At 45.5% G+C, this 283,935-nt stretch overlaps 6 protein-coding genes across 16 annotated transcripts; 5 read left to right on the forward strand and 1 right to left on the reverse strand.

The window, feature by feature from the left end:
• Positions 1-313: 313 nt before the first annotated feature.
• On the reverse strand, positions 314-54,474 carry Ganc (glucosidase alpha, neutral C). Of its 4 annotated transcripts, XM_060372160.1 has the most exons (25): positions 54,162-54,474; positions 52,819-52,881; positions 50,352-50,460; positions 41,892-42,019; positions 38,590-38,772; positions 37,389-37,434; positions 33,623-33,689; positions 32,397-32,493; positions 31,010-31,190; positions 30,604-30,757; positions 28,426-28,661; positions 26,634-26,760; positions 25,571-25,650; positions 22,726-22,869; positions 20,562-20,658; positions 17,228-17,329; positions 15,194-15,437; positions 13,183-13,247; positions 11,115-11,191; positions 8,396-8,470; positions 4,996-5,109; positions 3,796-3,908; positions 2,971-3,074; positions 2,301-2,402; positions 314-2,185 (listed from the first exon to the last, which is right to left on the reverse strand). In XM_060372160.1, the coding sequence occupies exons 1-24, from the start codon at positions 54,188-54,190 to the stop codon at positions 2,302-2,304; spliced, it is 2,736 nt and encodes a 911-aa protein (XP_060228143.1). In that variant the 5' UTR covers positions 54,191-54,474; the 3' UTR covers positions 314-2,185; position 2,301. The 4 variants fall into 4 exon arrangements, with proteins under 4 accessions (XP_060228143.1, XP_021495073.1, XP_060228144.1 ...); XM_021639398.2 differs by lacking the exon at positions 2,301-2,402; XM_060372161.1 differs by lacking the exons at positions 314-2,185; positions 2,301-2,402; positions 2,971-3,074; positions 3,796-3,908; positions 4,996-5,109 and adding an exon at positions 6,115-6,738.
• Positions 54,475-55,086: 612 nt separating this feature from the next.
• On the forward strand, positions 55,087-102,337 carry Tmem87a (transmembrane protein 87A). 4 transcript variants are annotated; one of them, XM_021639395.2, is made up of 20 exons: positions 55,087-55,230; positions 56,367-56,427; positions 61,241-61,326; positions 65,050-65,163; positions 67,739-67,792; positions 67,886-67,930; positions 74,622-74,739; positions 79,952-80,013; positions 81,064-81,247; positions 82,552-82,651; positions 85,752-85,845; positions 86,700-86,771; positions 89,483-89,591; positions 90,632-90,690; positions 92,026-92,129; positions 94,902-94,975; positions 95,387-95,448; positions 98,131-98,186; positions 98,678-98,708; positions 101,096-102,337. In XM_021639395.2, the coding sequence occupies exons 1-20, from the start codon at positions 55,087-55,089 to the stop codon at positions 101,135-101,137; spliced, it is 1,671 nt and encodes a 556-aa protein (XP_021495070.1). In that variant the 3' UTR covers positions 101,138-102,337. The 4 variants fall into 4 exon arrangements, with proteins under 4 accessions (XP_021495070.1, XP_021495069.1, XP_021495071.1 ...); XM_021639394.2 differs by having other exon boundaries at positions 98,134-98,186; XM_021639396.2 differs by lacking the exon at positions 86,700-86,771 and adding an exon at positions 87,346-87,414.
• A 2,683-nt stretch (positions 102,338-105,020) lies between these two features.
• On the forward strand, positions 105,021-150,430 carry Vps39 (VPS39 subunit of HOPS complex). 3 transcript variants are annotated; one of them, XM_060372164.1, is made up of 26 exons: positions 105,021-105,251; positions 111,004-111,069; positions 116,361-116,393; positions 116,871-116,935; positions 117,630-117,672; positions 119,188-119,282; positions 120,112-120,210; positions 120,672-120,764; positions 122,771-122,954; positions 125,533-125,653; positions 125,749-125,869; positions 131,204-131,333; positions 138,929-139,071; positions 141,309-141,452; positions 141,913-142,054; positions 142,166-142,252; positions 142,713-142,786; positions 143,105-143,203; positions 143,665-143,782; positions 144,233-144,361; positions 145,624-145,726; positions 145,928-145,973; positions 146,745-146,894; positions 147,021-147,155; positions 147,367-147,458; positions 148,845-150,430. In XM_060372164.1, exons 1-26 carry the CDS (start codon positions 105,179-105,181, stop codon positions 148,918-148,920), a joined length of 2,661 nt encoding a protein of 886 aa, XP_060228147.1. In that variant the 5' UTR covers positions 105,021-105,178; the 3' UTR covers positions 148,921-150,430. The 3 variants fall into 3 exon arrangements, with proteins under 3 accessions (XP_060228147.1, XP_060228148.1, XP_060228149.1); XM_060372165.1 differs by lacking the exon at positions 116,361-116,393; XM_060372166.1 differs by lacking the exons at positions 105,021-105,251; positions 116,361-116,393; positions 117,630-117,672 and having other exon boundaries at positions 111,003-111,069.
• A 2,399-nt stretch (positions 150,431-152,829) lies between these two features.
• Pla2g4f (phospholipase A2 group IVF) lies at positions 152,830-166,897 on the forward strand. Of its 2 annotated transcripts, XM_060371532.1 has the most exons (20): positions 152,830-153,042; positions 153,856-153,928; positions 154,469-154,605; positions 154,682-154,810; positions 155,111-155,151; positions 155,398-155,440; positions 155,877-155,943; positions 158,596-158,738; positions 158,862-158,973; positions 159,114-159,153; positions 159,369-159,504; positions 162,211-162,347; positions 162,585-162,807; positions 163,420-163,534; positions 163,724-163,861; positions 163,939-164,046; positions 164,161-164,355; positions 164,841-165,007; positions 166,084-166,270; positions 166,523-166,897. In XM_060371532.1, exons 1-20 carry the CDS (start codon positions 152,932-152,934, stop codon positions 166,744-166,746), a joined length of 2,526 nt encoding a protein of 841 aa, XP_060227515.1. In that variant the 5' UTR covers positions 152,830-152,931; the 3' UTR covers positions 166,747-166,897. The 2 variants fall into 2 exon arrangements, with proteins under 2 accessions (XP_060227515.1, XP_060227516.1); XM_060371533.1 differs by lacking the exon at positions 153,856-153,928 and having other exon boundaries at positions 152,865-153,042.
• An 8,576-nt stretch (positions 166,898-175,473) lies between these two features.
• Positions 175,474-198,486, forward strand: Pla2g4d (phospholipase A2 group IVD). The gene is given in 22 exon segments (XM_021647602.1): positions 175,474-175,545; positions 180,995-181,067; positions 181,145-181,155; positions 181,243-181,359; positions 182,557-182,688; positions 183,300-183,340; positions 183,684-183,726; positions 184,926-184,989; positions 185,209-185,345; positions 186,225-186,335; positions 186,464-186,501; positions 186,662-186,797; positions 187,052-187,188; positions 188,587-188,809; positions 191,366-191,480; positions 191,807-191,944; positions 192,159-192,257; positions 192,363-192,557; positions 192,833-192,999; positions 193,181-193,367; positions 194,675-194,911; positions 198,368-198,486. Coding segments are annotated over 22 exon segments (2,592 nt in total).
• Positions 198,487-217,347: 18,861 nt separating this feature from the next.
• Positions 217,348-278,168, forward strand: Pla2g4e (phospholipase A2 group IVE). Of its 2 annotated transcripts, none has more exons than XM_021647592.2 (20): positions 217,348-218,168; positions 246,895-246,967; positions 253,535-253,671; positions 254,873-255,004; positions 255,928-255,968; positions 256,911-256,953; positions 257,815-257,878; positions 258,727-258,887; positions 258,978-259,064; positions 259,418-259,455; positions 262,167-262,296; positions 263,159-263,295; positions 267,084-267,306; positions 270,269-270,383; positions 270,813-270,950; positions 272,291-272,398; positions 272,884-273,087; positions 273,962-274,128; positions 275,487-275,670; positions 276,049-278,167. In XM_021647592.2, the coding sequence occupies exons 1-20, from the start codon at positions 217,983-217,985 to the stop codon at positions 276,264-276,266; spliced, it is 2,586 nt and encodes an 861-aa protein (XP_021503267.1). In that variant the 5' UTR covers positions 217,348-217,982; the 3' UTR covers positions 276,267-278,167. The 2 variants fall into 2 exon arrangements, with proteins under 2 accessions (XP_021503267.1, XP_021503266.1); XM_021647591.2 differs by lacking the exon at positions 217,348-218,168 and adding an exon at positions 238,396-239,444 and having other exon boundaries at positions 276,049-278,168.
• Positions 278,169-283,935: the final 5,767 nt, after the last annotated feature.

Consider the following 283,935-nt stretch of genomic DNA (forward strand, 5'->3'; position numbering starts at 1 on the left):
AAGGCCTGAATTTAATATTGCTTTGGGGTTTGGTTGGGTTGAATGGCCATTCATTCAATCCATGGTATTGATGATATCATGGTACCAATCAGCTATCCATCACATAACAAAGTTAATGAGACAACCAGCAGATACAGACGAAAGGTTTATTTTGGTTCATAGTTTTAGAGGCTCTAGCCCTTATTAATTAGCTCCATTGTTTTGGACTGTGAAAACAAAAACAAAAACAAAAAAACAGATCATGGGAGAATCTACCTCATGACCAGGAAGCAAACGAAGAGGAAAAGCCATGACAAAACACCATGACCAAAAGCAACTTATAGAAGAGTTTATTTTGGCTTACATTCCTGGGTAGAGTCCATAACAGCAAGGGAGGCATGACAGCAAGGGAGCAGGCTGCTCAGGAAGAGATCACATCTCAGCAGCACACAGGAAGCAGGGCAAACAAACAAATGGAGGAAACCCTGCCCTCAACGACACATTTCCTTTAGTAAAAACGTACCTCCTAAAAGTTTCATAACTTCCCAAACAGTACCACCACATAAGGACCACGTGTTCATGAGCCTGCAAGGGGCTGGACATGTTTCATTCAGGCTACCGGAGTGGTGTAACAGGCATGAGAGAAATAGAACACGATCTTAGCGAACATACACTATAGTAGAGAGATACACAGTCCTGCTTGTAATATTAAGGCACATCCCTGAGAATGCAAAGTAGAGCACAATTATTTGTAGGGCAGCATTTCAGGGAAAGGCTAAATAATGCCAGTGGGTACTGCAGGGTTGGGGTGCCAGGTTAAGAGTTTTCATGGAAAAGTAGGATTTGGGTTGGGTCTGGAAGGATGGTAAGATCTCTACAGGCAGAGGCAAGGGAGGGTACTGTGGCTAAGAAAAGGAAAGGCAGATGGTGACAGTTGGAAATAGGTAGTAAGTACAGCAAGAGGCTCATGGGCTGAGAATTGAGGCCACCTCAATAGCCGCTACACAGACAGCAGGGGTCTCCAGAGCCGGAAACATCATGGTGCACGGGTATGTTACAATATTCTAGCCTGTGCCAAGCCAGGTTGGAACCCAATGCAAAAGGAAGACTCAGTAATACTGCGGTGCCTTTGTTTAGAACCAGCCTGGTGTGCGTGTTCGTTTAGCTTTTTAAAGATAGTGTGTTAAAATATTATTCATTTTGGTATTGGCTGTGTCTAACACAAGTCTCTCTTGTGTTATTAGAGTCCCAGCCATGTGCTCTATTTTTGAAGTTCACTTGTGGGATGTGGGTATTTATTTCATTATTACTAATTATAGCTTACTATATTCATGGTTATAAATATTCTTTGGTTAGCAGATAGTATTTAATAAAATATAATTAAAAGGAGTAAATCTTTGGAGACTGCCTTGGTACTTTTGAATCCAAGAAACATGAAAGGAAATCTGAACCTTGGGCCCCTGTGTCTCTCTAGGGAGAGGAGCGTTCCGTAGCTCTGCCCATGCAGTGTGCCTGTGCTGCTGCTGACGGAAGGCACTGCCATCTGTTTGGAGACTGGCTTGGGCAACTCTGCTGCTCTAACAGCCAAGGTGGCTGTGCCGCACAGCCTGAGGCAAGCCCCACAGATGGGCTCCTGAGTAGCCCTGCTCCAGGGCAAGCCACTCACTGAGCTCTTTCAGTGTCTCAGGGCTTTATGGGTCTGCAGGGAAGGGCAGTGCTTGAGCAGTGTAAACCACACATCTTGAAGTGTGAAATCTGAAATCTTATTTTTGATTTTTTTTTTTTTTTTGGAGACAAGGTCTTACAATATAGCTTAAGTCTTACATTATAGCTTAAGTCTTACAATATAGCTTAAGTTGGTCTTGAACTCACGATCCTTCTGCCTCAGCTTTCTGAGTGCTGGGATTACAGGAGTGGACAACTGCACGTGGCTAAAATCTTAAAACCTGAAATCTACCAGTCATCAGTGCGCTAGAGATAAGTGAATCATCATTTTCCCCAGGGAAGCAAGTTAGATGGCAGCACAGATCTTGACGAAGGCCAGGAAGGTGGAGAGGTCAGGGGGCTCCCGCACCCCTCAGCAGGGCCTCTGCTCATCATCTGACATGGACCTCCCAGTCATCACCAATGGTCAGAGAAAGCTTCTTCAGACTCAGGGTGGATGTTTTGGTGCAATATGTAAAAGCCACAGGCTGAACTTGACCATCTAAATGGCAAGGTGATAGGAAGACACTTTGTGAGAAAACCAGGAGAGAAAACACTTTTTTTTCCTCTCTCACCAAGTCTGATACAGCATCTGATATTCTCAAATAATGTCATACCTCACTTAGGAGAACCCGGGGGCACTTTTACCATGAACTCCTGTGAATGTTTCAAGACGTGAAAGGTCTCATTGTTTTGAGTGCAATCTGGCTGGAAAGAAACTACAAGGAGCAAAGTGATTTGTCCACGAAATGCAGTAAGTGAGGGAGGGGCATAATTCAACACCGTCCCGTACACCAGTTCTTCAGAATACCACTAAGTATTCTCCAGGACTGAAGATAGCTGAAACCTGCCCCAAATTAAACACCTACAGTACTATTATAGGCCTTGAGTAGTTGCTGTTAGTGAATATTAACTGTGAGAGAAAGACCACTTCAGGAAGCGAAGCAGATCAGCCTGCTCTCTCTCAAGCAGTGGTTCTCCACCTTCTTCCTGATGCTGTGACCCTTTACTAGAGCTCCTCATGTTGTGGTAACCCAAAACGTAAAATTGTTTTGTTGCTACTTTATAACTGTAATCTTGCTACTGTTGTGAATCATGATGTGGATATCTGATATCTCAAACCGACACCCACAGTTTGAGAACTGCTGCTCTAGGGACTAGAAAATTGACCCAAAAAGAGCAGAGAGGGCCTGAGCTACGCATAGTATGCAGATTGGGACAAACCATCTCTTCACTACAGATACGTCTGTGTTTACAGAACAAGTACTGAAGTAAGAATGAACTTACCGGATGAGTGGGTAGTCACGGAAGATGGCTTCTTCTTAAGGCCTAAGATCAGGATCTGCTCTATGATGCCCTTGCTGGGATAATGACCCTTCTCATCAGCACACCTGGAAGGATACGAATGGTATTAGGAAAAGGACACGGATGGGTTTTTGTTGGCCACAGGTCAGTATTTCCATCCTTGTGAATTTTTCTCCTGTTTGTCTCTATGGAGGCATGGTGCAAGGAGGAGCTGTATTCGGGAGGACAAAGAGATGAAAGCAGGTGATTCCATGTGCTGAGGGCCACATCAAGCTCCCTAAACCATCTGAAGAACACAAAAGACACAATCAAGCTGAAATAAACCAGATGTTTAATTAATTGGTGCATGGAGGAATGAAGGTATTAATGAGTACTTAAATTGAATACTTTTATTTTGTAGGCAGGTGGGGAAAAGAAGATAAGGACAAAAAAGAAGGAGCTTTCATGGTGAGTAGTCGAAAAACACAAATGGCTTCCCCCATCCCCTTATTTAAATAATATCTTAAAGAATTTGTATTAGTTACTTTTATTTTATGAATGTGAATGTTCTGGCTGTGTATGTAACTGCACACATGCACTTAGAGGGCAGAAGAAGGGGATCCAATCCCCTGCAACTGGAGTCACAGACCATATGGGTGCTGGGAACAGAGCCTGGATCCTCTTCAAGAGCAACCTGTGGCTCTTTAACCCACAGGCCATCACTCAGGCCCCTAACTAGTAATTTAAAACCTGAACTATCCACTTATTTGAAGATGCCAAGAAGGTAGCATAATTTAAGATGAGCCACAGCTTCACAGCTGCCCTCACCTGTTGGTCAGGACGCTGGAACAGAATGAAAACTTGCGGTGTAAGAACTGGTTCTGGTGGAGGTACTGGAAGGAATGGCCATCATCGAGATACAGCTCTCCCACAGCAGAATCCTGTAGAGTGAATCACAGAGGACCTGCTAATGGCAATCGTGTTACAGAAAAAAATATCATCTTCTAAAGGGAGAGAGCAACATCTGAAAATTTGTGAAAAACCTGAGAAGCTGAGTATTCAAACTGCACAAAGTTACACACAAGGTCCTCATGTATTCAATAGCCAATCACTCCTGAGGAGATAATAATATAATATGAACAGGGTGGTTACGTAAGAGGAGCACAAAGAATTAGACCTTGTTGAAGGAAACTTAAATATGAAATATAATCAGTAATGAATTCTGTGAAAATACTATCCCTGAATAGGGCAAGAAAGTTCACAGAACAGAACTGAAGTTTAAAAAAAAATTAATTATATAGCAGATTAAAGTGAATTGTCTTTAGATGCTCTTCCGTCCCTCCACATGGCAGGTTAGTTACTAACGGTGTTGGCTGTAGGATGGGTCTCTAGCTTGTTGCATTCATTCTGGGACCCCACATGGATCCTAGACCATAGTTTGCCCGAAGAAGACAAGCTTCAATAAAAGACATGGAAAAGAAAGCAGGAATTTACTTATTTTACAATATTAATGTAAATAACTATAACAAGAGTATGTTTTGGGCTCTGGTAAGGTGTTGGGGTAAATAGATGAGAGGGGTGTCTACCACAGGCTTCTCTTGGTTCAAAAGACGCTCAGCACTACCAAGCCGTAGTGAGGAGGCCTACTCATTGGGGCTCCCTGATGAGAAGTCACTGACTGAGTTAGCGTATACCCAAATAGTTAAGACACGTTTTCAGTGGCCCTCTTTTGTAGGAGACTGAGTTTCAGGACCAAGCTACAGGGGCAGTCCACGCCAGCCTGAGAGACAGACATTACATGCCCCAGAAGCATCTTTGCATCATTCCTGGCTCTGAGAGATCCTAAGAACAATGCCAGGAAGGGCAGACTTGACAGTGATTCAGAAATGAATCAGCCCCTCCTTTTGAGACAATCACCAGGAGCGCTGTTTTATATGAGACTTATCACATTTTCCTATCCTCAAAAGGCTACTACCACTGTAAAGAGATGGAATAGAAAAGGAAAACCGCGAACGGCTTTCCGAATACCTGAGCACTTAGGGCAACTCGAAGTCCATATGGGGCGCCAGTCATCCAGCCGGTGGACTTCCCCACAGTGGTCCTTACCGGCACCACACTTCCGCCTCGCTGAAACACGGGTATCTGCAACGCAGCAGCAAGCTCGGGGATCAATGCCCATACACAGGTCTTCCCAAGCAGAAGTTTATGACTGTGTCACTATATGGGATCCATACTCTTTACAGACACAAACTTATGCAAAGAATATCTGTGGGCAGAGAATTACTAAGTACGGGGACTGTGGAACTACAACTAAAAAAAAAAAAATCCAGAGAATGGTGCTGACCAAAGTCCATCTCTTGGTCAGTATTTAATATTTAATAAAACTTGCTTTAGGTTTGGCTCAAAATTATTTACTTCTTTATTATTTATAATTACTGTTTTGTGTGTATGCTTGTGTATGGGACACATGCATGTCATGGCATGTGTATGAAGGTCAGAAGACAACCCTGTGAAGCCAATTCTCTCTTTCCACCTTTATTTGGATTCTGAGAATTGAACCAAGGTTGTAAAACTTGTGTGATTAGCACTGAGCTAACTTGCTGCCACCAAACAGTCCATATTTTAAAATATTGGGACCATTATATACATCTCCTAATTTATTATCTATACCTGTGTGTCCTAGCTTGGGTTCTGTTGCTGTGATAAATCTCTGGCTGGAAGCAGTTTGGGGCAGAAAAGGGTTTATATCACCTTACATTTTACAGTGTAAAATCCCTTCATCAAAGGGAAGTCAACACAGGAACCTGGAGACAGGAACTGCAGGACCACCTCCCGGGACCACCCGCCTCAGGATGGTACCAACCCCAGTGAGCTGGGCTTTCCTGCATCAACCAACAGTCAAGGAAATGCCACAGACATGCCTACAGGCCAGTCTGATGGAGATACTTCCTCAACTGAGGTTTTCCCCTTCCCAGGTGACTCTAGTTTATGCCAAGCTGACTAACTAGCACACGACCCTTGCTGCTCTTTCATTTAAATGATGGATTTTAGTCTGCTCATCCTATTAGAGGCCCAGAGTTACTGCTAAAAAAGCATTTTTCAACTTAATCAGAAAGGACATTCATTTTAGACCTTTAACATCTTTATTAGTAAAATCACAAGCATGTTACTCTAGAGACCTGCTGAGGAGTAGATTTTTCTGTTTCTCTAAGTGGGCGCAGTGGTACTTGTGCACACAGACGGTTTCTCTGTCTGGGGAGATGACTTGTGGCCTTTCTCACAGCATCTGTGCACTTTTCTTTCTCTGCTTGTCTGGGTCAGCAGGATGACGGACTCAATTCTGTGGCTCAAAAGCTGCTTCTGCTACAGACACCACCAAGGGAACTTGAAGTGATTTGAACATGCTGTGGGCGTGGTCCACATCTGTCAGTCTTTTGGAATGGCCTCTGCAGGAGAGCTTGGTACGTAGGTTTCTTGCCTCTGCTAAGGAGCTACCCAGATCACATGAGTGTGTGTGTGCTCTTTCTCTGAGTAAAGTATGTGCAAGAAGAGGAAAAATATGTAAATGTGACTTTGGGAGACAGAGGAGCAGTAAAGATGTGCTCCGCCCCTCCTTGCCCTGCCCAGTTCACAAGCATTCTTCCTTCTCTTCCTCCTCTTTCTTGTCTTTAAAGAACAAGGCTGTAAGCTACGGGCTGCAGACTCAGAGTTCAGAAAACTTGCAGGGGTGGGAGGGACTTGTCTTAGTTCTGCCACAACCCAGTGGTGATTCTGCACCAAAAAGAAAAAAAAATATTAACTTCTGACTGTCAGTGTTTTCATGTGCAAAAAAAAAAAAAGAAAAAAAAAAAAAGAATGGCCCCCATAGGCTCTTATGTTTGAATGTTTGGGTGCCAGGGAGTGGCACTATTTGAAAGGATTAGAAAGACTGGTGTGTGGCCTTGTTGGGGGAAGCGTGTCACTGGGGGTGTGCTGTGAGGTTTCAGAAGCCCTCACTAGGCCCACTGTCTCTCTCTGCTTGCAGACTAGGATGTAGCTCTCTGCAGCTTCTCCAGCACCACACCTGCCTGCTGCCATGCTCTCTGCCATGATGATAATGGACCAAGCCTCTGAAACCGTTAGGAACCCCCCCCAATTACATGCTTTCTTTTGTAAGAGCTGCCTTGGTCATGGTGTCTCTTTACAGCAATAGAGCCCTGACCAAGACAAAGGGTGGAAGACTCCGAAGGTCTCTTTTGGATCTGAAAGTTGATGTCTGAAGCCAGTTTCTTCATAATGAAATGATTGATGACAATTTGGGAAGGTAACACTACTATTCTATTACTCTCCAGTCTACAGGGCCTGTGGCCACGCCTGTGATTCATAGCAGGTTGACCACCTTGATTCTAATTTCATTAACTGATGCATTCTCTTACCCAGAGGCTCAGACTGCACCTTTCATTTTCTGACATTTTATTTGGCACTGCAGTACCCACTCACTGTTTCTTTCCTCAGTGTTACTGTTCTTAGACACAAGGGTAAATATACAGGAGACAGTTTTTATCCTCAATATTCTATGCCACGAGTCAGAGTATATGTATTTTTAAACTCTTTACATATCTTAACAGCTTTGCTGATATAATTCATACGCTTCAAAATTTATAAATGGAGTATATAATCAAACCACTTTAGTGTATTGAGTCATGTTACTACAGCCACAGTCAATTTCAAAACCCTCTCAGCACCTCTGAAAGAAATCTGTACCCTTCCGCAGTCACTCTCCATTGCTTCCCAAATCCTCTCCTGAGCACAACCAGGGCAAGTACTAATATAATCTATTCTCTTTATATATACACATATATGTTAGTATGTTGAGTTCTACACCTTGGTTCACTTTTTAAAGAAATACATTATAAACTGAATGCTTGTGCCTCCCCATTTATATGCTAAAGACCTAACCACTGAAGTGACTATGTCTGGAAACAGGCTCATAAGGGTAAGTCCTGATATGACAGGAATATTATCCTTACAAGAACACTTTCCTGTTTTAAATTTATTTTATTTTGTGTATGTTTTGCCTGTGTGTATGTATGTGCACCACAAGTGTGCCTGGTGCCCGTGGGGATCAGAAGGCATTGCATCACCTGCAGATGGTCGTAGCCACCACATGGGTGCTGGGATCCAACCTAGGTCCTCTGTGAGAGCGGCAATCCTCTTAACATCAGAGCCAACTCTTCAGCCTCGTTTTCAAGAACACTGTCCCTTTACTGTCCCCATCCCATCACCCCCTACATGCCAGGAAGAACTGAGGCAGCTGACACTTTGATATATGTCATATACCTTCAGAACTATGGGAAAATAAATTTCTGGTGTTTAAGCCACCCAGACTGTATTCTGAGCAGACTAACACAGCTAAATAGGTAAAAATAATACTCTGAAAATAACTTACAGTATCCAAGGTTACGGGGATCTTCATAGTACACCCTCCTTTCCAATGTGCAAATGTCTTACAGTCATACCAGACCTAGAAAGTAACAGACTCTACTAAAAAGAGAGTATGGGCAATCTTTCTTCTGAGAAGCCTGCACTTACCAATGACTATTTCCTTTAGCCCTATAATAAAGCTCTCTTGCAATTCCAAGAAGAAAGGAACAAAAGGAAGTTTAAATAAGTATAGTTGAAATGCGTGGGAGAAGTTAGGAAGAGCACAGAAGCACACCCTATGCCCTGGTGTGTGTGTGTGTGTGTGTGTGTGTGTAGGGGTTCTCATATATGTGCTACTAGGGACTGAACCTAAGGTCTCATGTATCCTAAGGAAGTGCTTTACCACTAAAGTGTATCTCTTGCCCTTGTTACTTTTTAAAATAACTTTTTATTGACTCTTTGTGAATTTCACATCATGTACTGCAATCCCACTCATCTCCCCATTCCTTTGTATCTGCCCTCTGCCCTTGCAACCTCTTTCCCAAAAGAAAACTGAAAAAAAAAATAAGAAAAACAAACCAAAAACCATCTTGTCGTGGAATCTGTAGTGTGTTACACAGTATACCCTTTTGTCCACAAATCTTTACTTGCAAATGAGCCATTGGTCTGCTTCGAGGCCTCTGGCTTCTGCTATACTATCAACAATGGATCCTCCCTAGGACTCCTCTCAGATACCCTGATGTTGCCCTGTGTCATGGAGACCCTGCTGCTTTGGATCTCATGACTGGCCCTTTCACAAGCTCTAGCAGGTCATAGATGAGGAAGATGTTGGGGTGGACCAACTGAGAACCCTGGATCTGGGTCTGGGAGGTAGCTGAGTTGATCAGCCCTCCTCTCCAACACTGCCCCTGCCCTGGCTAGGTCACCCAACGCCTCAGCTGGCAAGGGGTGGGGCCAGCTCACGAGCCTGCTACAGTTGGTGAGGCATGAGGGGAGGGGAAAGGGCATCTCTCCCTGGCCCACACCACCCCACAGCAGACGAGGGATGGGCCCAGCTCTAGGTGCTCAAGCTGCACCCGTCCCTAGGGTCAGCTCTGCTGTGCCACCCAGGCAAGGTGCAAGGCTCACTCTCCTGAGTGTTGCATCGGTGGTCCTCTTTACCTTTTATTTGACATGGAGTCTACTAAGTTACCAAGCTGTCCTTTGACTCATGATATAGCCCGGGTAAGCCTTGAGCTTGCAATCTTCCTGCTGGAATTATGCGCCTGCACCATCAGATCCCACAGATTCTTCTTTTAAGAACCAACCCCCGACCCAGGGCTGGAGAGATGGCTCAGAGGTTAAAAGCACTGGCTGCTCTTCCAGAGGTCCTGAGTTCAATTCCCAGCACCCACATGGTCGCTCACAGCCATCTATAATGAGACCTGGTGCTCTCTTCTGGCCTGCAGGCAGACCATTGTATATATAATAAGTTAATTAATTAAAAATCACCCCCCCAAGAAAATCCCAAAGCATGTAGAAAGGCCAGTATTCTATCCTCAGCACAGAATAAATTGGGTGTGGTGGTACATGCTTGTAATCTAGGCAGGAGGATCAGAACTTCAAGTTTTTCCTAATTTTCAAAGATAGCCTGGGATACATAAGATGTCATCTCAAAAAGATGGGAAGGAGGAGAAAATAGAGGAGGAAGAGGAAGATGTTACCAAAGGTGTATGATTGATGATGAACTAAAGACCATTCCTTGTCCATCTATACATTCAAAACTTAAATGCCAGCTGGGCATGGTAGAGCATGCCTTTAATCCCAACACTCAGAGAGGCAGAGGCAGACAGATCTCTGTGAGTTCGAGGCCAGCCTAGTCTACAAAGCAAGTCCAGGACAGCCAGTCAAGGCTACACAGAGAAACCCTGTCTCAAAAAACAAAACAAAAAAGTTCATTGACCAATAACCTACTGTAGGTGCTATGTGCTAGAAATGCATGATAGTTAAGAACTGACTGTAAGAAATGAGACCATACCTTCGTGGTGGTTCTTACAGTCCACTGACCGGTAAAAACTTCACGCTTGAGCCAATGAGGTGCTCAACAAGGAATGGTAAAGATTGGATACCTGAAATTGCTCCTCAGAACCCACATAAAGATGGGAGGAGAGAAATGACTCCACAAAATTGTTCTCTGACCTCTATGTGCATGCTGTGGTACACATGTCTTCATGCACACATGATAAATAGACCAACTTAATGCTTTTAACCACAAATAAGATGAAAAAGAGTAAACAAAACAAAGGGAAGCACATAGCAAGCAAATTGATCACACCCAAGACAGGAGAAAAGAGCATCAGAGGGAATGAAATCCATGAAAACTTGATCACTCCTACATCACTGATTTTTAGGGGTGATTATAAAATTAGGAGACAAGGTCTTAACTCTATCTAGGAGTGCTAAGCAAAGGAAGCTGGTTGCTGAATTACCAAAAAGAGTCCCACAAAGTAACTGGGTGGAATGAATCCTCTACCTTAAAGTGGCCCCATCTCTATAAGGACTCACTTAGGCATGTCAAAGTTGTCCCTAGTCATCTTCACTTTTCCTCCAAGTTTGTCAGCCTTCAAGAACACTGTCATAACTGTGGAAAATAGTCATCTGAGGCAAATTCACAACTGCATCCTGAAGCAATCTCTTTCACAAGAGAAACGCAGGCATGAAGCCTAGGAGACGCAAGATATGTGTCTGTTTGTGATTGCTCTTACCTCATTTGACCCTGGCAGAAGTACATCAACCATGGCGGTCTGTGGTTCTGTGACTGGATGAACCAATAAAGCACTTCCTAAAAAACAGAGAGGAGATAAAATTGAGTATCATTATCGGAAACCTGAAAGGCTCCTTTCCCTTCATTGAACACCTACTGTGATCTTAAGGTCACTAGACTGTGATCTTCTACAAGGCAGAGACGATGAGGAGTTAAACAAATAATTCACTAGAGAGAAGCACCAGGCTCAGAAAAGTAATGGATTAACTTGAGTGTGGCTTTTAGGATGATGGGCAGGGACCCTGACACAGTCTATAGCAGGGATGGTGTGTTTACTTGCTTTCTTTTCTTTTTTCTTTTTTGAGACAGGTCTTGCTATGTAGCGAAGACTGACCTAGAACTTGCCCTGCGTCCCAGGCTAGCCTTGGGATCCTTCTGCCTTGACCTCTTGCGCACTAGACTACCGGCTTGAGCCGATAGGCTTAGTTCCAATCTCATTTTCTGGTAGGTCAATAATTAGGAAGCACCCCTGCGCCTTCCCAAGTGCTTCATCATTTGCTACGAATGATGCTGCTTAGAGTGAGTTGCCATGTTATCTGGAAGTCTGGTCAGTGCAACTCTTCAGGCCCTCTTGCTTGGGCAGCTGCCATTGTAGAGTCCGTACTTTTCTGAAGAATCGCCTGGGGCGTTACTTTTGCTTTCATATTGGCATTACACATGTGCAAAGTGCATCTACTTAGGAATTTGTTTTAAAGGTTTATTTCTAGGGGCTCACTATGTGACCCAGGCACCTTGAACTTGTTTGTGTTGGGATTATAGGCATGTACCATATGTTTATCTTGAAGTGTTTCTTCTAGTCAATAAAGAATTATTTACCAAGTTCCAGTACCATGCTAGGTTCTAGGGACATTTACATGAGTAATGTAAATGTCTTTATGAAGATTGTGATAAGTGAAGAAGTCAGATATTAAAAAGTAATTACAAGTGAATTAGGATTAAAAAGAAATACTGAAAGAGGTAAAAGTATAAAGCAAAATGAAAATTACATAAGAGGCCAGACTGACTTTGAGTAGGGAGGATAAAACTATGGTATAAGATAGCAAGGAATGATGCAAGATGTTTCTCCAAAGCAGTGAATATTGAGCTGAAGCCAGGTGCACCAGGACTGAACACAGCCTTGTGTGTGTTATACAAGAACATGCACTCAATTATATCTCCAAGGGCTCTGGTTGCTGTTATCATTATTATTAGTTCCATTTGGAGGTTTCCACTATTTAGCATGGAGTTCATCCTCTGGGTCCCAATATCTAGCCTTGTTTCTTGGGCTTGATTCTTAATACAATAAACTTCTATATTCTAAATGTCATGGTTAATCCTCATTAAAGAAGCCAAGTTAGGCACGGTATTATATACCTGCAATTTCAGCACTATGGACATTGATGAAAAGGGTTACAAGTTCAAGGATAGCCTGGGCTACAAATCCCTGTCTAAGATGAAAATGAATGAGGTCTACTATTGCACATGAAATAAGCTCTTCCGTGTTTAAGAAGACTATAACCACCTGATCTACTTTTTCAGCCTTCCCTTCCATGTAGCGTTTCTCATCAGGCTTTGGAGGAGTGGGTCCCAATCAAGCCTTTCAAATCGCATCCACCAATACAATGGATTTACTTGGCATTAATAAGAACAATATTATAAGGACTACATTATCACAGAATAGAGCTACAGTCTCCCTACTGCCTTAAAGCTTCGGTGAAGGAGGGCCGGGTCTGGCTTAGGTGGTAGAGTGTTCATCTAACAAGCGCACAGCTCTGAGCTCCATCCCCAGCACCAGGTGTGGTCACATGCCTGTGTCTCAGCACTTGGGATCAGAAGTCAACATCATCATTGTTAGACAGAGTATGTTACAGGCCAGCCTGGGCTAGATAAGACCCTGATTCAAAGAGAAGGTGATGGAGTCTTATTTTTATTAGTTATCTTTCTTGGGCTCAGGGTATTCTCACTAGAAAACATAATAGAAACATGGTTGTAGAGTTTATCATAACTGTACTTAACCTATAAACACCTACCCAGCATGTATGCATCGTCCACACCAAAAGTTTCTAAGTCATCAGGAAATTCGACCCACAGAGGCCTGGGGAAAGGAAACAATTCTCATTTTAAAATATCATTATGTTTTATTATTCTCCGTGTTAAGTGTTTTGTTAGATTTTTATACTTTTAACGCTATGACTCTCCAAAAGGAATTGGAAAATACCAAAGAGCCAAGATTCTTTTTCATATGACCAAAGAGTTTATGATCAATTGCTACGGTTACTTTATATTTATTATGTGAAAGTGCCTTCTGTCAACTTGAATGTCTTAATGGAATATTGAAAATTCTATTATGTGCCACTTTCCTACCTGACTATTGAATAACTGTGACTTTAACAATCTAAATGCATAATGTTGTTTGCAAAAAAAATCGTACTTTATTATAATGGTAATTCTGTGCCACTTCTTAGGGCTCACTCCTCTAAAGCCTGCTGAGGCTGATACAGGGAAGGGAAGTATAACAAGGTAGAGCAGGTGGGTAGAGTGAAAACACGGGAGAGCTTACTTCATGTGCAATAGTGGACCTCATTTTTCTTTTTTCATCCGAGACAGGGCTTTGTAGCCCAGGTTATCCTTGAACTTGAAATCCTCCTCTTCATCTACATCCAGACTGCTTAAGATGCAGGCAAATACCGCCATGCCTGTCTAGGCTTCTTTAGTGAGGATTAACCATGAAGCCCCTGACTTTCCTGTATCATTTAATCATTACTTATTTAGATAAAAGGAACTAGTTTTCCTTGACTTCAAGCAGGTAACACTTTGGGGTAGGCTGAGAAATTAAGATTTCAAAATAGTTATTGTGTCATACAACTCACCAAGGAGTCATTTAGGTTCATAAAAATAACAAAACTTTCAACATCTGTGATTAGATAGCAACTTAGTGCTTCCAACCATTTTTTTTGGTTTTATGAGAATGTTTTTATTTAAGTGTGTGTGTGTGTGTGTGTGTGTGTGTCATTTGGGTACAAGTGCTCACAGAGGCCAGAAGAGGGTGCTGGAACCCTTGGAGCTGGAGCTCCAGCTGGTTGTGAGCCACCAGACCCATAAGTGGGTGCTGGGAAACACACTTATGTCCTTTATAAGAGCAGCAAGCACTTTTAACTGCTGAGCCATATCTCCAGCCCCAAGAAATAGATATCTTTTAACTGAAAAAAATTTTTAATTTTTAAATTTAAAATTATTTTATGTGTATGAGCACTTTGCCTGCCTGCATGTATGTATGTATATATGTATGCACACCACATGAATGCCTGGTACCAGCAGACATCAGAAGAGGGCACTGGATCCCCCAGGCCTAGAGTTACAGATAGTTGTGAGGCACCATGTGGATGCTGGGAACTGAACCAAGGTTCTCTGTAAGAGCAGCCAGCTGAGCCATTGCTCTAGCCAATATTTTTTTAATAAATAAAACTTGCTACTTATTTACCTGCCTTTGCAACAATATAGTCTGTTTCAACTGAATGGGAACAAAGCAGGTGTCCCTAACTCTAGCTGATGACTAGAATCACCAGAAAACTTCTGGTCTGAAGCAAGTTTAGGAAATGCTGACTTGGAACTTGGTGCATGTTTTTCTCTAACCTAAAAAATTGATTTATGCCTTCAAAGTAGAATTTATAAGCAGAAAAAAAAAATCCCTAACTCAATCTTGGAACAGTTCAACCCTATGGGTAAGATCAAGTCTCAGGCGGTAGAAAAGTTATTTTTCATGAGAGGAGTATGTGTAAAACACTAAAGTTATTTTAGCTGCAAAGCCACTCCTTATTCTTTACAACATTTCCATTTCTCAACAAATAGCAATATTCTAATCATGAGAGACAGAGGATCTAGTCAGTAGATTCGGTGTCTTCAACAGCCAGCACCCTGCGCACAGCAAGAAGTAAAGCTGACTGAGGCTTTTGACTAAACACATGGTTTTTCCAGTCCCTCGTCAGTGAGGGGATCTGTTGGCTGGTTCTGGAGCCCCTACCTAGAGGGTGCCCTTTTTACCTCATGACAGGATCAGAAGACATGTGCACATGGTAGAACAGAGAATAGAGATAGGGTAGGAGGGTGTAGCGCTCTCTGATGGCTTCCCGGATCAGCCTGGTGTTTTCTTCCCCAAACAGCCAGGGTTCTCGCCGCTTGGTGTTCATCGTAGCATGGCCCCGGAAGAAGGGCTGGTAAGCTCCAGCCTGGTACCAACGCACTAGCAGCTCTGCCTCGGGATTGCCGATGAAGCCACCCACATCAGCTGGTGAGACAGAGACAAACCAGATGAAGACCCACACATGAAAGAAATGATGTGTTAAGGTAAAACCAGGCCTTGAAAACTGAGAGATGCTTTACATGTTTACACTAAACATGTCAGGCAAACGATAGCCTCAAACAGGGGAGCAGCAGCCATGAAAACAGCCAGGGACCTGCCAGAATGCTCTATGCTTTCTCTCTCTTTTTGTCAAAAGGCTACAGGCTTTTCTGTTACAGCAGTTGTCCTGTGTATTTTGGGTCCTCCATTACCCAGAAACTGCACTAGGTGTGTGTCTGTGAGCTGAAGGAAAAATTGGCTGGTAATTTATTTCTTTTGAAAGCAAAAGCTAAAACAATATCAACCAGAGAAGCAAATCAACAGCCTTGGAGGTTTAGGGAGAATTTTCATGCGCATCCGTTGGGCAGAGCATGTATTTCTTGCCTGTGGCCCAATGTCATAAAGACACATATATCAAAAAAGTGATATTGTTTTTTATTCTTACAAAATAAAAATCAATCCCATCTGCAGCTACAACTGCAGCCAGTATATTCCGAGCACCTTTATATTGGTATTATTTACCTGCGTTGAATTTTCAGGATGAGGGAAGGTAAGCCATCAGACATGCATTTTAACTAAATCTGTCTTTTCCAAGAGCACATCTTTTGTGTGTGCATGCATGATGTTCATGTGTGAGAAGGTACATGTGTGTGTAGGCCACAACCTGACTTTAGTATCTTCCTCAATCACTCTCCACTTTATTTTATTTTTTGAGACAGGGTGTCTTGTTGAACCTGAAGTTTGTCTAGACTGGATGGTTAGCAAGCATCCCAGTGTCCCCAGCTCTGGGAGTACAGGCACCTGCCATTGCATCTGCCTCTTTCACATGGGTGCTGGGGTTTCTGAACTTAGGGCCTCATGTTTGTGTGGCAAGCACTTTACTGACTGAGCCACCTCCATAGTCCCATCTGTTTTGGTTAGTAGCTCAGGACAACCTTGAACCTTTGATCCTTCTATTTCTACATCCCAGTGCTGGATCATAGGTATGTGTGGCCATGTGTGTCTTTATGTGGGGCTGGGGGTCAAACTGAGGGCTTCTTTCGAGCTAGGCAAGCACTGTACTGACCAAGCACATCTTGAAGGAAAAAAAAAAGTTAAATTATGCTACAGAATCTTATATATGCTGAGCACAAGGTACTTCTGTAAGGCTGACCCTCATTCCCTGGCTGCTGCCTATCAACCCAAGGCCTTCAACATACTAGGCTAGCAGCTTACTGAGCCACACACCCAGGCCTAGGCTGGCTTTTCATGTGCTAAATTGTCTGCCGCGCTCTCATGTTTCTGGAACACTGTTACTGTGTCTCTGGAGGCAGAGTTGAGGGAACGAGGGAATGAAAAAGGCTCCTCATCCTCTGCTTGATTTCAGGTCCTCAATTCAGACAAGATACATGTAGCATTAAAACAAAACAAAAAAACAGGGTCTCTCTATGTAATCCCAGCTGTCCTAGAAATCACAGAGATCCACGTGCCTCTGCCTCCCTGAGTGCTGGGATTACAGGTGTGTGCCACTGCAGCAGGCTGGCCTCAAATTCTTAGAGATCCTCTTACCTCTGCCTTTAGAATGCTGGCATTAAGGGGCAAGCCACCACATCAGGCTGTGCAGTAAGTTTTGAAGCAAGTATTGCTCTTCTCCCAGTTTCCCTTTTGCATTTATCCTTGCCCCAAACAGCTAATAAGCATTGAGGACCCTCACTTCTCGCTTCCTTCTTGAAGCCTCAGGACAGGGATCAGCTTACCTCCACAGAAAGAGATGCCTGAGACACTGAGGGTGAGTAACATTGGGATGGAAATTTTCAGATAGCTCCACTCTGCTGTGTTGTCTCCCGTCCAAACTGCACCTAGATTGCCCATAACAAGGCAGTGAAACACACACAGATCATCCAGTGCATTCCATTTCATTTAGAGTCCATATTTGTAAAAGACAAAAATAAAAAAAAGGGAAACAGATTTTTCACCTTAAATAAATTCTAATATTTCTGCAAAAAGTATCAATTTTCTAAAGTGAAAAAGTTATTAAGCTCCATAAAATACTGGGTAGTGGTGGTGCACGCCTTTAATCCCAGCCCTTGGGAGGCAGAGGCAGGTGGATCTCTGTGAGTTGCAGGCCAGCCTGGCCTACAGAGGAAGTTCCAAGGACAGCCAGGGCTACACAGAGAAACCTTGTCTTGAAAAACAAACCCCCCAAAAACCAAAACTAAACCAAACCAACATCAGTAACAAAAAAACAACTAAATATTCAGGCTTTCTTGTACCACTTGATTATCACAACAGTCCCATGAGACAAACACTATTATTAGCTATATTTTATAGATTAGAGAAACATGTAAAACAGTGGATCCATAATCTACCCTAGTTATATAGTCAAATTAAATAGATTCGAGTCTAGAAGTCAGACTGATAAAGCCAAAGTTCCAGTTCACATTATGTTGGTAAGAGTTTATAATAACAGATTATATATCATTAGAGACATTAAGAGGGAAAATAATCTCATTTTACTACATTTAGATTAAACATGGAACCTTTTTTTTTTCCCCTTTTGGCCTATCTTTTACCAAAACTGTTTCAATAGGTTTTTGTTTCAATCTTCTGTAGAAATGTTGAGCTGTCCTATAGGCAGAAAAAAATATTTTCAGGGGATTTTAAAAAACAGCACTCTAGTAATTTTTCCTTGACATCAATTGGGTTGTGGATGTATCTACATAATAATTTTGAAATCACAAGGACACACCTATCAAGGAAGTTCATGTAAACCAGGTGATAGGAGCACACCTTTGATCCCAGCACTCTGGGAGGCAGAGGCAGGTGGAACTTTGTGAGTTCGAGGCCAGTCTACAGAGAGAGTTCCAGGACAGCCAGAGTTAAACAGGGAAATTCAACAAACAAACAAAAAGAAAACTCATGTAGACACACAGATATACCGTGTTAATGGTTGTTCAGTCACAAGCTCTTTATATTGGTCAAGCGTGTGACTGGAAAAGGCCATGTTCTCCTAGCTACACGTTGGGACAACTGATCACACAGAGTACTGCAGTCTAGAAAGCAGACCTGCATCTAAGAGAGGAGAGATAATTTAGACAGCACAGGACATGGTGGCATACGCTTGCTATTCCAGCTCTGGGGAGGGAGAGACAATACAAGTTCAAGGCCAGCCTGAGCTACATAGTGAGACTCTTCAGCAAAAAAACTCCAAAAGAAAAACCATTAACATCCATATCTCTTTTTAGCTTTCTAGACCGATGCCTAGAAACTTTTTCATTAACTTTTTTGCCCCCCTAAATCCCCCTGCAGTTTTTTTAGGAACTCACTGTGTAGCCTTGGTTCTCCCCTTCCACCATGTGGGTCCCTGGGATTTAACTCAGGTCATCAGGCCTGGTGGCAAGTGCCTTAACCCAGTGAGCCATCTTGCCAGTCCTTATTGACTTAGTTATTTTTGAGACAGAATCTCATGCATCACAGGATGCTTTCAGATTTTCTATGTAGCTTATGATGATCTTGAACTCCTGATCCTCCCGCTTCCACTCCCAAGCGCCCGGACTATAGGCTTAAATTTTCCTATATTTGCCAGAACCTATTTATTGATTTAAATGACTACACCTGCATTTTAAACCATTGAGATAATGAATATCAGTTAGGCATGCTTTCTTTTTTAATTTATATAATGTTACAAACATATTCTCACGCAATTAAAACTAAAACTACCTCTGACCTTGACACATGTGGCATGTGTCACGCCTCCCTAAAATAAATGAAAAAAAAAAAAAAAAAAAAACAAAAAAAAACATTTAAACTGTAATCTTAAACTGCCTCATGATAGTTTTTCCTGTGGATGACCCACAGTTTTGTAACCCTTCCTTTACTCTTACATGTGTAAACTTTCCTTTCAGCCTGAGGGTCTAACGCTATGATGAGCTCCTCTGTTGACACGATTCTGTCCTTTGGCTGAAGAAAATGGGCTGCTTTGGGGAGGTCGGGTGCGGGACCTAAAAATATCTACAATCCCTCAAAACCAGGTTCTTTAGCTTGGGACCTAAGCTCTCAGTTACTTATGTAAGAATGGGGACCTTAAAATAGCCTCCCTGCCCCCGGAGTGGCCAAGCTGAAACAGATCTGTATTAAACCAGATCCAGTCACAGGTGACCCTGATGACAAGCAAAAGCCAGGTCTATTTTAAGCCATATTGCTAAGTGGAACAGGTGGCCGGAGCAGTATGTTAGAGGTGTATTTCCCTGGCTTTCCCAAGTCAAAAAGACAGGATCAGAGAAAGCCGTGCCAGAAAACAGAATACTCCAGAGTCACTCTCCCATCACATAAAAGTGGTCATTCCTTCAGTAGTAAAAAAGTACTCAACGGGATTGTAGTGGTTTGAGTAAAATCGCCCCCTAGGTCCGCAGGGAGTGACAGTATTAGGATGTGTGGCCTTGCTGGAGTAGGTGCCACTTTGTTGGAGAAGGTGTGTCACTAGGGGGTGGGCTTTGAGGTCTCAGATGCTCAAGCCAGGTGCAGTGTGACTCTCAGCTCCTTCCCCAGCACCACGTCTGCCTGCGTGGCGCCAAGCTTCCCGACATGATGCTAATGGACTAAACCTCCGAAAGTATAAGCCAGCCCTATAAATGTTTTCCTTACTAAGAGTTGCTGTGGTTCTGGTGTCTCTTCACATCAATAGAATCCCTACCTAAGATATTGATGAAAATTGGTTTATTGTTTTTGGGGCTGTGGGAGAGAGATAGGGTCTCATTCATCCCAAGATGGTCTTGGAAGATGACGTTGAACTTCTATTCCTCCTGCCTCCACCTCTCGAGTGCTAGGATTACAAACACATGCCACATTGCCTCGGTTATTATAGGGCTGAGCATTATACCCAGGGCCTCCTGCCTACTAGGCAAACACTCCGCCACTGAGGTACCTCTAGGTCTTTTCATTCGTACTTAAAGTACCCACGTCAGAGCACGTCATTTTCTATACTGTAAGACACGAGGCTGCTGAAGAGGAACACAGCAGTATATCATAAATGGTATACAAAAGAAAAGGATGGGGGCTACCTTGTCTTTTGTGATGTGAACCATTTCTTACCATATTTTTGTGATCCAGCAAAGAACGAACGTGAAAGAACAAAGGGCCTCTCCTTCCCTTTAGATCGCTGTATCAATCCTTCTGCGGTAGCCATTTGCTGCAAGTGGGTCAATGGAGAAAGATTGGAAAGAGGAGACAGGATGAGGGCACCATGCCAACATGCTCAATAGACTACTAGCATGGGAAAAGTTGGAGGACTATGAAACTGAAAATAATAAACCCGTCAGGTCTTTTTGATGATACAGTGAATGTCATTAATTTGCCTAAATGATGGAAACATTTGATTAGGAATATCAACGAAATAAGAGTGAACACATATAGGATGCAGATGTGTAGAAGATTGGCCATCCAACGTGCCTGAGGCCCAGCATGGCAGAAAACACACACACACACACACACACACATACACCACACACACACAACAAAACAACAACAACAAAACAATCTGCCACTTATTCAGTGGTAGTATCTGGCAGGCATTTCATACTATATTTCCATATGATCTACACAATAATCTGTGAGTCAGAGAGTTGGCACTGGTAAAAAAGTAATTTCAGAGAGGTTAAGTGTTTGCTTTAGCCTTCATAAGAAATTCCCCACTGGGCAGTAGTGGTGTACACCTTTATTCCCAGGGCTTGGGAGGCAAAGGCAGGAGGATCTCTGAGTTCGAGGCTAGCCTGATCTACATAGTGAGTATCAGGATAGCCAGGGCTGCACAAAGAAACCCTGTCTTGAAAAAAACAAAAACAAATAAATAAACAAACAAATAAATTCCCCAAGGCAGTTGACAATTAAAGCAAAAGGCTTTTAGAGAAATAAACATATATTACCTGGAGGAGGTAATATGGAAGAGGCTATTTCCAGTTAGCAGCTCCCATTAAAAAATAACAAGTGTGAGAGACCTACAGGCATGTGGTCACATTCCAAAACTAACAAAGGCTCATAGGTGTAAGTTAGGGTACATGATTCTCAATCTTTGGATACAATCAACAAATAGAAGACAATTCTACCACGTTTTCAGAAGGCTGAGCAAATTCGGAAAGCTTACACATTTCAAAAGTACACTGTGGTGGTTTGGATGAGAACGGCCCCCGTAGGCTCACATATTTAAATACTTGATCCCCAGCTGGTGGAACTGTTTGGTAAGGATTAGGAAATGTGGCCTTGTTAGAGGAGGTGTGTCCCCAGGGGTCGGTTTTGAGGTTTTTAGAAGGTTGGGGTTTTTGTTTTCTTTCGTTAGATTTTTTTCTTTATACACGAGTGTTTTGTTTACATGTATGTCTGTACATTATGTGTATGCACTACTTATGGAGGCCAGAAAAAGGCTTTGGCTCCTCTGGAACTGGAATTACAGATGGTGTTTGCCACCAAGTAAGTTCTAGGATTGAACCACTAAGCCATCTCTCTAGTCCCTGTAAGTATTTTAAAAATTTTACATATGATAATATCCATATGGTCTACATACTATGTATATATATATATATATATACACATGTATGCATGTACATATATATATATATGTATATGTGTACATGTATACGCCTTGCGTGGGTGCCTCTGAAGGCCAGAAGAAAGTGCCGGATCCTCTGGAGCTAGAGTTACAGGCTTTTGTGAGCTGCACAACTTAGGTACTGGGAACCAAACTCAGGTCCTCTGGAAGAGCAGCAAGCACTCTTAAACATTGAGCCCTCACTCTAGCCAGCGTTCGCTTTCTGCTTTTGTGACAGGGATGTCGTACAGTCTCGGCTGGACTGGAAGTCATTACGCAGGCCAGGCAGGCCTTGAATTCACAGTCTTTCTGTACTATGAATATTAGGATCACACACGTGTGCCACCAAACTCAGCTAAGCTTGCATTAGATAGATGTTTATGAAAATTTAAAACCTTGCTTTAATTACCTTCATTACTATATTTCTAGATAGCTTGTGCCAACATATGTCTGCTAGTAGTATTAACTGCCATATACAATATTTTAAATTTTATCAGGCTTATTGTGGAAGGGAAGGGAAGTGGGAAGAAATAATAAATAGGCTCTAATCTAAGACTCACTGCAGTTGACAGCAAAGACACACAAAGAGACATGCAGAGTACACTCAGTTATACAGCTGATGCCCTGTTTAAGAACAGGGCATATGAATCTTGTTGACTTCTTTTCTTATTTTACCTGATAAAACCCGTAGATGTTGTGAAGTTCCCTGTGTTCCCAGTTGCCATAATGAACAGCATTCTTTTGCATGGTTAGCTCTGGCCCTCTGAAGACTGAGGGCTCATTCATGTCATTCCATATGAAGAGGATATCCGAAGATCCCTAGAAAGTGAACCCCGTTCATGAGAATCTTTCCCCAGGGATGGTGTTAATAGGACAGTATCCCTGATCTTCTTTCTTTTCTTTCTTATTTATTTTTTTAAGCTGATGAGGCTGTGAATTTTGTCTGTTTTGTTCAATAAAGATCCCACGCACCTAGAACAGTTTCTCACTCAAAGAAAGCTATCATTAAATATTTGTTGATAAGAGTGCTGTACTTTATTGTCTGTGAATTCATTCCAAGATATCCTTAGAGAATACATGCCAGAAAAATTGTGAATACTTATCATTAAGCTCTGCATCATTCACTATCTACTACAAATTGTCACTTGATTTCATCCAAAAAGCTGAGAAGAAATCGCTGCTACAATTCTTAACTAAAAGCAATTATGACTATACATGAATCTGTTTTTTCTCTAATACTCTGAAAGATTTGACAGGTGCATTTTCTGTTTCTGAACATCTTTATGGTTTGTGTTCTCTCCATCTAGTGAACATGGTATTAGAATCCTTATAAAATCTTCTTATAAAGCCCCTGGGCTCAGCATGTGGCCACCATTACAGGGAGCTGCAGGCAGCTCATTCTATTATTTCTTGATGCCCTATTCTTCACGCCATGTCCAAACGAGGCCCGGCTTCTTTCCAGGACATCACAGAACACACCTGAGATCTTGCCCACATGGGTGATGATCTTTCCAGTGCTTGGGAGTGGCCCATAGATTTTCTTTCGATTCTTCACCTTCAACTATTTCTAAGTAAATGAACCCTGTGTTTGTGTGTGTGAGAGATAGGGTCTATTACATAGCTCTAGCTGTCCTGAAACTCGGTATACACTCCAGGCTGGTCTTGAATGCACAGAGATCCACCTTTTTCTACTTCTCCAAGTGCTGAGATTAAAGGCATGCACCACCATGCTTGGCTTCTAAGCAAATACACTCCTAAAAATTTTGCTGCATAGTTTTCAAATATTTTCCTCCAATCTTCTTTTAGCACTTCTAAAGCAAATATCAGCAAGCTTTCTTATCCGCCAACTCCTCTTCATACTATTATCTTCTTCCTCTTGTAAAGATCTAGATAATATACATTTCCATCTTTGTGGATCATAAAAGCTCTTTAATTACTTTACTCTGGCACAGTGTTGTGAAAGCAGCCACAGACAATAATGAAGTGAATGACTATAGCCACATTTTGCCTAGGGATTGTTGTTTCTACTGCCCTGCTTTCTAATCTCCTAATCAATGATGCACAGAAGTGAGTGTCTTGTGCTTAAGAGCTGAGCTTGGGTGGCAAATAGACCTGAATGAAGATCTTGGGCTCATCACTTAGTAAGCGGGTGACCTTTATGGGTTTTTACACTCTCCACACCTCAATTTTATTATGTGGGGGATTCATATTTACTTATTAAGATTTAGAGTGTTATTATAAAGGAAAAAATGGGGGAATGCACATCAAACATTTAAAACAGTGCTTGGTGTGGTTTGCATTCAGTTTGTGTTAGTATCACCATGATTGTCATCATAACCATAACGATGGAAGACAGGTCTCTAACGTGGCCTCTTCTGTTCTTTCAAGATTTTGATTATTATATTTTGCTTTAATAACACATTATGGTTTGTAACAATGGTTCTCAACTTTCTAATGCTGTGACCTTTTAATATAGTTCCTCGTGTTGTGATCACCTCAACCATAAAATTATTTTTATTGCTACTTCATAAATGTAATTTTTTTGGTTATGAATCATAATGTAGATAAATGATATCAAGATATTTAATATGCAAATCTTGTAAAAGGGTTGTTTGAACTCCCAAAGGGATTGTGGCCCATAGGTTGAGAACTACTGGTTTTTAAGATAGTTTCACACTTGTAATACCCATTTTATTGCTGATGAAGATTTTTGTTTGCTTCTTTTCTTTTTTTTTTTTAAGACAGGGTCTCATGTAGCTTAGGTTGGTCTTGAATTTGACAACTAGCTAAAGTTGACATTCACTTCTGATCCTTTTGCCTTTACCCTTAAATGCTGGAATTATAGGCATCTGCTACCATGCCTGTATCTTTGCTGTGCTGGGGACCAGCTCTGCTGGCTAAGCACTCTTGTCAACCTAGCTATTTCCCTAGCCGTAAGTCTTTTGTTTTTGAGACAGGGTCTTTTTATGTAACTCTGGTTGTCCTGGAATTTGCTATGTAGACCTAGCTGGTTTCCATCTCGCAGAACTCCTTCTGCTTCTGCCTGCCAACTGCTGAGGTTTAAGGTGAGCATCACCACACCCAGTTTTTTGTTTGTTTTTCCTTGAGACTGAGTTTTACTCTGTACCCCAGGCTGGCTTTGAATTCATGGCAATTCTTCTGCCCATCTTCCCAAGTGCTATGATTACCGTTTCCCCATGCCTGGCTTCATAGCAACTTCCAATAATAGTTGTAGAATAGTATTTTATATTAACATGTACACAGTAATCAGTAAGTAGAATAAATCACTATTGTACTGCTTTGATATATCATAGTCCATTATGATACAGGTAAAACCACAGTTTTTATAAAGCTAGTAATGTGCATAGTCCCCTTTCTAATGCCACCAAAGTCTGTAATGTGATGTCTATCCTCGCCTTTTATTTTATGATGTATATATATGCTACTTAATGAAAGGAAACTGCCTTTTCCTTTCATCATTTCAGGTTAACTAGGAAACAGTAAAAGAACAAAAACCAACCTGATAAACAGTGAAAGCAAAAAGGCTGGAATACCACTCTCTGACCTTGGGATTGGTGAAATCCAGGTAAGATGAGAGACCTGCAGAGGCAGTGGGCAGTCTGTCAGGAGCAGTGATCATTACAGCAAGATGTACAGTAAAGAAGATATGAGACTTGAGAGTCAGGTTATCAACAGACGCCTCACATCAAATACAAAGACAACTGAGAGAGGCATGGTCTACAACAAGTGAAGGTGATTTTTAAAATGACAAAGTTTAACACTTTCAACACCAGAGGCCCATGACATGGCAAGGAAGAAGTCAGGATAGAGCCTGTCCTTCACTCATGACCTAAGAAAGGCCAAGAGCAGGGATGCCGAATACCCTGCAATAACTCCTGTTTTTAAAGAGAACACAGACTTGTCCAAATGTTTCAAGAAAGAGCAGGAAGGCATAGCACTTGGATTTATGATACAGTGGTGCATTCTTTTGCTCTTTGGAGAACTTCTAACAAGGCCTTAAACTAACAACTTTTACATCTAGCATTCTATAGGCTACTGAAGTCACTCATAAAAGGCTGAAAGTCAAAATGATAGGCTAAAAGGACAGACAGCAATCACAAGGGAGAGCCTGCCGGACACATTATCCCTGCCCCTCACCCCACACTTTCCTCATTCCCTACTTCCTATCTCTGTTTGTTTAAAGAAATAACATGCCATAGAGATTAGTTTTTGCTTATTTTTCATTCACAAAGGAGAGCCTGCCAAACACTTTATCCCTGTCCTTCACCCCACACTTTCCTCATTCCCTACTTCCTATCTCTGTTTGCTTAAAGAAATAACATGCCATGGAGATTAGTTTTTGCTTATTTTTCATTCCCTCATCTATCTGGTCACTGACTGCTAAATGAAGTCATAGCTCATTGTACCAAGTGGTATGAAAGATACAAAAGAAGGTGATGGCCTCTCTTCCTTAAAGGTGCTGAAAGTGTGGCTGAATGAGAAAGAGAAACCCACAAGGAATGAGAATGGCAGCCAAAGAGGTTTCATTAGTTGAGACAGAACAAGTGGAAGTGATACCATACCAGGCCAGCATACTCCTTCGAAGTTGCCACCTTCAGGATTCTTCACAAAGAAGCCCTGTTGTTTGGCTTTAGCGTAGACTGTGTAGTCAGGGTCCACCTTGATGTGGGGGTCACTGATAACCACAAGCTGTCAGGACAGAGACTTTAAGACCATGTCAGTCTTAGGAGATTTATGTCCATTTAGGCATCTTCACCACAGTTTGGGGGATGGGTCAAGTTTTTACTCAGAAACTACAACTCATTGAAAATTTTGGACATTAGTAAATCCCTATAACTTTTCATTCAAAAGCTGTTATCAAATCCAGGTGAACCCTCTGTTATGATTATCATGGTTTATCATTATTATCATTTTACATTTGTTTATGTATTTATTGTGTCTGTCTGTCTGTCTGTCTGTCTGCAGTCAGTTCTCTCCTGCTCCTAGGTGGGGCTTGAACTCAGGTTCTCAGACTTGGTAGCAGAATGCCTTTATCCACTGAGCCATCTCAGCAGCCCTATGTATGTCTTTAAGGTGATATTTATTAAGGAATGGGTTAAAAAGACAGCTTGAATTTTAGGGGGACAGATTATATCATTTACATGCTACAAATGGGGTTGTCCTCCTCTTTTCCCCATTTCTAGTGTCTCCTTCCCCTCTTTATTACTGTTTCCTTCCTTTTGCAGAACAGGAAATAAGTATTATGTACTTCTCAGTGGCTTCCCTCCTTCTCTTTTAAATTTCAATTCTGTCCTTGACAAATTTACAGGGAGAGTCTGTCAGTGAAACATGTTAAAAAAAAAAAAGAATCTGATTACATTAAAAAAATTATACTTGGGGCTGGAGAGATGGCTCAGAGGTTAAGACCACTGGTTGCTTGCTCTTCCAGAGGTCCTGAGTTCAATTCCCAACAATGACATGGTGGCTCACAACCATCTATTGTGAAATTTGGATCTCTCTTCTGGCCTGTAGGTGTACATGCAGACAGAACACTGTATATATAATAAGTAAACCTTTAAAAATTATACTCATCTATTTTTGTGTGGAGCGGGGGGGGGGGGCACATGCTTGTCATGGTGTATATGTGGAGGTCAGAGGACAAATGGCGTTAGTCAGTTTTCTCCTTCTATCATGTGGGACCCTGGGATCAAACTCAGGTTGTCAGGCTTGGGGGTCAAGCACCTTTTACCTGCTGAGCCATCTTGGTCCCCAGGACTCCACTGCTAAGACTTAACTTAAGTTCTACCACATCCTCTTACCCTTTTGGCCACCTGCACTCAAGCTGACAAAGAAAGCCCAGGAGCTCCCTTCTTGGTTAGCAGCAAGAAGCTAGACAATTCAGCCATGTGGAAGAACTCTTATTCCAGCCACCATGGAAACTGAGCTAGTCCCCTTTTCCAGTGGTCTCAAGCCATTTTCAAAGTAGATTGGGAGACAGCTCTGTGCTCTCCAGAGTTATGTTAGAAACTTTTCTGCTCCTGGTGTCTGTACACTTACACAAATTTTGACAATGGAACCAAATTTTTAGGAGCGAAGGAAACAGCAGAGAAGCTGCCGAAAGGGGTCTGACAGTCTCAGGCCCCTTTACTGTCCTGGGGTCTGCACGACAATGGCCGGGATGGGGGTGTTGCCGCATTTTAGTACCCTTCTTGACCTTTTAACACCTAACTTCTCTTACCACAGTTACATTAGAAGGCTCTATTCCCACAGCCATGTTTCATCAGATTGTCTTTTTTCTGCTGATGTGCCAAGACAAATTTTAAACGTCCTTTAAATGCTAGGATTAAAAAGCTTTAGACATGAGGCTGACTGCACCTTCCGTTTTTTGCTCCTGAGCAGCTCTTGCATTCTTCTGGGGTCTGGGAATCTCTTTTTGTCCCAGGTGAAGTACTTCTTGTCCTCGGTGTGCTCTATGTCCAGCCACATGACGTCATATGGAATGTCATGCTCGTCAAAGCCTGCATCCACTGCCTTCACATCCTGCTCATCTTCATAGTTCCAGCGACACTGATGGTACCCCAAGGAAAAAAGAGGGGGCATGGCTTGTGTGCCTAAGAAAGAAGATGGCAGTGGAGACCACCAATATTATTCAGGGACCATCTTCCCAATCTTCACGGTATTAAGCACTGAGCTTGATACTACATAAACTATCAATAGACCCCGCCTAGAAGAAAGTGGCAGTCGGGGCGATTTGGAGGGGTATAAATAAACACTGACCTGAGCTATGACTATTATGCCAGAGGTATAAGTCTAACGCTGTGGGAACACATACGTTCCGCTTTCAGAGTAATGTGAGATCTGTAGAGGTTTCCCAAGGCATGTGAGAAGGATAGAGTAGGAGGACGCCAGGCGGGGAGACAAGGTAGAGCACATAGGAACAGGGAATAAAGACGCAGGCAAAGAAGTACGCGTAGCCTTAGAGGAAATAAATGCTGCAGGCAGTACAGTGTGAGAGACCAAGAGAAGTTGAAACTGGAAAGGATCCGTTTATAAAGAGCCCCGTACTTCAGGTCAGAATTATTCTCATGATTTTTTTTAAACACAGGAAGACATATCAAACGGCAAAATGGCAGCTGTGGGTGCAGCTCAGGTGGTAACTACTTGCCTAGTGTGCACAAAACATCGTGTTCAAAATTCCTGGCATCCTATAAAACTGGTGGTGACCTATGCCTGTAATCCCAGCATTTGGGAGAGCTAGAGGCAGAAGAATCAGAAGCTTAAAGTCAGACTTGTCTACATAGAAAGTTCAAGGCCAGCTTGAGATACATGAGACCCTGTCCTTAAAAAAGAAAAGTGAGGCCAGTGAGATGGCTCAGTGGATAAAGGTTCTTGCCACCAAGCCTGATGACCTGAGTTCTAGTCCTGGGTCACACGGTGGAAGAACTGAGTCATAAAAATAACTACAAAAAGAAGCTTTGAAACAAAAGCGTAAGCCAAAGGGAAGTGCATTCAACACAGACCTGGAGGGTGGGAGATAAGGCAGGGGTGGTGCCTGCTGAACCACAAAGGGTGTGTGAAGAGGGCACAGAGGAGCAGAAGAGCATGTCCCTGCTCAAGAAACCTGGACATGCTCCTAGAGTGCTAGGATATCAGACTCATGCAGGCACCAAGGGCTTCTATGCAGAGATACACGTTGGTGGCCTATAAGCAGCTCCAGGGGCTCAGACGCCTTCTCCTGGACCCCAAAAGCCCTTCATGTCAACACATATATACATAATTTTAAAATAAAAATAAAAATCCTTATCATCAGTATCTATAGAGATGGAAAGAGATAAGAGATTCACAAAATCAACCAGGACATCATAAAACTAGACTAGGGCATTGTAAAACAATGAGCACACAGGGAAAAAGAGACAGGAGAGGCCTCAACACTATACACATGACAGATAAGCAGACGACCTGGGAGATAAGATGAAGAAAATTTCTCAGAAAAGAGGTGAAAAGAAAAAAGAAGAAAGGGGGCTGGACAGATGGCTCAGCAGTTAAGGGCACTCACTGCTCTTTCTGAGGATCTGGGTTCAAGTCCTAGCACCCGCGTGGCAGTTCACAACTGTCTGTAACTCCAGGGAGATCATTCCCAAAGACTGAAGGCTTCAAGCAGGCGTATGAGAAGGGTTAGGGATTAGAAAGCAGACAGTCTAGTGCAGTGGTTCTCAACCTCCCTGATCCTGTGACCCTTTAATACAGTTCCTCATGTTGTGGTGACCCCAACCATAAGATTATTCTGTTGCTACTCTGTAACTGTAATTTTGCTGCTGTTGTTAATCTTAATGTAAACATCTGACATGTGACCGTCCCAAAGGGTCATGACCCACACAGGTTGAGAACTACTGGTCTAGAGGTACATTTAGCTTGTCTGGATGTAATGAGGATGAGAAGAAAATGCTTGCTACTTAAAGTGTTTGCCATTTCTACATAATGTAGAACAAATATTAATTTGCAGGAATGATACCTAGGGCAGAGGGAACACAATGGAGCGAGGCACACACATACCCGTGATATATGAGTATTGCTTGAAGACGTCAGAAGGGGAAGGTCCTGTCAGCAGGAAAGCATCAATGATCCCACTCTCTGACATCCAGCGCACATTAGTTTGACACCTGACCTTTTGCTTGGCAGCCGCTGGGCCCATCTGGGTCAGTGTGTACTGGAGAAGGATATAAATATTTATAAGGATAAATATTTATCCTTATAAAATTTATAAGGATATAAATCTGAAAATATTTCACTGTACACTATGACACCCAGTTCTATGCGATTCAGCCTACATGTAGTAGCTCCTACTGACATTCGCTGATTGCACTGCAAAGCTCTTGGTCACAGAAAAATGCTTCTGCAAAGAAAAGGGCTCTGACTACAGTGTGGTAAATATGGCAGGCAGCCACATTCCATAGCTCACCTCAACCGCTGGCTCTGTGTTGATCTCCACTAGTGTTTCTGAGGCATTCAGCCAGAAAACGCCTACAGTCCTGCCCTGTTTGTGGGCCAGGAGATAAGGCACTGAACCGTATATGCCCATTTTATCATGTACTTGGTATCCATAAACGTCCAGATTGTAAAGACGGTATGCATCTCCATCTCTGAAACACAGAAGAGGCTGATCACCAAATATACAAGCGGATTGTTTGTGAATAGAACAGCTTCATCCTCTTCTGTAAATAGACCTTGTACCTCCTGCCAGGCATGAAGGCACATACTTCTATAATCCCAGCGTGTGGAAGGTAGGAGAACTCTGAGCTAGAGGCCAGCCTAGGCTGTAAAGCGAGTTCTAGACCGGCCTGGGCATGTAACTAGACCTTACATAAAACCACTCCCCTACAAAGACTCATCTATCACTTGCCTAAAGGTTTCCTGACCCAACCCGGTGCATACGATCCATCTCCTTTGTCTCCGTTGGTTCCCTCCAAACCTTAGGTTTAGATCCTGAGATACCTTTTCTAAATGTCCCCTGTGAATTCTCCAGAATGGCAGACATCCTCTGCTGCCAAAGCAGTGCATCCAAACATACCTCCAGAGAGCTGAGCCCGGAAAGATTTGGAACAGGTTTGGAGGTGGGAGCTCCAACTTGGGGTGGTGGGACTAGTCACCATGCCTGCCTAGGAAAATCTCTAGACCTGACAACTTTAATCAGCCTCTGCTTCTCTTTGGTTTTGGCTCCTCTTAGACAGACGCCTCTTGGATCCATTTGTCGGTAGTGTCAGCCTGAAATGTCTCTCCGAGGAAATCATAGGTAATTGGAGATGCCACATTTTCTAGCTCAGTGTCCTCTTTTCTAGATCAGTTTCTTTTTTTAAGTATTCTCCCAGGGTTCCCCAAAAATATCCTGCACAGAACATCCAGTTTAATTCCAATTACTCCTTATTTTTATTTCTGTAGTTTTTGGGTTCACTGTTACAGTTTTTTAATTAACGTGAGTGCGTGTGCATGCACGTGGAAGTCAGAGGACAGCTTTGCAGAGTTGGTTCTTTCTTTCCACCTTTGTGTCCTAGTTTCATTTCTGTTGCTCACAAAAAGTAACTTGGGGAAAAAGGCTCACTTGGCTTACAGAGAGAGAATGAACATACAGACCCTGGCTTAAATTGAGTACAGTCCGTTATTGCAGACATTCACAGTCAAGGAGCAGAGAGAGAATAAACATGCAGATCCCTGCTTGCTTGCTCGCTTGCTCTTACCAAGCTTTTAATTCTCTTATACTGTTCAGGACCCTGAAAACTTCCAGAAAGGTTTCTTAAACCCCTTAAGTAATATTAAGCCAGAGACTAGTTAAGCATCTTGCTGTCGCTTACCTCGTATTTTTAAGCTGGTGTGACTCTGCATGTTGAGGGATACCATAGAGATGTTCAAATCCATGAAAGGAGAAATCCAAACCAATAGAGGAAGGACCTGTAGAGACAAGGACCATGGCTCAGTTTTGCTTCTCAATAGATCAATCTAAGAGATTCATATATTTAGCTAAGAAAACGAGGCTGAGAGTGGAGAGATCTGAATTTGCCCCAACGAGTGTTGTGCACTGATTTTAAGAGTAAGATGCCGTGGTGCTTGGGGGCTGGTGGACATCTACGCCTGTGTAAGAGAAAGTGAATGTATATGCATAATGCGTAGGAATGAAAAGCTCCTCCCGCTTACTAGCTGTGCTGCCTGAGCCGTGTGTTGAAGCTCCCTGTGCCCTTTGGTACTGAGTACTTTGAATCTTTGCTGGACAAGTTCATGCTTGTCTTCACCTGATAATCTTCCTGTCAGCCTTATCTGTGGCTCTCTATAAGAACCACTGTCAAGAACAGCATGAAGGCCTTTCCTAGATCCGCAATATATGGCTTCCTGTGGTTGTGATTTGTGATATGTGAGCTCAACCAAATTGCTCAGCCTGATGAGACACAGCACCTGGGACAAGGATGAGGGGGCCTAAAAACATTGAGAGTTACTGGCTAGAAATGTTAGAGCAAATGAGCTGTACAACTTGGATCTCATGAGAATAGAATGTGGAATTTACAGCTGTCTGATTTACTCAAAATGGCAAGCTGTGTGCTGGCCCAGGCCCTTTCCTGAGACCACAGCTGTACATGGCCCAAGTATCTCTTTCACTCTTCTATAAGGTATATATAATGACTTCTCCATTGCAATGCGTTATTGAAGAATAGAGAGGCCAACCAGGAGATTTCTTTCACATTACAGAAGCTACTTGTTTTAGGTGCCAAAGCTCAAGGAATCTATTCATCCATCCATCCATCCATCCATCCATCCATCCATCCATCCACCTACCTACCCACCTACCTATTTATGACACTGGGGATTGAACCCAGGGTGCCCCCACATTAGCCAAGCACTCTATCAAAGATCTGTATGCCCAGCCTTCAAATGATATTTAGATATAAATGTTTGGCAGTTTTTATTTTAATCTTAGGTGTGGGATTCGGGGCTGCTTTAGTTTGTTCACAGTTGTTAACTATGATTGTCCTGTGCTCTGAGGGGTGTGATGTATTTTAATATGACATCATTAACTTTGACAATTTACCATTAGCTTTGACATCCACAAAATTTCCAAATTTCTCTTCCCATAGGCCTAGATCCTCTTGATTTTCCTATTTGTAGAAAAAGAAAATAAAATATGAATTTATAAACTGCAACAAATGTTATGTTATATATTGTTATGGTAACAATATATTTTATTTGGATGATGATGATGATGATGATTAGAGACAGGGTTTCTCGGTCTAACAGCTCTGGCTGTCCTGAAACTTGCTCTGTAGACCAGGCTGGCCTGGAACTCACAGAGATCTGCCTGCCTCTGCCTCCTGAGTACTGGGATTAAAGGTTGTGAGCCACCATCCCCTGGCTATTATTTGGATTATTAAAAAGATCGAGACATTGGCAAGATGGCTCAGCAGGTTAAGGCCCTTACCTCATAATCATGCAAGCCTAGCAACCCAAGTTCAATCCCTGGAACCCACATAAAAGTGGAAAGCAAAAAGTACTTCCACAAAGTTGTCCCTGGAATCCATAAATGCATACCATACTTGCCCCAACACATTCATCACACACATTCATACTGTTACTATTAACAAAGAAATTTAAAGACTGAGAAAATGCATGGTATGTTACCATATGCCTTTAATCCTAGCACTTGGGAGGCAGAGGCAAGTAGATCTCTATAAATTCAAAGCCAGCCTGATTACATATTGAGACTCTGTCCCCAGCACCTCCATCCCCAAGAAAAGAAAAGAAAAAGAGAAAAGAAGTACATATTTTTAATAATTGGTTCATAATGTATATTTAACAAATCAACTCTGTGCTTTCTATAAAAGTCAATACTCATGAACCTTTTTTTTTTTTAATGTGTTAAAATACATAGCATACACCTTGTCTTTTAACCACTTCTAAGTACAGAGGCCAGTGTCACCAAGTCCATTTGCTCTGTGATATGAGGATACCCATCATCAACCATCAGCTCCACAAATTTTTCATCTGCCAAAATGGATGGACTTCCCTACTAAATAACAACTCTCCATTTCTCTCTCTCTGCACCCCTGGCAGTACCATTCTATTTCCTGTTCTATGAATTTGACGTTAGTCACCTCACAAAGTGGAATCGTAGAGTATTTGTTCTGTTGTGACTGGCTTGCTTCACAGGCTGCCTTCAGATCTTGCTCACTTTGTGGCACATACATCAGAGCTTTCATTTTTAAAAAAACAAGTACTATTTCACTGCATGCATAGATCACAGTTTGGTTTTGTTATGTGTTCCTTCCTCCTTCTGATTACTGTGACTAATGCTGAAGAAACATACAAGAAACAGTACTATTGGGTCATACTGTAATTCCAAGTTTAATTTTTTGAGGAACAGCTTTATATGGACTAAAATAAAAATGTTTTCTTTTTAATGCAGCGTTTGCATGTAAAAGAACCAAAAGGAATTTTTTCTTTTCTCTTCATTTCTTCCTTCCTTCTTTCTTTTTTCTTTTAATGAATCAGGGTTTTTCTTTGTCATGTATCACCATTACCTAGCAAAGGGAAATTTTCATGTAAACACATGAGGTAAAACACTAAGAATCTAATAGCTTGGGTCAGTTTTAAGTTTTCCTCACATTTATTTATTTACTTATTTATGTGTTGGGAGGGCTACAAATGCCACAGTTCACATTAGATGTCAAAGGACAACCTGTAGTGGAAGTTTTGGTTTCTTTAAAAACTCAGTTCTGTTATGTAAACTTGTTTTTGTTTTAATCCCAGGTGTGGGATATGGGGAAGCTTCAGTTTGTCCACAGCTATTAACTATGATTGTCCTGTGCTCTGAGAGGGGCGTGATCTTTGCCAGCTGTAGATAGTTTATGTCTGAGGACTCTGAGAGGGTGTAAATGCTAGGTCCCACAGAGAGATGCAGGTGCTTGGAGGAAGATTAGGCTGTTGCTCTCCCTGCTGCTGTCCACCACCGCTGCTGGTTCGTCCTGCTGGACTTTCTGACTACAAAGACTGGACTTGCCCCAAGGAACAAAGTCTAAAGAGGTCTCCATCCCCTTTCCCCTCTAACCTTCTTTGTCTCCTACCTAGTGTTGGGGGGTTGGAAGGGAGGTAGAGGTATAAAGCATGCCAACAACAGCCCACAGGAGTTAGAGCTCTCCTGCCGTGTGGGTTCTGAGGACTGAACTCAGGTCATGTTGGCAGCATCCTTGAGCCATCTTCCTGTCCCAGCTCAATCGGGTGTATATGTGTGCTGGTTTGAGATGTCAGATAAAATGGGAGGACAGTGAGTTCTCAGGTCTTGCCCCTTTCTACAGCTACAATTTTCTTAATTTAACATAAGAATGAGAATAAATAAATTATGTGTGAAAGAAATTTGAAATTGGGTTTCAAAGAAAATTGAAAATGGGTTATTTGTTTATTTCTAGCTTATTTTTCACCATCAAACCTTCTGTAAAGTGATCCTGTGCTTCTTCGAAGTCACATCTGAATGCCTGAGATAGGGACTATGCTACCCTGGGGCCAGGCATGGCCTTCTGAGTCTTCGAAATCGAAACAGTTGAAATTTTTCCTATAGAGATGGTTCATAACAGTCATAGAACTTTAGTGATGGGGTCTGTGACTCAAAGCTGCTGCTCCAGCAGTCTAATCAGCTATCTCCCCAAAGCGGACTTGACAAGTCACCACAGCCCTGTGTACATCCATGCACTTATATTCTCTGCTCAGAAACCAAAAGCTTTCTCACATCCATCAATATAAATGAGTCTTAAGAAAGAGCAGACTTTGTCCTTAGGGCACCAGAAATACTTCTATCATTGCAAATGGCCACAGCTACTGCCAAGACTCTGTGAGACATTATATGGCTGTGAATGGAAAAAAATAAAAGATTGCTCGTCAAGTGTGTTTGTCCATACACATAACCTCAGCACTTGGGAGGCTGAGGCAGGAGGATTGTTGTGAGTTGGAGGATAGCCTGGGCTACATAATGTGCTTGAGACCAGCCTGTGCTACAGTGTCTTGGGGAGGCAGCTCAGTGGTAAAGCACTTGCTGCTCAAGTGTGAGAACTGGTGTTCAGTCCTCAGCATCTGTGTAAAATCCGGTAGACATAGTGGGCTGCCCTGGGGAGGCAGACAGGACCCCCACACCAGCTGCCTAGAGACTAGCTGAGTCAGTGAGTTCAGGCGAGAGACTGCCTCAATGCATAAGGTAGAGAGCGATTGAAAGTAACATCTGGTGTCAGCCTCTGCCCCCCACATACACATGCATGCGCAGACATGTGCATAGCACACCCACATACACAAAAACACAAAAGACTTCTATGTGGTCTATTTTTCAATAACTCAGACAAAAATAATCTGTTAAAAACAGAAGCGAGACCATGTACCTCTGTTTAAAACCTTCTTTGTTCTGGGAGTAAACTGAAAAGTTTACACAGCTTAAAAGAAGGTACACTCTGTGATAGATAGGGAACTTAGATCTGTTTAATGATGAGCTACCAGTTCCTTCAGCAGTGCCTGCCCTGGAGGAGATGGTCTTCAATAGACTGTGTTAAGAGAACATTGCTGGTCTGTCCACACAGCAGCCCTGCCTCTTTAGCACTTGTCAGAAAGAGACCTGACATTGATTCCAGGCCTCTGTATCTGGCATAAACACACACAAAGATAAGATGCTAAGATGAGCAAAAGGCAAGGCCAAGTATTCCCCTTCAGCACAGTAGCACATTTATCAAGCGCCTTTCTGGAGAAGAGGTGGGGAATCTCCTATTGCTCATGAACGGGAGCATCAGGAGGAATCAAGGGTAAGTTGCTGGATCTCGGTTTACCTGAGCAGCATCAGCTGGTGCACTCTCCTCGTTTCCTTTGGCAGCTCTGTTATAAACACAGAGAAAGCTGTTTCACTCAGTGGGAAGACTGGCAGTATTTAATGCAGTAATAAAGATTTTCATTTCCAGGTCTTCATAAATTCTGTCCTTTAGTTTATCTAAAATGATGTCATATTTAATAAATATGATATCATTACAGTGATGTGCATGGTGGCACAAAACTAACCCAAGATTTAGAGGGCTAAGGTAGGGTAACAGATGTTCAAGGTCATCATTGCCTGAACAGTAATTTCAAGGCCAGCTAGGAGTGGTAATATGGCTCAGTGGGTTAAGGAGCTTGTTAAGACTGTGGTAGTCTGGAAGAGATGCTTCCTCTGTTCTTACCAAGTGTTATTTTAAATCTCCCAGTCTGTACTTGCTATTTTTATCATCAGAATAAGTAAAAATAAATTTGCATTATTTATTTCCATACAATGATTCTTTTAAAGTTGTAACTTATTTTTATTTTGGAATGTTAGCACTGGAAACTCTTACTATTTATCATAAAAGTAATATATTCATTAAAAAAATAATGAAAAAAAAGAAAAGTTTAAACCTAAAATGCCAATCTACTCTGTTATTATCTTACAAATATTCTTCCTATTGGCTACTTTTCTGTTGCTTTTCTGCTGACTAAGGCAGCTCACAGAAGGGAACGCTTATGTGGGTTTAGGATTCCAGAGGGGTAAGAGTCCACAATGGTGGTAGTGGGGGCAGCGGACATGGCAGCTACAGCAGAAGCAGAGGGTTAAGTCTTGAACCACAAGTAGGAAGCAGAAAGTGAGCTGGGGATGGTGTGTGTTGTTTTACTCTCAAAGCCTGCTTCTGGGGACATACTTCCTTCAACAAGGCTAGACCTTCTAAGCCTTCCAAACAGCACCACCAGGTAGGGACCAAGTATTTAAATCCCAGGTCTATGGAGGACATCTTACTTAAACCATCATATTCTTCAACTGCTTTTTTAAATGGAGAAACACTGAACACAGCATATCAAAAATTTTAGTACATAAGCTCTTCAACCTCCTTTAAGATCTTTTTTGGGGGAAGAGGAGAGAAAGCCATTTGCTATGAAAGCATGAAGACTTGAGTTCAAGGCAACCGGTATTTACAGATGGGTTTTGTTAAGGTAGGTCCTTAAGGGTCAAGTAATGTATCCAAATACCTCTGCTTGTGAGGAACCTGCAGGTGCTCAAAATATAACTGGCCCAGGGCGTTGATGCTGATCACAGCCTCATGCTCAGACACCAAGTCTATCTTGAATGGGTTTGCTGAGATACAACACTTCAGATCTCCTTTTCCATCTGTCAGTATCAGGCTGCCTGTATCTCCTGAGCAAGAGACCAGCCTGGAAAATGAAACAGGAAGAGAAAAAGAAAATGCAACAGGTTGACATGATTCTATGTGATTTGTAACTCAGGCTGCCTGTATCTCCTGAGCAAGAGACCAGCCTGGAAAATGAAACAGGAAGAGAAAAAGAAAATGCAACAGGTTGACATGATTCTATGTGATTTGTAACTCAGAGTGTTGATTAGGAAATCAATCTTCCTCTGACAGAACAGGGAGCTCTCATGGACAGTGAAGAGAAGAGCTTGAAGATAACTCTACCGGACACTTCATAATTACAGGTCACAAAGTCACTCCACCCTTTTAGGACTAATTCTGTAATGTAAAGTGCAAATAATAAAATTAAAAACTAAGAGGGTTATGGGGAAAATAAAGTGAAATCATGCACGAGAAGCAACTGGTATAGGTTGGACACACAAATGTTCATTATCATCATCATCATTTTTGTCTAGTACACTTGGCCACCCAGAATCTAACTACTGTTATTTTTAAATTACATATTAAAAACTTATTTTGTGTGCCATGTGTGTGTGTGTGTGGGGGGGTTGTATGTGCCATAGACTTAGAGGCAGCACCTGTTTCTGCTAAGCCAGCTCACTGGTACTGTGAAAACCTTACACTTCTTTAGGCAATTCTTGTCCTCATGAGCCTGGCTTTATCAGCTCTCTGGGCTAGCTGGGCTCTGACAAATGGTTTGGAGGCAGTGAAGGCTGGTAAAGATGAGGAACACGGAAACCCCTTTGCAAAGTCTGTCTCAGCTGAGGTCCATTTGGTGTTGAGGCGAGACAGGGCAAACTTTGTCAGGAGTAGGAAGGTGACAGAGAGACGGATCAGGGGCAGTTGTGGAGGACTCACATTTGGCAGATCACCACTGCCTGTAACTCTACCTCCAGGGGATATGACACCATTTCCTGACCTCTTCAGGCAATCGCACATGCTTAATGTGAGTGTGCATAGGAAACATTGACAAGAAGGAGCAGGAAGGTGGGCTTCTGCTAGAAGTGAAGGCTCAATGGGTTGGGAAGCATGGGCATTTAGAACTGCCCAACTCTTCTCAGATGCAGGCATTTATTACTTTTTGCAGTTAATGCCCTAAATCTGAGGAGACTGTGAACTTAGTTTATGACCTAATTCAGCAACGTGTGATATCAACCTCTGAGTCTGTATTTGCAGCTATCAGGACTCTGTAGCTGTGTAAGATGGGGGACAGTCATTGAAACTGGTTAGTTTCCTAACAATGCTGTGAGTTCAGAATTTAAATCCCTGAGACTGTTGTTTTATGTCATTAAACACTTCAGAGAGGCGGCCAGGCCACCTCAGAGTTTTGAATTCTGAGTGACAGTCACAAATGTCCCACCACTTGGATAGGAACTTAAGCAAGAGCACGGAGTGCTGTGGTTTATTCCTAGTTGTGTCAGTTTGCTGGGTTATCGTAACAAATTACTACAGGCCAGGTTGTTTATAAAGCGGTTTATTTTCTCACACTTCTGGAAATCTAAGACCAAGGTGTTAAAAGATTGGTTTCTCTCTCTCTCTCTTATTTTTTGCCTTTTTAAGGTTGGTTGTAAGGCCTGTTTCCATGGCCTGCAGGCGGCTGCCGGCTGCCTTGTCACTAAGTGTCCCTGTGTATGTGTCACCATGGCTTTCTCGTCTTATAGGGGTAATAGTCGTGACTTATTAAGGCCCACTATCAAGCCCTCATTTTAACTTTATCACTTTAATATATCTCTGTCTCTAAATATGGTGTTCTGAGGTACGGGGGATGAGGGCTTCAGCCTACAAATTTCGGGAACAGGGAGACCCAATTCTGCTCCTAATGCTGGCATTCTATCCTTTAATGGCAGCCAGGTTTTCACTGCCTTCCCTGTCAACTAGGTTAGCTCGTTAATCTTAAAACCACAGTCAGTGGCTTGTACCTATTTCTGATATCAACTACTTTCTCAAAGAGGGCTTGGCTTTTGATAACAGAAACAGCTCTGGCTATTTCAAGTAGAAAACAAATAACGTACCAAAGAGAACTGGTTGTCTATAGCATCATAAGGAGGATTTAGGTATGAGGCTCCAGGAAGTCGAGAAATCAGAAGTCACTGTGGCTATTGTCTGGTTTAAGGATCATGCCATCTTAGCGGTAATACGAAGATCGGGGCACTGTGGCCACAACTAATGGCCTTTGACCCAGTCTACAGCTGCCATATCTATATAGATAAGCACAGTACTGAACATTACACATGAATCAGTATACATGATGTGCAGAAACTGAATCGCATCAGAAACTCTAGCTACAAAGGGGTCTTGGAAAGAGAAAAAGGCTGCTTTCAGCATTCAGTTATTTTGGTAGTGAAGGTTCCTTAGAAAGTAGTTGGAACCGAAGCAGAATAACAGCAATATTTACCACACAGTATTTATATAATCTTTACTATCTATTGATCATATGTCTTCATGGAAAAACAACCTACATAAAACTATGGTATAGATATGGAGAAAAATTAAAGCATCTGCCTTAACCTTATATTTCAGGGACAAAACAACAGGAATCACAAGACAAAGCAGCTGACGTTTTACAGAAATGTCTGGGGAGAACTGATGGAAATTCTACAAGTACTTGAAAATGCTTTAGTCCTCAGAGACTGTTTTCACCTAAATACTGATCATTAATTTATTACTGGCTCTAAGTAAAATTAAGTGTTGGGCTTCTGAGAATATCCTTAATTAAAAGGGAGTCTGTCTAACTGTATAAATTACTGTGAGAGTTAGCTAGCGTATTAAGTCTCTTGAGCCACGGTGCTAATCCAAGTGAGAAAATTAAATAGCTTTTCTTAGACTTGGTTCCAAACTCTGACTAATAAACTACTTTTCTTGTGAGAAAAAGAGCAGGCCCAAAGTTCTGTCTCTTCTCATTTGGAGGTACAAAACAAGTTTTGGTATGGGAGACAAAGAAAACAGAAGAGGTAATATAGAACATTTATAAGGTTATCCCAAAATGATTGAATACTAACCCCGTAACTGATTATAACTTCAAACCTTCGAACAGACAAAATAGGGGGTGCACAGGGAATCTAGTCAGGGTGTGCTGAAAGAATGTGCTGAGGTTGTGCGTGACACACCCTGTCTGAGGCTTACCTTACAGTCCTCAGCTTGCTGCTGACGACATCGGGAACTTCATACCTTGGTTTCAGTGGGGTTTCTTCATTGATCTTAAGTCTGAAAATGTTTTTCTCTATACCGTAAACTTCAGCTCTGAGAGGAATCTGGGATTAGAGATGCGAGGTTAGCTTCATCAGGTTATCTCAGCGACAATCTGTTCTAACAGTCACATTACAAAAATTAGGAAAGCGTTCGTTTAAATTATTATGGGCCAAGCAAATTGGAGAATGCTGGCAATAAAATGAACATGTCCCAAATCTATGGCTGCACTTGCTTGGGTATAGCTGTAGGATAAGAAATATTTTCTGTTTGTCTGTGGTTAGGTAAGCAAATGATTATCCAAATCAGGATCTTTATAGTGAAAGGGGTCTTCTACTAATAATTAAACTAGATAATTAATAAACTGCAACCAGATTTGAAAAAAAATTGATACATCTGCCTAGGTTCAGATGTGCTAAGAATTTGGGTGTTAAATTCAGTGTAACCAAGTTCCAGCTGAGTAAAAGATGAAAGAAACAAGCCCAGGAAAAGAATTGACAAAAATGATGATCTTTGCAGTTCTTCAGAGTGGATGAAATGAGGCTTATTGAACTAAAATCAACAGACTTCTTATGGACAGGAATAATAATAGGCTTCTAGAGAACTTTCTTAAGGGGCTGGGAAATTTAGGTAAAAATTTCCTAAAAGAGGGATGGAAACTATAGAACTATAAAGATAGTAAAGCTGAGAAAATAAAACTCACAACATTGGCAGAAACCCCATGAGAAGGGAAATAGCTGGATTTGGGTCACAAAATGACGCCCCTAGATCAGAGGAGGACTAAGACAATTTTTTAAACAGCACAACATATGACACTGGTCCTACTGCAAGTCTGTCATGAAGCATGCTGCTGAGCTTTGGTTACACATGGTTTACCTATGTGGTTGCTGTGTTGCTATGGCTCTGGCTCAACGGGAAAGTCCATGAGAAGCAGAGTAAATGACTGGGTGTGGACGTGGTGAAAGCAGGAGACAGGCAGCACTGAAAACATCAAGCAGCATTCCACAAGCCGTGTGATGGGAACCTTGCTTCCGGGACTGCAGGAGAGCAGTCAGGGCACAGTATCGGTAACACTGCCCTGAAGAGCGGGCGACCAGCTAGTGCTGTGGCTTGTAGGGGCATTCAGAAGGTCGCTCTGACACAGGCTTGTGATAGCGCTTACTACAATTACTGCTTACATGCTTACTTTTTCACATTTTTGAGTTGTCTTGAGAATGCCACCAGAATACCGACATTTGAAAATGCCCAGATAGAGAGCTGAGACTCTGTTAGATTATCTATTCTCTACCAAGCTGTAGAGTTGTTTTTTGATCCCGGGCTTCTCTTTGTAGCCTTGGCTGTCCTAAACTCAATTTGTAGACCAGGCTGGCGCTCGAATTCAGTGACCTGTGATCTGCCCTCCTCTGTGCTTCAAGTAAAGGTTGTGTGCTGCACCCGGCTCCCCTCTCGTTTCTTTTTAATTCAATTAACATTTGCTTTATATTTAATATTGCGATCACTGAACACTTAGAGGAGATGGTACCAATATAAAATTTACATAAAGCTGAGATAAATGTATGAATACAGAGCTAGAGGCAAAATGGGAAGCGAATACTAATGTGTCTAAGGTGAAGGCTCTGGGCAGTCTCGCTGGGGAGAAGCGACTTAAACGGGGCCTTCAGGAATTGGTGGGAGAATAAGTTAAGTGTTTATTGCTATGATAAGCGCTATAACTAAAAGCAACTTGGGAAGAAAACAGTTTATTTCACGTTGTATCTTACAGTCTACCATGAAGGAGGTCAGAGTAGGAATGCAAGGCAGGAGCTGATGCAGACGCAATGGAGAGTACCGCTTACTGGCGCTTGCTTTTCATGGCTTGCTCAGCTGTCTTTTTTTATACAGTTCAAGACCACCTGCCCAGGGATGGCACCACCCACAGATAGCTGTGTTTTCCTACATCAATCATTAATTCAGAAAGTGCCTCACAACTCAGGCTAATCTGATGGAGGAATTCTTTCATCTGAAGCTCGCTGTCTTTCCAAATTATCCTGGGATCAGATTCTTTGTAATGTTTTCTGCCTATGAGTTAAATATGGTCAAATAATGTCAAGAATATAAACAGAACAAAACAAAACAGAAAAACGTAAACAATGGAATTTTATTATAAGCATCCTTTAGGTTTTTTTTTTTCCCGTTTTTCTTTAAATAAGGTAAGTGAACTTTTGGGGGCCCCAATTTCAAGCCTTTGGTTGACAACTATTTAATCTTTCTCTTGTGCCCCACTGCCCATAAGCATAAGCTGCACTTTTCTTCCTTTGGCAGCTGTCACCATGGCACACCAGCTGCTTTGAACAATTCACGAGAGGCTTCATGAAAACTATACCCCAGCTTCAGAGAACACTGCAACCAAGATGCTGCTGAACCCACACTTCTGCTTCAAGAGGCGTTGCTCCAGTGTGGAGACCTTCATTTGAGCTCTGGCAAGCCTCAATGGTCTACAGCTTCCCTGGAGGGCTGCTCTAGATCTTGTAACAGCAGTCCTCAATTAGGGCAGGGGGAGGAAGAACACCTCCCCTAGTAACTCAGCAAAGTATGTTGGTATAATGTTCTTGTGGAATGTACCCTTGCTCATTCAAGTGCTGATTTCTCTACCCCACTATCTGGTTTCAATCCGGACATTGCATTGTGATACTTATTCAAACATCATCTGTCTCAAGTTTGTGTAAACATGCCACCATTTGTTTTCTGTATTGTCAATAAAACAACCAGCCCCAATGCTGAGCAATGGAGAGAATAGGGTGGGACATCCTGGTCTGGAGGGGAGAGGAAGGGAAGGAAGTGAGTAGGAGGCAGAAGCAGAGGTGGGCAGACCAAGATTTGGAGCCATCAGGAGGGTCTTGGAACCAGGAGGAAAGATGAATTGGACCTAAGATATGACTAAGAGCAAATATAGTGGGTAAAATCTGAATGGTAGGAAACTCTGCAGGCTTGGAGGTTTAGGATGGAGTAACTATTGTCCAGCATTGTGCTCTAGGTTAAACAAATCCTAGTCTCTATGTGGTAATTTGGATATACAGCTGGATTAGGAATAACCACTGCCTAACTAAAAGAGAAATCAATAATAAATATTAATACCTACCTACAACAAAAGTACTTTTCATTGGTAGGAATGTAAACTGTGCTATGATGGACAGTGGAATTACAACCCGAGTCAAAACATGCCACACTCCTTTCTAGATATAAATTAAACTGTTTTCAGCTTGTTTGCATATTATATTGTATTATTTATTTATTTTTTAGATGGTTTCAAACTTGCTGTGTAGCTAACAATTAACTTCAATTTCTGATTCTTGTTCCTCTACCTTCTAAGTGCCAGGATTACAGGAGTGTGCTATTCTTTTTACAATTAGTCTGAAAGACTTCTTTCAGACCCACCCCCACTCTTATGTTGCAACTTTAGGCTCTAGTAATGCAGTTTCTGGAATATTTTGTTTATCTAGTGGCCTTTCTCAGAGGTAGAGCAAGCTTAGCTGGTTGCACAAATAGCTCAATGCATATTTGTAATCCTGGTACTTAAGGCACAGGAGGACCATACATTTTAGGCCTCCTAGGGTTACACAGTAAGAGTGAAGCCAAACTAGTTTCTACAAACACTATCGAAAAGTTGAAAATCAGTGGTAGTCTATACCTGTAATCCCAGAATTTGGGACATAGGGGCAGGAGGATCAGGAAATTCAGTCATCCTTAATTACCTAATCAGTTCAAGGGCAGCCTGTAATTCAGGGACCCTTTTTCACAAGCAACCAAACTAAAAGAAACCTAGAGCTTTAAGCTCCACTATCAGCAGTGACAACAGAGAAGTGCCTGAAAAGTTCCAACAGGAGCCTTTAAGAGTCCTGATACTCAAAGTTCAGAGCTGCAACACTAGGAGGTTATGAAGCTCTAAAAAACTAGAAAGAGGCATGACACCCAAGGCATGACGCTGGAGGTGTAATGCCCAGAGTGGACTGAGAACCGCTGAGAAATAAGGGCTCCATGGCTGAAGCTCTGAACTGTAACACCAGAAGGCAGGACAAGAGTCCAAAAACAGAAGAATCTACAAGAGGTGGAACTAAGTAAATGAGAGGCTGTGGAGACTCAAAGAGTAGAGGACCAAGGTCGACAGAAACATTGGAGAGAGCAGCGAAGAGTTAAGAGTCAATGGTCCTGACGCTCAACTCCGGAGGTGTAACTAGTTGGTGTCAGTACTCTAAACCCACAGTGATAGGTCTCTGCTTTGTATACCAGGAGTAGTAATCCTCAGCTTTGAAGGCTTGTGACCATAGCTTTAGTTCTCAAAGCTGAGAGCCATAAGCCACTGAACTTGGAAACCCAACTCACAAATCTCTGCCACTCAAGGCTATCAAGGCTAAGGCAGCTGGGGTTCTGAGCAAACAGCTCTGTCTGAGCAGCTGTTTGTGATAATGGCAAGCATGGATTTTCTATGGAGAACAATGGTGACCTTGTGCTAGCTTTTAGCCCGTTTCCCCAAGGGCAATTAGCTTGTCCAGGTATGGCTCCTTTTGGCCAGTTCCCAATTAACTGCTTCTTGGCCACTCAGGATAAACAGTATTTGCTAAAGTGTTGCTGTGCCCCATCTGCTGAGGAGGTGGCTAGTTGGCCAAGCCTCATTCTAATCCCGCTTAGATGAAGAGGCAAGGAGTAACTTCATACAGATGCATAGAGATATACTTGGATCCTCAAAGAAGCTGCTAGAAGCATCTCTGGTGAGACCATGCTAACAGGCTGCAAAAGAAAGTAAAAATGCTTACGAATGTTTATCCAAACCAGAAGAAAACACCAAAATTAGCAACGTAAAGTACATTAAAGATAAATGTCTAGTCCTGTCAGCCATGTTAATGCTACAGAAGACAACATACATTTCCATGTATTGATGCCAAAAGACCAGGCCTCTGCTTCTCAACCCGCATTACATTTTCATTCAAGGCAGAAAGTTGATAACATTTGGAGGGAAAAATAAAACCTGAACAGTACTTAAAAGTGAGTATCTTTCTAATCATGTTCTTTCTAGATTTTTTCTTCTAACAGTTTCTTTATTGAACATTTACTTGTATGTTTACAAACACATACTTAAAAAAAAAAAGCTTCCATGTGATATTAGGCTTTTAGGAGCTTATAAGGGGAGACCTCAAGATAGAATTATTGCCTTTATAAGAAAAGTCCAGAATTTGCTTTGTCTGTGTCTTTCAATCAGGTGTGTATACAAGGTGGCCATTGCCAGGAAGAGGACTGTTTCCTGACAGAAGACCTTGGAAATGAATCAACAGATGAATCTGTTGTTTCAGTCACTTGGTCTATGGTATTTTGTTATGCAGCCAAAGCAAAGAAAGGAAATACTGATAAAGCTTCATTTTGTTTCCTAATTGCTTATTAGGAGTGGAGCTGGGGAAAGGAATTGGATTTCAAGCATGACAAATAGTCTAACTCTGAAGTTAATCATTTCAGGCTTTAAAAGCGTGGGGGCAGGCACCAGGAGTGCCGGGTTTGTTAGAATCTGCCTCTTCGGTGCTATTTGAGAACTGCAGCTGTGAGCTAAATATGATCCTTAGATTTGAGACTGTCTCTCTGAACCTGAAAGAAAAAAGCTATCGTTGTTAGGTATGTACATGCAGCCTGTTTAAAATCTCTGGACCACACTGGTACCTGATGTGCACTCTCATTTGTCTCAGCCTAGAAATAACCTTTGACCCTGTTCCTATGCAATGAGATGGCTATAAAGAACAGTCAACTTTCAGATTACTGTCATCATCTTCATTGTCCATTAAACCAGCAGAGGGCAAGGAATCCTAATTCCCTATCAGTTATCTCAACTCTACATATCAGCAGAACATTAAAATGAAGCAAGGTAGAATTTCAAGGTGACTTTTTAAAATCCACATTGGCTTGAGATTAAATAGATTCCTTACATAGCTTTGCTATTTCCGGCACCCAAGTTTGGAGCATGTTTTAAACGTTAACAAAAATCTCAATCTTAGGGGGTTTTTTGCTAACATTTCAGATAATTTGTTCTTTCTGGGACTTCCTGGTTCCCTTGAGATCCATCCTTTAGTGTCTTCTGCACTGTAAGGTCTTCTTTTTGGAGGACATCCAGATCTGTTGGGCTCTGTTTGTCACCTGACTTGAATTGCACTGTCGTTTAATGTTTAGAATCCAAAGAGAAAAAATGATCTATTGTAATATAAGAAAGCACTCGTAGGAGTCTGCACTAACGGCATTGGTGTCAAGTGGTGTTAAGGATTTAATTTTGGCTTGTTACTGGCATTTGAAATAATTCTGCCCCACATTCTTTGTCTTGATGTCTTTATGACAGTAGATTGTTTAAGAGATTCTATGCGCTAAGCCTCCCCATGGAAGGATAAAGATTTTATTTCCAGATCATGGCCACTACAAATTGCTACTGTCAGACACAATGAAGAGAAGATGAGAAAATGATCAGAGCAAACAAGACAAGTTTCTGACATTTGGTAGTAAGCCCAAAGATTCCTGGAAAGCCTTTTGTGGGCTCCCTAAATCTTGGGAGTCAAGTTTGCTGACCACTGTTTTCTAAGTTAAGGCCTTACAGAGCCTTTCTCCAACGTGGGTCAGTTTCTATTGTTTCCTGATGACTTTCCTCATTAAAGCCTTACAAAACAGGAGCTGCAGCAGTCACAGGGAGATTTCACACAACTTTCACCTGAAAGTCCATGTTTGAGAACTGGAAATGGTGAGACAGTTGGTGGGGTCACTCTGTAGCTGTTAGTGGACTCAGACCACAGTCTTAATGAATGGTGTTGATGTTTCAAGAATTACCAGTTAGTTCATATTGGTTTGAGAGGTTTTCTAAGCTTAGGATGCTTTTACAAGGCAGAGAAATACTGAAAGTAAGGCAAAGAGTGAAGCATCAGGTGACTTTTGTGGTGTGCTTTCTGGTCCAGCTCAGAACACTTCTTCGAAAACTGACCCATCTGAAGTAGTGTGACCAAGTGAAAGGTGAGAAAAAGTTCTTAAGATATCCTGATGTAATTCTTCTCATTTGTAGTGGTGATTAGCTATGGTAATCTGCTAGTGAAATAACTCATGGTCAGAATACTCATGTCTTGGGTTTTCCTGTACATAATACTCTTATCTGTTCCCTACTCTAAATTTAGAAGTTTGGAGATTTGCTGAATATGCCCCTTGTTCAGGCTTCATGAGAAACTGTATTATTAAAGTACTGTAAAGTATATGGATCGTTGATAGGATCTGTCAAAGACGGAAAAATACAGCTATGTGACAATGGGAAAGGTGTCTTTCTAGATTTCATTTCCTTACTTGATAATTGGAGGCAATACAGTATAGATGCATTATGTAAATGAGTTAAAAGGAAATAACATGTAAAACATCTAGTGTTATGTAAAATATTATTTAGTATTAGACTATATAATGTTTATTATTATTAGCCCTATAATTATTGCAGTGGTATTATTTGACCTGCTATCACAAATAATAAGACACAGACACCTATTAGATTTTATAATTGCCTTATTACCTTGGGCCAGGCAGATACGCTATCTCAATAACCTCACCATCCATCTCCCAGCCCCCATCCATTGCCATCTGCCTTAATCATTCCTATCTGGGTGACCTTCCACCCATAATCCCAAGATACTTGCTTATATTCTTCATCTGGTACTTTTCATGTCATTATTGGAGTTCTTTCTCCTGGCCCACATAGTTTCTTCTCCCTGATAATTTATGGTGTCCTCTTCCCTCCTCTCTTCTCATTCATCTCTCTCTCGTGATTCTCCTGTCTTCAAAAGCTTGGGAACCCTAACCACACCTATCCCATTCTGCCCTGCCCAAGTATAGGCCTTTAATCGCCCAATAAGGTATAATGTCTTAGGCAGGTTTACAAAAAAAGGACAAGTGTATCTGGGCAGTAACTAGATCTTGAGGGCCAGTAATTAGCATCAAAATAAAGCATCAGAACAAGCCCCAACAATCTCGAAAAACATGTGGCACACAGGCGAACTCTCTGTCACTATTCACAATGCTCTGAAGGTAGGATCAACTGAGCACAGTGGCAGAAGCTTGTAATCCCACCACTTGGGGGACAAAGGGAGGAGGATCAGGAGTTCAAAAGAAGCCTCAGTTAAATAGCAAGTTGGAGGCCAGCTGGACCACATGCAAACCCATCTCAATAATTAATTAATTAATGTAGGAACAGTTCATATATATATATGTATATATACATATATATGAACTGTTTTATGTATATATACAAACATATTTCTTCTCTAACAAAGTTCTACTGAGGCATAGATGGTTTAAATTAGCTATCATAAAATGTATTTAATTCAATCCCAATAAACACAAAAGCAAATTATTCTTCCATCTCACCTTAGTTGCTTCACTGATGATTTGGAACCTGGTGCTGTCCTGTTCCGTTGTGGCTGAGCCTAATAAAGCCCGGTAGGTGGTATTCTTGGAGAGATGCTGCTTTTGCCGCCTATAGATATATATATTGTACTGTTTAGTTTTGTCAACTTGACACAAAGTAGAGTCATTTGGAAAGAGGGAACCTTAAGTGAGAATATGCCTCCATCAGACTGGCCTGTAGGTCTGTGGGGGCCTTTTCTTGATTCAGTTATTGATATGGGAGGGTCCAGCCCGCTGCGGGGTGATGCTGCAGGTGGAGTAAGGCAGCTGAGCAAGCCAGTAAGAAGCACCCCTTCATGGCCTCTGCCTCAGGGCCTGCCTCCAGATTCCTGCATTGAGTTACTGCCCTGACTTCTCTCACTGATAGACTGTGATCCGGAGTTTATAAGATGAAATAAACTCTTTCCTCCCCAGATTGCTTTTGGTCAGTCTTTATGGCAGCAACAGAAAGCAAACTAATACAAGTATACAGATGTGTAAGAACTGCTTGTGACTATCTGCACCTAATAGGCTGTATCACCCTGTGAATGTCAGTAAATCGCTATCACAGTAAGTACTGGCAACAGATAGTATTGGCGTTTTTATAAAGTACCAAGAATACATTACTGGAGTTCTAATAAAATTATTGCTAAAATAATACTAATTTCAACATAATACTGTTTAAGAATGGCATCTTGTCTCCTTTACTGAGAAAGTGGGGCCATTTTCTTTCTTTTGTGTATGTGTGTGTGCATGTACAGATACATGTGACTCTGTAGGAACATGCACATGTAAGTGGAGGTCAGGAAAAAACCTCAGGCATCATTCCTTAGGGGATGCCCATCTTCTTATTTTTCAGCCAGTGTCCTTACTAGCTTGGGGCTGGCCAGCAAGGCCTAGAGATTTGCTTGTCTCTGTCTCCGATTGCAAGTACCTATGACTGGCAGTTTTACAATAGGTTCTAGGGATTAAACTCATGTCTTTTTGCAAGTACTTTACCAAATAAGCTGTTTCCCAGCTCAAATTTGAAAAATAACTTTTATGAACTTAAATTTCCTCCTCCTTTTCAGAAAATGGACTTTTAGTAGTAATTCAATAATCTAGTGAAAATTCAGTGTGGGCTACTGATTTAATAAGGCGGACAGTCATTCAATGTATACCTCCCTCTAAGGTAACTGTTTTGAGTTAAAATGTCATCCTTTCTTCATCTAGAATAGACAGTGACTGAAATAGAAACTTAAAAATATATAAAACAATTTTTGCTGGTGGCATAGCACCTTTAACCCTAGCACTCAGAAGACAAAAGCAGGTAGGTTGTTGTTAGTTCAAGGCCCATCAGAGCTATATAGTAAGACACTGTCTCAAATACTAACCAAAACAAAAGAAAAAGCAAAAACAAACAAACAAAAAAAAAAACAAACCTCAAATCAATCAAACAAAAATTAATTTTGATGATTTTTTTATGATTTTAGTTTCAGAATCACATAAAAGTAGATATAAGTCAGGCTCTTGGACCAACTAAGACATGGATCTCACCAAAGCAATTTAAAAAGTGATGTTTAAAGGCACTGTTTTCTAGGCTCAAATAACCTCACAGAATGTTAAAGTAAGTATAAAAGATCCCTACAGAGGGAAATCTATCCGTAGTTAACACATTTCTAGCTTATTTACTCTCTGAGCCAGTAACTCAATTCCTAGAATTTTTCTCAGTGCTAAGGATCAGGACAGACCCTTGCATGTGATAAGAAAGTGCTATACTGCTGAGCCAATCCCCAGCTCCATTCCTAGAAATCTATCTCCTGAGATTATAGGAAATGACATACACAGCTCTTTATATGGTGGTGCTCTCATAGCAAAAGACCAAAAAGAAACAATAGCCCAAGGTTCTAGCAAGTAGAGCTAGAACAAAATAAATTACAGTGAATCTACCCAGTGGAATACTGTAAGCACAAAAACAGAAGGAAATCCCCATGTCATGAAGGGGTAGCTTTCCAGACTAAAATATAAAGCAGGGGAAGGGGAGACACAGAACATCATATATAGAAACTTATGTGTAGGTATAAGGAAAAAGGTGATATAGATTTTGTAACATGTAGTTACAAAAATACTGGAAGAATAAATAAGAAATCAATAAATATGCTTACTTGAAGGGACAAGATGAGAACTGGGATGGAAAGGGGTAAGATGAATACTTTTAATATGTATCTTTTTATATGATTTCCAAACCAAGTAAGTGCAATATCTTTGAAAAAAGACACATTTAAAATTTTATGTAAAAGTTTTTTGGCTTTTAAAATAAAACAAAATTTAAATAATTTCATAATAAGTATATAAAGGATTCATTAGACTTCCTAAAGACCATATTCTTAGCTCCTCAGTTCTCAAAAGTTTAGTGGAATTAATTTGGGAATTCTGTCAGGAATGTTTTCTGGGTGGTTTATTTACTTACCTGTAGAAAGCAATCTTGCTACAGTCTCTGAAAATGGTTTTATCCACAGCTTCATCTTCAACGCTAAATAAGACATTTTAAAAAATGTATTTTACATAAGATCTGTGAGGTCAATTTTTGTTACCTTCCCTAATTATCGTATAGAGGTGTAAAATAAACTTTTGGAATTTATTCTGCATTGCAGAACTGTTTCACTGCTGTAACATAAGACTTCACGGAGGTGACAACATGTATGCTGCAGAACAGTAGCCTTTTGCAAAACTATCAATATGAACAACAGAAATATTTTCACGGGCTTGGTCTGAAAGTCATGGAAAAGGAGCACTGCCAAGTATGAAGGAGGGGGTTTTAAAAGTAATAGCCACAACACCAAGATCTGAAATCTAAAGCTTAAACCAAACAACCAACACTCACGTATTTAAACAGCAAAATATTTTCGGAATATATACTTCCTGGGAGTTTAGACCTGAAGAAGACACAGAGTACCTAAATGTTCTGTTAAAGTGTAGCATGCAGCCACAAGAAAAGGCTCCAGATCCTCTAAAAAAGGTGTGTCAGGTTCTAGAGTCAGAGTAGGAACAAATAAAAAAAGAAAGAAACTGCCAAGATTCCAACAATTTAGAGATTAATACTTTTAAGACCAAGTTTCCAGAAGAATTGCATCTGGAATGATGCAATTCTTTTATTGCATCATGAAATAAAAGAAAAAGATATACAAAACTATTTAAATTTATATGTATTTCAATTAGCCTAGTTAAAACAGCTATTAGCTACAGTGGGCTTGGGGAGCACTGGCTTTGGTGAAGAGGTGTGGCTTTCTGCACCTGCAGTTAGCATGTCCACAATTTTGAAGGAACTAAACAGGTCTGGACAGACAGAAACACTCACTCAGCCATGCCAAGAAACTTTGATAGTGAAAACAAAAAACAAAACAAAACAACAACAAAAACAAAAAAACCCCCTTCTTTAAACTCAGTTTCTGGCACTGTTTATTTTAATCAAGTGTGCAAACATTAGGAGACCTTGCCGTCTTCCGTTTCCAGTTTTGAAGAATGAGCCCTGGAATGGCATAGGAGACGGAACCACTTAAATGTGGGACGCAGCACGCTTAAAATCTGTCTTGGAAGTCTGGAAGACACCTTTCCATTGTTAAAGTTGTCTAAACCTCCTGGGACTTTATGAGAGGTTAAGCTATTAACATTACCCAACTCCCCGCAGAACAGAGAAAGAATGATGAAGCAAATGCCAGCCATCCAAGGAAGTGTGATTAAAACTTAAGTGAAGCCATTAAAGCTAGAAGGTTGTTTTTGGAGTCAGTTCCTGTGGGAGCAAGTGCCCTTTACCTGATTTTCTCTTTCTCAGCTGCTTCCATGGCTTCCCTGTCAACTCTGCCTGGCAGGTAACCCTCAGGCCGCAGCCTCAGGAGATATTTAAAAATAGGTAACAAGCAGACTTGCTCAATTATGACCCATAAGAGTCCCCTCCAGATGTTTACGGGGCGGGGGCCAATCGACTTTTTCCCCGGCGCAAACCAGCGTGTTTACAGGGATACACTTGGCAAATATTCTTGGTCGTGAGTGACTGATTAACCTTGCTTTTATTGGCGGAGGAGGCACGCACGCAAAGTGCTCGGAGGTTAAAGTCTAGAGCGTGAGAAACAGGAAGCCCCAGGACGGGTCGGTCCCTGCGGCTGTCACTCTGCTAGACCGAATGCGGACCCGATCTCTCCCCACTCTGAGCTCTGAGTGGGAAGCGCCGCCTGGATAACTGCCGCAACGCCGATGTCGCCGGTCAAACTGTGTTGCGGCTGACGCACGGCCTCTCAGCGCGGGAAGGGACTTCCGAGCCCGAGAACCGCTTCCACTCCGGCGCTGCCCAATTCCAGGATCTGCTTCCACGGCGCCGCAGCCGGGGAGCTCACTTCGGGGTGTCAGTCATGCCTTCAGCGCGCGCGCTTCTGCGGACTTCTGACCCGAGCCTGACCTCGGAGAGGATGAGGGCGGGGAAAAAGCGGGAAGCAAAGACCTAACCGCGGCCCGGGGTAGCTCACCTCCGGGCGACGCTCGGAGGGAGCCAGGACCACGCCTGCGCAGTAGGCGCCAAGTTGCTGAAGCGCGCTGACGGTCCGAGAGAACCGCGGTTTCAAGGACCCGGATCATCCCGCCCACAGAGCAGAGCCGGAAGAGGGTAGGACGAGCCGGAAGAAGGCGGGACCAGCCAGCCGGAAGGAGGCTCAATGCTTTGGGTAGACGCTCCACGGCTGTGAAGATGGCGGTGGCTGCGTGGCTTCAGGCGTCTCCAGTCATTTTCCTCCTTTTGGTGGCGCAGCCGTTCCCACGGTCGTCTTTCGGTGCGGGGCCGGCGTCCGTGTATGCCGCAGACAGATCCAAGTGGCACGTCCCGATGCCGTCGGTGAGTGTCGGCGTCGCCGCCGAGCCTGGAGGGGTGAAGAGGTGGGGCTACGGTGGCCCAAGGGGTCCAGGATGGTTTCGGGAAAGCCGGGTTCCCAGAGCGGGTGGGATACCCGGGGGGTCACTGTAGCTGGCGGGAGCTGGGAGCTGCGCTGTTCGCCGCAGGCCGGGAGGCGTGTCAGGGCCGAGGGTGTGCGTGTTCTGGCCGGGAAAGTAACAGAACTTTCAGCGCGGAACTTGAGAGGAACTTGATGCCCAGGTAGATAGGAGTTTCTCTCTCAGCTAGAATGTCAGGTAACCCAGGGTTGGATGAAAGGGACATGTAAACAGGGGTCTGTATTTTTAACTCCAGTGTTTAGTTTTTATTTTATTTTTATTTATTTTTTGACATGAGGTGGTTTTAACATGTTTTTGTGATTAGGGGACTTTTTGGGATTAAAAAAAAAGAAAAGAAAAAAAAAAAAGGATTTTAACATGAGAATAGCCCAAACGGAACAATTCTAAAATGTAATATGGTAAGGATAGTTTTTCGTTTGGATAGTTAACTGATAGTTCGACATATTCCCCCTCCCAGTTTTAAAACCTCGCTTGAACCACGAAAACCAGAGTTTGACGAGAACTGCTTTAAATGCCATTAGCCGGTTTTTGTTGAACTTTTTTTTCTTTTTTTTTTTAATCCTGCTCACTGCACATTTATATGGCAAATATTACAGCTTTTATTAATTTGGGGTCTTGAATTGTTTTCTGTTATTGAAATGATTAATAGTTAAAGTCCTTTTGAGTTTAAAAGTCAAACTGCTGAAAGGTTATTTGAAAGTAATGATTGGTTGTTCTGAGGGGTGATTAGTGAGTAAAGAAAAGGAACTGTACATCTCATGACGATTTTAAGTTAAACTGAAATTTGTAGCAGCCTCCTTTGTATAGTTCCTGCTTTATGGCCTGTGGGGAGGAAATCATGACCACACTGAGGGGCAAGGGCCAATAGTTAGGATGGGACTGACTTTCACTAAAAGAAAAGGTGTTGCTGTCCTTATGATTAAGAAAATTGATTTGAATATTTCATAAATTTAGGTATTCATCGTCTGCCCTGAAAATGAAAATTCCGCCATGCTGATTATCTTTCCTTTATCTTTGCAGGGAAAAAATTATTTTGGTTTTGGAAAGATTCTTTTCAGAAATACTACCATCTTACTGAAATGTGAGTTTTTAAATTTTATTATTTGAACCTCTTAAACTTAGAAACTTATTTTCTGCCTTAGCCTGCAGTGTGTGTGTGTGTGCATGTGTGTGTACATCCATGTATGCATATGTGGGTATATGTATGTAGAGGCCAAAGGTAAATTACTTGTGTCTTCCTCAGTTGCTGTCTACCTGTTTTTTTGTTTTTGTTTTTGTTTTTTGAGACAAGGTCTCTCCCTGAACTTGGAGCTTGCTGATTGACTAGACTGGCTGACTAGGGATCTGCCTGTCTGTTTCTCCCCAGCCCTGGAATTACAGGCATGGATTGTATTTTTACTTGAGTGTTGGAGATCTGAACTCAGTTCTTGATGCTTGTGTGGTAAGCAAGCATTTTACCAATAAAGCCATCTCCCTAGCCCCTTAATGTATTTTTCAAGTCCAGAATTGTAATAGCCTGGTACTGTGTAGATACAAACTTTGAGTATATATAAAGTCCTATCAGTCACTAATATTCAGAGTACTTGTATGAATTTTTATTCTCTTCTGTTTTTCAGTTTACTTTTTTATGAATAGATCCACTATTCTGTAGCTTATATTATATATTTTATATGTTACATACTCAGGGTAGTCTCTTGAGTTCATGTTGACTGCAGTACTATACAGTGTACATATACTTTTATGTACAATATTATGTATTTATTTAATCATATTTCATTTGAATTATATTCAGGCTTGTTGGTTGGGTGCTTGCATCACTATTCAGTGTGTTCTGAGTCAAGGGTATCTCTGATTTTACCCTTGTGTGCTTGTTAGCTACTTACTGGAAATGTGGCCTAAGCCTGTCAGACCATTGACTCAGATACTCAGTGGACCTTTTGTTTACCAAGGGAGTGTTTAACACTTTAGGGAACATTGAGTTCAGGGATATTACCCGGAAATAGGGATTATATAGAAGAAAACCAGTTTGCCAAGTGAGACAGCCACAGGATCTGGAGGTAAACTGTCCAGTGTGTACTAAAACCTCCTTTTAGTCCTGAGACTTTTTTATTTTAGGAGTAGGTGATCATGGGCAGTTCTGGTCTCAAGATGGGGATAGCACTACAGATCAGCACTGTCACGTGGCCTTTCTTTTTTTAAGATTTATTTATTATGTATACAATGTTCTGTCTGCATGTACACCTGCATTCCAGAAGAGGGCACTGGATCTCTTGATAGGTGGTTGTGAGCCACTATGTGGTTGCTGGGAATTGAACTCAGGACCTTTGGAAGAGCAACCAGTGCTCTTTACAGCTGAGCCATCTCTCCAGCCCCATCATGTAGCCTTTTTTGTTTGTGTTTTGAAACAAACACTGGTAGCCCATGACTAGTGTTAGGCTCAGTTTCTCAAGTGCTAGGGTCATAGGCATGAGCTACCGTATCTCGCTTCATGTGTGTTTTGAGCTTGCTTTCTCCCTGAAAATGCAATAAAGGCATAGTTGGCTGATTTTATTCTTTTGTTTATAAAATAACAACTGTGTGCTGAGTACTCTTAGAGACCAGAGAAGTGGTAGAAAAATTCTCTTCTCTTTGAGCTTATACTAGTGGGAGTGAAAGGAGCAGAATTTCCATGAGGAATATACTTGGGATGGTTAGTTTTAATTGTCAGTGTAGCACAACTCAGAATAGCTTGGGAAGAGATCTCAGTTGAGGGGTTGGGTAGATGAGGTTGGTCAGTGGGCATCTCTGTGGGGGATTGTCTTGATTATGTTAATCAGTGTGGGAGGTTCAAACCCAGATGTAGGCAGGACCACTCCCTAGGTTTGGGTCCTGGGTTGTGTAGGAGAAATCTGAAGTTGGAAAGATGAATGCGTGCATTACTTCCTCCTTGTTTCGAGTGTGGACGTGGTGTGATTAGCTGCCTCAAGTTTGTGCTGCCGAAATGTCACTCCAACCATGGAGTGAACCTGGGATTTTGTACTGAAATAACTGCTTTCTCCCCAAAGTGGTTTTTTTGTCCACATGTTTTATCCAGCCACAGAAATACAAGTTGGAAATATCATCTAATGACCTAAATTTGATTTGAACCAGTTTACTCTTTTGTGTTGTGAGGTTGGTTTACCAGCTGTTTACTCAACTGTGAGGGGTGGAAGGGTGTACCTGTTTACCACAGCTTGATTTGTGCTCTAGTCCTATTATGCACAGTCTTTTTCTACTTTGTTTTTGACCTGATGGTATTTCACCAAGTTCAACGGTCAGCATATTTAAATTAAAATGTCTGCATTTTGTTGTGTTTTGGGAAATCTGTTATGTTTTTTTTTTTTTTTGGAAATCCTTAAATTGTTCTTCTTTGTTATTCCTGTAGTTTCTCATATTTACCAACTATTCTTGATTTTATACTTTTGTGATTATGGTGTCTGGCTTCCGTAACACAGGTGCCACCATGGTTTTTGTCTCTCAAGGCTTGTCTTGGAAGTTCTAGCCAGGGTCCTACTTGCCCTTTAATGCTTACTTTTATGTTTGCAACAAAGTTTCCAACAAATCATTTTTTTGGGACCTAAAAAAAAAAACCTCATAGCCATCCATTCATTTGTTCATTCATTGATTCATTCATTCACTTACTTTCTGTACGTTTGTGAATGCAGGCATTCCATGGTGTATGTGTGGAAATCAGAGGCAACTTGTCAGAGTCGGTTGTCTCCTTCCAACATGTGGGTCCTGGGGCTAGAACTCAACTCTTTAGACTTATTCCCTGACCTACCTAGCTGATCCTGTTTTCTGACTTTAAACTAATATAACCTGTCGTTTGTTTTCTTCCCTTTTAGTGCCCATAATATCTCCTTTATATCTTTTCCACAAATTCACAGCTTATCAGATTTTTGCATATTCTTACAGCTCTGCAAAAATGCGTTAGACATTTAAAACTTAGTTTAGGGGCTGGAGAGATGGCACTTACTGCTCTTCTAGGGGACGCAGATTTGATTCCAGCACCCACAAATCAGTTCACAATCATTTGTTATTGCAGTTCCAGGGATCTGATGCCCTTTCTGGCCTTCTTAGGCATCAGGCTCATAAGTGGTACACAGACAAAACAGGAAAAACAACCGTGCACATAAAATAATTTTAAAAAATTAAGGGTTAGTTGAGAAAACAATTTAAAACAAAAACTTGGCATCTTATGGTTTTGTTGCTTATTAATTAATTTTTATTTTTTGAGAGGGTCTCATAATGTAGCCCTGGCTGTCCTGGACCAGGTGGGCCTGGAACTCACAGAGATCTGCCTCCCTCTGTTTCTGAGTGCTGGGATTCAAGATGTGGGTTATGACATCCTGGTTGCATCTTTTGTTATGAACTAAAGTAGATTCCTGGGGCTGGAGAAATGGGTCAGTGGCTAACACTTGTTCTCACAGGAGAACAAGTTCAAGTCCCAATACCCCACGTGATTGTTCACAAGTGTTCATAACTCTAGTTCCATGCTGCACATGATACAAAGATATAGGAGCAAAACATTCATACTCATAACATAAATAAATCTTTAAAAAAATAGATTCCTAAATGTGTCATACTTATACACTTGCAGAAGGTAAGGAATCTTTTGTATTTTGTTTCTTCCACAACTGGAACCAAAGAGGAATTCTGATTAGATGTTTCTTTTGTTGTGAACTAAAAGTAAAATCTTAATTGCAGTTGTGCTTATTTTTTTCTTTTTTTAGTTTTTATTGGTTGATTTTTTTTTAAGCAGTCTCATGTAGCTGAAGTTGGCCCTGAACTCCTGATCCTCCTGCGTCCACCTGCCAAGTGCTAAAATTACACTCAGTGCTGCCATCATGTTTATTTTTGGCATGTTTGCACAGAGGAGTCTGCTATCTTGTCCCACCTCCCAGGACAGTTGGATTTACCTTTTTAAGTCTTCAGACCAATGATTTAGGCTATCATGTTCCACACTATGTGAGGTTTTGTTGTGTGTATACATAATATTTGCATATGTGAGCTTGTGCATGTCAGAAAAGAATGTCGACTGTGTGTCTGTCAGTATTCACTGTATTCCCTTGAGACAGGGTCTCTCATGGAACCTGGAGTTAGGTGGAGGGTATCAAGGGTAGACAGAGTGCGTCAGATCAGATCCTCAAGAACTGGAGTGTCAGACAACCATGAGCTACCATGTAGGTGCTAAAAATTGAACCTTGGTCCTCTGGAAGAGCAGCCAGTGCTCCTAACTGCTGAGCCATCTCTCTATTGCTCTGTGTGCATTCTTGCTGACTTTCAAAGACCAAGCCATGAATTTTCTTTGAGTGGGTCTGTAATGTTATTCTGTATTTCTCTGGTAAAATTTTTGCTTTTGATCTTTGATCATCTGTTCTTCCTGATTCCCCTCTTAATCTAACATTATGCTATTGAACCTTTGTATATGTACATTCTGCTTCATAAATCTTGACTAATAGAAGACTAGAAATTTGAAGTTTGGAGACATAGGAATAGACCTACAGTTCCAAAAGGGTTAAAGAAAATCTGCTTAGTTCCTGCTTCTGAAGGAGCACTGATATTATCTAAAGAGTACCTAGGAATCTGGGCATGCTAGCTTAGTCCTATATTCACAACATTGAGAGGCTGAGGCAGAGGGATTGCAGTGAATTTGAGGCCAGCTTGGGCTCAAATACTGAGATTCTCCCTCATAACAAACACACAAAAAGGAACAAACCTTTCTTTATATGACCCGATTTCCTTATGTTCTAAGAAGGAATATTGAGTCGCCAAGCTGGGGTGGAAAGTAAATAGGATATAAGTTACTAGAGAAATGCTGGGAGAATGTTTCATTTGGAATCCTGTCATATTTACAATGATTTCTTCTTTCATAGTTGATGGAGAGCCTTGTGATCTGTCTTTGAATATAACCTGGTTTCTGAAAAGTGCTGATTGCTACAATGAAATTTACAACTTCAAGGTAAAGAATATCAAATTACAGACTTTTCCTGGGACTTAATGGTCATCTAGTCCCAGCCTCTTTGCTTTACAGAAGAAAGAGTAGTGTACCGTTATTGGCACATCAGAGCTGAAACCATATCCCACGCGTCCTAGTCTGCAGACCTGTGTCAGCAGTTCTCAGGCTTTGGGTCTCAGAATTCTTATCCTTAAAAAAATTGTGGGTTCAAAAAGTCTTTGTGTTTTAATTAAAAAACAAAACAAAACAAAAAAACACAGCAACATTTGTGTTTATTGTGTATAAGCCATGGCATGGTATGAATGTCAGAAGACAACTTGTGAGAGTCAGTTTTCTCCTTCCCCTGTTGTGGGCTCTAGGGATTGAACTCAGGTCGCCAGGTTCGGCAGCAGGCTCCTTTATTGCTGAACAATTTTTCTGGTCCTCCATAGGCTTTTGTTTGTGCGGTTTTCTCTTTTAGAAATTAAAACAAGGACTAAAGAGATGGCGCAGTGGCAAAGAGAACCAGCTGCTCTTCCAGAGCACCTGGGTTCAGTTCCCAGAACTCACATACCAGCTTACAACTTTCCATAACTTCAGTTCCAGGTTATCTGACACCCTCTTTGCCGGTCTCCACAGGCCCCATAGGCACACACTTGGTACACAGGTATACATGCAGCAAAAATACCCATACACATAAGATAATAAAATAAATTTTAAAAAAATTTAAAAACTATATTGAGATACTTACAATTTTAAAGTAGTAATAATAAGTTCATTACATGTTCACATGAGTAAGATTTTTAAAATAAATACAAATTTTTAGAAAACAAGGATGAACCAAGGTGGAACATATCTACACTTCTAGTACTTGAGAGTTAGAGGTAGGGGGTTCGGGAATTCAAAGCTATCCTTGGCTATATAGTGAGTTTAAGGCCAGCCTGGACTACATAAGATCTTATTACAGAGGGGAAAAATGACAGGAGCAGCTTAGTTTTGAGGTATGTTAGATGTCTGACTGAAATCTGGCATGACAGAAGCTACTGGTTTCTTGTGCTTTGTTCTTTGCTCAGTCCTGGGATAAACGCTTTGGCTGAAATATATGCTGAGAAGTCTGACTTCATAAAGATCCATGGTTAGAAAAGTGAATGGTATTTTAATGACCTTTTCATGTAATTGGGATATCATTTGTTCTTAATACCACAACTTACTGTATGGAGTTTCTTAAAGGTTAATTGGAATTCAGGCACTGAAATCATGTTGATGAACTTTTTACATTTTATAATACAAAGTTCCCTAGTGTTTATTGTACTTTTAAAGATTTATTTTTATTTTATACAAGATATATTTATTTGTTTGTTTTGTTTTATATGTCTATGTACCACATGTGGGCATTGCTCTTGAAGGCCAGAAAATAGCATCAGATTCTCTAGAAGTAAGGTCACAGATAGCTGTGACCTTGAATGTTGGTGTCGGGAACTGAACCTGGGTCCCATATATATAAATATTCACATATAAATAGACAAACAAATAAAATCACATATATAACACAACACACACATATGTTAGGACTAATGTCATAGGAAGGAATGAAAGCACTAAGAATTTAGAGAAATGATGTCTAGAATTTGGTTTAAAATTTTGACCCTTTTCTTTTAATCATAAATTGAATTGATGGTAGAAAGTTTTTACATTTGAAACGTGGTGTAATCTACCAAGTATTTAGGTCCTGTCTTCATTTTGGATTGCTGCAGGATAAAAGCGTGGAGTGGAGGTGGGGTTGGAGAAATGGCTTAGCAGTTACGTGCTACTCCTACAGAGGACCTGCCCACCCAGCTCACAGCCGGGCTCCTGAGACTCCAGCTAGGGGGGCTAAGGCTTCTGAGGGCATCGTGTGTACAGAAACACACACACACACGTACACATAAGTGTTTTCAAGTGTGGAGATGGCGGTTATACATACCATTGGAGCCTATTGATGAGTATGGTTGAGGTATGGGAGAAAAGTCACAGAAGTGATAAATGATACTTTTTTGTGTGATTATCAGAAATGGGCTGTGGTTAGCAACAACAGTTTTACATCCTAAGTTTATGAGCATAAATGAACTTTTTGTAGATTCTGTTAATTTGGTCAAGTAACTTAAATGTATTCCCATTTGATTAAAACCTTCTGTATCTAAAAATTTACTATTTTTTCCAGAATTTTAGAGAGTGACCCTTTTTTGTGAGCCAAAGCCTATAATACTGTAATTATTTTAAAGATTTGTGTGTGTGTGCCACCTGAGTACACGCATACCAGGAGAGGCTGTTGTATCTTCTACAGTTACAGCTGGGGTTACAGGCCACTGTGAGCTACCTCATGTGTGTTCTGGGAACCAAACAGGGTTCTCTGGAACAACAACACATGTTCTGACCCAGAATTCTGTACTTTAAACTTTAGATTCTTGTTTTAAAACTTTGTGTGTCAGAGGATAACCTGTGGGAGTCAGTTGTCTGCCTCCACCATGTAGGGATTGAAGTCAGGTCGTCATGTTTGGTGGCAAAAGTCTAACTGCTGAACTGTCTCTGGCCCTCATTTTACCATTAATATTAGTTTTGTTAGTACGTGTCAAGTCCTTCAGTCAGCAAGGACATGGCACTGACTGTCTCCAGGCATGAAGTTTGCTATTTTACTATTTTATATGTATGAATGTTTTGCCTACAAGTATGTACACCGTGTGCATGCCTGGCATGTGGGGAAGTTCAGAAGAGAGTGTTTTACCCTGGAACTGTAGATACAGATGATTAGATGGTTTATGTGGATGCTGGGAATTAAACAAACTTTCTGCAAGAGCAACAGGTGATCTTAACTACTGAGCCATCTCTCCAGTCTCTCGGGCTTGATATTTTGTATCTTGAAGGGGGGCATATGCTAATGTTTTAAGACTGCAGAAAAAAAACACTGAGGAACAGGCTGTAAAGCTCTGTACTTATGTTTTCTGTGATAAGCTGGACACCATCTGTTCTTTTATGAGACGAAGCAAATATGGGGGAAACTGCATTTTCTAATTATCTTGATCTGAATTTGTATTCTTGTCCTTCACTGAAGCCAGAAAGTTTTTGCAGAGAAGTCCTAATTTTAAATTGTTTAATATTCTTATAAAGTCTTTAAAAAGTGTGTTCATATTTGTGTTTTTGTGTGTATGTATGGTATGCATGCCACAGCACATTGTGGAGGAGGTAGAGGGCAGCATTCAGGAGTTGGCTCCTGTCCACCGTGGGTTCTGGGATTTGAGCTCAGGTTGTTACACAAGCCATCTTGCCAGCATCTCTTATGATTGTGTGTGTGTGTGTATGTACACACTCACACATGTCCAGGTGCATACGTATGCAGGCCAGAACACAGGCTTGTGTTGTTCAGATGCCCTTTACCTTGTGTTTTCAAGACAAGTTCTCTCATTGGCCTAGATCTCATCAAGCAGGCTAGGCTGGCCTGTGAGCCCAGGGCCCTGCCTGTCTCCACTTGTCATGCCTGGGATTGCAAGGGCTCCCCTCCACATCCAGCTTCTTGCACAAAGGTTTTGAGGCCCAACCTAGTGTTTGTACTTTTATGACAAGCACTTTAGCAAGTGAATATGTCCCCAGCTTCTCTTGTTGGTCTTTAAGTGGCAAAGTTGTATTTGTACTACGAGTTGACTCTTTGTTGTCCTCTAAACACCTGATTCACACCAGATGAGCTAAAACTTTGTATCTTCTTTGTTTTTCTAGACAGATGAAGCAGAGACATATTTGGACATGCTCAAGGAAAAAAAAGGCTTGTCTGGGAGATACCAAACATCATCAAAATTATTTCAGAATTGTAGTGAACTCTATAAAGCACAGGTAAACTCTGACAGTGGGTGAAAGGAAAGAGAAGGGATGTTTATATGCTGGTTCTTTCTTCTAGAAGGCACTTTAATACTGTTAAAGAGGGACAACTGCATCTTCCTTCTGTGTTATGAGCAGATCCTTTTAGAAGCTGCACTGTGGTCTTAACTATTTCTGAATGTTGAGTTGGGTGGCTTTGAGTTCATGTTGTATGGCCATCACCAATGTCTGTTGCCAGACTGTTGTCCTGCTAAACAGGACTCTGCCCATTCAACAGTCTTTCATCCCCTCCAGCACCTTGCTCTATTCTATTTTTGTCCTATGAATTTGACAATTCTGGGTACTTCATACAGACACTTGATTTTTGTTCTTTTTGGTATGGACTCTGTTTTCTGGGATCATCTGTGTTGTAGCATGTACCCAAATTTGATTCCCTTTTAGGGCTAAACTGTATTACATGTATGTAACACATTTTATTTATCTATTTGTCTCTTGATGGTCATTTAACAAAGCAATTTTTACATTTAGTTGATATGTCTTCAGATAATCGGCATCTTTACATTTTATTATTATACATCTGAAACCAAAGGGCACTGCTACTTTAGGGTTGAATTTTATACCTTGTTTGTATAAATAGGGTGATTAATAAATAGGTGAATAATATATATGACAATACATTTATTAATGCTTACATAATCATATAACCACATAAATGCTGTTTTTTATTTGAAATTCTACCTTTTCAATGTTTGTGCATTCGCACACGCATGCATGCATCCATATACATCCATGTTGATGTGCTTGTCCATGCACATGTGTGTAAGTGGGGGCCAGAGGTTGACATTGCGCTGTCTTCCTCATTCGCTTCTTTCCTCATTTATATATATATACATATATATATATATATATAGAGAGAGAGAGAGAGAGAGAGAGAGAGAGACAGTGTTACTCATGGTACCTAGTACTTGCTGTTTTGGGTAGGTTAAATAGCAAGTGAACCTCTGGGATAGATCTACTTGTCTCTGCTTCTCTTATCCTGGGCTTACATACTTACACCACCATGCTTGGCTTTGTATGTGGTTGCTGAGGCTCTGAACTAGGGTCCTCATGCCTGAACAGCAAGCATTTTTTCCCACTAAGCCATCACCCAGGTCTGTTGTAGGTATAGTTAATATTTACTATTGATATATCTTCTGGTAAAGCTTGCTGTTAATCCTAAACAAGTGTGTAACCAAATCACCACACAGACTGGGTTTATTTAATTAACCTAGAACACAATGCTGGGCAATAATTACTCCATTCTAAACCTCCAAGCCCTTATCGTTTCCTAACATTTAGATTTCTCACATTATATTTGCTTTTAGTGATATATTAGGTCCAGCCCATCTCTCCACGTCGTTCCAAGATCTCTCTCCTGCCTCTGTTCTCCCAGCTCTCTGCCTCCCATTTTTCCTGTCCTCTGGCTCCTCCCTCTCTTCCTGCTTCTTTTCCCTTGCTCAACATTGTGGCTAGTTGCTTTATTTTGGCATGTTTACACAAAGTTGAGACAGGTGTGCTTAGAATAAGATTCACAATGCAATGTCCAGATTGAAACCAGAGAGTGGGGGAGAGAAATCAGCATTTGAATGAACAAGGGTAAAGTTTATACATTCCAAAAGAACATTATACCAACACAGGTCTGAAATTGAATTTTTGTGTTTTAGAAATAAGTGCTAACTCTGATTTTTGGATGGAAAATTTTTAGAGTGTAGAAGGTTTTAGAGATACTGAAAAGAGCTATTGTTTTTGCTAACAGTGGCTTCACTTTGTCTTTGTTGCATTTGCTGGGGGATTCTTAGGAAACTGCTGTAATGTAGCATACAGTTCACCAGAAGGGAGGGTTTCTATTCAGTCACTAGAAGTAATGGGTTGAAGATTATCATTAATAATTAGTAAATAGATGAAGCGATTGATAATTAATTTTGAGGATCTTGTCATAGCTTAGACTATTGAGTAGGAAAAGAAAAGTTTTAAAATGGTACAAAATTGACAGCAAACAGAAGAAACTGTCATTGAGAAATTTGTTGTCTTTTGTTAGTTCTTTAAATTAATTCCTTCAGTTGGAAGGATTGGTTGGATTTGATTAAGGAAATCCATTTGTTGCATCCTGTTACTCTCAGGTCTGCTGTAGTCTTCTTTCTGGAGTCATTAGGATATACTTCTGTTGGTAAGGGTTCCTATCTTCCAGGCTAATGTAAGCATTGAATTGCACAATCCATTTACTGAGGAAGGAAAATACCTCAGCTACTAATGATTTTAAATCTCATTTTTTGATTTGAATTAGAGGGAGTCTGTTGCCTCCTCTACCTGACATATGTGTCTTCTGTCTGAGGCTTTCACCATTGTCCTTCTCATGGAAACACTTGACAGTTGGAGTCATGTTATACTCAGTGGGCTTTTCTTCATTTGTTTGTAATTAATTGGAAATATTTTTCTCTGCTGATGCTGTTTTTTACTATGATGGTACATGTTTTGTTTTAACCACTTCTACATATTTTGAGCTGTGCTTTTGCTATTTATACATCTTTCATTTAATTTTTTTTTTTAATAGAGCTTTTCTGGGGATCTTATGCATCGACTTCCTCTTTTAGGAGAAAAACAGGAGGTAATTGTTTTTCCTTACATATTTCTGAGAGCAGTGTAAAATCTGTGAATTAATTTTCTTAATTTTCTTTTCTTTCTGTTTTAATGTTTAAAGGCTAAGGAAAATGGAACAAATCTTACCTACACTGGAGACAAAATTGTAAGTATTTGGGCATTTGAGGCATTAGGGTATGTGTTTGATGTTTGAATAGTTTTCTTTTGGTGTTGTAACATTTAAGGAAATTAAGACTAGAAACTGCATACCAAAATGGTGGTGATGACTGTTTCTAGATAATACTATGAGTGGTTTTTTACTTTCTTCTGTGTGTTTTCTAGATTATTTTAAAAACAAATATATTTGTTAATAAAATAGTAAAACCTAAGCTGAGTGCTGGTGGCACATGCCTTTATTCCTATCACCTGGGAGGCAAAGGTAGGTGGATCTCTATGAGTTTAAGGCCAGCCTGGTCTACATTGCAAGTTCCAGGACAACCAGAGCTATACAGAGAAACCCTGTCTTCAAAAAACAAAAACAAGATTAGTAATAAAACCTGTTTTACCCTGGGAATCCTTTCTCTCTGTCAATAAATATTTGTAAACAAGAAGAAACTAGTTCAAATTTAAACTTTGTCTAAAATTATCTGATCGAATATAGTTGGGAAGAAACTTTAGAAAATTGAAATAAGGCCAAAAACTAGTTATGATTTTTATAAATACAGTTGTGTGGAGGCTCGTTTGTAACTTTCCTGGGGTGGGAGAGGCAGCACTTGCTCTTCTGGAGGACCCAGGTTCTCTTTGGCGCCCAGCAATATCAGCTGGCTCACTCTAGGTCCCTGACACCGCTTTCTGGCCTCTCCAGGCAGACGTTTACATAGACACATATGCATACGATTCTTTTAAAAAAAGAAATATATTACTAATGCCTCAAAACACTGTCAGTTTAAAATATAGACGAAATATATAGTTAACTGTTCTAGATTATGTTTTCCACAAAGCTTTTAAAGTTTTAATTTTTAAGTTTTTATTTTTTGGGCTTTCTTCGCTTCACAAAATCTGACTGACTGTATAGCCCAAGGCAAGCCTCCTAGGTGCTGGACCTAAGTGCAGGTCGTAAGGCCTGGGCCACATTCTAGCCTTGTGTTTCTAGTTTTTTTTAACAATGTTATGAAAACATACTAATCACACATTCACCCTTTGGAAGCATAAAATTTGGTAGGCTTTAGTGTATTTTTGCAAGCTACTGCAGCCACTAGCTGCTAACTTTGGAATTCTTAACTCAAACTCTGTACCTACTGTCAGTCCACCCTGCTCCTTCCCCCAACAGGCTCTGTCCTCGGTCACTAAGCTTTCCATCTTGGGATTTGTCTGAGGCCTTTTATATGATGGAATCATAATACATGACTGTGTGTGGCTTGTTTCCCAGTTTAACAATTCTGCCTTAACTTTCTTCCTGTCTGCTTAGAGCCCTGAGTGATGAGGACTTCTCAGTTCTCTCCTGAGCTATGTGTAGCCCTGTACACCTGTGTGGCTTTCTAGATTTCCAGGATAGTTTAGAGTTCAGAGTCCAAATGTACTTCCCAGTCTACATTTTTTTCTTTTAAAATTTTTTTCAGCTTCTTAATAAGTGCAGCTGCTAATGTCACAGCAGGCAGCTGTGGTCGTAAATAGTTGCTATTGAATGGTTTTGACAGGTGTCATAACATTGATTCTGAGTCAGGTCAGAGAAACCCTTAGAATAGAGGCTTTTAGCAGCTTGCCAATCAGCTCAAGTGAGTGTAGTTTTTAGTCTGTTTTGCTTTTTCTTGTGGCTGCCATATAGTTGATCATAACTTGAAAAATAATTATTGGGCAGGGCATGCTGACATACACCTCTAATCATAGCAGGTGGATCTCTGTGAGTTCTAGGCCACCCTGGTTTACATAGTGTTAACTGTTTGTGTTGTGTATCTTGTTGATTTTGACAACTGTACAGTGACATTTCCACCTTGATGCTGTTATACAGGGTGGCTTCAGGGCTCTAACAATCCTTCCTAATCCCTGACAATCGATGATCTTTTTATTATCTATCTAGTAAATATCTACATTTTCTGAAATATCACCTGATTGTAGTCAGATAAGTGTATGGCATTTTTCAGATTGTCTTCTTTATAAGGTCCTTTGTATTTGAATATTCCTGTGGTTAGATAGCTTATTTCTCTTCAGAGCTGAGTAGTATTTCATTGTCTGGTTATATCACAGTTTGGAATCCATTCACCTATTGAAGGACATTTTGATTGTTGTTAAGTTTTAGGCATAAACATTTGTGTGAGGTTTTTGTGTGGATATAGATTTTTAGTTCATTTGAGTGAATGCAAAGGAGCATAATTGATGATTATATGGTAACAGCAGGTTTAGTTTTCCATATACTGTATCTTTCTCAGAGTATCTGTGTTTAGATTACTACATGCCCCTGTCATGATCTGTTAGCTGGGGGAGGTGCATGCATGTCATGTTGCACAAGTGGAGGTCAGAGACAATTTTGTGGAGTTAGGTCTTTCCTTCCGTCTTTATACTGGTTCTGGGAATCAGAATTAGGTTACCAGGCTTCTGCAGCAAGCATCTTAAGTGATTGAGCCATCTCTGAAGAAAGAAGCTGCTACATTGCATTGGTATAGTGCTATGGTGTTTGAAATCACTCATCACCCCTTGCTTCACAGATCATATAGGATAATGGCAGCTTCCAGTTCTGGATAAGTTTGTTGGTGCCAGGGATATAAATATAGAACTTACTCAAGGATTGTGGCTCTATTTTTGTCAGGACTGACAGCTCCCTGAAGAATCTGGTTAAGGACTTGTCTGTGTTCTGCCTAACTCAGCATTCCCAAGGCATTTTGGTTGTGTTTGCTAAGTGTATTTAGAGACAAAAATTCTAGGCTGTAGCATCATAGGGAAGGTGGGCAAGAAATAGATAAGACCACAAAACCTGGAAAGAACAAGGGCAGAAGGAGATATTTGGGAGGAGATGAGCTTTGAAAAACTCTTGTGTGTGCCAGGACAGGACACATGCTTGACACATGCTTGACACATGCCGGCTGGTCTTCTGACTACACACACACACAGTGTGAGGGCTTGCTTCAGTGTGCAAGGACTAGGCTGGATCTTTTCAGCTCATGATGTTTTAGGAAATCTTGTTAAAATAGTAGGCAGCCACTCAGCTACAAGAACACAAATTTGGCTGGGGCTTAGCACAGTAGCAGAATATTTGCTTGGCATGCATGAGGTCCTAGATTCAGTTTCCAGAACAGAAAACAATGAAAGGAAGAAAGGAGTCAGGCAAATAAACAAGCACAGATGCTGGTACCATATAGGACAATGTATATGGAATTTACAAAAATTGTTTAGAAAAGCTACTAAACAAAACAACTTCAGAAATCCCTCCTGCTCCCTGCACCAAGCTGCTGCACAACCAGTCAGTGAGGGGGCAGGATCTTCTTTCATCCAGAATGTTCTGTTTTCAGTAAACAGTTATGAACTATGCAAAGAAAGAAAGTGGCAAATCTAAATGGAATTTCTAAAAAGCCTTTGAAGACATTCACACTGTAGATGTAAGAAAGACTTTGAATAAACTTTTTAAAATGTGCTCAAAAGAATGAAAGGAAAGTTTGGACAGAGTGCCAAGGAAAACCAGGAAGAAACAGATAAAAGTTATAAAAAGAAATAAATAGAAATTGCAAAACTGAGATACATACTTGTGCTTGTAATTGTCATAAGCCAATACTTGAGAGGCTGAAACAGGAGGGGTCCAGAAAGTTTGAGACCAGCCTGGGCTACATGGTGGCACCCTGTCACAAAGCAGCAACAATATTGGAAACCATGAAGCCACAAAGAGCATTGACTAAGATGAAAAACTGATTAGGGCTGTCACCGTGAGCAGGTAGAAGAATGCATCCAAAGACGGGTCCGCTGAGGTTACCTATTCAGAGGACTAGAGAGAGAAAAGAAGGAAACAAAGCCGTGAAGACCAATGCATCTAGCATGTGGACCAGTGTGCATATAATGGAAGTCTGAGGAGAAAAGACGGATAGAAGAATAAACAATTTGATGAAGGCATGACTTTCTAGACTTGGGATACTCACAAGTTTCAGTCTCCAAGTAGAAGTGAAGAACAAGGTTTTAGTGCCTGTAAGTTACAGTATTATTCACAAAAATGAAGTACTAATATATGCCACAACAGAGATAACTTTGAAAACTGTGAGACCGGCCAGATGTTAAAGGACAAACATTGTTCAGTTCAACCATTGATAGGAAATGTCCACAGTAGACAAATCTCTGGAAGCAAGAAGTAGGTTAGTTGTGTCAGGTGGTGGTGGGAAGGAGAGATGAGTGTTATGGTCTAATGAACAAGGCTCTGCTCTTGGGAGGCTAGCAACATTGTGGAGCTGGGTGCTAGGACATTTGTCTAGTCCCAGCTACTTAGAAACCTGAAGTAATAGAATTATTTAAACACAGGTGTTAAAGGTCAGCTTGAGAGACCTTGTCTCAAAAAAATAGTTTTGGTGTCACATTGCATTGAATTATGTTATGCTTAGTAACATTGTTAAAATTATGACATATGTGAAATGTACCTCAATTAAATAACATCACACAGCACTAACTGCTTATCTGATAGGTTTGTCAAGACTAAACATGTAGCAAATGTTACATGCTTAACAGAGTGCCTGGCATATAAAATCTAGATCTGAGAGCTAAAGATACTACGCTTGTCAAATCCTAGACTTTGAAAATTAGTAGGTACATTTTGAAATTTATAAGAGTTTTAAGATGTAAGAAATTAATAGCAGAGTGGTTTATTACACTAATTGGTTAATGACTAAGTTCAGTAAAGGTTCAGTAATTGTAAGTAATAGGACATAGGATGCCTGTGACTTTGAAGTTATACATTTCCCAGCATCCTCTTTGAAGAGAGAGACCAGCTGAGGTCAGAGTATGGTTTCAACATGACATATAGTTGTTACTGAAATAACTAGGGAATGTAGACATAAAAAAAGTATATGTTTACTTGGACTTGAAGTTTGTGTCATGCAATCTGTTGCATTCCATGTTTCTCCTTAGGTTGCAGGACATTTTGGTTATTAGCGAAGACCTGTGATTCCACAGGAGTAAAATGTATAAATCTGTTGGATTTTGTTAGTGCTTATCTGTAGATCTCTGGGCAAACCTTCTCCCTTTAAGACCACAGTAATTAGCTGCAAGTCTGAGTGGTGGTGCTTCCTTTTACAGATGAAGAGACCAAGGCTTTCCTCCATGGCAAGTGCCAGTGCTTACTTACCAAGCCAGCATCTCCTGATGTGGATGGTGGAAATTAAAGCCAGAGGGAGTTGGAGGGGTCTCAGTAAGATTGAGTCTAAGACAGGTTTATTGCAAGCGATCAGACTTTTTATACTTTATACTTTTTTTTTTTTTTTTTTTTTGGTAAATACGTGAGGTTTTTTAATTGTATACGTGTTTGAACACGGGACACAAACTTCTTGTGGAAACAGGAGAGGAATGTGGCCCCGTGCTTTTTATACTTTTATCAGAAACAGAATATAATGGTTGCCAGTACAGTTGCAATTGCTAGGATACAATGATATTTGCAAGTTATATAGGATATACAGGATTAATGTCTAAGACTGTCAAACCTGTATATTTTTCGCTGACTTGTAGGGAATGCAAAGATACGCAGTTGGTGTGAACGCTTCACTTCCTGAAAGTGTGCTTCTTCGGTTTTTCAGGAACTGAAAGGCACACAGTGCCCCAGGAGTGATAGGCTAACTTGAAAAACCTGTGATGCATACCTCTGAAGGCTGCTAGACCAGGCCCACTCCATGATTTCCTGCTCTTCTGCATCTCCTTTATCTTTACATTTTAATCTTGTTTGTAAAGACGACTGAGTGAGGAAATCAAGGATCACTGTCCCTTAGAGTCAAGGACTATTAACTTCCCTGATCTTAAAAAGGCAGTGATTTAAAGAGGCAAATATCACTGCCTCTCTACACACCTAGAGTAGGTTAAGGTGAGAGCTTTTATTTAAATGTGAGACCACGACATTGGTGGTAGTTTGGGAAAGGGAATGTGAAAGATTCTGGTGGTAGTTTGGGGAAGGGAATGTGATTCAGGAGAGAGACAGAAAGAGACTGCATATTTTCTGTATTAACATCAAGAATGTTTTTATATGATGTGGTCTTTATTTTAAATTTTATAAGGGAACAGTGGCTGTCTCTGTCATGAACTTGGTTGCCTCCCCTTTGATCACTTCCCCCAGGCAATGTGGCCTTGCCAACCCACAGAGGAAGAGAAGCCAGGCAGTCCTGATGAGACTTGATAAGCTAGGATCAGATGTCAAAGGAGGAGGACTCCCCTTTTCAGTGGACTAGGGGAAGGGAATGGGGGGAAGTGGGAAGAAAGGTGGGACTGGGAGGTGAGGCAGGGGGCTACAATTGGGATATAAAATGAATAGATTGTAAAAAATTAAAAAAATAAAAAAAATTAATTTTATGAGAGATATATAAAATATTCTAGCATGAGTTAAGAGTTAGATTAAATTCGGTGATTTTTAATATGCAGTTTTTCTTTTAAAAAATAAATACGTTTATTTTAGACCTTCATATGGCAAGGATACAAGGGACTGTATTTTATCAATTCATAATCTCGCCTACTTTGTCATATGTCGTATAAGGTTGTTTTGCTTGTATCCCATTTCAGTGAGTGAAAGCGGAAATACTCCACCACATTTCTGGGCCGTATTCTAGAGCAGAATTTTTATACTATATTATTAACTTGTGTTCTGAATTCTTGAGACTTGAAGTTTTGATGCCCCCTTTTCTCCCTAGGCAATGCATGAACCATTGCAGACTTGGCAAGATGCACCATACATTTTTATCGTGCATGTTGGCCTTTCATCCTCAAAGGAATCACCAAAAGAAAATGCACTAAGTAACCTTTTTACCAGTAAGTTCAGTTCTTATCTTTTAGAAATTATCTGTTGCTTTCTGTTTGTTTCATGCATGATCAATATGAGATGGGAAAATTAGAAATATTTTTGTATATCCAGGCACAGCCCCACACACTTTCTATAGATCACAGATACCTGGCTTTATTTTACTTCCTTTGGCTTTCTTACTGTGAATTTTTTTTTTTTTTCTTATAGAGGAAAACACTTAATTGGGCCTGGCTTACAGTTCAGAGGTTTAGTCTATTATCATCATGGCGGGAAGCATGTCGGTGTGCAGCAGGCATGGTGCTGGAGAAGGAGCCTGCTGTGAATGTTTTTAATTAGTGGGCTTTAGTATTTTGAAGTAGAATTTTCAAAACTTGAGTCTCCATGTTAAAGCTTAGAAGTTTCAAATTAATTATCATTGATAATTTCTCGACATCAACTTTTTATTTTTCTTAAAGATTTATAAAGATTTTTTTAAAGATTTGACTTTTAAAAAATTATGTGTTTATGTTTGATTATGTCCATGCGTGCTCAGGTTCCTGTACTGGAGTTACAAGTGGTTGTAAGCCTCCCAATATGGGTGCTAGGATCCTCTGGAAGAGGAGGTTATTATATTCTTTCCTGCTGAGCCATCTTTCCAGTGCCTCAAGAATTTTCTTATCTTTCTTTTTTCTGTACCTACAGAATTTTTCAGTAACTGGTTGTAGTTTCTCTGTGGTTTCCGTTTTTGATTTTAATTTGTACTGTGCAGTTTTCTTCCCTATCCTTGCTTTCTCAGTAGAGTATTAAGTAGAAACAATGATGACAGCCATCCTTGTCTTACCTCTGAATTTATTGGCAGTATTGGTACATTTCACCATTAAATATAATGTTTACTATTCCTGCCCCCACCCCATACTCTTACTTTGATAAGAATGTCCTTGTATTGTTATAAAGAAAGAAAAATCTCAAACATTAGATTTTATCAAAGGAGATTCAAGAGCCAGATGCTGGGGTGAAAACTTTGTAGCTCAGAGAGGCAGAGAAAACACCTAACTGACCTTCCTACTCAGCTCATGTCCTGAAGGAAAAAGCCAAAAGCTTGCTAGCTCAGCTGATGGCCTAGGAAGAAAAGGCCTGGCAGCTCTCTGACAGCCCAGGAGGAAGAAGCCAAAAGCTCTTTATTCTTCTCCACACTGTCTTAAATACTCTGCAACTCAAAGATCCTCCTTTCTGTTAAATCCCTGTCAGCTGCCTCTTGACCTCGGGTTAGCTTTATCAAATCTTGTGTACAGAAAGCTCTTGGATTAAAGGTGTGTTTTAGGGCTGAACCACACCAGACAAGAACCCAGGTCATTACAGTTCACAATCTCATCGCTCACAATGGGATAAAACACCCTGCAACATCCTTGTTTCCAAACTTACCATCTCTTTTTCTTTTTAATAGTAAGAAAGTTCAGTCTACTCAATGGCTTAATTGTGTATGGATTAAAGTTATCATGTAGACCAGGCATGGTAGCATTCACCTATATAACATAACACTCTAGAGCCTGAGACAAGAGGATTTTAAGTTCAAGACCTAAGCAGGGATATAACAAGTTTCAGGACAGCCCAGGCTAAATAGTGAGACCCTGTCTGAAAAAAAGATCATATTGGCTTTCTCGTTCCTGTGATGCTGTGCTGAATTGTATTAACTCGTTTCTATTTTGAAACTGTTCTTTTATTTTTGCTTGTTCTTAACACACACAAACATACATTCAGATACATTATTGGATTCCTTTTATTTATTGTCTCTTTTCAAGATAAGTTTTCCTGTAATTTTCTTTGCTCATAGTATCATTCACTTGATTTGGGATGCAAATTATGATAGCCTCATGTAGTAAATTGGAGAATGTCTCTATTTTTATATTCTGTGAGACAGTTTTAAAGAGTAAATTCACAGCTGGGCATGGTGGTGCCTGCCCTTAATCCCACCACTCAGGGAGGCAGAGGCAGGCAGACCGCTGTGAGTTCGAGGCCAGCTTGGTCTACAAAGCATCCAGGACAGCCAAGGCTAAGAATAAACTGACCTATTTTTTCTGTGAGAGCTTTCCTATGTTATGGTTGCAGTATTGTCTACCAGCCTGTGTAGGTTTTATCTAATAGTGAAAAGTATTTTGTTGTAGTTCTTCTCTTTTCCTCGCATCAGAGGTGTGCATGTGTTTTGAGAAAGTGTTGATTGCTTTCAAGATTTCAAATTTATTGACATGTTTTTTTCTCATATTTCTTTACAAGTGTCTGTGTCTGTTTCTTTTTACAGTCTTTAATATTGCTAGGCATGATGTGTAGACATAATGCCAGCAATCAAGAGGTATAGGCCGGAGGATCCAGGGGTTTCATAGCAAATTTGAGGCCAGCTTGAAGTCCATGAGACCTTGTTACAAAACCGCAGAAATGACAGGTTTGGAGAGATGGCTCAAGTCAGTAAAGGACTTGCTGCTCAAGCATGAGGGACTGAGTTTTGAATCCTAGCTCCCAATTTAAAAGATGGGCACAGTGGTGAACCTCTGTAATTCCAACACAGGAGAGAGAGGCAGGGACGCTTAGATTCCTGGAGCTTGCTGGCCAGCCAGCATAGCTGCTGAGTACCAGATTCTGTCTCAAAAACTAAGATGGAGAGCAGCTGAGGAAGCTTCCTGACATCAGCTTTTCCCCAACACATGTACATGCTTATATGTAACGTGTACACACATATACCACACACACACACAATTGCTTTTGTTTTCTTGAGCTTTCACCATGAAATTTTCTTTTTTTTATCTCAGTGAACTGGCTTTTAGCTTTTTTTCCCCAACCACTTTATGCTTTTTCATTGACCTTTCTTTGTTCTTGATTTTTGTTTGTTTGCTTGTTTGTTTGTTTATTTATTTATTTATTTTTGAGGCAGGGTTTCTCTGTGTATTCTTGGCTGCCCTGGATTCACTTTGTAGATCAGACTGACCATGAACTCACAGATCTACCTGCCTATGCCTCCTTGAGTGCTATGATTACAGGTGTGAGCCATTGTGCTGGGCTATACCCTATTTTTACAACCAGAGTCCAACATGATTGAGGCTTTAACCTCTTGAGTTGTTCTGTTTCCATTTCATTTTGATTCCTGGAAGTATTTGTCTCGTTTTCACACTTAATGTCTCTCTTTCTCTCTCTCTTTACACGTCTGTGTTTTGGAACTGAGGAGACAGATTAAGACATGGTTTGGTTAACAATGCCATCTGGAAGTCTAGAATTATCTCTGAACGGTCTCTTCTTTATCTTTGTTTGTTCCGGTGCTGGGATTAGACCTAGAGCCTCACATATGTTATGCAAGTGCTGTACCTAGCCCAGGTGTCTTTTTCTTTGTTTTTGAGACAAGGTCTACCATATAGTCCAGGTTAGCCTCAAATTTGAAACAATCCTTGCTAAGAGTGTAGGTCTGTGTCACTACAGTGGCTTCTCATCTCCTTGTGAAAACCTCTGACGGAGCCTGGCACCGAAGGCTAGGATTACAGTCACGCGCCAGACCCAGCTATGCCAGAGTCTGACGTCAGTTGTTCCTAGACTTTATTCAGCTCCTACTGGTGACAGTTTTTTAAACCATCAATCTTTTTTGTTTTGTTTTTCAAGGCAAGGTTTCTCTGTGTAGCCCTGGCTGGCCTGGATGGTTTGTAGACCAGGCTGGCCTCAAGCTCAGAGGTCCACCTGCCTCTGCCTCCCAAATGCTGGGATTAAATGCATGCACCACTGACAACATGATCTTTTATTGAAATATAAAAGAGTGGCTCAGACTGGCTTCAAATTTTCTATGTAGCTGAGATATCACAGAACTCTTCATCCTCCTACTTCTCCTTTCAGGTGCTGGGGATGTATTTATGTACACCATGACTGGCTAAAAAGAGTTAATCTTATAATCAGTAGAATTGCTTCAATGAGGCAAACTTCTCTGATTCATCTTATAGATAACATGTTTTTCAGTTCCTTAAATGCTGTTTATTTAGTCAGGCTTTTGTTTTTGTTTTTGTCTTTTTTTTTTTTTGCAAATGTTTTATAGCAAGTTCTGGAAAAGGTCAGTTCTAGTTTATAAATGGTGCTGTGCTCTGAATCTGAATCTATGTGGGTTTTTCTTGGTTTTGTTTTTTATTCCTTTTTTCTTTCTTTTTTTTTTTTTTTTTTTTTTTTTGGAGACAGGGTTTCTGTGTGTAACAGCCGTGTTGGTTTTCATTCTTGAGTGAAGATTCCGCTTACATAATTAGGGAGCTGCTGGATTGTTTTTACACCTTATTTTACTAGGAAAGGTGTATTACTTGGATAGATCATTATATATTTTAAGGTTTTTGAAAAAATATTCTGATTTTGAAAGTGACGTTCATCTTCCATGATCATAAAATATAAGTAAAAAAATATTAGGGAATGGTAAGGACAGGTAGAAGACAAGAATATTACGACTACATCATAAGAAGTGGTATACCAAGAGTGTTTGGAATTTAAAGGAGGTGGAATAGCTCAAGATAGGACCTCAGGGATAGGTCTGTGAAGAAATGCTATCAGTCTAGTCTCTAAAGAATGAATATGGTTACTGAGGAGGTGAGTCTATAAAGTGCTTGTAAGGTGTTTATAAGAAGGCCCTGAGCTCTATTCCAGAACTCATAGGGAAAAATGAAAAAGCTTGATGCACCTGTGACCACAGCACTGGGGAGGCAGAGTCAGGCAGAGGCCCCTGGGCTTACTGGCCAGCTATCCTAACCTGCACAAGCACATTGGACACATACACAGAGGCTGTGAATATGGAGGAGGACTTTGCCACTAAAGGCTGGAGTATGAGCTGGGCATAGTGGTCCATGCCTTTAATCTCAGTACTCTGGAAGCAGAGGCAGGCTTGGTAAGTTTGAGTTCAGCTTGGTCTGCATAGTGAGTTCCGGGAGAGCCAGAGCTACATAGTGAGATCTTGTCTTGAAAAAACTAAAAACAAAATAAAACAAAACAAAAATAACAATCTACCCCCCCACACACACACACATAAAAGGAAGAAGAAAAAAAAGACTGGAACATGGATGAAGCATGAGACTAATTCATGGTTTTCAAAACTACTACATCTGATGTATTATTTACCATGATTGAAGTGCTTAAAAGTAAATGAGTGATAAAACTTACTAATTTCATAAAATAAAAACTAATCAGGGTTCTGTTTACTGAATCTATCAAATTAATTGATGCCTGTGTTTTTGCCAGTGACCGTTGAAGTCAAGGGTCCCTATGAATACCTCACTCTTGAAGACTACCCACTGATGATTGTAAGTCAATGTGTTTTTAACCTTGGCAATAAATTAATTTAGCATGAAATTGTTTTTTAGCATTATCTCATTAAAGGATTATTCCTGTGCCATTCAGAAAATGTTGCTTGAGATTTGGTGTTAACTTTTTAAATTAGATTTTTTTTTTTACGTTGTGGGTGTGAGTGTTTTACCTGTTCAATTGTCTGTGGACTACATGAGAACCTAATGCCTGCAGAGATTAGATGAAGGCATTGGATTTCCCGGAACTGCAGTTAAGGATGGTTGTGAGCCCCCATGTGCATGCTGGGAACTGAATCCAGGTCCTCTGCAAGAGCAGTAAGTGCTCCTACATGCTGAGCCACCTCCCCAGCCCTTAACTTACTAGACAGTGACCTTAAGAGAGTTAATATAGCCCTGTGGTCCCTGTTTATGCGATATGAAAAGGTCAGTGACTGTTATGGACTGGAGGGAGGCAGTGGCCACCTCACAACTCACATTTGGGCTCTAGAACAGGGCGCTCCATGCTCTGCCGAGCTCTGAGCCTACTCCCAGTGACTAAAGCATGAATCTTCTTCACTCTGTGAGTGCGCAGACTACATAAGCTGGCTGAGGATTCTTGGTCTGTTTGCAGGCTTCGCGGGGTATGTTACATGCACATAAGAGTAGGTGCCTGTGGAGGCCAGGGTGATCGGATCTCCATGGAACTAGAGTATAGGCAGTTATTGGTCACCTATTCAAGTTTCCCTTGTGTCTTAGTGCCTCATGATTCTGTATCCCAGCTTGTCAGGCCTATTTTTTCTTGACTGTTGTCTTCATTTTATCACTGGGTTGTGAGCTACAAAGGCCCACCTAATGCAAGGAGCAGACATTCTTGAGGACAAGTCCTTCCATAGTCTGCTCTGTTCAAGACTAGATAATTTTTTTTCTTGTTAGTGATACATGCTGGAGGTACAGTTATTTTTCAAAAAAGAAGGTAGAGTCTCTTTTTGTGGTGTGTTACATGTTGATTTTAAACCTGAATACTTGGTCCTAATTCTGCTTTTTGTCTCATTCCCAATTGGATAACAGTTTTTCATGGTGATGTGTATTGTGTATGTCCTCTTTGGTGTTCTCTGGCTGGCGTGGTCTGCCTGCTACTGGAGAGATCTCCTGAGAATTCAGTTTTGGATTGGTGCCGTCATCTTTCTGGGAATGTTTGAGAAAGCTGTGTTTTATGCAGAATTTCAGAATATCCGATACAAAGGAGAATCTGGTATGTTAAAAAGTGCCATTTTAAAAATTGTGTTTGTTTATTTTGTGTGCATGTGAGGTCCATGTGCCACAACTTGTGGGAATCAGTTCTCTCCTTTGACCATGTATGTCCTAGGAATTGAACTCAGGTGGTCAGGTTTGGCCTCAGGGACCTTTACCCGCTGAACCAGCTTACCAGACCCAAATTTGCCCCCACCACTTTTAAGGTTTATATTTTTAAAATTATATTATCAGTGGAAAGGGGTATGTTACATGCACATAAGAGTAGGTGTCTGTGGAGGCCAGGGTGATCAGATCTCCATGGAAGCAGAGTATAGGCAGTTATGGGTCACCCACTCAAGTCCTTTGCAAGAGTAGTACAAATCACAACCACTGAACCATCCATCTCCACCACCAAATTTGCCATTTTTTTGATGATGGATGAGATGCATGCCAACTTCTCTCAAGTCAGCAGTGGTTACATAGGTCTTCCTTTCACTTACTTATTAAAATAACCAAAGCAGAATCACTGCTTTGTGAAGAGTCATTGTGACTTTCCGTCCTAAGCTTGTATTTCAGGAGTATACTGATACAAGAATAATTTTTTTGAAGCACACAGAAAAGTGGCCGTTTAGGAAATAATTGTCATATTTCTTAAATCCCAGTTTCAGGCACCATTAAGAAAGAAAGAAAACAGTGCCAATTTAGTTGTAAGATGCCACTGATTGCAAGACACATAGACTTTTGTGCTTGTGTGTGGGGGGTACATCCAAGACCTGGTAACATACAGCAATACCAAGTAAATGAGAAGGTGCTTATGGTTTAATAAGGTTGACTAGTAATTACAAATTATCTGGTATGGTAATTTTTCTCTCTGACTATTTGTTCATTATTGTTACAAGATATGCTAATAAGATCTTTCCTGGGTCTTTGGAAAGATTTGAAAATAGAAGTGAAAATTATGCATGTGAGCTAGGATGTATGTGTGTGCTTTTCCATTTATAACTGTATTTCAGTTTCCAAAAAAAAAAGGTAGGGAAAATTTCTTGATACTATAAACTCTCTGTATAAGGGTAAGATAGTCTGCTAAGGTTTTAGGGAAGTTGGGGAGAGTTGATGGGTTGAGCACAACTAGATTGTTTTGCACACGACTGAGTTCCTCAGAGATATCAGCTGTGTGCTTATAAAAATCATACAAGAGATATTCTGTCTTTAGTAGGTCTGCTACTTGTGCTCATTCTGAAAAGTGTCCTACATTCGAGTAGTTGGATTGTGTGTTTGGTTGAAACTGGAATACAGTGCCATTTCTGTCTTTCTTTCTCATAGTCCGGGATGCCTTGGTCCTTGCAGAGCTGCTCTCAGCAGTGAAACGCTCGCTGGCTCGAACCCTGGTCATCATAGTCAGTCTGGGATATGGCATAGTCAAGTGAGTATCTGCTTCTGAATGAAAATACTGATAAAATTGCTGGCTACACAGTGCTGGTTCTAGAAAGGTTGATTAAAAAGTAGTTGGGAGATAAGAAAAATGTCTGAGATTTTGTAGCAATTTTAAGCATTAGAAATGCTACTTTTCAGGACTGTCACACAGGTAAAACCATGTCTCTTTGAAAACAGAAATAAAAAAAAAAGAAAAAGAAAGAAATGGTATTTTATCTTAAAAATTCAATACATCTGCAGAAAAATCTGTAGTGAAACAAATGATGTAGGAAAACCAAACTTTCACAATGAACTCAGTAACTATTTGAAAATGTTTTTGCAAGTCATATTTTTAAAATATATTTTTAGTTTTATATGCATTGTGTTTTGCCTGCATGCACATCTATGTGAGGTTTTTGGATCCCCTGGAACTTGAGTTACAGACAGTTGTGAACTGCCATATGGGTGCTGGGAATTGAACCTAAGTCCTATGGAAGAAGAGTCAGTGCTCTTAACCACTGAGCCATCTTTCCAGCCTTCTAAGTCATATTTTTAAAAAAGATTTATTTTACATTCATTGGTGTTTTGTCTCTCTTTCTCTTTGTGTGTGTATACCATACGTATGCTTGCTACCTGTAAAAGCCTGGAGAGGGCACCTGGAATTAGAGTTTCATGTGGTTGGAAGCTGCCATGAAAATCCTGGCAGTGGTCCTCTGCAAGATAACATATGTTCTAAACTGTTGAGCACCTCTCCATCACACAAATTAGATTTTTTTTATCAAAAGAATATTCTTATCTATAATTGTTTAAAATTTTTAAATTTTTTAGTAAAAAAAGGATTGACCCTGTCTCCAAACAAAACAAAAGAAAAAAAAAACACAAAGCAGAAAACCAACAAACAAAAACTTATTAAAAAAGAAAAAAACAAAAATGTATTGAAGCGTGCAGTACTGTGGTTATTGCATAGCCCATTGCTTCTTCCAGTGTACTTATCAAATTATTTCTAAACCAAAAGATATCAGGTATCTTCCATATACCAGGCCCCTGCTATACAACAAATAAAAGATTTGGGATTTACATTTGTGGAGGAAGGGAACACAGACAAAATTGAAGTAAATGAGTTAAAGGTATATAAGAAAGGGCATGAGGAATGCCAGGCAGAAGTTGGAACTTGGAACTGTAAATAGGGTGGCCTGGGAAAGCTTCTCTTAGTGACATCCAAGCAAAGATTTGAGGAAAGCAACGGACCAACAGTCCACCTAGGAAAGGAGATTCTGAGGTGTGAGTAGATTCCGTGCATGCTTTGAAGATGGAGCCAGTGGCATTTCATGATGGCCACCTGTGACATGTGACAAAGAGAACTGGGGATGACGCCAACTGTAGGTCTGCTGGAATGGCAGGAAGGCATTGCCATTTCCTTAAGTCCAGGAAGATCATGGAATCGGCTTGGCACAGTGGCAAGATTAGGAGGTTGGCTAGATAACCCCTGGGGTGAGGCCAGGGCCAGGATAGAAGTTGGTGAGTTATCAAGGTGTAGGTACTATTTAAGTCATGACACTAAATGTGGTTACCAAGGAACTGAGTCTGGAGAAAGGGTCAGAGGCTGAATGTTTGGATAATTTCTCTTACTTAGATGTCAGTGACATGAAGTAGAGTTAGCAGAGGAATTTGAGTAATGGTTGAAGTAAGAGGCAAACTGAAGACTGTTCCAAGGAGGAGTTCTTTTTTGTTGTTGTTGTTGTTGGGGAGGAGGGTGGAGAGAGGTTGGCTTTTTTGAGACAGGATTTCTCTGTGTAGCCCTGGTTGTCCTGGAACTTGCTTTGTTCCAGGATGGCCTCGAACAGAGATCTGCTGCCTCTGCCTCCCAAGTGCTGGGATTAAAGGCGCGTTCTACTACTACCCAGCAAAGAGGAATTCTTAATTGAATCAGATGATTAGATAGGTCAGTTAAGAGGATTGGAAATTAACTATTGCGTTTAATTAGTGAAGTGTTAGTGACCATAACAAGAACAATTTGGAGGAAGTGGTAGGTACAGAAGCTGTCTTTTGAATTAGAGGGAATTCAAGAGAAACTAGGACAGGAATATTCCAAAGACATTAAGTAGAATAAATTTAATGGTTAAAATTTTGTATAAATATTGAAATGCCTTCTACATGTGATGAAGATTTTAAGATTTCTTAGATAATTCCCTATCATTGTAGACATTTTCCTCGCTAGAAATACCTATGTAGACTCATCTGGATTAGGCAGATGTAATATAAACCACCCAGTAATTTTGTTAAAATACAGATTCTAGTGGAGTAGGATTTTAAATATTAAGGCTCCAAGGCTTTTCCGCCTTTGCTGAAAAATTTATATTTAGTTGGTTTTTGAGCTTGAGCTTAATCAGTGGACTACCACACAAAATGTGATTGTGTGAAGGAATTGTTAACATTTTGAGATTTGCTGATGTTATTGTGGATATGTTGTTTAAGCAGGGTGCTGTGTGGTGCAGACTGTTTTCAAGTCATGCTGAGATTGTAGGCCTACACCTCCAAGCCTGGCTCTGTGGTTGTTTGTGTACTTACAAGAGCAGGAATGAAGGATAGTTTGTGGGACTCCTTCAACCATGTGGGTTCTAGGGATCAAACTCATCATCAGCCTTGTCTGCAAGTTCATTTACCTGCTGAGCCATCTCACCAGCTGCATGGGTTTGTTTTGTTTTCAAATCCTCATTTTTCAAAACAAAACAAACAAAAAAACAAACACAAATAGTCACACTTGTATTATATATTTTTTTCTAGATAGTGTGAAAGTCTGGGAAATGAATGATGTGTGCATGGGTGGAATTAGCAATAGACTGGCTGTTGTTAAGACTGAGTGGGCTTTTTTATGGTTTTTTTAATACGGTATCTAATTTTTCATATATACATGTGTATGTGTGTGTATATTCATCAGGTACCAGATCTTGGGTTTTAGTATTTCTTGTCATCATTTATGAGCAAACAGCCAGGAGTGGTTTTCTTCTTCTCAGGAGCATGTTATCCCTAAGTCCGGGCTCTGATGCTGTTACTTAGCATGTTACTTGGCTTGCTGCTTCTGTGCTCAGTTTTCTCTGCTTCCTTTTCAGGCCTCGCCTTGGAGTCACTCTTCACAAGGTTGTGGTGGCAGGAGCGCTCTATCTTTTGTTCTCTGGCATGGAAGGGGTCCTCAGAGTTACAGGGGTCAGTACTGCTTAGACTGAAGTACTTGTTTGTTTTGTTTTTTTCTTAGTCCAAGTTTTTGTTGTCGGTTACTGTCATGTTTCTATCTTGAGTCAGTAAGTGGGTGATGATGGCTCTTCTGTTGTCCATGGATTCTGACTTTAATAGACATCTTTTACTTGAATGATGTGCTAGGGACCAGGAGAGTGCCACACTTGAAAATTTTTTTTTTATTTTAGAATGTTTCCATAGGCTGTACTGGTTGGACATCCCTTAATCTAAAAACCCATTTAAAATCTCAAAATTTTTGGATGTTGTGGTCTTGGTGTTTTGAACTGGGGATGCTCAGCTTGTATAACTCAGTTTTTCTAATCTCATCTATTAGAGCTTGATAAACTTACTATATGATCTGTTATGAATATCTTCTTTCCACCTGTCCCCAGATTGGTAACTATTTGATTCTTTCTCCCATTTACATCAGGTTCATTCAATCAAAAGCAACAGTTCTCTACTTACCTAGAACTTAAGGTTTAAAACTTAAATACAATTAGGTTTCACACAGTCCATTGCCAAGGAAGGAAGAAGTGGGCTTCCTGGGCCATTACAATTGTTTCATTAGTTTAAAAAAAAAAATCAGATTTTTGTCATAACCTGTTAGACTCAAAGTGTTCAGCTCTGTACATTTGGCTTTGCCCTTAGTAAAACTGAGTGCATTTAGTTTTGTGACACTTCCCCTTCCATACACTATTCATAATTGTAAATTTGATTTTCAAGCCCCACTGCCCCAGTGCCCTGTCCCCTGTGTGCAATCTCTGGATATTAGCAACTTTAACCAAACTGTCAATTTCACTTTTTCTCTTCTGCCATTACTATAGTATTTTTCTTACTCCTTGGCTCTGATAGTAAGCCTGGCCCTCTCTGCAGTTGATGCCTGTATTATTTTATGGATATCCTTTAATAATTCTCTGGTGATTGGGTTGTTAGAGTTATATACAAAGACTTTTAGATACAAACTTGTGGAAACTAAGACAGTTGTTTTGGGGGGAATACTTGCATTGTATTTTATGGTAAACTATTATTAGTAAAATTTCATTATGTTGCTCAGAGAATCAAGAATTCTTAGTGTATTAATGATACAATAATTATTTAAAATGTAAGAGATATATTTTTAGGATTTTAGTCTAAAAATAATAGTAGTAAATCAAGATGAGCTGGGGTTATAAACACGAGGACTTTTTTGTGGTGTTCTTTCTTACATGGGAACTCTATGGTAGTATTCTGTAGCAGTTTCGTTGACTTGAGACTAATTGACAGTTTGTAAATTAACTGAATTAAGCTGAATGCTGTCTACAGGTGCATAAGAAGGGAGAAGTGTTTATTTACCAAGTGCTGGCCCTTGTGCTTTTCTTCAGATCATGTGCAAACCCATTCCAGCTAACTGTTTAAGTGCAGAACCATGTCCTGGATTCCTCTGTTGCCTCTATTCATCTGTTTTCATCACCTCTTTTTCTTTGTCTGCAGGCCCAGACTGATCTTGCTTCCTTGGCCTTTATACCCTTGGCTTTCCTAGACACTGCCCTGTGCTGGTGGATATCCTACTCATTGGCTTGTTTGATGGCCGTCCATTTTCTCCCCTTGGAGATGGGCTTCATTAATCTTTCTGTTGATTTCTCCTTGATCTGGGAAATGGTTTATTTTATGTGTTAATGGCCTGAGAGCTCAGGTAAGCAGTTTTGTTTGTTTTGTCATTCTTAAAATCACAGAATTTGGTTGCTAAGCACATGATAAAAGCTTCTGCTTTCTCTTTTTAAAATGGACATCTCTTCTTGATTTTGGGTTGTTGTTTGCTCATCTCTCTTTGTATTAGAATCATTGGTTGCTCTGGTCCTGCTCTTTTCTTTTTTGTCTCCACCAAGTATAAAATTCTTTGATGCCTTTGAAAAAAAAATTGATGCCTAAAAATGGGTTTAGGAATTATTTAAGAGGTTTGATTCTCCTAAATCTCTTAAGTGGGATGAGCAGGTTTCAGCCTCAGGAAGGGTAAATTTCTTCTTTCACCTAGAAGGTACCTATTACCCTTCAGAACAAACTGACAGTGGATAAACAGGTTTCTGTTCCTGTTACTTAAACACTTGTGTAGTAGGGATTTGACCTTGGGTTCGGGTTTTTGGAATTTATCTTGTTAGGGGTATTTTAAATTTGGTTTGTCTTTTTGTATATGAGCATATATCTAATTGTGCAGCATTTTTGTACTGATAGATTTTGATGGTTGTAAAAAATCATAACATGAGCTGGTGTTGGTGCACACCTTTAGTTCCAGCACTCAGGAGACAGAGGCAGACAGATCATTGAGTTTGAGTTCAGCATGGTCTACATAGTTGAGTTCTAGGATAGCCAGGGCTACACAGAGAAACCCTGTTTCAAAATATAAATAAATAAACAAACTTCTGATTTTTCGAATTTGAGTAGATTTCCTATAGCAAAAAAGACTGAAATTCAGGTGTCAGGGTCCAGGTGAGTATCTGCCAAGTGCTGCGATGCTTGAGTGCTGGGAGGGTGATGGGTGAGTGGCTTAGCAGTCGCCGAGAGTGCTGATAGGTAAGCTCTAGCTCCCTTCACTTTTCTTACTTGTATTTTCCTTTCTAAAGTTTACTGTCTTTCCTCAGTGTATATGTGTGCATTGGGCACATGAGTGCATTACCTGCATAGGCCAGAAAGTGGGTGCTGGGTCCCCTCGTTGTAGTTGCCGGCTCTTGTAAGCTGCCCGATGGGAGTGCTGGGAACCTAACCCTGGTGGTCGTCTGCAAGAGCAGTGTGTACACCTAAGTGCTGAGCCATCTCTCCAGGCGCTTGCTATTTTGTTTTTAACATGTAATTTGTTGGGAGGTGCATGCCGCAGTGTACGCGTGAAGGGCAGAGGACACCTTCCTAGAGAATTCTCTTTTCCACCCCCACGTGGCTTCCGGAGATGGAGCTCGGCTTATCAGGCTAGATTGCTGGGTGGTGAGCGCCTGTACCAGGCGAGCCTTCTCATCGCCCCCCCTCCTTCATTTCCCCCTGCTCCTCCGATACTCGGGCATGAGAGCAGGCATCATCTGTCGTAGTCATCAGTTCCCTTTTGTTTTCCCATGGGAGCTTCTACTTGGGAATCTTAAAATGAAGCGTCACTGCTTCGGTAGCCAGCTCGCCTGGGACCTTCAGACAGTTGTGGGTCCTTTTAGTTCACAGTAGTGTGGGCAGCTGCTGCTGCTCCTGGGGACTGAGTAGAGAACGCCGGCAGCTGTGGGCACAGGTGTGACTGTAGTTAGCTACACCCGTGGGCCAGATGATGACTGAAATGGTGTCAACCCGTCTCTTGCATGTTACGCACCTTGTCATTACCATAGTTCTCTGTTCATCTTTTCCAGCAAGCCTATTCCTTTCTTTGTTTCCTTGTATTTTTCTTCTTATTTTTTCACTCTCATCCACATCAAGTTTTTTTTCTGTGTCATATTGAAATGATAATTTTCTCCTTAATCATGGTGAAGTTTTGTAGTGTTTGTGAGAATAAGTGAAAATAAGAGCTATAAGGCCTCTGAGATCTGTAGACTTACAAAGATGACCCTAGGTCATCTTTACTTAACCTTTTTGAACGTTTAATTCCTTGACTTGCAAACACATATTCATTAGCCTGACTCAAACAATGAAGCTGTTAAAACTTCGGAGGAACATTGTAAAGCTCTCTCTATACCGACATTTCACCAACACACTTATCTTGGCAGTGGCAGGTAAGTTTGGAATTTTTTAAATGTTGCATCCTGATCCTGTGATTTCCTTTAGAACGGAAATTGTTTTATTTATTCATTCATTCATTCGTTTGTTTGTTTATGGTATTTTGCCTGCATTTTTCTGAGTGCCACATCTGTACCTGATGCAGAGCCGGAAGAGGGTGTCAAGTCCCCTAGAACTGGAGTTATGGACAGTAGTAAGCCACCATGTGCATGCTGACAGCTGAACCTAGGTCCCCTGGAAAAGCAGCCAGTACTCTTAACTGCTAGGCCAGAACAGAAATTCTTAGCCTGAGAAGGTCATGTGTAGTTAGAGAAAGTTTTGCTTTTCATTCAAGGAAAGCAGTTGTACGGTTCATATTCTTTAAAGGATTAATGATCTTTTAAAAGAAGATGAGGAGTAGGGGAGATGTCTCAGCCAAATGCTTTGCTAAGGACAACAGTTTAGATCCCTGGTCTTCAGGTGGAAAAGCCAGCTGTGGGGTTAGGGAGGTGGTTTAATAGACAAGTACTTTCTATTCGAGCACAAAGACCTCAGTTCAAATTCCCCAGGACCCATGTGAAAAACTATTCATGGTGGCTTGTTCGGGTAATCCCGATGCTAGGATGGTGGAAACAGGAGAATCCCTGGGACTCACTGGTCAGTTAGTCTTCCCAAATTGGTGAACTTCAAGTCTAGCCAATCAGTAAGCTCCTATTTCAGTGAGAGACATTTCCTCAAGAAAGTAAGTTGGAGAAGGAAAAATTTATTCTGATAATGTTGATAAAAACCATATATTCCATTAGCTATTGTTCTAATTCTGAGGGTTACTGAAGTCGTCAGATGATAAAGACAAAATGATTGCAAAGCTGTATTTACAGAAAATGTTGGTAACAGTGTTATGGGCTTTGCTTATGGTAGGTGTTTAATAAATTTATATGGAAAATAAGTGATAGTAATGTTTTGAAGTCTGGAATATGGAGTTGTATTTATTCAAGATCAGTAATTGGGCGTATAAATAACCATTCATGTTCTGACCAGGTTTTTCATTTCATGCTAGCATCTATTGTGTTCATCATTTGGACAACCATGAAGTTCAGAATAGTGACTTGCCAGTCGGTAAGTTATAAGTGTGATAAGTTATAAGTGTGCAGTTATGAGTGTGATAATGTTGATTGTCTTTGATTCTTAGAAGGTGTACAAGTTTAAGGCAGGGTCTCTACTCCTGAGTAATCTGTGCTGTCATTTTGTGTGATATACTGGTATTTATTTATTGGTCCTAGGAATTACTCCCAGGTCCTTGTGCATCCTAGGCAGGAGCTTTGCCACTAAGCCACATTTGCAGTCCCATTGGTATGTTTTTATATGGCCATGCTTGTCATAGAAAAGAATTTTGTGGATGATAAACACAGCGTGTCATATTACAGGCTTGCCTTAACTCAAAATCTCAGGAAATGCTGAACGTCATTTATGAATGATGCTAATATGAATAGATTTTTAAAATGTGGACAGAGACTGTGGCCAATAAGATTTCTATGGAGATAGAGAGAGCTATCTTTTGGTCATACTGATAAGTGACAACTGACAATTATGAAACTAGCAATAGGGCCAGGCATGATGGCACACACTTTTAATCTCAGCAGGATGATTAGAAATTTAAGCCTAATAGGAGTCTTTTCTGAGACTGATACTCCAACCAAGGACCATGCATGGGAATAAACTAGAACCCCAGCACAGATGTAGCCCATGGCAGCTCAGTCGTCAAGTGGGGTCCCTAGTAATGGGAACAGGGAGGGGCTGTCTCTGACATGAGCTCAGTGGCTGACTCTTTGATCACCTCCCCCTGAGGTGGGGTTGGGGTGGGTGGGGGGAGCCTTACCAGGCCACAGAGGAAGACAGTGCAGACAGTCCTGATGAGACCTGATAGGCTAAGGACCACCCCATCAGTGGACTGGGGGGAGGGGCATGGGAGGAGGAGGAGGAAGAGGGGGAGGGCAGGATTGGGAGGGGATGAGGGAGAGGGCTACAGCTGGGATACAAAGTGAATAAATTGTAATAAATAAGTAATTTTTTTAACTTAAAAACCAGTTGTAGTGGTGTGCACTTTAATTCCAGCACATGGGAGGCAGAGAGAGGGAGATCTTTGAGTTCGAGGCCAGCCTGGTTTTGTGTGTGGGTGGGTGTGATTTAAAAATTAGCAGGGAGCTGTGACACTTTGACAGGTACTCCACAGTTGGCTAGTATCTTTGCTGTACCTACAGTAAGCACAACAAAGGAAACTAGAAACTGCTTTTATCCCCATGCTTATAGCCCCAGCACTTGCCAGCTGCTTAGCACAGGAGCTTTTAATAAACACAGCTTGAGTATATAAATAAGGGATTTTTTTTTTCTCTACCACGGAATTGTGAACAGTGATAATAAACATAAACTGTTGTTCATTTCCACTTATTGCAGGACTGGAGGGAGCTGTGGGTGGATGATGCCATTTGGCGATTACTCTTCTCCATGATCCTCTTTGTCATCATGATTCTATGGCGACCATCAGCAAATAACCAGAGGTACTACCAGAATGACCATGCTGCCAAATAGGGGTGGTATATTAGGGGACAGTGTCGGGTAGCTCTTAAAAGGACCAGTAGACACAAGAAATCCCAGGACAATGTTCTCAGCACCAAGGAGATTTGAGAGACAAAGATAGCAGACAAAGGATAAGGGAAAGGGAACAAAGGAGGGGGACAGGGATATTTGTCTCTGGAGTTGGAGGAAGGGTACAAAGGCCTGCCTCTGGATAGAGAGAAGACAGATGTGCCCCATAGAAACATGGTAATTTATAAAGGTAAAGGGGGGAACCCCATGTTAGGATGGGGTTTTGATTGGACATATTAGGGTAAATCAAAGGAGGCTTTTGATTACTGGACTTCAGTACTTTGAAGCTGGACTTTGGTAGTCAGCTTCAGGAGGAGGAAGTAGCCAAATAAGGAAATAGACCTTGGTGTCTAGTTGTTAGGAATGTAATCTAATAGCAAGACAGAGGGAATGGGGGAGAGGGGCCAGGCCTGCAGAACCATGTTTGCCATGCTCCAGCCTACGAGAGCCCTTCAGTTCAAGCATGCTCTCTCTTTCACTTCTGTGGGCCTTAGTTTACTTTTTTATAATGAAAAGGAATAAAACTGAGTTACTTAGGTCTGTTTCAACTCTGTCAACATCTTACACTATAAATAATTGGTTTAGGTAAATAACAGGAGAGAATAAAAGTAGAATATCTCTCTACTTTCTGTTGTGCAGAAAGAAATAAAAAATTCTTTAGGCCTTGCCTGACTTACTGAGGTGAGAAGGTAAAATAAAAGTCTGTGTTACTGACTCTGGAGTGAGTCATCATATAATGGTTACTTGTTTAGTGCAGGCAAATCCTGCTTAGGAGCTGCCCCATCCTTATCAGCATCCGTACCTTTGTCTTTGTTCTTTTTCCCCTATCTCGTATTTAGATGATTAAGAGCTTATGTTAAACCACATAACCCTAAAGGCTAAGGGTGAGAACTTAATAATCAGATATGCAGATAAAATTGGGAGAGAAAACAGGTGAAAGGCTTTGCTGTACTTTTAAATTATGCACTTACTGTGTGTTCACTGAAAAAAAAGAAAGTCAAGTAATAGAGAAAAGCTGTGAAAGGAAATTAGAGAGAGCTGAAACCATACTGGTGGGGGGGGGATGTACAGCATTGGGAGCCCCTATTATAACTGCTCTTAGTGTGTTGCTTATTAGCTGTAACTAGGTTTAAATGTTTCCTTTCTCTAAAGGTTTCTAAGGTTTTTGTTTGTTTGTTTGTTTTTGTATTACTGTCTTGCTTTCTTTTCCCTTTTCCAAACACTGCCTGAATTCTGTATGACTTCATATTAATTGCTTAGTTATGTTCGTAGTGTTATGTATGAGGAGAATTAAACCAAGGATAAGGGATAATAGAAATACCCTGTGTATTAGTGATGTTCTCCAGTATGCCCCGGTCATTTTCTCCACACCCTGTTGTGTGACAAAACTTTTCTTGGAAAATATGTCTACTCACCTCAGATAGGGAGCAAGAGACCAGTTTGGTTAACCGATGAGTTTTATTAGAGTTACTTACAGGAGTAAAAATGACTCAAAGATAGCTGCATCACCAAAACCTGTCCCAGCATGGGCAACAGCTCTCAAAGCTGGGAACCTTGGAGCATACTGCACAACCTGTAGGCCGCTCAATAGGTTGAAGAGTGTCCTTTCCATCTGCCTCAGTTGGTCTAAACCTCTTTTAGGCAACTTGGCTGGTTCTTCCAGGCAGCTGCTCTGGTCTCAGAGTCTTTGTAACTTGGCTTGTTTGAGAGTCTTCTTTTGTAGTTTTCATCCTCTGAGAGGGACTCCCAGGTTTTATTGCTTACTCTGGTGGGAAGGGTTTTAGTGAATCCAGTTGGTTTCAGGAACTTCCACATTCTATTTTGAAGTGTTTGCCTGTTTAAGGAGCTTTCTGCAGGGTAGATTGTTTTAATTCTTGAGGGAACAATACCCCGACAATTCCCCCCTCACCTAACAGTTTTCTAAATTCATTTGTTAGTTATTATCTGCTTAGTCTTTCTATACCCCTAACAAACTCCCAGGTGTGATCCTGTAATAGCAAAGAACTGTTCTTCTTCTAACCAGAGTGGGGTCAAGCTCCAGAATCAAGAGGAGCCCTGACAAGACTGTCCAGTCTCCTGCTAATTGCAAACTTAGGGTTCCTGCCATCTTCCACAAAATGAAAGTGGCTCATACCACTTATACCACTCAGCATAACTGAGTTATGCTGCTCAGTTGATGATATAGGCATTTAAGAACTTTCTGTGCCGGAGCCTGCCAGCAGAGTCGAACGGTTCTTGAGTCGGGAGTGAGGATTCAAATTAATAAACTAAAACACAACACACAGGACCTTTCCGAGAGGCTTTGGTGGAGACTGGACTAGACCAGTGCCCCTGGCTTTATTTCAGACTGTTTTTAAGCCAGAGTAAAAACAGCTCAGCACAGTGAGTTAACATCACAGGAGGTGAAACAAGAGGTGTGATTTTGACAAGCTATCCCACCTGCTGTCGCAAACAAAAGGTGGACTTGGAAATTCTTTCCTGACTTCAGTGGAGGCCTGGTAAAACCAGTCTTTGCGATTTAAATATCAAAGCAGCTGCTAGAACAGCGGCTTCCAACATTTCTGAAAGAGAAGCAGTATTGCAGTTTCAGTTTCAATATTAGTTCTGGACTCTTCTGAGAGAGGTTGTTCCTTTGAGAGAGGTTGTTCCTTTGCGGCATTCCTTTCTGTTCTTTGTTCTGTCAGGTTTGCCTTTTCACCATTGTCAGAGGAAGATGAAGAGGATGAGCAGAAGGAACCAATGCTGAAGGAGAGCTTTGGTGAGCTTTGGAGAAAAGTCACTGTTCTGATTTGTGCCCTCATATATATATATATATATTTTTTTCCCCCCAAAGAAAATAATGTTAAAAAGAAAAAATATCTGCGTTCTTCTGTTTGGTAAAGTTAGGATGAAGAGAGACTAACAAAGTTTTAAGGTGAAGCCATGATAAATAGAGTAATACTTGTATGTTAAGTGTCCAGATACCTTGTAAAAGTGAGACAATTTTCAAAAAGTTCAAATTTAGCTTTGAACTTTTTATTACAAATGTTACGATAGAGAAACATCTGTTGCATTATTCAGTCAGTGAGCTTAAAATAAATCTTGTGAATATGTTTTTGTTTTTGTTGCTGGTGTGATGAAAAGTTAACCAGTCTATGAGAGTTTTGTTTTTTTTCCTTTCCCTTTGCAGAAGGAATGAAAATGAGAAGCACCAAGCAGGAACCGAATGGAAATAGTAAAGTAAACAAAACAGTAAGCATGACTTTTTTCCTTCCTTTGTGATCTTTGCCTGGTCTGTGGCCCACAGTGGAACCCAAGATTGTTACAGGTAGTCCTTAATGATTTTTTTTTTAACTATGCTACTATTATGATTGCTTTTAAATATTTTAGTAATATTACATTTCTGTTTTTATATATTTATTTGTGTGTGTGTATGTGTGTGTGTGTGTGTGTGTGTGTGTGTGTGTGTATGTGTATGAGTGGAGTAGGGTATATATTATGCCTGTGTGAATGTCAGACAACAACTTATTAGAGTTGGTTCTCTCTTGCTGTGTGACTTCCAGGGATTGAACCAGGTCTTGGCAGCAATACCCTTACCCTCTGAGCCATCTTGCTGGCCTACATTTACCGTCATAACACCCATGCTACCCGAATCAGTTATTGTAATCACTATCAAAATTCCAGTGACATTTTTCACAATTTTTATTAAAAAGCAACTGTAATATTTTTAAGAAACCACAAAAGTACAAGCAAAACACCTAAGTAGTAGAAGTATTCTTAAGAAAAACACACTGAAGGCACATACTAATTTGGCCTCAAAATGTAGCACAGTGGGACTGAGGAGGTTGCTTTTCTCCATGCACTTTCTGTATAAGCATGAGATTCTGAGCACAGACACCCAGGCCCAACATCAAAAGTCAGGCACCATGTGTAGCTCAGGCCCTGGGAGGTAGGAGCAGCGTTTGCTGGCCAGCCAGTCTTAGCTATTCTCTGCACTCTAGATTCAGTGAGAGGCCTTCTCAGAAAACAAGTGGTAAGATGGCCCAGCTGTTAGAGGCTTGTGCTGCCAAGCCTGATGACCTGAGTGTTAGTGGAGAGAGAGAATTAACTCCCCCAAGTTATCCCACACAGCTATAAATTAATAAATGTAAAAAACAAACAAAAAAACAAAAAAACAAAAAAATCCAAAATTTTAAAATAAGGTGAGGAATGATTGAGAAGGACAAATGTTAATGTTTGGCCTGAGCGCGTGCACATCTGCTCATACATACCTGCCCGCACATGAGCACATATGTACTTATATGTACACAAAGTGTTCCGCAGGACGCTCGAGCAGCTGTGTAGTCAAAAGAGTGTGGTGAGCCAACTGAGCACAGTAGAGAACCCAAAGGTTAGACTTAGGCGTTTCTGGTCACCTGAATTTTACAGATATACTAAGGATACATAATAGGAAAAGGGACAGTTTGTTGTCCTATAAATGGTGTTGGAGAAACTGGAAATTATTCAAAGTGAACTAAAGGCTTTGGGAATATAGGTCAGTTGTAGAATATCAGCCTTGTATGAATGAGGTTCTAGGTTCAGTCCTCAGTACCATAAGTAGGGTGAGTTGTGTGTACAGCGATGCTGATTAAGGTCTTAAATATTTTAAGTCCTGAAACTGTAAAACTCATAGAAGAAAACAGGAGACACACTGTATTATACTGTGTAAAGAGTTTTTAAAATTTGTATCAAGCAGTCCAGGCCACAAAGTCAAAAATAAAACAGTCATCACATAGAGTTGCAGCAAACCAAAAAGCTGCTGTATGGCAGAGCAAACAGTCTACAAGAGTGAATAGACAACCATGGAATGAGAGAACAATATGGCTAATATCTGTGTATAAGGAACTCAGAATAAGTCAGTAGCAGGAAGACATGCTAACTAAAAGGGGCAAAGGATTTTAATAGAAATTCTCACAGGAAGATATTACAAATGTATGTTTAAAATTTACTCACCAAAGATGATTAAGAAATGCAAAATAAGCCGGGCATGGTGTAGTCCCAGTACTCAGGCAGGCAGAGGCAGGGGGATCTCTGTGAGTTAAAAGCTAGCCTGGTCTACAGAGCGAGTCCAGGACAACCAAGGCTATACAGAGAAACCCCGTCTCTTGGGAGGGAGGATGAGGGGGAGAGAGCGCAGAATAAAACTACAATGAATCGTTAACTCAGAACTGCTAGAATATTCAAAAGGCAAAAGATGAAAACCTTTCATATTTCATAAGATAGTTCATTAAGTTTCACTCAGTGACGCAGGCATACTTGTGCTTTTGATCCCAACATGCACGATGCGGAGGCAGGCAAATCTCTGAGTTAAAAGTCAGCCTGGCCCACAAAGTAAATTTTCAGGACAGCCAGGGCTACATGGAGAAAAGACTTGAAAAACTAAGCAAACAAATAAATAAATAAGCAGATAGATAGATGATAGATAGATAGATAGATAGATAGATAGATGGATAGATGGATGATAGATAAAATTGGCTCAATGGCTGACTTAGTGAAATCTGTTTATGCACAGTCAAATACCATTTATTCTTAAAATAGAAGGAAATTTTGATATTTTCAGTGACACTGGTAAACTAGAAAACATTTTATTAAATAAGCCAGGTACAGAAAAATAAGAGTTGCATGATCTCTTTTTTTGTGAAGTCTAATAATGTTGAATGCACAGGAAAATAAGGTTGAGTGGTAGTTAGGGGTGTGGATACTGGGGATATATTAGTCAAAGGTATTTAAAGAAAAACTTTTCATTGAATTTTTCATCAGTCTTGTTTGTTATGTGCATGTACTGTGTAGGATAACAAAAGGCTGCTAAAAGAATAAAGGTCTTATGAATTCAGATCTAGTCTTGTTTCATTTATTGGCATGTTTTAGTAATAACTGGTATTTATATGTTCCCAGCAGGAAGATGATTTGAAGTGGGTAGAAGAAAATGTTCCTTCTTCTGTGACTGATGTGTAAGTGTTTGAATCGTTACTGTAAGAACCCTCTTTCAGTATTAGCATTACATAATTATTATTTTCAGTGGACAAACTGAAGAGAAGTCTAGTGAGAATATGAAGTATCGAGGAATGGTTAAAAGATTAGGAGTAATATAAAAACAAAGATAATTATGATTATTGACTTGAATGACATGTCTGTTTAGAAAGACTTAACTCTAGATCATCCTAAAAACCATAGGCTAATTCTTCTAACATTTCTGAATTCCTTCCCAGAGCCGTAGTGTTAATGAGACACTGACCCTGCCACTCAGTAGACTGTTTGTTTTTTTTTTTTCTTTCTATATAATTTGAGAAACTCTTATTCTTTTTTATTTGCTTTTTCTTTCTTCTCTTTGAAGGAGATACAAATCTTAGCCAAGTTTTAAAAAAGCTTTAAATTTTGTTTTTAATTCTATTGTCTTTCATGAATGGTTTATAGCCTTATTTAATGTCATGTTTCTCTGCAGAGCACTTCCGGCCTTGCTGGATTCAGATGAGGTTAGTAATCAAGTCATGGACTTCATCTCGGTGGATCTGGTAACTAGCCATTCATGAGTCCTCCATTGAGGAAGAATCTTATCTGTCTACTGAAGTGTACACTGGTTTGGCTAAAAAAGACAGGAATGGGCATACAGAGATTCCTTTCTGTAAATCTGTGTGTCCACACTCCCTTTTCCAGAGTTACATGGTCAGACTTATGAGTGTGTTCATTTAAAAGCTGAGTCGCAACCTGGGTGTGGTGGCACGTGCCTTTAATCGAAGCACTCTGGAGGCAGAAGCAAGTGGATCACTGAGTTTGAGCCAGCTTGGTCTACAGAGGGAGTCAAGGACAGCCAGGTTTCCACAGAGAAACTGTCTCGAAATAAACAAACAAAATTGGGTAATAAGACGCTGAACTCTGTACTGTATAGTTCCTTTGTCTTTAAGAAATTCAAGTTTAGGGGCTGGAGAAATGGCTCAGTGGTTAAGAGCACTGCCTGCTCTTCCAAACGACCCAGGTTCAATTCCAGCACCCACATGGCAGCTCACAACTGTCTATAACTTCAGTTCCAGGGATGCTAATACCTTTGTACCATTGCACAGAAAATAAAATTAAATAAATTGTAAAAAAAAAAAAAAAAATCAAGTTTATCCTACTCTAATCTTGGCAAAAATAGGAGTAGTGTTGAAAGGAATATAGTAAATTAGCACAAATTATAAGTTATTTCAAGTTACCTATTACTAAATTCAGCATTTCTATGCTTCTATAAAATTATAATTAGTATCTATGATATTTATGCTGGTTTTAAATTTATTTTTCCCTTTAAGGTTTAAAAAAAATTTTATGTGTATGGGTGTTTTGTCTGCATGTATGTCTGTGCACCACTTGTGTGTCTGGCACTCTCAGAGGCCAGAAGACGACATTGGATCCTCTAGAACTGGAGTGACAGTTGGTGGCGCGTGCATGCTGGGAATTGAACCTGGGTCCTCTGAAAGAGCTGCCAGTTCTCTAACTGCTGAGCCGTCTCTCCAGATGAAGTTTATAATCTCTTACTGTGGTTCACATGAGGTCTAATGTGAGAAATATGGCCTAGGCTTATGCAACTGGCATATACATCTTTTGAATGTTAGGATGTTGTAATCATTGTTACAAAATGTTTAGAAGCATTTTACCAGATTCTTACTTATTGTGTTGAACTGTCTACCAAAACAGCTTGTTGATTTCTCACTGGCCTGCTATGACACTATAAAATGTCAAATCCTTTAGCTGCTCTATCCTTTGGAATGAAAACTCCACATTTCCAATCTGAATTGCTCCACACAACACTTTTGGTTTCTTAAGATTCCTGGCTCTCTTTTGGGGTTTTAATCTGCTTTCTGTTTACCATCAGTGGCCCCCTTGGCCTCAGCTCTCTGTAGGCCTGCTATATGCTAGCTAAATGGGACAATTGTATGAACCACCTATGACATACATGGGAATACAGGGTTATTACAGTGCTTTTTGGAAATTGATTTCACCCTTCAATATTTGCCTTTGTAGAAAACTGTTAAGACTTTGCAAGTAAACATAATGGCTACCATGATCTCCTTGATGTGGTATGAAAACACAAAATTTAGCATCCTTAAAATTTTTTCTTTTTCAAGGCAGGGTTTTTCTGTGTAGCCCTGGTGTTCTGTAACTCACTTTTTAGACCAGGCTTGCCTCAAAAAGAAATCAACCTGCCTCTGCCTTCCAAATTCTGGCAGTAAATGTGTATGCTGCTATACCTGGTAACCTTGTAATTTTTTAAGTGTGCAGTGTGTGTGTGTGTGTGTGTGTGTGTGTGTGTGTGTGTGTGTGTGTAGGTAGGCCAGAAGGTCTATTTTGTTTCTTCTCCTGTGTTTGTCTACCTTATTGTTTGAGACAAAGTCTCTCATTACACCTGCAGTTTGATATTTCAGACTGGCTAGGCAGCATGCCCTGTATCTGCCCCCTAGAGTTGGGGTTACAGATGGTTGCTATTGCACCTTTTTATTTCTGTATTATTCTGTGTGTATAAGTGTATGTACGTACATCATGAGCATGTACACCAGGTACCTGAGAAGAAGGTACACACAGACATACAGCAGAATTCAGTTCAAATAAGATTTCTGCAGGTCTCTTCTCTACAACACTGTGTTACAGTTAACAGTACTGTATTGCACACTAAAGACTGTAAGGGTGCTAAGTTTCATTCTGAACTGTAGTTTGGCCATTTAACCGTGGATGGGGCCTGCAGTGTTTCAGAGTCATCATATACACTGATATAAATAATTAACATAGAAATGTATTTGTGAAAAAAATTTGGGGCCATTTGTATAGAAATTATTTGGAATTTAGACCATTTTAAGTTATGTACTTAGAATAAATCTTTTCCCCCCATTAGGAACGAATGATCACGCACTTTGAAAGGTCAAAGATGGAGTAAGCTATGGGAAGCTGCTGTAGAAGATGGCTCATATCAGGGAAGAGACCAACTTACGTGTCAGTCTCCTGCTGCTCCATGGGATTAAAGGAGGCAAAGGCATCGTGCTCTGTTCCTTGATCTTTGTGCATGGAGCTGGGGAGAGATGTCAGCCAAGAAGAACAGCATACTGAAAACATTCATGGGATGAGAAAAATCTACAAGCTTCTTTACGTCATTGACACCCTTTCCCTCCCAAACCCCATCATGGCTGTGTTTTCTACCTACAAGTTGTCCCTGAACTTTCTGTTCAGTTGTTTAATCTGTCAAACTAGGAAGCTTAAAATTTCTGAAAGGACTGTGTGTCATCTACACCATAATTTGTCATCTCTAGGAGCAACTGCCTGTGGTTTTATTTATTTAGGAAAGTTGTATCGGTGATGGGAGAAATTGTCATTTATTTTTGAGTTTCCCAGGGAGTCACAGTTACATCTTGCAGAAGTAGTTTGAGTAAAATAGGCCCTTCGGAGTTAAGGAACCATAGATCTATCAGTGACCAAAAGGGAGAGGGGGAAGAGAGAGAAAGTTACATGTGATTCAAAATCAAGTGCAATTTTGTTTACAAATGGTGTATATTAAAGATTTTTCTATTTCAGATGTGCTTTAAACAGAAATATTAGCGTAACTCTTCTGACATCTGATACTACGACACATCCCATTGCTGGCAATGTGGTGCACACTCCAAGACTTTTAACTACCGTTTAGTCAGCCTCCAAGGGTGGCACTGCAGAGCCGCAGGCAGTGCTCAGTTTGCCTTATGCCATTCTTTGGGATTGCACCAGAGGCCAAGAGGTCCTCTGTTGAAGGGCTGCGATTGTTCACCCTGCAGGAGGGACTACCATGCTTCGGAAGGGGAGCTCACAGAAAGGGAACGGGTCCCATTGCTCTACAAGCAGCTATTCTTGCATGAAGTGGTGTGGAGGCCCTAGACTGCTGCTTTTTCTTTTCTTCCCTTTTTTTTATTTTTATTTTTTTAAAGAGTGACTGTTCTGGTATCTGGTGTTGGCTTAGACACTGCTTGTAAGGAACATCATCACCAGGTGATTGGATTCACTTGAAGCACTGTATTTCAGTTTTAGTGGCTTTATCCTGTTTTACCTTCCCAAAATTTTTGTTCTACATAAAAAGTTCATGCCACTTTTTAATATAAAAATTTTAACAAAAGTAATGTCTTTCTCATTTATTTCAAATTTTCTTTATACAACCTTCTTTCAGGCTTTCTTTCCATGGCTTTTACTACAGATTGTCTTATTTTCTGGTGAAACTGATGACCACAATTTAAAATAACTCACACTGTTCTGGTTTACTTTCATTGCTGTGATAAATACTATCACCGAAAGTAGCTTGGGGAGGAAAGGGTTTATTTCAGGTCCTTTCATAATCCATCATTGAGAAGAGCCAGGGCAGGAACTCATGTAGAGGCCATGGAGAAGCACTGCCTTTTTTTTTTTTTTTTAATGTTTATTATTTATTTGTTTGTTTATTAATTAAATGCAACCCAGGACAACCTGCCCAGGAGTGCCAGGGATGCCACCACCAACACAGGCTGGGATTTCCCGCATCCGTCATTCATCAAGAAAATGCCCCCACAGACTTGCCTACAGGCTAATTTGATAGAGACATTATTTTAACTGGTTTCCTTCTTCCGAGGTAATCCTAGCCGTCAGGTCGACAAAATGTTAATCAGCACACCTTAGTAAAATGTTAATAGCATTTAGGGAACATTTCTCTACAGCTTTTTGCCGTGGTGACTTTTTTTAAACCCACCTTTGGTGGTACCTTTAAAGAACAGTAATATGAGGAAATGAATATATTCTGAAATTAATTCATTATCAATGGCTGCTAGTGTCATATGTTCCTATTGCAGGGAAAACTTGGCAGATGGAAGTCCATTACTGTGCAGCAGGGCGGTGGGTCACTCATGTATTTTTTAGAGTGTTTGGATGCACAATACACAGTTGATAGTCTTGGGCTATAGCCTTGATGCTGTTACTGGGATTGGATATGTGGTATGACTTAAAAGGACATACCAGGAAGGTCATTTGGTTGGGTGGTGTTGACCTATTACTTTTCTAGAGTTTAATATTGCTTGGTCCTTGTATCTGGAACTCAAAGTATTAGACCTTTTCCTAACATAATTGGATTCTAATAACTGGCATTCTAAAATTTCAAGAAAAGCATTAATTGTATTAGAAACACAAAATTTGATTATCTGAACAGTATTTAATAAAGATAGGGTCCTTAAACATGAGAAAACTGATATGGTATAAAATCTCCAGGAATAGTTTGGACGTCATATCATACCCAGCCTTTTAAGAGTTTTGCATTAAACCCAAATGTTTACGTTTATGCCATACCTGATACTTTGTTACAGACCAACTGTACAGCTTAACTTGAATTGGTTTTAATTCTCCAAATAAAGTTACCCTCAAGCATTAAGGGAGACTAAAGAGCCACGTTACCTGCTTTCCTAAAATGAGTATTAGGATGTATGACACAGTATGGGAGAGTCAAGTTGCTAGGGATATGATCACCAATTTCAAAGCCCTAACAAAAGTTAGTGAATGAATCTCAAGCATCTTTAACTGTGGCTAGAAGCATGCAAGCAAGGATAGCTGTGAAAACATTTCAACACAACGTTAAACATACAACAGAAGATTTATTTTTGTAACTCAACTTTGTAATTCTCAAGGATAAACTCAAAAGTGTAAAAGGACTGGGCATGCCTTGAACCCTTGCTAACTGAAGTGCAGTCTCAGGGAGTAGTAGCATCAGCCATTTTTGGAAGTATGTTCAGCATGCTCAGTTGATCCCATTCTGGTCCTATTGAATCAAGTTTACGTTTTAGTATTGAGTCCAGGTTATTTGTAAGTACAGCAAGAAGCCGTGGGAAGTGCCTCAGTCAAGTGTTTGCCACACAAGCGTGAGAATCCGAGTTTGGGCCCATGATCCCATGTGATAAAGCTAGTGCCCTCGCGCTGAGGCAGGACCTCACTGGCCTGCTAGCCTGGGTAGCTGTAAAGTGGGTGTGTCTTAAAAACAAGAGCAAACCAAAACCCTGGCCCTTTCTCATAAATCAAAGTGGAAAGCAACTGAGGAAGGCGTCTGAGCTCTGGCCTAAAACATTGGTCAGGAACAATGACTCACCAGAAGGGTTTACCAAACAGAAGACATTTCTGTTCACGTGTCTGAACTTCAGGCAAGCTGCTCTAGAATCTGGCGGGTAGATTCTGGGGTTTCTTTCAAACACCCTTCAGTGCATACTACAGCCCCATATGCTCCCTTTAGGGAGTTCTTTAGGGAACTGTGCTGGAGCTGAGTCTGTAGCTGTAGCGGTGGTTGTGTTCGGATGTACTTCCCATGGGTTCATACTATTCCCCTCGGAAGTTTGAGTAAAGTTGGAGACAGGCCCGAGGTTGCGTTTTCCAAAAGTTGCTTGTCTGGGGACTGAAAGAGAACCACTGGTCTACAGCTTTGAATTAGTTGAAATGTAACAATGTTACTGAAACAGTCTATTCCTAAGTGTCTTATCTCCAACCCAAGACTGACATCGAGGCAGAAGTTCCTTTTTTTCCTGGTTGGAAGGGCTGGGTTTTCTTTGAGGCTGGCTTCGAACTCCCTATGTGACTGACGATCATCCTGAACCTCCTGATTGCTGTGATAACCGGAGTGGGCCACCTCCCCTAGCGCTAAACCCACTGAGGCAAATTCCCAGCCAGCGCAAGGTCTTCACTAAGTTAACCGCTGAGGACTCCGAGACCTGTTTCCCTCCCACCTCAGCACCAAAAGACAAAAAAGTCAGGATGGGGATTAGCGGCGGAGGGGCGGAGCTTCCGCGGCGGAAGGGGCGGGCTTTAGGCAGCAGGAAGTCCGGCGGCGAGGATGGCGGTGATGCCAGAGGTCCTTTAGCGGGGTCCCTGGTGGGGGCCGCGTCTTGCCTGTCTTCGGGCCGTGGGTTCCTGCCGGCAGCCGGGACGGGACGGCGGCGGCGCAGCGTCCGCAGCCATGCACGACGCCTTCGAGCCGGTGCCAATCCTGGAAAAGCTTCCCCTGCAGATCGACTGCCTGGCTGCCTGGGGTGAGCCGCGGGGCCTCGCGCCTAGCTGGAGAGAAGCAGGGCGTCTGGCCGTGTGGGTAGGCTGCGAACGTAGGCTGTCAGAGAGGGCGGAGGTGACAGGGCTGTCCACCGCGGGCGGCTTGCGCGACCGCCAAGGACAGCCCGTTTGTGGACATTTTATTCCCTCGTGTGCTCTGTGCAGTTGGAAGCCGAGCTCGCCCTATTAACTGTGCTCAGTCGGGCCCTGTTTCGGTTCCTAAGAGGTCTTAAATGGAAAGGGCAAAGCATTGGGAAGTTGTTAGCCTTCCAGGGGCTTGAACTTGTTATACGGTTGTGTTTTCTAGGTGAAAGACACACAAGGTTTACGGGCCACTGAGCACGTTAGCGCCGTATGTCAGAACTTAGTTTCGCTCAGTTCACTTTTCCTTTTGGTAGATAGCTCACATACTCGCTTATTCTAAGTGGTTGATTGCTGTATGTTGTGACGTGCCCAAGTTACCTGAGTCTGAAATGGAAGAGCATCATAACAGGCTGCTGTGAAACCTGATCGGTACGACCTTGTATACTTTTTCTTGAAATTGGCCGTTGCAGAAAGCAAGGTCAGCATCTTTTGGATGTTCTTTTGGAGTTCAAGAATGTAAATCTTGGCCCTCAAGCTACATTGAGTGCTTATCCATGAATCGTTATTACCCAAAACCCCCTAAAGCTGAATAGAAGTAATATCAGTCTTTTCTGTTATTGCCCTAGAAATTAAGGGCCTATACAAAGGTAAAGTTTAGAAACTTTACTTAGAGCTTACACTGAGTAAGGTACCATGATGGACCCTGTGGAAATGTTGAGGGTGCTATCCAGCCATCCTTGGGGACTCCTTAGAGGGATTCAGATCTTCGTGTTTCTCTGTGCCCTCTTTGGGCAGCCCCTGGTCTCTGTAAAATCGTACCTACACTCGGTAGACTGGTCTAGTCCTCCAGATTAGGGAGAGAATAGAATCCAGTTCCTTACACAGCTATCTCAAGAAAACTTCATGTCCAGGAGGAAAGTGGCTCTCAGTAGAAAATGACATATGGAGGGATTCATTTCTCCATTGTTTTATCAAATATGTATTAGATAGCTTCCTGTACCATTCTCTCCACTGAGGACAGGCATGCAAGGATGAGAAACAGTGCCTGTGTGCCCAGAACACAGTGGAGAACAAAAGCCTGGGGGCAGGTTATGACACCAGATAAACGATACCAGGAGTATATGCTGCCTATTCCAACATGGGCAAGTACTCAGTTCAGTCTAAGACATGGATCCAAGCAGGATGAATGCAGCTGCGAGCCACGGCGATTGACTCGGAAAGACTCACTGACCCCACCGTGGCAGAGTACGGAACTAACTTCTAAGCTTCTCAAGAACAGCTTTGAAATGATAACTAGCTTTTGTCCTGCTTTGATCCCTCACCAAACAGAACAAATGTCCTGTTGCCTAGGTTACTAAGGTTGCTGTTGGAGTACAGGAAGATTGTTTACTGCCTGTAAACATGAAAATAAAGATGATTTTATTTTCAGGCTTTAGATAATAATTATTGCCTTCTATAATAATGACTTCTAGTCATTGCCCCTTTTTTGTATGTTGTTCTTTTACCTGGGAAGTTCATCTAGTAATCAGAACATGTAGAAACCAGGTGAAATTTAAGCTGGAAGACTGGCACACTCCATCTCTCTTCTGGGCAGTGAAAATGAAGACATTGATGCTCTCCAGGTATATAATCCAGCTGCCTTTTTAGCATTGTGATGCCTAATAGCATGACCCTAACAGTTGTAGATTTTTTCAAACTTTTTTTAGATACATTTGTTTTTATCCATAAGAATGCTTGCCTGCAGGATTGTATGCATACACCATGTGTGCCTGGGGAAGTCAGAAGGTGTCAGATCCCCTGGAACTTGAGATCTGAAGCTGCATATGGTTGTGAGCCACCATGTGGGTTCTGGAAACAAGCTCAGGTCCTCCAGAAGAGCAACAAATGCTTTTAACCTCTCGGCCATTGCTCCATCCCCAGTCTAGATTCTAATACTCCAGATACTCCTATCCTGTATCATGTTTTAATAAACGGGGTTTCTTTTTTTCCTTTGGTTGAGGCCAAAGGCCTTGGAATCATAGTTAACTTTTCACATTCTCAGTCTACTGGACCATCTTTATTGCTTAGAATAAATCTTCAATCTAGTAATTTCTCCTGTGTCTGTCGTTATTGTTCTTGATGAAAGCTCTTTTATCTGAGTTACCATGATAGGATTCTCACCTACCCCAGCCTTCATTTGTCTCTGTCATTTTCATCTTTTTGTATACCTCCAGCTAGCGGAAGCCTTTAAAGACTGAGGTCCAGTTGCATCTCTTTTGCTCAAACCCCTGAAACAGCATTAACCTAACTAGACAATGTCCCAAAGTCTTCACCCTGGCTGGTAAGATCTGTCGTGATCAAGTTGGAGGTTGAGACAAGAACATAGATTGAGCCCAGGATTCAGGACCAAACTGTTTCATGTAGGGGGACCCTCTAGACCTTGTCTAGAAACAAGAGCAAGCATACAGAACATGTGAATTGTGTATGTATGCCTGTGTATATTCGTATTTAAAGTTGACATGAACTCAGTGGCAGGCTCTCTGATCACCTGCCCCTGGGGGGTGCAGCCTGGCCAGGTCACAGAGGAGGAGGATGCACTCAGCCTTGACGAGACTTGATAACCTAGGGTCAGATAGAAGGGGAGGAGGTCCTCTCCCCCCCATTAGGGGACTAGGGGGAGAAGAGGGAGGGGGCTGCAGCAGGGATACAAAGTGAATAAATTTAAAAAAAATAAGTATATAAATAAAAAAATTGTTCATTTTTACTTGTATGGCCCAAAGAAACAGTAGAAGAATAAACCAAAATTACTAAAAATAATACCTGTAGCTTTAGAAAGGACAGGGGTCTGTGAAATGGAAAGTACTGGAATCTAAACTTTTCATTGGTTTGGGGTTTGTTTGTTTCTGTAGTGTGTATTTGTCTATTTGTTCGAGACAATATATCACTGTATGTTCCTGGCTATACTATAACTCCTACATAGACCAGGCTGGCCTTGAATTCAGATCTGCCTGCCTCTGCCTTTGGCTTCTTGATGCTGAGATTGAAGGCATGTGTCATGATGACCAGCCCAATTTTTGGTTTTAAACTGCGTATATATTTTCTATAATTAGAAATCAAATTTAATGTTTTAAAAGCCAGTCTCAAGAGCACCACCCCGGTAATCACTGATCAGAATCTTTGGGAGCAAAGCTAGGGGTTTGTATTTCTAGCCTGCTTTATTCTGATGCAGCTAACCGGAAGTTTACTTTGTAAGAGCCCCTGTTCTGTGCCAGCAGTCTCATTTCTGTGTACTCTATAGTGGCCAGCATTGGGCCAGGACCGAAACTGTTTACTGCATGAAGGTAGGCTACACTGCATTGCTGGACAGAGTTTCATCAAGGCGATTATGAACAAGGGGTCCCCCAGCCCCAGCCTTACTCCACAGAAATCATGTCAAAGCTCTAGGCTGAGGACTAGGTCTTACATTTCTCCTTATGACCAGGATTCATTGTGGAGCCTGGGCCAACCTTGAATCGTCTTCCTCCTACCACTTAATTACTGGGGTTACAGGTGTGCACCTCCACACTTACCTTATTGGTCATTTTCTGGATCTCATTCTGGTTTACATGTATATTACCTATTGGGTGATGTGTTCTATTTTCTGAAATGCAGTATTTTCAGGTGACTATCCATTTTATACTGTTCCTGATTTGCCAGGCTTTTTGTTTTCTCTGTGTTATGCTTAAACAGCTATATAAGTGAGCTCATGAGTGCGAAGATCATGTCATTTCTAGAAGGCAGTATATTGTAGCATTTTTCATTATCCTCCAGTTTTTACTTTTTTAAGAAAAAGTTACTAATATTTTACTTTATTTACATTGGTGTTCTGCCTCCATGTATGTCTGTGTGAGGATGTCAGATCCTCTGGAACTGGAATTACAGACAGCTGCCAAATGGGTGCTGGGATTTGAACCTGGGTCCTTTGAAAGAGCAGCCAGTGCTTTTAACTGCTGAGCCATCTCTCCATCTCCCCCACACCTCTTTTTTGTTTTGTTTTGTTTTGTTTTGTTTTTTGAGACAAGGTTTCTCTGTGTAGCCTTGGCTTTCCTGGGCTCAACTTTGTAGACTAGGCTGGTCTTTAACTCACAGAGATCTGCCAGCCTGTGTCTCCCTAGATGCTGGGATTACAGGCACCCACCTAGATGCTGGGATTACCACCGCACCCACCTCAGCTTTTATGTTCTTTTTATCTCCTCTTTTAAAATTTCCCTGAGCCTTGGCCAGGAGTAGGAGTGGGAGTGTTACTAGAGATGTCTGTTTAGGGATGAACACTGGTCACTTTTTCTCAGCACGTTAATCAGTTATGAGCCTCTTCACTAGCTACTGTCACTGGCCAGCTCTAAGAGCAGCATGTGGTTGCAAGCATAGCCATAGATATTTAACAGGCAGTTTAATACCTGAACAACAGAAGCAAATAATGGTAGCAGTTTGCCACCCCCATCCCCTGCCCAGGGCCCATGACCTCCCAAGGCATGGATTTTTGACCAGCTTTACCTCGTGTGGAGCAGGCCTCAAGTCCAGTCAGAAACTGTTTGGCTTCATAACCTTCATGTCACTGTGGCACCAGTGGGCATCTCTTATCTGGTAGGTTACCGTTGTAGAGTTCAGGGTTCATCGCCAAGGAATACCATTGACAACTTTTCTCTCCTTGTAGCCTGCACAGCACCTTATAGTATTGTGAGATCTACCTAGCAGGGAGTTCTAGCTCGATTTCTCTATCTCTTGTAATCAAAGTGTATTGGATCTTTAGCAACAACATCTTGCACTCCAGTATGGTGGGAAACTAAGAGTGATAGCAGTAGATTGTATTATTTGAGGGAGCCTCTGTGACCTTCCTGGCCAGTAACATGCTGTATCCCAGAGCTGGGGCTGAGATTTTTATTTAGTAACCCACTTCTTCCTGGAAAAGCATTGTCCAGTCATACAGGACACCTGTGTTCAAATTCTTTCTCTTTCTAAAAAAAAAAAGAAAACATATTATTTATTTATTTGCTTACTTACTTGTTTATTTATTTATTAGTTTATTCGTTTATTTGGGACAAGTTCTCACTGTGCTTACTGGCCTGGAATTCACTATGTGAACCAAGCTGGCCTCTAACTCACAGATTAAATTATGTTTTTATTTTGCTTACAAGGTAGCAGATTTCTACAAGGCTTTTTCATACATCCTTAGTTTTGGTTAGCCTATCCGCACTCCCCTCTGACCCTGTCCCCCTAAACTTAATTTTAAACAATGAAGCCAAGGACATTTCGTATCTGCTAGTGTCTCTAGCCTAAAAATGATCTTACCTGTCAGTGGCTGGCTTTAAATTCACTGAAGTTTTTCTGTCCTAGTGATCCAAGTACTAGGATAGGGACAAGCTGCCATGTCTGGCTGAATAAGTGTTTATTGATTGTTTCATTTTCTGACGCCTCTCTTCCTTCTCGTTTTTGGCCCCTTCTGCTACCCCCCCCAACACACACACACACACACACACACACACACACACACACACGGAATTTAACCCAGGGTTTCTATGTCTCACACTAGGAGGTGCTCTGCTACCGAGCCACAGTTCCATCCTCCATAGACATCCAAGCTAAAGAAATAAGTTTTAACAAAAGCTAATTAACTTTCTTTGGGCTCTTTTTCAGAGGAATGGCTTCTTGTTGGAACCAAACAAGGGCATCTTCTTCTCTACAGGATTAGGAAGGATGTAGGTAAGTGTCTCAAACCAAGCCACAGCTGGCTTGCGATGCGAAAGAAAGCTTTACTAGTTAGCTAGTGTCTGGCTATGAAAACATATGCCTAGTCGGTAAGATTGGGGGAGGACTGTGGAGAGGTAGGAGACGCTTGAGACCCTCCTGGGATCTGTTCTCGTCAATAGACTGTTTCCTAGCCTCCTCCGAGAGGCGGGGCTCAATACCAGCGGCCTTTTTACTGAGGTGATTCACTACCTAAGAAATGTTTCAGACTAGAAAGATGGCTCAGGAGTTAAGACCACAGTCTGCTCTTCCAGAGGTCCTGAGTTCAGTTCCCAGCAACCGCATGGTGGCTCACAATCTTCTATAATGGGATCTTATGCCCTCTTCTAGCATGCAGGTGTACACTCAGATAGAGCATTCATAAATAAATAAGTCTTTAAAGAAATGAAAACAATGTTTCTGATGGGAATAAGAGTAGTAGTGGTTGCTAAAAAGAAAGAACAAACCAAAAAGAACAGTAGCTGTTGGTGTAAACCGCACTAACTTACGAGGCTAGGCTAGGAACAGGGGATCTGGGTTTGTGCCCAGCTTTGCTTCTTGATCACGTGACTGGGTGAGTCCTTTCTGATACCAGCATTCTCTTTTGTAAACTTGGACAAAGTTGTTGGGAGAAGGTAAAGCAATAATAGGCTCCAAAGGCCTGTAAAGGCTGAAGCTCTTATTAATTGTGACTTTGTTAGTGATGGTGTAGAATAATAACAGAAATGTATTCTGTTAAAAAGACTGTCTCCTTTTTCTGGTTTCTGTGCTTTTCCTTATGGAAAATGAATGTTTGCGAGGCTGGAGAGAGAGCCTGACTGGTGAAATCGGTGCATTGTCAGCATGAGGGTCTGTGTCCGGTCCCCAGAACCATTGTAAAACAGCCAGTCATCACCATGCTTAGAATCCCAGCTATGGGGAAGTAGATGCTGGAAGACTAGCAGAATTAGTGAGTTTCAGGTCCCGGTGACAGACCCCATCTCAAAAACCAAGGTGGAAAATCATCTCATGTTGTCCCCTGGCTTCCGTGTGCATGTGCACACCCCCAACACATACGCTTCTGGACACAGGTGTATGCACAGACATAAACACGAAAAAAAAAATCCTTATGTTTGCATATTATGCCCTGAAACCACCTTGTATAGAAATCTGTTAATACCAAAGGAGGTTGAACCAAGTGGTCATTATTCAGTCATAATAAATCTGAAAATCCAACAATTACATCGTTTTCTTTTAAGATTTTTTTCATTTTATTGTATTTATTTATGTGTGTAGGTCCATGGGGGTGACATATTTGTGTGTGTATGTGGGGGGTGTGTGTGTGCGTCTTTGTATGTGTCTGTGATTGTGTATACATACATACGTACCTAGGGAGGCCAGAAGGTATCAGCTCCCCTAGAGGTGGAATTATGGGTGGTTGTGAGCTGGCAGACATACAAGCTGAGATCCAAACTCAAGGCCTCTGCAGGAGGAGAAAATGCTTTTTAACCATGAGCCATCTCCAGCCCCAGCAAGTACATAGTTTTCAGCCTGCTATCTATTTCCTTAGAAACTTAGGATAAGAGTAGAAATGAGAGCCTCTTTTTGAAATTTGGAAAAGGGTCTCATAACCCTGGGAGAAAGAAAATCTTTCTGAGGTGCTAGAGAAAGGAAGGGCCACTGGGCATGTTGGCTAACCCCTAATGCTCAAGAGGCTAAGGCAGAAGAACCACAAGTTCAAGGTCGGCTTGAGCTACATAACAAGACCCTGTCTCATAATAAAAAGAAGTAAAAAGTCATCAGGTATGGTGGCTCACTCGGGAGGCTGAGACAGGAGGCTCATCCATGAGCTCATGGCTAGCTTTGCTTGACTACATAGTGAAACAACTTCAAAAATAAAGGAAACAGAGGAAAGAGCAGGTTCTATGAACAGTGGAGGAGATACCAGAGACCAAAGCAGAGAGTTTATTTAAAGAAATTCAACTTTCTTTTAAGTCAGGGGTCATCAAGTTCTCCCATGAAAAGCTCACATAAGGCTGGAAAGTCGCTATAGCAGTTAAGAACACATGCTCCTGTAGAAGACCCGAGTTTGGTTCCCAGCACCCATATTGGGTGGCTACAACGGCCTGTAACTCCAGTTCCAGATTATCTGGTGCCTTTTCTGGCCTCCACAGGCACCCACATACCTCACACACGGAAACACATATGTACACATAAGTGAAAATAAATCTTTAAAAAGCAAACAGCAAAAAGTCCAGTTGGTGGGCTGAAGAGGTGGCCTGGTGCTTAAGGGTGCATGCTGCTCTTGCAGAAGACCCTAGTTTAGTTCCCAGCCTCCATACTGGGGCCTCTCACAATCACTTATAACTCCAGCTCCAGGGGATCCGACACACACACACACACACACACACACACACACACATCTTCAAGTGGGGAAAAAAAGGCTAAGTTAGCCTTTATGGGCTGTAAAGTCTGTGTTGTAAGTTTAATTTTGCCATTGAGGTCTGAAAGCAGCCATGGATGATGATGTGTAAATGAATGAACAGGACCATATTCTATTCTAAAACTTTATAGCACACATAGGGCCCAGCTCTCTCTCTCTCTCTCTCTCTCTCTCTGTCTCTCTGTTTGTTCGAGACACAGTTTCTCTGTGTAACCTTGGCTGTCCTGGACTTGCCTTATAGACCAGGCTGGCCTCAAACTCATAGTGATCCGCTTGCCTCTGCCTTTCTGAGTGCTGGGATCAAAGGAGTGCACCACCACACTCAGCTTAAAGTTTGACTTCTCAAAGCTAGAATATTTTTATTCTGTGACATATATAGTCAGTGATTTAAATGTTGACCTTGCTTTGAACTATCTAAAACATTTAAGAGTTATTTTTTGGCCGTATACCATGGGCTCAGATTTAAGTGGGGGACCAAAAAGTAAATAATAGTTGCCCGTCAGCTTTTTGGCTAAGATCAAATGCAGAATACTACAGTTTAAAAAAACAAAAGTAAGGAATCAGCAAGACATAGTGTCTCACATCTCTTAGAGCATCACTTTGAAGCCTGAGGCAGGAGAATTGCCATTAGTTTGAGGGCACCTGGGCTACAGTTTGGGACCCTGTTTCACAAAAACAAATACAAGAACAGTCTTTCAAGCCAGATATGGTGACTTCATGCCTTTATTTCCAGCATGTAGAAAGCTGAGGCAGGAGTATTGCTGCAAATTCAAAGCCTGGCCTACGTAGTTAGTTTCAGGTATACAGGCCCTTGGCTATCCAGGGAAAGTGATTTTGTATGTTGTTGGGGTGAACTGGCTGTTTTGGTTTTTTTTGTTTGTTTGTTGTTTTGTTTTTTGAGACAGAGTCTCACTGTGTAGCCCTGGCTGCCCTGAACTTTGTGTAGACCAGGCTGGCCTCTAACTCACAGAGGTCCACCTGCCTTTTCCTCCCAAGTGCTGGGGTTAAAGGCATGTACCACTATCCCTGGCTGTGTTTTTGTTTTGTTTTGTTTACATAGTCAGTTCAAAGGAACTCAACTGATGGTATTTGTCAAAAGTTATAAAGTTGGAACTTTCAGTGGAAGATGAGAACTGTGGCCAGTTGATGCCTACCCCGTAAGCTTGCTGCTCATTCGACTAGAAACCATTGCTGGTGCTGTCTAAAAGGTTTCCCCATGCTATACACTGGCAGTTTCCACCAGAGAAGGGACACTGAAGCCGGGGGGGGGAGGGGCAAATGGGAGACACAGGGAGTTTGGGGAAAGGCAGAGAAAAGCAGGAGGAGGGCAAGATGGGGTGTGTGCAAAGGTGGATTGCAGGCAGTCATCTCCCCATGAGGCATGTCCACAGGCAGTTGAAGGAACATCCAGACATTTCTGTGAGACATTTTGTGCTTCCTGTCATGAGGCAGCTGCCAAGAGGAGTGGCCAGGGGGTCTTAGGGTTCTGCTTTCAGGCTCTCTGGCACTAAGCCAGGGTTGCTTTGATAGTTGTTACCAGTTTCTAGAACCTGCCCTGGCACCCAGATAGCCACCACCTTTCTTCTTAGAGTGAACCAACTTCCTGTTTACTGGAGAGTCCCTACTCCACAAGTGCCCAGACACACAGGGAACTCATCTTCTAGCTTCCTCTTGAACCAGAGTTACTTTGGCGTATAGCCTCAAACTCCCCAGTTCTCAGCTGGAATGGCCAGTGAGCACCTGGCTCTGGAGCATGACCCCTATGACACACAGGAACCAGGCCTGACCAAGCTCCGGAGACCCTGAGATCTTGTCCTTAAAGACTTTTCCATTGAGGTTGGGGATGAGAGTTGTGAGCGTGATGTTAAATATTCTACAGCGGAATATGCTGTCATTTGGAAAATTTGTGACTTGGTGAAACTAGTTTTCCAGATGCTAGTGCATACAGTTTCTAATCATGCATTAATAAAGGGTCATCCAGAACATCAGACAGATCAGGGGGCTCTTAATGTAACAGAGTTTTAAAACTCCCTTCATCAAGTTTTGCTATATTATCAACGATGAAGAGCCAGTTGCTTGGGGAAAAAAAACCAACAAAATATTGCTCTTTTCCAGCTATATACATGTGAGAACAGATCTTTGTCAAACACTGGCTGTTCTCCTCGCTCTGTGATCCATCAGACACCTCAAATTTTGGAACCTGTCATACTTGTAATCTCAATGGCTTCAGAGGCTGAAACAGAAGGACAAGAGCTCCAGACCACCCTAGATTGTATAATATAACAAGGCTCTGTTTCACAAATCCAATGAGACCATGTCTCAAAGACCAACAAACAAATAAACCAACCACGAGGAGCCAGTGGAGATGATCCAAACTCAATTCCTAGAACCTGTGTAAGGAGAAAAGGAAAGAACCAACTCCACAGAGTTGTCCTTTGCCATCACATATGTGTTCTCCTACCCCCAGTAATAAAATAATGTGAAAACTCATGGGGCAAATCATGTTATAATTCCAGTATTTAGGAAGCTAAAGCAGGACGACTGCAGTAATTTCAAGCTAGCCTGAGCTATCTAGTAAAATCTAACCCACCCCAGGCTACTAAGACTTTTTCTTTAAAAAAAATCATCATCATCATCATCCCAGCTCCTTGGGGTTAGCTGTGAGGTGTTACAAATACAAATTAAATCAATCAAGAACTTTGTGTCAAGTCTCTGCCTCAAAGTAGCTGTTTATTATTATAGTTGCCCTCATTTTGATTCAGTAACTTCTGTAGCTGTGTTTCCCCGGCAAGATTGGGCTTCTGTGTTTCCATGGTGTTGACTTTCTTCCCCTTTTTTGCAACAGTGCCTGCAGATGTAGCCTCACCTGAAAGCGGCAGTAAGTGTAGATGTGCTCCCCTGTCTAGCTTGGAGATGGTGCTGTTGGCTCTGTCCTCGTGGTACAGGATGTAGGCTCTCTGCTGGGAGGTAGCTCTAGGTGGAAGCAGACTGTGTGCTGGGCCTCGGGGCTTGGGCTCTCATGTTTGACTGCTGCCCTTTACTGTCTTCTTGTGAAGCACTTGGCCAAGGTATTTTGTAGGGTAAGATCTTCAGACTCCAGGAACCTTGCTGCATTGGTAAACGTGTGATCTTTTCTGCCATGACAAAGGTGCATGTGAAACCCTCTGCTGTAACATTGGAGTGGAAGGCCACCTACCACGCTCAGTAGAGATCACTGCCTGTTTTAGACCTCTGGCTTATAGTCTTTTAGGTGTTTTTAAATATTTCTTGGGAGTGGGTGCATATGCCACATTCTTGTTGTTTTATATATATATCTCCATGTTTGGAACTACAGAGATTTGTTTGTTTTCTATAGGTTGTAACAGGTTTGAAGTAACACTAGAAAAGTCCAATAAGAACTTTTCCAAAAAGATCCAGCAGGTAAGTGGCCATGAACAATGCTATAAAAATTGTTTGGCTTCTGTGGGGCCCCACTGTGTTAGTCTGGTTTTCAGTGTTCTAGTGCAGTGACTGAAACAGGCTACTTTAGAAAGATAAGAGGTTGACTTGGCTCAAAGTCTTAGAAGTTCAGGAAGATGGTACTGCCAGCACCTCAGCCATGGGGAAGGCCCTGTGACAGGTCACATGCAATGAGGAAAGGTCAGATTGTCCGTAGGAAGCCAGAGATGATTCTGGAAGAGACCTGACTTGTTCTAACAGCTTTACCTCTCTTGAGAACTAGTTGAAAAATCCCATGAGCACTAACTCACTCTCTTCTAATTACATATCCCCAGTGACCTACAGACTTTTCACTAACCCTTAATCTCACCACAGTGGGATCCAGGCCCCAACAAATGCATTAGCTATTGGGGAATATACTCAAGCCCTATCCAAAGCTAGAACTTGATAATGTTATTTATTTCTGAATCCCCTTCTCTTCTTTATGTAGGGGCTCTCTCTCTGTGGTCATGTGCCTGAATCCTCTTTCACAAGCAGAAACCATGGGCTCACATAAAAATGAGTTGGGTGTGTGTAGCCAGTACAGGGCCTTTAGTCTGCTTTAGTATTTCTTGCTAAGTGAGCTTTTGTTAAACCAGAAATGTTTAATTGAGTCTAATGATTTGCTATTTTCCAGATCCACGTCGTTTCCCAGTTTAAGATTCTAGTCAGCTTGTTAGGTAAGGAAAGGGGCTGCATTTATGTTTCATGTGTTAATGTGACAGTGGTTAACAATGAGCTGGTATCCTCTAACCAGATACCGCAGAGCATATGGGTGACAAAAGGCAGCACCTGCCATGAACTTGAACTCGGTTCAAGATTCTCTACTCAGTGATCAGCCAGTAACAACCTACCCAGCAGTCATACGTTTGTGAGTCATCCCGTGTGCAAGCCTGAAGTAGACATCCGAAATACTGAGATGAATGAGGCATTGTTTCTTCCTTTGACATTTGTATTCTGATTATCATGGCCAAAGTTTAGAAAGTAACGAACTGTGACAGTGCTGTGTGATCTAAGGAATGGGAAGTTTGCACAGGAAGGGGGAAGTAGGCAGCTGTTCCCTGACTGGCATCATGTGGCAGTAGCTGTCCTTGTGGCCTGACTTAGGACATGTGGTGAGGAATGGCAAGCTATTAAGCAAGAGGCGGATGAGGCCAGCGTTGTTAGAGACCTGCCTTGCAGGCTTGTAGGAGGCAGCCACAGAGGCCGAAGACTAGAAACCTATTTCATGCCCTGTGCTATTTACCCAGAAGCCTAAATAGCAGAATCACTTTAAACAGTCCACAGTTAAACGCTTCGCGGCACTAAATCTTCAGTGTAGGAGCTAGGTGAGACCAGTTCAGATGTTCTGGTAATCCTGCCCAATTTTGGTTACCTATCGTCAACTGTGAGATGAAAGAAGGATGGCGATAAGATATTCTGAGAGACTGCATGTACATGCAGCTGCTGTTGTGTATTAAAATTTTTGTATTGTCAGTTGTTTTTAATCGCCCACTATACCAAATTAAGCTTTATCAGCGGTTTTAAGGATAGGAAAGTAATACAGGGTCTGATGTCCTGATCTGGGAACTGACTGGTGCCTCAGAACTGAGTGGTTCATGAGAGAACACTGTATTACTTTGCTAGTCTTACTTAAGCAGAAATCCTTGCTGTGGCTTGTATAAAATTCAGAGAGAGGGCTGGAGATATGGCTCAGTAGTTAAGAGCACTGGCTGCTCTTCCAGAGGTCCTAAATTCAAATCCCAGCAACCACATGGTGGCTCACAACCATCTATAATGAGATCTGATGTTTTGTTCTGTCATGCAGGAACACATGCAAATAGATCACTCATATAAATAAATTATATAAATAAATAAATCTTTAAAAAGTTTCCGACTGGAGCTTCCTAGCATATGTAGCTCAGGAAGTTATTTCCTGGATAAATAGCCTGATCTATTTCCACACTTGGGAAGGACAAGTGCAGCAGGGCTGAAGTGAAAATTCCTTTCCTAAAGTGAGCTCAGTCGTAAGTAACAGAACCTGAAGGCCAGAAGACACTTGTTCTGGAGTGGGGAGTAGGTCGATGTTAGATGGGAGGTGCCTCCTCAGCCAGCGTCTGCTGTCCACTCCTGCGGATGTTACAGTGACTTCTTTTGTTTTCACCTTGGTAACTATTAGAGATCTGCCTGGTGATGTTATACTCTCTCCCAAACAGAAAACAACATTTATGTCCATGACTTACTGACATTTCAACAAATCACTACAGTTTCGAAGGCCAAGGGAGCATCACTTTTCACCTGTGACCTCCAGGTAAGTGTGTTCGAGGTGAACTGTGGCTTTGTGAATCCAGCATCGCCTAAGTTCCTACTACTCCATGGAAGAATGACTCTGACATTCAAACCCAGCCACCTTCAGAGGGAATATTTTGCTTTTGATCATATTAGATGTTGTACAAGGATGCAAGATTTTCATACCCTGTGTGCTAATTAAAGTGCAAGGTGTCAGGAGGTGACTAGCCAGAGGTAAAGGCAGTTGTCAGAAGCCATTAGTGGGAAAGCAAGACCTTAACAGTATCATGAACCTGTCTGTGATATTAAATTGATTTGTTCTAAGCAGATTACTGTCATCAGGGAGTTTCCCCTGCTCAAAAAAGACATCTTGTTTTTACCAATTCATCATCCCTCTGCTCTTTAGACTTCCTGGACCTCTAACAGCTGGGATCACTGTTAGCTCTTGGTGGCTCACTTCCATTCTTTATTGCTCTGTGCTTGGGGGCTTTCTTTTCCCAATTCTTTCTAAGTACTACAAGTAGGTCTGCTGTCACTGACTCATGCTGAGCCCTGATGCAGTTCTTGACAGATGTGAGCAAGAAACATTTAAAGAAAAGAGTGGTAGGGGTAGACAGCAAGTTATAGAATGGAAGACCTACTCCGGGATCTTTTTCTGAGTTGGGAATGCCCAAGTTACCCTGAGCCAGGTGTGGCTAAGCATTTGACAGAGTGGTGTTTCCAGCGGGGCCTGTGGGTACGGGGGATTTGTGGATGGATTTGCATTCAAATTGAAGTAGAGAATCGCCAGGCTGCCTGCCACGGCGCCACAGAGTCCCGGAACCCTCGGTGCCTCTGGCGTCTCTCCTCAGCACACTGAGTCGGGTGAGGAGGTGTTGCGGATGTGTGTGGCGGTGAGAAAGAAGCTGCAGCTGTACTTCTGGAAGGACAGGGAATTCCACGAGCTGCAGGTAACGTCCGCGGGGCCTGCTGTGTGGGTGGGGAGGGAGCTGGTGCTGTAGCTGGCCCCCAGCCTCCTGGTTAGATCTCGTGGAGGACCCCGCGGGAGGGTCTCCCCAGGCAGACGCACTGTCTGTGTAATCCCGCAGCATCCCTGCAGGTTTATCTTTGCCACTTCCTGGTTGACTCAGACTTTTATTAGGGTGATTGTTTATTGGTTGGTAGGTTTTAGCTCTGGATTTCCTGGAGCTCGCTGTTAGACCAGGCTGACCTTGAACTCACAGAGTTCTGCCTCCCAAGAGCTAGGACTAAGCCTAGACCTGATTTATATTTTATTTATATAGTTGTGCAAGAATTGTGCTCAGGTGTGACTGTAGGGTATTTTGCAGAATGGAAGTAGTATAACAGAAAAGTGTGAACCCCATCTCCTTTTTAACATCTTTTCAAGTGAACTCATATTCTCTTTATTCAGGGGGACTTTAGTGTACCTGATGTGCCCAAGTCCATGGCGTGGTGTGAAAATTCTATCTGTGTTGGTTTCAAGAGAGACTACTACCTGATCAGGGTAAAACCTTCTGTTTTTGCCACTCTCGTCAGTTTGCCTTGGGGAAATGACCATGAGTTTACCTTGGCAGACAGTCATTGCTTCTGAACACAGGCCGGGAAACCTCCTTAACGGAGCTTTGGTTATAACAGAGCTCCTGTTTGTGCGCATAGCTGTGTGCACACATGTACACACACTCTCTTAGTATTTTCCATAAGTCAGGTGTTCGTATAACTGAAGCCAAGCAGAGTCAGCTCTCAGTTCTCTGTGTTATTACCCACGGTATCTGATGACTGTCAGTCTGTCTGTCTCTGTCCAATTATCACACTCTTTTCCTTACGTGTTACTGCGCAGGCTGCTCAGGAATTACATATGAGTTTTAGTGTTCACTTAAGTATTTCAGATTTTTGAGTTAAAAATCTCTTAGTATTTTTGTTCTCAGTTTTTCCACTAATTTCAGAATTAAGTAGGTATACTATAGAAAATGTTGATAAGTAAATAGAGGAAGCACAGATCATTTAGACTCCCCACCCAAATCAGAAACAGTCAGTGCAGGTGAGGAGTGGAACCTCTGTGTGATTCCCCAGCGCCAAAAAGAAAAGAAAAGAAAAAGTTAGTAACTCTTTACTTTTTACTATGTGGGCTTCTACCCTGTTTGTGTTTGTTTGTTTGTTTGTTTTGTTTAAAAATAACTTGCTGGAGGCTGGAGATGGCTCATGACTAAGAGCGCTGACTTCTCTTGTAGGGGAGACAGGTTCAGTCTGAACACTCCCATGGTGACCACACACCCGCGGCAACTCCAGCTCCTGGGGATCTGATGCCCTTCACGGGCACCAGGCACCGCGTGTGGTACACAGACACATCTGCAGGAAAACACCCATGCGCATTCAAAAAGAAACAAAACAAAAACCTTGCTATACAAATTGTTTTTATAACTTGTTTGGGGTTTTTTTAGTTTAGTTTTTTTTTTTTTTTTTGGTACAGAGTGAATCACCACAGCATTGTCTTTCCCCCTCTCAGGTGCATGCTTTAGTTAAGAAAGCTGGACTGCTCCTCACTTCATAGAGTAATCTTGGCTTCACCCCAGTCGTAAGAATCCAGACTTGCTAGTTCTAGATGCCTTCCTTCTTGCTCCCTAGGTCTTCACTGTTTGTCTTTTTGCTATTTTGACTCCACCTGTTTGGTTTGGGGATATTTCACTGTTGCTGGCCCCCAGGGCGGAAAGTCCTGAGGGAGTCGCTGCTCTCAGATAATGAGACACTAACCAGACATGTCCACACGTCTGTGGAGTGCGGCAGGCCTGAAGCTGAAGCCGGGTTCTGGCCCTGTCCCTACAGTGGATGCTTCCGTCACGTCACACCACACCACACCACACCACACCACACCACACCACACCACGGAGCTCCATCATCAGCCCACTTCGCCTGCTTAAGGTTTCATTTTCCGAGGGTAGCAGATCTCGCATTAGGACCCTGACATATATACCATTCGTTCTTCTTGTTGTATAATTCTTGGTTTTGACAGATATCTGGGGTTATGTAACTAATGCCACAGTAACAATTCAAAGCAACTCTGTCACCTCCCACATTTCTTCCAGCTACCCTTCATCCTGCTCCAAGACCTCCAGTACCAAGGATGTGTTCTTTGAATCTTAAGTTTATTTTTTGTAGAATGTCATGTAAACAGATGTCAATGCAGATCTTCCACTTAGCACAGTACATTTGAGATTCAGCTGTGTGTGTATCAGTTATTGCTGCTTTAACAACTCGGTAGCATTTGTGAAGTGAATGGATTGGAGTTTGTCTATTTGCCTGTCAGCTGAAGGATGCACTTACTTCCAGTTTTAGCAATTCTGAGTAAAGCTGCTCTAAACATTTGTATTTGGGGATTTGTATAAACGTAAATTTTTATTTCCCTGAACAATAACATAGGAGCTGGCTCCCATGGTGGGCTGTCTGTCTTTTTCCAGGCTGCATTGATGCCTCTGTCTGGGAAGTACTGTGTGACTCCCTCGTGTCTTCCTGCAGGTGGATGGAAAGGGGTCCATCAAAGAGCTCTTCCCCACAGGAAAGCAGCTTGAGCCCTTAGTTGCTCCTCTGGCAGATGGAAAAGTAGCCGTGGGCCAGGATGATCTCACTGTGGTGCTCAATGAGGAAGGCATCTGCACTCAGAAGTGTGCCTTGAACTGGACAGACATCCCAGTGGCTATGGGTGAGGCCAGCAGTAGCTGCTGTTTTGTCGTTTGGGTGGGGGCTGTGTCGTCCTTGCAGAATCAGTTTCATCATGGCTCTAGCAGATTGCCCACCTTCCACTGCTTAACCCCTAGCCACCTCCCCCCCCCCTTTTTTTTTTTTAATTTTTCAAGACAGGGTTTCTCTGTGTAGCCCTGGCTCTCTGGAGCTTGCTCTGTAGACCAGGCTGGCCTCAGACTCAGAGATCCACCTGCCTCTGCCTCCTAAGTGCTGGGATTAAAAGTATGCACTACCGCCATGTGGCTAAGATCCCCTTCTCTTAAGTAAACATTTTTAAGGACATTAAAGAGGGGATAGTCTGGATTTTACTTGAAGTTGCGTTTTGCTTCAGAGGGCGAAGACTGCACAAAGAATATAGATTTCTGGAAGTGGTTGTCTACTGTCATTTCCACTTCTTTGTTCTTCTTTCACCTTCCTGTTAGTGGGTTTTATTAGCTCCATTGAAACAGTCTACATTTGGAAATTCTTTACTTATCCCTCTAATATGTCTAATTTAGAATGGCAGGCTGTCTTCCCAGTGGAGTTTTCTAAGCCTGTCTAGGGCTCCCTGTGTTCTGCAGTGGTATTTTCTTGAAGCATATGACACTTGCTACACTTTCTTTGTGGTCATAAACCCAGACACGGTTGGTACTTTCTGTACCAAGAGACTGTAGCTTGTGAGAAAGGGGTTACATTTCAGATGAAGAGACAAGACACCGCGGATGTGTTAAGACTCAGTAGTTCACAGAGAGGAAGTCTGATTGTTTAATTAGGCATGGAGATGATGCCCTGCACAGGTAAGATTGGACCAGGACAGACAGGGAGTCTGGGATAGAATTTGAGTAACAGTCCCTTTACAGTCTGGGCCTACAGAACAGGGTGAAAATGACTGAAGATGCAAAAGGCAAGCTGACCGTGAGTGAGAGAGGCTATGCTGAGCTTGACCAACGCAGCCCACAGTCTGAATTATGCAGAAATTAGGTAGGCCTCGTCAGAGGTCCATGGGAAGGCCTGGGAGGCTGGTAGACTTTTAGGTAGGACTTCTTGATAAAGCGTTGTGTTCTGGGGCAGGAGGGACAGCTCAGCACTTGCTGGACTGCCCTTCCAGGGGACTAGAGTTTGGATCCCAGCACTTGTGTCCAGTGGCTTACAAGTATCTGACTCCAGCTCCAGGGGATCCAGCATCCTCCTAGAGTTTCTGTGGGCGCGCACACACACATATACACATAAATAAATAATAAAATAAACCTTTAAAAACATCAATTTTACAGTGCAGTCTCAGGGAACCACTGGCTTTCACCATCTCAAAGCTAAGGATGTCATCTGATACCATCTAAGTCTACAGCACAGTTTCCCAGCTCTGCTGTAACCTGTCTCCCTTGGCCCTTTTGTTCTATAACTAAAAACATCTCGTGTAACCACATTCACAGTGGAACATAGTACTGAGGGAAACCTGAACCTGTGTTCCCAGGCCACAGTCACCCATGTTTAGCTCCAGAATAAAGTCTTACTCCCTTGGAAGTGAGAACTCTTTCTATGTTAACAGCACTACAGACCGAGCTACACCTGCAATCCCTGTGTTTAAGTTTTAGATGGCAAAGATTTTAGGGTTTGTTTTTTTTTTTTTTTTTTTTTTTTTTTGTATACCACTTTAGCACTTCTATAACAACTTCTGCTTCCCTCAGCTCACTCAGCTGGAGTCTCCCGTTCCCTTACATAGTACAGGAAGGAAAGAGCGGATATAGTAAACAGTCTTTTCAGAGAGTTGAGGAAGAAGCCAGGTGTGGCAGCACATACCTGCAGTCTCCTCTTCCATACGGCCCTCCTCCCAACACCAGTGCACTGAGCGTCAGGAAAGATGGGGACATTGTACCCATAGCAGCATTAAGTGGATTTTTCATCCTTTACCCTAAAAAATGCAAGCAGAAACCTTAGCAAGTGTAAGGAAGGGAACAAAGAGCCTGCCTTCCTCCTGCCCTTTCTGGGAGAGTGCAGTGCGTTTCTGTCGCCCGATTCTGCTGCTGCGTTGACAGGTCAGTGCACTCTAGCGACCTGGCTCTGTGACAGACGGGAAAGGGGCCTAGGAGGCTATTTTAAAGGGCACAGTGGGAGCTGGTCGAGCCATGTTAGCAAAGCTTGGAGTAGCTCTGCTATGCAAGAGATGTCTTTTGATACCAGTCAATCAGGCAATGGTTGTCCTTCCTATGGACTGCAGTGTAAGATCCTCCTGTCTTCCTGCTTGACTTGAGGATTTTTTTTTTTTAAATATTTTATTTTATTATGCATACAATGTTCTATCGCATGTACGCCTGCATGCCAGAAGAAGACACCAGATCTTATTACAGATGGTTAGGAGCCACCATGTGGTTGCTGGGAATTGAACTCAGGACCTCTGGAAGAGCAGGCAGTGCTCTTAACCTCTGAGCCATCTCTCCAGCCCCGAGGATTTTTTTTTTTTAATCCATTTACTTGACCTTCGTGTGAGCAATTGAATCCAAGCTCATCCTTCACCCGAAGCCTTCAGGCAGAACTCGAGCTCAGCATCTCCTGTCTTGCAGAGCACCAGCCTCCATACATCGTCGCAGTGTTGCCCCGATATGTGGAGATCCGAACACTGGAACCGAGGCTTCTGGTTCAGAGCATTGAGTTGCAGAGGCCCCGCTTCATTACCTCAGGGGGGTAAGGAACTTTTCTCTTCACTGTGGCTGCTGCGTGGTGCCCAAGTCCCTGTGTCGTTGTAAACCCCATGTCCTCTAACCAGTATTCTTCTCCAGATCAAACATTATCTATGTGGCCAGCAATCACTTCGTCTGGAGACTCATTCCTGTCCCCATGGCAACCCAAATCCAGCAGCTTCTCCAGGACAAGCAGTTTGAACTGGCTCTGCAGCTTGCGGTAAGTCTTGTTCCTTAGATTTGGGAGGCAGGCTGCTTTCCTCGTCGTTCGGATAGAGATTGGCATTTATATCGTATTTAGATTTATATGAATGTAAATTTATATAAATGAAGAATAAGCTGGAAGCCTGGGGCTTTGATTCAGGGTTTGAGTTCATCTTCAAATATTTCTGTAACTAAGTGATTTTACATTGTTGACCTGTTCAAATGTAGAGTGAATGTCAGTTCCTAATGGTGTCCTCTAGAAAATAATAGAACAATAAAATAATTTAGTAGCTATTACCTGGTTTGAAACAATTAAAGACAGTGCATAGATTAGCAGATAGTGGTAGCCATCATGTCGTAAATGTCACGGTACTGGGTAGTTGAATGTCGCCACTAGAGGGCCCCTCAGTTCTTCCAGCAGTGAATTCCGTTGGCCTGTGTAAGCCTTCTTCAGGCTCTGGAGCCACCTCATTTGTTACACTGAACCAAGCCGCAGCTTTCTGTTTACTGTGGCCTCTGGGCCAGTCAGCTTTTTATCATGGGAAAAGGTGTGTTTATTCACCTCACATTTTCTGAGATCCGAAGTCCAAATGGAAATGGCGCAGGCTCCATGACAAGGGCCACTCCTTGGCTTTGCTACCACCTAGAATGAACAGGAATACAAAGACATGCAATCAATTACTCCGAGGGCAGACAAGAGGGGCCAGGGCTCCTTTCATGACGGCCTTCTCTCAAGAATGTCTTTTAAACCTAGTGACCTGGAAACCTCCCAGTATGCCCCAGCTTTGAAACTCCACCCTCACTTCTCGGTATCTCCACCCAGGAAACGAGTTCCTGACATTGGAATCTATTGGGACACACAAACCACATCCGGATATTTGCAGCCACTCTCCTTTGTGTTCCTGTGGACCGCTGTTCCCAGTAAACCAGCGGTGTGTCTTCTTCCATTTTCTGTCCTATTGCTAGTGATTTTTTTTCCCTTTTTAATTGTTGAGACAAGGCTGTGTAGCCTCTGGTGGTCTCCATCTTGTGTTAGTCTCCCTTCCTCACCCTTCAAGTGCTTGGATCCCAGGCAAACACTGACACACATGGTTTAGGTGATGTTTTTTAGTATCTGCAGAGAGTGGATTTGATTTCCAGAAATGACCATAAGTCTCTGAGCCTAATCTGGGCATTAAATTGGCCAGTGCAATCTAAAGAGGTCTTGATGGATGATATAGGAAGCTTGATTTCTAGATGGTCCTGCAAACTGTCTCTGAAGGAAAAGCAATGATCACTTTTAATAACTTATGGTGGCTGCTTTTGTGTGTGTGTACATATATGTGTGTTCGTGTGGAGGGTAGAGACCAGTCTCAGGTGTTGTGCCTCAGGACAGCCATCTACCTTGTCTTCTCCATGTGCCCTCCCCGCCCCCAGTCTCTTAGTGGGACCTGGGGCTCATCAGTTAGGCTAGGCTGGCTAGCCACCAAGCCCCGGGGCTCCTCTCTCTGCCTCCCCAGTGCTGAGATTGCAAGCATACCACTCCACCAGGCTTTTTACATGGGCTTCGGGGATTAACCTTGGTCCTTGTGCTTGCTGGGCAGGCACTTTATGGACCGAATCATTTCTCCAACCCATGCTGGCTGTTTTGAAAAGCAACTTTTTGTGTTTGTAAATTCTGAATTAAATTATAAGTCCCACTTTAAAATCCTAATTTTTTCAAGCTTTTCTACATGGAAATATTGTATGTTGAGTACATTGCGCTTTTTTCTCTTTCTTCTCCCTTTTCTCCCCCTTTCCTACCTATAGTCTCCTTTGTCCTCAATACTTTGTCCTCTATACTTGTACTTTAATATTACACACACACAGGGTGGGAGGCATAGGGCGCCATTTATGGATCTGCATAAACTCTAGGAACCACAGATGAGGGGGAAAGGTGTATATTGGCTTTCTGAGGCTGGCATAACTCAATTTCTTATTTCTAGATGCCTCTGTTTTCCTGAAAATAACAGAACTTTGTTCTTAGTTATGACTGAACCCAAAATTCCAGTGTGTACACATGCCACATTTTCCTTTTCCCTTCCTCTGGGTCAGGCGTCCAAGCTGGTTCCATAACTTAGTTGTTGAGAATGGTACTGCAGTTAGACTCTGGCATGCAAGTGTCTCTAGGATATGTTGACTTGAAGCCCTTCCTGCCCAGGAGTGGTGAAGCTGGGCCATGTAGAAACTCAAGGGTTAAGGTTTTTGAGAACTCTCCACACTGGTCTCCCCGGTGGCTGGATTTGTTGGCTTTCCTACCAGCAGTGCATAAAGTTACCTTTCTGTTTTCTTCGCCCTTGCCAGCATTTGTTGCTGCTCATTTTCATAATGACTGTCGCTCTGACTAGTGCAAGCTAGAATCCTGATATAGTTTTAATTTGCATTTCTCTGCTGGCTAGTGAGAGTCAGCTTTTTTGTTGTTTTTGTTTTTTTGTTTTTTGGCATTCTGCATTCATCTTTGTGTCTGTTGTGCGTGTGATAGAGGTTGATGTTAGGTGCCATCCTCAGTCGCTTTCTACCTTGTGTTTTGAGCCTGGAGTTAACCTGTTTGTCTAAACTGCCTGGTCTAGGGATCCTCTTCCCAACACAAGGATTGTAGTTGCACAAAGCTGCTCCTGGCTGGCTTTTTACCGAGTGCTGAGGCTCTGAATTCAGGTCCTTAAGTACTGAAGCCAGGGGGCTGGAAAGATGACTCAGGTTAGGAACACTGGCTGCTCTTCCAAAGGTGCTGAGTTTAATTCCCAGCAACCACAGGGTGGCTCATAACCATGAATAGTGAGATCTGGTGCCCTCTGCTGGTGCACAGGCACACATGCAGGCAGAATACTGTATACATAATAAAGCCATTTTAAGTACATCTCAGTACTTAAGACTGAGCCGTCCTTCCAACCCAGTGTTTTGTCTTTTTTTTAATTGTTTTTTTTTAAAGAACTATTTATATTTTTTATGTATTTGGGTGTTTTGCCTGCATGTATGCATGTCCCACGTGTGTGCCAGTTGCCCAAGGTGGATAATGACAGCTTGCCTATAATTTCAGTTTGGAAGGTGGAGACAGATCATCCCCAGAGCAAGCTAGCAGGACTAGCCGTATCAGCAAGCTCTGCGTTTGACTGGGAGACCCTACCTGATTGAATAAGGTGGAAGAGCGATTGAAGAGGATTCCCTGCATCAGCCTAGTATCTCACATGCGTGCGCACGTGCGCGCACACACACACACACACACACACATACACGTATAAAAATGGAAAAAGAAAGAAAAGCGAAAACAGGTGTGTTGCAGCTCATGGACGTTTGGAATCACACTGACCTGAGCAGAAGGCGTACAGTAAATATCTGGGAGGACAGAGCCAGGTTTATAAAGCTTCAACACATGGTGTGAGAGCAGCTGAGCACTGACAGTTGTGGACTAGGGGGATGCTAGGAAAGGGAGGGGAGGGGAAGGAAGGAACCGAGAAGCATTTTATTTATGTATTTACCTAGTTTAAAATAGTGTGTGTGTGTGTGTGTGTGTGTGTGTGTGTGGTGTGTGTTAAGCCACATGTGTGGAGGTCAGAGGACAACTTTGTGTAGTAGGTTCTCTCCTTCTGCCTATACAAGGGATCCAGGAATCACACTTAGGTCACCAGACCTGTGCAGCAAGTATCCTTACCCACTGAGCCACCTCACTAGTCTTCTGAGAAGCATTTTAAAGAAAAATGAAGTTTGATAACGTCTGAGCAAAGGGATATACATAAGAGCTCTAAGGCTAGGAGAGATAAAGCTGATGACAGCTCAACTACAGCCTTTGGCCACCAACAGGATCTTTCTGAGCTCCTTAAGCCACACAGTCCTTCCATCCTGGAGCATTCTGGGCTCTCTGTCACCCAAGGCTCTGAAGCCCCTCTGCCAGGAACGCATACTCCAGCCCTCAAGTCCCAGGTCAGGTCTGAACTGCAGTCCCTTCTGAACTCACTGCTCACTGCACTAGGGAACCTTCCCACGTGCTTCTCTTAGCCTTGTCTTTTCTTGAGACAAGCTTTATCTGTGTAGTCCTCACTGTCCTGGAATTCTCTGTCCTGGGGTCCATTTGGATCCAGCACAACTCAAACACCAAGTCAATACAGAAAGTTTATTGTAATCAAGCTGCTACTGATTGATCGGAGATGTAGAACAGACTCAGGAACTGAACTGTGACATCCCCCACCCCCACCACCCCCACGCAAAAATGATACAGAGTTTAAGCCTGAAAAGCATAAACATCTGTGCCAAGTTACAATTACATTTTTCCATCAGTCAGGAGTCAGGGATAGGAGACTTTCCTAGGAACATTTCCCTATGCGGTATATTTATCCTGTTCCTATTGGTTGGTCTATTCAACTGTGGCGGGGCAGCTTGCCTACCATTCATGTCACGGCTTGCCAACAAGGATCTCTCCCTGCCAAGCAGGATATCAGTTTCCTAGGGAAGTCTTGGAAACTTAAACTTTGTTTGACCCCTATTCAAAATGGAAGTTTTATTCAAAATGGCTTCAGTTTGGGTTTTTTTCTTACACTCTATGTTGACCGGGCTGGCCTTGAACTCACAGAGACCCCATTAACTCTGCCTCCCAAGTGCCGGGATTAAAGGCATGTGTCACCCACCACTGCTCAGCAGGTTTTGTTTTTAAATGTAACTTCAGATTCGGTAAGATTTGGCCAGCTCTCCACAATGTCTTTTTGTATATATACCAGCATCACCTTCATGTAATTAGCATATGTCCTCAGTGATCTCCAGGATCACTGTGGTGGTTTCTTCCTCTTTACTTGTCTGTCATGGCCTTAATAGATTCAATGGCACTAGTTAGGCACTCTGTAGAAGCCCTGTGAATTCTCATTGCAGTTACTTAACAGTATAATGAGATTGCCAGGTACCCTCTCTCATGCTTTCCAGGCACCAGGCATGTGTGTGGTACACACACATACATGTAAGCAAACGCTTATAAAGTAAAAAAAAAAAAAAAAAATTTAAGTAAGTAGGGGGCTAGAGAGATGGCTCACAGGTTAGGAGCATTGGTTGTGCTTGCCGAGGACCTTGGCTGGATTACGTGGGGCACAGACTTACATTCAGGCAGAACACCTGTATACATACAATTAAAGTAAATATTGTCATAATTATGTAACCAAGTCTTACTGTAGCTGTTTGAAGAAGTGAAAGTTTCATTAGAAGAAGGTTGTCAGGCAGTCTGCGCAGGTAGACACCATGTCACTCTTGTACATCGTAGTAACTGTGCTTCCTAGGGTGTTTTATCACCTAGAATGAGCAAAGCAGATATTTGGAGAGTAAGTGAGCTTTTCTTTTTCCTGTCTTTTCTTAGGAAATGAAGGATGACTCAGACAGCGAAAAGCAGCAGCAAATCCATCACATCAAGAACTTGTATGCCTTCAACCTCTTCTGCCAGAAGCGCTTTGATGAGTCCATGCAGGTCTTTGCTAAGCTTGGCACAGGTAACAAGCAGGTGTGGCTTTCGGGTAGAAACTGCTGGTGGAGGAGGGAGACGGGAAGATGGAGAGCAGAAGGACTCACTCTCAGCACAGTCCGCCTTAAGTCTAACAAGCTCTTTTGAGAGGCCGCGGTGGTTATACACTTACAGCCCTACCCCATGTGATGTGGCCTCACCCATTCATGCAGGCTTCCATTTTTTTCCTCAGTGCCGTGTCCTCATCATTAAGGAGAGGTAACAGTCATCCAGTCCGACAGTTGTATGTGATCAGCTAGTAGTGACTGAGTGTTGGGGTAGACAGAAGTCCCTGGGCCAGACAGAGGTTGTTGTTGAGAGCCAGCATAGGCCGTGCTGCAAAGCCCTCCCTCTGTTAGAGTGCAGTGGTGAGGAGCTGGCCCCCGGGAGTTGGCCTGTGTGGTGTTTGGAATGTCCCCCGTAGCTCAGATACTTGAGTATCTGGTCCCCGGTTGGTTGTGCTGTTTGGGAGGATTGGGAGATGTGGCCTTGTTGGAGGAAGGAGGCAAGCTCTGAAAATTTAGACTTTCCAAATTTCACTTTCACTCTCTGCTTCCTGCTTGGGCTTCAATTGATGCCAGAGTTGATGGCTGCTCAGCCTCTTCTTCAGCCACCATGTCTGCTTGTTGCCACACTTCCCCTGCTGTGACAGACTCTCATCCCTCCGGAATCTAAGCTAAATAAGCCCTTCCTCCTATAAGTTGCCTTGGTCATGTTACAGCAGTAGAAGAATAGACAGCCTGCCAGAGCTCATGCAAAGCACTGGACTCCCTGCTTCATCTTTCTCCTCCACAAATCATACCTGTAAGAGAGGCATAATGGCAGCATTTTTAGAGTGTTCTGTGAAGGTTCTGTGAGGTCATTAGGAGAGAGCAGAGCCCTGTACCCTGTGTCTGCTGCTGCTGTTACATCCATTTGGCTTTCTTCCATGTCCTTTTGTTGTCCTCTCCTTCCTCCTCTTTACTTTCTTCCATATCCATCCCCAGCCAGTAACATGGGTTTTTGATTACGAGTAATGGAGATCAGTTCTGAGTAATTTCACTAGAGTCTGATCAATTGAACAGGGTTGAGTGAGTTGCTAGGTGGTGGTTAGAGGGACACATAAAATTGAAGGGTCAATTTTTTTGTTGTTGGTTTGGTTTGGTTTGGTTTTTCAAGACAGAGTTTCTCTGTGTAGCTTGGCTGTCCTGAACTCGCTCTGTAGACCAGAGATCTGCCTCGAGTGCTGGGACTAAGGGCGTGTGCCACCACCGCTTGTCCATGGATCAGTTTTGCGCGGTACCAAAGGGAACTCCGGAGGCTTCCAAAGCAGAAAGCCGGGCAGAAATTAGTTTGTAGCCACAACAGACTGGGTGACCCTGCTCCAACATGACCACTTCCTTAAGTGTTGGCCCTACCATCCTCGTGGTGCCTCATCCCCTGAAAAGTCACTCTCTGCTAGCACCTGAGGTCTTCGGCTAGACAGTTCATTTCCAAGGAAGCTCACTGTCATGGCTGACAAGCTGGTGCCGTCTGGGTCCTCAGTCCTCAAGTGAGTCTTCATGGAGTTAATCAAGTGTCATGCACAACAGGTCGCGTTTCCCAGAGGATGTAATCTAGGATACCTAGGGCACATCTTAGCGTCTTTTGTGACTATGATGCCTTCTGTATTTTGTTGATTTACAAGGGTCATTGCACGTTTTAAGAGAAACCACACTCCTGTTGAGGAAGGGGAATAGCATTGTAAAAAAGGAGTGTGTGGGATGGGCGTTGCTACAGTACGTATCATCCTCCCTTTACCTTCTCATTGTCTAAGGGATCTGATCACCAAGATGAGGTCATGGCCCCATTACCAGTCGGTATTAGTGTAGAGAAATATGTTTGGCCTCTCTGATTCTGAAAGCTAAGGCTTTTTTTTTGTTTTTTTTTGTTTTTGTTTTTGTCTTTTGGGGTTTTTTTTTTTTTTTTGCAACCACAAATACACACAGTTTGCAAAAAGGAGCTCACCCAAAGGAAATAGGAGGCTGTTGTGTTGGTGCTGTTTTTAAACTTACTTTATTATGGGATCCTTATGCCTTTGCCTCTCTTCCAACCCCCCGACCCCACATAGGAAAGAAAGAGGGTTAGAAGGGAAAGGAGACATACACGTCTTCTCCCAGCTATTTAGTGTCATTGGGTTCTTTTAGGTCAATGCCGTAGTCAGGATAGCAACAGCAAACACAACAAGCAGTCTGCTTCCTCCTCCGCCCATCTCCTTGAAGTCGAAGTGCCTTCTCTCGCTGGGCTCTCATAATTATACTAACTGAAGCTGTCAAAGACCCCACCCTTCTCCGTACCACAGGAGGCAGTTATCAGTTGTCTCATATCCCACACAGGATTAAAGCAGAAACTTGCTTACATAACATAACTGAGGATTTTTTTAATACTGTTTTATATTAATTACAGTTTATTCCCTTTTATCCAGCATAACTGAGTTTTTAAGAAGCCAAAACTTCCACTACACTGTTGAGAAGGGAGGTGGGACTGGAGAAGTCACCCAGTCAGATTTTAGGTGATGGCCGTTACGAGCATGAGGACCTGAGACCACAGAAGTCCAGTCCAGTGGCTTATGACGGTGTGCCATGCCAGTGCTGAGGCATGGTAACAGACCTCCTGAGTGCTTGATACTAGCGGCTGTCTCAGGTGGCTTAATTCGGCAGAAAATGTGTCCTTGCAGCTGCTAACCAGCTGCTGCTTGCATTAAAATGTATTTGTGTGGGGTTTTCTGTTTCTTTTAGGTCTGGGGTGGCCAAAGCATTCCTTTGTGAGCCAGCTTACTCTCCATCATTTCCAAACATTAGTTATCTGGGGGAGAATACCCACAGACCAGTGGGACTGTTGCCCACGCATAAGCTAATTCACAGTAGCCAAATTCAGGTGAACCTGGAATGCCATGCCACAGATGGGAGCGTAGCATTAGTAAGGAAGCCATTGAGAGGCACAGTAAGAGTGAGCCAGGGAACAAGCTCACATGGCTGAATACCTGCCTACAGCCCCAGGCCCCTTCCCCCCGTGCAGTATGGCTTGCGTCCAGACGTTTCTGTTTGCTCCACTGCCACTTTCTTCTACTCATATTCTCATCTCCACAGTCTCATGTCCTGAGGGGTCTTTCTGGGTTGCAGTTGAATATGAAATAGTTAGGCATCTCTACAAAGGGGCATTTTAGTTACCACCTGACAGATGGTGTCTCCATGAGTCATACTGGGTATAGGGAAGAATGTTGTAGGCTGAGGGAGCAGCCAGCACATGTACATGAGGTGGAAAGAGTGCCATGCCAGGGAGTTCAGGAACTGGCCAGCGAGCAGAGTGGGTAGAGCTGCCTGACGCCCTTTCTCTGCAGAAGGGATGTCATTTCCTTGTTCTCCAGTGTCTTGTGTTCTCAGTTGTGTGTGTGGCATAACCCTGGACCAACCCCTTCCTCTCTAAGCAAATCCTAAGCGTGTTGACGTGCCAACACTGCCCTCAGCCCTACAGCGTGTCACAGGTGCTCACAGTGCTTGCATGTGAAGCCACTCAATTTAACTGGGGTTGGGGGCCGAATAGAGTTCTCCAGGAGCAGAAAGACCAAGGGAGGTCGGACATGGTGAGCCAGCCAGCCTGTGCACTGTTTCAGCACCTGGGAATTTCAGACAGTGGGACTGTACAAAGCCATCCTTGGCTACATGGTGAATTCTAGGCAAGCCGGACATATAGTTTGAGACCGTGTCTCAACAACCAAACAAAAGTAAGAGAGAAGATGTGGACTAGGCTCTGAAGGATGAAAAGGAAACTGGAATCTGCGGGGAACCATGGAGATGCACTCCCACCCTGTGTCCAGTGACCTGTGAGCCCAGTGTGCCATTTGGTGGTGTGTGGTAGATCTTGCCAGAAAGATGCACTGGAGCTAGATTTCAGAGAACCTTAAGGCCACAAAGGAACTCGGAGTTTAATATGCCTAAGGTGGCATTGTGTGTTGGCGTATTTTTTCAAACTCTTTTATTTACAGTTTTTATATCTTTCTCCCTACTCCACTCCAATCCCTTCCAACACCTCAACACCAAATAGGAGAGAGAGAGAGGGTTAGTGGAAGAAGGAGGGCAGTTCTCTTAGCTGCTTCCTGCTGGTCAGGGTCATGGGGTTCCTTGGAGCCAGTCTAATCCTCCTGTCAGATCTCCAACTTCTCGTCTGACTGCAGCAACCTGGAGCTATTCGGGGGGAGGGGGGAGCAGCAGCCTTGTTTTTTCTTGGAGCTCCCCAACCCTCTCTGGGCTCTGGCATTTATTTTCTCTCCAGAGTCCTCGGATTTAAACTAGCTGAAGCTGGGAAAGAGCTCCTCTCAGAGCCCTCATGAGGCAAATAGTCTGCCGCTGTGGACCGTCTAAATCAGTCCTACATCCCACACCCGGGATTAAAACAGAAACATGTTTATATCCACATCAATTGGGAGGCCTTTTGATTTTACAATGCTAGGATTGGCACCTGGGACTTGACCATGCTGAGCTGTCCCCAGTCTCTCATCACACAGTGTTCAGTAGAGTGTGAATGGGCATGGGTGTGGCACTGGAGGAGGTGAAGGGGCTGTGTTCACTCACAGTTCTCAGCTGCCTTCCTCCCTGAGCTCAGGCTTTTGTGGGGCTCCATGAAGCACTGGCAGCTGCTCTGCTTGGTTGCCCATTCTTGACACTGCTTTACAGATCCTGATCCTGAGAAACAGGGTCTTCTCAGACGGGCCAGATACTGTGACATGGGGTTTAGTAGGTTCTGGAGGCCTCAGGAAAGACTTGCCTTCTGGTCAGCTTCTCAAGGACTCATGTCCATTACTAGGGAGATGGCCTTCCTTTGCCCACTCTGACTTTTTCTTTTCTTTCTTTCTTTTTGGTTTCTCAAGACAGAGTTTTTCTGTGTAGCCCTGGCTGTCCTGGAACTAGCTCTGTAAACCAAGATGTCCTCTGCCTCCTGAACTGACATTTTCTAAAGGAAAATAAAGTATATGTTGTTGGTGCAAAAAGTTTTAAGAATGGGAGGAAGATCGTTTAGGAAATCTTGATCCAACTTTATTACTCATTTTGTCCCTTCTTCATTATAGATGCTTTCCACATGTAACAGACTTGTGATCATTATGGTATACACTTCCCATATATGCTTCATAATTACAGTGTGCATTATATGATAACACTTTCACCAGCTGGAGCAAACAGACTTTATTCTGCTGTCGAAGGACGTATGCATTGTTACCAAAATTGCAGTTATAAATGATGTGCCTCTTTCTTTATTATTATTAGTATTATTTATTATAATTTATTTGATTTGTATCCTGGCTGTGGCCCCCTCCCTTGTCTCCTCCCAATCTCACCCTCCCTCCTCCTTCTACCCCTATGCCCCTCCCCCAATCCACTGATAGGAGAGTTCCCCTTCCCTCTGACCTTAGCTTATCAGGTCCCATCAGGACTAGTTGCATTATCTTCCTCTGTGGCCTGGCAAGGCTGTACCCCCCCGCCCAGGTGATCAGATAGCCAGCCACTGAGTTCATACCAGAGAAAGCCCCTCTCCCCTTACTAGGGACCCCATTTGGAGTCTGAGTCTATGGGCTACATCTGAGCCGGAGTTTTAGATCCACTCCATGTATTGTCCTTAGTTGGGGTATCATTCTCTTCAGGGCCCCCAGGGCTCAGTATTTTTGTTGGTCTCCTTTTGGAGCTTCTGTCCCCTCCAGATCTTTCTATCTCCCCCTTCTTTCATAAGATTCCCTGCACTCTGCCCAAAGTTTGGATATGAGTCTCAGCCTCTGCTTTGATACCGTGATCAGTAGAGTCTTTCAGAGGCCGTCTGTGGTAGGCTCCTATCCTGTTTCCTGTCTTCTCCTGCTTCTGATGTCGACCGTGTTTGTCCTTCTGAATGAGGATTGAAAGCATCTTCCCTAGGGTCATCCTTGTTTAGCTTCTTGAGGAGTATAGATTTTAGTATGTTTATCCTATATTATATGGCTAATATCCATTTATGAGTGAGTATATACCATGTGTGTCTTTCTGCTTCACTCAAGATGATCTTTTCTAGTTCCCACCATTTGCCTGCAAATTTCATGATTTCCTTGTTTTTAATAGCTGAGTAGTATTCCATTGTGTAAATGTACCAATGTGCCTCTTTCATAAACCCTATGTACTAAATTCTAAGGGGTAAAAAAAAAAAAAAAAAAAAAAAAAAAAACCTCTTTGATACTGGATTGTGTTGATTTTTAATATATTTCATTACATTAAATTTTATTACTTTAAAAACTACTGTGTATGTGTTTGTGTGTGTGTGTCACACACGCACACAATTTTGTTGTGTCAGGTCTTTTTCATTTAAATATCAGTTTTTCTTTGCAAATTTTGAAAGGTTTGCTTCTTTTAAACAGTTGATAAATCGTTCTAATCCTAATGTTATGCTGTTTTGTGACATTTTAATGAAATTTACATACAATGTTCAGTTCATTTTCTGAACTTAGTCTCATTCCCTAGATTGAGGGGTAATACAGGTATAAAAGTAACTTTTATTTGCCTGTTTGAATTGTTGTCTTGGAGGCTTATTGCCTCTGTCTGTATTGCTTCCAGGTCTAGTCCGGGAAGCTTCTAGCCTCTGTACAGTCTAAACTAGGCCTAGAATGTTTCCAGCCTCTGAGATTTACTTCTTAATAAGCTCACCCCTTCTTGTTCATTTTGAGCTCTGTGCTGCCTCGTTCAATTCAGCTGTTCTGGCTCAAACTCCTCTCACAGCTGACTTATTCAATCTGGCTTTTCTCTCAGTCTCTGAATTGCTCTGCTTGACCTCAAACTAACTCTAGCATTCTTTTCTAATCTGGCTCTTCATTCTCTGGCTCATTTGGTCCTCACCTGAGTTCTATCTCTGCAACCTGATTCTCTGTTTCTGTCCCAATAAAAACTGTCTCCTCTCTCATTGCTCCTTATGTAGCTTCACTTTCCTCTCTCTTCTCATGAGAGTTGAGCATATCCTATTCTGTCAAATCTTTCTCTGATTCATCACTGTTTCTGCCACTCAGACATCACGTTCAAACATGGGTGTTTCCCTCTACAAAATATTGTTATCTTCATTGATTAAAGGCATGTATTACCACACTTAGATCTAAACTTTTCTTTATCTGAAACTTGCTCTAGTAGGCTGGTCTTGAACTCAGATTTTCAGATCTGCTTGCCTCCGTCTCCTGGATTAAAGGCATATTTGTATTCCAGCCAAATCACACAGACCTGGAAGGTCTTTGGGTGTGATTTCTTGCCAGAGCAGCCATGTTCTCAATTAAAATTCCTCTACATCCAGACATGCTTTTATATGCCTACAGGTGCAGCACTTGGGAGGCAGAGGCAGGAATAATCCACAGATCTGAGGCTAGCCTGGTCTACTTAAGAAGGCCGAGACCAGCCAGGGTTACATAGACTCTGTCTCAAAAAACAAACAAACAAATAAAACCCCCAAAATGAAACAAACAATAAACCATCGGTCTGGGACTTACAGTGCTGCCATATAGTCATGTTGTGTTTTCTCCCTAAACTTCTGGGTTCCTTTCCTAAGGATGCATGCTTGCCTTTCTTGCAGATCCCACCCACGTGATGGGTTTGTACCCGGACCTACTGCCCACAGACTACAGGAAGCAGCTGCAGTACCCTAACCCGCTGCCCACACTCTCTGGTGCTGAACTGGAGAAGGCTCACTTAGCTCTCATTGACTACCTGACGCAGGTAGGCCCACCACACAGGTGTGTGGGAGCCTCTGCCTCAGAGCAGGCTCTCCGCTTCTCTGTGGCTGCAAGTGCTATGGAAGTTGGCATGGGCCGTCTGCTGCCTCCAACTTAATGCCCTGTTGAGCTTTTGATTTTTGTCTTTTAAAGATTTGTATGAATTCTTTGAGAATTTCATACAATGTATTGTGATCGTTTTCACCCTTAACTCCTCCTAAGCCTCTTCCTTTGTGTCCTCATTAAAAAAAAAAAAAAATAGCCCATTGACTCCAATTTGTGCTGACTATATACTGCTAGGTAGAGGACATCGCCTGGAGCCACGCTTTTAAGAAATCTTTAACTGACGCTCCCCTAGAAGCCCCCCGCTGTCCAGACATGATTGTGCGGGGGAAATGCCTATAGTTTGGATAACACAGAAAGAATAAACCAAAGGGCCGTAGTGGTCACACCTTTCATTTTAACTTAGGAGGCAAAGGAAGGCGGGTCTCTGTGAGTTTAAGACCAGCCTGATTCACGTAATGAGTTCTGGACTAAACAAAAAGGATAAGCCAGAGAAGGAACCAACGCGTTAGCACTGTTTGCTTGGTTTCTTATGTGTGTTCATGCGCTAGCTTCTGTTTGTTTTAGGATTTATTCATTTTCACTTTATATATACGCTGCTTTGTTGGCATGCGTGTCTGTGTGACACGTGCATGCCTGGTGTCGGTAGAGGACAGAGAGGGCACCATATCCTCTGGAAATGGAGTAACACACAGTTGTGAGCTGCCATGTGGGTGCTTGGAACAAAACCCGAGTCCTCTAAAGAACAGCCAGTACTCTTTTTACTGAACCATTTCTCCCGCCCATTTTGTTTTTATTAATTTCTTCATTACGAATTAAAAAAAAATCAAAGTATACTTTATGTTTTATAGATTACGGCTTGACATTTGGCCATAAATTGGCAAAGTCTTTCCTTGTCAATAATTATTCTATAATAAAGGTTTATGGTCTAATTTTTTTTTCAGTTTACTATTATGGACGGATGATAATGAAAGTTTAAAGTCAACACTATATAACTTCCCTCTCTGTAAAGCTTCAGTTTTTTTGAGCTAGGGTCTCATGTAGCACAGGCTGACCTTGAACTCCCTGTGTAGCTAAAAATGAACTTCTAATCTTCCTACCTTCATCTCCCAAGTCTGGGCCTACAGGTGTACACCACTGCCCCAGTGTACGAGATGCTGGGGATTTGGGCACGGCAGACGCATACTCACCAACTGGATCATATTCCAAGTCCCTGCAGCTTCAGAACTCACAATGTGGCCCAAATAGGTCCTGCTTATTTCCTGTGTATGCATTCGTGTCAGAGACTTTATAGCTAGTGTTGGAGGTATCCCTGTAGGCTGTGAAAAGCATCTCTGGGAAAATTGCAATGCTGCAGTTCACTGCTGCTTCAGGATCAGAGACTGTCAGCTGGTCTGACCATGCAGCTCCGCCTTGGTGTATCCTTGACTTTGAGCTCCAGAATACACCTCTCTGACTGGCAGCCTGAAAGGAGCACACAGGCTTGTCTCATTTTTCACACTTTGGAGCCTTGGGCCAAGTGAAGATAGTACGTGGGATATAGTATTTCCAGAAGCCTGTGGCCTTTAGCTTCTGCCATCTCAGCATTAGAAAGCAAAGAACCCTCTTTTTTCTGTTTTTCTTTCTTTTTTTTTTTTTTCCTGGTCCCCAGTGACATTGAAAATGCATGAAATTAAGCAGTACCAGTACCTTGCTAAACAAGGACCATGGGCTTCAGCACATACAAAGAAGTATAAACTAGATGATTGCACTATCTGAAGATTATGCTTTTATTCATTTATTTACGTTGAGTTGAAGTCTCACTATATTACCTAAGTTGAGATTGAATTTATGAGCTTCCCCACTTAACCTCCTGAGTAGCTGGGATTACAGGCCTGTGCCTCCGAGCGCACTGGGTGGGGTTTTAGTGGAGAGCTGGGATGTAGCTCCATGGTAAAGTGCTGCCTGGCATAGCCAGGCCCTGGGCTGGGTCCCTAGCAGTGCGGAAACACAGGAGTACATCACTGCTAGCACCGTGTCCGTGGCAGTGTGAGTCATGCTCTTTGATCTCTGGCACATCCGTGCTGCTATGAGATGCGGGGTGGTGGACAAGAGCTGATTTGGGGGCATTCAGAATTAACTCAGGTGACGAAGGGAGACCTGGCCCTGGCTCTGACCCCACGTTTTTGCCATTTTCAGAAACGAAGCCAGCTGGTGAAGAAGCTGAATGACTCGGATCACCAGTCCAGCACCTCCCCGCTCATGGAAGGCACTCCCACCATCAAGTCCAAGAAGAAGTTACTTCAGATCATCGACACCACCCTGCTGAAGTGCTACCTCCACGTGAGTTGCCACAGCACTCCAGCCCTTCCTCTCACGCTCTAGGGATGTTGTGCAGACTGCCATGTAAGAGTGAGATCCTCGGTGATGGAGACCTCCTAGCCTTTGCCTGACGTCTTAGTGTTTTCTGTGCTTAAGAGGATAAGGCAAGATATCCATCTGGGGTTCCTTGCTAGTAAATTTGAGGTTAGGACCACAGGCTTAACAGGCACAGTAATTCCTCAAGGAGAGTAACCTCTTTGTTTTTCCCAGAACACTGAGACACGCATGCTGATTCTCCAGAATTTGGGTACAAATTCTCTAGAAGCTGCCGCTTGTCATCCTGCAACAAGGACCATTTATTTTCTTCTGCTTGTTATGTCCCTTGAGCCTGGAGAAGGCCTGGGCAAGCAGAGGGCAGGGCTTTCAGGAAGGACTTCCGCTGCTGCCCCACATGACCTGTCAGCATCCTGTTTCTCCACAGACTAACGTGGCCCTGGTGGCTCCCTTGCTGCGCCTGGAGAACAACCACTGTCACATTGAGGAGAGTGAGCATGTGCTGAAGAAGGCACACAAGTACAGTGAGCTGATCATCCTGTATGAGAAGAAGGGGCTCCATGAGAAAGGTGACAGGGCCCTCCACAGTCTCGGGGGAGGGCCCTCTTGTCCTTTGGCTGAATCTGTTGATCTCACGTGAGGAAGAGGCTTACAGGTTTGTTCTTGGGCTTTGTGGCCAGCTCTGCAGGTGCTAGTGGACCAGTCCAAGAAAGCAAATTCACCTCTGAAAGGCCATGAGCGGACAGTGCAGTATCTGCAGCACTTGGGTGAGCCCTGTTGTGGTGGTGGGTTTTGGATAGGTTCTCACTGTGTAACACTGGCTGTCCTGAAACTCACTATGCAGACCAGGCTGGCCTCAAACTTATAGATTCACCTCCCTCTGCCTCCTGAGTGCTCAGATTAAAGGCATGTGCTAGCACACTCAGCCCTAAGCCCCACATTTAAAAGCTGTGGTGGTGGCTCCTGTTCATGTGGGCCTGGTCTCCCTCTGTTCCTGAGTCGGGTCAGTTCTCAGTTCTGTTCCTTTGCCTGACAGCAGAAACCCTCAGTAGTTTAACAGTGATGCCCTTTAGTATGTGGCCAGACCATAAGAAACAAGCAGATCCGAATGTCTGGTGCTTGGATCTCTTGTCCACAAAATTAATTCTGAGATTACACCCATACCTGCACACCTGCCCTTCAATATTATTGGACAGGCCTGACTTTTATCTTACTTTTCCTTTGAAGGCACAGAAAACCTCCATTTGATTTTTTCCTACTCTGTCTGGGTCCTGAGAGACTTTCCAGAAGATGGCCTGAAGGTAGGTGATGGGCCCCTGGACTGGTCTGGTGCCACAGTTGACCCTGGTCATGGTTGGTGAGAGCCACGGATGCAGGAGGAGGATGCCCTGCCCCGTTCCTCTGAGTCACAGGGTACATGGGCAGGTGAGACAAGACTGCAAGGCTCTGTGCATATAGAGCCTTGTTCTAAGGCTGCTAGGCTCCAGCCTCGACCAGTATTTTCCAACCACCTCCTAGTCCCTTGTCTGCCCTTCCCCTCCCAGTGCGTGCAGCCCAGCATTTGCAGGCCTGTGTGTGTGTCGGAGCTCTGCTTGTAGAACTCTGGTCTGTTCTCACAGATATTCACGGAAGACCTCCCGGAGGTGGAGTCTCTGCCACGAGATCGGGTGCTCAGCTTCTTAATAGAGAATTTTAAGGGTCTGGCTGTTCCTTATCTGGTAAGGTACAGTTTGGTTTGCCCAGAAGACTGTAAGCCCACTATCTAGGAGCATATGGATCACTGAGGCAGTTCAGATTCCGGGTAGGGTGGGGTCTCTGAGAATATGAGGATGGTTATTTCAGCTTCCTCTGAAGAAAGAGAGCCAAGGGAACCAAGAATGATAACCTTTTTCCTAGCGTTTGGGAGGCAGAGGCAGGCAGATCTCTGGGTCAAGGCCAGCCTGCTCTACGTAGTAAATTTCAGCTTAGATTGGAAATTAAAGAAACCTTCCCTGACATCACTAGGTTTTGTCATGGTTTTGGAAGACAAAACCATGGAAGACATCACTAGGTTTTTGTCATGGTCTTGGTGATCTTTGAGCTTAGTTAGGGAACAATCAGGATGGGACCTGAGAAGGAGACTGGGAGACAGGCTTGAAGCACAGAGGGTACCAACCAGACTACTTCCCTTCCACCTCAGGAGCACATCATCCACGTGTGGGAGGAGACAGGCTCGCGATTCCACAACTGCCTGATCCAGCTGTACTGTGAGAAAGTGCAGAGTCTGATGAAAGACTATCTCCTGTCCCTGCCCACAGGTATCAGGGCACATGCAAAGCAGCTGGCCCCGGACCTTAAAGGTCACATAGAGCTGGGTGCCTGTGTGGAGCATGGGGAAACGGGCCCTGTTCTCTGCTTAGGTGATGGGAAATCCTTTAGAGGAGTCAGGACACTGAGTGACTCAAGAGCCCTGGTCTAGGTGTCTCGGGGAGTCCTCCCTCTGGTAGGACAGAAGGGACAGATTTGTCAGCAAGATGACAAGCTATGTAGCTAAGAGCCATGCAGGCCAATACGTGCTCTGCTCACAGCTTTCCTTACTGTCACACTGGTGTTTTAGGATGAGAGAGACGAGGGAGTAAAAACTGGGAAACCTTCTTGGAGGCCCCTCCTAGATAATAGGGTGACATCACTGAGCCCTGTTCCCTTTGTCTGACCCTGCATTATTGCTTAACAGCATCTGTTCATATGGAGTTTGATTTCCCTTAAAGGCAAGAATCCAGTCCCTGCTGGGGAGGAAACAGGCGAGCTGGGAGAATACCGACAAAAGCTGCTTATGTTCTTGGAGATTTCCAGCTACTATGATCCAGGCCGGCTCATCTGTGATTTTCCCTTTGATGGTGAGTGTCTAGTTTGGAGCTGTTTCAGCCAAGTGGAATGGAGAGGCTCATCTCTCCCTTTATTGTTGTTCAGCCCTCCTCAAGGGTGGGTGTGTGAGGGCCCAGGCTTCCTGGACCTCCCTCCTGTTTCTCCACGTCATTCTTCTGCTGTGGCTGGGAGAAGACTCTGGGTGTGAACCATATGCTAATTTGAAGATTGTAATCTGTTGCTTTAGAGGGAATTCTTGTTGGAACTCATATACTTCTTATAATCTGGCATGATTCATTGAGAAAAAAGATAAATCTCTCTGGCACTAGCTTTGCCACCAAGTCTTTGCCTCAGGTTCACTGAAGTTCCTAGTCTATATGAGCTTGGCTGTTTAATGAGTCTTGCACAGCATATGGGTACATGTTAAAGGGGTGGGATTTGGTCAGGCATGGTGGTGCATACCTTTTATCCCAGCTCTTGAGAGACAGAGGCAGGCCAATTCAATCTCTGTGAGTTCAAGGCCAGCCTGGTCTACATAGTTCCAGAACAGTCAAGGCTGTGTAGAGAGACCCTGTTTGATACAGTGCCTCCTAAATTAGCTTCCTTCTCCTTTAAAAATTCCTTCAATAACTTTCTCCTTTAACAAAGGGTAATAGTATTTTATTTCACTATACTTTCAATATGTGCTGCTTAGGATGAGCCCTCACATGTGCTAAGCATGCACCCTACCTCTGAGCTGTATCCCAGGCCTGTTGTTATTTTGGATTTTGTTTTGTTTTTGGAGGATTGGTTTGATGTTTTGTTTTGTTTTGTTTTGTTTTTATTTTTGTTTTTTTTTTTATTTCCCTCCATCTGTCATTCTTTAAATCATTTTATTCCATGTGCTATCTGTTTGTGTGTGCCATGATGTGTATCTCATAGTCAAAGGATACCTTGTATGGGGCCTTGTATGGGTCTGGGGCCTTGTATAGGTCTGGGGCCTTGTATAGGTCTGGGGCCTTGCATGGGTCTGGGGCCTTGCATGGGTCTGGGGCCTTGCATGGGTCTGGGGCCTTGCATGGGTCTGGGGCCTTGTATGGGTCTGGGGCCTTGTATGGGTCTGGGCCTCGGGATTGAACTTAGCTCATCCGACTTGGCAGCAGTGTTGTTACCTACTGAGCCATCTTGGCATTCTCTTGTCAAGTCCTTTCTTAGATTTTGCATTGCCCCAATATTCCTTCCCCCAGTTGCTTAGCCCCTAATCTTGTGCATAAGTAATGGCAGTGGTAGCTACTTGGAGCCCTTCTCCTCCTAGGCCTCTTAGAAGAAAGAGCTCTCCTGTTGGGGCGTATGGGGAAGCACGAACAAGCTCTCTTCATCTATGTCCACATCTTGAAGGACACAAAGATGGCCAAGGAGTAAGTCGGCCCTGCTCTCCCACCTCCTGAGGAGTCCCAGGCAGGCCCTCACGGAGATGAGGAGCCAGGAAGGCTACCCTATGCCCAGCCGCAGACGGGCCATCACCTCCCCTGCTGCTCCTGTTTGGTTGCCATTGGCAGCTACCCAGGCAGCTTCCATGTAGTCCCGCCTGCCTATCCTCAGTACTTCCTCCCTTGCAGGTACTGCCACAAACACTACGACCAAAACAAAGACGGCAACAAAGATGTAAGTAGGACTTCCTGTCACTCTAGCAGACCCCACCCCATCCAGTGTGGCCACACGTGGCACTTGTATTAATCACTGAGTGAGAGAGACACTGTATGTGTCAGTGCACTAAACGATTGTTGGCATGTGTTTACTGGGAAGGAAACTGAGCGTGTCCTGGTTTACTTCTGACTTACACGTCTGTTGTCACCCACCAGATTAATAATAGCACCCTGCCCCTCTCAGGAGTTCTGACACATATACTGAATTAATGTGGACTGGCCTGTCTAGGAGGAAGGGTCTGATTGTACGTGGATTTGCCAGTACCATGAGACATTTGTGATTGGTGTAACTGGGAGGAGGCTGGGAATAGGACTAGAAACCAGAAATGCTGGTAAGTGATGCGCAGGACAGCCCCGGTGACAAGGAATTATCTGACCCCAAATGTTGAGAGAGCTAGGTAGAGTGACTGTGGCACTAGAGCCAGTCAGAAATACAGCAGGTTCTCAGCCTTCAGAGCCTAAGAAAATGGGGAACCTCTAGGTTACTTTGCAGTGTTGACTTCCTGTGGATGGTATAACATTAAACAAACACAAGGCATTCAAGGAAAGAGCGCCACGGGCACCCTCATTCTGCCCTTTGATTTTGCCAGAAATTAGGGGGAGGTGATGGATGAGCTTGGACCCTCCGAGCCAAGGCCTGCTATGGACCAGCCCTCTAATCGTTAGGGAGGCTCCGGGCTGGCATGCTGGGCCTTGTAGCTGGACGTGCGTGTTTCTGTCTGTGAAACAGGTGTACCTGTCCCTGCTTCGGATGTACCTGTCGCCCCCCAGCATTCACTGCCTGGGGCCAATCAAACTGGAGCTACTGGAGCCACAGGCCAACCTCCAGGCTGCGCTGCAGGTCCTAGAGCTGCACTACAGCAAGTTAGATACCACCAAGGTCAGGGCCCTGCCCGGGCAGGTGGGGCTGGAGTGAGAAGATGGCTGGGGAAGGGGGCCAGGCATGAGCTTTTCTTGGTATCTTTCCTCATCTCCCTAACCTGTCCCCATCCTGTCCGTGCCCCAGGCGATCAACCTTCTGCCAGCAAACACTCAGATCAATGACATACGCATCTTTCTAGAAAAGGTCTTAGAAGAAAATGCACAAAAGAAACGGTTCAACCAGGTGCTCAAGAACCTTCTCCATGCCGAGTTCCTCCGGGTATGGCCTTCCACACTTGTAGGGTGGGCTTTGGGTTTTAATTGAGACAGTTCTCACATACCTATTGTCATCAAGGCAGCACATAGCTGACGTGACCCACCCAGTCAGCATGTTGTTTAGTAGAATCTGTGTAAGCTCAAGGCAGGAAACAGTGCCAACTTTTACTCTCTGTTTCCACACCTGGTCACGGAGCTTCTCCGATCTCTTCCAGGTTCAGGAAGAGCGGATTTTACACCAGCAAGTGAAGTGCATCATCACTGAGGAAAAGGTGTGCATGGTGTGCAAGAAGAAGATCGGCAACAGGTGAGCCTCCCCACCTGAGCAATGTCTGGGTGCAGATGGGGTGGAAACACCCAGGCTAGGTTTCTGCCCTTAGTTTTGTGTTCTGTTGCTGTGATGAAATACTCAACAAAGGCAGCTTGAGGGAGAAAGTTTCTTCCGGCTAACGGGTGGGGGCAGGAGCTTGGGGCAGCTGTCACAGTGCATTCACAGAAAATGAGAGCGATGCGTGCTTCCAAGTGCTCGGCTCGACTCCTTTTTCACAGTCCTTACCAAGGGAATAGTCCTACCCACAGTCAAGATTGGCCTTTCTGTTGGGCTGTGGTGGTGCACGCCTTCAATCTCAGCACTTGGGAGGCAGAGGCAGGGCGAGCTCTGATTTCAAGGCTGGCCAGGTCTACAAAGTGAGTCCAGGACAGCCAGTACTACACAGGAAAACTTTGTCTTCGAAAATGGGGGGTGGGAGGGGTCTTCCCTACATTAGTTAACAAAATCAAGATCATCCTTCTCAGGCATGCCCAGAGACCCGGCTCCCTGATGATTCTGGCTTCTGTCATGTGGACAGCACTAACCTCACGCCCACAGAGAGAAGCTGTCTTTTGTTTCATTGAATTCTTGAGCTTTGACAGAGCAAGCGTCAATAAAGACCTGTCATATGGTATCGAGCTGTTAAACTATTCCTCTGGCAGCTAAAATTAACAATGGAACAGAAAGCCAGTAAGAGAGGATGAGAGACATACAGAGAGTCTTCCTGATAGGGGCAGCTGTGTAGCTCAAGCCGAGATGGAACTCTAAATCAACCCTGTGCCTCAGCCATACCCAGCGCTAAGGTTACAGGCCTGCACCACCATGACAGCCCCCAGAGGAGAAGTTTGTTCAGTCTGCTGTCTCATGACTGGAGCCACCTCCTGAGCCAGCACTGTTCTGTTAAGACGTGCCCCAGAGCCAGTCCCCTGCCTGGAAGCAGCAAGGGCTGCCTTTTCTTACTTAGCCAGAAGAGTCTGTTTCTCTGCTGAGGCCTCATGTGCTGTATTTCATTAGAACTATCCTGAAACATGTTCTGCTGAACATCATCCCTGGTGCCAAGCCAAGGGCACATGCTCTGCGTTGGCTTTTTGTTTGTCAATGTATTTGCCTGGTCGGTCGGTCGGTAGGTCAGTGCTACTGACGGTCAAACTACCACTGACCCATATCCCCAACCCTGCACTGATGGAGTCACAAAAATGTTTGCCTGCACATGAATGTTGTACAGTTCCTGCTCTAGTTGTCTGGAGAAGTGTTACCGCAGCATTCCAGAGATCCTGGCGGAGGCTGTCGTTTGGGTGCGGGGCAGCTGCTGGGGTGATGCCTCTTACAGGTGCTGGAGGAGACTGAGCACTTCTCTCACCTCTCCGCTGTTCTTCCACACAGTGCGTTCGCAAGATACCCCAATGGAGTGGTCGTGCACTACTTCTGTTCCAAAGAGGTAAACTCAGCCGACACCTGAGCCCGGAATCCCAAGCACTGCGCAGTGGACAGCTCAGCTTTCCCAGAGAGTGAAGGAGCAGCCACCTTAGGAACCAGGGATTGCTGCCAAGCGTCTCCCTCATTTGGACGTTGCTGGCTGCCTTGCCCTCTGGAACATCTCTGAATTAACTGGATTTGTGACCTGGCATTCCGGCTTTTTACTAGAAAAGAGATTAGTTGTATCTTACACTGTTATGTTGCAGGTGATTCCAGGAATTTAACCCCTGCTTGGTTGGACAGGAGGAAATGCACCGTCTTGCCTTTGTATACCAATCACCTGGACAAGGAGATTTCATCTCAAGTGTTTGGACCCGTGGGGTTGTTGACTGAGGGTTTTCTATTACAGTAACTACACAGCTTCCCAAGATCCCCGCACGTGGCCCCCTGGAGAGTCCCGTGGGGACTGAGTACTGAGCTCCCCAGCCCACTGAGCAAACAGGCTGACTGTCTGTGCTGCCAGTGGTTTCTCCAGGAGCCGTGCCTGTGTCCAAGTCGTCTCTGCTCATCCCCTTGTTTTCAGTCCCCCGTCTCCTTCTCACTATTTATTTCACCCCTTAATCTCTTCTCTTGTTGTACATCCATGCTTTCTCTCCCACTCTGTAGATTGGGGGATAGGGAGTAACTAATATTTAAATGAGACAAAAATGGGAAGGCACAGTCTGGGCTTCCGGAAGTGCGCTGATAAGCAGTTGCCATGTACGTTGTATGAAGGTTCTCAGGAGCTGAACTTTTCTAATAAGATGAGTGGGAGAACACACGTCTCTGCAGGCATAGGGGCTGGTACCTCCCTGGGCCAGCACTGTGCCGGGCGTGTGGTCTTCTGGGCAGGATCTCTGCAGAAGTGCCTGCTCCAGCCACCCACCAGCTGCTTGGACAGGTGGTTGAGCCTCTGTGGGCTTTGAGCTCTTTGTGCTTTGAGCATCTTTCTTCCTTCTAGCTACTTTCTGTCCTGTTGCTTTCGTGGCCATAGTTGTCCCTGGCCTTTTTTTTTTTTTAGGACTGGAGGATTGCTCTAGGTGGTAATATATGTCTCCACTGCACACACAGAACAATTGACCAGAAACTGACAGTGGTGAGATGTGGTGTGTGTTTGTGAGGCATTGAGGGATGGCCAAGAGTAATGTAGGAGCACGTGGACTTATAACTTACTGCTGGCTCTGTTGAGCATTATCAGAGAGCCTGTAAGAGGTATTTAGGACCTGCCGGCATTGGTACCTATGGGTACCTGGCACACACTTGCACAGACATATATGCAGGCAAAACACTGATACAAATAAATTTTTTTTAAAAATTGAGCAGTGCTGCCCATGAACCCATCCACACCAGCTTAAAATGCACTTCCTCAAGAGCAGCACCAGGATGCCAAGCCACTCCCCACAGGGCAGGAACTTGCCCCATCATGAGTCCTGTCCTCCTACCTGGTAAGCTTGTAGCATCCCTTCTCACAAACTGTATTTGAAGCAGTAGAATAAAGCCTGTTTTCTCCTGGATGGTGTGCGTACTTAATTCTGTTTCCCCAAACTCCATCCTTTTCTCCCTGGACCCTGCCCTCTGTAGAGGGTTGTGGGGGCAGGGGCTGCTCCTCAATAAACAGAAGCAAGAAACCAAGTCTCCCTGAACCTTCTTCTCCCTCTCCCTTCTGAAGACTTTAGTGGAATAATAAGGGAATAGTTTAGCTAAGGAAAGACGGATAAGACAACCAGTAACTATGAAAAACAATCAGAATAGCACTCCTCTCACGACAGCAGGAGAGCTGTCCCTGTCCCTCACCAGCTGCAGCACTTGGGAGAGCCGACCCTGCACCTTGCCTGAGCAGCACAGTAGAGCTGGCCCCAGTGCCAAAGGTGTGGGTGAGCCAGTCCCAGGGGCAGGAGAGCAGAGAGCTGACCTAGTGATGTGGGTGCAGGATTGCTGTGGGCTGGCCAACTCAGCTCCCATTCAGGTTCAGATCTAGGACTCTGAGTTGGCCCATTGTCAACACCTACTCCATGTATGCTGGAGCACATGAAGGGGCGGTCCTGCAGATCCAAAGCTGCAAAGTCTGAGGAGTCCTGCTGAGAAGCCAGGATCGTGTAGCAGAAGCCTTGACCCACACCAATGACTCAGTGCAATGAACATTTGCAGGTAAAGCTGTGTGGACACACTATGACACACTACAGCTTCCATGATGAGATCTTTGTTTGGGGTTTTTTTTTCTTTGTGGAGGAGGTTACAAGGGTGGAAGATAGGTATGAAGGGATGAGGAGATGAGTGGGATTGGGGTGCATGATGTGAAATTCACAAAGAATGAAAAGTTAAATCATGAATGCCTCCGTTTGTGTGGCCAGCGCAGCAAGTGTGGCTGTGGGTATATGGCTGACATCCTATGCACAGAATATTTCCTTCATCACACTGGGTACTGCAGAATCCTACATAGCCTCTCTAACACAGCATTGCTTTGTGCCTCTTGACATTCGCTATGGCTAGAAGGGTCTTGGGAGGACGTGGAACTGGTAGGAGTGAAGGGCTCTGTTTGAAAAGTGAAGCTGGCTCACTTTGCCCAGCTCTAAATGCCCATTTCTCCCTCTAATGTCTCCCCCTTGAGCTGTCTGTCTGTGGCCATCCTGAAAGCCTTTTGCCAATGAAAATTATCCAGAACTCTGAGTTGAGGCATGGGGAGATGGTTTCCAAGCAGAGAATGTGGTTTAAGCCTGAAAGCACTCAACCAGCAAGAACTGTGCCGCACCTGCCTCAAGCTTCGGACTAGGGATCCAGGTGCTTTTCATCCAGAAGATCAATCAGCAAGGGGGCCGGGCTCAGCCATTCTGAGTCAGATCTCGACTTTACAATCCACATGAGGCAAAACAGGCCGTCACAGTGATGTCACTCCTGGTTCTGGAATTTCTGGTCTGAGCTTGCCTGTTAGTTCGGGAATTAGTTCGCCTTTGCGGATGTCATTTTAGCCTCCAGCTGTATGTCTGGGGGAAGACAGGAAAAATTACCTGATTCTTTGAGGTACGAGTCTCATCCTGGATCTCAAGCTGATCTAACATTGCTGAGTTCAAGTGAGCCTTCTGTCTCAGAATCCCAAGTGCTGGGGATGGGGGTACCACCAACCCTGGCTTTATGAAAGAGTTGTGGTTAAAGAGATGAAAAGAATCTCCTAAGAGTTCACTCTCCTAGAAACTCTTTTTGCCGGCGACTCTCCTGCCCAGCCACGGAGATGATTTGTGGCCCACAGGAAGGGAGAAGGCATAGGCAGTTGCAGCTGGAGGCTCACAGTGGTCATGAGCACCTTAAAGCCTTTATCTCTGGCAGTTTAAGAACAGAGAGGCTTGCCTCTCTTCTGTCTTTTGTTATACTAGCTGGCCGTGTCCCTGCCTCTATGCCTGCATCACCAGGCACTTCTGCCAACCCAGGAAGGGAGTCATGAAGTGAATCCTTTTAGGGTGTGGGTGACTTTGAGCATAGCATGTAAGGGAATAACTGAGGGAGGCCAAAAGAGGCATGAACTGTCTTTGAGTCCCCATGAAACCCTGAGCCTGAGATTTCCATGTTTCTGCTTAAGAGCTGTGGGAAAATGAGGACCTGAAGAAGGGATGGTGTGGGGCTTTCTGGCAGCTAGATGAGGTTAGCCCTGATTATAACCTCATCTAGGGCAGACTAGTTAGAAACAGGAATAGCTGGGCCCTTGCCTTACCCACTAAACAGGACCATGGCACAACTAGCTCACGGTTAAGCAGGACCTGAGCTAGGAATCAGAGTGCTAAGCAGGACCCCAAGAATCTCTTGGAAAGGGACCAACCCGTCTCTTGCCTGGGAAAAGCAGGCTCCACTCATTTCCGGGAGCACCTCAAACCCCACCTCCAGCCCCAGTGGCCACCCAGCACCAGTTGCCCCACCCTTCCCACTTCAGCGCTACTTGTCAGACCTGAGCAGCAGTAAGTATATCCAGACAGACAGCAGCTCTGGAAAACAGTCACGCTCCCTCCTGGGACCTGGGCTGCTGGCCATGCCCTTGACCCTCTGGCCCAAGTGGCTGGTAGGTAAGGGACTGCCCCTTCTCGGAGCAGCGCTGCTGCGGAAGAGAGAAAAGACGGAACCACAATGGAGCCACTGGCGGGTAATGTACTCTCTTGGGAAGGGTTGACTGCAGAGTCCTGGGAGACAGTGCCCTGTAGGGACTAAGCCAGCCACTGCACAGGGTTTTGATTTAGGGTGGAACATGCCACAGGTAACCTGGAAAAGCTCAAACTAGAGAGCTGGGCCAAGGCCTTGGCTCTTGAAAGTATCGCCAGAAAGAAGCGATGGCAGATCCTGTGACCATTGCCTTTGGTTGGTTTGCCAGGAATGCGCTCATCTGGCTGCATGACCCATTGTGGAGAGAAGGGATAAAGGGATTTGTTAGCATTCTGAGGGTTAGATTGACACCTAGAAGGGTGGAATTTGGCATTATCTCTCTCTCTCTCTCTCTCTCTCTCTCTTTTAACCTAATCTTCAATCTAGTGACTTGTCAGACCAGTACGAGCTGGGAGACCTGTGTCTCACCTGCCTCTGGTTGGTCTTCCAGCTCTTGCCTGGAAGCTGATGGGTGCAGTGGTTACTGGCTTTCTTTTTTTAATGCTTCACCCTCTTCAATTCATCATCTCAGTGGCCCAGACCTCATCGAGAGGACAGCTTAGCTGCTCAGAGTGATGCTTAGAGTTGAGCTGATCCCTGGGTCCAGGCTCCTCACCAGTCCTGACCATCCAATACCTTGGGCCTTGCAAAAAAAAAACTTCCCAGAGCTCCTGGCACAGGAACATCAGTGACCCTGGCCCAGGGCAAGCTCTGTGATAAGATAGAGAAGAGAACAGGAGCGAGAAAACACTTGAGAGAGGTGGTCGGGCTATCCCTAGCTGCCTGGAACTGAGTTCCTGGGGTTCTGTTGTTTCAGAGGGAAACCCACCCATACTACGACCTTCAAGTGAAGGTGCTGAGGGCCAGAAACATCCAGGACACAGATCTGTGTGAGTGAGCCTCACCCCACCTTCTCCTTTTCTCAGAGTGGGGTGTGTGTGTGTGTGTGTGTGTGTGTGTGTGTGTGTGTGTGTGTGGAATGCCCTCTTGGAGTACATTGATGGGCTCATGTTGACCACTGAGGGGGTACCCTGGTGTGGGGTACACAGGCAGACAAGAGCACTGGAGGGGTGAATCCAGCCTCCTGGCTCTGGGAGGCTCTCTGAGGGCGTGTCAGGCTCATGTTGCCACACATCAATGCCTGCTTTCCAGGAGATTTGCTGGTGCCCACACAGGGCACAGAATGTAATGGCCTGAACCAGGCCATTTGAAGGAGTTGCTCAATGGTGTGTGCTGCCACGGGATCCTTTGACCTGTGGCTGCTGCTGCAGGATTTCTGTCAGTTGAGTGGGAGGTAGAGAGCCAGGAACACCAAAACACCCCCACCTGCCACAGGCAGGCAGCCTTCACCCCAAGCCCAGCCTCCTCCGGGAAACCTTTTCGAGACAATAAGAGTTTGATGCCAAGTCCCTCCCCCCTCTTACCTGCAGTGTCCAAGGCTGACTGCTATGTCCAACTGTGGCTGCCCACAGCTTCCTTTAGCCCTGCTCAGACAAGGACAGTGGCTAACTGCAGTGACCCAGAGTGGAATGAGACCTTTCATTATCGGATCCATGGGGCTGTGAAGGTATGGGTCAGTAAGGGGCTGGGCATGGAAGCCAAGGAGTTCCTCCACAATGCTGACCCCTCTGTCTCATGCCTAGAACGTCCTGGAGCTTACCCTCTATGACAAGGACATCCTGGACAGCGAGAAGCTCTCCTTACTTTTGTTTGACCTGAGTAGTCTCCAGCCAGGCCAGCCTCACACAGAAAACTTCACTCTGAACCAGCAGGTGAGGCCTGCCTGGGCTAACACTAAATCTCCAGGAGAAGACCCCCACCCCTGAGCCATGGACAGGCAGCCATCTTGGCTTGGCCTTGGTCACTGCTGAGTCTGAAACAGCAGCATGCACATATTTCTGAATGAGTGAAGCTCTCCAGGGAAATGCTATTTCCCCTGCTCCCCAGGCCTATGAGACACTATTCCAGACTAATCTCCTAGGCCTGAGAGCTGAGCAAAGGTGGGAGGCAGGGGCTGTTCCCGAGATCTCTGAAGGTTTTTGAAAATTGATGCCTTGCTCACCCCCACGTAGGATTCAAGAGAGCTGCAAGTAGAATTTACTCTGGAAAAGAGGTGAGTCTGGTTAGAGCTGGCGACTATCCGTTTCCTCCAAGCAGCAGTCCGCAAGTCGGAACTTGCCTTGGAGGCCTGGCTTCAGAGAGGTCAGCCTGGTTTTGACACCTGCTTGCATGCTGGGTGGCAAGTTTCCCTACCCGCAACCCTATCATGCTTCCCAGGCTCTGCTACCTGTTTTGACCATGTTGCTATAGTAGGCATGGGAAGGGGGATGATGGCCCACGAGCCCTTCATCTTTTACAGTCAGATGCCTGCATCTGAAGTCATTACCAATGGGGTCCTGGTGGTGAGTAAGGAAGACGGGGATGGGACTGTGTGGGGCTGGGGAGCAGGAGACTGTGGCTGAGTCCACGATGCCCACGTGTCTCCTGAGGACACTGAGTTCTTCCTTAGAAGAGAGATACGCCAGGGGAATGAGGGTCAAGAAGCTGTCTTGATTCTGTGTGGGCATCACAGAACCATCACTCCCATAGGACCCTGGCTGCTGAGACTGCTGAGGGAGCCTTGGAGGGTCCCATAATCCCCTTTCCTACCAAGACCCTTTTCTTATGAGCCCTGGGGAAGTACATGGAACTGCCTTGGGGATCTTCACAAAAGATCCCTGCCCAGAGGGCCCAGGTCCCAGATGGCTGCTTTGGCCCTTGCCCTAGATAGTCCTCCCTCCCTCCATCCTGGTCAGCCCCTATGAGCTCTCTGACTCCCAAGGCTTCTGCTTTCCCCAGGCTCACCCCTGCCTGAGAATCCAGGGCACGCTCAAGGGAGACAAGACAGCTTCACTTGGAGAGCACGGTGAGTTTGGTCCTCAGCCTCTGGGCTCGCCTTCTTCCTGGGGGCTGCGGCTCTCAACATTCTCACTGCTTAAAGCAGGGAGAGGGCAGCAGGGACTGGCCTGAGAGCAGTCTCCCCAACCCCTGTGACCAGCCTGTGCATACTCTTCAAACCTCAGCAGAGGTGCTAAAGAGCTAAGTCAATTGAGCAAGTGCTTTTTAAGCCTTTGGTCACATTCTGGCCAACCACATGTTACTGGCCCAAAACAAGCCATGTGGTTAAACTCAGAGCTAGAAGGCAGTCGGTAAAGTCGGCCTCCTTAGGGGAAAGAACTAAGTCACTCTGTTGTCGAGGAAGAACTGAGAGGTTGGGAGAAGGGAATCCTAACAGATGACATGTCTTATTTCTGACTCGTGCAGCCTGCCAGTCTTGTGTAAAGCTGAAGCCTCCACCTTCAATGTAAAATCTCAGTTATAGAAGTAACAAGACGAGGCTGAGGGGATGGCTCAGTGGGCAAAAGTACTTGCTACATGAACTTGAGGACCTAAGTTCAAATCCCTAATATCCAGTTCAAAAGCTGGGCATGACCCCCAATGCTATGAGGGTTGGGGAAACAGATAGACAGAGACAGGAAGATTCCTGGAGCTTGTTTGCTGCCAGCCTAGTTCCAGATCGAAGGAGAGAGCTTGTCTTAAGGGTAAAAGGTGAAGCATGACAAGAGCAGGACTAACATCCTCTGATCTCTTTTGTGTGCACAGGCATGCATAGTCATATACACACATACATACACATACAACTTTAAAAATAACAAAATGTCTCAACCAAAAGTCATAGCATTATGGAACCTTGAGCAATCTCAAGAAAGAGACATGAACTAACCAAGAAAACTACAGCTGCTTGGTTGTGGCTGCATCTCCTGTCAGTTGGAATGCTCCTTCATAGTTAAACATCCTTGAGGCTGCAGATTATTTAAAAAACTAAGGCACCGGGGCATCTCCCCCACACAATGTGCAAAGAGCCTGCTTCCTCAAATGACTAGCTTCGTTATTATTTTGCCTCCCTCTAGGGTTTTCAAAAGGACCGTGAGAAGGGAGGGGGGTTCTAAAAGGGACATTTAGTCCACTCTGATTTTGTGGGGGAGGAAGATTGTATTATCACCCTTGGAATATGTGAACCAGCACAAAAATATTCATAGAAATTCCTTAACATCCACAACCCAGACCTCATGGTGCTTCTCCCTGCTTTGTGGCAACCCACCGCAATCTCTCTGTGGAGTGTTTGCTTTGATAGACAAACTGTTAAAATGTGTCTCTTGATCCAATCCATTCCTCTAAGGAAAAAAAAAAAAACTGAGAAGACACACACATACTCCTATAACAACATGGCAAAGAAAGAGAATCCTGGGGAAAGATCAGGATTGAGGCCATTAATGTAGTCTGTCAAAGAGGTGACAGCCTAGGAGGAGACATCCAGATGTGGGAGTGGGCAGTGAGACAGCTGTTGGCCCTTCTCACACGGGGACAGCGGCACCTGTGGGATGAGTGTCCCACTGGTGACGTGGAGTCTGGCACTATGCTGAGCACATGACGTCTATTTGATCGTGCTTCCTCATGGCAACCGTATAGAGCAGGGGCAGTCACTAACCTCTTCAGCTCCCACAGCCAACACGTGGGAGAGCAAGGACCAGCCACAGAGCTGACACACTCCAAGGGCATTCTCTTCACCGTAAGGCCGGGCATTTCTTCAGTGAATGGCACATCTCAGTCTGGCTCCATCTCAGGCCATAAACCTCGGTGGGAGGGGGAAAGCACCTCACCAGGGGTGTCCCCTACTTCAGGGCGTGTCAAGTCTGGCTTCATCTTGGGCAAGAATAGGATCCCATCTGGACCTCTGCTGTCCTCCTGCCCTTTGGGTCACTGCTGCTTCTGTGATGTGTTTGGAAGCACGCCTCCCCTGCATTGCATTGTGTGCCTGGGCCTGGATGTCAAGCACCTCTTACAGCTGCTAAGAAGCAAGGCAGCAAGAGACCCCACTGTCCCTTGCCAGGAGGCCCCCCTATTTCTTTGCTTTTTCCCGGCCTGGCTCTCACCTAGCTTGAGCTGACCTCTGACCCCCTCTTCTTCTGCCAACATACAATCCTCTGTACCCAGAATGCCATTCTGCCTTCTACCTCCTTGTCTGAATCTCTACATTCTTCCAAGATCTTCTACTTTGGGGAGCTAAGGCCACAGCATCTTGAAGCATATTTCTCTGTTCACTTTGGCCGCAAACCTCCCCCAAAGCGAGGAACATGATACACAGATGGAGTCACGGGATTTGGAATATTAACAGCTGAAAATTGGCGATTAATGCAAGAAGGAATGATATTTATATTATTAGTTGTGGTTAGGTAATTAATATAAAAAATTTCAAAACCACCAGCCCTATAGACTGTGGGCTTACCCATTTGCTGCCCTCCTAGTATTTGTGTGTTACACACTATACCAGGGCTGGCTGGTTCTAGAGTCTAAGAGCTCCAAGGCTCTTTTCCTGTGGTCAAGGTACCCAAGTGAGCAGGGAGATGAGGGCTAGGGGTCTGGGGAAGAGGCGAAATCACTGTCATCTGGGATGGCACTGTCCTAAGCCACACTTACATCAACCCCATTTTACCTCTCTCTGGCCCTCTGCCCTCAGGCTCGAGGCAGATCCGGCTGGCCGTGCCTGGGGCCTACGAGAAGCCACAGACAGTACCTCGGCAGCCGACCTTTACCTTCCACGTGAACCCAGTGCCGAGCCCCACGCTGCAAGTGGGGGTGGAAAAGCCCCTACTTTTGCAGGTTAGTTAGTGAGCCGCGGCAAAGGGGAGGGATAACGGAATGAGCCCCTGAAGGAGGAGGCCGCAGCGTGCCCGAGAGGCACGCCTTCTGCCCCACACTGCCCCTTGGTGCTCTTCTCCGCAGAGCAGCCCCACTGATCAGCTGGAGGCTCAGAGCAGCAAGCCGGGCCAGGCAAGCCTCCTGCTCTCCTCTCTGCCCCTCGGCCAGGAGGAACAGCACACTGTGGCGCTGGAGAAGGGAAGGTTTGGTCTGGTGCTTGCCCTGTGATCACCAAGAGGGGTCTGGGGCACACACTGGCGGGCTACCTGGGGGCCGAGGGCCGCAGCTGCGGGTCTGACTCTACTTACTCAGTGATAAAGGACTTCTGCCTTTTTCAGGGCCAGGAGGTGACTCTGAGTGTGAAAGCAGAAATGAGGTGAGATGGGATTGCTGGTAGAAGGCCTTTGGAGCTTAGCTGGAAGTGGGAAATACTCCAGTCGGTTCTGCTTTCCTGCCCACTCGGCTCAGGCCGTGGGAACCAGCTCTTTGGTACTGGCTGGGAGTCCCCTGGGGTGTTTTCTGTGGGGCTCCTCAGGACGCAGGCTGTACTCCAAGTTCTCCTCCGTACTCTCTGCACCCCATCTGGAGCAGCTCTGGGGACTTAGACCTGCGCCTTGGCTTTGAGCTCTGTGACGGGGAGCTGGAATTTCTGGACAAGAGGAAGCAGGTCGCAGCCAAGGCCCTGCAGTGGGTGATGGGACTGAGTGAGGCTCCACACAGCGACCAGGTATGGGACGGAGGATGAATTCGACCAAATCCAGTCTCTCCCCTTGAGGGGTCTTGTGTGGCTAAGCGGTGACAGGAAGCTCAGAGGAGGAATAGGCAGCAGAGAATGAAGAGAAAGAACGGGCTCGCTCACCTGAGCCAACGGGCACAATCAGCAGTCAGGAATCGAAATGAAGACCTACACAGTTCTCTAGCAGCGTGGGCGGTCATAGCAGGATAGACCACAGGCTGAGTGGTCTAACCAACAGAAACTGGTTTTCTCAAGGGATCCCCTTCCTGACTGGCAGACATCTGAGGTGTCACATGGCCGTTTCTGTGTGTGTGTGTGTCTGTGTGTGCATATGTGAGTGTGTGTGTGTGTGTGTCTATATGTGTGTCTGTGTGTGTGCGTGTGTGTGTGTGTGTGTGTGTGTGTGTGTGCACTCAGGAGCAGGAGTTCTCTTACCCACAACCTTCCTTGAGAGACAGAGTCTATGTGGTCCCGACTGGCCTCAAACTTGCTATGTAGAAGAGTTGGCCTCCACCTCCTGAGTGTAGTGATTAAAGGCAAGTGCCAACACACCCACCTCCCCAAATGTTTTGTTTTGTTTTGTTTTGTTTTGTTTTAATGGTAAGTATTACTACTGTGTAGCAAAGGCCTCCTATGTAGTCAGACTAGTCTTGAACTTAGGGTCCTCCTGCCTCCGTCTCCCAGTTGCTGGAATCCCAAGGCTGTACTTCCATGTCCGGCTCTCTTCCTCTTCTCATCCGGACACCAGTCCTGTCAGGTTAAGGCCCTCCCCTAGTACGCTAACTATATTGCTTCTTTATTGGCTCTGTCTGCAAACAGACTCATATATGAGGGGTGGGACTTGAACAAATGAATTCTCTCTTTCTTTCTTTTTAATCTTGTCTCATATATTACATCCTGACCACAGTTTCCCCTCCTTCCCTCTCTCCACCCCACCTTCCCTCTCCCCCAGATCCTCTGGCCTCCACTTCCCTCAGAAAAGAACAGGCCTCTCAGGGACATCATGGCAAGCTACAATAAGACCAGGCACATACCATGATATCAAGGCTGAAGGAGGCAACCCCGTAGTAGGAAAAGTCCCATAGTAGGCAAGAGAGTCAGGGACAGCCCCTGTCCCTCCGTTAGGATTTCCACAAGAACACTCAGTTGTAACATATATGAAAAGGACCTAGGTCAGACCCTCTAGGTCAGACCCCTAAGCACAGCCTGATCTCTGCGAGCCCCTACGAGTCCTGGCCAGTTGATTCTGTGGGCCAATGTTCTTGTGGTGTCCCTGACCACAGCCACAAAGCCTTCGACCTACAGTTGATCCTGCCTGCAGAATGTTCTGGGACCAGAGTCTTTAACAAATTCGTCGTCAGACCAGAGAGAGACTTCACCCGGCAACTGATGATGGGAGCAGATGCAGAGTACCACAACCGAACATCAGGGGCCACTCTGGGAGTCCCGCATAGGAGGCAGGGAAAGGGTGGGAGGGAGGAACAAATGGACTTTGAAAGGGCGTAACTAGACAGTAGTCAAAGGGATCCAGGAGCGGAGGCTCGGTGGGATCTCTTGGGCAAGGACCAGCTGGCCTGTGACGGGGACGCTGAGAGGTGGACTGGAGGCAGAAGTCAGGAAAAGGCCGGTAGCCTTGTCTCCGTCACACATGTAGAGCAGATGTGGAGCACTGCCCAGTGACAAACCTAGATTGCATATCAGGTCAACAGATGTGGCCACTGAGTGCCAAGTATCTCTTCTGTTTTATCCAGACAACAGGGTCCCCAGTGAGCAGGGCCAGAAGCAGAAAAGGCTCGTGTCTGGGGGGCAGGCCAGAGGTACTTGCTGGTTCCTGTCACTTCAGCTTAGTGGTCCTCAGCTGCAGGCAATTCTATTCCCCAAGCCCCAGAGGACGTGTATCAGCGTTAGCTGCGAGTGGTAGGTGGATGGAGGAGAGTGCCGCTGGCATCGACCGAGGAAAGGCCAAGGGTGCCGCTGAAGGTCCTGCAGAGCCACAAGGGGCCAGCCAGGACCAGGTGTTCACATTGCAGACTGGGTCTGGTGAATCAAATATACCTTCCCGAGACAGGCGGCTAAGAGCCGCCTCTGAAGCCAGGCATGGTGGTGCATGCCTGCAGTTCCGGTACTTAGGAGGTAGAAGCGGAAAGCTCAAGACCATCTTTGGCTACATAGTGAGTTTGAGGTCAACCTGGGCTTTGTGAGACTATCTCAGAAAACAAAAACAGAACAACAACCCAACAAACAAACAAACAAGCTGCAAAGGCTCAGTCAATAAAATGCTTATTGGAGTTCAGATCCCTAGCACCCACGTGAAAAAGCAAAGCTTGGTGGCACACGTCCTGGGAAGAGGGACGTAGTCACGGGCTTAGAGATTGGTGGCCAGCTGGTGAAGCTGAATCTGTGGGGGGCTGGGTTCAGGGAAAGACAATGTCTCAAAAGACAAGGTGAAGAACAAGTGAAAAATCACAGCCGGTATCATCTTTAGACCTCCAAGTGAACGTGTGCTTACACACACACCTAGCCCCATGTAACCTTACACATCAGTGTTGTCATCTATAAAGGGGGGGGGGGGCTCACTAGGTTCCTGGGAGGCGTCAGTGAGCTAATGCTTGGGGCGTGCTTACAGCAATGTCCGCTGTGGGTGAGCAGTAATCCCACAGCCCAGTGTTGTCGCTATGGAAGTCTCGCTTTGCCTAGGTGCCTGTGGTAGCTGTGTTAGGCTCTGGGGGCGGAACCAGAGCCATGACTTCCCTGTACGGCAGCCTGGCCGGGCTGCAGGAGCTTGGCGTTCTGGATGCCGTGACCTACCTGAGCGGGGTTTCGGGGTCTACCTGGTAAGTGAGGTGGGGCAGAGTACAGAGCAAAAGTGAGCTATGGGTGGTTAAGGACGTCCAGGTGATCGGATGGAGTCTCTGATACGGGCCTGGGAGCCTGCCTTTGTGAGGATCAGGGTGGCTGAGAGGAGGCTGGGTCCCAGGGACAGGGGTCTGAGCGAGGGAGGAGGTCGGCAGGTGTTTGTGACAGGGCAGAGGATCCTTCCTCTAACTCACAGGCATCCCCTCCATCCGCAGGTGCATCTCTACGCTCTGCACGGATCCATCCTGGTCCCAGAAGTCTTTGCAGGGCCCCATTGAACGTGCCTCGGCTCGAGTCTGCAGCAGTAAGATAGGGTTGCTCTCCCCAGAGCGGCTGCAATACTACTCCAGGGAGAAGGCGGCCTGGGAGAGCAGAGGCCACACCATGTCCTTCCCTGATTTCTGGGGCCTCGTGGTCGAATATTTCCTGAACCAGGCGGTAAGAGAGCGGGAACTGACTGCGTTCTCCCCATCCCATCTCCCTTTCCACACTTCTTCAGGCTGACCCTTATCCCGGGGTGGAGTAAAGGAGTGTTTTCAAAGCGGTTCCTGCCCGCCCCTGGGGCGGAGCGCCACACCCACGCGTTGGCCAAAGCAGCCCTGACCCATGCCGCCACCAGGCGGTTGCTGCTAGAACTGCAGGCCCAGTCTCTCAGAGGCAGAAGGTTCAGAGCCGCTGAGCCGCAGTGTGGCTGTTGGTTGGAAGCGTGGCATCTCTTTCTAAGTTAAGAAGTTACATCTCCTAGAGATTTTCTTTGTAAAGAAACTAGACTGCTTTTTCAATAGCTCCCTAAAATTGCCAGTCTGGCTCGCTCTCTTCTGATATGCTTTCTGGAATGAAAAACAAGGGAGAGAGTATTCCCGGAGGCACTGAAATTATTAAAAAACAAACAAAACAAAAAAACCTACCCACAGGGGTCTTAGCTCGGCTGCAGCCTCAAGCTGTAGCTTGGCCTTGACAACTTGACGTCAGAGTGCTGACATCAAGCCCTGGGGACGGAGAACAGGGAGTCCTCCCAAAGCCAAGCTGTCTACTTTCTTTCCTGCCCAGGAAAACCCTGCCAAGCTGTCAGACCAGCAAGAAATAGTCAGCCAGGGTCAGAACCCATACCCCATCTACGCCAGCGTCAACGTCCACCCAAACATCAGTGGGGAAGACTTCGCAGGTGCCTGGGTGTGGACGCAAAGGAAGGAGACAGGAAGGGGGTGATGGGAGGGTGGATAAGGATGGGCTGTTAGGGACGAGTGGGAGGAGCTCCCAAGCAGGGACCTTGGCGGAAGGGGGCATCGCCGTTTTTTGGAAAGGCAAGATCCCTGCTAAGCCACGAGGACCCCGCTGACTTTGTTTCCCCCAGAGTGGTGTGAGTTCACACCCTACGAGGTCGGTTTCCCCAAGTATGGGGCTTATGTCCCCACCCAGCTCTTTGGCTCTGAGTTCTTCATGGGTCGGCTGCTGCAGTCCTGGCCAGAGCCCCGCATCTGTTACCTTCAGGGTAAGTCTGCGCTCGGAGGTTGGAGACTGCCGGGGATGGAGGCAGGCCCTGATGCGGGGCCCTGACTGTCTCTGCAGGCATGTGGGGCAGTGCTTTCGCCACCAGCCTGTATGAGATCTTCCTGAAGACGGGACACTCAGGCCTGGGCTTTCTGGACTGCCACAGAAGCACTGTGAAAATCACAGGTGAGCGCAGGGACCTTGTTCAGCCACCACCACTTGCTAGCAACTTGCCAGGCCCAGGAGAGAGGTGGACCAAGAATGGTTCCGTTTCTCACTGTTTCATCGCTTCCCATCTAGAAAGCAGTCCAAGGTTCCGGCTGAAGGACCCCACACGGCTGCCTACCAGGCTCTTCACGCCACAGAACCCCTTCTCTCAGGCCGTGCTGGACATATTCACCTCCCGCTTTACTTGTACCCAGAACTTTAACTTCACCAGAGGTCTCTGCTTGTACAAGGACTACCTGGCTAGCAGGGAGTTTGTGGCCTGGAAAAGTAGGTGGTACTGTGGGTGTGTGTGTGTGTGTGTGTGTGTGTGTGGGTGTGTGTGGGGGGGTTGTTTTGAAGAAATCTTTTATGTGCGTTGGTGTTTGCCTGCCTGCATGTCTGTGTGAGAGTGTCAGATCTTAGAGTGACAGACAGTTGTGTGCTGCCATGTGGGTGCTGGGATTTGAACCTGGGTCCTCTGGAAGAACACTCAATGCTCATGCCTACTGAGCCATCTTTCCAGCCTGGCGGGGGGGAGGGATTGTAAGTGGATCCTTTCTATACATACATCTAGCTCACTGGGGCCAGCACTGGCTTTTATCTGGTTGGAGGAGGGGGAGGCTCCTGCTGCTGACGGGGAAGGATTTTCTGATTGCTGAAAGTGGTGAGAGGCAGGGTGGACGGGCTTAGGTGAGGTACTCCGTGGCTGTTGGGAGGTGGGAGAAGAGGATCACCAGCAAGAACGGCTATACTCATCCCTGTGCACCTTACAGAGAGACACCCTGATGCCCGCCCCAACCAGCTCACACCCATGAAGGACTGCCTGTCCCTAGTAGATGGAGGCTTTGCCATCAACTCACCATTTCCGCTGATCCTGCAGCCCCAGCGGGCTGTGGACCTCATTGTGTCCTTTGACTACTCCCTGGAAGCCCCGTTTGAGGTAAGGAGGGAGAGAGGGGTCTCCTAAAGGGAGTGGCAGGGAGGAGAAGACATCTATGCTGAGAGGCCCGGCTGGGTGTTTGGGTGTTACCCCTCATAGAAGGTACCGTTCAAGCATCGTTGACAGTCCTGGTCTCCCAGCTGGAGGATTCTGGGATTATGATAGGGCGTGGAAAGAGGGTCTCAGGCATCGTCTAGACTCTGTCCTAGAACCTGGCCAATTATGGTAGGATTTCTTTTCCAGGGTGGGCCTGGGGTCGCTTTTCTTTGTTACTATGGAAACACCAGCCATGAAAGTCCTCTTAGGGAGACAGCTTAGGGAGTCTGGTGGTCTCTCTTTGATTTCCTCTTTGTCCTCCTCGTCCAATGACTACCTAGGATTGAAGAAGAGATAAAATCACCCTTCCGACACTGCCCTTTTAACCAGCCTTTTAACAGGGAACAGAGGAGGGGTTGAAGATGGGATGGCCCTATTAAGGGGAGGAATGAAGGACTACAGTCTCTCTAGACACTTATTCCAACTCTCTTAGGGTTCCTGTTGCTGTGAAGAAACACCGTGACCACAGCAACTCTCTCTCTGTCTTTTTTTTAAGATTTATTTATTTATTAGTATACAGTGCTCTGCCTGCGGGCCAGAAGAAGGCACCAGATCTCATTATAAATGGTTGTGAGCCGCCGTGTGGTTGCTGGGAATTGAACCCAGGACCTCTGGAAGAGCAGCCAGCGCTCTTAACCTCTGGGCCATCTCTCCAGCCCTACAGCAAGTCTTATAAAGAAAAATATTTAATCGGGGCTGGCTTACAGTTTTAGAGGTTTCGTCCATTATTGTCATGGCCGGAAGCGTGGAGAGGCACATAGGCAGACATGGTGCTGGAGAGGGAGCTGAGCGATGTACCTCTGGATCCCCAGGCAGCAGGAAGAGAATGAGATTTGTTCCCTCCAGCAAAGCCACACCTCCTTGCACTCCATATGGCCTGTGGAGGCCATTTTTATTCAAACCTCCCAGACACCTTCATTTGGCCAACAGAAAGGTGGCTGGGAGTTAGCATGAAGCCAGAGGCTTGCCTCTCTGCCCAGGTGTTGCAGATGACAGAGAAGTACTGCCTGGACCGAGGGATCCCCTTCCCCAGGATTGAGGTGGGCCCCAAGGACCTTGAGGAGCCCCGTGAGTGCTACCTGTTCACCAAGGCGGAAGACCCCTGCTCGCCCATCGTCCTGCACTTCCCCCTCGTCAACAGGACCTTTAGGACACATCTGGCCCCAGGTAAGGGGAAGTCCCAAGCCTGTTCTAACCTCCAGGGGAATGTGGGATGCTGGTCTGGGAGCATTGCTCCTGGAGGGCCTGGGTAAACCACTGCTGCTCCCCACTGCCTGGACCTCTGTGCTCACGATGAGTCAAGATGGCCTCTCCCACGGAGCAAACCAGATGGGCTGTGCAGGGCAGTGTCCAGGGCCATCAGCTCCTGGCCAGCTTCATAGACCACTCCAGCCTAACCTTGCTCCCACCCCACCCCAGGTGTGGAACGACAAACAGCTGAAGAGAAGGCCTTTGGGGACTTTATCATCAATGGGCCAAACACCCCCTACGGAATGATGGACTTCACCTATGAGCCCAAGGAGTTTGACCGGCTGGTGACCCTGAGTCGGTACAACGTCCTGAACAACATGGAGACCATCAGGCATGCCCTCCAGCTGGCTCTGGATCGGCGGCAGCAGGCTGGAGAAGGGGTCGGGGGCTGAGCTGGTGAGAGTCAAAGGACCGCGGGAGAGATGTGACGGAGGACTGTTGTTGGAAGTATATGGCATTGGGCTGATAATGCTTGTTATCAGCCCCATAGTTGTTACGGCAGTATTGTCTAACCCACCATCATAATCAATAAAACACAGACGCCTGTCAGATTTTATAATTGCCTTGTTTACATTGGGCTGGGTAGGTAGTTCCTCCCAAGCTACCTTCCATCATCTCCTGGCCTCCATTCCATTCCATCCGCCTTAACCATTCCTATCTGGGCCATCTCCCATCCATAATTCCACAAGTACTTGCTTATCCTTCATCTGGATTGCTCCTTTCCATGATACTTTTAGAGTCCTTCCTCCTGGCCCACGTGGTTCCTTTTCCATAATAACCCATCATGGCTTCCTCCTCTCTCTGTCTCCGTCTGTTTCTGGTGATTCTCCTCTCCCCAAAGCCCGGGAACTATAGCCATGAACCTCCTTCTGCCCTGCCCAGGTTTTGGCCTTTTAATCAACCAATCGGGAATGATTTTTTAGGCAATGTTAAACAGCCATAATTGGGGTACATGACAGTTTGCACAGAAACAGTAAGAATTTCGGGGGCAAGCAATTAACAAATACAAAGCACCTGACCATACTCCAACAATTCCTTTTTTTTTTTTTTTGTCTAATTAAAAAGGCTATTTAAAAAATATGTATAGTAAAAATAATTATGAAGCAATTATAAAGACCAATAGGTAAGACTCATACGTCTAAGTTTAAATGTATTTTGCAATTTTGAAGAAAATATCTATCCTATTTACGAGGGTCTAAAGTTTTGTATCTAAATTACTTTTATTATAGCTTGTATCTATCAACCTAAAAACATCTATTTAGACCTTAAAATATCTTTTTAATTCTCTAAGCAACCAAGCTTGATATAAAACTATAATTATCTGGTCTTCAACCCCATCAGACACTTGAGAAGGAATAAAATTAATTACCCGAGTAAATAGGAAGTGTAGGCTAGCAGCCTCCAAAAAATAAAAATTGACAGAGACAGTTTGCTGCCTGAATAGCCACACAAAACTCTCTCTGTAACTTTGGGGCATCATCTTCAGTCTTCTGTCCCAGTATATTTGACAAACATATATGTGAAGCAGGAACTATTTAGGACTTGCTTACCCTGTCTTGGCAGAACTTGGCAGTCGACGTGGCCTGCATTCAAGCTTGCCCATTTTAGGCAGAATTCTGTCTGTGGTAGAAAGGAAGGCTTTTTTTTCCCCCACAGGTGGCTATCTTGCCACATTTGAAGCCATCTCCATGCGGAGGTTCTTTGATGCTCATCATCTTCTTTGAGGTCGATATAGTGCTGCCAGGAATTGACATGTCTCATTGTCAAAGAATCATTAAAATAATAAAAACATTTTTTTAAGATTTATTTATTGGTTATGTATACAGTGTTCTGCCTGTGTGCCTGCACACCAGAAGCGGGCACCAGATCTCACTATAGATGGTTGTGAGTCACCATGTGGTTGCTGGGAATTGAACTCAGGACCTCTGGAAGAGCAGCCAGTCATCATAACCTCTGAGCCATCTCTCCAGCCCAATAAAAACATTTTTAAATGCCATATTTTGCAGGTCTCTGAGGTTTTTGAAGACTTATCTATTTATTTTTATATAGTCTATCTATGGTACTATATGTTAAACCTAGGCTGTATATTCCTGTAATAAATTAGACTAGTATCTGATATGACCAAGAGTTGGTTAACTAACAATTAACTTGCATTGCTTGATTATCCTAAATAGCTTGTAATAGCAGTTTAAAAGTATTGGAAGTAAACCCTCTATTTATGAGTTGTGTGGATATAATACCTCATATCAGAGTAAAGACATAGGAGTATAACAAAGAAACCTTGAATTTGTATCAGTATACTAAAATTTATATCAATGTATCAAATAACCTTATTTAAATATACTATCTCTAAGTTGACGAGTAGATACAATAATCTACCTTTTGTCTTATTGTTCCTGTAATATATTTCTATATTCCCCTTTGTTTTTCTTCAGCCCTTTTCTCCTCACCTAAGAAAGACAGAGAAAAAAAAAGGAAAATCCCTGAGTTTAAGTTTTTATACCTTGTTTTTTTCTCTAAATAAGACCCCTGATAACTTATAACCATCTCCCAATGACAATAAACATTCATAGTCCATTAGAACAAGCAAAAACCTACCCAATCCCTTTTTTAGGGAAATGGAGCATCACTAAGGTTTGCTTCTTGCTGATTTTGGGGGTGAAGGAATCTTAACTGGGGGCCCAAAGTAAATTGGGGAATATGGTTAAGCAAGCTAGCATTAACATTTGTGGTCCAGTCTCTAAACGCTGAGAAATTCCAGACTTAATAGAAGTCCTGTTTGGAGCAGTATGAGATGCTGAACTAATTGAGATTAGTAGCTTTCTTCAAAGCTCCCTTGGGAGCAGGCTCTGATGAGGAACAGCATCTGAGGTGACTGAAGTTGGAAAGCTGGACCAGGCAGGATGCTGGAACAGATGTGCTAGCATCTCAGCATGCTGAAGGATGAGTCCTGTCAGGCCTGATCCGGCGTCATTCAGTTAAGGGTGGTTTTCTGCTCTTTGTATGAGCAGAAGAAAGACATTTTTCCATAAGCCAGTCTGGGCTGTAAACAAAAATGCAAACCAACTTTGTCTATGCCATTTAAAAGGAGAGCATGATAAGTTTTGAAGATACTGTGGCCTAGGAATTTAGGAAGTCTCTCTGTCATACCTGATTCTTATTACTTTGGGTGGAGTCCAAAGCCCTTTTTCTTTTCCTGTTGCCATAAACATAAATCGTTCCTTCCAACATAACATAGTCTTTGCCATCCAGTTTGAAGTTATTGTAAGTATAGAATGATCCAGTTTAGTCGTCCAATATTTATTCAGGTTTCTTACATTTTGATCTTCCTCAAAGGAGATAATATTATTATTGACTCTATACACATCTTCATGTTGATAAGTCAGGACAAGATTGTAAAGAGTTAAAATATATTGTTTTATAGACATGATATCATTTTTATGGAGACGGGGTTTTTCTGTACAGCCCTGGCTCTGCCTTTTTCCTGAGGGGCGGGCCTAACTGCATTAATTATTTTCTGTTAGTTAGCTTTCTTATCAATTTCCGTGAACTGTAGGCTGTTCTGAGCATTAATTGATTATTTTGAACTATTTCCTTAGCGCTGATGAAATCAGCTTTCAGTTTCTGTGGACGCTCCACACTCTAGGAAACCATTGGGCTACTCAGAGTATAAATTAATTACTCATCTTGTGTTAGTCTGAGTTCCCTTCGTTTTATTCTGCATATGGACTCAAATGAGGCTGTCTCAGGGGTATTTCCAGGTGTCATTGTATCAGCCACTTGGGATATTTCCCGAAGGCTCATCAGAAATCCTCCCTCTGTGGCGACCGCCATAAGAGTCAAGCAGCTTGCTCTGTGATCCCTGGCAGCATGTGTGATAAATTAGCCTGCATGGGACCACATGTGAGGTTTGGTGAAAAAACTAAAAAAACAAAAAACAAAAACAAAAAAAACAACAAGAAAAACATCTTTGCTCAGGAATGGTTCTCTGGCTTGTGTCTCTCCAGTGGTCCACGGTAGTGGCAGCCAGCTCTCAGTTATGTTGGTTTTCTCCGTTTGTCTCCTGCAGTAGACTGCCTTTTGTTTGTGGGCGCATTTAAGAGTTTCTCTTAAACAGACACATAGGAGACAGTTTTTGACCTGGAAGGTTTTAGGTTTTAAGCTTGGGTTGTCTTGTTGGGAGCTTATTCCCCCTGCCAAACTATAATAAAGTATGACTTTAAGGGCATGGATGCAGAAAATTAGTTGGGCACCATTTGTTGTTGAAAATAAATTAGGTGCCAGGATAATAATATTTATTATTATTAGCCCTATAATTGTTATGGCCATATTATCTAAACCACTATCATAATCAATAAAACACAGATGCCTGTTGGATTTTATAATTGCCTTATTTATGTTGGGCTGGGCAGATATTACCTCCAGGCTGCCTTCCATCATCTCCTGGCCTCCATCCCATTCCATCCGCCTTAACCATTCCTATCTGGCTCATCTCCCATCCATAATTCCATAAGTACTTGCTGATCTTCATCTAGATCACTCCTTTTCACACCAATCCCAGAGGCCTTCCTCTCGGCCCACATGGTTCCTTTTCCATGCTAACCCATCATGGCTTCCTCTTCTCCCCTCTTTCCATCTCTGTTTCTGGGGTGATTCTCCTCTCCCCAAAGCCTGGAACCTTAGTCATGCCTACCTCCTTCTGCCCTGCCCAGGTGCAGGCTTTTTAATCAATCATTCAGGAATAATTTTTTAAGGCAAGGTTATACAGCAATACTTGGGGTACATGACAGTTTGCCTGTAAAGAGTGAGAATCTCAGGGGACAAGCAATTCACAAATACAAAGCCCCTGACCATACTCCAACAGAGGATCTCAGGCCAGGGTGTGCTTACAGGGGGGTGAAGACTTTAAAGAGTTTCTGTTTTCCTGCTTCCTCCCCAGGGAAGATGGGACAGTCTTTCTCCCTATGAGTGCTTATGGATTCTGGGAGGGAGAGAGCAGGGTTCCTGTTATGTTGGGTTGTGGAGAGAACCAGGCAGCAGCCTCATCGGAGAGCCCCCCCTCCGCCACAGAAAGACCCCTGGAAACAACCCAGGCACACAGCGAGAGCTGTGAGCTAAGGAACCAGTTGCCCTCCTTACACTGAGTCTAGAGGCAGAGCTATAACACTTCCACAGAGGGAGCCAGCTCTGACCCCCTCCGGAACTCCCCGACTCAGCACTGTCAAGAGTACAAAGGAGCTGTGTGGGTCACCAGTCTGTCACTGGGTGTGTGTTCTACTAATTCTTCTTTGCAGCCAGGCCTCTGGCCCTCCCTCTCCAGGCCACCCAGCTAAGGCCCATGAAGTGCGTGCTAAGATGGCGCTTTGCTCTTTGAAACCCAAGCCGCGTTTTTCTGGTTCATATACACAGTTGCCACAGTGTGCAAATACAGACTTCCCATTGTCAGGAGCCAAGCAGGGGTGTTTAGAACGGGCACCTGTCAATCAGGGGCAGAGTGAAGGGACAGTTACATACACTGTATCTGTGGGTACATGTTCCAATGTGTGGGCCGGTGAGCAGGCCAGTTCCTTCCCATGGGATGGACAAATGAGGTGGGGGTAGACCCCCCCCCGGGATTGCTGAGGACCTACATAGTTCCCTCTCTCTCTTTCTCCTTTCTCCTGAGAGCCTCTCCAGAATGAGCAGACTTCTAACCCGAAAAGAGGAGAGCCATCCTGGTCAGGCTGCCTCCCTCTGACTTGCCTCCTGGGCCTCATCTTCCTCAGCCAGCTGTGCTCTGGTACCAAGCCCTCTGAGGCTGTGTACTGGCTGAGCTGCTCTACTCAGGCACCCCTTGGCTTCAGGAATGGGAGGTTTGTTTGGAAGGTCCTGCTGTGGCCATTGTCACCACTGTTTGCCTGCCATTGTCACTGACTGCCATTGGACTACCATAATTGTTAGGACTTAACCAGTCGCGGAGTGCACAGCTAGAATCTTTATTCTGTCTTCAAGCTTCAGGAATCGGCTGGACTCTGGCTCCCATCTTCGGAGCAGAGACCCTTTTGTCTGCTTATCCAGGCACTGAGAGAGGATCCTGCTGGTTTGCTGGGTTGGTGAGTCTTCTGTGATTCTCTAGCTTTGTCTCAAAGCAGGGACTGCACACTGAATTCATTGGGAGCTGCATCGATGCCAATGGCAAGGTCCGTTTCAGGCCGCGTTCCTCTTCCCAGCACCCCAACTTTGCCCCCTCCCCCGGCACACTCTAAATAAGGCTTCCACAGTAAGTCTGGGGACAATTTCCCCGGGGCCTCATCTGGCACCAGGTGACCTGACCTGCTTTTCCTGCCTCCCCAGGCTTCTATGACGCTATTTTCTCCTCTTTTCCTTAGTTTCTTAAATACTTCAGGGAGTTTTCTGGGATCTCTAAACACTTTCCCGGCACACGTCATCCCCCCTTCTTTGTTTACTTGGTTTCAAACACAACGTTTTCCCCCCTTCAGACAAGGTTTTTTAACTTTACTTACATTCACTATCACTGAGTGCTGGGATTAACAGAACAAGCTACAAATCATCTTTTTGGGTGATTTTGTTCAAAGACAGTTCTGGGCTCTGAAATTCAACTCTTCTGCTCACTGTGATTTTTATTCCCCACGGCACACGTGTGGGGAATCAGAGGACAACTCGCAGGACTGGAGCCTCTTAATTCGCCACGTGAGTCCCAGGAATTAAGCTCAAATCTTCAGGCTGAGTGGCAAGCACCTTTACCCACTGAGCCATCCTCACCAGCCCAGAGTCCAATTTTAAGGATTGTCTGAACCTGTTTTCACAGATTGCAGCCCTAATTAGCTCCAAACAAATGTAGTCCTTTTTTTTTTCTCATCCAAATTGACGTTATTTTCAGGGCTTGAATGGAGTGAGGGGATCTACCTGAATTCTTCCGGATTGCTTTGGCTCTTGTTCATAGCAAAATATCAAAGGGAGGCCTGCCGAGATACACGCAATGTTCCTGAGGTACCCTCCTATTTCATAAGCTAACACTCACACACCTGCTATATTACTTCCAAACAAAGGTAACGGCTGAGGAGTGTTTGCTTGAACTTTTCCGTGGCTCTCCTCTGTGTAATTCCAGAGGCTATGACCTGGACTAAACATCTCTCCATCCTTCCACGGCCTGCCATGTAGCATCTTGGATTCCAAAACACCAGCATAGACTGGAAAGTGAGTTTGCTCCAGGTAGAGGCCCCAGGGGAAGGGGGGACCCAGACTTGTTTTCACTGCCCTGACTCTTGGTAGGGTACACGGTAGACAGTATTTGTCAAGTGAGTGGCTTGTGTGCGCAGTGGAAGCCTACCCTTTGCCTTGATTGGAACCTGGTCTTTCCAGTCACTTCAGAATGAAGGAGGGCCTGGTGATCATTTCTGCTTGGTTTTGAACAAGTCCCAGACAGGAAGGTCTCCTGCCGTCTGTCAACAGCATGAATAACCAGTTCCTCAGGAGGCCAGCCAAGCACACAAACCTGCCCCCGCCTTGATCTTGACATGGTAATGAGTGCTGCTGCCTTGTATCACACTGTGCTACCTGTCCCCCCCCCCCCCACGTTAGGGCTTCTGACTTAGTGGAGCAATGTCTCCTCTCCTCTCCAGCAGCTGCTACCTCTCCAGCAGCTGACACCATCACTGAATGCTAATCCTGGGAAAGCTACAGGAAGTGCCTTCCTAGAGAGAAAACTACCAGGAAGTTGACCTCCAAATGACTCCAAACTCAGGACTAGATCTCCTTCAGGTTAGGTTTGATCGAGGGATGCTCTGGGGCCTGCTGTGTTTTTGGAGAGGGACTGTCTTGCAGACAGTGGGTAAGAACATTATTCTGATGGCCTAGGGGAAAACTCTTCTACCGATTCCTGCTTGCTTTTCTCAGTCACCAAATGTGGACGATAAAGTTATCTGCCCTAGAAGGTTGGGGGATGAATAAAGCATTTTTCACATAAAGGGTTTCTGACAGTCTGGCACATAGGCTATGTTCTGTAAAGCCTGAAATGTATGCAAATGGATACGGAGTTACGATGAATGTGAATATTCACTTAGAATGGGGAAGTGTGCAAGGTTATCATTGGGTTTTTTTCTGGGAGGTTTTAAAACCTCTTGTGGTCAGCAGTCCAACTTCATCTCCTCCCAGTTCTGGTCCAGCAGGAAAGATAAAGCGTCTTTTAGATTTTCATAAACACCCAGAAATTGCTCAGACACAGCAGGGGTCATGAGTTCAATGAGCCAAACACCAAGGTCAGGGCAGTTCCGTGATCTGTACAGCTTTGGGCCACATGTTACATTCTATGTTTTTTAATTTTTTTTATGTATTAATTTTATGTGTGTGCATGTAACATGCCGGAATGTATACATGTGTGCCACATGCATGCCAGAGCCTGCAGAGGTCAGAAGAAGCATCCGAGCCCCCTGGAGCTGGAGTCATAGGCAGTTGTGCCCACCCGATGTGGGTGCTGGGAACACAACATGGTTCCTCTGGGAAAACAAGACTTTCTCTTAACTGCCGAGCCATCACCTCTCAAACCACGATGCAGAGTACAGGGGAAGGGCTGGTTTCCGAGAGGAGACTGGGAAAATGAAGCCACCGTGAACGCTGAATGAAGAAAATACTCAGTCACTGTTCAGTGCAGAGGGCAGACTTGGAGACAACTGGGTGAAGGAAGGGACCACAGCAAAGGAGAAACATGATGGGACAGGAAAGACAGGCCTAAGACTCTTCTCAGCTCCGCAGGGTGGGTTAGGACTCATCTGCATGTCCCTCCATTGAGCAACCTGTTGCCTTAGGTGAAGATATGGGTAGTGGGAGTTTTGGTTTCTTTAAAACGTAACAGAAATGTTATGTGGATATGTTTTGGTTTTGATCCCAGGCATGGGGTATAGGCTGTCCACAGCAGCTAACTGTGATTTGTTTTGTAACTACGATAGTTCTGCCTTTTGAGGAAGATGAGAAGTACTATTTGACTATCCGCTGGGGGGTGGAGTCACCTGTTGTTTATAGAGCCACAGTCCCCCCCAGGATGGACAGAGTCACAGCTCTCCCCATTCCACTGGGACAGTTACTGCATCCAGCTAGGGAGCTGGTGTCTTGGCAGGAGTTGGATGTGGAGTGGAGCTAGAAGTATTGGCATGGAGAGCCGGTCACCTGAGAGACTATCTGGCCATCCTTACCAGGTAACAGTACGTTGGGCAGGGCCGGTGGCCAACAATCGGGAGAGCCTGGGGCCAGAAAGCCTGCTGTAGCTGAAGGGAAGGTGGCGTTAGTCTCTGTGTGGCTGGGGGAAAGAGGGCTTGGTGCTTGGGAGTATGGGTAGAGGGTAAGCAGCACCCATAGAAGTGGGGACCTGGGGACCGTGAGACAGAAGCAGAGCTTCTGCTCACCACAGAGATATACAGGCAGCAACATCCTCTCAGGGGGGTCCCACGGGGCTGCTCCCCACCAGGCCCATATTTCATGACCCACTGTAAGACCTGGGGTCTCACAGCTCAGGAGTTCAATCGCACCCTTCCCAGAAACTCCCCCAGACCAAGACTCGTTGCAAAAGCAAGAGGTTTATTAACCATTGTACAACGGGGTCACCCTTGCTGGTCAGCAAAGAGTGCCACCGGGAGACAAAGGCCTTTAGGTTTTTAAAAGAAAAATTGCGGGAAATTTGAAGTTTTAGTTTTGGCAATTTAAGATTGGACGAGGAAGCTATAAAGTAAGATAATTGGTTAGTCTTAGGTGCTCAAGCTTGGCCAGTCCTGCCAAGTGTGGATGCAGCTGCACTTTAAGGTGGGGGTGGTTAGCTCATCCTTGAAGATTAGGGCTGCGGGCTCTTGGCCGGAGGTCAAAAGCTACTCAGAAGAAGTTTAGGTTCATTGCTAAGAAACGCTATCTCAAGGATAAGGGTCTGGTCCTTCTTTTGCTGAGTGAAGGTCATTGCTTGATTGCCCTTTTTTTATATCTGTCCTCACAGATAGGGTCACATTCCTTCACTCTCTGGAAAGGTACTAAGAGGCTTTAGCTTAACCTGGACCTAAAACTCAAAACTATAGGCTTTAGAAGACATATAGGTTACAAAGTTAGTCTAACCCTTTCACCACCACGAAAGGCCAGTGGACTTCCTGGAACCAGCTGGAGCCCTGTGGCTCTCAATGTCTTGAATCCTCAGGCCAGTTATTTTCCGCCTCCGAGGCCACACCCGGACCAACGGTCCCACAAACTGTTCACTCCTCCTCTCAGCCCTCCCTCATTCTGTCCTAGAGACGAAGGCCAGCAGCAACAGCTCCTCTGTCTGCCCCAATGGTGTCCACCAGGGGCACCAAGTTTCCAAGGTGGCTCTCCAGAATCCTTTGTTTCACTTACCGACCTTGATGGCTTTCTCACTGGGGTCCTGAGACCCCAACCTAAGCTACTGATCCTGGAAAAAGACTTGGGCACTGTATCCTGGACACACCTGGTGAGGGACAGGGTTGGAAAGGGCTGCTTCCACTGGGAGGCAAGATTTGTTGTCCTAGCCTGAGTCTGAGAGGACCCATCCCCAAGTCGGTCACCAGTGGAAACATCCTGCTGTGAGAGGGTAGTGCAGGCGCCAGCCAGTCTCCCTTCTCTCAGGAGCCCCACTTCCCGTAATGGTTCCAGCTGATTTTCCTGGTGTGGGGGGCACAAATCCTCCTCTCGCCTACTCTGGGTCCAGACCCAGAAGTAAACAAATGGGAGCCCAAGTCTGCCCCATATTTGGGAAGTACCTTGCTCCCAACTGGTGTTTCCAGTATGTTGACTAGTATGTCCCACCCTCGTAGTTGGTAAAGTGGTTCCTGAAACAGGTGAGCTCCAGCAGCTGCTTGTTGGGCTTCTCTGCTGCTGACTGGGGACTGGAGCTTTTCAGGGTGGCAGGAGAATGGATGGCAGAGCTGGTTGGTCACCCCACTGGTTCTGTGAGGAGCTTCAGTGTGGACCCAACAGCTCAGCCTGCCTCACAGAAGAACTGGACAGGGAGTCACAGCCATTGGGGAAAGGGTGGAGGGATTCACCCTCTCAGTCTGCCAAAGACTAGGAGCCATGCTCATGATACTCTGTTCCAAACTCTGGAGGGCTCCCATCTCCCTTAGGCCACACCTGCCACTGGTAGAGACAGGCATTGAGCCTCTCGAAAACCTTCCTGGCAAAATGTGGGTCCTGGGCCTCTCCACAGGCAGGAGGGCTGGGGAGGCTACACCATTCCTGTGTGGGCGGAGAGAGAGTGGCTGAGACCTTTGATGAGATAATGTGGCTCAAGGCCCTTCCAGAAGCATCTGAGGTCAGCCAACGATGGAGGTGCCATTTCATATGGGAACATCTTCCTACAGTGAAAATGATGCCTCGTGTCCTAGGAAAGACTCATGCTGCTAATGTGGTGGCTAAATAATCCATTAAATCAACAGCAAATGAAAAGATTCTGGGATGTCACGATCTCAAGGGCAGTGGGGGATGTGGTGTTTTTATGAAGAAAGCAAGGTTGTGAGATCTGGCCTTGGCATCTGAAAGTTAACTCTGTAACTTTCTAAATCTTGGCTCTGGGCCTGTTAAACTTTCTGAGTCTCAGGTCCCACATTATAAAATGGAAATTTTTTTGAGTGGTTCTTGGGAGGTTGAGTGTGTGTGTGTGTGTGTGTGTGTGTGTGACTAATGAGACTTTCGGTAGCAGCCAGGCCCACAGAAGCAGTTTGCCAACAGCAATGAGAGCAATTATCTAGAAATCTCCCAACTCCCATGCACTGACGGTCTTGGGCAAGCTAGATAAGAGTCTACTGTTGAGCTACAACCCCAGGTATTGTTTGTTTTTGAAGTTCTAGGGGGGAAATGCTTATGTTTTTCCTTACTTCTTCCTTACTTTTGCCCCTGACCCCCTGAGAACATTCTATGAGAGCAATACTACTGTTATTTCACTCCAGATAAGAAAATGAGGACGTGTAGTGACTGGTCCAGGCTCATACAGTGAGTAGCAGGCAGTACCAAAGCCAGACAGCCTGCCTCTAGAGTCTGCCTTAAATCCCTGGTGATGAGCAGTTGTGATTATGGCTACAGTACTATGAACACTCTGTCTCAGCAATGGTCTCAGGCAAAGATAACATGCCAAGTTATGGCATGTTTTTGATGCTGAGATGCTCCCAGTGACTACAGGGAGAAATGGTCAGTGCCGTTTGCTTTGTTTGTTTGTTTTGTGGGAGGATTATATGTTTGTGCACAAATGTGCTTGTGGAGGTCACAGGTCAACACCGGATATCTTCTTTCATCACCGTCCATCTTCGGGTCTCTCACTGAGCTCATTGGGTTTATTAGGCTGGCTGGCCAATGCCCTTCAGAGATACAGCCGTCTCTGCCTCCTCTGTGTGCTGGGGGCTCAGGCTGGCCAGAGTGGCAGGTTAGCAAGGCCTGTTGCCTATGTAGGTCCTCTGTCTCGGAGTAGGGCACTGACATTCCACAACTCCCACAGACCAGCACCAACCCAGGCATCACCTCCTGAGTCTCAGACAGTGGAGGACCTGAGTGGGGAGGAGATGGAGGCGGCAGGTCCCTAAAAACTGAGTAGGTTCCTGGCAGTCATTAACATTAACTTAAGGACTATGGGTTTGGAATGCTGCTGGGTTTGCTAGAATTAATCCTTTCTCTCCTCCTCCTCCTCTCTCTCATTGTCTCTTTCTGTGTTTGTGTGACTAAAATGACAGGAAAATTCAGCCTAGGGCCACAGAGGGGGTAGATGCTGGGACGGGCCTCCTCCTGAGCCATCCTTTTGGTTCCTCATGCTTTACAGTTCTCTGTGGGGAGAAGTACATTGGGTTCCCTCAGGCTCTGGTAGGAAGCACCTGTGCAAAACCCAGATGCGCTGCAGTGGGTCCGAGGACCTTCTGGCTATGCAGGTTTGGAAGCAGGCATAGAGGCACGACAGGAGACGCTCTCAGGTTTCACAATACCTCTGTGTCCTTGCTTGCGGTCCCCGCTGCTCACCACACAGCTTCTGGCTGCCTTGGATGAGAGCAGAGGAGGTGGAGGAGATGAGGGTCCCACTAGCTCTTCCTTAGTCAGAGTCAGTATGGGCTCGTTTGGTGGCACAGCCTGAGAGGCAGAAGCCCCAGTCTGGGGTTTTCTTATCTTGAGGCACTTCAGTGGATTCTCCTCAGGGCTGCTGGGTCAAGTGTTTCCAGGCTTATTATGTCTGTGCCTTCATATGAGCGGTGCCCCCTGGGGCTCCTGTCATCTGTGTCCCTTCATGGTCCCCTCCTATGCACATAATGCCCTTCCTACCGACCTGTTTAAAGGGTCCTCCCTGTGTGGACCTTTCCTGCTGGAACCACACACCACAGATGCTGTCCTCTGGGCATGCTCTTTGTCAAGAGGATGCAAGGCCAATGACCTTCCCTGGGATCCTCCAGGGATCCTCCAGACCATGGGCCTTGTCTGCATAGGGTACCTAGAAAAAGCTGGGCAATCAAACCCTAATCGAAGAAAACAGGGAGTGCCCTGGTTCCCAGGAGTGCGAGGGATTTCAGCTGTGGTGAAACCAGCTACTCCCCTAGTGCCCTGCTCTGTCATGACTCTCAGCTGGGCACTGCTGCCCTCTGGTTGCCTTCTTGGCATCCTCTTGCTTTCTCTTGCACTTACCTGAGGCTTCACATGCCTCACAAGTATATGAATACATGATCACCTTTCACCCACCATTCACTTCGCTGGTCTAATCTTCCTAGAGTTGCCTAATTCACGCCCGATTAATTACAGGTGGCTGAACCACAATCACGGACGATAAAATTCCTCCCCAGGGGAAGACGTAAGCATCACCCACCTCTCTTTCGCGCTCCCAACAGCTAAGTGCAGCAAATCAGAGTATAGGTGAGGGCTCATCTGCAGGACCGTGCCTGCTCCTCCCTGCAAAACATCAGAAACTCTTTCACCCAGTACGGATCTTGGCTTTCCCATAGATGGAATGCCCTTCGCTGGTCTCCTCTCTGCCCACATACACTCTAGCCCTTCCCTGAGGCCACATGCCATTAAGGCAGAGTTGCATACTACAAGGAGAAGAGAGCCTCTGGATACTCGGGTGAGGGTCTCATGGCCCTCCTTCTGTGAGGGGGTAGAAACAGTCAGCAAGCCCACCTGGAATGCAGTTCTTTTGCAAGGGGACAGAGCTGAACTCCCCAAGATGGCAGTGTGCTAGGCTGAGAAGAGTCATGCACAGCACACACTTCAGAACTTGTGAAAACTGTGGGCTGCTGGCTTCCTTTGGCTCAGCCCTCCCTGCGACACGGGGAAGGCGCAAAGGAAGAGGAGTGGACTGCTTCCGCAAAGGCCTTCCCTCTCCGGAAGATCTGGAGGTGGCCATCTTCCTGACCAGTGAGGAGGCTTGCTCCTTGCTTTGTCTGCTCTACTTGGGATTCTGTCCCTGAAAGGGAGAGGACCCCACCAACTACCCCCAAGGCTATCTGCTGTTCCATGACTAACAAAGGCCAGGATCATAACCCCAAGGACAGTGGTAGACAGAGGCTCTTTGGTCTCTGGGAGCTGTTCCTAGAAGGCTTGGCATCCTGGCAGCATCACCATGTACTGGACTGATGAGTGTGGTTTGAGAAGCTGCTGATAACTGAGGAGTGTGGGGTCTCTCTGCAGGAGGAGGCCTTTGTCTTCTGCTGGCTCACTGTGAAGGTCCTGGAGGCGTGGAATTTGCCCTGGAGTGATCTTCGTGAGTGCCTGTGGGTGGGGACTGGCTCCCAAGGAAAAGGTCAGATACTCTTTGGGGTAGGGCTTAGCTGCTCTCAGTGGACCCTGGGGTTGTGGGCAAACTCCCTGGGAAGAATGTATGGATGTCTCCCTCTTCTGACGGCCGGTCCCCTTGACTTTGTCAGTGAGTACTGTAGATGGCTCTGCAGCTGCCAAAGGCTCCTGGAGTAAAATTCAAGACCCAAACAGTCACCAGCGCCACTCATCCCGTATGGAATGAGACCTTCAGTTTCCTCATCCAGAGTTAGGTCAAGGTAACTGTTAGGTAGCACCAGCCACTCGCTGGTGGACAGCCCATGGCCCTTCCCTCCACATGAGGGGCTTGGGATCAAGCAGGGTCCAGAACTCAGGGAAGGAGGGCGTCTGTGCGCCAGACTCAATGAACAAAAGAATGTGAAGGAATGAACATGGCCCTGCCACTCCCTGGCCGTGGGACTGATTTTGTTGAAGCTGCTGCTCTTCTCCCCATCATTGATTTGGGAATGGAAAGCATTCCTTCTTAATGGGGCTGCTGTAGGGCTAAAGGGGGATTGCATAGAAAAGTGTCACCCGGTGCCTAGCACTTGCCTTTGGGGTGCTGGTTAGGGAACCAGCAAAGACCAGTTGAGAACTTTTTCCAGACTACATTTGTTTATTTATTCTGTGTACGTGTGCCTGTGCGTATCTCAGCACATCTGTGGGGTTCAGAGGACAATGATGGTGAGTCCTTTTTTCTCCTTCTACCATCTGGGTCCTGGGGATAGATGTCAGTTTGTCAGGCTTGCCAAGCAGGCGCCTTTAAACACCGAACCATATTGCTTGCCCCAAAAGAAATTTTAAAATATTATTTGTTTGCTTGTTTGCTTTCTGGCTGGCCTACAGATCACTATGTAGACCAGGCAGGCCTCAGACTCACAGAAATCTACCTGACTTGCCTTCAGAGTGGTTGGATTTGGGATTGGCAACCATACCCAGCTTTTGTTGGGGGGGGGGGCGTTGTTGTCATTGAGATAGGCTCTTTTTACATAGGTTTAGGTTTGGCCTAAATCCTCCTGTCTTTGTCCCCTGACTGCTAGAGCGCAAGCATGAGCCATCATGCCCTGCCTTGGAAGACAACTTTGAAAACTTTGAAAAATTTGAAAAATTTGAAAACTTTCAGTTTTCTTTATGATTTGGGCCTGGCAGATGGTCCCACACTTGTACACATACAGGCAGCAGTAAGCAATAAGCCAGGGAAAGAAAGAGAGAACATGAAGATGGGAGGAGCTGTGGACGGTAAAGGAGAGGAGGTGCTGGCGGTGGGTTAGATCCAAACACCTTATATTCTTGGATGACTATTAAATAAAACATTAACACTTAAAGACGCGAGGAGAAGCTCGGAGCGTTAACTGGATCTCCGTATACTTCTTTTGCATTCGTTTGTGAGCTATTGTTTTAATGACTCGATACTATGTTATGTCCCTGGTCCCTAGAATATTCTGGAGCTGACAGTCTGTGCTGAAGACTTAATTACGAAAGATGACATCTGTTTCAAAGTCTCCTATGATGTCTCAGAAATCCTCCCTGGCCAACTGCTCCAGAAAACCTTAAACCTGAATCCTCAGGTGGGTGAGAAGGCTCCGGGCTAAGAAAATGGCTCAACTTTTCCTAACTGCCAGGATGCTGCCGGCTGTACCCACCCACAGGACAAGAGCTGGCCTACCTAGCTGCTGTTGCAGACAGCACTAACACATGCCCAGAGCTTTCGTCACCTGCAGGGTAGCCCTCAAAACACTGCTCGGCGCAACCACGGGCAGGCAGTATGGGTGCATCACTCAGGGGACCTCAGCTCTGTCCCACCAAGGTCTGGCCCAGCTTCCTGCTGCAGGCTTGAGGAGGGGAGGGTAGAATTCTGGGGTTCAGGAGCCTTCTCAGCAGGGAGAAGAAGTAGGGCCTGGATTCCCTCAGGTCACCTTTGGCTGAGCTCCTTGACTTTTGCCTTCAGCCCCATCAGGGTTTGGGGATCCAGAAGGGAGGAAGATTTGTTCTTCTTTAGTCCTAGCCTCAGGTAATTTAGTGGGTAGCTTCTCTTCCTTTAGACCTCAATTCCTTAATTTTGTATTATAGTCGCAATAGCACGCATTCCTGAAATATTGCTAGAGACGGCGGGGTAATGCTTTTAAGAAAACGGTGTCGACTGTAAATGTTGGTGACTTGTAACCCTCTTCGATCACAGGGACCGGAAGAGCTAGATGTGGAGTTCCTGGTGGAAAGAACGTGAGTAGGAATAAGCAGCCGGGCAAGTGGCTGGGGACATAGGCTTTACTCAGAAAACTGGCCCTGATCCAGGTTCCTTGTTGGTCTGTCCAGCTGGGCCACCCTGCTTCATCCCCCCAACCCTACCAGGGAGGTCTGGGGGCCCTCTTGGGATCAAGGATGAGGATGGCTAGCATTTCCCCTCCCGTCCTGTATTCTCCTTTCACCTTGCTGTCCACCGCGACATCTCCCTGATCCTGCATCACTCAGGGAGATGTCCTGTGGCCTAGGAGTGGTGAAATGGGTCAGTGCAGAACACTTTTGCTTCTGGAAGCCCAGAATGGATGTTTCTATTTTTTTCCAGGGTGGACCCTCCAGAAAATCTCATCACCAACAATGTCCTTGTGGTAACGACCTTCCTGTGACTCAGCCAAGATTCAGAGGAGGGAAAACTGGGGTTGGGATTCTGGGGTGTGGAGGAGAAGGGACAAGACAGAAGTGGTAAAACTACCTCAGACTCCCAGCCAGGTGGCCCCCTGAAGCTGTGGGGTTTAGAGGGATCTGGAGCCGAAGAGCCGATGGAAAGAGGGGAGGGGGCTGTGCTGAGGGGGTCCTGGCTTCTAACTTGATGGCCGAGGGACCGTTGAAAAACTTGAGGTGCTTTCTGATGGCGTTTAGTTATGCGTGATGAGCGCAGAGTCCTCAGGATTGACTCGGATTCTTCCCTGATGTTGTAGTGAAGTCCTGAGTGCCAAACCCATCCTCATTTATTAATATTGGGGTCAGTGAGGTTTGGAGAGGGTTTCTAGCGCCATGTGCTAGCTCATCTTTTAGCGTCTCCTTGAGCTCTCACGGGATTGCAGTGGGCAATAACGGCCACAAGGTGGCGAGCGCTGCTTGGAGAGCTGCTTCTTGGATGTGGGGCTCATGACAACCAGGTGACTAAAACCTGAAACCGACCCCTGGAGCACACCCCGGCCAGTCACCGTCAGGGCCTGTCTGCTGGCTGGTTTACCTTTAGAGGGAATTCACAGTGTAGCCTGGCACCGTGGCGCATGTCTGTAATCCCAGCACCAGAGAGGCAGAAGTAGGAGGCCAATTGATTTGAGGCCGGCCTGGTCTACACAGTGAGTTTCAGTCCTGCAGCGGCCACCGGGCTTCACAGGCAGAGTGTTGAAGGCAAGTCAGCACTGCTGAGGATAATCAAGTGGCGTTCTGGTCAATGTAGCTCTAAGTGCATCTTTGACACCTCCAGCCTGTGAGCCTGAGATTCCCACGCAGTACTTGGGAGTCTGTAAGATCAAGACTAGAGTTACAACAGAGACCTGAGCCTGGGAGCTGGGGGCTTTCAGAGCGCTCAGATGCTCGGCAGACGGGGACAGGAGGGGATGAACTGTCTTGGATGCTTCACACAGAGAGCAGGCTTAGCAGTTTGCAGCAGGCAGAGATGGCTGTGTGTGGGGGTTCTATCTAGTCCCATTCTGATCTTCATTTCTCGTGGTACGTGTGGTGGCTTTGGCTGAGACTCAGCAGGGCTCAGAGTTGAGGTACAGGGGAACTCAGCTTACCCTGTAGAATTCCTTACCTATGACGCTGTCTGCCCTAGGCCCAAGAACTGTCCCAGCTGGATATCTATGTGGACAGAGCCAGGAACACCACCGTGGCAGCAGGTGAGAACTCCTGGGCTCTGCCTGGACCATGGAGGGTAGAGGCTTCTGGGACACATGCACAGGGAGGGAACATCTCTGTCGTAGCTGGGAGTCCACGGGGCTGTGACATGAGCAGGCTGGGGGAGGCCCCCTCTAGAACCCAGCCTCTGCCTCCTCTACAGACAGGCACTGTTGCTGCCTTTTCTTCCCTCATTCTCATCTGCTGCATCTCTTCCCTAGGTCAGGACAAAGTAGAGCTGGAGCTTGTGCTGAAGGGGTCGTATGAGGGCACACAGACATTTGCCCTGGACACAGCCTCTACCTTATGCTTCCACTATGTGAGGGGCTGGGACACAGAGCTGGATGGGAACCTGAGGGTGAGTCTCTGCTGCCCAGCTCTCTCGCCTCCCTTAGATTTTGGCTAGCTCTACCAAGGCCAGGCCTCTTGTGCTCTTGCCAGCCCCTCCCAGGTAGGCCCACACCCAGAAGACACGGAGCCTCAGCAGGGGCTGGAGGATGGCTGCATGACATCAGTCTTTCACCTCTGATGGCTCCTCCATCAGAGGACTTAGGGCTGGTAGAACAAAACTTGCCTGTGCCCACACAGACAGCGTGCGTCCTGGCCTCTTCCAGCTCTGCTGTCTCATTTTTGTCCAAGGTCTTCCTTGATGCTCTGGCTATCCTGTTCTCCTTTTGCTTGTCAAACATACCAAGCGCTTTTCAGTCCCCAGGGGGCTCCCTCCAATACCTCCTTGACCTCTTCTGCCTCCTGCTTCTCCTCCTCCCCATCTTAGCTCAAGCAGTGATGATCTCACTCATATCAGACAGCTCCCCCACACCTCTGTTTGTTTGCAGTATCCTACCCTATTACCCCGTGCTGTGCTGGCATCACACTGCTGATGTCAGTTTTACCCATTTCTTTTCTTTGAGAAATATTTTTAGACAGGGTCTCACTAGTAGCATGGCTGGTTTGGAACTGACTGTGTAGATCGGGCTGGTCTCAAACCCGGAGATCCCATCTGCCTCTGCCTCCCGAATACTGGGATTAGAGGCGTGTGCCACCACTCCCAGCCACAAACTGACCCATGTGAATCAGTGAGAACAGTGTTTTTGCAAGCAGTACCAGCCATCCTTATTTGTCATTGTTAGAATTTACCTTGTATTATCATGGAAAGGCTGTCTTGTTTGCAGTTTAGACACTTGGAGTTTGTTGAATGAATGAATCCACGAATGAATGGAAGAATGTTTCCCTTCAGAGTTCTGGAAACAAGGGCTGGAACTCAGAAACCATAGCTCCATCCTTCAATGTACCCCTGACGTCCTTGGCCCCAGGGAAGGAGGTGACCGTGGACATTCCAGCTCTGAATGTAAGTGGCCTCAGCTGGAGGGGAAGTGCCAATAGGAATAGAACGAAGGGGCCCACATATCCCAGGGATACCCATCACTCCCTCGGAGTCCAGGATGTTCTGAACAAGGTCTCTCGCTTTGATTTTAGGTCCCAGAAGCAAAGCTGCAATTTAAGACAGACTGCTGGTAAGAGGCCCTGATCTCTGTGGGAACAGAGAAGGTGGGGAGGGAATGCTACACATTGGGTAGAGCAGGGCGTTTTTTTCAGATGCTCGCCGTGGGCTTGGTTGATTAAGGAGTGAGCCATGCAGTTTTCTCGTAACCCTTGGACCCTCTACCATCCCAGCCCTAAGGAGCTAGCTGTGCGGCTGGGCTATGGACTCAGTCCCGAGGAGCAGGCCTTCCTACGCAGGAGGAAGCAGGTGGTGGCCACCGCCCTGAAGCAGGCCCTGCAACTGGATGAAGACTTGAAGGAAGATAAGGTTTGGGGATGTCTTAGGGATGGGTATAGAAATTCTGGGCTGCCTTGTGCCCTCTTACTTCCTCAAAGGATGGGACTGGACCATTGGGAAGGTAGGGCTCCTGTTCTCTATGGAGGCTCTGTTCTGGGCTGAGGGTGTCCCTCCAAACCTCTGATAATCCCTTCGGTCCCTGGAGGCAGGGAGCAGGCTTGAGTGAGGCAGCAGGCAGCGTATCCCCATCTTGTTAAGCTGGTCTGCGTCTCTGTGTGGTCCAGGTTCCTGTTGTGGCCATCAGTGCTGAAGGAGGAGGTGTGCGGTCTATGACCTCACTCTACGGCCACCTGTTGGCACTTCAGAAGTTGGGCCTCCTGGACTGTGTGACCTACATCACTGGCATATCAGGCTCTACATGGTAAGGGTCATAGGGACTGGAACAGCAAAGATGACCCTATCCCAGAGTAGGGGCAGACGGGATGCCAAGGGCGATCCCGTGTGGAGAGAGCACTGTGATCCGATGGGGCCCAAGCAGCTTTCTCAAAAGGAAGAAACCGCCTTAACCGGAAGTCCTGCCGGAAGCACAGTGATGTCAGGGGGCTTTTCTTAGGTCCTAAGGAGCTGGAAGAGGGAGGGCCCAGAAAGGACTGGATTTGAGTTTGGCAATCCTGTTCGCAGGCCTTGGGGACCTCGAGCAACTTCCCTGAGTCTCAGTGGGTTTATCTTCAAAATGTGTGTGATAAGAGACACACTCATAGGTCGGCAGGAGGCAGCTCATTGCAGGCAGTGGTCCAAGTGACACACACCAGGCCCTCCAGCTGGCCTCACAGTTGATGCTTTGGGCTCACACTGCTTTCTGAGGGAATTTCCCTTACTGTTTATGTAGTACAGGTGAGGAAACTGAGGTCAAGAAGTTCTCTCATACTGAGCTGGGCATGGTGGCCATACCTGTAATCCTAGTACTTTAAAGGCTAAGGCAGGAGGGTTGCCATGAGTTCCTAGTGAAAGCTTGTCTAAACAATAAAGAAGGCAAAAAAGGGAGAAAGATCAAGAAAAGGAAGAATGTTCTTTTTCAGGCAGTGCTGGGAATTGAACCCAGGGCCTTGTATACATCAAGCAAACACTCTGCCACTGAGCTATATCCTTAGCCTGAGAGAATGCTCTTTATACAAATATAACTAAGCCCACTCTCCAGCCCCTCCCCCAGACATGAACAGGGGCCCAACCATTTCACTATCACAGATTTATTCATTTAAGTCACTGACACATGACATTAGGTGTTTGCGCTAGGTTTTAAACTCTATTTTATTTGGGGTATCTACCTCCCTTCCACCAGCCCTTTAGGCCGAGGTAAGAGAGAGAAGGTTAGTGGGGGGCACAGACCCCTTTACTCTGTGCTGCTGTTTGCAGTCAGTGGGTTCTTTTGGGGCTATGCCAGTCTTCATCAACAGCAAACACAGCAAGCAGCCTCCTCTAAGCCACTGCGCTGAGTTGAAACGTTTTTCTCGGTCTCCTCCAAGCCGCCACACTGTCCTTCTCCGCTCTCTCCAAACCGCCACATCTCCTCTTTCCGGGCTCTTCTAGTTACATCCCTCAGAGTCCTAGACCACACCCCTCTCCATGCTGCATAAAGCCTATTTCTTGCCCATTCTGGTATGAAATGCCCATACCCATACCCGTACCCATCCCAGGAGTAGAAGGAAGTCCCAAGACTGTCTCGGGAGGGAGAGCCTCAACAACCCCTCCCCCAGGGATTAGGTATGGGGTGGGGTTGGTCCTCATCTTTTGTCCCGCTTTGTCCCCCTTTTGGCCCCAGGACAATGGCCCATCTGTACCAGGACCCAGAGTGGTCATAGCAGGACCTCGAGGGACTCATCAGCCATACCAGGAAGCATGTGGCTAAGAGCCTACTGAAGGCATTCTTCCCTGAACACTTGGTAAGCTACCGCCAGACGCTGAAGCTGCAGGCAGAGCAGGGCCACCCACCCAGCATAACAGACCTGTGGGGCCTGGTGCTGGCAGCCAAGCTGCATGGGAAGGTCCGCTCCCTTCTCAGCAGCACAGCACGGCTCTGCCTTCATGTGCTTCTACTGATGGTGGGAGAGGCTCTGAGAGACTGCATTGGATCTTAGCACTTGGGAGGTCAGGGCAAAGGGGGTTCAAGGCCAGCAGGGACTACATAGGGAATGCAGGCAAGCCTGGCACACAGGGACTCTGTCACAAACAAACAAAGAGAATGTGAGGGTTAGTGACTGTCCAGGGCCAAAATTGCTTTCTTTCTGAGTAAGTTATTCTTCAGTTACAGTTGCGTGCATGTTACTCTCCATGGCTGAAGTGAGCTCCATTGTGCATAGGCCTGTAGTTCCTGTACACGTTCATCTTTTGATGGGCACCTAGGCTGATTCCATAACTTGGCAACCATAAACACTGTGGCAGTGAATATGGGCGTTGGGGTGGTGTGCTGACTTAGAGTCCTTTGGGCAGATGCCCAGAAATGGTCCAGGAATAATAGCTCTATTTTAGGCAGTTTTTTGTTTGTTTGCTTGCCTGCTTCCTTCTTTTAAGGACCTCCATACTCATTTCCACCGTGATCGTGCTAACGTACATTCCCGATGTCTTTCCTTTCCCCTCAAGTCCTTGGCAGTGTTTATTGACGATCATTTTCTTGAGAATAAGCACGGAGACGTGGGTAAGATGGCACGGAACTGAGATTTTGACTTGTATTTCCTTTGTGCCTAAGGATGCTGTATCACCAATTTGTTGGGCATTTGGGCTTCTTTTGAGACTTTGATTAGATTCTGGGGTTAGGAGTATTTAGGTTTTTTTTTTCTTTTGAGCTCTTTAATATTCCAGATATTAATATTTAATATTCCAGGTATTAATCCCCTGTCAGGCAAGTCGCTGACAAAGACATTTCCCCCCTGTTCTGTAGACTGTCTCTTTACTCTGATGGCTGTTTCTTTTGCAACCCAGAAACTAATTTATTAGACTCATGTTTGTTGAGTTTTGTTTCCTGGGAGAGTGGAGTGTTTTCTTGTATCAGCTTCAAAGTTAAGGTTTTTGAACCATTTTGAATTCAGAGTGAGTCATGGGGAACTGAATTCATTATTCTACAGTTTCTCCAGCCACCTTTTCTCTAATGGTTTTTATTTATTTATTTATTTATTTATGTAAAAAATCAGGATACTGCAGCCGTGTGTATGTATTTCTGGACTTCTATTTCACCAAGCTACATGTCTCTGTTTCTGTGCCAGTGCCACGCAGTTTTGTTTTGGTTATCTTATTTTATTATTCTTTAGCCACCTGTATGCTTTCTCCTCTCAGCGCTGGGACCCATCTGATGCAGACCTGTGCGGGGCCTGTGCGTGCGGCCAGTCTCTATGAGTTCTTATGCGCATTGGTCCCGCTGTTCAGAAGGCCTGCTTTCATAGTACTAATCCTGCTGACCAATGAGCACCTGCGTTGATCCTTCTTTTAAATTATTCTGGCTATTCTTGGCCTTCTGCTCTTCATAATAGCATCATGTAGTCGTGTTTCACCATTAATGTTGGGGTTCTAACTGAAATGGCATTGAATATATCAGGCCAATGTAATTATCTGAAATGTCTCTATTGTATTAATGTGTCCTGTGTGTTCTTTGGATCTACTGTTTAACTTCACATTCAGCTTAGAATGTGCTGCGCTCTTACTAATTGACTTTTCTGTCTGGTGGCAATAGCTAATTAACATAGAGGGAGAAGCTTATGACAGTACATTTAATGAGGTCTTTAAATAACAGTTTGATCCTAATTATAAAGAAAACTATTATTTATTACCATTTGATCCTCTAATAATGATTTCAGCCTGAGTTTATGTATATAATTTATAATATATATATATATATTTTTTTTTTGAGACAGAATCTCATGTAGCCCAGGCTGGCCTCCAACTTGCTATGTAGCTTGAACTCTAAATCCTCCTGCTTCTGTCCCTCAAGGGCTTAGATTACTAACATACACCACCATGCCTTTTCCTTTTTTTTTTTTTTTTGTGCAGCGTGAAGGCCCAAATTCAGGGTCTCACATGCTAGGTGAGTTGTTTTATCAACTGAGTTACAACCTCAAGTCCTCAGTTTCAACATTTTTTTTCTTTAATATTTTGTTGGGTGGAGCAAGGATGTCAGGAAAAGCATTTGGAAGGAGCTGAGACTTGAGCTGCATGAAAGTAAACACAAAAAGGGCAGCCCGTTCCTTGGCATAGCATAGGCTAAAAAGACTGCTGTATGCTCCCTGGAAAGGCGCATGCATGAGTGTGTGTGTGTGTGTGTGTGTGTGTGTGTGTGTGTCTGTGAAGGGCAGAATGGGGAGGAGATGAAGAGCTGTTGTCATCACAGTCCCTGAGAGTGACCTGGAGATATGGTGGATTGCATGTAGAGCTGATCAGAGCTGATCAGAGCTGGCTACAGACGACCACTCTACACACACCCACACAGCCCAGAACCCAAAGGAGCTGCAGCCTCCTCACCACCCTCTGTGTTCCTACCCTGCCTTGGCCCTGTTGGAATTACTGCCTCCAGGGCACTCCTGCACACTTATGTCCTCATGCTTCCGCCCCAGGCGACAGATCAGACGCTGTCAGAACAGAGAGCTGCACTAGAGCGGGGCCAGAACCCCCTGCCCCTCTACCTGTGCATCAATGTCAAAACGAACATGGACACCCTCCATTTCAAGGGTAAGATCCTACCCATCCCACCCTCTAACAAATTCCAGCCCCTCTGTACTCCGAGTGTCCCGCGAATCCAGAATCACGAAGTGACTAGCCTCTGAAAGGACACTATGGTTGATCGCTGAGCCTGGGGGCACTGCCTGTGCATGTGGGGGGCGGGGCAAGTGGGAATGGTCACCCCGGGGTCTGCCCTCCTCACATCTGCCGGCTTGAGAGCAGACAGGAGGGAGCCAAAGGCCTGCCAAGGGCTCTCAGCTGAGCTGAGGGGTCCCCGCCCTCTTCCCTCCTCCTCCCCCCCTCCATTCCCTTGATTCTCTTTCCCATTCCATTAGAATGGATGGAGTTCTCTCCCTATGAAGTTGGGTTCCTGAAATATGGAGCCTTTATCCCCTCTGAGCTCTTTGGCTCCCAGTTCTTTATGGGGTGGCTGATGAAGAGGCTTCCTGAGTCCCCAGTCTGCTTATTGGAAGGTAAAAGGACGCCTCTTCCTGGACAGGACTCCTGTAGCTCCATCCTGGGCAGAGCCCCGAGGGGGAGGGACAGGGGGCAGTGCAGAAGAGCCATTGCAGGATCTGCTCTCCCCATGCCCATTTTCCATTGGTACCGAAGAGTGGAGATTATTTAGTGAGAAAGACAGGGTACAGGGACCTAAGGGCCAGCCTCTTTTTGGAATTTGGCCTTCAGGTATCTGGGGCAACGTTTTCTCTTCGAACTTGATGGATATCTGGTGTAGTATCAACTCTCAGAAAGACTGGAAGTTCAGTGAGGACGTCAAAAACTCAGGTAGAAGAGGGTTGTTGGAGGTGGGAGCCTGGGCTGAGGCCATTCCTTTCTGGAGGCTGGTGGGAGGATGTGGGTAGGCATTTTCGGGGTCCCTCATACAAGCAGTAACTGAGCCCTCAGCCTCAGCAGGAACCTCCTCCTGTGGGGACGCCCAATGGCTGCAGCCCGGAACAGCCCTGGCCCAGGCAATTAAGGGCTGTCTGACCAGCAGGCTATTTTACCAGCGTAGCTCCAACTTCCTCCACGGCCTCCAGCTGCACCGGGACTACCGTAACCAGAAAGACTTCTCCAGGTGGGCAGGTAAGGGCCATGGCCGTGGGTCCCCACAAGGCCAGGCTCCTGGTTGGGGTTGAGCTGTGGCTGCTGGCTGGCGGAGGTTTTCGGGGAAAGCATACGTGTGTACTTCTGTGGTGTGCTCTGGAGATTTCATTGTGGAACCTAGAGGAAGGGCTGAGACGGCCTGAATTCAGAGAGCGACTCTAGGAATGAGAAGGGGGCATGGAGAGGATCTGAGGAGTGTGGGGGCCACCTACAGGAGAGTGGCTGCTTCTAAATAGCATCGCCTTTCCTATCAGACAGCAGCCTAGACTACAAGCTGAACCAGCTGACCCCACAGGACCCTCACCTCTGCATAGCTGACACTGGCTTCTTCATGAACAGCAGCATTCCCTCCCTGTTGTGCCAAGATCGCCAAGTGGACCTCATCCTCTCCTTCAGCTACAACCAATTTTTGCCCTTTAAGGTACCCAGTCACTCTGTGGGAACCCCTTTCACCTGGCCAGCCTCACCTCTAAGGTTGAGCAGCAGCCTCCATGCCACTGCCCCACAATCCCCGTGACTGAGGGAGCAAGTGGGAATTGGAACAGTCCTAGCATAGGTCTGAGATTACACGGCTCTTTCTGGGCCGCCCTCTGCTCCTCCAGGGGTTGAAGCAATCGGAGAAATACTGCAGCGTTCAGGGCCTGCCCTTCCCCCGTGTGGAGCCCAGCCCTGAGGACCAGCGCCAGCCCCGGGAATGTTACCTGTTCTCAGACCCCACCTGCCCCGAGGCACCCGTTCTGCTGCACTTCCCGCTGGTCAATGGCTCCTTCAGGGACCACTCAGCCCCTGGTGAGGACACCATTCCCTTCCTGTTTCCTGGTGGGTGGAACAGCCCTCCAGGACAGGCTTTGAGCTGGGCTTTAGGCTCTTTGACCACCCCTCCCTGGCTTCCCTTTGTGACTTGTCCTCCTGTCACTGGTCTTGTCTCTGGTCCTATCACTGTCCTGGAACTTTGTCATGATCCCTTCGCTTTTCCTGCCCTGTGTGGCCTGAGACCCCCTTCTCAGAGTCCTGGGCCTTTCTTCTAGTGTCCTCCAAATCTAAGCCCTCAGCACATTCCCTGTCTTCATTTCCACCAACTTGTCAGAATTCTATCTTCTTCGGGTGGGAAAAATGTAATGTCTGCCTATGTGCATTATTCCTAGTTTTCTAGTTGATGCCAGAATTCTGACTCTTCCGGACTTACTATTTTGTTTTGATATACCATCTTTCTGGATAGCCTGAGGTGACCTGGTGCTCAAAATGTGGCCTCAACTTCACAGCAATCCTCCTGCCTCAGCTCCCTGAGTGCTGGGATTACTGGTATGCACTATCATACCTGGTTTCTGGCTCTACTTTTTCTTCTTTTCTCTTCCTTCCTTTCTTATTCTTCTAAAAATACAGGCGTTTTGCCTGCGTGTATGTCTGTGCATAATTTACATGCCCTGGCACCCAAGGAGGACAGAAAGGGCATCATCCCCTGCAACTGGAGCTACAGATGGTTGTGAGCTGCCCCGTGGTTGCTGGGAATCCAACCAGGTCCTCTAGAAGAGCAGCCAGTGCCTCAGCTGCCCAGTCATCTCTCCAGGCCCCATTTCTTTTTCTTTTCTTGTACTGGGTATCAAATCCAAGGGCTCAGGAATTACATCCCCAGCCCATGTTTTAAAGTTGCCCAGGCTGCCTGTGATCTCAGTCTGCATACCAGGCCTTGGATTTACAATTCTGCCTCAGCCTTCTGAGCAGCCAGCTGCCGGGCCCTATGCCTACTGGGCTTCCAGTTTACCCTCAACACGGTGGGCCCAGGCCTCTGAGTTCTGAAGACAGTCCTTCCTTTGTTCCCAGCAGGAGCATCAAGAATCCACTCATCAATCCCATTGTTCCTCATTCTCAGGTTCTAGCTTCCTGAGAAGCCATGCAGCAGCCCCATGAGCTGTCTAAACTAAGTATAAGGGTGACAAACTCCTCTTACCTCAAAACTGTTTATCATCATCCACATCCGTGTTTCTGGAAGGAAAAGAGAGGAGCTCTTCCATGGGTCTCATCCTCCTCTGGGCCTGGCTGGGACACCTGTGGAAGCCTCCAGGTCCTGCTCCTGACCCTCCTCTCATCCTTGGCAGGTGTCTGGCACAGCCCTGCTGAGCTCAGGGCTGGGCAGATGGATTTCATGGGGAAATCTTCCCCCTACACTCTGTTTAGCATGACCTACAAAGAGGAAGAATTCAACTATCTGCTCCAGCTCTCTGACTACAACGTGCGGAACAGCCAGGACATGATCCTGCAAGCCCTGAAGACCGTTCTGAAACGCAGGGCTCCAGAGGCACATCATCAGGAGTGCAGGCATGAGGCCTCTGGGGGTGGGGACCCTCTAGGGCTCTGAGGGCCATACTCTGACCCTCCAGCTTCCAAGGACTTAACTCAGCCTGCAGCCAGGCCCAGTCACAGTGTCTCTGGCTGGAGCTACAGTTCTTCAAGTCCCAGGCCTCCCCTGAATCTCATCCCACTGCCCAGAGGGGCTGTACCCCACCGTCCATTCTCCCCTGTGTTTCCAGCTGGTCTGAGAGGAGTCAGTACATGAGACAGCTGAGCACACCAGACAAGCTTTCACGAGCACTTACTTTCTCTCTAAGCAGAATGGATTTGGGGAGATTTAAGGCAATGGGATGAAGGGATACCTTCTCCTCCCTACAAGGCTTTTTTATTTATTTTTTAAAGACAGGAATTAAAAACAAACAAACAAACAAACAAAAAACTTCCTAGGAAGGATTGTAGGAGCAGAGGGGTCCAGGACACCACAAGCCCACGCCCACAGACTCAACTAACCAGGGTTCCCAAGGGCTCACAGAGACAGACGCAACAATCAAGGAGTCTCTCCTCGGTCTCCTAGGTTATGTAGCTTGGTGCTCTTGTGGGAAAGCGGGGGCTGTTTCTGACTCTTTTGCCTGCTTTGGGACCCTTTCCCTCCTGATGGGTTGCCTGGTCCAGACTTGATTTGAGGGTTTGTATCTAGTGTTATTGTAACTTGTTATCCTGCGTTGGTATCCCTGGGGGGTCTGCTCTTTTCCAAAGGGAAACAGAGGAGGAGTGGATCTGGGAGAGAGGGGAGGTGGGAGGAGGGACTGGAAGGAGAGGAGGAAGGGAAACTGTAATCGGGATTTAAGATATGACAGGAGAACAAAGAAATAAACATTTAAGAAACCCCCCTTATTTCCGGCTCTCACTGTCTCAGTACACAAATCTTAGGGTTAAATTTATGTTTTGGTACTCTATTCTTTTCAATGATGTTATAAATGCAATTATTTTTCAATGTCATTTCCTGACTGTTGCTTATGGAAATTTAGTTAGTTTTAGTAGTTTAAACTTGCATTCTGAAAAAAAAAAATTTTTTTTTTTTTTGAGACAGGGTTTTCTCTGTGTAGTCTTGGCTGTCCTGGTCTCACTTTGTAGACCAGGCTGACCTTGAACTCACAGAGATCTGCCAGCCTCTGCCTCCCTGAGTTCTGGGATCATAGGCATGTCCCACAGCACCTGGCTTGCATTCTGTAATCTTAAACTTACTAGCTTAAATACTTTTTTGGTGGACTCTTCAGGGCATTCAATTATGGATCTTGCAATCTACAAGAAGAGAGTTCTGACTTTTTTTCTTCCTGATCTGAATGCCTTGTGTTTCTTTTTCTGAGCTAATTGCCATGCCTACAATCTCTGACAACATGTTCAATGAGCATGAAAAGAGCAGCCATCCTTATTTTGGTCCCTGGTGTGGAAGGAAAGCCTTAAGGCTTTCTACTATTTTGTTGTTCCATTTTCTTAAGTGGTTTTGTCAGATGGAAAATGTTCTATTTTATTCCTAGTTTGTTGATTGGTTTGTGATTTTTTTTCCCCATAAAAAGGTAGAGTTTTGTTTGTCATGGGTCTTTGAAAGGATCAGACTAACTTTGTAACCTATATGTCTTCTAAAGCCTATATTTTTGAGTTTTAGGTCCAGGTTAAGCTAAAGCCTCTTAGTATCTTTCCAGAGAACGAAGGAATGTGACCCTATCTGTGAGGACAGATATAAAAAAAGCGAGCAAGCAATGACTTTCACTCAGCAAAAAGAATGGCCAGACCCTTGTCTTTGAGATAGTCTTTCTTAGCAACCAACCCAGATGGCCTTGATCCTTCTTCTGAGTAGCCCCTGACCTCCGGCCAAAAGCAGCAGCCCTGATCTTCAAGGATGAGCTAATCACCCCCACCCCCATCTTCAATTGCAGCCGCATCCACGCTTGGCAGGACTGGCCAAGCTTGAGCACCTAAGACTAACCAATTATCTTACTTTATAGCTTCCTCATCCAATCCTGAATTGCCAAGACTGCAACCCCTCAAAATTCCCGCCGTTGTCCTTTAAAAACCCAAGGCCTTTGTCTCCCAGTGCCACTCTTTGCTGACCGGCAGGGGTGACCCCATTGCACAATGGTTAAAATAAACCTCTTGCGATTTTGCCTTGATGAGATCCGGTCTCCTGATTTCTCTTCATCCTTTCTGAAAATTAGGCTCATGCTGGGCCTAACCTCTTGGGGTGCTCATGTGGGTTTGTTCTTTATAGTTGTTTTGTCTTGTTTTGCTTTGGGTTACTTATTTGTTTGTTTGAGATAGGGTCTCACTCTCATCTGGCTGGCCTGCAACTCACTGTGTAGACCAGGCTGGCATGAATTTCACGGAGCTCCAACTTCCTGTGCCTCCCAAAGTGCTGGGATTAAAGGTATGCATCGCCATGCTGAGGCTTATCCTATATTCTATTCATGTGCCTTACTTAACATGTACTGATTTTTGCATTTAACCGCCCTTGTATTGACCATGCTGTTGTAGAAAATAAAAACTGCTGATAACGTTTATCACTAAAGCCTGTAATGATTATGTCGGTGTTATTTAACTCACTATCATAATCCATACAAAACACAGTGACACCTGTTGTATTTTAAATAAGCCTTATTTCATCTGGGGCTGGGCAGATATTATCCCCTAAGCTACCCTGTAACCTCCCAATCCACATCCCATGCCATCTGCTTTAATCATTCCTATTTGGGCTACTTCCCATCCATAATCCCAAAATACTTGTAGGTGCTCTCCACCTGGGCTGCTTTTCTCCACACCGAGCCTCAGTCAGTCCCTTCCAGCCACACGGTTCTCTCCACACCAACCCACCAGTCCACTTCCTCCCCTTTCTCCCGTACCTGTCTCCCCACTTCCCATGATCCTTCTCTTCCCCAAGCCCACAAACCTTAGCTTCGACCCTCACTTCTGCCCTGCCCAGGTGTGTAGGCCTTTTGTTTAGCCAATCAGGGATAATTTGGGAGGCAAGATTACACAGCATTACTTGGGGTACATGATAGTGTCTGCTCGTAAATCATTAAGAATCTCGGGGGGGGGCAAGCAAGTAAGAAATGCAAAGACTGGACCATACTGTTACACCACAGCACGACATATGATCCTTCATGTGTATTGCTATCACATCTTTAAAAAAAAAAACCTATACTACACACACACACACACACACACACACACTATGGATGCCTTGGTTTGAGGTAGGAGGTAAAGTGGGGGGCTTTAGGACAGATTTGAGCTCAGGGATTGCTCTAGGATGATATCGCTGCTCAGGGTCTCACCCCATCTGCCTTTTCTGTATCTGGCTTGACTTTGTTTTGCCTCCCTCATGTTACCATAAACTTGTTTTCCTTAGCCACGTGGCTGGTGGCATGTACTGGCTGTTGTGTTTTATTTCCTGCAGGCACTGTCTGGTTATTCCTCTTAGTTCTCACTGTGGTCTGTTGTTTTAGGTGGTATTACTGTCTCCATGATGGTGAAATTCGGGAATGTGGAAGAAAACTGGCTCTGCCTCCGAATGCTGGGAGCTGTCGCTCCTCCCTGTCGTCCTCCTGTGACCACAGAGCACTAGTGCCAACGGTTACCATGCATTTGGTGACAGAACAAGACAAAGGCAAGACTACTCCATAGCATGTCTGAGCATGGAAAAAAGTCAGGATTGTCACAAACTGACTCCGTTAGATGCTCTTGCTTCATGAGAGATAGCAATTTTTTTACCATTCATGGCTTTTTATCCCTGCCTCAATCCTTATCGCCTAGATAAAAGTTATGAAGACGCCTACTTGTGTGATGGTCCCTGTCCTGATATCATCTGATCCAGGTAAAACCTTTGCTACCTTGAACATCCCTTTAAAAAAATCATCTCTCACAAGCCCAAGTCCTTCAATAAGCCCCATTCTCACCTCTGCTGGGATACTCTCCAGTTTCTATGTATGACACCTCCTCCTATACAAGCACTAATGAAATTTGTCAACTACCAGGAAGGCTCTTGGCGGGCTTTGGCTGGTCGCCATCAATAGGTTAAGCCACTCTCTCAAGATCACTAAACACAGGCAAGTGTGGTGGTGCACATCTCAACCCAGCACGCAGGAATCTGAGGCAGGAGGACTACAAGTTCTAGGCCAGATCGGGCATACATAGCAAGACCCTGCCTCAAAAACAAAAAACAAAACAAACAACAACGATGACAAAAACTCAAAACAACAACAACAACAACCTACCAGGAATCCAGGCATAGTGATACATACCATTAATCCTGGCACCGAGGCAGGCAGATCTCTGTGAGTTTGAGGTCAGCCTGGTCTAGAAAGTGAGTTCCAGGCCAGCGAAGGCTACCTAGTGAGAGCCTGCCCCAGTGTAACAAAACACAAACCAAAACACAAACAAGAACACAGCCAGGGCTGGTATGATGTTCAACAGGTGACGGTGCCTGCTGCCAGGGGATCTGATGCCCTCTTCTGACCCCCACAGACATCAGGCATTCAGATGGTGCATATATGTATATGCAGATTTATATGGGGAGGGCTCATGGACCGTGCCTCCAGGGGAACGGGCATGGGATTAGCCAGATGGATCATGTTCACACCCCAGAAATCTCAAACTTGAGATGTAAAATCTCATCCTGAGAACAGAAGTGTGGGACAAAGCTCTCTCCTTTCTGTGCCTGCCCCAGGAGCACGTGACACAACCCCCAGGTGGCTATAGATGGTCAGTCACGTGAGCTTGTCACCTGTTACCTTTCCCCATGCAAATAGAGCGTTGCCAGCATCCTAGCCAATGAGACACGTTCATCCTCAAAACCACTCCCCACTGCCCAAGGCTGATGTTCCTGTTTCACGTGAAATGGATAGAGAGCGTCATTACTTCACTGAGGGACGTCTGAGACTGCTGTTTATTTCAGAGCTGGAACACTGGGGGAAAAGAAGGCTTTCCCTTCTCCCCCAAGAGTTCACCTCCAGACCCCAGGACTCGACTTCTGGCCAGGCAGCCCAGCTCAAAGAACAGTGACACTGATTTCAGAGAGAATCTCCTTTTGCCACACCCCAGTTGGACCAGAGATCTTGGGATACGGACACATGTCACCGTGCTCACTGGGGACTCCGAGGTTCATCCTTTTCCACCAGGAGACCTATGGCACTCAGGCCTTCCAGCGGAGAAGCACAGACTTCAAGTGTGGTGCCCTTCCAGGAGATGCATATATATATATACGCAGACAAACACTCATACACATAAAAAAACATAACCAAACAGACAAACAGAAACTCTCTAAACGTGAAAATGGGAAAGGCGGGCCATGAAGTGGCCTTTCCATGTCGCTTCCCAGACTTTCAAGCACTACGTAGCTCTGTCTTTGGGAGAACAGCGTGTAACACTTACCTCTTATAGAGAACTAACTTCATACAAGGCAAGGTCTGCCTTCAACCACTGGGTTAGAATCTCTAGGCCCCGGAACGCCATGTTGGAAAACATGACTCTTTCACAGGGTCATTGACCTTGACCGGCTGCAGGAAGTAAAGGTTAAAGGTTCGGACATCCAGGGCAAGGCAGTGCTTTGCTGAAGCTCCTCCACGTTGGCACTCTTCCAGACTGAGGCCTGGGAGGCATCCTAGTAGGTCTCTTGGTCCTAATGACCTTCAAATGTGTAGTCAGCTCGTCCAAAGTACACATGCTGAGTGAGGTAAGGGAGCCAGTCCCTCAGGCTGTATGGACGTCTTCTGTAGCAGTGGCCTAGAGTCCTAGGAAGACAGTGCAGGTTGCAGGATGTCCTTGCCCTGGGGTTTGGGAGCCTCCAGGCTTCCAGGATCTGGAGTGTGAGAGGGCCATAGAGCGAGCAAAGGCTCCCTACATGCAGAGACCTCGCCAAGGTCAGACAGGGCTGGAGTGAGGTCACCCAGCGCTCACCCAGCGCTCAGACTAAGGCAGGCTGAGGCCAGCACAGTGCTGTACCTAGCACACCAGCACGAGTCAGGTCCCCACTCACAGAAGTCAAGGTCTATGGCAGAAGGCTCTTTTTGCAGCCCGTGGGCCCCTCAGGAGGCCCAGGGAAGACAGGCAGAGACGTGAAGCCCAGTGGGCTGTCCCAGCATATCCCAGCTCTGGGCAGCTCCGCCGTCTGCTCCACACGGTGGTAGCCACGGGAATGACAAGAAAAGAATGACTGGACTGGTGACATCTTTTTTCCCCCCTTGATCAAGTTATGTATATATTAACAAAGCAGGAATAGCGTTGTGTCAGAAAACTTAACAAAAAAATTGTCAACAAAGAGACCAAAAGAAAATAACAAGAAAGAGATTCTCGATAAAAATTCCAGAATATATCAAAAGCCTTCAATTTGGGAACTTACATAACCTGCCATATGGCATGGTGTCTGTGATGGTTAACACTGTTGGACCCAGTGCCTAGAAGTGTACTCAAACAGTGTTCTGGAGGTCTCTCTGACTTTCATTTTCTAAATAAGATTTACATAGAAATTAGCATATAGATGCAACAGACTACTTTCCATCATGCTGATTGGTCTCATCCAGTCACTTGACAGTCTTAAGAGGCTGGCCTGAGCAGGCAGGAATTCTGATGACTGGCTGCTTCTGAAGTCATCAAGTCTTCCCTAGGGATTCCTGCCAGCCTCCTCCATCAGATTTTGGACTCTTTGAGCTTCCTCAATGGTGCAAAATGATTTTCCTAATTATTTCTTGGTCTTTCTCAGTCTCTCTGTCTCTGTCTCTCTCACCACACTCACACAAATATTCGTACAAACATGCTCGCATGCACACACACACACACACACAGAGTCCCATTGAAACTATGCAGAAAAAGCCATTGCATCTATGCATAACAGATGTTTTCTTGTCATTATTGCTAAAATACACAGCATAGAAACTGTATATGCCATACTCATCATATTAAGGATAGGTTGTGTGCAAACACTATGTCCTTTTGTTTAAGAGGCTAGAATGCCTGTGGATCTTGGGAGGGCCTGGAACCAACCCCCCAAATCTCTGAGGGCCATCCTCAGAATATGACAGCTCCTGGGTCTCATTGGACCTCTGTGGGGCCAGGAACAGAGGCCTGACCCTCAGAGGATCACTCTCATCCGCAGGTAAAGAAACACACACCTGGACCTAGGGATGTAGCCCAACTGGTAGAATGCTTGCCTAGCGTTCAACACACCCTGGGTCCAACCCCCAGCACACATCCTGGTGGCTCTGTGTTTCTGGGGAACACTGGCCAGTGCTAACCCACATTAGGGAAAACAAATTCTGCCATGTTGGATTAAGAGGCCTTAGATTTGCTTTCTTAGGGTTCAGGAACAAGGTTGGGTGGGTACCACCTTCATTTCTTCTTTTTTTTTCCTTCTTCTTTCTCCTCCTCCACATCTTCATCATCATCCCCATCCCCATCCTCATCCTTCTCCTCCCATCTTCTTTTGGTTGGTTTTATTTTGTTCTGTTTGAGATAGTGTCTCACTATGTAGACTTGGCTGGCCTGGAACCCACATTTACCTCTGTCTCCCACATGACCACCTTCTTTCTTGATGGTGGCTCGTGGAACTCATTTAGCTTCTGCAGTTCAGGAACCAAGGCCTGACTTAGCTGGCCCTCTGCAACCAAGGAGTTACAACAGGATGCTGCAAGCTCTCTGAGCTGCAGGGAAGACTTCAGTACTTTAAAGAAATTTGCAGTAGAAATAAGAGTGAGGTTCTGTGAAGACTCTTGAGCATTTGTGGTCCAGTGAGCTGCCTGAGAAAAGACAGGGGACCCAAGAAGACACCATGTTCAGAGGTACTCTCAGATGCACAGTAGGTGTATCTGAGGGAAATGCCCTGATGGGCTGGAGAGTCAATGTTGATGTGCGAAGCTCTGAGCAGGGGAGCAGAAAAGAGGAAGAAGGTATCACAGGTTCAACCCTGGGCAGGATCTCAGAGACCCTCAGCTTATCACTGTCCCCACAAAGGGGCAGACACCTGGGGCTGGTGAATAGCCTAGCTGGTAGAATGCTTTCCCAGCACTCACCACACCCAGGATTTAACCCCCCGGAGTTGCATGAACTAGGTGTGGTGGTGCACACCTGTAATCCCAGCACTTCTGAGCCTGGGAGGAAAATCAGAAACTCAGAGTCATCCTTGCCTACATAGTGAACTTGAGGCCAGCCTGAGCTACATTGGACTAACACCGAACACAAACAAGGCAGAAGCAGCAGCTCTCCCAGGGGGATGAAGTGCCTTGTCCAGATCACACAGCAAGTCTAGGACATACTGGATACTCTGGTTCAAGATGTGGCCATTACCTTCTTTTAGGAATAGGCACTCCAGCTTTTCTAGGAAATGTCCCCCTATTCTCACGGAGCTCACAGGTTGGGGTCTTGACTAACTCTACTTTGAACCAAGGGTTGAGCTTATAGCCGGGGCCGGCCAATCAGAGCTCTGTATTTCTCCGGCCACAAAGATGGGCTCAGGGATGAATAGATGATCATCACAGACAATGAGATGCAGAGACTTCCTTAGGGTGAGGAGGTGGGGACGTTCAGGCTGGATTTGAACCTGAGTCTGTGTGAGGCAGAAGTGACTCTTACCTTCTGAGCTTGAGAAGAGCCTGTCTAAGGACAGTGGGAAGACAGAAACGGCCTGATGTGTGTGAGTTACACTGACCGTGCCTACAGAATGGACTCTGAGCCTGGGGCATTAACCTCTATTCCTCTCTTCTCCCTCCTTCCCTCCTGTAAGTGACGTGCAGAGAAACTACGGAACTAGACTTCTCCAAGCTAGGCCTTCCTGTGAGCAGAAAAAAAAAAATTTCTAGTTTAAAATGCAGGAAAGGGGCTTTACAACATGAGTGCGCTGGACTCCGAATTCTGAGATGCTTGGAAAGCCAAAGCAGTCAGCAGGTTTTTAGCACTGAGCAATCAGTAAGGACCTTTAGTATTAGACTGAAACCCCGCAGCAACCTGGATAGGCGTGTGGGAAAGACCATTAAGAGCATCATCTACATTACGTTAGCGGAAAAGCGGGCACAAATTCAGATGTTCATTAGCTAAGGAATGGAGGGGCTGGAGAGATGGCTCAGTGGTTAAGGGCACGGGGTGCCCTTGCAAAGGACACGGGTTCTGTTTCCACCACCCACATCACCGCTCACAGCTGTCTGCAACTCCCATTCCAGGGGACTCTGATGCCCTCTTCTGATCCCCTCAGGCCCCTGCATAACTGACATGGATGAACCTCATATATAGCGTTGAATGAAAAAGTAACTAGGTCCTATATAGTTTCATTTAGGGCAACTAACCGAATACCCCCCAGCTTAGCAAAACACTACCTACAGATTTGTTTATGTGCAGTGAATATATACAGATGTGCAGTGGGCCAGCAGGGTAGCTCAGTGGTTAAAGGTGCTTGCCAGCTAGCCTGACCTTTGATCCACCTGGTGGCAGGAGAGTTCGGACCCCTGAAAGATGTCTTCTGACCTCCTCCCCTACACGTGTTCTGGTACACACGCACACAAAAGAAGTAAATGTAAAAAAAAAAAAAAAAATAAGCGAAGACAAGTCAAACATACATTTTGGTGGCGGGGAAGATTCTAGTTAGAGAGGCACAGGGGAGCTTCAGAGGTCTGGGCGGGAGTTTACTTTCAGCCGAGACAGATGGGAGGGTTTTATGCCTCCTCACAGTCTCCGTTTCCTTGTATTTATGAAACACTTCATCGTAACAACCGTAGGACAGAATGAGTCTTTGGAAGATGATCTGCCAGCTCTCTGCCTAAGCTGCGGAGTAAAAAGTGGAAACGGCCGCCGTTTTTATTGAGCACAACCAATGGGAGGCTAAGCATTTTTATTTTCTCACTTGGTCCTCACAACAGCCTAGGGAGGTAAGTGTGGTACCTAAGAGTTATTTTCTGCGGTGAGAGGTAGTGAAACAGCTTGCTCCAGGCTACAGAGCCATTGAGGGTGGAACCAGAAACTAAATCTAGGCCATCTGCCTTCAGTTCCTATGTTGGGCCATCCTATGTGCTGGCAAAACCCCATTTCCACAGTTAGGACAAGTTCCTGGTAATCCTCGATACCAAAACAGAATGCTCGCAACCACTGGATTGGCCAACATGCCAGGAGCCAGGGTTCAAGAATGTCTCATCACCTCACAGAATCTAGGATAATGGGTTTGTGGTGCAACCTGGTCCCCGATTTGCTCAAGGTTAGGGGAGAATAGCTTGCTCAACACATTGAGTTGTCAGAATGAGAGAATCTTATTTCTTTTCTTTTTTTCAGAATTCTACCAGGCTTTCTTTCTTTTTCTCTCATGTATTTATTTTATTCACTTTATATCCTTGTAGCCCCTCCCCTCTCCCCCTCCCAGTCCTATTCTTTCTCCCTCCCTTTCCCATCCAAAGCAGCTCATCAAGTTGCATCCTTTTCCCCTGTGGCCTGTCAAGGTAGTCCTGGCAGCGGAAAGTGCCTGGACTAAAAGCTAGCAAGTGTCCGATGCAGTCCCCACTTCCCTTACTAGAGGACCCACTTGAAGCCTAAGCTGCCCATCTGCTACATCTTCGTAGGGGCCAGTTCATGCATGGTCCTTGGTTGATGCTTCAGTCTCAGCAAGCCCCCCAGGCCCTGGTTAGTTAGCTCTGTTGGTCTCCTTGTGGAGCTCCTGCCACTTCCAGGTCCTTTTCTCTTTTCTCCCACTATTCCTCAAGACTCCCTATGCATAGACCAATGTTTGGCTATGAATCTCAGCATCTGTTTTGAGGTGCTGCTGGGTAGAGCCTCTCAGAGGAGGTTCTGATAGGTTCCTGCCTGCAAGCTTAGCAGAGCATCCTTCATAGCGTCAGGGGTTGGCACTCTCCGATAGGGTGGGTCTTTGGTTGGGCCAGGCATTGTTTGGGCATACCCTCATCTCTGTTCTGTGTGCTCTGTCGCTATCCCTGCACATCTCATAGGCAGGTAAACTTTGGGTCAGAGTTTTTGCGGGAGGGTTGGTGTTCCCCTCCCTCTGCTAGGAGACTAGTCTAGTTAGAGGGTGTCCTCTTCAGTCTCTATGGCCTGTGCTACCAGGAGTCCGTGTTTGAGTCCCCCTCATATCCTCCCAGGAGCCCACCCAGACTCAGGTCTCCAGATTGTCACAGAGATCCCCAACCCTCAGTTTCTCTCTTCTCTACAGGCCTCTGTCCTCTCTCCCTCTCTCTCTTCAGGTCTCATCTCCACCCTCTTAACTCTCTGTGCCCCCTCTCCTACCTCGTTCCCTCTCTTCAGCCACTACCTCTGTCTATTCTATCTCTCCTTCTGAGTGAGGTTTATGCATCCTCCCTTGCATCCTCCTTGTTATTTCTCTTCTTTGGGTCTGTGCCTCATAGTATGCTTCTCCTGTACTAAAGTCCTTATCCTATACTATGGCTAAAATCCACCTATAATTGAGTGTTACCGTGTTTGCCTTTCTGGGTCTGGGTTACCTCACTCAGGATGATCTTTTCTAGTTCCATCCATTTGCCTGCAAATTTCATGATGTCCTTGTTTTTAATGTCTGAGTAGCATTCCATAGTGTAAATGTGCCACAGTTTCTTTATCCATTCTTTGATTGAGGGACATCTAGGTTGATTCTAGATTCTGGCTATTATGAATAAAGATGCTATGAACATAGTTGAGCAAATGTCCTTGTTGTATGGTGGAGCGTCTTTTGGGTATATGCTCAGGAGAGGTATAACCGGGTCTTGAGATAATGTTATTCTCATTTTTCTAAGAAAGCGCCAGATTGATTTCCAAAGTGGTTGGTACAAGTTTGCACTCTCACCAGCAGTGGAGGAGTCTTCTCCTTTCTCCATATCCTCGCCAGTATGTGCTGTCACTTCTCGATTTTGATCTTAGCCATTCTGACTGGTGTAAGTGGAATCTAAGAGTCATTTTGATTTGCATTTTCTAATGACTAAGGAAGTTGAGCATTTCTTTAAATGCTTCTTGACCATTTGAGATTCTTCTGTCGAGAATTTTCTGTTTAGTTCTGTGCCCTACTTTTTGATTGGGTTATCTTGTTTATTGGTGTCTGATTTCTAGAGTTCATTACATATTTTGGATATTAGCCCTTTGTCAGATATAGGATTGGTGAAGATCTTTTGCCAATATACAGATCATCTTTTCATTCTATTGACAATGTTCTTTGCCTTACAGAAGCTTTTCAGTTCCAAGAGATTACATTTATTGTTGACCTGAGCTGTTGGTGTTCTGTTCAGGAAGTTGTCTCCTGTGCCAATGGATTTGAGGCTCTTCTTCACTTTCTTTTTTAATATATTTAGTGTATCTGGTGTTATATTGAGGCCTTTGATCCACTTGGATTTGAGTTTTGTGCAGGGAGATAAATATGGATCTATTTGCATTTTTCTACATGTAGGCATCCAGTTAGACCAGCACCATTTGTTGAAGATGCTGTCTTTTTTCCATTGTTTGGTTTTGGCTCCTTGGTCAAAAATCAAGTGACCACAGATATATGGGTTTATTTCTGGGTCTTCAATTCAATTCCTTTGATCCACCAGTCTATGTTTCTATGCCAGCACCATGCAGTTTGTATTAATATTGCTATGTAGTATAGCAAGTTAGGGATGGAGATACCTCCAGAAGTTCTTTTATTGTATAGGAAGGATTGTTTTAGCTATTCTGGGTTTTCTGTTTTTCTATATGAAGTTTAGAATTGTTCTTTCAAGGTCTGTAAAGAATTGTGTTTGGTATTTTGATAGGGAATGCATTGAATCTTTAGATTGCTTTTGACAGGATAGCCATTTTCACTATGCTAATCCTACTGATCCACGAGCATGGGGCATCTTTCATGCTTCTGATATCATCTTCAGCTTCTGTCTTCAGAGAATTTTCATGTGTATGTGGAGAAGGTCCTGAGTACACAGAGACAAGTCGACCATCTGACCTAACACCCAGCACTGAGCAGGGAGGCGAGAGTGAGGAACAAGGACTGGGTGACTTGTTTCTACCTGGGAAGACGAAGTTGAAAAAAGAGCACACATAGCTGCTGGCTTTCAGATGCGCCAACAGTACCTGTCAGAAAAAGACCCCGTGCCCCTTCTGGGAATGCGCAGGGGGAGAGGAGCTGCAAGTCTTTGCCTCCAGGCAGAGCTAGAGAAGAGGAAAGCCCTTCATTAGGTCCAGCCTCTGGGCTAGACTCTCTTCTAGTAGATTCAGTTTATCTGGTATTATATTGAGGCCTTTGATCCACCAGGGGCTGGTGTGTGAAGATGAACCCCAAGAGAGCTGTGCATAGCAAGGTACAGCCTGTGGAAGAAAGCAAGTGAGATCTGGACTATGGCAGAGGTCTGGGTTAAAATCCTGCCGTGTACCTTGAGATGATTACTGATTGTGTGTGTGTGTATATATGTGTGTGCATGTATGGGTATTTTGCCTGCATGTATGTCTGTGTATCGTGTGTGCGATGTCCGAGGAGGCCAGAAGAGGACATCAGATTCCCTGGAACTGGAGTTACAGGTGGTTGTGAGCCACGATGTGGGTGCTAGGAATCAAATCCAGGTCCTTTTGAAAAGCAGTCAGTGCTCTTAACTGATGAGCCATCTCTGCAGCTCCAGTTATTGAAAATGCAAGACTCTACTCACCTCTAAAAGGAGACAATGGTCTTTCATAGCATTGCTGGGAAGAGAATAGCCTTGGTGAAGAATCTGGCATAATTCCTCTCACTCAGCAGGTACTTGATAAATGGAGGTTGCTATTATTTTTCTCAGATTCTTTTTTTCAGGCTGAGGATGGAGCCCAGGTCCACATACATGCTGGGCAAACACTCTGACACTGAGCTGCACCCTCAACCCAGTAGCTGTTATTTAAAAAATTTAAATAAGTACCTGTATCCTGATTTGATACAGCTTTATGGAAATGGAATACATTATGCACATAAATGATAATCCCTTCCGGGGCTGGAGAGATGGGCTAGCAGTTAAGACCACTTGTTCTTTCGGAGAACCGGTGTTCAGTTCCCAGCACCCACCTGGGAGCTTACAATTTTACTCCAGTTTCAGGAGATTTGATGCCTCTTCCTGGCCCCCACAGGAACCAGGCACACACACAATGCATGCAAATAAGACTCTCACACATAACGTAAATGTAGTCGTCAGGTGTGGGGTAGCACATGCCTTTAATCCCAGCACTGGGGGGGCAGAGGCAGGCCTGGTATACAGTGAGCTCCAGGCTAGCTACATAAATAGCTCTATAAACAAACAAATGAATCTTTTTTAAAAGATAAAAAATTATTGCTTCATGTCAGGCATGTTGGTACATGCCTTTAGTCCCAGCACTTGCGAGACAGAGGCAGGCAGATCTCTGTAAGTTTGAGGCCAGCCTGGTCTACAGAGTTCCAGGACAGCCAGGGGTACACAGAGAAATCCTGTCTTGAAAAACAAAAACAAAACCAAAAATAACAAAAAAACAAAAACAAACTCCCAAACCCAACAAAAAGATTGTTTTTTTTTCAAGTGTAGGTTATATCTCTGTGTGCATGACTATCCTCAGAGCCAAGCACTCACCACCAGCTGCGTCCCTTGCAAAGGGCTTCTCCCAGCTGGGCTTTTTGAGTGTTTCAACCCCTTCAAGGAGGGAGGAGTCACAGGATCCTCACCTGGAGTTCCCCTCTGTTTACCGTACCTCTGGTTAATTGCACTAGGCCTGGGGGGGGGAAGCTAGAATACATAGGCCAAGGAAGACTAGAAGGGTAGCATCTACGTGGCTGAGAGTCCCGCTTGGTCAAGCTTCCTAGGTGCTGCTTTCTGAAGGGAGAGCCTTCACATCCATGTAAGTAACCTGTGCTGGAAGGAAGCCCATTAAACTATTGGCTCCCCTGTAGCAGGAAATCTAGTAGAGTCATTATATCTAGAGTGAACATTGGAATGAAAGAGTCGTCTCCTAGAATTGTGAAGACATCATTGTAGAAGACAGTGGTTGTTTTTGCATTATCTATGGAGCTGTTTTTCTGAAGGAGCTTTACGGCCTTTGCCTGACGTTGGTCACGAGACAGTCCTGGCACACCTGAAATGTCTTATGCCATTTGAGTACTGCAAACAGTGCCACTAAGGACTAAGGTTGTAGGGGCGTGACGTTTTCCTTCAGGAGACATAGATTAGATTAGGGGCTTTGCTATGAGTAACTTGTTTTACCCAAACTTTACCCTTTTGTATAACAGTCAATAAGTTTGCTTTTTGGCGGCTGGTCAACGTTCAGTCCTTGAGAGGCTGATCCCTCTGAGGCCAGCAAAGCAGTAAACTCATCCTGTAGTGTCTTTCTTTCTTCCGTCAGTGGTCCCTCACGTACCCCAGAACACCGACATTCCCCGGAGCAAATTTTGATGGAACCGTGCCTTGGTTTGTCCTTTGAATTTTAGTTTCAGGAGAAGGAGTAGACAGTTATGTCTCCCCCCTGAGAAGGGATTTTAGCGACACCTGGGTACTTTCCCAGCTAGCAATTAACTTCTGAGGGAAGACTGCAGTTCAGCGAGCCTACCACCAGGAGGCGATGTTGTAAAGGGACTGTCGGGCGTTTGCCTGACTGATCCATGGTGGGTAGTAATGGGCTTCAAGAAAACAGAACATACAGAAACCTTCTCATAGGGTATGTCCCTTTGAAAATGGTTTTATTTTACGTGTAAGAACATTTTGCCTGCATATATGTCTGCACCACATGCATGCCTGGTGACTGAGGAAGTCAGAAGAAGGCGTCTAATCCCTGGAACTGGAGTTACAGATGGCTGTGAGACACCATGAGGGTTCTGGAATCTGGACTTGGGTCCTCTGCAAGAACAGCAAGTGTTCTTAACCACCGAGCCATCTCTCCTGTCCTACACTATGTCCTTAAACTCGTATAGCAGTCTTATCTATGAGTCTGTAAGCAGTGTTTACAGATACATTCAAAGAAAGACTTAATTCAAAGTCATAAAACACCTAAGTGCTTGGGATGCTGTTCTTCTCATCTTGGGTACCCATCAACTGCAACATAGATAAACATGTGTTAGTGTACCTGTGCAAAGAGATGCTCAGTCGCTGTAGAGGTGTCTCATGCCCAGCATGGAGATGGATTTGCATGAACACAGTGCTGGCTGCAGACAGCCAGGCTTACAAGAGTAATACTGACTGGCTGCATTTATATCGAGTTCCCACAGTGATCAAACTCACTATGGCATAGGAACTCAGGGTGTTGTGCTTCAGGGGTTCAGGGGAGCCAGGAGAGAAGGGAGCCCAGGGATGTTTCCGGGTTTGGATTCTATGTTTTGATCAGTGTACTGGTTATATAGGTATGTTCAACTTAGCCTGCTTTCTGCTGCTTTAATTTAATATCCACAATCAAGTAATTTAAAGAGAAGAAACGTATTTCTTACACTTCTTGGGATTGGGAAAGCCAAAGTTAAGGGGTTGCATTTTGTAAGAACCTTCTTGTCTGGTGAGGACTGTGTTGTAACAAGGTGATAGGGCATGATGAGAGGAACCCAAACCAGCTAAGCTCGTTTTTATAACAGACTCATTCTGGAGATAACTCATTAACTCACTAATCTATGGGTGGGTTAATCTATTCATGAGGCCAGCGCTCATTACCCAATCACCTCCTCAATTCCCATAATCTTTAATACCATCTACCTATGGCTTTGAGGATTAAGCACCAGCGTTTCAATTTTGGGAAACCAACACCCAAGCCACACCAAGCAGTAAACAGTCATCCAGCTGCACACCTAGAATCCACACAACTTGCTGTGTGTCGAGCTTTGCCTAAGATTACTGAGGGGCTGCAAAGACGGGTCAGTGGTTAAAGGGAATAGGCTATCTATATTTGCAGAATGTGAGAAATGTAAATGAAATGTGTTGTCTTTTCCTACAGAGGACTAAGTGAGACAGCTAAGTTTCATCTCTAAAGAAATTTGTCAGGGCACCACTGGACAAAAGTCCCTTCCCAAGTCAGCACTTTTCTAAGATCAGAGTTTGTGCTCCAGGCTGCATCCTGCTCTTAAAAGTTGCACTTTGCTTACCGTGCTTTGAGTTAGCCAACTGCATAAGACTGTAAGGCCAGATCTGACCACTTGGAGTGAGGCACAGGACCCCTTTGTACTAGGAATAAAAGCCCAGGGGGACTCCAGCTGAGTGTGCGTGCTTGATCTGTAGAGGTCATTCTTGCTGAGTTGCTGAAATACTCTGGCTTATATGGTCGTCTTCTCGGGACCCCAGACCCATTTCTAACATGGAAGGTCTGAGTTTGGTTCCTAGTACCCACGTAAGGTGCCTTACAGCCACCTTTAACTCTCGTTCTAGGGGATCTAATGTCCTCTTCTGGCCTCTGTGAGCACCTGCACTCATGTGTACAAACTGACACAGAAGTAAAATAACAAGAAAAAAAAAGTTGATGGAAAGGAGTTCTTGAAGGCCTGTGTTTGGTCCTCAAGACCGGGGGAAAGGGGTATATCACAAGAATCTGAGGATATTGGCCTAGGCATAGTGGGCTGAAATAATGAGGCATTTGTGTCCACCATGTAAGTGTTCCCATCACTCTTCTCTTGACAACTTCTGCCCAGTGGCCTTGGGTGGTGAGGGTGTGACCAGGACTGGCCTATCTCAGGAGCCATCTCCCGAACACTGGGATTGGTCCAGGGCAGACACCTTGCTCAAGCCTGTAAATAAATGTCTCTTTAATGCTGGAATTGCAGATGTAAACAGAACAGAGTCTATTCTGAGGAGCATCTCAGGTTCTGGCCTTCCTCAACATTCTAAATCTCTGTTTCATTCTAATCTGTGAGTCAGTGTGCAGCTTTCCCAACTTGGTGAAACTTAAGCTCCTTTAGTTTCTTTCTTGATACCTACAATTAGTTGAGATTAATCTTGACTAATCTATAAAGCAACGGGGCCACTGACTGACGGCAGCAATAAGATGAAAAGTGGTCTCTCGTGGAGCAAGGATGACCAGAGAAAGGTAGCCGTTCTCCTACACCAGGACCTCTCCACAATGTGACCCCAGTGTTCTGTACAATCTGAGGTGATAACCAGCCCCTCAGCTACCACCTTGGGATCATTTCCTATCTTGAAGTTCAAGCCGAGGTTTTATTCTCTTAAACTCTCAAATTCCTTCACTCTCAGTCTTCAACCAGTTTAACTTGGAAAGATTCTTTCTTTAGTGGGGTTTCCTCCTGGTGATAACTCTAACGCCCCACCGCTGCCCAGGATGCTTGCCTAGTGCAACAGCATGACTCTGGCCATGAAAGAGGAAACAGCCACAGCTTGTACCTGCTCCTTGGTCTGGTTTTGCTCTCAGGACCATACGGCATCACTGTTGAAATGCAGACAAAATCTGCCCCTGCTGTCCCCTCCCCTCCCAGCAGTACTGAGGGCCCCCCGCTGGGCAGCTACCTGGGGGTTGACCACCACAGCAGGGTGGTCTGGGGAGGCATGCTGGACCTCTTCCAGCATCTTCCTGGTTCCTGGAGAACCAGGCTGGGAGGGCGTCCCAGGATTCACGTCCACAGGGAGAGGGGACGTGTCACCAGGGTGACAGCCACATCTGCACAGCCTGCAGTGCCTGATTCAGAAGGCCCCCGCAGGACAGTTTCAGCCACAGTGTGCCTGGGTTCCTCTCCCTGCCAGCATTCTTGCCCTAGAAGGAGAGAAATTCTATCTCAGTCAGAGTGTTCTGACTCCCCACAAGATGATGAGCTCATGTGGAGCTGAGGATGCAGGTCTTAGCAAGTGCCACACTCCCCTTCAAGAGATGCAAGGATGACGCTGTGTCTTAGGGAAACAAATGATAGCATATGGGCCTCATTTTATGAGCTGTAACATATATGCTGCCCATTGAATCAGCTGTGGGCCATGGAAGCTACACCTTCGACAATGAGGTTGAACAGGAAAGGCACTGGCACCAGTGTGCATTGCCTAGGCATTTGCTTCCTGTTTCTGAGTTTGCTGTCATCATTATTACCATTTCACAAGTAAAAAGAACAGTTAAGAAATTTAGGCTGGGGCTGGAGAGATGGCTCAGTGGTTAAGGGCCCTGCCTGCTCTTCCAGCAGCCCAGGTCCAATTCCCAGCACTTGCCTAATGGCTCACAACTGTCTGTAACTCTGGTTTCGGGGATCCCAACACTCTTCTGTCTTCTGTGGGCACCAGTCACACATGTTTTTTTTGCACAATATACATGCAGGCAAAAGACATAAATTTTTAAATTAAAGAAGAAGAAGAAATGAAGGCTTAGGAAGGTTGGGCATCTGTGATCGCCTATCACCACAACCCCCACCATCTCCTGGATGGCCAGATGGGAGGGCCATGTTCCCTGTGGAATTAGGGTTCCACCACCCACAGAAAGCAGAGCGTCTGGCTTTCTGTCTGTCCTGATATGCCTCTAGAGCTTACATGGACCTGGGAAGAGCACCTAATGATTGTGATCTGCCCGGATAATGACGGAATACAGTCCACATCTTTAGGCAACCCCATCTCCTTCTCTGGAGCAAAGTAAAACGGATTTTGTTCCTTGAAACTGGAGCACTGGGGCAGAGCCCTCCTGTGCCAGGCGTCTCCGCAGCAGCTACTGTCCCCTGGGGCGCCACTGTAAGCCCTTTCAAACCAAACTGGTTTACCAGAGTCTCAGCTCATTCTGGGGAGACACATGAAACTATTTAGTGTTCCCCAGTAACTCTCAAACCACTCTGCTACTTACAAATATTCCAGGCCAGAGAGTCTTCCTGAATGACGCCGTTTCCATAGCCCATTTAAACAACCACGCTATTATTGTGGAGATACTTTCATACTTGTTCTCTAATATGGAATGTCTACCGCTGGAAGAAACACTTTGTAAAATGAGTCCTCGGCCTCCAAATTCTAGAAACGCTATTATCCTATGAAACAATCCAATGGGCCAAGAGAGAATTCTGGAAATGTTCACTTAAGCATTTTGACATTTTGATAGCATGGATCTTCTTGCTTTTTTTTTTTTTTTTTGAGACAAGATCTGCTGTGTAGTTCATGTTAGCACTGGCATCATAATCCTCCTGCCTCAGATCCCCAAATGTTGGGATCAGAGGAGTGAGGCGCTATGCCTGGCTGTAGTTGGATGGTGGATGTTCCCCCAAGGTCCTTGTGTTAAAAGCTCTTGGGAAGTCCCTACAGGAAGTAGAGCCCAGTAGAAGAATTTAGGCCTTTTCCAGTGGGTTCTTGAAGGGGATATTGGTCTCCTGCACACCTCACCCTACTTCCCAAGCACCATGAGGTGCACTGCCTCTTCCAAGCACACACTTCTGTCATGATGTACTGTGCTAGCACAGGCCTAAAGACCATGAACAGAAACCATAAAAGCTCTGAAGCTGTGACCGCAAAGAAACCTTTCTACCTCATAACTTGATGATTTCAGTTATTTTGCCACAGTGTCATTAACACAAAGTCCATTGGAGTAATTATTAGGGAGTGGTGTAATAGTGCTTGTCTGGCAGCTAATTTCTGATTAAGCAAGACAAGGCCTTGAGACACCCCTTTAAAAAGCACTCTTAAAGGATTCAGATCTGGAAGCATGGAGGCTCAACTGGGCTCCTCTGCTCTGCCCACAACATGGGTCCCCTCTCCTCATTCTGAGTTTGTAATTATCCCCACTTGTACCCTCACTATAGTTCCTGTGTGGCAAAGCTCTGGAGCAGGAAGCACAGCAGGGAGCAACGACCCAAGCAAGGAGAGGGTCTCTTGGAAGCAGAAAGAAGATGAGGAGAAAAGTAAGCAAGAGGCTCAAATGGTGAAGGTGCTTGCCACCAAGCCTTGAACGCAATCTCCAGAACCCACCTGGCGGAAGGAGAGAACCAGACTTAAATGTACTGCGTGTCTCCCTCCAAACACACACAATAATGAACAAATGCAAATTTTAAAAAGAAAGGGGAGGAGGAGGAAAGGGGACTCTGTGGCATCGTGGGGTACCATCCCTGGCGGGAACAATTGCATGGAGGGAAAATTTGTCTTGGCTCACGGTTTCAGGGGAGTCAGTCCATCATAGCAGGCAAGGCATGGTGGGAAGCGGTCATGAAGTTCCTGATAAAGGCTCCTTACATGTGTCAGACCAGGAAGCGGAGACTAGGGCCAGAGACAGGAGCTCCATAATCACTTCAAAGGTTTATAGCTGCTGCGACTGCAGCCAGCTAGTCCCCACCTTCTCAAGGTTCCATGGCTCCCCCAAAACATGAGCCTGTAGAGGCTATTTAAGAGTTAAATCACAGAAGCATCCTATGAGGCAGGGAGGGGCACCTGGCCCCTCTACCCTCCCATTCTAGTGAGCTGCTTTCCACCGACCTCCACCACACTTGACCTATACCCTCGCTCTGGCCATCACACACACTGGCAGCAGATCAGACATGGCTAAGCTCTAATTGGTCGGCTGCCTGTACCCATCCACCCACTGTCATTCTAGGTCTTACCTGAGTGGGTGGGGTGGGCAGAGTCTGGAGGAACAGAAGGTTCCCCGGGACAGAGAGCATGGAGGTGCCTAGGCTTCCTTTCGCCTTCACGAAGCCCCCAAAATGTTTACCCAAAGAAATCTTTATTTCTGAGGCTGGGGAGGTGGCTCTGCAGGTAAAGTGCCTGCTGCCCATGTAAGCATGCGGACCCGGGCTCAGGTCCTCAAAGCCACTGAAACCTGGGTGCCAGTGGTAGCCTGGAACTCCAGCACTTGGGGAGTGAGGCCTGAGACAGGTGAATCCCAGGGACTTGCTGGCCGGCCAGCCTAGCTGAGTTAGCAAGTTCTAGGTTTAATGAGAGACCCTGCCTCAAAAAAGTAATCAAATGGAGGGTAATTGAGGAAGATATCCAGTGTTGACCTGTGGCCTCCCTATGTACACATGCTTGTCAACACACACATTATATATATATGGAAATCTTTACTTCTAATCTCTCTCTCTTTCCATTATATATGTGTGTGTATGTTATATAGTATAATCTATATCTATATAGTATAATCAGGGGAAGGTTTAGAAAAATGACAACACCACAAGGAAGTGTTTCAATTACTCGTCTTCATTTATCATTTGTCAGGGAATCTTACCCAGGAGGCCCTCTCTCATTATGAAATTCACTTGGAATCAGAGTTGTTTTTTTTCTGGATCTTACCTGCGGCTTTCTTTTTAACTTCAAGATAGCCCGGCTTCAAATAAAACATAAAAATAAAAATAAATAAAATTCTATAGCCACATCTGGTACTGCACGCTGGCTCTGGGAATAGTTTTCCATTCCTGTTGACTGGCCTGCACTGGCCACAGCTCTGCTTTCCCAAGACCCCCGAGAAATGAAAAGCTTGAGCGATTGTGATGTGTTTGAGCTCTGCAAGATGGCGCTGGAGAGACGGCGCAGCCTCAATTGTCAGGAGCCCGAGCTGCTCCTCTCGAGGACCTGGCTTGCTTTTGTTTTTTTGATTTTAAACGCAAGACCACGATGCATTCTCTTTAAAACTTCATATCATTTATCACGCCAAAGAAGAGACGAAATAAGAGGCAGGGTTAATGATCAGTCTCCACCCTCAGCTCTGAGCCTAGAGGTGGGTATAGGGCTCAAAATAGAGATGTGGGGGTGCCGAGCAACAACTGAGCAACGGCTTTACCTTCCCGGGAATGTGAGTCTCCTTCTAAGACCTGCTATAGCCTCTCCCACTTCTCCATCCCCACCTTACCCCCTCCCTTCTCTGCGACATATTGAATTTCACACTTAAAAATAGCTCTTGCCGGCAGAGCTGGAGACAGCCTGAATCGCAGCTCTGCACTGCCGGTCTCCCCTCACCAAGCCCTCCCTGGTGTGGGCTGCAGTCCTAGCTGCCCGCTGACCTCTGCACAGCGGGGAACCCTTCTCCCACCAGGGATGGCTAGGGCGCTTGAAATGTTTCCAGAAACAGGAGCTACTTTAGCGAAGCTGTGACCTCCTCTCCTCTCCTTTCTTAATAATTCATCTGACGTTTCTCCACGAGGAGGAACCTGAAGGCACCATTCCTTTCTCACAAACCCCTCCTGAAGTTCCCTGAGGACGCCCCCAAGCGGACACGTTGCTTTTAAGAATCACCTCCAGCTCTAGGCAGTCTGTTCCACGCTCCGATGAAGTGGACATGGCTGGGATGATCCAAGCCTCAGAAGGCCACCACGGCCTGGGAACCAGCATGTGTGTCCCACAGAACACACAAGGGGAAGAAGACAGTGGGCCAGGAAGAAAATGCAATGGGTTTGAAGATACGCAGGACCTGAATGCTGCTGCGCCTCCGCCTTTACTTCCCACGGCTCCTTGTGGCTCTCAGGTAGGTCTGTGTTCTGAGGCGAAAGGCGCTCCTGTCTCCTTAAACTTGACCGCCCCCCTCCCCTTTCCTGACCCCGAATGAGATCACATGCATTCTTGCAGTTTGGAGGTCATCTTTTGGTCGTTTCTTTCTTTTTCTGGAGGTGGCCCCACCCCCACCCCAATCACCCTACCTGTCCTTACTTCTCTGTGTTCAGAAAACTGGCTAGCAGGAGGTGTGGCATTTTCCTGAGGGCCTTCTGTGTGCCCCACACCCTGCTAGCCAGGGATCCGTGTCTGCACTTGATGAGACTCTAAGGCCTGGAGCTATTAGGCAGCCTGTTTTGTTTTAAGGTATTTTAAAAGCTTTGTATATGTGTGTGTTTATAGAAGCGTATGTCACGCGTGTACAGTCACCCGCAAGGCCGGAAGAGGGTGTCAGCTCCCCTGGTGCTGGGGTTAGGTCTCCCAGTGGTTGTCCAAACACGGGTCCTCCGGAAAAGCAGAAGAGCGGCAAGCGCTCTGAACTGCTCTGCAGTCACCTCAGCCCCGTTAAGGAACTTTTCCAAGGTCACACAGGTAGTTTGGGTGGTGTAGTGGTTTGAATATGAATGCCCCCACCCCCCACCCCCCCGGGAAATACATTTGAATGTTTCGACACGGGGGAGTGGAACTATTAGGTAGAATTAGAAGGATTAGTGGGTGTAAACTTGTTGGAGAAAGTGCGTCACTGGGGGCAGTGGCTCTGAGGTTTCAAAAGCCCATGCCAGGCCCAGTGTCTCTGTCTGTCTGTCTGCCTGTATGTCTCTCTCTCTCTGCCTGTGAATCAGGATACAGCTCTCTACCTCTCCGGCAGCATGCCTGCCACACCTGCCACCGTGCTCGCTGCTATGCTAATAAAGCACTAAGCCTTCGAAACTGTAACCAAGCCTCCGATTAAATGCTTTCTCTTGTAAGAGTTGCTGTGGCCTTGGCGTTTCCTCACAGCAATACAACAGGGACAGCGACAAATGGGTATCTTGTTTCTACCCGTGAGATGCTGAGAAGAAAGAGTAAGGCCATGCTTGTGAAGGGCCTAGCAGAGTGCCTGGCACATACCACATTAACCCACCATCCACACACAGTCCACAGCAGTGCCATTCATGTGGCCACACGTGGCTCACGGGAAATTAGATGGAACATTCTGATGTGTTCTTCTCACAGCCCTGCCTAGTGGGCAGGGAAGAGAACAACTTGAGTAACTCTCATTCGATAAATTTAGGGCTGCACAAAAGCCAAAGGGTGTCCCTAGGTAACATCAGTTGTTTTCTGTCTCCCTCTATCAGCTGCCAGGGACTCGGGAAGAAATGGTGATTCACACTTTGTCTTGAGTTCTACAGCAGTGGCCCCGGCCTAGGCCTCACTCACAGAGAATGGAGGCCACGGACCCCTCACCTCCTTGCTGGTCTCTCTTCTCCCCTCTGTCCCGCCCCCGGCTTGGTGGACCTATCCTGTGCCCCAACCACGGAGTCATCACATCTGTTTCCAGAATGTAGCACTTTCATACATGTATCCCAGCATCTACCACACCCCACAACTCGGGTTACAGGGATGTTGTAACTCAGCCCTCATGAGGACACAGCTCCACCCCAAACTAAGGTGACAGCTAGATGGAGGTATGGGGCCTCTTCTGGTGACCCTTCCCAGAGTCACAGATGACGAGCAGCCAAGAGGCCCCAGGATTTCCCTCAACTTCTCTGTCCACATTAACCTCCCTTTTCCCCTTCCTCAAACCCCCCCCCATTCCTTAGATGCTAATCTTTCCTTCCTCTTCCTTATGCCACCTTCTTCCCAGATTTGTGTCTGGGAAGCCAGGCAAGCATTCTCTTGCTATGCAAAAAGGAGAGGCAGGGACTGGGACAGCCTTTCTCCCCTTGGCCTTGTTAAAGAAGTCACAGGCCTGTCCTTGCCTGCCTGGCATCCTATGCCCCCTGACTGACTCACCCTCAGAGGTACAGCTAAAAGGTTACGGCGGCAATGCAAGCACAGTAGTTCAGTATTAGCCTCATCAGAATGGGCAAGAGCCTGGGTACATGCTTGGGAGTCAGACGGCACGCCGTCCCTTTGCTCTGTCATTTGTCATCCTGTTACCTCAGAAAAGTTCCTGGACTTCTTGGTCTTCCTGTTTCCTTATCTCTGGAGGAGCAGCAGATCAAAGAAGTTGATTGGCTGCTTAGAGGGTGCCCAGCACCTGAGGTGGAGCAACAGAGGCCACTGTTACGTTTCTTCTCTTCTGCCTTTGCCATTTCCACACGTACCCGCAACGCCCTTACCTTTTTGTCTGTCTGCTACGTAGTAGAGAGGCCACCTATCTGGGACATAGGTATCATTTCATGCGTAATATTAATACGATATCATATCATTTCATGCATATAATTAATACAGCAAAATACATTATATCAATATTGTTTAATTTTTAACAATATTGATAAATTAATATTTATCATTTATTTATTAATTATCATATTAATAAAAATATTAATAAAGTTTTTTCCTCTCTCTCTTTCTTTTTTAAAGACAAGGTCTCTCTATTTAGCCCTGGCTGGCCTGGAACTCACTGTGTAGACCAGGCCTCTCAAACTCACAGAGATCTGCCTGCCTTTCCCTCGCTACATCTGGCTTAAAGTCTCTTTCAAAAATATAGTGGAGGGGGACTGGAGAGATGGCTCAGCAGCTAATAGCACATATACTCCTCCAGGAGGCCCCAGTTTAAGTCACAACCGCCTTGTATACGCAGAAAATTAAACTACCACAGAATAGAATAATAGGTACTAGAGCCCAAGGAGGGTGTAAGGAGGAAAGATGGAGGGAGGGTGGCTAACAGGCAAAGGAGAGTAATCGGATAAAATAACCCCTGCTGTCATGCAGTACAGGAGGATATAATGTTCCAAAGGACACGACATCCCCTTCTGGCTGCTTTGGGCTTCTATACTCGTATGAACATACCCCCACACAGGCACATAATTAAAATGAATCTTTTAAAAGTAATTAACTATTTAAATATATTTGGAGTTTAGGGTGATAGCTCAGTAAAAGAGAACTTACCCAGCATGCACAGGGTCCTGGGTTCAATCCCCAGCATTTTATACACACACACACACACACACACACGTCTAAATAAACCACCCAAAAAATTATTTATCACACAGCAACTTCATATATTTATGGGCTAGAGTGTGACATTTAAGTAGATGTACCTATCATCTCGGATATCTGTCATTTCTTCATGTTAGGAAGGTTCAAACTCCTGTGTTAGCTACTTGCAAATATTTCCTTCGTTGTCATCACTCATAGTTATCTTAAAATGTTTGGAAAATGCTAAGAGGCAGATCTACTGCAAGCCATTCAACCTAATACAATAACGCCTCTTCAGTTTTTTTCTTAGACAATGTTAATATAGTTATGCTTATAATATTTAGGCATATCTGTCCCAGGGTATTTTTTCCACTAAGATGAAGGCATATTTTCTAGATTAAAGGCTAAAGGTCATGATCACATTTTTGTGTTTCTGGGTGTGGTGGTGGAAATCAAACGCATGGCATCAGAAATGGCTGAGAAGTGCTCTACCACTGAGCTATATCCCCGGAGCTTCACAATTATAATCCTGCCGGCTGCTTAATACTCACAGGGTGCATGTAGGTACTACCAGTATTTGACTATAGTGAACTGTCAGCTTCCATGATGTTTCTCAGAGACTGGTCAGGTGGTCATCCACTGAGGCCTTTGTGAAATGTCTGGAGATCAGATGGCCGCAGCTTCAGCCGGCTCTGCGTGACTGGGGAGAAGTGAATGCATGTGCTGTGAGGAGAGTCCTTGGCTATAGCCACATGGCAGCCTTTGAAGGAACAGCTTACCAATTCTCAAATGGTAGACTCAAATGGTTCTTGTCAAGTTCTCTGTTTTGGCTTCCAGAGGGTTCTGTCTAGAACCGCCCACATGAGCTCTTCTTTCTGGACAGCATATTGCCTCCAGGAAATACCAGCTCGTCAGACTGACTGGGCCTCGCTCCTTGGGGTTACATTTCCTGCCCTGTGTTCTTGGGTAATTCATCCTAGGCTTTGCCACAGTCTCCTGAGAAAACCAAGAAGCACTCATTGAACAAATATTTATTGAGTTTCCACCATTTGCCTAGATTGTTTTAGGAGAGGGAGACAGCACTGAGCAGGTCACGCAAGCTCCCGCCCTCACGCGGCCTACATGTGCTCTGGTACAATCTGAGATCCCTTCAGACTGAAACGTCAGGTAGACAATTTACAAGTTGGGAAATAGGTAGGGAGATAATCTCTGTGAATACATGAAGCAGAATACAATTTTTTTTTTTTTTTTTGAGACAGGATTTCATGCATTCCTGGCTGGCACTGAACTTGCTATGTAGCTGAGGGTACCCTTGAACTCATGATCCTCTTGCTTATCCCTCCCAAGTGCTGAGGTTACAGGCTACTATACCCAATCTACGAGTTGCTGAAGGTCAAATCCGGGGTTTCCCCACATTTGAGGCAAGCACTCCCCCAACTGGCTTGCATCACTAGCCCCCCCAAATTAAAAAAGGCCTTTAAAGCCATGGCGCAGGGTGAGATTTGCAATGGATAGGGCCGAGACTGAAGAGGCAGACCTCTGCTTTCTCCTGATGTCTACCATCAGACACCCAGCTGCAGAAAGAGAATCAAAAGAGATGGAAGGCTGGGTCTGCAGTGGTGCTTTCCTAACAGTGTTGCCACTTGGGAGGCAGAAGCAGGACCATCCGGAGCTGAAGACCAGCCTCTGTCAGGCAGCGAGACCTGCCCCCAGAATAAAGCCAACAACATGAACAAGGAGAACGAAAAAGATAAAACAGACAACGAGGTTGGAACGAGCCAACAAGGAAGCGTGTTGGGAGCCGAGAGATCTTGGCTCTAAGCATCCCAGCACAGGCTGCTGTCTCCCCGAGCACAGACAGGTGGTCCAGGGGTACTTTCAGGAAGCTGAAACCCCAGGGCTGCTTGCTGACACCTTCCTCAGCAGACACCTGGTTGGCCAGCTTCTGTCCAGAGAGGTTCCCAGCTTCCCACTATCTCCCACATCAAAGTTCCTATCTGCAAGCCTCAGTTCTCACCCTGCGAGGTTCACACCCTGTGGTCCACAGCTCACACCCTTCCCTCCTGGCAGGGCTTGCCCTACTCTGGGCCACCTACGCACAGGGAGGCAAGTTCATTCCACCTCTTTTTCCGGGTTCCGCTGCCTACCCTTTCGGAGTCTAAGTCTGTCCTCGACAGCTTTCCTGAAGGTCAAGGTCCAGCTCAGGCCTTACTCAATCAATTCCCATCTTGGTACCTGAGGAAGTTCTCTTCAGGACTATCCCTCTGTGCCATACCAGGTCACTGAAGCCTAATGGGTACCTTCTACCTCGTACTCCTGGCCACTCCATCACTGTATCTAGGAGGTTCTTCTCAGACAGCCTTGAAACCCACTGCTCTCATGATCCTTCACCCCGGCCTGAGCCATCATTTTTGTTCTCTAGCTGAGCCACTTACAACTCCTCTTCTGCTCCCCATCCTGCCACGCCTGTACTGCCCCTAGGCAGAGGGCTCTTACATCATCTCTCTGCTTAATTCTTTGCAATGGCATCCGTCCCTTATGATAAAATGCAAATTTTTTAACCACGGCGTTCAAAGTCATGTATGACCCACCTTCCGGATAACTTCTCACCTCCTTACTCAGACTCAGCTGTCCATTTCCTAAGCCCGCCAGCCTTTCCAGCCTCTCGGTTCACGTGATACAGCCTCTGTCTGGGAGGCTCTTCTCTGCATCCACCACAAAGCCAGGTTCTAATCTTCTTTTAGCTGCACCATAAAGGCTACCTGCTCTGGAAGGCCCAGACTCCTCCCTTAGCCAGAGCCAGGTCAGCCCTGTTAATGACCCTCATGGCATCCCATTCTCCTGCTTCACACTTGCACAGTATTAACGGCTGATGTTTATTTACTCTTTATCTCATGAGCCTTTTTCACCACGAGACACTGTTATCACATCAGTTTTGATATCTGGTATCTATAACATATTCCCAAGCACTGGTGAGGCATTCAAATCTCTCTGCTGTCAATGATTGAAGCTTTCCCTAAGATCTAGAACCCACCTAAGCATTAGGTGCCTTGTCATTCATATTCTCTTACAATTAGTTTCTTTCATTAATTTGTCCTCTAGGAAAAAAAAAATAGTAAAGCCTTCAATCGCTACATGGTATTAAGATTTGTTATATGCCAGGCTCTGCATGGTGCTCAGGTAACCAGTGTGTGTGTGTGTGTGTGTGTGTGTGTGTGTGTGTGTTTTAACAGACAGAGAGACACACATGAGAGGACAGGTGAGTCTGTATCCTTACATCTAGCCTGTGAAAGAAATATTATTGACCTAGTTTTGCACACAGGAAAAAAAAATGAATCAGAGAAAATGATTGCCTAATGCTACCTAGCTAGGTACCAAATGTGCTCTCCTTTCTGTTTGTGGGTGAGGATTTTGTCCCTCCAGACATCTGTGAAGTAGTTTTTGTTGTTGCAGGCTTTCTTGTTGTCACAGGCTTTTGGTCGGAGGTATCTCTGGGTTGTTTTTTGGCGTCCTCCACCTCCACACTGCAGGTGTGCCCTAGATATCATTTGTGCCACTTGTGAGGATGTGAGGCCAGCAAGTGAGAGATGCTGGGCAAAGGGTTCCATGTTCATGCAAAAGCCGTTAGAAAGATGAGTTATAGAGCTAACTCTGAGGAAGGCCACCCCCAGATCCTCACTTACAGGGGCTCAAAGGTCTGTCTTCCCCAGGCAACTCCCTCTCTGGGCTAGGTTGGCCCTGCCCTTTCCCATCCTTGCTAACTGATGAAATTTCTACAATTACCATCTGCCACACGAAGCATCCAAGGCCTCTCCCACAGGTGCCCCAAGCTGCTCTAACATTACACTTGCCCTCAGAAGCCCAGGCATGGCAAGAGAGTAACAGAATTGCCAAGAGGCCTCCTATAGATTGTCCAGCTAAGAGGCCAGCCTCCATGCTGAGAAGTTTCCAAGCACAGGAAACTTCTCAGGATCTCCTAGGCAAGTTCTTCTGACACAGTTCCAGTTTTTATTGTTCCCAGATGGTTCATCCGGATGTTGTTTGTTTTTGTTTTCAGTATAGGGATTTAATTTAGGGCCTCATGCATGCCAGGCAGCCCCTCTATCACTGAGATTTCCCCCAGACCTCTTCTCAGTTTTATTTTCAAACAGTTAGATTACATTTTCCAGGCTGGTCTTGAACTGGTCCTGTGGCTCGGGTCATCAAGAAGCCAAGAAAAAACAACAACAACATTGTTTTCAATAGCCCCAGACCATTCTAGTAGGCAGCAAATCTCTCTTCAGTCTTTCTGCCTGTGCGTGTGTAAGCATGTATATGTGTGTGTGCATGTGTGTTTGTGTGCGTGTATGTGTGTGTATGTGGGGGTGTGCATTAAGGCCCAAAAATGTTTGTATGAATGTCAGAGCAGAACTTTAGGTAATAGCCCTGAGATGCCCTCCACTTTGTTTTTCTAAGCCAGGGTCTGTCTCATTGGTCAGTGAGCCCCCAGGGATCTGCCTGTGTCCACCTCCCCAGGCTGGGATTACAAGTACTCCTATCATACATACATGGCTTTTTTTTTTTTTTTTTTTAATGTGGGTTCTAGGTATTATGCTCAAGCCCTCCTGTTTTTAAGGCCGGTTCTTCACTGACAGAGCTCTTACCCCACCCTTTCTTTTGAATCTTTCTATTTGTCTGCTTTTTAGTATTTATCTTGAAGAGCTTTTTGTTTACTGGGAAAATTAATCATCGTAAATTTTACCTCTTTCGTTTTTGTTTATTTATTTATTTTTTATGAGTCAGGGTCTCACTGTGTAGCCCAGGCTGGCCTCAGATTCAGAGATCCACCTGTTTCCAGAGTGTGAGGATTACAGGTGCGCACTGCCACACCCAGTCTCTTGGCAAATGTTTTTACAGCTTGGTCTTGCTCTGTATGGTTATCTCTGCATAGAGAAGCTTAGTATGTGTACAGTCAGAATTATCGGCTTCTGTCACTTCATTGTGTCTCGGGTTTTCTTTGTACGTTACCCTTGAGCGTGGGAGGCGGCTGTGGGATGCTGTGCCGTGGCCGCCATGCGGAAGTCACAGGACAACCTGCAGGCTGCCCTCTCCTCCCACCATGTGGGTTTTCGATATCAAACTTGGCTCTTCAGCCTTGGAGGCATCTGGAGAGATGGCTCACTGGTTAAGACGACTCAGGTTCGAATCCCAGCACCAACATGGCTACTCACAACACTTTGCAACCCTTGTTCCAGGGGATTCAATAACATCTTCTGATCTCCCAGGGCACCAGACACACCTGCATGCCTGTCCGTTCAGGTCCAGAGCCCCTGAAACTGGAGTTACAGACAGCAGTGAGCTGCCATGTGGGTGCTGGGAATCAAACCCAGGTCCTCTGGGAGAGCATCCAGTGCTTTTAACCCTAAGCCATTTCTCTAGACCCCTTCCACCCAACCCCCCTTTTCAAGAGAGTCCCATATAACCTAGGCTGATCTCAGACTCACTGTATAGCTGAGGATGATCTCAGAGTCCTGACTCCCTGGGATTATAGATATGTTCTACCTAGCTTCACCTCAGTTTCATATCTTACCTCCTCATTAAGGATGATTAAAATAATAACCAGCTGAAGATGGGATATACTTTTAACTTCTTTTTCCTTAAGTGGTCATTTTTCCAGTGCAATTTATTATATGATCCATCATTCCCCCATGGGAAAGCCATAGTTTTCAGATGTAAATTTTCTTTACAAACTCCAATGGGTTGGCTTTCTGACTCTCTAGGCTTTAAATACAGTAACTTTAAAATATGTTTACTAGAGTTAATAGAATTGTTATTAGATTTTTTTATCCCTAATTGTATCCATTTTAGAAGTTCACTGAATTATTGTTGTTGATTTTTTCCATTTTCACTCTCCAGCATAAATTTTAGAATCTTTTGAACCAGCACTCCCCAAACTTTGTGTTGGAAATTAGATTGTGTTAAATGTATGAACTGACTTAAATTGACTTAGAAAGATGTTATAGTATTATTTTTCCCCTCACGCATACGACATCTTTATTTTCTGAGTGTCTGTATCTGTGAGAAGCCATATATCTTTCTGCAAGGTTTCTGTAAATTTTTCATAGTTTATATGTAATATTCTCTCTTTTAGTTTTTCTCTGTCTCTCCCTCTCTGTCTGTCTGTCTGTCTCTCTCTCTCTTTCTGCAGGGTCTTAGGTGTCCTTTAGCTGGCCTAGAATTTACTATGTAGCCCGAGTGGCTTTGGACTCACAGAGATTCAATGGCCTCTGCTTCCCAAGTGCTGGGATCAAAGACACCTGGTCTAAGAAGATAGTCCCTGCCCTCCACCTCTCTCTCAGTTTTTTGAGGCAGGGTTTCTCTGTGAAGCCCTGGCTGTCCTGGAACTCACTCTATAGACCAGGCTGGCTTTGAACTCGAAGGCCTGCCTGCCTCTGCCTTCCAGAGTGCTGGGATTATAGGTGCACACCATACCCAGGAATATTTTATCTCTTGTATATTTTGTGGCTACTATTTTTATGGGAAAATTCACGAAGTTCACTTATTTTCATAAGCATTGATCTTTATTTTACCACCACTAGTAAATGCATTAGATTTGTTGATCAGTGTTATGAAAAATCAGATCTAGACTTACCAAAACATGTGACTCTTTTAAGCAGAGTGAGTGGAGGAGAAAAACATGTTTGTAGCAGACTGAATGCTCAACATTTTGATTTTGATGTTGGTGGTTTTGAGACAGGCTGTCCTTAAACTCTTTACGGAGCTGAGGATGACCTTAAACTTTATCCTCCTTTCTCTGTCCCCCAAGTGCTGAAATTGCAGGCACGGGTCTTCACATCTAACCACAGAATGCACATTCTTAAAGGGTATCATTTATAAGTCTTCTAAAACATTCAAAATATTAGCAACTGTGACTTGGAAATCTATTGCTTTTTTTTTTTTTTTTTTGAGGCAGGGTTTCTCTGTGTAGCCCTGGCTATCCTAGAACTCACTCTGTAGAGCAGGCTGGCCTCAAACACACAGAGATCCACCTGCTCTGCCTACCTAGTGCTGGGATTAAAGGCGTGTGCTGCCACCATCACCACTGAGAAAATCTATTTCTGTGCAGAAAAAGAGTGAGGAGTGTAGACACTCAGAGCTGCCTTGGCTTGGGTTTTTGTCTGGAAGACACAGGGCTCCTTCCCCAGCTGGGGGTGGGGGTGAGGTGGGTGGGGGTGGGGTGGGGCAGGGATTGCTTCTGTTCTGCTCCAGTGTTATTTTTTTCAGCTGGGTAGTGGATTGTTTCCTGGGTGTTCATTTGTATGTTGTTTATGGACGTTCGTAACTTTGCATATCATTGCTTACTACATTTTGAAAAGGAGGGACTCAGATTAGAAGGTACACATACAGGTGGGGCAGGCTTTTTTAGGGGCAGAGAAGCAGGTCAGCCTCTGCCTCCTCTCTCTGCCCTCTGCCTGCCCTCTCCCTGCCCTTTTCCTGCCTGATCTCTTTGGGGTAAAAAGGCATCCCGAAGGCCATGTGTTGAGATCATCTGTGAATTTTTTTGAAATGTTTATTTAATTTTAAATATATATGCATTTTATTCAACACGTAACAATTACACATATTTCTGAGGCATTTGGGGAGGCTTACCTGAACTAGCTCAGGTCATGAGTTCATTTTCTGTGGCTTCACTGCTACCCATGCCTTTCTTTGTCCCCTCTGCTGCTCCTGCCTCAGACTCTTCTTTGCCCTTTCCTCAACTACCTGCTGGGAGAGGCCACCTCCACCCTGATGAGGAGCAACAATGCATCCCCTCTCTCGACAGGCACAAACACCAATGTGGAAATGTGATTCACATGCCCACCCGGAGAGGCCTTCCCGTTGCCAGTGTAACAGGTCAGGGGTGACAGTGCTGGCTTCCAGAGTTAGGGACAATCCCGAGGAGGGGAGGAATATCACACACACACACACACACACACACACACACACACACACACACGGCACCAGCACATCTTCATTTCTTACCTCCCATCCCACAGAAGCCAAAGTGGAGACCTGCCACAGAAGGGGCGGCCGAGGGTGTCAGAACTGTTTCGACACAAGAGGCCAAATCTGAGGAAGGTTAAGCAAATAAAAAGTGCCTTTGTATTGTCGGCTGCACCTGTGGCTTCACCCAGGTGTCGATAGGACTACTGCCTGGACTGCTGCTGGGGTGGCCTTAGTCACAGTGCCCTTCCCACGGAGCATCAGCATCAGGTCTGCCCCTGGCTTTAGCTCAGTACAGCCTAAAGCCCAAAGTCACCACGGAGGAAGGAAAGATGGAAGCTGGGCAGAGGCTGAGGGGCTTGCAGCAGGTGGTACTCATCAGCCTGCAAGACCTCACTGTGCTACTGGAGCCAACTCAGCCGCTCTTCCGTATCTGTCGTCAGTCTAGGGCACTGGTTCTCAGCTTGTGGGTCCCAACTCTCCGGAGAAGGGTCCAAGGGTCCTCTCACAGCGCCGCCTCAGACCGTCAGAAAACACAGATACCTACATTACGGTTTATAACCGTAGGAAGTTTACAGTGACGAAGTAGCCACGATAACATTTTATGGTTGGGGGAGAGGTCACCTCTTGAGGAGCTGTATTGGAAGGTCACAGCATGGGGAAGGTTGAGAGCCACTGGGGTAAGAGATGGCCAGTTTGAATGGCCACACCTGGCTAACAAGCACACTGCATTTTATCTCACAATTTCATGGAAAACAGAAATGACCTAAAGCCAGAGAGTCTCCCGCTTCCTAGAGATCGGTTTAGGTCAGTGGAGAGTGAATAGCTGGTGTTGTGATCCTCTGGGGGTTGTCCAAGATTTTCCATTCCCACGACTGGTATTTTTATGGGGAGATTGGTAAAGCTGAGTCAACTCCAAGCTTATGACAAGTGCAGCGACATGCAGCCTTTCCAGCGTGACCGTCCCATTTCCTAGACAGCGACGCAAGGCTCTGTAAAAAGAGTTTTTAAGAAATGGAAACTGGAGCCTGGTGTGGTGGTGCATGCCTTTAATCCCAGCACTTGGGAGGAAGAGGCAGATGGATGCCGGAGTCCTAGCTAGGCCAGCCTGGTCTAGAAAGGGAGTTCCAGGATAGCCAGGACTACATACAGAGAAACCTTGCTTGGACAAACCAAGAGGAAGAAGAGGAGGAGGAGGAGGAAGAGGAAAAGGAAGATGAAGAAGATGAGGGAAAAAAAATGGGAACTAGAAGCTGTCCTCTAGACCTACTGTTGGAGACAGGACAGCACCACACAGCACTTTCTGTTGTGATCAACCGGCACCGCTCTTCTATGAGAAGGTTGTGTGAGTTGCCACTAGGACCTGTGTGTGTGTGTGTGTGTGTGTGCGTGTGTATGAGAGAGGGGGAGAGAGAGAGAGACCTAGTGAGCCTCATTAGAATTGCTTATAGGAACAAGCGATGGCTGCTTGCAGGAGGGTGGGCACCCTACCAGTGTCTATGCTGTTGAAGAAAATGTGCCTCACTCCCCTAGCAAATATTAGCTGCACAGAAATCTCCAGGGAAGGGCGGAGTCCCGAGAGCTCCCCTTCTTGCTATTATAGGGGCTTGACGAGCCCAGTCCTGTACAAATCTTGTGAGTTTAAGAGCGCAGTGGCCACGCCATACCTGGAAGTAGGCATTCCCTACCAACCCTCCACCTTTCTCCCAACTTTTGTACTCTTTCCGCTCCATCTTCCAGGAAGTTCCCTGAGCCTCTGAGGGAGGGATAGAGAAGTCTGCTCATGGCTGAGCACCCAACAGTCACTCAGTCTCATCCCCATGACGAGTTACAAATCTGTTTAGTTATCACTGCCCACTGGCAGCATGAGGTCGGGGGTGTGAGGGGAACCTCTCCGACCAAACCTAGTAGGAACACTCATCTGTGTGTGCAAATGCAGTGATTTAGGATGGGAATATCACGTCAGCTTAGCCATGCAGCAGGACAGAAGGCTGACCTCCCCTCCACTACCTGGTGGCCTCCTGGCACAAGCCTTTGAAGCTCTCCAGTGCGGAGCGTGAGGCGGCTGACAACAGGGTACCCACAGTCACAAAGCAGAGAAATGCTGTGCTCAGTCAGCTTCCTCCTTTTTTCTTTTGTCTTCACTCCAAGACCAGAACCAATGAGACGACATCACCCACAGGGGGGCTGGAGGAGACAGGAACAAGCAAAAGGGAGGAAGTGGAGAGGGGAGTGAGTGAGAGAAAGGAAGGAGAATCAAGCAGGTGTAAGAGTGCTCCACTGGGTTGAGATTTTCACAGAAGCCCAGATATGGCATCACTAAAAACACCCATCAGACCTTGCCACTCCACCCCCAAAGTGTGTAACCAGGCAAACCAAAACTTAGTCTTGCATTAAAACCTGCGCACAGATAGGTATAGTAGCTTTATTCCTAACTGCTACTCACTAGAAACGGCTTTGCCCTTCAACTGATGGGTAAATAAACTGAAATGTTTATAGTAGAATACTACATAGCAATGAAAAACAACAACAGAACATGAATGTGTTATACATAGCAATACCAGCACATTTTAAAAACCTAGACAGAAGGAGCCAGGCACAGAAACGCAAGCTGAATAATTCCATCTCTATGAAACTCTGGGACAGTTGCATCCGGCCTGTGGTGACCGGAAGCAGGTGAATGGCAACCTGGGGAGGGGCTGCCTGCAGAGGACTTGGATACAATCGGAGCACAGATGCTGAAGGGCTCTCCCGGACTAGGTGGGGGAGGGCCCAAGGCAACGTGGAAAACAATGAATGGCACCTACCAGCCTCCCACCTCTCCCTCTGACACAGGTCCTTCTCCAAATCCTTGCCCTTCCGCAGGGCCCACTCCAGAGCCCTGTTGCACAGGTCCAGGCCGGCAGCCAGAGCCTGGGACAAAAGATGGCCTAGAAACCATCGCATCTGGAGAGCTAGGCAAGAGGCCATGCCCCACAAATAGAAACGATTTTGATGACCCATGGACCTTTGGCAGGCCATGACTCACCCCATGGAGCCACACTGGCCAGTGAAAGAGGATCACCTACCTTCCTGTTTAGCTAGGCCGCACAGAGATGACGGTCACTTGTCCTCCTGAGGGACCTGCTCTCTTTCTCTTTGTATTTAGACACATTTGTGTCTATGTGTCATGTGTGGGTGTGTGTGTGTGTACGTATGTATGCAGGCGCTCTTGCCTGTGCTTGCATGTGTCTTGATTGGCTTTGAGTATCATCATTTCCCGCCTGGCTCCCTCTGCCCCACAGTTCTGGGATTACAGGCACACCCGGCTTCAAACCTGCTCTTTTCTTAAACATTATCTGCTCAAAACCCTTCAAGGAGTCCCACTGCCAACACCAGACACCAGGGGCCCCTGACTCTCTGTCTCCCTAGCTGAGTGTTTAAGCTGCTCTCCAAACCTAGCCTTTGCTATTTCAGCCAATAATGCCCTTCCCCCTCCTCACAAGCTTCCTCCTCTGGGAAGCCTCTTTATCCCCTTTGGCCAAGCTCTCGGAGCACTCACTTGAACTCCTCACATGTGGCCCAACCATCCCAACACCTATGTGTGACTTTTCCGTTTACCCTTGAGGTAGCGATGATGTCTCCTGCCCTGACTGCCCTGCACTGCGGACCAGACCGTTCAACAGCCATGCATCGAAGTCTGCGGCTTAATTAATTTTCAGGCCGCTATGACAAAACTCCTGGCTAAAGTGACTTAAGGAAAAGGTTTATTCAGCTCATGGGTGGAGGGAGCAGTCCCTCATAGAGGCGAGGGTGGGGCAGCAGGGGCCTGAGGCAGCCCATGGTCTGGAAGCAGAGAGAAATGAGTGGTGTCGCCCGGCCTGCCTTCTCTGTTTTATTCGGTCTGGAACCGCAGCTCATGGAATAGTGCTGGTCACACTCTGGGCCGTGTGCTAGGTGATTGCAAAAGCAGTCAAGCTGATAAAAACTGCTGAGCACCGTAGCCAGCCGTGTGTGCCCCCTCAGCCCTTTGTAGCACCCAGAGAACCGCTTTATGAGGGGGCTCAACTGTGTCCCTCAATTCAAAGACCGAGAAACTTGGCAGTGGGGGGCAGGGGAACTCACTCAAGTTCATGTGGCTTGTATGTGACAGAAGCCAAATCTTTCACCACCACACAGTGACAAGGCTCCCCTCGCTGTGGAGACAGTGATGGGGTAATCACCATGTTGCCCGGTGAACAAGAAAGTCAGGAGCAGAGAGAAAAAAAAAAAAAATCCAATTATCTAATTGAGACAGGAGGTGACGAGTTTTATTAGCAGGGTCTTGATGAGATTGGGAAATGTTGGTCGGTGACACAGCACTCCGGGGGTGTTGAGTAGGACTTCACTGCGTTATAAAGACAAAGGAGGTGGGGGTGGGGGGGAAACCGGTCCTGAGCCACATGCATTGCTGACACTGAGGAAATGAGCCTGGGAAGATAACAGGAGACAGAGGGCGAAGACTGGCAGTTAAAGTTGTCCTCTGACCTCCAGACCTGTGGCACCTACACACGCCTGCTCAGAAGAGAGCACGCGCGCACAAACACAAACACACACACACACACACAATTTAAAATATAAATATTTAGGGAGTTGGGGATGGTGCCACTTGTCATTCATATCACAATTTGGAAGGCAGAGTCAGGTGAATCTCCGTGAGTTGGAGGCTAGCCTGGTCTACATAGTGAGTCCCAGTTGTAGCTACATAGTGAGACCCTGTCTCAAAAATCAACAAAATGAAATGTAAAATGAAAAGAAAATAGGCCATATATGCTCTGAGATAAAGGGCCTTTCTTGTCATATTGATACCCTGTCCTCTTGAGAGTCAACAGCTTGTTTATTAGCTAGGAGTTCTGAGACCTTTCAAGACATTAACATTTTTTTTTGTTTGTTTGTTCTGGTTTTTGAGATCGGGGAGGGGGCTGACCATGTAGCCCAGGACATCCTGGACCTCACTACATAGCTTAGTCTCAAACTTGTAGCAATCCTCTTGAGGGCTGGTAGTACAGGGCTGTGCCACCGTCCCTGGCTCAACGCATTCACTGTGATGGCTGGCATTGGCAAATCTCCCGTCACCCGGAGAGATGAGTTACTTTATGTCATGAGAATTGCTGGTGATTGTTGTTTGTCTCAAACCTTAAGGCTTATGTATCAAGGGAATGAAGGAGCACAAGTGAGGCCCTAGACAGCCTGTCCAGCCAGGCGCTGCACACCAGAGCAGTGTGGGGCGGCCAAGACAGAAGCTGGGCAGAATGACTTGTCACAGTTCTGTCACTGCCGTGGTGATCTAGAGTGAGCTGTTTATCCTCTCAGGGTCCCAGTCAGTATTAAAAAGGAGCTAATGGTCGGGCAGTGGTGGCACATACCCTAATCCCAGCACTCAGGAGGCAGAGGCAGGCAGATCTCTGAGTTCGAGGCCAGCCTGATCTACAGAGTGAGTCCAGGACAGCCAGGGCTACACAGAGAAACTCTGTCTCCAAAAAACTAAAATAATTACTACTACTACTACTAATAATAATATGAGCTAATGATAGCACTTCACTGGTAAAATAAACAGTAGACCAGTGGCCATCACTTTGTAAAGGATACACGTAAACCACCTTGTTTTGCTGACATCTGTCCTAATCTTTGTCTTCTTATCTCCTACTGAGGCTTGAAGTATTCTTATCTCCTACTGTGGCCTGAAGTATTCCTAATCAACAGCAAGACAAACAATGGCCAGTCCTTGAAAAAACTCACCCTTAAGAGAAAAGAGTAAAAAAGTAAATAAACAAGGCAGACTTTCGGAGAAGGCAGAGACAGAAATAGTGTAAATTTGAGGTTAGCCCGGGCTAATTGGTAACTTTCTGGTCAACATGAATACTGAGATCCTGCTCAAAAAAAGTAAAAAAAAAAAAAAGAAAGAAAGAAACAAGGTCATCTACAGTATGATAAACTAAAGTAAAGTAGTAATTAGAGCGGCTGACGAGCTAAGAGGTAGGCAGGGGCACAAAGTCACCGAGTAAAGGCTCCTGGAGGAAGCAACGCTTGAGCTGAGCTGGGACAGAGGGGCTACTTCCAGCTTCGCAAAGAGTGGAGTGTGGAGCCTCAGGAGAGGGAATCACTGCAGACACAAAACCCCTGATGTGGGAAAGAGCTTGGTCCCATCAGGGTGTAGAGACAGTATAGCTGGTTGGTGCAGAGAATAGAATGAGTGCTGTGAGGAACCAGACCGCAAAAGCTCATGACCGTGGTGAGACAGCAGAGCGAGCAGAAACTGCGCAGGGGGTCCATCAGGGAGCCGTGGAATCCAGCTGATGTCTTTAAATCACTTCTTGCCTTTCTACAGATTACCTAAAGAGGAGAGCTGAGAGTGTAGCTCCGAGGTAGAACGTTTGCTTAGCATGCATGAAGTCCCGGGTTCAATCCCCAGCACCTCCCCCAAAGAATGGCTTCGAAGAACATGATCCTGTTAATCTAACATGGACCAGAGATATGGAAATAATGGCTCCCCATAGAGCAGTTGACAGCAACAGCGGGAAAAGCTGGAAGAAGCCAAATTTCTCTAAGAGGCAGAGGTCCAAGTCAGCTCTGGGCCTACAACATGGCCAGTATCATGTTTGGTCCAGTATTGGGTTTCTTGATTGATTTCTATTACCTGTCAATTTTCACATACATTTCCATTCCAGCAGAAAAGATTCTATCTTCAGTATGTTGGATACATAATGTATTTATGTTGCATAACCCTATTTAAATTTTTATATATGTATGTGATGGAGATGCCTCAGCTTCCTGCCTTTCCACTCTCATCCTGACCTGCCCATTTCTGTTGAGGCACCTCTGTGTGTGTTGAACTTGCTGCTCTGACTTGTCCACGCCAACGCTCTTCTGTCTCTGCTCCCGGTGACGAGCACGATCCATTCAGAGCTCTGACAGCACAGGGCAGGGTTCCATAAACTTTCCTGATCCTGACTCTTTTCATCTGGGAATTAAGTGTATAAAATAAGCACAACAATTTAGTGGGGGAAAAAAAATCATAGAGCAATGTACTTAAAAACAGTCCCTTAATATGCCCGTTATTGTACCATTTGCTAGCAATGAAAGAACAAGAACGTTTCCACGCTAATGAGATGGGCGCGCTTGCTTATTTCTGTAGAAAAAAGTAAAGCTTGCCTAAATGTCTGAAGTGGCAGAATAGCAAACATCTTCCGTGTCTTTCAGGTTTGTGGATGCTCTGTTTCACAACCAGCCAGGCTGAGCTTATGCCACTCCCCAGAAATATGTAGTACAAGGTGACAGATGTGTGTTTGGCGTATTTGAGATCTTGTTCTTTTCTTTTACTCCAGGTAGTCTACCATGTTGCGTATCATCTGTTAGAAAGTTTGTGTTCTCCCTGTTGATCTGCACTGCCAGTTGTGTGTGTGTGTGTGTGTGAGAGAGAGAGAGAGAGAGAGAGATGTACCTCACAGTGCTAAGATAATGAGATAGCAATTATGTGCTGCCATGCTTGGCCTTTTAAATATATATATATATATTACTTTAAAAAATGGATGTGTATGTCTCTGTGTGTTTGCACAGGTGCCCTCAGAGCTCAGAAGAAGTTGAAGGGCCCCTGGGGCTGGAACTATAAGTGGTTGTGAGCTGCCTGATGTGGGTGTTGGAAATCAAACTTGGATCCTCTGCAAGAGTAGTACGTGCTCTTAACTACTGAGCCATTTCTCTAACCCTGTAATGACATTTAATTTTTTTTTAATCTTATGTACATTATATGTGTGAGGGTGTCAGAACCTGGAGTTAGAGACAGTTGTGAGCTGCCATGTGGGTGTTAGGAATTGAACTCCAGGCCTTTGGAAGAGCAGCCAGTGCTCTTAACCACTGAGCCATCTCTCCAGGCCAACATCTTTTTTTTTTTTTTTTTTTTTTTATCACATATTAAGTTCACTTAAATGACAAAGGTTTTGCTGGGCATGGTGACAATTCCTCTTTGTCTTGTATTCCTGACTCATGTCTAAGCTCACCTCCACCTTCTCCAGAGTCCTCGGAAGGGACAACTGACCACTTAATTCAGCTCCATCCTGACTCCTCCCCTCTGTGATGACTTCTTGTCTCCAGAACTTCCTGGGCAGTCAGCTCAGGAGCAGGTACGCATCAGGCAACAGTGACGGCTTACACCTCTGCCCACCGGATCCACGCAGTGAGCGGCTGTCGGCTGCACTAGGTCAGAAGTCCTGGTGTAGAGGAAGAAACTTCCACCACAGAACCCCCCCACCCTTGTTTCTATCCAACTGATTTAACCCAACTGAGATAAGTAGAGGCTCTGGTCTTGAGGGCCTGGTAGATGATGAGGAAATTGCCAGAATGGCTGGGGAGCGTGCGGGGGATCGGGCATGTAGCTGGGCTTCTGTAGCCAGATGAGAATCAAGTAGTAAGCCCTGAGGAAGGGCTTGGAGCAGGGCACCTGCCCTTAGCAGACCTTACTGGAAAGGATGGAGGGGCAGAGGAAATGGAGTAGGGGAGGCTGCCTTGCTTTGAGGACTTCTGTGGTCAGACTGCAACAGCACCTCCTGCTCCACCATCTCCTAGACTACCGCCCTCTCGTGAGTGATTCCTACATCACTTCCCCACAGGAGGTCACAGGCTCTACCCTATCCTTCCAGGTTTGTTCCTTTCCAGCTCCCACAACCTCCCATGTTCCCATCTCTTTACGCCCCCTGTATTATCTCCTATGAGTTCATTCAAGTCATTTGCATATCTAAGCACACACTGCTCCTGTCCATTCTGTTCCTTCTCCTAGGATGCCTTTCCCTCCCATCATTAGCTGTTGAAATCCTATTCTTAATGCCCTCTTCTGATGTCATCTCCTCCAGGAAGCTATCTTGGGACCACACCATCCCTTCCTAGCCAGAATCCATCTTCCATCCCTGTGTCCCCCAGCTGGCTACTAGTTGTATGTTACAATTCTGTCACCCACAGAGCTTCCCAAATGTGAGGAATTTGTGTCGATCCTTCTAGGACGGCTGTCACTCTAAGGAGGATCTGGACCTTAGAAACGCTGGGGGTTTTCAAAGTATCTAGTTCTTCAGCTGGACTGTCTGCAGTTTTAAGCCTGAGATTTCTACATTTAGTAGCATGTATACAGTAAGTGCTTACTAGGTACATGAGCCTACCTGAATTTGTGAGGTCTATTAAAGGATGTGGGAAATGTACTTATGCTCATGACAGTGGGGTTGGGGACAAGAGAAGATCTGAGGTCAACAAGCTAAATAAAGGTCCTAGCCTCTCTCGGGGCCAGGCACCCAGGAAGGTTATGAAAATACAGCCGACCACCTTCCACCCACCCTTGTGTGCAGGTCTCAGCCGTAGCTCCAAAATATATCCTATCTAGGGCCAGAAAAGCCGGTTGTTGAGCCTCCGGCAAGAGCCCAAACAGGAAACTCCCAGTGTGAATCCAGGCAAGCGAGAGGTGAGCCAGCACAGGCCAAGATAAGAATCATGGAGGCGGGACGAAGCATCCTTCAAGCCGTGCGGTAGAGTTTACCAGGGGCTGGTGCTATCTCCTCACAGGCCTCCCCGGAGGCTGCAGACGTCATGGGCCTGGACCTTCTTATCACAGCTTGAACAGGTGTTTTCTTTCCTCACCCTCCAATGGAAGGACCTGAATTTTGGTCCCTGCATCTTGAGTAGTCTCTGCCCACAGCTCTTGGTGTATCAAGCCATGGTCCTGAGGTAGTGCATCTATTCGCCTCCCAGAGGAGCAGCTATACATCCATCTTCGCGGACTGAAGAGATAGGGCTCTCCTCCGTCTTGGCAGAAATATGCCAAAAAGAAATATGCCAGAATGTTCTTCCTACCATCCTATGGCCATAGCCTGGTCATTCTGAGCAACTGGGAGTTGCAAACTGCTGACCCCAGTGACCACAGCCCTGACTGTATTCTGCATTTTCGAGATCTGAAGACCTGTGCTTCCTTCAGTCCTGAGACCCTTGGCCCAGACAGCACAAATGTCTACCAACTTTAACTCCTCCCTGTACCATCCCAGCCACTGCCCAGGGGCGGCCAGGAGGGTGGAGCTCTGAGTCAGAGTATAAGTTCCTGATCTTACCATCCAGCTGGAGAACCGCCACGATGCTTCAGAGCCAGATGCCTGCTTGGGTTTCCCACTCTCTGTCAGACCCATGCCAAGGAGAAGATGGCAGGTACTTGGCCTCCTGTGCCCTGAAGGTGAGAATATGGTTCTGGTGGGGCAGAGGGTTTGGAGGGGAGGCTGGGGCCAGAGGAAGATGGCCAGAGAGGCATAACCAGGAGATAAGGAACCCAGGGACTAAGTAAAGGAAGGAGCCAGTCCAAGAGATGCTGGCGGGCAGTGTATAGCTAGAGTTTAGCTTGGGAGCTCCTACTTGGCATCTGGAAGAGGGGCTTTAGCCCGGTCTGGACCAGGGTTCTTGGCTAAGCATGACACGGCTGTGTAGGCTCACGAGCATTACAAAGGCTCGTGCAGAGACTTGGAGCCATCTCTGGCCAGCCAACCAAGCATCCAAGATGGGCAATGCCTAGTACTGCCAGGGGGAATCCACATGTGGCCTGTCTTGGTAGTAACTGGTTATTAACCTCATGGGCATCCTGAACTTCTGTTCTTTGTGAGTGTGTGGCATGGGGTATTTTGAAGTGTGAGAACTGGTGGTGTTGCCAGTTCGTCGTTGTCAGGTGCCCCCCTGGGCACATGTACAGCCAAGGTTCTTGGGTCTAGACAAACTTTCAATGTCTCCCAGGAAAGTCCCTGGATCTGGCAAGGTGCTACTGCTTGAGACTAAATCTGCCTTAGTTTCCCTGTCTGAGCAATGGGAAGCTGCCCTCTACTCCCCTATTAGCTGTAGACATACCAGGGAGAGGACTGTCAGAAGCAAAGTAGTGCCCTTGGCCAGCCCTTACTAAACCACTGAAGGGACTGAATGAAGCCCCAGGATGGCTTTGTCCCTTTACAATGGGAGATGGAGGCACTGGCCATTCTCTGAGGAACCTAGGGAGGGTCTCTCTGTTGCACCGTGACAGATGGTCCTGCTGTCCTGAACAGGATTGACATTGCTTCCTGGTTTTCCCCCAAAGGCTTGAGTGTCTAGAAGAAGCCTCTAATCCTCACTTGTCCTTCGCTGACACTTCAGAACTTTGGGCTAGGATGGAACCAGTGACTACACCCAGCTGTGGAGAGACAAGGTGGCCTCACCTGCCTGGCTTGCCCTGGGATGCCCCAGGGAAAGGAGCTGTTCTCCTCTCTCCAGGCGCTCGGGCCTGGGCCATGGATAAGGCAGGGGATGCCTGGCTTGGATAGGCATTGGACCCATCACTTCTGAAGCCTAGTGGTCAGACCCTCCCCAGGATGACCCTCTGTCATCCAAGATCCTTAAGGCAGAGATGGAGTGTGTGTGTGGGGGGGGGCACTTCTGTAATGTATCTAAATAGCTTTTGACTGATTAGCAAAAACGTCTGGGCCCTTGGGTCTAGGGACAACCCCACTAGGGGGAGCTGAAGGTCTTACTGCCTCTGACATAAAACTGTCTGGTCATGTCTGGCACAGCTGGAGTCACTCTCCAGATGAAAAGGCACACCCGCCTGGCTTGTACTGAGTCCTGAGTCCATCCTAGCTCCATCACTTCTGGTTGTGCAAGCCTGTGTAATACGTGTTCTTCCTAAAACCCATCCATTCTTCTGCAAGGCAAAGATAATGTCATCTTTGGAGGCTGGTCAGAGGGTTAAGCAAGACCCTATGCAAGGCACCTGGTTTGGGGCAGAGGCAAGATCTGGGTTGGCATACCAGAGGACGGCAATGTATCTCGCCCTTCTTCACTCCCTAAGAGTCACTGAAGAGATAGGGCTCTCCTCCATAAAGTCAGGGAGAGGGACAGCATAAACAGATAATCCATGGACTCCCATCCCCTGTGCCCCCATGTCCCTGTATAAGCTGGCAACATTTCCTGATGTATAAGGAAAATAGAATCCTGATAATATCAAGTCAGACGGCAATGCCAGGGAGGAAGCCTGGGCCGTGCACACCTGTAGCCTGAGCATCCTGGTTCCGCGTCCCCTGCCCCGCCCCCACATGGCTTCCCAGAAGCTGCGGTCCGCCACTCTTCCCCAGCACAGCTGTGTTGATTCTTCCAGAGGCTGAATGAACCTCTGTGCTGTTTGTCCCAAAGTTCCTGGCTTGCCCTCCAAGCCCCTAAGTATTTCCTGCTCCTCACCCAGGATCTGCCAAGTGCCCTCTGAGCTGAAGGAGTATGCCCTTCAGGGATGTAGCCCAAAAGCCCAGCACCTGGTCATGCCTGCTGTTAAGTATTTTAACTTTCATACTTATACCCAGGCCCAGCCAGGGTAGGGTTGTCCAAGTCTCTAAGGTTTTGGCCCATATACCTGGGCTCTTTTATCAGACTGGTCTCTGGTTCCCATCAGCAAATTCATAGGTACTGTGCTGTGTTCTACTGCATCTCTTTAAAAATATTTTCATTTTATACGTAGGGGTGTTTTGCCTGTATGTATGTCTGTGTATCACATGCATGCGGCACCGCTGAAGGACAGAAAAGGGTGTCAGATCCCCTGGAACTAGAGTTGCAGACAGTTGTGAGCTGCTGAAATCAACCTGGGGTCCTCTCGAAGAACAGCCAGTGCTCTTAACCACTGAGCCTTCTCTCCAGCCCTTCTAGTCTATCTTTTTACCATAGATCAGCTTTCCCTGAGGCCATGAATGTTTCATCATCCAATATACACTTATAAAAAGCTTTTATATCTGGAACAAAAAATGTACTTCCTTCCCAAACAAAGGCGCATGTGTGCGTGTGTTTGTGTGCATAGGGATGGACAGTGTTTGTTTTCCTGCTTTTTCTTCTTGAGTCCTGATATCACTGGCTTGCATCACTCACCTCTGGGGGACTTCCAAAGTCATACACCTAGATCTTAGGATGCCCCTAAGCCCTGTAGTGTGATTTATCTGGTGTGCCTGGCCCACCAGAACCCCACTTGCTACTAGCCAAGTGGCCTGTTAGAAATTCTTAACTGGTAGGCCTGTAATCCCAGCACTAGGGAGGCAGAGGCAGGTGGATCTCTGTGAGTTCAAGGTCGGTCTTGTGTGCAGAGTGAGTTGCAGGACAGCCAGGTCCACACAGGGAAACACTGTCTCTAAAAACAAAAATAAAAACAAAGAAAGAAACAAAAGGAATTCTTTGCTCTGTTAGAACTGCTTGGATCATAGAACCCTATGACCTTCAGTGTTGGTTGCCTCTTGGATTTCTGGGAACAGGATAGGTTATTTAAAAGAAAGAAAGAAAGAAAGAAAGAAAGAAAGAAAGAAAGGAAGGAAGGAAGGAAGGAAGGAAGGAAGGAAGGAAGGAAGGAAGGAAGGAAGGAAGGAAAGAAGAAAAGAAAAGAGAAAAAAAAAGCCAGCTGAGTCTGTGATAGCAAAGTGAGCAGAGGTAGGTAGTTGGTGACAGTTGAGTCAGGATAAGGGATTTCTAGGTGAAATCTGAAGAATAAAGCAGACCACAAGGTGCCCTTTGTGTTTGTTAGTGAATAAAAATGTTTGTGAAGACCTTGAATGTTGTAATTTGTGCTCTGGGTGCTCACAAAGAAAAAGATCATGGAGCTTGTATATAGAAATGCAGCCAAGAAGGCTACAGCCTGTAGAAGGATTGTCAAGTTTGAGGGTTGATAGAGAGCTCCATGAGAATTCAGGGTGGAAAGTAGACATTGGCCTGTAAATTAGTCTTGTGAGGAGATCAAGGCGGTGGAGTTGAGAGCAAGAAACATCTGCTCCCTGTCTGTGGGAAGATGGGCAGGTGAGAGGGTGACAGTGGAAATGAACCTGGGTCTGAGCGTAGAGGTGAGTTCAAACTCTGACCCTGGCTGAGAGCTGTGGATCAAAGGGCTTAGTCCCAGGTTCTCCGGCTGTGACGCAAAGCTAGCAATAGCTGCCTCCGCAGGGCTGTTAGCTGCCTTGCTGGACACTGCAGGATGACGTGGGCTGTAGACTGAGGGGTGCCCCAGGAGGGCCCCTCCGTTGCGGTGTGGCCAGCTTTGTAATGAGGAAAAGAATTCCAGGACAAGTCAGCATGAGGCTGAGTTGGGTTTACTAAGTAAAGACGAGAGATGGAGAAAGAGAAAGAGGGAGGGAGGCAGGCAGGGAGGAAAGGTGAGGGGAGAGAGAGACTTGAGATACTTTAAGCGCAAAAAAATCAAAAGAAAAATGTGCCTAAGCAGTTGGGTGGCCCATGCCTATACCTCTCTACAGTCAGGAGGTGAAAGAAGGCAGGAAGGCCGGTTCAAAGTTAGCGTGAGCTACATAATGAGTTCAAGGCCAACCTGGGTTGCATGAGCTCATGTCTTGAAACACTAGAGAGTTCTAGTGATTATGCACACACATAACGATTAAGTGATGTGTGACTTTTAACGTGATATTGCTTAAAGGAGGTAATTTACAATCAGGCTCAAAGATTTTAAAAAATTTAAAACTTAGGTAAAATAATAATAATAATAATGAGCTGGTTTACTTCTCTTCTTCGTTTTGAACGATGCCCCGTTACAGATGAAATTGTAAGGCTTGTGTGGTGCGTCACTCAGCACAGGGCTGGAGGAAGACCGGTGTCACCAACCCCAAAGCCGCTCACATTCTGTTCTATTGTAAGCTAGCCTGGTCTGTGGTAGATTTTTTTTTTGGCTGTTTTTGGGCTTTTGTTGTTGTTTCTAACAGTCTTGTTTGAGATACCTTGGAGGTAGGAATTAACTCCATACAGGCAATTTCTTCTGATTTTGCCAGTCATATTCAAACAAAAATCAGATTCCAGGGCAAGGGACCTTTTTCTTTTCCCATGCCCCTTGAATTTTCCTTATCTCTCTGTACTGCCTCCAGGTGGTGGCAAAAATTAGTTAAGAAAATCCACAGAGACCTGGACATGATTAGCCCAGCATAAAAAGGTAGAGGCAAGAGTTTGCGGGCACCCTGGGCTACATGAGAGCTTGCCTTTAAAAAGCTGTCATATTGTCATCATCATTGTCGTCATCATCGTTGTCATTGTCATCATCATCACCACCACCACCGCCCACCTCCAGAGAATACATATACAGTCTGTGGTGACCCCATGGTCATTGATGTCGCCGGTTTCGTAGCAGAGAGTGACACAGGAGGAAGAAATGGCCGCCCTCACTGGCAGGCACTGGGGGTAGAAGACAGGGCCCTCTGAGAAGGTGAGGAGTAAGACGAGGCAGGCTTTCCAGGAGCACACGCTCCTTCTACAAAGCGATGCTTGCCTCCTCAGTCAGCCAGGCAGGCCCAGGACCTGCTGTGCCCAGGGAAGGATGAGAAATGAGGAGCTCAGAGAAGTCCTGCCACAGGCCACAGGCCACAGGCCACAGACCACAAAGATGTAGTATTGTGTTTAGCCTTTGGCCCAACTCACGGGGCTCACAACAGAATGCTGTTTGGGCAAGTGATTGGCCAAAGACTTCAGAGGTATACTCATAGAAGGGATCCTTGGACCTACATGTGTCAGATTGACTCCTGTTCTCTCCTCAAGGCAACTGTTGGAGAGATGAAAGAGAGCTTGGAATTGCATGTCCCTGTCAGGTAGAGAGGAGCTCTGATTCCTCAGAATCCTTGTTCAGCTGTTGATTAGACAGAAGTCGCAGAGTGGTCTGGAAGGAAGATGGAAAAGTGCTAACACAGATTGCCCTGAGTGGTGCTATTCTGAGGACCCTCACTCCCAGCTCTTTCCACGGCAAACTTTGCTTTTCCACAGACCTTAATACTCTTTAAAGAGAAAACACTAGGCCTGTCCAGAGAAGTCACAGAACGCTTCTCAAAGCCCTGGGCACTGTATGTCGAATGAGGTGGACGGACACCAGCTCCCAGGCTTCCGCACACAGACATGATAGGCTGGAGGGTCTGTAGGATTTGTCTCAGCCCGAGACTGGCAGCGGACAGTTGCAAAGACTGGACTACACTTGAGCAACATCCTCAGGTAAAGGGCTTCAAGTCTGAGGTCTTAGCAAAAAGAGCATAAGGCCAAAGAAAAATCCAAGACACCTGAAGAGAAGAGGCATGGAGCCTCCCACTGTGTTGGCTCCAGGGCGGGGGGTGGCTGGCTGGAGGAGCATAGCCCCTTACCTCAACAGACTAGGACCCTAGGCCAGAAGAGTCTTCCAGAGTCTGGAAATGCAATCGTCTGTGGAGAGGCTTCTGATGCCAAGAACATTCCAGTTGTGGGCAGCGATAGTCCGTGGCCAGCTTGCTCTGTTGTCCTCAACATTAACTCTGCCCATAATCTACTTTGGATCCTCCCCGAGGCTCCAGCATCTAGCCTAGGGCCTGGCTCACAGTGGCTGTTCAAAAACCCTGGGTAAGACTCGGAAGACAGAGCGATGATGCCTCTATGCAGAGAGACAACTGGAAGACACCCTCTAAATGCCATGGTGGCGGGGGTCCTGTGTTGATGAGAATACGTGTCCCTGGAGACCAGTCATACAGAGGCAGAGGGGAGAATGAAACATAATCTTGAAGCCTGGGTCAGGGAGCCTTGAATAGGATGATAGGAAGAGAGCCATGGTCCTTCTATGGGCAGTGCATGTGATACAGGGACCCTCTGAGAGTGGGAGAAATGTGGTTTGGGGGCATCTGGGAAGCAGAAAGCAACAGGATGGAAAGAGGACAAAAGTGGACCCACAGCTAATGAACAACTCACAGAAGACAGAAACAGTGGGCCTGGCATCAGGAAGTCAGCTACTGGCTTCAGGTGGGTGGGACGTGATGGCTGGGCCCACAGCAAGTGATTGGAACAAGACAGAGACAGGTGAAACATCAGCATCAAATGAGCAAGGCTCAGGTCCAGCTGCTAGAGTAAAGCACGAAGGGAGAGGCAGAAACCTGAGGGCTCCAGTCCCTGGGGTTAGCAATACTGACAGAGTCATTTTACAGCCATCAGTCATCATGTGGAAGATTACCTATGCTTTCGTCATTGTGAAAGACAGGCATTGCACATGAGTCAAGACAACACAGACATCTAATAGCAAGGCATGGCGAAACGAAGGCAGGTGCCTTGCTGGAAGAGAAGCACAATGGCCAGGAAGCCAGGAGGAGGGTGCTTTGAGGAAGGGGCCTGGCAGGCAAGGGAGATCAAAACACCTTGAGCAGGAACTGAGACCGGGGTGGCAGTAAGCTCCTGGCATGAGATGCCCAGGCTTCACAGATGCCTACCACCCCTCCCTGTCACACTGTGCCTGCCTTCTGAGCAAGCTGCCATGTTGGGTGGGCAAGGGAAAAGTTTCTGTGTGTGGCTGGAAGAAGAAATTATTCATTGGGCCAAGGGAATAGAAACATCTTGAGACTCCCTTAATGTTCCTTTTGTGCTTGGGCCAGAACATTCACTGTCTAACAAACAGTACACACACACACACACACACACACATCAGAAGAGAGGTACAAAGATGAAAAGAGCAGCATGTCTCAGCTCTGGAAGCTTGCACATAGGAGAGAAGACAAGCCAAAATAAATAATGACAGAACAGCGTGGAGTTGCTGCAAGACAGGAGGGTAGGGAGACAAGTGTGGAGAGGAGGTCTCCCCACCCCCCTAGCAACACTGGTCTGGAGGTGGTACTTAAAGAGTGACTCCATTTTTTTTTTTCAATCTGCAGGAAGGGCCGTCTCCATGCCATCTGTTGACAGTGAGAATCATTGGCATGAAAAATGTCCGGCAGGCTGATATTCGTAAGTGTCATCCTCCCCCCTCCTCCCTCCTGGTTTTAGGGGTCCAGATAGAGAAAGGACCGAGCTGTAGCACAGGCATGTCTCTCTGTATAGAATTCCATAGACCCAGAGTCACTGAGGTGTAGCACTGGTGAGTTTGGGTAAAGTAGGAGAGGCCCTTTAGCATCATGCCAGCCCCTCCCCGGCCAGAGATGCCCTGTGTCTAAGAAATGAGTTCCCCCCCTTATGTGGACCTCTGCTTGCCTAAACTAGAAGGAAAGCGTGACCTCTCTAGGGAGAGAAAGCTCTATGTCCGGGGCAAACAGCCGTGGGAACTGCAGAGGCCAAGAAAAGCACACAGAGGTCCTAGGGTCTGAGTGGCCAGGTCTGGAGACTTGAAAGCCTGGTCTGAGGAGCCGCATCCTAAGAGAAGGGGCTCTGTCCTTGGGGCACCTGCTGCGGGCTGGCCACCAGGTATCCAAACACCATCAACTCTCCCAGTGCCTCGGGGATCACACCACGGGAGGCTCGCTTTGTAGGTGAGGGCCTGAGACGGGCTGGTGAGGATAGGAACCCTTCGAAGACAGTGGTCCTCAACCTTCGTGATGCTGTGACCCTCTAATACAGCTCCCCAGGTTGTGGTGTCCCCACCCACAAAATAATTTCACTGCTACTTCGTAACTGTAATTTTGATACTCTTATGAGTCACGAATTGTAATGTAAATATCTGATATGCAGGATATATGCTATGCTATGCTTTGCTATGATATGATAGATATGATATGACATGACATGACATGACATGACATGACATGACATGACATGACATGCGATATGAACCACGGGTTGAGAACTACTGTTCTAAGGAAAGAAGCTGTGGTCAGATCACAGACAGTCAGAAGCTAGATAGAAGAGGAATCTGCTGTATGAGCTCTTGGGGGATTGCATGGCTTCCCGACGCTCATGTTCTAATCATGCTGGAGAGCAGGTTGGAGGGTGAGCAGGCATGGGGGGGGGCTGGGGTGAGTGTGCAAGGCCCAGAGACAGCAAGGGGACCGACATGATTCAGACAGCTTCCAGAGGGCGGGGCTTTCAGGCTTGTGCCAGTGGGAATTATCCCAGCAAGCATTCGCTTTAGCTTCTGTCAGCCAAGGGACCCACTAGAGAAGCAAGGGATCCTCAGACTCCTTGGGACTTTCTCGGCGCACCGGGGTATGCTCTGAGGAGCCATGAAGTGTCCCCTGGGCCAAGACCAGGCCACCTCTTTAGCCTTTCCTGCCTATTCCAGAATAGGCACTCCTGTCTCTAATCCTTCTTGGGCCACCCCTTCCCTCAGCCGTAGTTCCCACACGCCTTTCTCCAGCTCCTCCAGAGGTGTGTCTGTTCCAGCCCCATCCCTGTCGCCACTCACCCAGGACGCACATTCTCAGCCTACATGCCTGTGCTTGTTGCAAGACCTTCCATTGTCCAAGGGCCTCTTCTCTGTCATCTCCCGGCCACACCTGTCCCCCAGAGGCTGGCGAGTGGGGAAGCAGGCTTCGTTCTGGCTTTACTGGTCTCCTTTCCTTCTTCACCGCACACCCCTTGTCATGCAAGCAGACCTCGGGGGTCTCTTTGGGATTCCCTTTGTTTATGCTTTGCTTACTTCCCCTAAGGGACAAGAGGCAGCTATGGCATCTGATGGTGCTGCCAAGGTTAGTTGGCTTTACACTCCACAGTCACCACAGCCTATGGATTCAGTAGGAAATTATCATGATCACTCTTGGGAAAAATTGCCCCCCTTATAGCTTAAATCCAAAATGAATGTTTTGTTTTTGTGTTTGTTTGTTTGGTTGGTTGGTTGGTTTGGTTTAGGCATCTAACCTGTGTCTGTTTTTCTGGAGATGTCAAGAGGCTGATAAGAGGGAGTATTCGGGGGTTCAGGAGTTCAAGAGCTCTGGCCCAGGCCAGAAGACAGGCACTCCCAGAAACCCCCAGCTACTGGGAGTCTTTTTCTGTGATAAAAACAAGTTAAAACTCCATCTGGTACCCCTAGGGGCATCAGATATGAGTCCCAAGAGATATTGGGGTAACCACCCAGGAATGTTCTGAACATCTGTGAAGACAATTAACTCATCTCTGCCACCTACAATTCAGGAAAGGAGACATGTCATTCATATGACCAAACCCTCTGTCACTTCCTGGGAAACAGGGGCTTAGAACCTGCTTTTGCCTGGGAAATCCCAGGTTTTGAAATTTCCAGTTTAGTCATCACTTCCTTGTGACCAACAGTATTCTTAAAGTTAGCTAGTGTGCCGCCTCAGCAGATTGTCACCTGGGCCCCCAGAGCTGCCACCGTCACCACACACACACACACACACACACACACACACACACACACACACAGACCCGCCACGCTCCCTTCCCTGTGTGCTATGCTCTCCTTATTCCCAACCTTTAATGTATTGAGTGGAGGTAGTTTTCTGCAAAATAACTGAAAAAAAACCTATGAAGGCTTGAGTATGAGCATCTGATCACCTGCTCCATCTTGTCTCTTCCAGGAACGTTTTGTTGTTATTGTTGCTGTTTCTTTATTTGTTTGTTTGTTCATTAGACCGTCCTTATGGTGAAACTGAGACCGACCTTGAACGCTTGTTCCTCTTGCATCAAGTGCTGGGAATCCAGGCATGCAGATGTTCTAATTTTTTGTTGTTGTTGCTGTGACAAAATACTGATGGAAAGCAACATGTGAGAGGAAAGGGTTTATTTCATCTTACGGATTTCAGTCCATCACTGAGGACCAGCCAGAATAGGAACTCAAGGCAAGAACCTGGCAGCAGGAACCGAAGCAGAGACTACAGAGGAGTGCTGCTTACTGGATTGCTCTCCATGGCTTGTTCAGCCTGCTTTCTTATAAAACCTGGGATCAGCTGGGAGATGGTGGCTCACGCCTTTAATTCCAGCACTTGGGAGGCAGAGGCAGAGGGATCTCTGAGTTTGGGGCCAGCCTGGTCTGTAAAGCGAGTCCAGGATAGCCAGGGCTACACAGAGAAACTCTGTCTCAAAAAACTAAAATAATAATAATAATAATTAATGCTGCCCAGGATCACCAGTCCAAGGGTGGCATTGCTCACTGTGGGCTGGACCCTCCCACACCAATAATTAATCAAGAAATCACCCCCACAGACTTGCCTACAACCCCATCTGATGGAGACAGTTCCTCAACTGAGATTCCCTCTTTCCAGATATGTCTCAGTCTGTATCAAAGAAGCAAAAACTAAATAACACTTATCACCATTCCTGGCAAGAGTATTTTTTTTTAAAATCATAATTTGGAATTTAAGCCTTGGGCCAAAGATTTAAGCCTTAGGCTTTATTTAATGAATCCAGTAGGAAATTTTTAGGCATGGATTGACAAAAGAGGAACAGTTTTAGAGGAGCAAAGGCATTTACAAGGTCCTTTAAGTCATATATGCTAAGTGATCTGACAGAACCAATAGGTCTTGCAGAATCCCTCTGCATAGAAAGCAGACTTGAGAAGAATGTCCCAGGCCCTTGTGGGGAAAGGGCTTGGCATCAGGAAAAGCCAAGGGAGGGGTCCAAGAGGCCCGCTCAGGTCTTTGGTGAGTCTCCCTTTAAACAGAGCAATTATGCGCTCTGACTTGCCCACCTGGACCTGCTGGGATTTCCTGGCCTCTGCTACGGCCCCATAGCAGGAAGTTGTTATTCAGTCATTCAGTTAAGAGCTGTCTAGTGAGTGCCTACTCTGTCCCAAGGTTGCAAGCCCTGGCCTTCTCGGTGTTCACAGGGTGATGAAGACAATGGCTGGACCTGCTCTGCCAGTATAGCAATAGCAAACGCCCTCCCAGGAGCAGCGCAGGGGACTTACTTGCAGCTAAGAGGCACCTGGGCAGACTTGGACACTCAAAGGAAGTTTTCAGAGAAGATCCCTTCTAAAACCTGAAAAGCTAGTGAGGAGAAGGGTGGGTTAAAGTAGAAAGGAAGGATGTTGGGGGCTGCAGATGATTTAACTGTTAAGACTATTTGGTGCCCTTGTGGATCCATGTTCCATTCCCAGCAGCATCCACGGCAGCTCACAACTGAAACCTCCTGTAACTCCAGCATCAGGAGATCTGATGCCCTCTTCTGCCTCTACAGGTTACTGCGTGCACATTGTGCATAACTCCGGCCCCCCCCATGCACGCACGCACGCACGCACATAAAAGGAAGGAAGGAAGGAAGAAAGGAAGGAAGGAAGGAAGGAAGGAAGGAAGGAAGGAAGGAAGGAAGGAGGGAGGAAAGGTAGGAAGAAATGAAGGAAGGAAGAAAGAGGGGAAGGGAAAGAGGGTCAGGGATGGAGGAGAGAGAGAGGAGAGAGGTCTAACCGAAGGAGCAGCAGGCACAAAGGCCTGAGGTGAGGCAGCACAACCCCTTTGGAGATGTAAGAGTGACTAAGCTTGTCCCAGAGTCAGAGTAAGAGTGAGTGTGGTTGGGTGTCTACATTCACAAGTAGGTGTGTGAGTATGAGCATGAGTATGCGCATCAACGTAAGCAGGGCAGGGGTGGGAGTCAGGAAGGGTGGAGAGATGAGGCTGAAGCTGAGAAAACGGTAAGGATGATGGGTAAGGATGGGACTCCTTTCTGAAGCCAGATGGGAGCCATTAAACTGAAGCTCTCTCTCTTATGAGAAAGAGTTGACCTAGGACAACATAGGAGACAGGAGGCCCAGGGGAAAAGCTCCAGAGAGGATACTGGCCTGCCACCAAGGTAGCAGCAGTACAGTTGAGGGCTCAAGGTGAGAATCAAAGGGGGCGCCTTGGTTTCTGGCCTAGGTACTGGAGTCAGTTGAGAGAACAGGTGGACCTGGAAAGGATGGGCCTGGATGATGAGGTCATCATTTTCTTCTCACTCCATCAAGGCTTTGTCTTGCTGTGTGGATTAAAGGGACAGGTAAAGGGAGCTGGCCTGTCACCTTTACTCAGTGTGAGGAGGGCTGGGAGTGCCTGCTCGCCAATTGGTGAGCCATCAAAGACTGACTGGGATCAGAAGCCAGAACACAGGTTGCAAAATGCAGTTACAGACACTGAAGAACTTCTGGCGAAGTGACAGCACAGGCCTCAGTTCCCGGGGAGGCAGCTCTGCTTCCACTCACACAGAGAGTACTAGGAATAGTCGGGAACTAGCCGAACCCCCATCCTCACCAGCTTCATCGCACACGGGGCTTCTGACCGTGGAAACCATTGACTTCCATTGAATTCTACAGATCTGGTTTGCACCCCTGGGACTTACCCCAGCAGGCCACCGAGGTGGCGACAAAGACAGCCCTGTTGCTGTCCTTCCTCCGGAGGACTCGCTTAGGCTCTTCTTAGGCCTATCCGTTCTGTTACTCTCAGAAGTCATAGAGAAGTCAAAGTGGTTTCCCTTCCCCAGGGCGTGTGGGACAATACCAGATTTGGTTTGTTCATTGAAAGTGAAAGAAGCCACTTGACCACAACTAGGAAGGTTTCCTGGATTTTACACCTCATGTTAGGAGAACAGTATTGTGTGGAGAACCTTCTGGGTGCAGCTGTGTTAAATGATATGGGGGTGTGGCCCCTGTCCCTTGTTTCATTTGAGCCCCACCCCACAATGCTCCTCCTTGGCTGACTTGTGGAAAGCTGCGCTTTTCTCCCCTGCTGCTTCTCCTCAGCTCAGCCCTACTTTGGTTCCCTCGGTGCTAGGACAACAGGTGAACTAGACTTTTGGCATAGGCCTTCCAGGTGTCTCCCTGACATCTGGAGCACTGTGGCGCTTATCTTGCTTCAAATCAACAGGTGTATGTTGGTGAGGGTTCTCTAGATGAACAGAACTGATGCAATGAATGTATGTATTAAAAGAGCACTTATTAGATGGGCTCACAGGATGTGATCTAAATAGCCCCACCACGGCTTTCTTGTGATGGGAAATGCTGACAGTCCAGTAGTTGCTCAGTCCATAAGGTTAGATGTCTCATAGTCCCAATGTAGCGCTGTAGGCCTGGAGTATTCCTAGAGAGATGCTGGTCTTCAGAATGTATTGGAATCCCAAAGAAGTTGGTTCTAATATTGGTGGAGGAATGCAATAGCAACAAGATAGATGGCCTTGCCAGTGAGAAGGAGGGCAAGCCGGCAAAGAGCAGCTTCCTTCTTCTGTGTCAATTTATCCTGGCTGCCACCAGAAGATACAGCCCAGAATGAGGTCAGGTCTTCCTGCCTCAAATCATCTGATTAAGAAAATGCCTCACAGGAATGGCCCAGTGCTTGGGTCTTCGTTGATCCCAGATTAGCCAAGTTGACAACCAAGATCGACCATCAAAGGTGTTTGCTCAGAGCCTGGGGTACATCTGCATTGGGTTACCCCTGTCCATCACAAGGACCAGCTAGATCTGTCCGCATCCCATGAAACCTATAGCCTGAGGTCTGTGTGAACTTCTTGGGGTTCTAGGACCAAGCCAGAGAGGTAGAACCCCAGATCAGGAGAAGATTATCAACTGAGAGGATACCCTGCTCTGGAAGAGATTTGTCTAAGGCTCTCTCCCGACTCCATGATCTCCTCTCTTCTTCCTCTTCTCCCATTGTCTTCCCTGGCCAGTGAGTCAGACAGACTGCTTTGTGACCCTCTGGCTGCCTACCGCCTCTCAGGAGAAGCTGAGGACCAGAACTATCTCCAACTGCCTACACCCAGAGTGGGATGAAAGCTTTACCTTCCAGATCCAGACTCAAGTCAAGGTGAGCCACAGAGGACCACACGGGTGTGCCTGCCCTCCCAGCCACCTCTATGCATGTGCGTGTGTCTGTCTGTCCTTCTTAAGGCTGTTTCTTTGTCTTCCTGCTTGTCTTACTAACCTGTCTTCCTCCCACCCCACCCCCCACCACTATTTCCTTCTCCCTGCGTGTATCCCTCAGAGTCTGCTAATCCTTCTACCTTCTAACTCCCCCTGTCCTCCTAATTGTTGCTGGCCCTGACTATCTCTTGCTTCAGAACAAGTTGTATTTCCCGTTCCTTCCAGAGTATGCTCCCTGCAAGAAAATATGGAGGAAGGAAACGCCATTCTATTAACCAGGTCCAACCTGATCTAATTTCAGCCTGAGGCTTTCCTCTTAAATCCATCCTCAACTGCCTTTCTCTTACTCCCATTTCCTCGGGTGTGTGCTCTTTCACTCACCGAGTCATTGTTTCATGGTGCTGTTTTTCTTCCGATATATGGTAGGTCTAAGTCATGGTGACATCTCTTGTAGAATTCTCCTTGAGCATCTTGAATTGTGGCAGCCTTGAGACAAATTTGACCTGGCGATGAAGGCATCAATCCTGAGAAAGTCAAGGCTTGACACTTCAGATAACAAAAAGCTCTTTTGTTTTTCAAGAGGGTTGTGATCGCTATAGAACAAACAAACAAACCTTTTCACCACTTGTGGTGGCTCACACCTGTCATCTCATCACTCAGGAGGTTAAATCGGAGGATTGCAAATTTGAAGCAGGCCTGGTCTGTACAGTGAGACCCACTACTTTTTCTTTTCTTTCTTTTTTTTGGGGGTGGGGCAGGGAGGGAGCAGGTTTCTCTGTATAGCCTTGGTAGTCCTGGACTCACTCTGTAGACCAGGCTGGCCTTGAGCTCACAGAGATCCACCTGCCTCTGCCTCTCGAGTGCTAGGATTACAGGCATGTGCCACCACAGCCCAGTGCTTATCAAGCTTTTAAAGGGATCAAAATCTCCTGAGATCAGATCAGGGGGATGGCATCCTCCAGGAAGCTGGAGAAAGATTCTTCCACCCTGGATTCATGTCCCTGCAAATGACTCTGACATCCAAGCAGAAGCCTCTGTGTCCCCCTTCCTCAGACCTCACTTTCTGAGGTCTCGTCTCTTCATCTGGGAGTGGGTCACTGCAACCATGGTAACCAGGTTTGCTCTCTCTCTCTCCTCTCCTCTAGAACGTACTGGAGCTGAGTGTCTGTGATGAAGACACATTGACAGCAAATGACCATCTCCTGACAGTCCTCTATGACCTTTCCAAGCTCTGCTTTCGGGACAAAACCCATGTAAAGTTCCCACTCAACCCAGAGGTGGGTGCGGGCTCACAGACCCTGAGCCTCTGACTTCCTGGGGAGTAGCCTCTGGCTTACCGTGATACCCTTGCGTGGGCCTCTCTGAGAATGTATGCAAGCTGGGACAGGGTAGGCTTCTGGTTCAGATCCCAGCTCTCTCACTTGCTTGGAAATTACTTAAGTCCTCTTATTTTCTGCTTCTTCCTCTATGCAGTGGTGACAATATTTCCTCTGAGCAGGATTACTGTAAAGCTTAGATGAGGAAGCGCAATTAAGGCACCTAGAAGTTAGTGTTTGGGATACTGAATAGAAATGTGGTTGTTGGCTGCCTTCTTCTTACCTCCAAGTCCTGTTCCTGGAATGCCTTAGGGTAGATGGGGAAAGTCAGAGAAGTTCAGAACTGGAAAGAACCAAGGCACAAATCACCCCACAAATACTGGGGTGCCTGTAGGTGAGATGCTGTCCTGGGCTTTGGCCGTACTTCAGAGAACAGGCATCTCTACCTTTGTGTCTGTAAATTCCAATGGGGAAACTGAGGCTCGGTGAAGCTAGGGCTTACCTCCAGTTACACAAAAAGGCATGGGAGCACCATCTCAGAACTCCCTCGCCCAAGCCCTGAGCCCCACGGGAAGACAGGCAAGAGTGGGGTACTGTGAGCTGAAATAGAAAGCCAGTGCTCTGGGACAGAAGAATGCACATTCAGGGCCAGGTGTCATGCCCACACCTGATTCTCCCCTAAGCTGCCAGTGCTGGTCCTAATGTCAGAGACTTGGGACAAAGAGAGGTGGAGAGGGCACCAAGAGCTGGGAGCAGCCGTTCCTTCTCTGTGGCCCCAGGACCAAGTACGGGCATGGCATGGCAGGTCTACAGGGGTGGAGGGTCCTCGGAGGTGGGGGTATGCAGATGTGGCCAATGGCCTCCTCACCTTCCTCTCTCACCAGGGCATGGAGGAGCTGGAGGTGGAGTTCCTGCTGGCTGAGAAGTAAGTGGCGTCAGCCCTGCGTGTTGGCTAAGATCCGGGACCTGAGAGCCCAGTCTGCCTTGGTGCTGCCTTCTCCTGGCCCAGCCTCACTGGGCTGGCTTCCACCGCGAGAGCTTGTGAAGGGCGTGGGTGCACAGGCTCCGCCACGGTTCTGCGGTTCTGCTTTCATTGAAGCCGGTAGTCTTTTAAAGACCTAGGGTTTGGGCATGTAGCTCTGCTGGTGGAATGCTGGCCTAATGCACAAAGTTCAGTCCCTAGTAATTCAGGAAAAGGGTTCTCCTCTTTGACCCAGAACTGTCAGAACAAACATCCTAACCCTCGGCCAGAACCTGAGGAGGGGGAAACAAAAGCTGGGGGCTAGAGAGACGGCCCAGTGGCTTATAACACTGGCTGCTCTTCCGCAGGACTCTGGCTCAATTCCTAACTGCCAGGTTGTAGATCAAAACTACTCCGTTTCCAGGAGGTCTGATGCCCCCTTCTGGCCTCTTCTGGCTCTGCATGCATATGATACCCATATTTAATATTGACATTAGTTAAGGCCCGGAAGCTTTGCTGGTACAGTGTTTGTAGAGGATGGGCTGCAGTCTTACGGGACTCCTACCTGTACACCCACCTCCCCGTGGACATTCTCTCCAACCAAGGACATTCTGTTTTAAACGTCCGCCACTCTCCTCCTTGGCAACCTACAGCCCTAGATCTAGGTGGATCTTACAGAGACCGGCTTAGAGCTCTGATCCTCCTGCCGCTCAGGTGCTGAGGTGACAGATGTATGCCACCGCGTCTGTCTCAAACCTTGTTTTTCAAGTAGATGTTCTTCATGATAACGGAGAAGAGTCTGCTGTTGTACGACCAAGTCTAAAATGATTTCTAGACTTTGTAGCTTTCGTAAGGATTCAGCCGAGAATGCTGTTCCTGACCAGGAGTTCTTTCTTAATTTTTCAGTCCCTCCTCGCCAGAGACCCTCGTCACCAACGGCGTGCTGGTGGTAATTTGTCCTTCTGGGCTCGAGTAGCTCCAGAGGCCACATGTGCCTGCTGCTTTCGGGGGAGGGGTGCTGGGTGCAGCCTGGGGCCTTGTCCATGGGGAATTAGACTAACTTGGTTAACCCAGTCGGGTGCACCCAGGTATGGGGCTGCATTCTGAGCTCCTAGATCAAGGCAAGAAGTATCGGGGCATCACCATTGCCCAGTACCCTACATCCCCCAAAGATTATCTTTCTCCTAAACTTAGACACCCACAACACATCTGCAGGCATGATAGCAATAGTAAAATTATTTTGTAGGCCAGGCATGGAGGTATATGACTTTAATTCCAGCCCTTGGGAGGCAGAGACAGACTGATCTCTATGAGTTCAGAACCAGCCTGGTCTACCTAGGCAGACCATCTCCACACACATAAATAAATAAATAAATAAATAAATAAATAAATAAATAAATAAATAAATAAAATTCATAGCTGTTTTAACTGAATATACCCAGTGTCCTAGGAAACTTCCCCCTTAAAAAGCAGAGTGTTTGGGGCCTTTGCCCGGCCTCTGCTTCTTGGAAAGCTATTTTATTCCAAGTTCTCACTTGCACGGTTGAATAGTTTCAAGTCAGCCCCTATGAACATGGCTCCCAGCAAACAGTGATGCGTCCCAGATTTGTCTTCCCCCTCTTGGAGTGAGGCACCATGTCTTGTGGGTTCAGCATTGTCTGCCGCAAACCCGGCTCGAGCAACCTAAGCCCGGGGCTGACAGCAATGAACTCATCATCTGAGTCTTTGGTTCTTCCCTTCTAACTGGAAGAGGGAGGAGGTGGCCCGTGCTGAGAGTCCCAGCGACGACCATCTTTTTTCCTTGTTACAGGCTCGCCAAGTCTCTTGCCTGGAGGTCCACGCAGAATCCAGGAGGCCAAAGAAGAGGAAGAAAAGTGAGAATTTCCCTGCTCTGTCTAACGGCGGGTTTGGGGGATGGAGGGGGCGGGGTAAGACTGTTCCCAAGCTGCACAGAGGTAAAGTTGGAGCTCAGGGAACCAGGTCAACTCAACCTGGTCTGGTCTATCTCCGCGTTGAGGAAGTAAAGTTCAAACTCCAAATCGCGTCCTCAGACACCTAGCCTCTCCACCCCCCTCTGCGAAGGGTGTGTTCTTCCAAGGATCCAAATGAAGCCCTCAGGCCTGCCAAGAGTCCTGGGGCCTAGGACTCAGTGCTGCCCCCTGTGGCTGAGTTTGCTACAACGGCAGCGCGTGGTGCGGGCAGGGGGGCCGAGGTGGTCCTCAAGCCACACCTTCCCAGCAGCGCCCAGTTCACGGTGTTTCCCAGCTAGAAGACACCCAGTGACCCACGCATGCTACCGTCCACCCTCCGTACCTCTCTTAGGATGGGTTACCGGCTGTTCGCAGGAGGAGAGCAGCGTGGCCCCACAGACACGGGCAGAGAGTTGGGCTCGGGTCGCAGGGCGGGGTGGTGGGTCTGCTCCCGAGCTGACCATCTGACGGAGGTCCGTGTTCTCCTGAGTGGGCTGGTGACTCGGAGGGTGGGGGGAGAGGGCCCGCCTAGCCTCTTCATACATATGTGCACCAAGTGCATCGGACCCCCCCGCAACGGGAGTCATAAACAGCTGTGACTGGCAAGGTGGGTGCTGGGAACCATACCAGGGCCTTTGTAAGAGCGACAGGTACTCTTAACCGCTATGCCAAGATGGGATTTTTTGCTGAGCTAAATGGGAGGCAGAGATAAGAAGCTTCCCAGGGTTCCAACGCTGCATCTTCTTTCTCAGACAAACGCCTCCTGGTGTCGGTGACAGACTCGTTTGAGAAGACCCAGTGTGTCCCGCCCCACCTGGAGCCCTGCTGCCTCAGTCCTGCCCGCTTCCACTACCCTAAGTACTTCCAGCCCCAACTCCATGTGGAGCCACCGAAGAGCCCCTGGAACTGCGGGGTACGTGGGGGAAGAGAGGAGGAGGGAACCGGGATGGAGGGCTAACAGAGGAGCCCCTCAGCCCCTCACGGAGCCCACCCGTCCTTCTAGCTTTGCTGCTGTGGCGCACACAGGGACGGCCCCGTCTGCCAGCCCCTCGACTGCCTTTCCGATGGCCTGGCGGTAACCCTGCCTGTGGTGAGCAACTGGGTCTGAGGAGGGGTCCCAGGGCTGCTTAGCTCCTGGAGCGGGGAGATAGGAAGAGCCCAAAGACACATGGGGAAGGCAGCATGTGGAGTCTCTCAGTGGAACGGCCCTGTAGGCCTTTGTGGAAACCAGGGAACATGTAGAGCCTGGGTGAGGATGGTGGAATGTCATGTCCAGAAGTAGGATATGGGGAGGGAGTATGTTTGCATGTATGTGCGCGTAATTGTGAGCACGCATGCTTGCTGAGTCCAAGAAAGGGAAGTCTTAAGTCTCCACCTCTCTGCTTGGGTTCCCTTTGCCCTCAGTCGTCAACTCTAACAGGCATTTCGCCTTCTTCTCATCAGGGAGAGAACTATGAATTACACATGAAGTCTGTACCCTGGTAAGGTACCCTTTTTCTGTCCTTCCCCCTAACTCGAAGGAGTAGGTGTGGGGTAGAATCTCATGTGGTTTGGTTTGTGTTTTCTGCAGTGGCTAATGAGGTTGGGCATCTGTTCTGGACTTAATTGGCCATTAGTAGATGTTTTTTGAGATGTGTTTATCCAAATCCTTTGCCCATGTGTTAAATGGGCTCTGTCTTATTATTAACTTATGAAAGTTTTTTGTTTATTCTGGATACAGGTATTTTATATCCACCCCACTTTTGTGGGATGGCTTTATATTTTCTCTGTGTGTGTGTGTGTTATTTCGTATTGTGTATGAGTCTTTGTTTAACTGTCTGTCTGTCTATCTGTTTGCCATATGCGTGCCTGGTACCATTAGGTACCCTGAAACTGGAGTTACAGATGGTTGTGAACCACCATGTAGGTGCTGGGAACTGAGCTCAGGTCTTAGCTGAACCCTGCCTTCCAGCTCCTCTTTCATGGTGTCTTTTGAAAACCAAAGCTTTTTAATTTTACTGAAGCCTGTCTTCTCTTTTGTCACTTGTATCTTTTGTGCCAAATCCAAGAAATATTGCCTAATCCAAAATCGTGAAAATTCGCTCCCACCTTTTCTTTAGTTTTAGCTCTCATATCTAGGTTGTGACTAATTTTTAGTTCACTTTGTATAATGTATATCTTACACTGTGGATATTCAACTGCTCCTGTATCATTTATTGAAAAGACTGTGGCTTCCCTTGTTAAATTTCACCCTTGTTGAAAATTGAATGACTAGAATTTTTTCGTAATTTTTATTTTATGTGTATGAGTGTTTTTTCTTGCACATAAGCCTATGTACCATATGTGTGTAGTGCTGGCAGAGGCCAGAAGGGGGCATTATAGCCCCTGGAACTGGAGTTACTGACTGTTTTAAGATGCCATACGGGTGCTGAGAATTGAATCTAGGTCCTCTGGAAGAGCAGCCAGAGTACTTAAGCCATCTTCTCTCCGGTAATTTTTATTTCTAGTTTGGTTTGCTATTTGTCATTAGAAAAATTACTTAATCTCACTGGGTCTCAGTTTTCTCCACCTGCGATTCAGTTGTTCTCTGAATCTGAAGAATTAATGCATGTGAAATACTAGACGGTGGGTGGGACGCTCAGCAAATGTCCACCAACTCTACTGTTATTATTCATTCCCATGACTGCCAGTTTCTCATAGAGAGTCAATTTCTCAGGCAGAGAGTTGCTGGCAAGCCTCTGGCCCTGCCTTCAAGAATACACAGCTTTGTTAGTAAGCTAAGATAGGTCAGAAACAGGTCAGAGTGCCTGGGAGAGCTGGGCATCAGGGGATTCAGGAATACAGGTAATAATAAAGAGTGAGTGAGAGAGAGAGAGAGAGAGAGAGAAAGAGAGAGAGAGGTTCCTGTGAAAATAAAGACCCTAACTGTTGTATTGGGTGGTTAATATTTACTATTAATTATCTTTTAGTAGAGCCCCACGTTGGGCGCCATTTGTTGAAATGGCATTTAATATTTGCTATTGATAGATCTTTTAGTAAAGCTTCAGTTAATCCTAAACAGCTGTATAACCAAATCACCACACAGAGACTGGGATTTATTTAATTAACCTAGAACACAATGCTGGGCAATAGTTACTCCTTCCTAAACCTCCAAGCCCTCATAGTTTCTACCATTCAGATTTTACCCATTATACTTGCTTTCAGTGATACGTTAGTACCGGTCCATTTCTCCACCTTGTTCCAAGACCTCTCCTCCAGCTTCTCCTCTCTCTCCTCCTCTGCCTCCCACTCCTTTCTGTCCTCTGGCTCCTCCTTCCCTCTCCCTCCTACTCCTTCCTCTCCATTGCTCAACATTGTGGCTGGTTGTTTTATTTTGGCATGTTTACACACAGTTGAGACAGGTGGTGCTTAGAATAAGTATCACAATTCAATGTCTGGATTGAAACCAGAGAGTTGGGTAGAGAAATCAGCACTTGAATGAACAAGGGTGAGGTGTAGACATTCCACAAGAACATTCTACCAACGCTAACCAGGGTTCAGAAAGCAGTCTCTGAGAGCCTGGTGGGTCTTTCCTAGTAGATGAGCTGAGCTTGCACAGGTCTGGTAGGGTCTTATATGCCAGGCTTGTTGGGGCAAAGGATGTGATAAAGAGAGAGCAAGTGTCTGGCATGTCATGGCAGCTCCTGCCTCATCTGCCTTGAAGAACTGTGGGGATGATACGGTGAGATAAGGGGTGTGAGTGGCTTTGTCAGCTGCACAAGCATGCAGGAGAAGTGTGATTCTGTGGGCAAGGAGGGTTCAGAAGGAGCAGGGAGCTCTGTGGGAGCAGAGGGCTCGTTTATAGGGCTCACAAAAGTCTATACTTTTGGGAGTTTTACCCAAGGGATCTAAGGGACCCTTGTCACTCATATCAGCTTTGGGGTAGAGAAGGTTCCTGGAGAAACCTCTTGGAACTTTTCAGATCCTGCTGAGGAGGCAGAAGGTACAGACAGGTCCAGTCGTAGTCTTTAGACAAGTACCAGCTTAGAGCGAGCTAGCTCAGGCTTTGGGGCTTCATGCCCAGTGTCTCATTAGGCACTGGAGGCAGTGCCCGCCAGTAAACATTTTGCAGATGAGAATGCAGATGCCCGCAATCACAGAAGAGATTCGTGCCAGAACTCAGTCCCACAACTGCTGATTGGAGGTGGAGGCTTACAGGTCCCCTTTCCCACAGCCCTGACTCGCTGGACGTGCGGCTTGGATTCAGCCTGTGCCAGGAAGAGGTGGAGTTTCTGCAGAAGCGGAAGGTGGTGGTGGACAAGGCACTAAGTCAGGTGCTGCAACAGGACCTGCGTGAGGACGAGGTGGGTAAGCTGGGACACTGGCCTCGGCTGAGGGTCACTCTGGGCTATCGGTCCTACCTTCTGTTAGCCACTCTGTCTTTCTCAGCCCCGTGGTGACTGCTGTACCACCTGGCTCTCTATGTTTGCTCTAGCTACTGAAGTCCTGGTGCCAGGACAAGAGCCCTGCTGTATGTGGTTCAGTTGTGTATTCACCAGGGTAGGGGTGGGACGCACGCGCGCACACACACACACACACACACACACACACACACACACATGCATGCACAGGAGCCTGACATGACTAAGCTGTCTTACTGATACAGCAGCGAGATGACAATCTCACTCAGCCAGGAAACATTTTGAAAGTTTTATCACCTTAAGCACCCAAACCCCAACCTTCACCCACTTTTTCTCTTTCTTTTCTACTAGCGTAATGACACCTGTAGGAAGTTGAAGAGAAGCCCCTTCCCTTCCCAGAACCTGTTGCCTCTTCCCCTAGAGGCAGCTATAGTGCCCCCCGCCCCCATTTCCTCCCCTCAGAAGGTAGGCTGAGACAGGAGCCGAGCTGTGACTGGGCTTCGGCTTCAGGAAAGATCTTACCATCCCTACTAATTGGAGACAGGAAGTCGGCCCCAAAGATGAGATGAAAGCATCTACCTGGCTTAGACAGCAGATTCCTTACTGATAGTATCACTGGAATTAGAGCAAAGGTCACCCTACCAAGCACCCCACTGCTCTGTGAAAGGTGGGCCTCGAACCGTCTCCTTCCCCTCCCTGTTCTCTAACTGGCTCTCTGCTCTCCTCCATTTTTATTAAGCTGGGATCGCTCCATGTCTTTGTCTGTGGATGAGCTCTTTCCAGCAGTCTGCTTCTGTGCCTACAGGTACCGAGGATAGCCATCATGGCCACGGGCGGCGGCACAAGGTCTATGGTCGCCATGTATGGCCACCTGCTGGGGCTTCAGAAGCTGAACCTTCTGGACTGTTCTACTTACATCACTGGCTTGTCAGGTGCAACCTGGTAAGGAGCTGGGCACCATCTTGCTGGAGCCCAGAGGAAGTAGCCTGGGATCTGGTGGAACTCTGAAAGTTCCCATTCCAAGGAAGAGTGACTCAGGATGCCTGAGGAGCTCTACCATGCACAGCTGTGGGGTTTGGGACATTCGGTTTAATTTCTCAGACTCGGCTGGCCCATCTGTAAAGTGGGGTTAGTAATAGTCTTGGCCTCTCCGAGGATTAAGCACTGTGCTACTGATTACTGGCCGTTGCTGGCTATGTCCCTGGGGCTGTGGCAGCAGCCCAGGAAAACTCATCAACAGAATGAGTGAGCCTGGTGTTTCTGTCTGTCTGGGTGAGATGCAAGAGCCTTCTTTTGGGGCTGGGCCCAGTCTCCCAGGATGGGTACAGCTAGCCCGGTTGCTCTGGCTTGCCTTCCTGCAGGCCCTCAATGTTATCCTTTCCTATCTTTATCTCTGCCCTGTCAGACCTCCTCAAGCAGCTGAGAGGAGTAGGCAGAGTCTGCACAGGGCTGCCTCCTCCCCACTCTGCTGAGGTGGAAGGGAAGTGGGCACTGGGCTCCCAAAATGAAGCCTGGCAAGGTCAACTCTAACAAGAGGCATAGCACCAGGGGCCAAAAAAAATGAAGGTGTTATTTGTTCATTTCATAAGGAATAAAGGAACTTGTGGGTTAAAGAAAATGTTTCACTGAAGGTCATCAACACAGTTATCTTTATATAACATGGTCATGGCATAGAACTTTTTACATTTTATGTAGCGGAAGGAGCTCACTAAAGTCATCACACCACCCTGGGGCTGCAGGCAGCCTCTCTGCCAGAGTCATGCCTCACTCTGTTAGGGACTTAGCCCTGAGTCGCCCTGCTGTGCCTTTTCCTTTGCTGGAGCTCCACGTAGCTCTCATCAGAGGGGCTGGATGTGAACTGGTCCTGGGAAACCCTCATGCCCCCACCACCCCAGGCCCCGTATCTACTCCTTAGATGCTGGAGGCTTTGGATCGCCTGGGCTAGAGTGTGCGTTGCACTCTGCACCAAGCATAGATGTTCATCAGCACCCAAGAGGGACTAGAACAGGCTATCCGGGGATATCACTATCAGCTGATGGTCAAGCCCCTCATATACATGACGTGGAGTCTACGTAATGCCGCCCACACAATCCTAACAGGCACCTTACGTCATCTCTAGATTACTTACGGCACCAATCCAATGTAGTTGCTGTGTAGCAGGTATGTTCTCTTGTCTCGGGGAAAATGACAGGCCATGGAGGTTCAGTAGACAGGGAGAAATTTCTGAATAACTTCAACCCGCAGTTGGTTGGGTTTCTGGATGGAGAACCTGCGGGTAAGGAGGAGCCTGCAGGTAACTCCCCCACTGTCATTTTATAAGTGGAGAAGCCAAAAGCACTTGTCCCACGTCATTCGCAGCAGGAGTCATAGACCTGGAATTTGATCTCCATCCAGGGAATGTGTTCAGTGGCTGCCCCCGGACAGCTGTAAAGATAGCTCACAGCACTAGAGAGATGCCCAGCTACGGAAAGCACATTCTGGTCTTGCAGAGGATCGACTTTAGTTCCCAACACCCATTACAGGCAGTTCACAAGTGCCTGGAACTCCAGTTCTAGAGGGAGTCAATGTCTCACATAATTTTAAAAAAATGATGATGATGGTGATGATGGTGATGATGATAATGACAACTATTATTATTATTATTGTTATTATTATTATTATTATAGCTGATGTGGTGGTCCAGCACTCAGGAGTCAGAGACAGATGGACTTCTATGAATTCAAGGAGACTAGCCTGGTCTACATAGCAAGTTCCAAACTAGCCAGGGCTACATAATGAGACCCCCACCGCAAACAAAAACAAAATAAGTAATAATAATAAAATAAAATATGTTTACGATGATAACTTGCTTCAGCAGACCTAGGGAACACGGTAGTGTTTTTTTAGACTGCTGTGTGGTATGTAGAACACAGAGAGGGCCTCGGGCACAGCTGGACTGTTAGACTGAAATGTTCACAGGTCCCCTGAACTGGAGCAAAGCATGGGAAACATTCCTTTTAAAACAAAGATCAGCATGCTGAGGGTGGCGGCTCATGCCTGTTATACTAGCTAGCATATAGGAAGTAGAAGCAAGAAGATCAGGAGTTCTAGGCTAGTCTGAGCTACATACTGAGTTGGAGGCCAGCCCGGTCTACACGAAACCCTGTCAGTAAATGAAGAATAAGTAAATAAAGCACCAGCAAATGAGTTTGGGAAAGCTTTTCTGAAAGTATGAAAGTAGCAGAGCAAATTTTATGGAAGGCAGAGTACTATTTGTAGAAGAAATCATCCATCTTCCATCTTTCTTGGAACCAATCCTAAGAAAGGAGGCTCCTGTTTGTATCATTGGGCATCCTTAGACAAATTCCCCTGCCACCAAGGAACCCTCTGGAACAGAATAAAGAGAGGCCCTTCCCCATGTTGACATCCAGAAGTTTGATCCAACAGAATCAGACAGACCCAGACCCCAGCTAAGGATCACTGAACTGGAGAAAAGAGAGTTGACCACTGTTCAGGGTCATTCAGCTCCTGACCTGGGGAGCTGAATTACATGTGTGTGTGTGTGTGTGTGTGCGCGCGCATATCTGTGTGTACACACACATGCTTGTATGCACATGCCCACGTGGAGGACAACTTGCAGGAGCTGGCTCTTTCCCTTACAATGCAGATGGCAGGGATCAAACTCGGGTAGGCATGCTTGTCAGCAGGCACCTTTACCTGCGGAACCATCTTTCTGGCCCCAACCCGGACTTTGGGTCTGCGTACAAAGGCTGTTCCTAAATAACTATAAAGTTGACTCACTTCAGCAGAGCCATGCCGGACTTGTGTGGGGCAGACAGGAGACAGAGAGGACCTCAGGCCCCAGCTTCCCTGCCCCCACCTACCACAGTCTGCATGTAAGATAAGAAGGAAAAGAGAAGTGGAGAATGAGAAAGAAGTGGGAGGGAGGAGGGGGGAAGAGGAAGAGTAAAGAGAGAAAACAAATCTTTTCAAAAACTATTTTATGTATGTGGGTCTTTTGCCTGCATGATGTCTGTGGCACTGTGTGCCTGTCCGGTGCCTGCAGAGGTCAGAGGAGGGTGTTGGGTCCCCTAGATTTAATGTCTAATGGAGTTAATGATGGTTGTAAGCTTTTATGTAGATGCCAGAAATTGAATCTGGCTTCTCTGGAAGCGCAGTCAATGTTCTTAAGCCCCGAGCCCAGGAAATAAATCTTGAATTAGTGTCCTAATCACGGGAATGAATATGGCACAAGAGAAAGCACCCACGATCTGGAGTCAGCCGGTCCAGGAATCCAGTGCTCCCAGCCCTAGCTCACCACAGTGCTGGTGTTTCACCCAATGGTCACTTTTGTGATGGCTTTTTTTTTTAATAAGAACTGTGTGAGCTGGGTGCATCATTCATAATTCTTACCACTTCAGTTAAGGAAACTGAGGCAAAGAGCGGTTAAGCAGCTTGTCCAAGATCACATAGCAAGTGAGGTACAGAGCCTGGTTTTGAACCCAGGAAGATCTAGGCCCAGAATCCTCATCTCAACTAACATGATATACCTGACATTTTAAAAAAGGCATTCAAGAGAGGGCAATGTTTACCTGCTTCTTACCACAAGACCCTCCATCATGCCCCTTCCTCCAGGCCCCTGTCTGGCCAGGTCTGGGACACCTCAGGATCTGCCCATCTTCTGTCTAGACACAGAACTGATCAGACCAGGGCCAGAGGTAGCCCTGTCATCTGCGCTTGTCTCTTGCCAGGACTATGGCTACCTTGTACAGTGATCCTGACTGGTCCTCCAAAAACCTGGAGCCTTTCATCTTTGAGGCCCGGAGACACGTTGTCAAAGACAAGATGCCCGCCCTGTATCCAGATCAGCTCTGCAAATGGCGAGAGGAACTCCGACAGCACCGCCAGGAGGGCTACAAGACCACGTTTACAGACTTTTGGGGCAAGCTGGTAGAGTACAGTTTGGGCGATAAGGTTAGTGTCCAGCCGTTCCTGGGTCCCACCTGCCTAGACTGCTATTAGTTCACACTCTTTCTTCCTCTGAACCTCCGTGGCCAGAGACATCAGGTTAGACCTGCAGGGACACTCTCAGGCTGAAAGAATTGTCAGCTGTCCAAATGCACGTAGGGGTGATAAAGATGGCGAGGTCATCTTTCACATCTCTTTCGGAGGACTGAGACCCCAATGTTGGGCCAGCCTGGGTGCTCCCCTGCATGCATGAGGCATATTTTCTGAAAGCCATGCCAAAATATCCATGGGAGAAAATGAGAAAGAAGCGGGGCAAAGCTAGAGAGCTGTGCTGTGTGGCTCAGGACGGCTCGGAGCAAGGCCTTTGGTGGGTCCTTTAGTCACAGCTGTGTGACATATTCTGCAGTCCCTGAATGAGCCTGCCTTGGCTTCTCATCACAAAGGCAAAGGAAAGGTGACTCAGCAGCGACAACCATAGATTTCAGGACACAGCGGTCAGGGCCCTTCAGTGTTGTTCTTGGTCCCTGGAGGTCTGCAGGGTTCATTTTCACGGCTACCACAAGGAAACAGAGCTAGAAAGGTTTCTTTCTGTACTGAGTCAACGCTGAGTGATATGTGCTCCCCCCAAAAGACCCTGTTTGTGCTGGGCTGTAGCTGATGGCAGTTGTGTCAGATGTGGTAGAATGAGGTAGGGAGTCTCCAAGAGATGTGATCCTGTACACACATCAGGGTGAACTCAGCTAACGCCTGGCTCTGTCATGCCAGGATTTAGAAAAGAGCCACCTTTAGCTGTTGCTTGGCTCCAAAAACAGGGTTTCCCACAAACTTCTGTCAGGGCCACCCCCTCTTGGCCCACTTCCAAAGGTATCTTGGAGGCTCTGAATTCAAATCAGAACTTCCGGAAGGAAGATGGACAGCATGATAGCTGCCAACAGGTCCCCTCTACCGTGTAATCAGGTATTTTGGGCCGGGGAAATGGCTTCATGGATAAAATGCTTGAGCACCCAAACTGGCATCCTCAGAACCCACGTAAAAGCCCGGCAGGCATGGAGCTCCCTGCAATGCTAGCGCTCAGGAGGCAGAGACAGCACCCCTGGGGCAAACTGGCTAGCTAGGAATTGTTAAGTTTCAGATTCAGGGAGAGACCCTTCCTCAATAAATAAAGTGGGAGTCAATTGAGGAAGCAGTCTGACATCAACCTTGGAACACACCGTATACACACAACATGCATGCAAACATGCGTGCATACCATACATACATATACATGAAACACATGAAAAAGGAAAGAAAATGAGACATTTCAAGCAGTCAATGATGACATGACTCATTTTTTTAAAAGTTTATTTATTTGTTTATTATGTATATATACTGTGTTCTGTCTGCATGTACATCTGCATGCCAGAAGAGGATATAATAATAGATGGTTGTGGGACTTGAACTCAAGACCTCTGGAAGAGCAACCAGTGCTCTTAACCTCTGAGCCATCTCTCCAGCCCCTTGACACTCATTCTTTTGTTGTTGTTCTGAGATAAAGTCTCACTTTGCAAAGCCCAGGCTAACCTGGGACTCATGTTGTAGCTGGAGCTGGCTTTGAACTTGTAATGATTCTCCTGTTTCATCCTTCCAAGTGCTGGGACTTCATGCATGTGCTGCCACACCAGGCTAGCTCTCATCTTTATTATTTACTTATCTTTATTATTTACTTATCCCTCTTTCTTTTTTTAATTGAAAGGAAATTATTTGGGTTTATTTTATGTGTGTGAGTGTTTCACTTCCATGTGCGAAGTATACCTGGTGCCCACAGAGGCCAGAAGAGTGGCTTGGAGCAATCTGCCTTTGCCTCCCAGAAGATGGGATTAAAAGTACGCAATATCACAACTGGCATCAAAAAAATTTTACCAATAATAATCAGGAGCAACCCACATGATAAGACAACATCACAACTTTTTAGGCTAGAAGTCCGGGCATTCTGAGGGTCTATAGCAAAGAAGAACCAGGCTAGGAGGAAGCTGTGAGGAAGGCCCCACTCTTCCACTCTGCTGGGGCAGGAGTATGTTACCCTCCACAATCCTTGAGCCAACTGCACTTCTCCCTGTGTCTGTGGCTTTGTATCTAGGACATTTAACTCTGTAGCACCCAGATCTCTGGGTGCAGCTGTGATGAGCACCCTGTTTTGCTCCAAAGAAGGCCCAAGAGTTTTCAGGCTCCCACATGTTTGCCATTCCACCCAGGGTGGACACAGGGTAACCACAGACGGTCAGAGCTTGGGCCCCCAGGACCTCACCTTTGCCTCATCTGGGCTGGCTGGTTCACTTTGGGGTACCGGGGTCCACGCACATCGGCAGGGCTTGCTACAGTGGTGACACAACACAGGACTCTGGGAACTTGGGGCTTATCTAAACTGTCACCTAGTTTCAGGTTTCTAAGCTGCCGGTTGAGAAAGAAAAAGAGAGAAAGAGAGAGAGAGAGAAAGGAGAGAGGAAAGGAGGGAGAAAGAGAGGAAGGAAGAAGGAAGGAAAGGAAGGAAAGGAAAGGAGAGAAGGTATAAGGAATGGATAGGGAGAGAGATTTGCCTCTTAAATTTTGAGAGAACCCAACACACCAAGTTAATAAGACAAAAATCACTGGTGCTGCTCAGGTTCAAGTAGTGAGCAGGAAATAATAGCAACCAAAAGAGACAGTGGTGGCTTTCTCTACCTTTAGCATATCCTCTAGCCCCCGAGACACGAGAACCCTGAGACCCCCAAAAGACAGCCTTAAATTACAGAGCCAGCCTCACCCTTCTTGTGGCCTGTGTTGTCAAACAGCCTCAGTAAAAATGTTATATATTATTCTCCAAGTGCATTTAAGAGTTGACGCCTGGAATCACTGCAGCCTATACAAGTTGCGGGTGTGTGTGTGTGTGTGTGTCCTTGTTCTTCGCTGACTACTTGCCAGCCACCTCCCCTAATCCCTGGTGTCCCTACAGAAATATGAATGTAAACTGTCAGAGCAGCGTGCTGCTTTGTGCCAGGGACAGAACCCTCTGCCCATCTACCTCACCATCAATGTCAAGGACGATGTAAGCAACCAGGATTTCAGAGGTAACACTGGTGGCTAGTGGCTTAGGAGGGGGCCCCTTCTTGGCGGGTTCGACACACACTTTACCAATCTCCACATCAAGAAGCAGCGCCCCACAGCCGGAGAAATTTCCCTCATGAATGGGCATGATCAGGTCCCTTAGCTTTCAGTGGGAAATGAAGACCATGAAGGATGAGACTCTCAGATTTTTTTTTTTTTTTAAGGCTTCCCAAAATAGAAGGGTCAGTTTTTCCCCCTGTATATTCAGCTTTGAGAAGCTACAGTTTGAGCCTAGCAGTTTGTCCCCCAGCAAGTGCCCCCTTGCGTCCCACAGGGGAACTGCAGCTTACAGTTCCAAGCTCCCCATGGCCCTGGAGCGAGCGCTGGCGGGCTGGAGGGAGGGCTGTCTGGCTAGTTTTCAACCCGAGGCTGATACTGCTCTCTGTGTACAGAGTGGTTCGAGTTCTCCCCCTACGAGGTGGGCTTTCAGAAGTATGGAGCCTTCATCCCCACCGAGCTGTTTGGCTCCGAGTTCTTCATGGGGCGGCTGATGAAGAGGATCCCTGAGCTTGAGATGTGCTACCTGCTAGGTGACTCTCAAGGATGCCCCGCCCCAGTGCAGGCCAGGCCTGCCTGTGACTAGCAGAAGGACAGGGAGAATCTTGTCCCGGTGCCAGTTGCCTTAGTTAGCCTTGAACCCTTGAACTTCTTGGATCTGCCACATCACGTTAAACCAGTACTTCCATACTGACTTCCTTCCCTAATCTTCCTGAGGCCCGTTAGGCCCGGGGAGACATCAGGAAAGGGACCTGCAGGACTCTCCCAGCACCCTAGTCTCCAGTGTCTGTTTGGGGTCTGCTCAGAAGCAGCCTGGGTATGAAAGGCTGAGATAGAAAATTATCACCCCCCTCACATCTTCCTGTTTGACTTCAGGCAGCAGTGTGCTTGTTTCTGAGGAAGACTCGGCTCCCAAGCAGGGCAGTCCTAGCAGGAAGAACAGGGCCACTGGGAAAGCCTAGCTCAGCTCCCTGTTCTTTGCTCCCAGGTCACTGAGTACAGGAGTCCACTGACTGTAACAGCCAGTCTTAGTTCTTCACTTCAGTCTCATTTGCCAAAAAACATGACCTCAGAAAATAAGCCTGTCATTACAGCTTCAAAAACAACTATTTGAATTTCTTTTATTTAAACACAGTGTCTATATTTCACGTACTCCAGAACAACCCATTGCAGGGAGTCCTGACTTAAGCTGCATCTCTTCTATGAACTCCGCACAGAAACTCACAGCCCACAGTTCTTCCTTCTCCCCGCAGCCTAGCGCCCATGTGGTTCTGAAACCTACAGTTCAGTCTGAACTCTGTCTTTTCACTTGCTAGCTGTATGAAGTTGCGATAGGGTCTCACCCTGTAGCCCAGACAAGCCTGGAGCTTGCTATACAGCCTAAGGGCCTCAGATTCATGTCAACCCTCTTGTCTCAGCCTCCCTAGCTGGGATTACAGGTATGAGCCACCATATCTGGAGTTTATTATTATTATGTAGTATTATTATGTAAATTTTACATTAACAAGTAAAAGCTAGTCTTGTATATCAAGGCTTACTGCATGCCGGACACTGTCTTAAGTATCAACTGAAGCAAGAGCTGAACTGAGCTTGAACTCAAAGCCTGCACCTGTCAGCCGTCATCCCCCTGCTGTAGCTGTGCCTTGAGTACCCTCCTGCTCTCTGCACTGAAGAAAGGGAGAGAAAGAGCCAAGGACTAGCATCATCAGTCACTGCATGGAACTGCTCTGTAGGAGATAGAAATCCAAGTCTGCCGCGCCCCTGAGCAGCCTGGCCCAGAGTAGGCATCAAGGCTGAGGCCAGACCAGTGAGGTTAGGGATGGGAGGGCAGGGAGCTTGGGGAGAGTTGCTCATGGCTTCTTTGCTCCTCTAGGCTTGTGGAGTAGCATCTTTTCGCTGAACCTGCTTGACGCCTGGAATTTGTCCCACACTTCAGAGGAGTTTTTCTACAGGTGGACAAGGGAAAGACTGCATGATATTGGTGGGTGTCGCCCTGGCCTCTCCTCTTTAGTGATAGAAATATTGACTATGGATCATGAACTAAGGACCCGTCACTGTTTCTACATCCTCCCTGTGATCCAGACCCGGGAAGGCACTTGGGCTGGAGTATTTTTCCTCACTGATGGCAGCGGTGGGGGGAGGGGGGTTATAGATGGTACTTGTGCTGAGGCCCAGAAAGATAACCTGGAATATTCAGAGAGCTGATGAGCCTAGGGATCTGTGAGCACAGGGGAAAACCAAACTTCTGGGCTCACTGTCCTCTCTGGGGCCTTCCTTATTGGGTATTCTCTTTCTCCTTCGCCATACCCCCCCCCCCATCCTTGTCTCACACCTCTTAGGCTTAGAGTTGGGGTTTGAGCAAAGAAGGCGTGGACTGCATTTTGAAATGGCTCACTCCCAGGGGCTAAGCAGGCGGGTGCTAGCCCAAGCTGTTGTAACCTGTCTGCCGTCCCCTTTCCCCTACAGAGGATGACCCACTCCTGCCTGAAATCCCTAGGTGTGATAACAACCCCTTGGAAACCACAGTGGTGATCCCAGCGTCGTGGTTGTCCAACACCTTCCGGGAAATGCTCACGCACAGGCCCCTCGTGTCCGAGTTCCACAACTTCCTGTACGGGATGCAACTGCACAGCGACTACCTTCAGGACAAACAGTTCTCTAAGTGGAGAGGTACCCCAACCTGGACGCTCCTCCAGGGCTGGCTCTGCTGGGAGGAAGGAGAAGCAGATGTTGAAGTCGCCAGAAGAAAAAGATAGTCTCCTCTGCTCACGTTAATGGTTTGGGCGAGGGGCGGGTAGCCCGTGTATGGCCGAGGGCCTGAATGAATATGGCTTTGCCAGTAGGGGACCATGCAGGCGTCCCCTGCAGAATCTTCGAAACAGTCCCAGCTGCAGAAGTTGGCCCCAGTGTACAAACAGAGAGATACGGGCTCTTTTGGCAATGTCTTTTGGGAGCGCCTTTCACTGTGAGTTGTGCCCTCATTGCGGCTGAGCAAGTATGGCCCCGCTCAGTCTCACAGCCTGAGGTCTTAAGCCACACTTTCATAGCTTTGATTCTGCGTGCCTCTCCTTGGTAAGGCTTTAGGGATGAGATCTAGCATTCTTCCTATTCCAGCACATGGAAATCTTCTTTGATGTTTTGTTTGGCCACAGCCTGCAAAGTCCTTCAGCCTGGACTGTTTATTATTCTTGTCCTTGTTATCTTTTGGTGCAAAATAGGCTGATGGCTCTATGTTCATGGATACCCCTAGTTCTTATAAGATGGCCTTATAAGCCCCTTCTTCTCCACGAGCTGTATGGATGGGTCACAGTGGGCTTGTGTGCATAACCCATGCAAGACTTGGTAAAGCCTCAAGAGCATGCTCCTATACACTAGTCCAGAGAAGAAGGACTCAGTGTCCTAGAGAGAATGTGGGAGGCTAGAGGCCCAGGCTGAAGAAAGAAAGCTTCAGGCAGGGCACTCTGTCCATACCAATGCCTCCACCCCACCCATAGCTGACGTTAGAGCACCAGGTAGGGTGGTAACTAGCGGACTTGACTTTCAGACACAGTACTGGACACCTTCCCAAATCAGCTGACACAGTCTACAAAACACCTGAACCTTCTGGACACCGCATTCTTTGTCAACTCCAGCTACGCACCCCTCCTCAGGCCAGAGAGAAATATCGACCTCATCATCCACCTCAATTACTGTGCAGGATCCCAGACAAAGGCAAGTATAGCAGACACAGCCCCAGTCCAGCCCAGCCCAGCCCCAGCCCAGCCCCAGCCCAGCCCAGCCCCAGCCCAGCCCAGCCCAGCCCCAGCCCAGCCCCAGCCCCAGCCCCAGCCCCAGCCCCAGCCCCAGCCCAGCCCCAGCCCCAGCCCCAGCCCAGCCCCAGCCCCAGCCCAGCCCAGCCCCAGCCCAGCCCCAGCCCCAGCCCAGCCCCAGCCCAGCCCCAGCCCAGCCCCCAGCCGCCCCTGGGCTGTCACAGTCAGTGCCACGACCTCAGAGGCCTGCATAGCTGTAACATGGGAGAGCATGCTCTGCTAGCACACTCTTGAGACTACGAGAGAGGAGCTTATACGGTGTGGGGCCAGAGGACCAAACCCCACTGGCAACGGGCTGGCTCTCCCATGCTAGAACTTGGGGTTTGCCTGAACTCAGTGAATAGAAATTTTATGATTGCTTTTAAGCATGTGATGCACTTAGCCATTTTTCAGCCTGGCTAGAAAAAAAAATCCTGATGAGTTTGTAATATCTTACTTTTAAAACAATCCCAGCGACCCGTGTAATCATATGATCACACAGGTAACCAATGGTTGCGGTGGTGATGGCGGTATTATGATTGTGATTACTGTTATTATTGTTACTATTATTATTACCTTTCTATTTAAGGGAAAATCCTGATTTTTGATTTTTGGTTGGTTGGTTGGCTTGGATTTTTTTTGGGGGGGGGCGGGGGTTGACTTTGATACAATCCATCCTGGAGCCAGGAGAAGAGAGGAATTACAGACAGATGACTAGAAGGAGAGCAGTGGTTGTCCTCTGTGTTTGCAAGCAAGTAACGGTGTGATTCTCAGGGTCCCCACTTCTTTGTGGTAGGGGGCACAACTGCTACCCCAGGTCACAGAGGAGGAAAGTAAGTGGTTAGCTGGAGGCACACGCAGGTAAGCTAGTGCTGGACTTGAGGCTCTTTGGGACTTTAAAGGCGCTTTTTCAAAGTTCATCCGTTGGACACTGCCCGTCACGATTCCAGGCGACCAGGTCCCAGTGTGTGTTGATCTCAGAGAACGCCACCCCTGTGTCCCCAGGTCTGTGTTCTGGGGAAGCCGCAGCAGCAGGGACTCTGTGTTTTCATTCAGGAAAGGGGCTTTCAGCTGGCTAGGCACCAGCCTGCTGCCTGGGCCTGGGCCTTTAGTCCTGGCCTGGCTTTTTTTTTTTTTTTTTTCCTACAAATACTACACATTGGCAGAGCAGGTTGGGACCAGCGGTAGCTAGGAAAACCAGGAAAGCGGGCTCAGGAACTCTGTGTGGCTTGCCCACCGCGAGGCTTCCCGGGCTCACAGCGTCCTCCCCTGCTGTTACAGCCGCTGAAACAAACCTGTGAGTATTGCACCGCACAGAACATCCCCTTCCCCAGCTACTCCATCCAGGATGATGACAAAAGTCTCAAGGAGTGTTACCTGATGGAGAACCCCCAGGAGCCCGATGCCCCCATTGTGGCTTACTTCCCACTCATCAATGACACCTTCCAGAAGTACAAGGCCCCAGGTAAGTTCTCTCTACGTTGTGCTCCCAGTCCCCACTGGACACAGAGGAAAGCTCCTGGTTTTAGACTTACAGAATCTTCCAAAGGGAAAACCTGGCTTAGCTCTAAACTGAGCCCAGAGAGCTCCCTCCATGCTTTCTCATCAACTGGCAACATGGTCTCTGCTCTTATTACTCATTTGGCCATTTATTGATACCCAGCTATGTGGGAACCTGAAATGTGTAAGCTGTGCCTCTGCCCCAGGGAGCTTGGGTGTGTGTGTGTGTGTGTGTGTGTGTGCCTATATGAGTGTGTATGCATCCAAGTGTGCCTGTGTGTGCAAACAAGTCCTCACACCCTACCATAATAAGGGTCTATAGAGTGAATTCTCTTGTCCCAAGGCGTGGAGCGAAGTCCCGAGGAGTTGGAACTGGGCCAGCTGAATATCTATGGTGCAAAATCTCCCTATGCCACCAAGGAGCTGACGTATACAGAGGCCGCCTTCGACAAGCTGGCGAAGCTCTCGGAGTATAACATCCTCAATAACAAAGACAAGCTCCTTCAGGCCATCAGACTGGCGGTGGAGAAGAAACGCATGAGGAACCAGTGCCCCTCCTAGGCCTGGGGGGGCCCTATCTGTCTTGTGTCTGCTTCTGTTGTCGGAAGCATCACCCCTCAAAGCTGACCTCATGCACAGCCCGCTGGCCAGGGGAGCAGGCAGCTGGGCATGGGGTTTCTAGCAAAACATTACAAGTGAACAAAGGAGAGAGAGGAGGGAAGCAAGGAGGAGTCTGTTGGGAGTTTCTCTCCACTTTCCAGCAGGCAAGTGTGGCTTGTGAATGAATGGCTGCAGAGAGCGGGTAGTTCCCAAGAGACCTTGTCCTTAGAGATGGAGGCAGAAATCCCCTAAGCCTCCCCTCCACTCCTCTTCCTTCTCCCATGACCAACCTAGAGAAATGCCCAAAGTTCTTACCCAAACAAGAACTGCTCTACGTTTCTCTGGAAAAATGCTCTGTAAATGTAAGGTGACTGTGTCCTCGGAATTGTTGTCATCAATAGTATTTTGTGATTTATTTTTATTATTTTTTTTTTCCTACGATGAAGAGAGAGTTAGTAGAGAGCCTGGTCTCTGCCACAGCAAAGCCAAACAAGTGACTAACCCATGTCTGGTGCCTCTTCAGCTACCAGAGCCATGCGCTGGTGTGCATGGGAGCCTGGCGGGGACCAGGTCTAAGCACCCAGGTCCAGCGAAAGCAGGCACTGCCTGCAATGTAGCAGAAACTCACAAAATGAGGATTCAGGATGCCATCCACGGAGGCCTGGGCAGACTGTGGGCACCGGCTACATGAAGCTGTCCAGTGCCAGACTCTCGGACATTTCTCTGGCTTTCGGATGGGGTTATTTATTTCTAAGTATGATTCACCTTATTTATCACAGAAACACCACAGCCAGTTTATCTAAGTTCTTGTACAGTGACTCGGAGAACAAGGTTAGAACCAGGAAGGATGGCCTCAGAACGGTGAATTAGGACTCTGAGAAAGATATGTTTGGAAGAGAATCTCCGGGAAGCCCTGAACACGGAGACATCCAGATTCCAGGCTTCACTAAAGGATAGAATGGAAACTCCAGGTGACTCCTCGGTGGGAAGAATGGATTTACCACACTCCCCATTCACCTTGGGGGGCACGAGACTCCATTTTGCCATTGATAAGCTGGGCTTCTGGGCCTTGTGAAGCTGGTTCCTACCCAAGGGATGCTGATGTGAGGTGGATGTCTGTCACCCTTCTCTAGACCTCCTCTAGAGTAGCTGGCTGTTATTTCTTTTCTTTCCTCCACACAGGGAGCAGGCTCTGAATTATCAGAGTGAGCCAGAATAGGACCTGCATTTTGCAAGGTGAAGGCAGCCATGCCTTGGACTCGCCGTAGCATGTGGGGTTTATAAGATCACTGTACTGTTTGAACACAGAATAAAGTGGCCATGGGGTGAATGTTGATTCATCTGTTTTCATTATCTCCCGACCTCCATCCTTGACCCTAACCCTCACCTCTGCCTTCAACCTCACAATTCACTCCTCTGGTCTTTCTTCTCTGTAGCAGCTACTAGGAATATAGAGGACCCCTCTGTTCTCGGAGCTCTGTTGCCTCCTGCAGGAGTGGCCACTCCTTGTGGTGAGTACTCCTTGTCTCTATGAAGGTGTCATCAGCAAGCAGAATACTCCCTGGGGCAGGCCAGGCTGCTTCCAGCCCGTGCGTTTGGCAGGAAGAACTGAGGGAAGCTGGAAGTCAGGCTGCCTCTGCAGTGAGCAAATGCTTCTTGCACAGCAGGCTGGAAACCCAGGAACTCAGATTTCGGTTGTGTCAGTAGTGAGACCCCCACACAGTCACTCTCAGCATTCTGCAGAGTCCCCTGAAGCTTTTGGAACATTGGTGAAGGCCAAACTGGGATTCCTAGCTTCAACCCAGAAAGAATTTCAGGATGACCCGGGACTGTGAAGCACAGTTGGCATTTTTTTATTGAGGAGTCTTTAATATAGGCTTAAACAAGAGAGAGAGAAGAGCCAAGAAGAAGAAGAAGAAGAAGAAGAAGAAGAAGAAGAAGAAGAAGAAGAAGAAGACACAGCCAAGTGGGAGCATGGTCTTCCGAAGGGGAAGCAGAGGGAAGTCTGCTCTGCCCAAGTGTGAGCGAGCATGGGTTCCTCAAGGGAGAGTGAGTGGTTCATCTTAGCGCTGGCTGTACATACATTTTATTTGGCTCTCAGGTTCCATCTCAAAAGGCTGCCGAGAAACCCCTTTTTCCTTCTCTCTCCCCATCCTCTTCTGATTAGAGAGATGAGACAGCAGGTAGCTCCGGGGATGCCTTGGAGAGAATTGTAATCTGATAATGGTAAAACCAGAAACCAGGGCCAGCAAGATGGCTGACTCAACAGGCAAAGTTAGGAAAAACAAAAACAGAAGCAAAACTAACTCATCCAAGCCTGGCCACCTGAGTTCAATCCCCAGAACCTCCACATGAAAGTGTGAAGGTTTGCACTGTGGCACGCACACACATACACACACAAACTCATGTACACACACTCACTTGTATGTACACTGACATCTATCTATCTATCTTTCTTTCTTTCTTTCTTTTTTTTTTTTTTTTTTTTTTTTTTTGAGGGAAACAAAAACCCCAGAAGCCGATAGGGTTGAACAAAGGGTTGAGTATGTATCTTTTCTTTGTAAATGGGATTTCTGGTGAGATTCCTAGAAAATTGCAGGTTTGCGGCTGGAGAGGGAGAAAGGCCTTAAGGCTTGTTAACTGTGTTGAGATTCTTGTTCTGTTGCTGATTAGAGGCTTCAACTTGATGCTTGGGTAGGGGCTCTCTCTCATTTCTCATGTGTCCAAAATTTTCCTTCTCTTTCTATCCTACCTCAGTTGAGGGGAAAGTATGGAAAGATTTTACCCGGACACGGTTGCTGAATGCCCTTACCTCTGCTCCCGGAACTTCTCGCTAACCACTTCCTTGCCAACATGTTCAACTTGCAATTCATTGGGACGCATTGCTATTTCGGGGAGTGAGACACAAGAAGGGTCCAACCGGTGACTAACCGTCAAGAACCCCCCATGCCCACCCTGTGGGAGGTCTTCGTGGAAACTGGTCCTCCCAGTCTCTGTACACAGCGGTTTGAGTGCAAAGAACAGGAGCAAAGAGGCCATGGATAGCTTCGCTCTTGGTTTCTGTTCGGGAAAGCAGAATTCCTCCCTGGCTATCCCCCCCTTACTCTCCTGCCTTGCTGGCATCCTATGAGGTCCTATATCTCTGACCCTCCCTGACTCCATACTCTTAGCCGTCTCGGCTACGCCAGGACTTAAAGGCTGCCTCTTATTTCAATACCTCGGTGTTCTAGTGCTGGCTAAGGCAACTTGCCCTTGTTCTAAGCATTGCAAGTCTGTATCTGCTGGTTTTTACTGTAAAGATAGTAAAATAAGTCGCTCAAGCAAAACTGAAGTTCTTTTTTTTTCTCTCAGAGATCTAGGCCTCTTTCAGCTCTATTGGCTATCCTCAAGATTGCCTTTTGGTCTCTCATTGCTACCTGTATGCCACCTGTCATGCCTGTATTCTGGGCAGTAGGGAAGATAAAGGGAGTAGGGCTAGGCTTGTATGAGTTAGTTTTGCTTCTGTTTTTGTTTTATTGAGCTTTAAAATAGGGAAGATAAAAGTCTTGGGACTTTTGGACTATGAAATTACCGGATCAGGCCCAGGCTGTCTGCATATGAACTTATCTTTGTAAGGGAACTAAACTTTTACCAAAAAGAGCAAGAATTACCAGCTGTTCCAGCTGATCTGGTTTTTCAGACAGTTTCTAACTCAGCAGCCTGTAGCCTAGCCTGGAACTTACAACATAGCCCAGGCTGTCCTTAAACCCAAGGCTCCCAAGGTCTGAGATCACAGGCATGAGCCACCACACCCAGCCTTTTCCCACTATCTATGGCCCTGAGTATAAGGACGTAAAAGAAGCACTGAGTGATTACTGTCAGAGTCTGTTGGATCGAGGATCAGGAAGGCAGATCAAGGACAGCTCTTTCCCACTCATGTGTGAGACCTTAGCACTAATGACTTGTACAGATCTAGGGAAAATAATGGCTTACGTCTGAAAAGAAGACAGAAGAACCTACCTCAGGATGGCTCCTCGGGCCTGTGAGATAGCTCCTCGGGCCTGTGAGATAGCTCCGTGGATAAAGGCTTGGCACAAGCCTGACCATCCGGAATTCAATCCCCAGAACCCACATAAAGGTGGAAAGAGAGAGCTAACTTTCCGAAGTTATCCTCTGAACACACCCATGCTAGGGCAGTCGTGTGCCTCCATGCGTACATCACACACACGCACAATAATGGAAGGAAGGAAGGAAATAAATAAATACATAGATAAGTGATTTGTTGTTGTTGTTAATCTGGATCTTTTTTTTTTTTTAGATTATAACATAATGACATCATTTCTCTCTTCCATTTCCTCCATCCAAACCTTTCCACATACTCCTCCTTGCTCTCTTTTAAATTCATGGCCTCTTTTTTTTTTTTTTTTCCATTTATTTTTAAAATGATGGCTTCATTCGCTTCCTGAGGCCTGGGCTGGGAAGCGCAGGAAGGCTGGACAGGCTCACTGGGCTGTCAGTCAGAGCACCTGCCCATTGTCTTCCCAGCATTCTCTTCCTGGAGGAGATTCAGATGGCGCCGGCAGCTGACCTGTATGACTACGGCTGGAAGGCACAGACAGAGCTGTGCTTCCACAGAAATCTATTGGGGAAGCTGTCACAAGCCAGATCAGATTCAAGGGGACAAAGAACTCACCTCCAAATAAGAGGCATGTAAAAAACCATGCAGTGTGCTGGGCGGTGGCGGCACAGGCCTTTAATCCCAGTGCTTGGGAGGCAGAGGCAGGTGGATCTCTGTGCGTTCAAGGCCAGCCTCGCCTATAAGAGCAAGTTCCAGGACAAACAGAACTGTTACACAGAGAAACCCTGTCTGGAAAAGCAAAAACAATACAACAACAGCATTAGGCAATGTTTTAAATCTTAGCCTGTAATACTTAAACATGACCCTTGTTCTCATTTAGTAAGTAGACGGCACATTCCAGATTCTGTTGTAGCATGGTCCCTTTCTAGTAACAAGTGGTTTTTAGTTAGGAACGCCATTCTTGCCTCTGTAAAGTAATGGCCTAAGGTGTCTGCACACAGCAGGAAGGGCCCTGCTTCTGATGGCTCTTTGCTTTGCTGTCCCCTGGACAGTTCTTAGCCTCAGGATCCAGAATGAGCCCTAGAACTCCAGCAGCACATGAGAGAAAGAAGAATAAAACAAACAAACAAACAAACAAACAAAATCTTGCCTTTAATCCCAGTACTTGGGAAAAAGGCAGTCAGATATTTGAGTTCGAGGCCAGCCTGCTCTACGAAGTTGAGTTCCAGAACAGCCAGGGCTACACAAAGAAACCCTTGTCTCAAAACAAAACAAACAAACAAAAAAATCAAGTTTCCTTCCTGTTAAGAAGACTTCCTGGAAGCCTTGGGCTCACCTAACTCTGGCCAGAACTTGGTCTCGTGACCACACTTGCCTGCAGGGAGCCTGGAAAATATAGTTCTTACCGAGATGGCAATGTGCCCAAATACACAGTCAGAGTCATCTTGCTAAAAAAGGCTTCCCTGAGGTACCTACTTAGATGTCCCCACCTCCATATCTACTAGCTACATTTCCAGTGACCTCAGTGACATGGAAAAGCAACAGGTTTTGAGGGTGAAGGGGCTTTCTCCACAGGCCAAAGAAGCCCCTCCCTTCTCCCAGGCCTATAAGCCACTCTGCAATGTAACATGCCGGACTTGTTCGTTATCTGCAGCCAGCCACCGAACATAGCCCAAGACAGACCTGTGACCAAGGAGCTAGGGCAAAACCCTTCCACAAGAAAAACAATAGAGCCGGCAGAGGTGGTGCACGCCTTTAGTCCCAGCACTTGGAAGGCAGAGGCAGGCGGATCTCTATGAGTTTGAGGCCAGTCTGGTCTACAGAGTGAGTTTTAAGACAGCCAGAGCTACACAGAGAAACGCTGTCTTGAAAAATGAAAACAGCATCAACTATAGAACCTGGCCAGATTTTGGCAAATATTACATTCTCTCTCATATGCAGAATCTAGATTTGAAAAGAAATAAGGTAGAAAAAAGACTAAAAAGGGTAGAATAAAGACTGTTTAGGGAGAGGAAAGAGGCCAGTTGAGAGAAGAAGAGGGACAAAAGAGCAACGTGATCCAGGTGTATGATCTACAATGTGAAAACCTCAGGTGAGCTCGGAGACATGATTCAGCAAATAAAGAACCTGTGCAAGCATGAGGACCTGAGGTTGGATCCTCAGCATCCACATAAGAGCTAGATGCTTCAGGGCACAAACGTAGCTACAACGTGGGGTTGGGGGTGCATTGGTCCAGCCAGCCTAGCCGAGTCAGTGAGTTCCTGGTTCAATGAGAGACCTTGTGAATCTTAGTCTAAGGCTACTTTTTGCCAGGATTATACAGCACAGCCCATTTCCGAACATCTAATGACACTACCTGAAGAACTCCAAGTCATAGGATTAGGTTGCAAAAACAATTGGCTTCAGATGAAAAGAGTGGAATGGGGACTTCCAGTGGGAAGAAAGCAAAGCAAAGCGACACCACAGTTTATCAGTGGATGCAGGATGACAGAGAGGACTAAGTCAAGGGTTTAGCAAGAGCAAGAATGCTTCAGGGCAGCTGCAGGAGGAAAAGGCAGGCAGCACAGCACCCGAGGGTAGGGCCTGCAGGACTTCCTTTTGTTTTTGAAGGACTAAAGGCAACTAACTCTTTGTGCTTCTTCCTTACTTTTCTTTCCTGCTTGTAAAACAGGAATGTGATTGTTCTGTAAAGTTTGAAAAAATTCTAAAGCCCATAAAGAGAAAACTAAGGTTATCTTTTCCCACATTTAGGGGTTCATCACTTCTATCTTTTCCTTGGATATCTTAAAATCTTAAACAAAAATACAAAACCCCTGTATATCAACTTAAAAAATAAAAGTTGTCATTTTTAAAAAACACTGTATAGAGCTGAAGAGATGGCTCAGCAGTTAAGAGCACTGGTCATTCGGAGGACCCAGGTTCAATGCCCAACACCAACACCCACATGGTGCCTCGTAATCATCTGTGGCTCCAGTTCTAGAGGTTGGACACCTTCTCCTGGCCTCTTTGGTCACCAGGCACACATGTGATACACAAACATAAGGCAAAAACACCCATACATATAAAATTAATTTAATTTTAAGAAAGACCCTGTCCCAAAAAACAAAAATAAAACAATATACAACACAATACCATACAACACAGAATTCACCACCTTAGCCATTTCTAAGTACACAACTCAGCAAGTGTAAGCATTTCACATTGTTGGGCAACAGCCCTACGTAGCTTTTCCAATTAGCAAAATGGAAACTCTGTACCCACTGAACAACTATTTCCTCCTCCCCGAAACTTCTGTAACCACCACTCTAACTCCGCTCTCTGCTTCCTGTTTCTGTGAACCTACTTTAGAAACCTCCATGAAAGTGGCATCCTACCGTAGTCACTTCTCAGTGGCTGGCTTCTTCACCACAGGCCACCTTCAAAAATTCACCTATGCCACATCGTGGGGCAGGGTTCCCTTCCCTTGTAAGGCTAAATAATAACAGTCACCGCACTGTTCAGCAATTGCACACAGATGAACATTCAAGTTGGTTTTGTCTCTTGGAAAATATAAGTAATGCTCCTATAATCATG

The sequence above is a fragment of the Meriones unguiculatus genome, chromosome 18, assembly GCF_030254825.1.
Source record: "Meriones unguiculatus strain TT.TT164.6M chromosome 18, Bangor_MerUng_6.1, whole genome shotgun sequence".
Lineage (NCBI taxonomy): Eukaryota > Metazoa > Chordata > Mammalia > Rodentia > Muridae > Meriones > Meriones unguiculatus.

Excerpts from the sequence above, each read along its gene's own strand:
- Ganc (XM_021639398.2), bottom strand. The coding sequence starts at position 54,190 with ATGGAAGCAGCTGAGAAAGAGAAAATCAG. Across the intron at positions 28,662-30,603 it reads GCAATACTCATATATCACGG|GCACACAAGCCATGCCCCCT; the intron begins GTATGTGTGTGC and ends CTTCTTTCTTAG. Across the intron at positions 3,075-3,795 it reads TCCAGCGTCCTGACCAACAG|GTGTGCTGATGAGAAGGGTC; the intron begins GTGAGGGCAGCT and ends GTATCCTTCCAG.
- Pla2g4f (XM_060371532.1), top strand. The coding sequence starts at position 152,932 with ATGCCCTTGACCCTCTGGCCCAAGTGGCTGGTAGGTAAGGGACTGCCC. Across the intron at positions 154,606-154,681 it reads GGATCCATGGGGCTGTGAAG|AACGTCCTGGAGCTTACCCT; the intron begins GTATGGGTCAGT and ends TCTCATGCCTAG. Across the intron at positions 163,862-163,938 it reads CCGCATCTGTTACCTTCAGG|GCATGTGGGGCAGTGCTTTC; the intron begins GTAAGTCTGCGC and ends CTGTCTCTGCAG.
- Tmem87a (XM_021639395.2), top strand. The coding sequence starts at position 55,087 with ATGGCGGTGGCTGCGTGGCTTCAGGCGTCTCCAGTCATTTTCCTCCTT. Across the intron at positions 74,740-79,951 it reads ACTAAGTAACCTTTTTACCA|TGACCGTTGAAGTCAAGGGT; the intron begins GTAAGTTCAGTT and ends TGTTTTTGCCAG. Across the intron at positions 86,772-89,482 it reads ATGCCTGTATTATTTTATGG|ATATTCATTAGCCTGACTCA; the intron begins ATATCCTTTAAT and ends ACTTGCAAACAC.
- Vps39 (XM_060372164.1), top strand. The coding sequence starts at position 105,179 with ATGCACGACGCCTTCGAGCCGGTGCCAATCCTGGAAAAGCTTCCCCTG. Across the intron at positions 120,765-122,770 it reads GAGACTACTACCTGATCAGG|GTGGATGGAAAGGGGTCCAT; the intron begins GTAAAACCTTCT and ends GTCTTCCTGCAG. Across the intron at positions 145,727-145,927 it reads GACACAAAGATGGCCAAGGA|GTACTGCCACAAACACTACG; the intron begins GTAAGTCGGCCC and ends CCTCCCTTGCAG.
- Pla2g4e (XM_021647592.2), top strand. The coding sequence starts at position 217,983 with ATGGCTGGGATGATCCAAGCCTCAGAAGGCCACCACGGCCTGGGAACC. Across the intron at positions 253,672-254,872 it reads AGATCCAGACTCAAGTCAAG|AACGTACTGGAGCTGAGTGT; the intron begins GTGAGCCACAGA and ends CCTCTCCTCTAG. Across the intron at positions 270,951-272,290 it reads TGAGATGTGCTACCTGCTAG|GCTTGTGGAGTAGCATCTTT; the intron begins GTGACTCTCAAG and ends TTGCTCCTCTAG.